This window comes from Corapipo altera, unplaced genomic scaffold (assembly GCF_003945725.1).
Source record: "Corapipo altera isolate COAL_440 unplaced genomic scaffold, ASM394572v1 48b, whole genome shotgun sequence".
In the NCBI taxonomy this organism is placed as follows: domain Eukaryota; kingdom Metazoa; phylum Chordata; class Aves; order Passeriformes; family Pipridae; genus Corapipo; species Corapipo altera.
In genome coordinates this window covers 12,411,790-12,670,771 of record NW_020884884.1, presented here as the reverse complement: position 1 = coordinate 12,670,771, position 258,982 = coordinate 12,411,790, and the positions used below count along the sequence as shown (strand labels likewise).

Here is a 258,982-nt window from a genome sequence, read left to right as displayed (position 1 = left end):
GGCTGGTTTTATTTCTAAACATTTGTTGAAGGTTCCAGGAAATATGTGCATGGACTAGACCTGATAATATGTGGTTTTGAACATAGGAGCCCACGTTTTTCATAATCATAGGCTGACTCTCAACAGAGCATCCTGTACCATTCGCTTTTTTTACCCTGCCCAGTGACACTATCTCATTTCCAACTTACACCATCTCACATTCACATATCATGCCTATGCCAGCCAGACAAATTACTTATTTGTAAGTAATAACGAAAAGAGGTAGGAAACCATAACTGACCTTATGTGATACTCAAATTCTACATGCACCAAAGACTTAGTTAGTTACTGTGATTTCCATATATTCCTTGATGCAAGGAACATGTGCAAATCAATATTCCAGTGGAAATAAACAAAAGCAGTTATAACCTCAAACGCATCCCCATGCCTGCCTCTTCAGTAATTCTGTGGTCCTGAGCACTCTCCTTTCTTTCATAACATGTTTGAGTGTTTCTGTTGTGGTCTACCTGGTCTTGTTCTTTCTCACACAAAGGGACACATTTACCTACTTGAATCAACTGATTTGAGGAATACAGCTCCAGATCCACCCTACAATGGGAAGCTCCTTTGGGAAGAAAGCTTTTCTGCTTCTTTGCTTTTCAGCTCCTGTTGTTTCCTAAGATCACACTGAGTTCTCAAAGCTCCTGCTGGTTTTGTCCAGAGCCACAACTGTCTACAGTTAAAAAAACCCAACGAACCAACCAAAAAAAACCAAAACCCAAAACCAAAAAGGCAAGGATTTAAAACTTTCTAGTTTAAAAACAATACACTGTGAATAATAGACCATCTTACAACACAGGGAGCTTTCTTTTGCTCTTGTAGACATCATTTTAGAGGATGTCGTGGGGAAACCCATGACAACACTAGCAAAAAAAGTCTAAATGTCAGTATTTAGCTTTTTTTTTTAAACTATGTTTCCTTCATCTTTGCCATAGCTACTGATCTGTTCTGCAATAACTTCAAACCATGTGGAATCTACCTACAGAATGAATCCACTTTTGTCAGTTATAGCTCTTTACTGAGATCTGAGGGAGCAAAAAATCCTACCATTATTAAAACACACTATTAAGGCAGTTTGATCCAGCTTGAAGGTCTTATGCTTATTCTATAGAATCTGCATTTTTATGTTAACAATTCCTTTACTTTTCTGTTTGAATGGGCTTTTCGACATTAATATTACACTGTATTTATTGTAAAAATCCATCAGTTTTTCTGATGTTGTCAGTAAATCCATCAATTGATTACCATCCCTAATGTAAGTCTATTTTGAGATTCAGGTGTTGTGGTTGGTCGGTGTACCACCATGCCATGCATGTGTACATGCACACAGTCCAGCCTGAGAGCTGTTCAGGCAACCAGGCCAAATTCACAAATTTTTACCAAATTCACTTTTTTTTTTTTTTCTGATGCTTGACTTTATGGAGTAATTTATGGTTTTCCATCTTTCCTTATCTCTGTTCTTTCAATCAGGTATCACTATTTATCTTTGAGGAAAATGTTTCCTATATAGTTACTATTTGGCTCATTCTTATTAATGAGTACTATCAGGTGCTTTTGATTTTAAATTGTGAAATATCTCCCCTAACAATATGTTTGAATTCATGGTCATAACGTGGAAATGTTTCCATACACTGACGAAGACAATATATGTCTGATTTTAACCCTCTTACAATTGCAGCTGTATGCAACTTGTATGCAAACTGTCTGAAATGGGCTTAAAAGCCTAGAAAAGTATAAGTGCATTTTGGAAGACAAACTCCAGGACAGGTTATTCTGTGCAGCTGGGCAATGAGGGTGCACAATTAGTTAATGCTACTTCAGCCTCTCTATCCTTAATGTCCAAAGGGGCAAGTAGAAATTTATCTTGTTAGTTAACTGTGCTAGTTAATCATAATCTCGAGTTGTGTATATGGCAAAGGTATTTTCTTACCTCATACAGGGTGCTTGAGGCTTGATGTTTGAGCTCTTTGTGCAGAAGGTCATTGATGTATTAATTCAATGTGCTGGCTAAAGGCCCCTAGATGTTGAATGGGTGGTGGGAACAAAATACATTGTTTCTATATTGCAAGGCAAGGTTGAGGGGCTTCTCAGGGACTTTGGCAATATAGACACTACTGATCAGGAATATGCCATTTCTAACATGCAATTAGAAGCTACAACTGTAAAAAAATCTTTATATAAATCTGGGACTGTGCAAAATACCTCCAGATTTTCCACTCTCCATTTTTGTGTTTCTTGATGCTTTGCACTTCATAAAGAGTGGATTTCTTCTAGCCAAAGTATATGGTAATACTGAACAAAGACATTCTCAGATACATACCTATAACTGTGTTTGTGTCCTCAGAATGATTGTGGGCTTTTGGTTCCGCAATATATATTTTAATTTCACTTGTCCTAGGTCATGTGTACAGTAAATAATGGAAAGCAGTGCAGACATTCCTCATGTAGCATCACCAGCTGGCTCTGTGTGGAGAATAAAAGTTTAAGACACTTGCTGAGGTCCAGAAGCAATGTAGGTTAATGACATGTATCCTGTCACTCCACAAGATAATTGCAACATTTTGGGATTTTAATCTTCCAGTCTAGAGTTCATCAGAGATTTCTTGTTGAACAATGTTTATAAATACCATTTCTGGGACCTGGGCCCCAATCTGGGACAAAGAAAAATGCCATAAATCAGTTGCCCTACACCACTGAGTGCTATGCAGTGAGTCAGCTGCTCCCAGCATCCCTCCATTGCCTCCCATCCAGTGCAGATGCAGGAGCAAGGCATGGCAGAGCTGGGCTGGAAGGACATGGGCCTGGGCTGAGGGGCTGAAGGTGGGAATGTGGAGAAGCTGGAGCCTGACTGTGGAAGTGGAGGACCCATGGGCATATCAGAGACTTGTGATGATGTGGTGGAAGAGGTTGCTGAGGACTCAGACTGAGTTCTGAGGAAAACACAGTTTAAGGAGGGATAATTCCCTCTATGTCTCTATGTGTCCATACATTCAGCAGCAGCAAGTGCCTGTTTTGGCTTAATGCCCTCCAGCAACAGCCCCAAGCAACAACAGCTCTGGTTCCTTTCACAGCTCTCTCTTCTGTGACACAGACACCAAACCAGGGTAATGGCACTAAAAACAGTGGACTGAAATGCAGATACCTGAGGCAAAATTTAATCCCTTGTGTTTGATTCCCAGCATATGTTTTTTATTTGTCTGTAGCCCTTCTGCACTCAGATGGGTATGTCCTGGGTACATGCTGTTTACCTACAAGGAATCCAAAGCATTTAGAGGCATGCCAGTATCAGGGCAGGTTCTGCCGTGCTGGAGCTGTCCCCAGCAGCTCTGGGCTGTGATATCCTGTCTAAACATTTTCCAGTGCTCTGGTATTCCCATCCTCTTGATCCATGTGGATTTGTAATATTCATCTGAGGGTGAGCTGAGGCCACATTATTTTGTCTCGGTTTGAAAAGATCTGGATGAACCCTACGTACTATAAGATTCCCCAAGTTTCATCCACCAAATAGTAATGGGTTTTATGTGAAAGCATGAGTATGGCCTGAAAAAACTCATTTTAATTTGGGGAATGAATTTATGTCAGTATGATGAAACTGATGTGGACACTGCCATCAGATCTTTGACAGATGAGCACCAGCAAAACTCACTTCTGTAGTTCAAGACTAGTACTCCAGTTATTACCTTTACTCTTGATTGCCTTGTTCAGTAAGAAGAAAGCCATGATTGGGGTTTACTTTATTCCCCTCCTCCCCCATGAAGAGGAATGCAATCCCCATTCAGACACTTTCTTTGTGTATAATTTTTTCTCTCCATGTTAGCTTTTGTGTGCCTTCAATAATTCAACAGTGTAAACTGAAGAAACACTTTTCTTCTATTAAATAAGTTACATGGGCAGTATATTTTCTAGTTTTCTAGTTTAGGGAGGGCTCCCTTTCTTCTTTAAGTAAGTTCCCTAACAGAAATATATTTGTGTCATGAAGTGCATGAATATCCAATACAGAGAGGCTTGCAGGACAAACTGCACAAACTCTGTAGCTTTGATCTGTACAAAATTGCTAGAAGTTTCTTTGGGTTTTCTTGTCAGACAAGAAAGCTACAGAGCTGTACTACCATAGTAATTGGGCTACTGGGCACCTGGACACAGTCTCTGGGCAGAAAGAGAGGACACACCTGGAAAGATATGGAAGTATGGAACTCCTTAATTGTAGATATCTGAGTTAGGTGCATACACTGTGTTGTTAGAAAGCCTGAAGAGCATAACTGAGTGTGCCAATATTAATTCCCTGCACCGGCTATGTAATTGCCTAGCTCTGTATTCCATCTGGACACCTACATGAGGAAAGGGTACCAAGTTTTTCATTAGTTAATTATATTATAATAATAAGCTATGTACTGTCTAGATAAGCACTTAGGCAAGTCAATATCTATACTCAAATTAGCCACTAATATTCTGAAATAGGCATATCTACACAACCTTTTACATTGTTTAAAATCTCTTCAAGTTACATGAGAGTAGCTTTCCCTTGAAGAGACACCAAAACTTCCCTGTTGCACTGTAGATGAGTTGCTTTGCACAGTCTTTTATTGTCACTGGTTTGACATTTTTTTCTTTCAGACTCTGAAAATGGGCTTCTGTTTCATGATTTAGATTTTAAGGTCTTTGGGGCAAAATCATGTTTGCATGTGTTTGTATAGCAGGTATATGACTGTGGTTTGTAAACATTACCACAATATAAATAGTATATTATTGTTGATACATTACTATGTCTTAAGTGGTGGCACTGTCTATGACTCTTTGCCTCCTCATAGAGATGAGGTCAAGACATTTCCATAATCAAAACATTAGTCTGAAGTCATGGCTGACCCAGATCTTCCTGAAACAGATTCAGAAACAGAGATTGACATTGTATTGTGAATTTCTTGCCTTAGGTAGCATTCATATGGCAGATTGACATATCAACTAATCAGCTAAGGCATGTGCATTAAGTCATATGCATCTATACAAAATTTAATGCCTGTGAGAGTCTCAGACTGCTCTGCAAACATTATTTCACTATCTATAATGTACAAGAATGTTACAAACTCAGTTTAACTCCAAGATGAACTAGTATGTTTGGTCAGCATATTCACAAAATGTAAGAAAGTAAGTAAATTTGTGTGATTGATATGTATAAGAAATGGGTAAATGCTGGACTCCACAAATCAGGTGCAGATACATTCCAATTTCTTGTAATAACCAATGCCTAAAACATTGAGTTCCCTGTAACTTGACCTGAATTGATTTGATTGGCAAGGTCATGCTGGAAATCTGTGACAAAGCAAAAAATAGAAACCAGATCTCCTAACTCTCACTAAATTACAGTTTCTTAATTACAGCAACTGACTGTGTGATCCATAACAGCATTTAACCACATAAAGAGCAATTTAAGACCATTTCCCAACCGCTTGAGGCAAATAACTCAAATCTCATCTAAACTGCCTAGGGACACATAGCTTGGACTGAGAAGTTGAGTTTCATTCTTGTATCCACAGAATAGATCAGCAACACAAGGTATCTAACCAACCATGGCATAGGAGACACAGGTCCTCCCCTCCTTCCTGAGTCCTCAGACAGTGTGGTGACATATTGTCTCTCTTCTCCTGTTGATCCTTGTCGTGTGACTTTTGTAATCCTGACCCCTTATCCTCAAAAGAAGAGTAGGAGGTGTCCACCAGGAATGGCCAATGTCTGGCAACTGGCTGTCCTGCAGAGAGGGAGCCCTGGGTTCAATGCCCCTGAGGCTGAGGAGGGACACTGGAATGGGCAGTTCTTCCACCTCATTTGCCTGACTGAGATGCCAATGCTCCTGAGCTGGTTTCAGTTTCAGCCTCACAAAAGCAAATAACTCTTTAACTGAGTTAAACTACCAAATGGAGGCAAGAGGGAGAACTTCGCACACATTCCTTTCTTCAGCATGTCCTGCTGCCTGGCTCAGTGCTCTTAGTACTGAGATGCCTGTTATCAACTTCAAATTTAAACATCTGCCACTTTCTGCTTGTTGTGGGACACCTCACTCAGCACCAAGGGTTCCCTCTCTGGAGGTGGGCACACACAGTTTAGGCACTGAATATCACAGTTCTCTGAACCTTTTTAGAGAGGCTTCTGAGATACCTCAGAAACTAAGCACCATATTTCAGATGCCCACAATTCTGCTTTGATATAGGCCATCTAGGAAGGACTTTAATACACAGGGAAGATGCAGTACTTAAGCAACAGGGCAAGCAGAAGTCACTGTGGAAGAAACAGTTGGACTAAAAATTATGGATTTAGAAGACCCTAATTCAAGTTTTTACTACTTGCACACTAAAGCTATGTGCAAATGATGTCTCAATGCCTTATTTCCTACTCTGCAAAAGGAAGAAAAATATTGGTGTGTCCTACACAAGTACTGTGAGGATAAACAGAAATGTGGAGATAGGATGTGAACAAATGTCAAATACAGAAGTGATAGTCAAGTTACAAGTTGTTAAGTCAATTTACAAGAACTACTCATGTACATAGGGAGAAATTACTGTGAACAACCTCCACCTTGGATGAGGCTTTTTCATTTGTACAGGCAACATCATGTTGCAGCAGTTTACATGCTTCTGGGGACACACTAAACAAATCACAAGTAAACTCTGTGAGCTTTACAGGGAATAAGAAGCCCCACTCTTAAGTTGTGCCTGCCTAAGCCTTTCCTTTCTGATGTCATGATTATCTGCTAGTATTTGAGTCCCAGTAATCCTAAATGTTTTCATATGTAAGTGCAGTTCTGACCCACAATACTCTCAGTTTACCTCCATGTCAGGTGTCTCTAGAGCAGAGAGGTCCAGGCTTTGCCAGGAATAGCCATTTCAGAGGCAATGTCAAAAGGCTGATCAGCAGAACATTAGATCTGTATGAGTGCTTGTTTTCTTTCCCACCCTTATCAGGCACACACTTTCAAGTCTCTTGAATCAACAGTTTCACTGATCATTTTTAGAAATAATACCCATCATTCAGTATATGTGTTGATGTTTCTCAGAAAAGATCAGGTGTGGCCATGTGTATGGACGGGATATGTGTAGAAGGTAAGAGGTCAGACAACCAGTGAAAGCAACAACAAAGAAAACGGAGGGAGGGAAAGGGTAGGAAAATGGTGACATTTTTCTGCTGGACAGCTAGAGGAAGTGAATATCCAGGTACTTCTCTACCACTTTAAAAGCTTGTATTTGGTAGGTAATGCTACAGAAAAAGGATTCTGGGAGAGATCTGGTAGGAGAGATAACAGAGATAAGCAGAAAGAAGGGGAGGTGTTTCATGGTGGAAAAGAAAACAGAAAGGTAAGATAGAGAGAAACTTCATTTTTGGCAGAGAGGCTATTGGTTTGCCCTTGCTGTTTATTTAGAGGAAGCCACTGAACTCTTCTTTAGTAGCAGTCATCCGTTTTATAGGGATGTCTGTCTTAAATTCACATGCTTATCATGTTCTACAAATGTACTAGAAGATAATTAACCAACTGTTAATAAACCTCAGCACAGCCAAGTATTCTCTTTCAAGATTCAGCTAGATGAAGGTCAACATTTCTGAAAAATTAACAGCTTGATCCAATAAGGCCCTGCATCATCCCTCATTTTGAAGTTGAACTCAAGTGACCCAGAGATATTATTTATCATTTATATAATATCAATTCTATTCTGTTGTTTTTAGTGCCCTACTTCAGTTAAGCTCTTTTGCACCATCATTTTCTTGTATTCACCTTATTCCTCTAGATAAGTCTTAAAAATATTCTCTCTTTCTGACATCATAAAATTGGAATATTTAGCATTGAATTCCTGGAAGAATAAGGTGATCATTCTTGTTAATGTTGGAAATCACAGTGACATTACAGTAGTAGTAGAGCAGCAGCAGTGTGCTGGGTGTCCAAGAGAAAATTCCTACTGCTGTGGAGGCTGGAATACACTAAAAAGCAGGGTGCTACACTGTGCAATCCGATTTCACAAAGTGAAATTCTCCAGCCACCACAGAGAGATAGCATCAAATGGGAAAAGTCTATGATTTTAGGGTGCTTGAAAGAAAGAGAGGATTTAAGCATAGCTGGAATGAAGGGGATGAAGCATGTGATTAGTACATCAATGGGAAGAAATTGGAAGATCAGAATAGCACAGGCACAAAAAAAGTTCGTGGAGAGAGAGTAGACTAGGATTAGGTGTGTGGGAATAACAGTTTAAAGAAGTTCACACTTGAATTCTTCATCTGAGCTACTGGTGGACAGTACAGAGGTGAAACCCCTAATTGGTTCTGCCTGTCCCTGACAGGAGCCCTGAAACCCAGACACACACAGCAGATCTAGGGGGCCCATAATCACTGGTGTAATCCTATTTGAACTAGGGATGCACTTGCATGGGCTGTTGTTGCCGGGTGCAGCTTCAAGTTTTTGAGTCACAGAATAGTTATCACCTAGTTATCCCAGAATGTCACTGTTTCTTTAAGAGAATCCATATCAGCAACCCCAAATATTTCAGCTCCCATTTCTATAAATAACAGAAGAATCACTTGGATATCGCATAGCTTCCTTTATATTTAACTAGTTGCCATAGTGTCTCTGCTGAAAAACTGTGATAGCTATGGCTGCTTCAAAAATGTCTAACTCTTGTCAGTCTTTTTTCTCTCTCTTGCCTTAGAGAAACAGAATAAGGATACAAAAGTAAGCTTTAAATAATTTTCTTGAAGCATAGCTAAGAATATCTGATGAAGTCCCATGCCTTTTTAGAAGGAGTCAAGTCGGAAAATTTTAAGTTTCTAAACGCTAGGAATGAAGAATTAAAGTACATGTACAGGTAACCTTTACCCTGCCTGGCTTGTGCACCCCAGCTCTGGGAGTTGCTCCCGTACGGGAGGCTGGCTTTGAACTCTGCAGGGGGGTGGCTACACCTGCCCTGCAGCCAAATTCCTGGCGCACCTCACCCCCAGAACACCAGATTTCTCACATTTGATAAGCTCTTTGCTTCTCTTGTAGTCTCTCTGCCTTTCTGTTTGACACAATCCAATCCTGCATTCACCTGCCATTAAAAGCCTATGCACAGACAGCTGCTGGCATCCTCACTTATGGGACTGATTCAATGCAGTCCTTAAATAAGATGTGTAGGAGCTCTTGAAGCTACAGGAAGTCCTTCTTTGATCAAATGAGCATCCTGTCAAGGAATTTTCTCCTCTGTTCACAGGTGGGAATGGTCCATCCAGATCACCTTTTAATATGAATCACAGCTCTGTTGAACTCCTGTGACTAATCCTTCTGGGTAATCACACTTTGCACAAGCAAGGCAGTTGGATGATTTGCACATAATTCCAGTGCTATTGACAGGGAAGGGCAGTGTCAAGGTTTCAAAGATATCCTTTATTTCTCAGATATCGGATAGTTTTTTAGATATGGTGTTAGACCTGAAGCTGACTTAAAAGGCATGAAATACCAGTGGACAGCTTTAACTTTACACTTATGATGCTTTTTCCGCAGTGACTATAAGACCTGCCAATGAATTTAGGAACCTCCCTGAAATGGGTGCTCTCTCCCACTCTGGAAGTACTCAAAGGAGGCAGAAAGCTGAGCTGCAGAGATGCTAAATCATCAAAGCTTTATCCTTGTGATTGCAAGGATTAGAATGGAGAACTCAGAAGTCCCTCCTGATGTACAGAGGAATTCAAATTAACATAGTCTGAGGCCAGAAATATTCTTTTCCTGCTACTGTCTTTTTAATGAAAATACCTAATCCCCAATATGTCTATGGCAAACCATTTCTCAGCACTATTGTCTGGAAAAGAATGTTAAATCATTTGACTTGTGTAAGTATGTATGAGTTTTTATATAAAAATGAAACTTTGGATGGCTTTTGTGATTCAAAAGAGGATGAAATAAAAAAATGTACTCTATTTATGACCGCCTACCATTTTTAGGGTTCACCTTGTTTTAGAAGAAATTGCTTTAAAATCATAGGAACAGTAGTTTGGGTTTCCTCTGTAGTATGCCAGTGAGCACTTTGGAAATTCTGTGAGCTAAAGAAGTAAGTGAAACCAACAGTTCAGAACAATAAAAATAGGCTTGTGTTCTGCTGTGCTTCCATCACCTGGCTGCTTGCTGTAGGCCTCTTCCTTACAAGTCACTATGAGCAGGACAGTTTGCTCAGCTGAATTATCTACCGGAACTCAGTCTCTGTTGTGAGCAATGTGTGTTATAAATGAAGCTATAGGGAATGTGATTCAACCAAATATTTGCATACCACTGAGGTACGTGCTCTATAAATACATGAAAGCAAACAGACACAATGTTTTTCCTGTGGTCACATTGGTTATTTACTATAGCAGGTGTCAGCCTCTTGAATGATTAAGATACCAAGTAAGTTTAGAAATGTCTTATATTTATTTATGTCTGTCTATATATTATGCAGGTAATATTGAGAAGTACCTACCATTAAAGGGAATTAACCAGCATTGTCTTTTCCAAGCTAAGTATGCTATATGACAGTAAAACCCCCCCTGAGCTGTGCTCCTGGTATTTCAGTTTTTCATTAGCACATAAGAGAACATTCAATTCTGTATTTGTTTTCTAGCTTTTATGGATATGTAACAAAAAGAGGGAGAAAACTAAGATCATCATGTGGAAATTACTAAGGAAGTAATATAAATACCTTTTCAGTAAATACGTAAGTTTGAGGTTACAGCAAAAGACCAAGAGTTAGGCCTCCAGGGCTTTGTTCTTTGGTCTGCTATTAATGCCAGGCATCCTTGAATGAACCACTGGCCAAGCTCCTAGGGTGAGCTCCTGAAAGCACTCTCCTACATTAACTCTTCCTCTTTTGTGCCACCAAGGGCGCATCTCAGTCAGAGACATGGAATAAATTAGTCTTGATACAGTACACATGAGGTCCACTGAAGAAAAGGACTAAGCAATAAAGTGTACTGTTAAAAAAGAAATATGTGCATATCTGCACAACTTTGCTTCTTTGCCCACTCCCTCTCCAATACATCAAAGATGAAACAACCACAACAGATCACTACAGACACTAAAATCATGTGAGGCACTCTGAACACACTACAGGGTTATCAGCAATCAGAATTTCTTTCCTATTTATCATGTTTCAAAGGAGAATCACATTTTAAAGCACTGCATAGAGTTGGTCAGCAACTGAAGCGCTTCCAGTGATTAAGTTCTAATTCCATGTTAACTACCTAAAATATATCTTAATATCATAAAGGTTCATTATGGTCTTCATTCTAAGGACCCTTGTATCAAAACAGAAAGTACGGCTGTTTTCCCAATTCTCTCAGTGGTAAGTGGAGGACAGTAAGAGCCTGTTTGACTGCTGTAAACTCTTCATCTGAGATTTTGGGACATATCTGGATGCTAGGCTATACAAACCTTTTTACAAAGCTAGATTGGTTCAACTTTTTTTCAGGCAAATTGAAAAAAAAGAAAGGGAGAAAGTGAAAAAAAAATTGGTCTGTTTGGCTGTTTTGAATTATAGTACTTGTTTTCCTCCTTGCTCCCCAGCAAAGCTATGGAGGTAATGTGCTGCAGAAATAATTCACTACCGGGTTGAATCTTCACTGGAAAAGAGTTAAACTTCTCTTTTCTGAATACATTTCTATAATGTATTATTACATTATAGTAAGAGCTCCATAGGCTTATGTTGGCATTAAATTGGTTGCGCTAGGATTAAGTTCTTCAGCTGGATTTTACAGAAGTTGAACAAGGGAATTGTTTCAATTTCTTCTGTGATAAATATCTATACATTAATAAGTATGGATTCCACAAAATATTTTATCTAGTACTTTCCAGCAGCACACATTTAAATCCAAAGAAAGATTAAGCCTTTTGTGAGCAAAGTGGACAAATAGAGATTCAAGCAGCGAAATGTCCACAGTAATGACTTTCCAACCCATTACCTGGAGCACAAAGGTTTCATGAAAGAGTCAAAAGGCCTCCTAACATCTCATGGTGGCATCCCTTCACAAGCTATAGCTGCCATCTGTCCCTTGAACTTCAGGTTTCCTCCTCTACTGTTTCATTTGACCATACACTGATTTCCAAATTATGATCTACCTCTCACTGGCACTTCAATCAATACTTGGATTATCAGTTGTAATTTCAACAATATATAGATTACTTATATCTATTTTTTGTGTGAAATGCAGGCACACCTAAACCAAGAAAGACCATCAGTGCCCTTTCCTTTAATAGTACATGTTTGATCAAAGATGACAAAGCCTATGTGACAGCATAAGTTTGGTCTCAATTCATTCCCAGTGAGCTGAAGTTCAAAGCAGTCCATTGGGAGCAATAAAGTTTTCAGGCTTCACCTCTGTGGCCTCACTTGAAACCAAATTTTAATTTACCTCACAAAGCACAGTTGTGAGTGTACAAGCTGTGGTATACAAGTCCATTTGGCAGTTTTAGAAGGCTTTACAGAGTAGCTTTCACTTTCAAATATCTTTCAGATCGTCCTTCTCTCCCAAAACAGAAAAGAGGTCAAATGTCTTCTTTCACTAGAAGCGAGGGAGAGCCTGTGATTATATGGGCACTCTCTGGTAGATGGTAGGAGTTAACAAAGCAAGTCTTCATTTCCTACCAAGGCTAACTTGATTCCTGAGAGATGTTGGTGTGCAAGGAAGGGGACTGCTAAGAACTCCACAGAGATGGAGGCAGTGTTGGGAATGCAGGAATCTGGGAACACAGGAGAAATGTTGGGTTTTTACTACAGATGTGCAGTTTTCAGATGTGAATGCCATCGGTATCTGAATAAGGTATATATTGCCTGCATTTCTGTTACAAAATATTTAAAAAGGCTTTTTCCTTTTGTTTCAAAATGCCTATAAACCCTCTCTCTGCCCCCCTCTCTGTCTGTGCTGGACTGGATCAATATGTCCTGTCCCCACAGCTCTGGGCTGTGGCATTGACCAACATGGGGCTGGAACTGCCTGACCTACTTCAGAACTCCAGGACCAGGAGCCAGCAGAGGAGTGTCTGGCAGTGACAGCACAGCACTCAGCTGTGCAACACTCCTACCCTCCGAATGCATTTCACACTCAGCAGATTGAATTGCTTTGGTCTTCTCATTTCTTTTTCTTCCAGCAAACAAAACTTTTCCCCCCTTTTTCCTTGACAAAGAATTTTGCCATATGCTCCAAATCAATTGCAACCTTTTTGATGCTTTGTTACCGCCCACATCTTGGGCAGCATTCAAAATAAAAAAAAAAAAAAAGGAAAAAGCAGCTTAAGCATTTTTGTTTCTGCTCCAACCAAACTAAAATTGAAACATTCTGTTCATTAATTCAAGGGTTAATACGTCTTATCACTCCTCTCTTACTCTGAACTAGCAAGAACTGAACCAATTCCCTACTGTAACTGACATATCTGTCCGACACGTTTTTGTCTTTCTGCATGGATAGTTGTCATGAATAGAAAGGAATTTGCTCATATTCATTCACTGATCAACATTATTTGTTGACTTTACATACCCAATTATCTTAATGTGATTTAATGCTGCACTTCATGCACTTCTGTCCCTTCCCATGTGCCATCACTAGTCCTTGTTTACTCACAGTCAGCCAGGCAAGGTAGCTGAAGAAGAAGAAACAGAAGCTTTTTATTGATAAAACTCATTTTGAGCATCCCCTAATGACCACCACCATGGCCCAAAGAAAGGGCAGAGGTAGAGTAAGGGATATAATACAGCTACGTTAAAATCTACATTCACTACACAACTACTTCTAAAATCTACAAAAGTTAAAAAAAAAACCCAAGAAGCTCTGAGGCATCAGTATCCTCTGCTTTCAGCAGCAGTGGGGTTTTAGATGAATTTCAGCTTCTGTCTAATTCTGAGAAATAGCTTTCAGACTACATTATTGTAGGTATTACTTAGGGCATAAGGCATCCATATACCGTACTAATGCCTAGTGAGGACATATTTATAGCAGTAGAACAGTCAGATATTGTGAACTAACTATTAACTGCACTGACAAAGGCACTTCGGAAAATAACTGGGTCAACCCTAGGGTATCTGCTGACACAGCACATACTGGTGAGGAATTGTGCCACTTTTCTCTCCCAAATAATAAAATAAACCTACAGAAATCTGCTGGGTACTTCAGGATGTGACTTGCTTAGAGGGATAGGAATAAGAAGGCATATATTCAGAGCATGAAAACTTTATTGCTTAGGTTTGACCCAAGATTTCTATCTCTACTATCCAACTTTGTTCCCTCCCCCTCTTCCTCGAAGGGTACAGGCCACCGGGGAGGTCACTCTGTACCAGGGGATGGGAATAAGTGATGTCAGTGCAGTTGACATCATGTTCTGTGTCCAACCCCTGTGTACCTTGAGCGTTGTTATGTATTCCCCACCTGAAATGTGTCTTACAGGTACCTGGCTACTTTTCAAAACGGTTTCACTGAAATCTTCCAGTTATTTGATATGTTTAGTTTTATTAAGTCCCTTTTTTCAGTGCAGTTGTTCTGGGAATGGAGGGTTGCATTTTCAAGGTCTATATTAATTTTTTTATTTATCTGATACTTGCTACAAATTTAATTTGTTTCCATTAAACTACTTGAATCTGCTAGTGGGAATTTTTATGGAAAGCAAAAGAGAAAATATGCAAGCCCAGAAGAAAGAATGAAAGATAATATCACACAGATGTAATTAAAACAGGTTGAGAAAAATCAAGGGAAGGAAAAAAAAATAATCCTTTGGGTCATCTAGTTTATTTAATTCAGCTAATTACTTTACACCTATAAGGTATGTCTCCATTAGGAAGATTATCAGTATAGCTATCCTGGTCTAATTATATTAATGGATAAAATTAATTTAAATTTTGAAATGAAAAGCTAAAGCATATTTTTCCTCTATGACTCCAGGTCTCCTTCTGCATTATAAGAACATACAGAGCCAAAGTAACTTAGTTCAATTTACACCATGGGATAGAAAACCTTTACTGTCACCCTTTAAATCATAGCAGTTGTTTAACAGCCTTAGTACTTGCTTTAGGTAAAATACATAAAAAACTTTCCTTATGTTAGTCCTAGAAGACAGCATAGAAATATTATATGATTACTAATAGAAGAAAACAGTTCTTCTGAGAAGAAGGCAAATGTGAGCCACTCACTGGAAAATTTGAGAACAGACGAATATGGCAGACAAAACTTTGGGAGGAGATGGGCATTTTCCCCACCTCTTCTCTTCGACACCCATCTTAACTCAGCTGATCCCATGGAGTTAAAGCTTGCAAAACAGACTCTGATTATCTTTCCCTTGCTATCTGGAGTGTTAGGAGTTAAGTTATTGATGATCATATAGTACCTTTGCTTCTGGAGACACAGGCCTCGTAGAAGTATTACCACTTCAAAGAGGTCAACAGCTCAAAAAAAGAATGAGCTGAAACGACATGAGGCTGTGGGGTGAATCTGCACTCATCTGAGTGAGCAAAGGCAGATGTTATTCAGACTCATTTCAGATTATTACATTTGTATGGCACAAAGCCCTGATAGCTAGACTCTTCAGTTCAGTTCAGTGTTTGTTTCCAATGGCTGCTTCCATAAATTTGCAATTTACAGAAGGAAACGCAGATATTCAACCCAATTGCATAGCCTGAGGTTTAACTCAGTCCAACAGCTCAGTCTCCTAAAGGCTTTGTTTGACAAATATCACTATGTTCTTAATGTCACTATGTCCTTAAGGCAATTTACACATTGTAATTACAGATGCACTGTACAAGTGTAAAGGGGGAGCTACACCAGCGACAATTCACAACTTTTTAGATTCAAATTTAGAAATTTAGGCCTACCCTGGGCAGGTTACGAATGTGTTGATCAGATGTGCAATATATTGTTTTTTGCCAGACAAATGCTTATGCCATTAGAAACCCTAGATAAAGTTGCCTGACACCAATATAAACTTTATTGCTTCTCAAGCCAAAATTAACTGTGCAGCACTTTCAGTTGATATCTTTATATATGTGATAAAGTGTGGGGAAAGATTGCTTGCTTGGACTACACAAACACAGTAAAGGCTGCAAAACTGCCTGTAACTAAGGAGCCCTTGCTCATTGAACTCCCTTTTCCTCAATGCAATGCTTGTTATCCTGCTGAGATTTTTTTGCTTCAGTGTAGATACAGTTTTATCATCCTTCTCTTGAGTGCCAAATGTCAGGGCAATTGCAATTAACCCTTTGTTGGCTGAAGACAGCTGCAGGGTGTGTCCCTACAATTTCCAATTTTTCATAAGCATCAAAGCTGGAGAAGGAAATGGGACTCTTTGCGTGGTCTGTAAGCAATAACAAACATGGAAGAGGAATGCTGTTTATTTGGTGCAGCTGGAAAGAATGAAGATGATCATCTTCCTTTATCCCTTTCAGGAATTCAGACTGCTGTTAGGTAACAAGAAAACTATGCTAATAATTTTCCACCTAAATAAGCAAGAATTTCACCACTGATACTGCAGTGGGCTTCTCTACTGCTGCCAAGTTGCACAGCTAATGAATAAAACTCATACAGTGATCCCAGATCCACAGAGAAACCTTTTGCCTAACTGCAGTATAGAGATTAAACCATTTGAAAATGCTTGGCAGAGGACTTTTTAGTTATGGTGACTTTGTTTTTGGTTTGCATTTTGGGTTTTTGGGTTTGTTTGTTTGTTATTTATTTGGTTGGTTGCGGGGGTTTTTGTGGTTTTGTTTTTTGTTTTTTTTTTTTTTTTAAACAGAACTAGCAATTTAAATGTTTAGCTTTAAGATAAGATCCATTGCTAGACTATCTTCCTTCTCTTGTTTAGATTACATTCCTTTTTACACCATTAGATGTAAAACTTCAGTTTCTCCTCTTCAGAAGTAATGTTTTTACTCAGCTCTGTAGTTGCATTGGACCTAGAGACCTGGGGCTGGGGGTTGCTCTCAGTGTCAGGGCAGCTGGACATTAGAAGTAGCATTAGTGTGCTTTGAGGATTTAGCCCTTGCCCACCAGCATTGATGAAAGTGCCTCTAGACAGACAGGTGCAGGTGGTCCCAGGGATGGTCTGCTTGCTTCCTAAAGCTGGATATGAGCCAGTTCTGACACAGAGGTGATGATCTGAGTGTGGTACTTTTATCTCAGATCCTCTGCCTCTCAGCAAGGCTTTTGTGCTCAGGAGCAGGACTGTGCTAACATGACTATGCTAACATGACTGCATGGTTTATAGTTTGGATCTGGCAGCCAGGAAAGACCATGGGGATAGCAGATGTGTGGATGTTTGCACTGGAATGAAGCTGTGTTTCAGTGTCGTCACTAATACTAAAGGATTACATTTCAGAGAGACCTGGGAAGACTGACAGAGATATTTTGGTTTGGGGCAGACAGTGATTTACTCCTAACCACAATATGAAGGCAATGACTATGGAAAAGGAGTTGTGTCGGGCAGTGCAGTCAGTAGATCAACCCATGAGCTAGTCATGTGGGCACCACTGTCAAAAGATTGAGGCATGGAAGAGAGAATCTAACAGTGAGTTATGTGAATGCCAGTGGAATTTCCAAAGGGATTTTAATGGAGGTCCTGAAGAAAAGGATCATTGTAGTCAGTAAAAAGTCCTAATCATGAAAGATCTGTTGTCACTCCAGAAGATAAAACAGCAATAAAGTTTCTGGAACCCAGAATATCCCTTATAGCTATGTTGTGAAAGGTTAAGGATGTAAAACTGCAAGGACAAATGTTGATGGACTCTATTATTCCATTTAACATGAAAAAAAAGCCTAATTTGTGGATAAAAACCTTGGTTCAGTACTTCTTTATTTGCAAGCAATGCTGCTCCAAAAAACTCCACATGCCATCTGTTCCATGCCCTCCACAGACCTGAGATATTTCTACCACAGTCTACAACAAACTTCTGTAAGAAAGGCTGCAACACAAACTGTGCCATAGGGAGATATCAGAGTATCAAAGGGTGTTACTAGTACCCTGCATTACTGTCCTATAAAGGATATAGTAGATAAATAATATGCAGAAGATTTAGGAATGTGGCCTTACATTACAGGAGAAGAGGTAGATACATAGATACATAGATATATAGATAATTCTTGGCAGGTTGAACCAAGGGAGAGTTCCTTCCAGACCCCATGTTTGGTGGTTGACAGGTCTTATTCAGATGCTAAGGACAATTTTGGCTCTGTCACTGGGAGTAAAGGGCATGCCAGTGGCCATCTGGCCAAACAGGGGGTGCCAGTAAATGCAGAGACCTCCCACAAACAAGTGATAGAACTGGGGAAAATTCTGAAATGGGAAAACAGAGCTGTTATGTACCTCTCTGACATATGGGGAGAACTGAGGGCAAAAGCAGTATTTTCCATCATATCCTGCAGACTTTTGAAGCAGTTGAAACAGAATCTACCTTAATCTCTGCTATAAGTGTTTGGCAAAACGGGATACTGTTGCTACTGTTGCTACTGTTACTGTAACACAACTCTGTATCACGGTACAGCCCTTAAGGCAATGTTTTTCCCTCAGGACCTTTGTCTGACAGACAGTCTCACTATTCCAGCAATAGCCCACATCTTTCCCTTATCTCTCCTGAGTCAGCATGGCCAGCCAGTAATCCAGCACTGACCCACCAGACTTCATCTTCAGCTGGGAATGGGTGTTGTTTCACTGGCACCATCTGCCCAGGCTGCACTGCCACGATATGGGGACTTCAGCAGTGAACTCATCTGGAAAGTACCTGCCCCGATCCCATCCATCTCTAGATGCTCGTTCATACCAGCCCCTCCACAACCATTCATGGGGTTGTGCTGGGAACCACAGCACTGAAGTGGACCTCAGTAAAAATAGCTGTTTTGGGGAAAGGAGAGATGCACCTATTTGCAGCTCATCTCTGTTCAGTGGTCTAGTTGCTGGCATAGCCCCACAATTAGTTGTGTCAACAGTGTGGGATCAGTTGGAGACATGTTGATCCCCAAAGCATGACAGGGCAGGGCCATTTTTACCTGGTACAGGTAAAGACAGCCCAGCAGTCTGTGTAACAGTCTCTGTTCGTGCTTCTGTTTCTTCCAAAAACAAGAGGAAGAGGAGGAAGGAAATTGCTAATGGTCACCTTGCAAGCATGTGCAAATTTGTAAGGAAGAGGCAAAGACTTATCAAGGAACTCTTATGTACTGCTAATTACTTATTTTTGACTTACTATAAATAAATAGCCTAAACTCCCACTATCAGATTGAGAATCATCTTGCATTTTGTTATGAGGAGAATGAATTTGCTCATAGTTTTATGTGAAGAGTTTCATTAAATATGGGTCAAAGTAGAACACAATAAAAATTAATTAGTTGTATCTGTGTGTGAGAGTGGGAAGGGAATAGCAAGCTCTAAACAGGAAGGTGTATCAGTTTGAGAAATAGTGTGATGCTGCACAGATTTAGTTAACAGTGCGATTTTGCATAAGGACATTCTGACATTGGCTTATGTCTTGTTTTCACTGGATGTATGCCACAGAAGACAGATATAAATTAAAACTACATGTGCCAGTACTGGAGGCTGGAATGATATAAGACATAATATCATCATAACTTCATTTTAAAAACAGCAAAAGCTTTGAAAGACACATGCTTTAATTCTCATGTATATCATGAAACTGTATTTTCTTGTGGGATCTGATTAGTTCTTGATATGGTCAAGACATAGCTTGATCTCGCATGAAATACTTTTATGTAGTGCATTTTAACCAGGTATCTTAGTACAGCTATTGTATAATCTACATCTATAGAATAACTTAACTAAAAAAAAATTCTGCAATCTGGTTTGTGCTATAACCATGTTTGGTGCAGTGTGCGTGAACTGAATTTCATGTCTGTCAGCTGAAAAATGACAAAAACCCTAGACCTACAGTATGGTAGATTTATTGGTTTGCAATTCACAGGGAGAATGTGCAAAGCAAAGAAAAAGTCACAGTGTGTTATTCAGTGGTCAATTAACATGCAAAATTGTTTTGCTTGGGTGATGGCTGCTGACAGCTGTGTGGTTGCAATAGCTGGGTGGTCATTTTCCAGCTTATATAAATAAACACTGCAAATTCTGATATGACTGGACTAGGGTGTCTGTGAGTATAAATACCACCCTTACAAGAGAAAATACAGGATGCTTGCTTTGCTGGCAGACATTTCTCAGGCTGGACTTCCCTGATATGTTCATTCCACTTTTAGGGCAAATAATCACGGATCAAAATCATTGTGGTCTCAGAAAGCGAGGCACTGAACTAATCTTACTCTCTTTGCTGCCTCAAGGTTGTTCAAAATGTTTTGAGGGAGTAGCTTAGCAGGTAAGAGCTGCTCTCCTGCAACTAATCTGCCCAAAATAACATCCTGAACTCATGACTTTTCCATATCAAATGTGCACTGCCACATGATCTTGCAGTGCACAGAAACTGGTATTGATGGACAGGGAACTGCAGCTTCATCATTCCAGCTCAACTGGAAGATGATACAGTGCAGTTTCCTCTCCTTTTAGCCCAGACTTCATTTGAATTAATTAAGGAGCATTTTGAGGAGTGGAGTGGGAGCTGGGTAAGCAACCTCAAAGGCGAAATGTTGCTCAGAGATTAAGAAAACCTTGCTCAGAGGAAGACAAAAAGAAGTCAAGGTAGACTTGAAGATTGTCTCTAATAGGTAAGGACGGGCATAGACTCCTATCTTAAACACTATATAATTTCTGAAAATAAAAAAAACAAACTTGAGATGAGGACTGTGAGGACTGGTAGGTGAAGTTAGGATTCAGATTCCTGTTTGCTGGCTGATCAGATTTACAAAGTAATTTTACTCTTAGGACCATAGTTCTGCTATTTTGGCAGGCTCTTGGTGCAAGTATGAAAGCTATTTCCTTAATATGAAGACAGCAAGAGGGAAAATGATTGAGATGGTGGAAGTTTGGCTTCACTGATTGTTTTTGGGGGTAACATTAAGCACTTCACTGTCTGGGATCCCTCTATAATCAATGAAGAGAGATAAGGACTCCTGCTCTCCATCACTGAAAGAGCTTTTATCTCCCTAGTGACCACAGAGAAAGCCCAAGAAGAAGAGCTAAGTGAGTTAGGTTGTAGTTTACATTACAAAGGGTTTCACAGCTATTCTGATTTAAAGTATCATCTCCTTCCTCTCCTCACAGACTCCTCCCCAGAGATGCCTCCTCTCATTTACACCCTGTCCAGTGGCATGCTATCCCTCAGTAGTGCAGCTGTGCTGTAAACAGCTTTGCGCAACCACTTCAGTCAGAAAATAACAAAAAGGAAATTATTTTTCAGATGTTGTCTCCCAATTTGGTTCACACAGTGGCCACACAAGCAGCTCTATCAGCACAACTGGTGCACCCTTGTCTGGGGCAATATTAATAAATAATAAATAATAAATAATATATAATATATAATAAATAATTAATAATAAAGCAGCTGAGGGAAGAAGGAACGACAGTGGCTTAGCATTGACATGATGTCCCACAGCACCTTAATTTGCCTCTGTGCTTCTGGAAAACACATTCCCATTCCTGGGGCTGGTATATGTCCAGTCAGGTCCAAGGCCTAATTCTTTTAACAGAGTGTAGCTTGGCCATGCACCAGGCTCTCTCCTCTGTCTTTCTCTTCCTGTTGTCCCTGTGTTCATGTGAAAGAAACCCAGAAGCATGGGTTAGACCAGAGCTGGGGGTCTACTCCTGTGCAATGGTGTGGGAGCAAGATCCTCTGGCATCTGTTGTTGAATCTACAGGTGTCTACTGTGAGCCAAGTCAAGTCCCTAAAAATGTACTTCAGCAATTTCAGCACTTGCACTGATGTGACACCTTCGGTAGGCATTTGCTTGAGAAACTCATTTTCCCATATAAAATTGGAACAATAGCTATTTTCCAGCTTTCCAACTCATAGCAAGGCTGCTATGAGGTCAGAAGTCACCAGATCAATGAGGTTCAGTCAAACTCAGAAAATTTATAAGAAATTGTAATTCCTTTGATGCCAAACTTGTTGATAACAGAATTCAGTGTTAGTGTGAGCCAAGTTCCACTGGCTGCCTATTAAAGGTAGTCTCATGACAGAGATTTCTTGTGATGTGGCTCTACTCTGTAACTGCTGATTGTCAGCCTTTATTGTAACATCATCTACAGTAAAGCATCCATTCCTTGGGGGCAAAAGAAAATGGATGTTTCATACTAGTAATGAAAGTGCCATTGATTTTGTTGAGAATTGTTACTACAGTTATAAAAAGATCCCTTCAGGCTTGCACACTGACACGAGGCAATGAAAATCAAAATCACACTCTTAAATGCTAACAAGCAGTGTGCTGGTAAGGGGAGCAGAATACTGAGAGTCAACTAAAAGTTATGTAGTCATATTCCGAGATATTGCCAGAAGCAAAGTTTGCAGGGGCTTTCAGAAAAAGAAGGGGAGTGACAACCAGTGTTTGATGGTGGGCCCAAAATATATCAGAATGAAAGCAGAATGAAAGCACCAAATTATACCAGAATTTTAACTCCCTCAATGGAAAGAAGCACAAACAGTATTCAGAGACGAAGTTGTAAACAGCAAAACCAAGTTTTGGTATTGATAAAAGACTAGAAGTAGTGTGAAAGTATGTGGAAGGAAAAAGAAGAAGGAAGACATGATATTTTCTATAAATCAGAGGTCAAGAAAAAAATGTTGTAAAGAATGGGAACTTAAAAGCTACAGTACGTTTAGCATCAGAGATGGTGAGGATGTTGTAAGTGAACTGATAGCCCTTGTTTGTAGCATAAATTACAGAATGGAGCATCTGCCCTAAAACTGATTAAACTGCCCTTTTGGCAGATGTACCCATATGCAAGTATCCCCACTTGAACAGCTTTTTTTAGCAGAGCATCCCCTGATTAGGTGCATGGCAATGGTATCACTAAAACTTTGATGACCCAATTGAAGACAAAGCAGAGATCTTGCTGCCATGTGGGAACTTGCAAGTTCAAGGGTCTGTGTAATCAAAGCTGAGCTGCAGCCAGGAGGGGAGGAAACTGGGCTCTGCTCTAGCATTGCACTGCCAGCCAGCTAAGGACAAAGTCCCAAACAGCTGGTCTTGTGTAAGATGTCTGGGTTTTGGCAGCTTTAGATGCAAAAAATGTTTGTAGCTTGTTTCTAGGCCAAGAGATAAGATGAACAAGAAAAAATGGAATTAACCTTTTATTAGAGAGATGAATCATTACTAGTCCATGAGGCTGCTAAAGGGGCTTTTCTGGACTCTGTGTATTAATATAAGGTGCAGTACACAACATCATATCATCAGGCACACTAGCTAAGCAGGATGAATTGAAGCATGAGTTAGGATGTGTGTAAGGCTCTCGGGGGAGGTGCATGGGAGTGGCTCTTTCCATGACAGAAATGAATGACAACATTTTGGGAGTACATTTTTTCATGGGAAGACATAGGAGCTGAGACTGTTCAGTGAGGACTGAATTTGGATTTGGCCAACAGGAGGAAGTGTGGAGTTGGAAAAATTTGGCCTTTCAAGCAGGATGGTATTTAGACACCATGGAGGAACTGAGGTGAGCTTCTCCTGCAAGGACTCTGTGTATGGTACTGTGCCACAGAAGTGCAGAAAATAGACCTGGCCTGGGGTGTCACACAGATCTTAATTCATTACTGTGCTTTGCTGAGAGTGACACTGGACGTTCAAAACCCATGAGAACATACCTGTTGCATGTTTGGTTCACAATTTACTCCAATTCTGGAAGATGAACAAAACACAAACAAAACTCAATGAGTTACATAAAAGAGTTTGGTCCCATTTCACGATCAGAAGAGAACGGATAGCTAGCTTTCAGGTACTCAGGCTGTTTCTAGAGAGGTAACTTCTCATTTTTGCACCAGCACTGTTGCAAATGTCAGATGAGAAAATACCTGGGTACAACACTTGTGCTGCCACTGTGTTAACTGGGCTGGTAATCTCAGCTGAAAAACCTGTGGCTGTAAATATCCAACCAAACAGCATATGAATAACAATCATTAATGGACTATTTTGCACTGTGCCTGTGTATGCATGTGTTTGTGTTCGTGGTGAATGCATACAAGATGTTCCTACAGATTCTTGTAAATGGAAATTTGAAAGTGGAATTGAAAGTGGTGAAATTCACTTTGTGTTGCATAACAATAACAGAAATGCTGTGCAAACAGATGTTTTTTCCATAAGTCTTTGCTATAGAGTGGTATTGGCCTCACTATATTAGTAAGATTATGTTTGCTGGTGAATGTCCATACCAAATAGATGATGCATTAAAGAGCAGTGTTTTTAATCAGTGAGTGTTTGTCTGTCCATCATGCTGATTTTATTCTCCCCAGCATATCTACTTTCATTGTGTACAGATCTTAAGATGAATGAGCTCCAGCATCAAAAGATGTCAGAAGAATATTTAAAAGTTAGCATCTTCTATGTGGCTTTGGAGGTTTTAGACACTTGTTAAATTTAGGAGTTAAAAGAGAACAGCTTTGACTGATGATGCAATGCAATGTTGGGATTGCAAGAAAAGAAGATCCCAGCAGAAGGCCAGAGCACAGATGTGTCAGATGAGACTGCATTCCACACACCAGAAGTCACGATCTCCTTACCAAGCCATCAGCAGCATTGACTCAGACTTCCTTACATTTGAAATCATTCAGACATGGTGGAATAAATTCCTCTCATTGCAAGTAAATTTAACCTACTGCTAAAAAGCCAGGAGGTGCCCTGCAAAACATCCTCATTTTACTAATAAGAGATAATCTCATTGTTCTTCACCTGGAGTCATTATCCTCCAAACAACAGTAAGTCAAGAACAAAATATACAGTTTGGTCCATTTCATTATGTATTTTACTTTCCTTATTTGTTCTAATGGGGTAAGGGAATTATTTTGTGATTTGACACTTAGGTATACTTTCCTGACTCTCTTTTCTCTTTTGGAAATATACACAGGAAAGAGAACCCACGAAAGACTCTCCAGCCCAAACAAATTAGAGTCACAGAACCACAGACTAATTCAGACTGTAAGGCATCCCTGAGGCCATCTGACCAGGCTACCTGCTTACAGTGGGGGTAACTTCAAAGCTGGGTGTGGTTGCTCAAGGTTTTGACCAGCTCAGATTTGAAAATTTCCCAGGACTAAGACTTGACAGCCTCTCTGCCCTGTTCCAGTGCAGTGTCACTTTCAGGAGGAAATTTCTTGGAGGGGGGTGTGATATTTGCCTTTCTTCTTGGCATTGGGGACCTCATCAAATTACCATAATCTTTCAAATATGACAGATTCAAATTGCCTTGCAATTACACCAGTCAGCTCCCTCATAACTCTTGGATCCTTGCCAACCCAAGGACTTGTACACATCTCCATGCTTATGCTGATGCATTTGTTTGTACAGTCTCTGGCTTAATCTTCTCCTACCATTAGCAATATTTGTCTCCTTCACGCTCTGCCACAAGGCACGCAGCTCTATGAGGCTGAAGGCAGACTTTGACAGTGAGGACTGAGCAAAAGAAGGAAATGAGATCTTCAGCCTTTTCTGTGTCCCCAATAGCATGTCTCTTGACCTATCAGTAATTGTTCTGAGCTGGCAATACTTTCTCCAGGGTGAGTTTGGTTGTCCAAGTTCTGCAATAAATCTTCACTTTTGAAAATCTGGACTGTTTCTGTCATAATTTTAATAAAAAATTTTGTGAGAGAAAAGAAAATAAGAGGCTGCGGATGTGAATGTTTTGCAGATAAAGAAAGAGAGTTATAGACCCAAACAGACCGTATTTATCACTTAATGGCAAATATTTCCCATTTTTTAAGTTCAGTTCATTAAAAAAAAAATCATTACACAGGAAAAAAACCCCAGAAACCCAACAAGTCTTAATTTATTCCCCAGACTGCAGCTCAGCACAGAAGGAAAACACAGATGTTTCATAACACAGCTGTAGAATGAGCTTTTCCAGGTTTGTGAATTTGGCACACTCCTGCCAAATTAATTGGTTAAGGGCAGATGGCCCCAGTCTGGATGTAGCCCTGACTGTGCTGCCTGAATAAGGATCAGGAAGTAAGCACAAGCTCCACCAGCACAAGCTCATAGATTCAATGGAAATGGAACTTGATATAATTTGTGCCATGGTGTTCGACATTTAGGTTATCCCACAAAATCATAGATCATTTGCAAATTACATAAGCAATAAACACTCACTTCACAGCCCTCTGCAGGCTACCCATATTAGAAATATGTCACAGGGGAATTTCTAGGGTTTGTCACCAGTTTAAGCCATTTGTAGAATATATATGATAGTGAAAGGGTGTAACTTTTGCCCAATGCTGTATGCATTAGCTGCACTTGTAATCCGTTGCCTGAAGGCTGCACTGACTGTTGCTGATGTGGCTGTAAATCATGACTTGCTTCAGCCGAAGAGAGGGCAGGAAGGCTACTATTGTCCAAAAGGGTGTTCCTGAGGCAAACATCCTTGATCGTTTCTGTGAACTGTGATGATAACAGTGCTGTTAACATATATTCCTTGCTGGAGGCAAGGTACATACAAGTGGTTGCAGTGCCACTGCCCAACATTGGGCTTTCCCCTACACTTACTCAGCAACTAGATTTAGAATCTCATGCTTTACGAAGCACTATTTTGCAAATCTCTGGTATTCCTTAACTGCATCATGTAACCTCTTTTATTTCCCTTTCCCTGCAGCCATTTCCTTCTGGATGCAATGCTTGCAGTGCCCCTTCCCACCTCTCCCACAGGACCAAACACCTGACTTCAAATTCACCTTCATTTAAATACACATTTTCATAGCTAAAACCCCTAGAATTCTATACCTAATAACAGGAAAAAACCCTGATTTGATGCTGAGGGGACAAATTATAATTGTTGGAATGATTTCTCTGCAGTCTGATCCTGCAAAGTAATCAGGACTATCAGTTCCCATTGCCCCCAGTGAGAGTGAAGGACAATCAGTGTTTCATGGGTTCAGCTGTACTGCACTACAGAACCAAAGTACTAATAGGATTACTTCTTGGACTACTGAACAAAGATTTCCTCTGTGAAGAATTCAGATAAGATTAATGCTTTGTAGAAAGGGAGAAACTCTGGGTACCAGGCAGATCCCGTCCTGTAGTCACTACAGTTTACGCAAGGAAGCACAGCAATGCATTAAGCTTTCTCCCTTTGGGACCACGGAAATGGATCGGTCTTATCTTTTTGATGTGTTTTATCCACATTTGTTTGGCACACCAGCAAGCGGACACTTACTGATTTCTTCTGAGTTTACAGTTCCATCATAATAGGGTCAGATTTTTCACAAGGGATTACTTAGTCTCAAAGGGACAGAAGGGAACAGGAAAACAAAGTGATATTTTTAAAAATTAGATATTACTTTCCTGCTAATAGAGTCTGCAATGAAAGCATGTCTCATTTGCTTCTAGAAAACAGATGAAGGAAAAAAAATGTGGATCAAGCAGAAAAGAATGGGATTTGCTTGTAGCAAATAGAGAGCATTTTTCACCTCCTGAAATACCTAGCATGCTAGCTGAAATAATTATAATTATGAGCACCATATCAGTGCTCAGAGAGATAGAAGAAAGGAGTCATACTGTCTCTCACTGGATAATTAACCTCCCATTACCATCCAAGAGGATGGGATGAGATAAGCTGTGTATGTGGCAGGTGGGAGGAACAGAGTAGAGCAAAGAGAATTGGAGATTTGTGAAGGCAAGAAGCTAACCACATCCAAAAGTGAGACGTGAGTCCAGTAAAATGAAATGCTTCAGCTCACTGCCTCCTCTTTATCTGTGCCAAGAGACACAATATCAAAAACTAGGATGTTCTTAGTACCTACTTAACCTTCTTTAGCAGAACTCCAGAGCTTTATTCTCTAGTAAAATATTGTCATTGTCCTGAAGGAATAGGAAGTTGTGATAGCTTTCATTTCACTGATGGGGTGATAGTGGCCAAATATGTAGGTGTATTCAGCAACCTTCTTTCTAGGATTTTTCAAAGCAATAAGTCAGTTGATATTTCATTCAATAGAAGTTAAATATGAAATTACTTCTGAAATATTCACTAACCACTTACCTGCCTTTTTAAGCACATATGTAACTTTAAAAATTAGATAGAAGTGACTTGTTTCTAAAAGAGATATATTTTAAAGCTATGCCTTATTGTAGGTGTCCAAGGAGAAAGGTGATAGGAATTAGGCTTTAAGCATCCTCAGGCATCAGGTCTTTACAAGTCCTCCCTGGGTCCCAACTCTCAGCTTGCCTGTTAGGTCAAGCTAGTTGTGCAGCAAGAAACTTGAACTTTACTGTTCATAGATGAAAAGAAAAAAATGTGTTGCTGGTATAAAGATGACTGAATAACATCCTCAACTTGGGGCCCCTGCTTTCTCTAGAGAATGGCTCTAGAGAATGCCACCTCTGACATGGAGTGCATTATCTTCTTGAAACACTTAAATACTTACTAAGTTAAGGAGCAAATGATGGTACAAGGCCCAGTTTATAAACAGGAGATGCTATACACAGGAGGGCTGATTCATTTTGTTTGGCTAACTTGGTGGACCAAGGAGGGAGGCTTTTCACAAGGACTCACTTGGCTTGGCCTCATGTCTTCGGTTTTCTGGGTCTGCTTCATAACAACAAATTCATAGTCTATAAAATAACTCTGGTGCATTCAACATATTAATCTTGTTGAAAGTACAGATGTCCATTTCTTCAATGGAATAATAATAATAATAGCTTGTCTTCCTTAGAGACTGGAGTGGTGTGAATAAAAGAGCTCTGCTAGACAGCAAAGTATGCCAAATGGACATATTTTACTAGATGAGAAAAACAGCTTGTCACTTCTAATTGTTCAAATTATGTGTGATTCAGTTCTTCCTGCAGTTATTTTTAAAATGTTGTTAAGAGGGTATAATGTGCAGCTAAGAATAAAAAGGGTGTGAAATTGTTAGCTCCCCTGGTAGGTAGGTGGTGATAATGAACATTTCATAAAGTTCTTGTTAACAGACAAATCTCAGTAGCGCTCAGAAAGTCTCTCATAGCATTAACAGTCTCTCACTAAAGTAATGGTTCTTAAGGAATACACACGGGTTTTGATCTGCTGCTTTTCTTTTTTTCTTAATTACAGAAATGAGTTAAAATCAGATTGATAGGTCAGAGCTCCAGGATACCAAGCATTACGCTGGTGTCCCAAAATGTCACCCAAAGCTGCTGATTGAGACCCCAGGGCATGGTCTGCAGCTGGTTCACAAGTCACGTTGTATGCTTGGAATGGTGCCAGTCTCTCTCCATGAGAAGAGCTACAGCAGACACTCCTCTGCTTACGTGGCAAGCCTCTTAACAGGGATTGCTTTCACGGCAGGGCCCACAAGTCTGGCACTTGGGAACCATTGGCTGAGACCTCTTCTGGCCTGTTAAGTACTCTTGCCCTAATGTAGGTATATGAAAGGCCTGCTAAAGTAGCTAGAGTTCTCTGGAATATCAGAGGAACTCAGCTCACACTGAATGGAGACACTGGGCAAGAAGATATACGTTACTGAACCACACAGCTGGACCTCAGACCTATACCTCTGTCTAGTGTGGCAGAGTTGAGAGAGCAGTGGTCCCTGAACAAGGTGGCCATGCCAGCAGAAGCCTCTTGTGCTATGCATTTTTACCTGCAGAGGTGTGCTTTACAAGTAGAGCTGGGCTAGTCTCTGTGACTTCTTTACCTGCTGCTGTTAGCCACTAGGCCATGGCTGTGCTTACAATATCTGTGAACCTACAGGCAGCAATCTCTGCACACACCTGAACTGTAGTCATTGAGACTTACGTAACAGTGCTTGAATTAAGTTCAGACATGTTAACATGGGTGGAGGTAGATATTAGCTTAGATGCAGGCAGTGTAGTTGTGGCATGAAAGAGCTCAGCACAAGCCAGCTGCACTAGCACCTATCCAGCCTCACGAGCATTACAGCCATTGCTGTTTGCAGGGCTAAGGTGACTACAAATGGGGCCTTCCTGTTCTCTGGCGAGAAACTCCAGGAGCTTACTTTTAGTTCTTCCAGGACACATACATCACTGTAAGGATCAGAGATTGAAATCTGGGATATGGAGAGGATGGACAGAGGGAAGTGGCAGTCTGAAGTGCAACCATAAATGGAAACCTCAAATCCCATTCAGGCTGTCCCTGCGCTCTTCGATTATGACTAATTCCTAGTGTGGACAGGGAGCAAAAACTGTCACTGCTACAGAGACACGACATCCTTACGCATGCAGGTGTTCACATGGCTTTCCTGCCTTTCTCTGGCATGGAGGCATTTACAGGCTGGGTGTATCAGTCTCATAAACATACCCTAGTCTGACTAAAGGGCTTTTCTTTGCAAGGCTCCTGCATGGCCTTGCCCTGCTGACCTTTGTTCTTGTTCAATTAATCAGCTTGGTGGATAACCAGAGACACTTCAGGCTGTGCATTTATACTCACCTTTTGTGTGGGATCTCATCCTCTGGTGGATCTTATCAATGTTTAGATGTTTATGATGTAAATGTCTCTCTATATAAGGTAGTCATACTAAATTCACTTTATAATTAATGGAAATAGATACTTTTATAGTCAGATTTAACTGCTGCCTTTTCATCAGCAACTTGGGAATGAAATGAATCATGGTCTGGCCACATCTTTTTTTCCTTCCATTAATTATCAGGGACACTTAGTATCTTGTTCAGATCTGTCTACACTGGGTGAATCTCATCCAACATGACTCCCTCTGCCAGGTGCTTGTAACATCATCTCATTGTAATTTAGTTTTCATTGACATAATGGTAACTTAAAATCTGATCAGTTGGGTCTAATTTGAGGTTAATGAGGGTTTTTCTTCTCATGAACAGCTTGTGTGGGTATTAGAATTGATCTGGCCTACAAAGCAGAATGAAAAGAGTTCTCTAGACATGAGAGTAAGCTAATGTGTTTTTTTCCCTTAAATTCTCTTGATATGTGTCTTTAAAGAAATCTGGATGACGTGTTTGAAAAAAAACATTGCTGAGTAAGAAATAGTTTAAGACTGGAAGAACTGTCACAGAGACAAGACTTCTGAGTCTTACTCCTGTCTGTAATAATGACTTTGTGGCCTTCAGGTCACTTAGAGCTAGCCAATCTCCCAGGAAATAATGTGTACTTGCAGTGGAGACAATAAAGAAATAAAATTAATGCTCAGCATCTTAAAAATTAGTTTAACAAAAGTCTTGAACTGACCATATAGATGTAATGATAAACAATTCAGAGAACTGATCTGATGCTTAATTATCACAGCCATAAAAGCCTCTGTAACCTAGAAAAAGATGAGAAATACGAATCTCAGGTCTAATCTCACTGATGTCAACAGATTTACAACTAACATGATCTGATCTTCTGGACTTTGTTTTGAACCATTAGTTAATCCAAGCACCCACAAAATGAGAGGCACCTGATGGACAGTTCAATAAGTATGTTTTTTTCTTGCAACTTGCCATGCTCTGAGAATGCATCATTCCAGAGCCAGTTAATTCTGAAATAAAGGATTTTGGCTCTTCACCCTTTTCTGGAAAAGTAGTCCTTTTGGATGATTTAAATTTTAATAGTGTTCGTAGTACCACACAAACTGTGGTTCAGAGCAGGAAAGAGAGAAGGGCTTATAGTACACAAGTTGAACAAAATCTATAATATCAATTTTCTGCACAACCACTTGGAAGGAATGAGGAAACACCACTTACTTTCCTTAGCTGTCCTGTCATCATTCAGGTTCCTGGTTCACATCCCAGATAAGGGTTAAGTTATAATCCAGTGGGGAAATGACTTGAAGAGGATGATTCATTTACTCTGGTAAATAACAGAGGTTTGTTTCATGGATAGAACACATCATTGGTCAGATCTGTATCTTGTATTTCTGAAGCCCCTATTTAATGGTGTCAGGAAAGAGTAATATTTGTCAAATAAAGGTGTTCAGGTGGATATTCCTACATCTCAACTCATCAGCAAAACTGTCATAAGCAATCACATTTTTGGAGCAGGCAAAGTGAGTACCCACATACACTAGCTGAGAAACTGGGGGCAGCAAAAATATTAGTTTTCAGACTTGAAATACGTGATGTTTGCCAGTAATGATTATTGACTACTGACAAAAACTGTACAGTACTGAGAGTGATGAATCATATTATCTTAAAAATATTATTGAACTGTTAAGAAATTTACGGAAGGACAACAACTACTGTACTGCCTTGACAAGAAAAGAGACTCAAACCAGCACTGGTCATGGATTAAACAGGGTGTGAAAGACTTAACTTTTGCAACACTCAGCTATGTTTGAGAGATCAAAGGTCTTTGTATCAAATCAGTAAATTTCTTTGTTAGCAGCTGAAGTAGTTCATATTAGTTCACAGGCATAGGCTAAAGATGAAGAAAAAACTCATTGTGGTGTGGGTCCCAGTCTGATGGGAGGGTTTTGGAAGGACTCTGCAGGCATCTTAACCTGGTACGATACCTCTGCTGTTCCTGAGAGTGAGAAGGCAGAACAAAGGGGGACAGCTTGGAAATTCCTGCCGTCACACCAGGACTCTTCACTTTGCTACATTAGTGAGGTACACTGGCCCACAATTGGATTATAAAGATTGTATGGCTTGCAGAGAAATATATGTACATATCTCTCAAATAACATCGGTGCCTGCTGTGCTTACTTGGCTCCTGCTTGGATGAACCAGCAGCTACCGGGCACAAGGACGGGTGGCTCTGGGATACAAGTAATTTTAGTCAACAGGTCAAGCCAAGAATACATAACAGAAGGCATTCTCAGGAATTCACTGATTAGCAGCTGGGAATAGTTTGAGCTTTATCACTTAATCCAAGCCACATAAGCAAGATTTTTGTGCAGACACACTAGTGGGTTTAGGCAAATGCATGGGCAGGAGCACAGCTTAAAACTGCAATGCAGGCATACCCTGAAATCCTGATTCCCTTGACTTGAGTACTCACATCCAGTACAGACTTCAGTGAAACTCATCAATCTGAATAGACAAGATGAACAAAGAGAGGTCTCAGGGTCAAGCACCAGGTCAAAATGAAAACAGAGAACAGAATCCAGACCACTAAACTACCAGCTAACCACACAGTTCACTGATTTGCACTCATCTTTCTACAACCCACCACTGAGGTTAACACGAGACATGTTCTGCCTCAAGTAAAGCAGAAAAAGAAAAAGCTGAGATTTAGTGTATGAATGCAGCTTTTTTTCCTGTAGATTTACGTGTAAGCATGCATGCTTTTACAGCAGAAAGTAGGATCTAAACTGATACCTGGCTTGTCCATGTGAGTGTGCATGAATGACCCTAGAATAATAAAGTAATCCATGCATAATTCAATGTTCAGGAATAACAGTACAATACAAAATATCATGTAGGCCAGTTCTTTTTGGCAGATTTGTAATAATGAAAGGGCAGCATAACCAGCATTCTCAAATCACCTTAAGTGATTCACAACTAGTACATATGACTCCAACAACAGCAGGACAGCTTGCGCATCTCCTGACTCTCATAAGCACCTCCTCTTCCCAGAGTATCAAGAAATGCCCACTAGAGACAGGCAAAAGCCTCATCAGGTAACCCGTATGCTGCAAGGCTGCAAAAGGATTATATAGATAAAGAGAGGGAAAAGACAGTGGTATTGAAGGTGACGGAAAACATCTTTCCAGGTGCCTGCTCCAATGACTGTTTTGTCCTTGTTTGAGGGTCACTGAGATCTGTAACAATAAGCAGTGGGATAACAGCAGGCCCAAGCCTGGCAGCAATAAATAGAGCTGTGGGGAAAGAGAGGCATGTTTGTGGCTGTTGTATGGAAACCATTCAAAGGAAAACAAAACATTTTACAGCCTGGATAATCTACATGATTTAAAGATGGGAAATGCTGCCACACATCCTCACTCGTAAACTTTGCAAGAAGACAGGGAGAGTTAGACTTCATCACTGCCTCACCAGCTTCAGAGCACTTTGCCACTGGTGTTACTTGCCTCATCTCTGACTAGCAGCTCTGCAGACCCCATCACCAGATTCTCATCACACAAAGCATCCTCAAACAGCCTTTAGGACACCACCAGCTGTATAGCTCTGTAATGCCTATGCAGCCCTGAAGGAGAGGTCTTCCCCCAAAAGCAGCACATATGTCAAGTGAGGGAGCTCTGAGCACTTCCCACAGCTGAAATCTCAGGAGAGGGATAGGCACCTATCTCAGACCCCGGAGAAATCTCTATCTTTTGGTGGGCTGATCAAGAGAAGAGAGATGGATCTAAAACCATGAATGCCCACAGTGGTTTATTTGGCATCCCTGCTTCCAGCAGCTCCCTCCTTTTGTTCTCTCTACCATTTAGGTAACCATGACTTCTGAGCTATGCTCGTCTCAACTGCTAACCTGCTCATTCATCTATCTGTCTGCTTCCCAGTCTATCCACCTTAAAAATCACTTAGAAACAGACACAAGAGCATCCACTCAGAGACTGATGCTAATTTAAATGAATCAATCTGGATAATCCCCTTGGATCTGACTCCCATTTGTATTTAAAACCACATTTCACAGATCCAGAAAATGGAAAATTTAATTGGCACTTTCCATTAATACCAGAGTTCTGCTCTTTTTTTGTGTGGTGGCAATCAAACAAGCCCAACATGTTGATTTCTGCATTCTGCAACATTTCTCCAAAGAAAATTATCTTTAAAGACTGAAAACATTTTAGCCAAAAAAAACCAGAAGAGGCTAAACCATTTAATGCATCTATTACAACCCCGCCCCAAAAAAACCCAAAATTGATGTATTTCTTATCCATTTGGAGTCACCCACAGGCCTTATTCTACTCATTCTTTATTATACTATGCAGGAAAGGTCCATGTTCAAAAGATATGGGGTCTCTATGTGGAACATAGAAAACTAAGAAAGAATCAAAACAGATATACTCCTTTTTTACCTCTGCCCTCAGAGAGACTGGAGAAACCAACATTACAAGACAGGTTTGTCCACCTTCTCAACAGCAGAGTATTGAGTTATACAGTCAGATAAATATTTCAAACCCATTTGATTAAAAAAGAGAAACTGCTCAGGGTACAGATGGACTCATCAATGGGCTGGAAGTGGCTCTTGGGCTGCCTTACAAGCATCTCTGTATTTGGGTTAACTGCGCAAATAGGAATGTGCATATCCCAGTTGAAACATTTCTCGAACCACAACAACAACAGACTGACCAAACTATTTCAAACAGGTAAGTGGTCTTGTCCAGATTCAGTGCCTGCTTTGCATCACAGGGAGCCTCTCCTGCTTCAGCAGGTGTAGCAGCTGCTGTGTCCACAGAAAAGGAAAAGTGGGAGTAGAAATCAAAGGGGTTTCTCCTGCACCAGGAATGTGTAAGACACCAATATGAGAATTGGGGCTTAAGTGGAAGATGCTGAGAGCTCCTTCCTGGCCTCCTACCACTAAAAAGACTGGACAAGCCTGACTGACCTGCTACCTAAATCTCTCCCACTTATTAGTTAATTTTCAATTCAGCTGAAAATATGACTGTGGGCCTACATTCTTGGCTGAGATAAGTTTGTACAAATCTACATTGTTTGAAGATATGATTCACTTCCTTTAATCACAATATGCTCACTTATCCCATCAAGTATCTGGCATATATTTAGTATTCTTCCACTATCTTAATCTCTAGACTTTTATGAGTGTGAGGAAGCATGAAGACTGGATTGGCAGTTTAACTGAGAATTTCTCAATGGGAAAATGGCTGAAGCGAGAGTTTATAGATAGTGCTGGCTTTAAATACTCCCTACTATTCCTCTTTGGAGGCTCCTAAGAACATCTTAAGGCTTCTAAGAACATTACTCTCCATTGCATGGCAGCAAAGCGGGTGTGAAAGCAGTATCAAGAGATGGCTGCTGGCATGCCTACATCACATAGCAAAGCATGGGCAGAGAAATGCCTAATCCAGCAGCCCAGCAGCACCATTCAGATGTATCAGCTTAGGTGGCAATAGGTCAGCATTAGTTCATGTGCCTGTATTGCACAGGGTAGATATGTCTGTACCTTTTCCAGCTTCTAAAATGTCTGGGCTGTTAAAGAGGAGTTTTGAAAAAACTTCTACCACCATCAAAATCAAGCACAGAACAACTCAATAATCCCGGGTAAAGTGTGGAAAGAGGAGATTTTTAAACATATGAAGGGTATAGGAATAAGTAGTTTGAGCCTAGGGGTTATATTTTGGGGTAGAAGAACAGAGAAATGTTTTACAAAATGTGAAAGTAACGAAAAATGTTTGAGTTTTTATCTCTTTGTAAAGAAAATAATTGTCTTGGACTGAGCCCTTCCCTGGGAGTGTTTGCAAACCAAACATTACACAGCTGCCAAGTGCCTGAAAACCAAAATGTGAAACTGAACTAAAAAAAAAGCAAAAGTGATTGCTTTATTTCCATCCACACAGAAGACTACTCAGAGGTCTAGGTACAGGGTGACTAAAGACCTTTAGGATGTGATTCATCTGACATCCTAATGTGCACAATGCCAAGGCCTCCTATAAAAGCAACTAAGTGACATACACATTATTCATGTGAAATCCATCCTATTCATAAAGTGGGTAAGGCAAATCATGAAGTCCTTTGATTAATTTATGTATAGATGCCTAATATTGGGTGAGATTCTTTGCCTGATCTTTAACAGATCAATCTGCTACCTTACCTTACCCTGTTCAGCAAAACTAAGCATTTTAAAAAACAGTAGAAGCAGAAACAAGAACAGAATTTTAGAAATGATAAGGGAAGACTAAAACTGTTCCATGATATCTGTCCAGTGACAGCAATTCCCCGGGTTTCTTGAACACCAAAAGATTTTACCAAGGCTACCTTTGGCTTGTTATACAGGATCACATGCTTACAGCCACATGCACTAGCTAAAGCTTAGCATGACGAGCCTGATGGAGCTTCAGGTGTGCTTAGACATTTTTTCCCCTGCAGAAATGCAGTAATTGGGAACTAGATTACCTCTGAGCAACTGGCAGCCAAGCAGACCATGTCTAATTTTCCTCAACAGCTACGTGGATGCTGTTACCAGCTAGAGACAACAGCTAGTCTAAGGGGTTGTGTGAGTGCTCACAGCATGCTAACAGTATGCCACTGCATCAGTAGAGTGCATTAGAGATCTTCTTTCTGGAAGTATTGTACAAAGCTTAAGTACTGACTCCTTTCAGTATTTCTGGGAGTTGTAGAATAAGAAACATTAATTCCACTTTGTGATTGAAGTTGAATTATAGAAAAGTGAAAGGATCAAGAGAGGTCTTACTTCTCCTTCCAAGATTTGCCAGCCTAACTGTGTTGGTCCAGAATACAACAGTTATTCCAACAATATAAGCCTCTATTTCCTTTTGGAAAGTAATATGAGCTTTATACTTGTTAGGAGGCTTTCCTGGTATAGCAATACCAATTGAAGTTACACTGGCAAATACTTCCTTGTGCAGATAAGGTTTGAATTACTCCAGAAACACGTTCTTACAACATGATCTTATGTTCTCCCCATTCTACTTCTCTGTTCGTCACAGACATAACCTATTGAGTTCAAAATCCTGCTCTTACCATATTGTGTACTCCTGTGTGTGTCTGTGTGCAGGCAGTTTTATCATCCCTCATTTCTGAGGCTATAAGTACCCTGACCCACAGCAACTCGCTGAAGTGTACAGAGACATCTAAACCAAGACCTAAAGTAACCCTCCCACGCCCATCTGATTGAAGGCATCAAGGGCTGAAAAACTGAAATTTAGTAACTGTTTGTTAGAGTGAATCAACCGATTGCTCTGCAGGTCTCTGACTGACCTCAGACACAAGGTCAGTCACACCAGACGCTGCTTAATCATCTGGCTTTGCTCAGAAATATGATAAGGGAGGGCAAGGCTGGGAGACACAGCTCCCATTGGCAGCCTCTGACGGCTCCCTTTTACTGCAAAGCAAATGGTGTGGGAGATTATAGGTGAGAAACTTGCTCACCCACCCACAGTTTGACTTTATTTCTGCACGTCATTTATTTGTGTAGTGGCATTCCACAGTTGTTCCAGTTGTATATACAGCTACATCCTTTAAAACAGATCATTCAGGTCTGATGTAACAACTGAGCTTAGCAGCGCTTAACTATCCTCTGCAGTTCTGCATCCTCACGGCTCTCCAGTGGCAACTGCTTTGTAGGTGCCACAGATCCCCTATTAACGCAGTAGTGACCTTCTCAAAATTGCTACTGGCTACTCAGCAGGTGATAACTTGAGATTTCGGGCCAGGATTTGAAGGCCCTACCCCTCCTAAACTGGAGTTGCTAGGTACCTTGAGTTGAGTCTTTTTCAGTTGCTGCAGGTACACTTGTCCCACCCAGTTGTTAACTATTTAACACTTACAATAATGGATCCTAAACATCATATTTTCACAACCTCCATACCTGTATAAGTGAGCTATAGATGGAACCACAGGCTCTCTATTTCTGCAACAAATATTTAGCAAAGGAGACTGAGAAAGACTAGCTTCCATTTATATGAGGAACATGCTTACCATTGTTGGGGTTAAGGACTCCACTATGGGAGAAGTCCATCTAATACCAAGATGTTATAGTGCCTGAGAACCAACAAGCATACAGACCCACGAGAGCTAACTCGACGATATCTGATGCCAATTCTTCACACCACTGGCTACTGAAATCCAAGGACTATTCTTTCTCTTCCTACTGTAGCAATTCCCTAAGGGCTAAATCCACATAAAGATTTACACATGTAGTGATTCATGAAGCAAGAGAGAGAGTAGCTAATAGTTCCCTACCTCACAGCCAAGTTAATAATTTATGAGCAGTGAAACAGCTTCAAGAGTGAGTGAGATGGCCTGCCCATGAACCTTAAGTAGAGGGCATTCATGTCATACTGCTGGCCTGCCCTTCCTGATTCAAACTGAAGACTTGAAAATGGATCCCTCCTTCCCAGATATCAGTCCTAAGCACTTTATTTTTTTTCAAGACAAAGCACTGGCTTATACCTAACATCTGGACATAGTCCAGATAAAGGTACTTCACTATGACTGAGTAAAAATGGAGTCCACCTGTTGTGCTTTTTTGTTTGTTGATGTTTTTGTTTTGTTTTTTTGGTTTGGGGGGGGTTGTTTTTTTTTACTGCTTGGTTAGCTCTGGATTTTCTGGATTCAGTGAATCCTCCTGTTAGTACTCCATGCACTGCAGGGAGTATTGTACTGTTGCCCTGAGAATTAGATGCAGATTGAGTGGTAAACGGTCCTTATTTGTAAAATCATGAAGATATTCTGTGACAGGTCCTAAACTTCAAAAGTTTTAGTCATAACAAGTGTCACAGTGTCATAACAAGAACATTATGCAGTACGCTCTCTTGTGGCTACTAGCTTTCATCATTATATTTTAAGTCACATCAAAAGATATCCTCATATTCAGTCTTGTGTCTTCAACTCACTGCTCAGCTGAAACATTTTGTTCTGAACTCAAAAGGCAACACTATCATGGAACAAATAGCAATAACATCCAGAGAGATCCATGGGGAGGACTATTTCCTGCTCAGTTCCCAGGGTCACTCATTGCCACCTGGTACTTCCTGCGTTACTACAGCTAACGTTCTCTCAAAAGGAAGACAAACTTGTGTGAAGCCATTACCACCTTTCTTCAGGCTTTTCCTGAAGATCTTAAGTGCTACCAGTTCCTTCAAATTCTCCACAAGCCAAATGAGCTTGAAGCATGGCTGCAGCTGACAACAAAAGCTTCACCTTTCCAGTACATTACAACCAACCTGAAAGCAAGCCAGCCATCTGAGGCTATCTGGACTCTCTTGCTCCCCTCATGGTAAAGATCAGTAGATTAGAACTGGTGCAGATACTGGGGAGATCTCAACCTCCCTCAGAGCTGGGATCCTATACTTAACATAATTAAGAGAAGAGAGTGGGAGCAGGAAAAGTAGTCTCTGCAAATCCTCTGCTCCTCCTTCTTCTCTGCATTATATACCATGCTGGTCCCAGCATAGCAGAGAAGACTGTTGTACATAATTCTGCCTGGCATGGGAGAAGGGCTTGAGCACACAGGGGAAATACAAGAGCAGCAGAGCTGATTTTGGCCCAGGAGTGGTGAGGGTCTTGCAGGATCAAGACTGATTAAGCAGAATCAAGACCAGAAAAAAGCATGAGAAAAAAATTGTTCATGAAGAAGAAATTATAAAATAATTTTTTATTTGCTGGGAAAGGGGTTGGAGCCATGTGGGGAACACGCTGTCGGAATTAACATGACCTTAATATAATTAGGAACACTAGCAGCACCATTCCTTTCTTTCCTTTGCACAAACACAGATACACAATGTTGTGCACTGCACTAACAGTTCAAAATTCAAAGGGCAGACACTGAAAAGTATGACTCAGCATTTTTGAACCTCTGGACTTAAAACTGCTGTAAGACTTCAAAAGTCCTCTCATCTAAATGGTTTCAACGCTTATGTCTCCTCACTAAGTAAGATCCGAAATGGGGCTTTATTTTGGGTGCACCCAAATGGGTTATGTTACATTGAAGTCTTGTCTTACATTCGTTGCTTACTAAAGAGAAATTCTCCCTTATTTTGAAGCCCATAACTAATTAAACTCCTCATTATGCTTTGTTGACAGCAAAACCATATAAACCCAAGCTGCCAGGCATTCTCTATGATTCTTCCAGTACATCATGTAGTCATCCACCGCATTTGCCTTCTAGGATTATATTTTTCTGTGCTATACCTCATAAAATTTGCATTTTTAAGTTTAAACCAAAGCTTAATCAACAGATTTAAACTTGTATTTGGAAGGCACCCTGTTTGTCGGTTTGAGGTTCAGGGGATCATTAGTACCAGAATAATGTTCTAACTGGGCAGTCCAAAAGAGTAGTGGAAAAAGGGATGAACAACAACATTAACTGGAGAACTGAAATGTTTTTTTAAAAACAGTCTTTCAACTTCAGCTCGTAGTAGAATTATATATCAAGTAATGGCAGTTACAGTACAATCATGACTTTTTGATCGGTAGTTACCTAAATTACGTTACTCTAATTCTTAACTATATTAGAAGTTCCCTCAATTATCCATTCCTCATTTACCATAGTCAGCTAGGCAAATGCTGCTTCAATGGATTTCTCCTTGCCTCAACTAATTCTTTCTTTTTGACCCTATCCTTACTATGTGCCTTCTTGTTCAGTTTTCATACCTATGTCTTCTTCAGTTTTGCCTCTGGTGGCAGGTTTGTACAACCCTAAATTTATGCATTGGGCCTTTCTATTCACTCAGATACATGGATGTCTGAAGCGTTTCCATAATCACTAACTAAATACAGATGTATCCATTTATTTAAGATATAGCTTTTAAAGGCATAACCAAAAGAAATGTATGAACCTAATCAAGTTTGATAACCAAGTTCCTTAGGAATGAGTAATAAACTCCACAGGCTTCTCTCCTTCATGTTTTCTTTCCTATTATTTTCTCTCACTTTGTTTTCATCTGTTATAGCTTGCTTTGGTAAGCAAGCTCTTGTTTTAATTTAGAGATTTTGGAAATTCGTATTACTCAAGAATTAAATCTTATTTTCCAGTGAGTTTAAGTCAGTATGAGGGAAGATATATGTACTACTAAAAATTAAAACAGTTATGTACTAATAAAAACTAAAACAGTTTCAAAGTATCTCTAACTTACACTGCATTGCTTCTGCCTCAAGGGGTGGCTCCAGTACCTAGACTCAAGCATTACGGATCTATCAATTTTTTACTGGGAATATCTTCTTGTTCAACTTCCCTTAAAAATAAAGGTACTTTATCTCAGAACTTGAAAAGGAATAAAAAAGCTTTGGAGACCATATCTGCACCTATGTGAACATATACAGCTTAAGAATACAATAATCCATGTTGCTGCTGTTTCCTCCAACGGGGACAGCTCTTCAGTGGCTCTTACTGCAACATGCATTGACTTCAGAGGTACCAGAGATCCTCTCTACCTGCTTAGTGCTACCTTAAAACATGTGTTTCCGTTTATCTCGGAAAACCCCCCCCCACCTTTAACACCTGTTTAAATCACAGTCCTGAGAAATGAGGATTTGTAAGGGCATAGATATTTTTCCATTGTAATCACCCATCTTTCTGAGAAACCTTTGAATCTTTGCCCAGAACCATGCAGTGTGACAGCTGCCCAGATGTTCAGACTCAACTCCATTTCAACTGGAAGTTTCCACATACTTATTTGAGATCTTGAAAAAATAAATAAATAAAAGAAGAAACCTCCTAAAACCAAAAGGGTGCTCAAAGGCAATCACAGAAATTATCTACCCAGGTGCTACCTCACCCATAACCAGGACTACTGGAAGGGGAGACACTATCAAGCACATGGTTCCTTAGGCATAGCATAACTGTACTGAAAAAGACCATTTATTTATTGCATCCATCTCTTCCATCAGCCAGCATATTTACTGACACAGATGGCAGGCTCACATTATAGGACCTAACTGTATTAAAATTTTGCCCAAATTCATTTGGTAGGTAGCAACCTGTACCAATATAAGCCTCTAATTTAGAAAGGGTAAACCAAAATGAGGTTTGCCTTACCTGAGGTGTGCCAGAAATAAAACTGAATCCTTCTTCTGGAACTTGTAGGCAGATAGGTAACATTGACAGGAGGCTATACCAACCTGAAAAGCTGAACACTATTGTACATTTTTGGAATGGCACAATGGTATCTAACATCTGGAGGAGACACTTCCCCTCCCTCTCCCCAAAATAATAGTATTTGCTCTGTACCACTCTTCCTATAAAGCATATCTGATTGTGAGACAAAAGTAATTATTGTCTACAAATTGTGGGAAGGTCTACCAGGCCTGCTGATGGTGCAACCTGAATGTTAATGGAGATAGTCTGGAGAGAGTGGAAGGATGTGCACTCTGGACTATTAGAATGGTTTGACCTTGAAATGCTGAATCCTGAATGGCTGAGGTCGAACTCCCCTGCTCAGGTAGGGTCACCTAGAGATAGTCTTTGAATATGTCTAAGGATGGAGACTCTACCACCTCCTCAGGCAATATATGGCAGTTCTTTGCTCATAGCAGAAAAGTGTTTCCTGGTGTTTCAGTTTGTGCCCACTGCCTCTTGTCCTATCACAGGGCACTGCTGAAAAAGAGCCTGGCTCCATCGTCTTCACACCTTCCCTGTAGGTATTTATATACATTGATGAGATCCCCCTGAGCCTTCTCTAGGCTAAACAATCTGAGCTCTAAACGGAGCTGGGGTATCAGTTTTAAGGTAAGATCTCAGCCAACCACTGCAAGAAAAATGACAACCTGGATTTTTTTTTGGAGCCACAGACCATTGTGGAAGAAGGGCTTTTTTGTTCTAGTCTAGGGACCTCAAAATACTGTGGTCAACTAGACAAAGAGTGTGCAGTTCTGAGCAGTCTGTACTGTGTTGCTGTAACATCCTGTTACGTACTTCTGGACACATCGCTCCCCAAGGGGTAAACATCTCTTTTGGACTAGCTGAAAGAGCCAGCATAAGAAACACTGAGGCTGAAGCCAGGACTTGTCCTTGGAGTAGGGGAGATAGACAGGGGCTTGTTGTCTTGCTTCAAGGGACTGATTTCCTGGGAAACTGTATAAAGGTCAGAAGCACATTATGCTCTATGTGATTGTGAAAAAGACTCTGGAGATTGATGTTACATAAATATTTACAACTACCATTACTAACCAAACCTGTTTCCAACCCCTGCTCCTCCCAAGGAAGAAAACAGGATAATAAGGAAAAATTGACTTGTGAAGAATAATAGCAGTGAAAGTCTAACTTAAAATCACTAATGAAAACTGCACACTTATCGGAACAGGAAGAGATATTAAATAAAAAATAAATCAAGGAGCATCAGTAATTTTCCAATGCAGACTACAGAAGACTGCAAGTCAGCTGTGACAAGAATGATAACAGCACCATGCTTTTGTTTTCTTTATTTTACCCTTGAGAAGATAACCTCTCATATTTTGGTATAATAGACACATTGATTATGTTTTCTTTGTGATGTTGCAAAACTCCACTTTCTTCTCATTCCTCTGGGAACAAATTCATCCATGCCTTTTAACCACAACACAGCTTTATAAAGATCAGAAAGACCAGAGGAACATCAGTTTGTTGGGATTCAGGCACAATTGTATCTATTGTCCATATCAAAAAAGGATATTCGTAAGTGACGTCATGTGAATTCAGTGTCAGAGAACCCAGGCAGAGATGGCATTTGACTAATTTCATATTTTTTAAGGTGATCCAAGACCCCCAAGCAAGCAACTTGCAGCTCTGGAGGTACACATGGCTTGCAAGCAGTTCAGATGCACACATAAAGTGTGCTGTATCAGAAAGTGCATGGCAGGACTACTGGTGCTGAGCTGCTGGGTAACGCAACAGCTCAGCTGCAGAAGGAAGTGAATCATAAAAGATTGCTGGAGCAGATAATGAGGCATCTTGAGACCCAGCCACATGCTTAGGTCTGTGGCTGAACCCTGACATATGATGGAAGCACCAAGATCTATGAAGAATTTACTGGGTTTTTTTCCTTTTTTGGGGGGCTACTCCTAAAGTTTGTCTTCCTTTTACCTTTCAAAGTGTATATTAGCTGCCCAAAGGCATGCAACTCTGTTTCCACTTCAGTGGAACCAAGGTGCCCAAACTTCCAAGGTACTTTTGAAAACCCCATTCACAAACTAAAAATACATGGGAATGTGAATTAAATGAGATTAATAAACATTCAAATTCAAAAGTCAAAACTCTTCTCAAGATAAGCCTTCTCATCAAAGAGCAGAGCTGACAGAAATCCTCAGAATCTCTGACATTTCAAATTGAAGTTGAAATAGATTTAGCATAGTCATTCCTGTGCTTCAACAGTAGAAACTCTTACTATCTTTTGGACATCCAGATTTTACAATACAGTTACATTTACTTAGTTTTGTATGTGAAAAAGGGTGCAAAGAATAAGGATAAAAGAGTATCATGTTTTATGCTGTGGAATTGATTTACTTGTGTTTAAAGAAATAAACTTTGGTCTTTGTGTAGGCTAGCCCATTATGACATAAGTAAAACCTACACCGTACATCCATCAGTGAAAATAAGCAAGATGAAACACAGAAGAAACAAAAATGTTTATTATAAAGGCTGTTAAAGAAATTCCCCAATGTTCAAAAATTTGAAACGTATTTATTTTGCATCCGTATGATCCAACATGTCCACTGCCTCCCTTCCTTATCTTTTCTGCCTATTCAAACAGTATTTGAGAGAATATTTACTACTATGCAATCAGCAAAAGTTTGATAGACTAAATTTCACCCAGCTGATTTCTTTCCAGCATTTTCTCCTGTAATCAGTTCCACCACTCAGACTGGCCTATATATGGAAACTCTTTTTTCACAATATATCTTCCAGATTCTGTGTTCTTGAAGACTGTAAACTCTTCACTCACTACATTTCTGTGAATATAGTTATGGATATTTCTAATTCCTGAGTCGCATTCTCCAGTAGATTGAATTTTCAGTCTTTTCTCTATCATTCATGTGGAATCTTTGTTCAATGCAAAAGCTGAAGGCTCACCCAAATGCTTCATTCTGGTTTGCTGCTATGGTCAAGTTTTCAAAGTTAATGTTCTAGGATGCAAGTAGCACAACAGGAATAAGAAAATAAGAAGACTAGATAGGGGAATACAAATGGCAGCACGACTTAGACTCTGTTGTACCTTTATCAATGAGATAATGTATCAAAAGATTTTTGAGAATTCAATGGAATTAAAAAAACCCAAACCATTCTGTTTCATGACTGACACAAAGGCCAAATAAGCAGGTCTGGCATTCCACAGATCAGACAGTTGTGATTATATAAAAGATGTTAGATACAACTGGTACATTATTCATTTATGACATGAGAAGTTCACCAAAATAGCATCTCTTGATCACAGCTGAAGATACTTCAATCTGCTTCTAGATTAAAGTAGCCCTTGTTAACACTGGCCACAGGATAATGTTGGAAGCACTGCCACTTAAAAATGCCTCTAGTCCTCCTTTTATGACTTCCAAGATGAGGCAAAATAATCTATCTAAATGACCTGCTGATGACATCTGGTCTACATAATACTTTACAAAGGATGAACCCATGTAAGTTCTGAAGTAAGAAATAGTCGACCTAGCCTCTTTCTAATATTAGAGAACCTCTGATGTAGAAACTTCTTTCAAAAAAATTGAATTATCTGTTTCTATTAAACACCTCTACAAGCTCTGTCTCATTGTCTTCCATGTACTAGTGATAAGAGAGCAAAAGCTTGTTGCAACCTTTCACAAGCACAAGTATATAGGTGATGGTGCACGTGACTGACAAATAGCTTTAAATAGTGCTTTTCTTTAAGTCTTTTAGCAACATGCCGTTTGTTTCCTTCATTAAATAGCACTTGATTTTCTAGCTGCGACATCTGCAAAATGCCACACACTGGCAGACATAGACATAGCAACTAGAGACTGCAAGAACTTCGCATGCAAAGAAAAGGACAACAGCTGATGTTGCAAATGGATCTCAAAGGTTACCTCGTATATTGAGTGGGAGGGCAGGTAATATCTCCATCAATCTACTTTTGGCTAAGAGTCCCATTGGTAATTTTTGTGATGCTGGAAATGAAACATTCTGTTGCCCTTGCACAATGCAGAATAGAAGCACTTCAAGGTCATAGGCAAGCTTTCATCCCATGTGAAGGTCAGGGCAGCACCACTCCCTCATTTCTAAATGGTGCATCTCTGGTGCACTGAAACCTACAGGACACCAAGGGAATATTTCTCCCCCAGAGGGCTTCTGTAGGAGCTGTCTAGGTATGAGATTCACCCGGTCCCTTTGTTTCTGTGTCTTTGTCACTGCAGATGTCCACATTGTGAAGTCCTGTCATACTATTTTTGTTGCCATCCATTAAGTCTTCTGCCATCTCGGTGCTCTTCTTGTTGCATTGACAGAAATCACTGGAGCTCTCTAGAAGGTTGATGCAAAGTTTGATAACCAGTGCTAGCCAGGCCATCCCAAAGAGGATCCACAGAGAGATTATATTCTTGTACCACCTTGGATAGGTGCGATCTGGGTTCATCCCTAGAATAGAATCACCCAAAACATTTCTAGATTGGATCGAGAGTGCCTCAGAGACAATAAACATAAAAGCAAAAAGGCAGCTGAAATACCAATTAATATTAGTGGTTTCTATATAAAACACGAGTATCTCATCTACTTAGCACGTGAATAGATGTTGTAAGCAAGTATGTTTCATGACATGCCACCAATAACCTAGTACTCCCTAAGAATTGCAAAGTTTACCCATAAGAAAGAAAAATAAATCCCAGATTGCATCTATGCCAAAGTGAAATTATTCACATTTAAGCACACAATTTTATTTCTCTACTTATTACTCAGCATAACAATATTGTATTAGCACATAACAATATTGTATTAGCACATAACAGGGGGTCCTGCAGGCAGAGAGGTAAGCGGGTTTTATGTATCCATCCATGTTAAACCACATATAAGCAAGTGAGAGAGTCTCTAAGAGTGGGAGGAAAGAGGCCTGAGCAGTCCTAAAACCTCCAAGATAAAACCAAGCCTTGGAAGACAGTTTGAAATTATTCCACCTCTGTCTGGTTACTCAGCTAGGTACTCTGTGATCCCCTTGGAGCAAAGCCATATTTCTGGTTGTGTTTCCACAGTGTTTAGTGCAAAGAGACTTCTATGGGATAAGTTAGTGTCAGCAGCAACACTAATACAGAAAAAGCCCCATGAAGTGACTGGGCTGTATCATAAAGCAGTCTGGGGTACCTTTACAGACACAGGATACAAATCACTGGCCATGAAGTTGTTGCATGGCCTTTTTCCTACACTGCTTCTCAGGTGTCATTACTTAATTTCCTTACCTTAGGAAGGTTTGTCACTTTATAACTGGATATCTACAGTGCAGCAGATACTACAGGAAACCCAATAATTTTGGGATAGAATGTGAGGAGTTAACACATACAAAGTGGTACCTCCACAAACCTGGAGGCCACACTCCATACCACATTCCAGTGAAAAGCACTCACAGGGCTGGGTTAAAATGGGACATCCATCAAAACAGTCCTCAAGTGTTTAGGTTTTTGTCATCTGTGATAGGTTGTGTGCAAGAAAACAGTCCTAGCAGTTCCCAAATCATGGTCTATGAACTGTTACTGTCTACAAGACTGTGATAAGTAGAAACTCTTCAGTAGAGTCACATTAAACAGCCAATTCTTTACACTCATTTACTTAGTATTATTATATATTATGTAATATACATTGTACATGTTCAATATAATGGGACCACAAGACACTAAGTTGTCACTAAGTCCCTGTAAATGTTTGGGAGCTACCCTGAGATTAGCTTAGTTGGTTAGAGTATGGTGCTATAACAGTAAGATTGCGGGTTTGATCCCCATTCACTTAAGAGCTGGACTCAATAATCCTTGTGGGTCCCTTCCAACTCAGAATATTCTATTCTATGATTCTAACCACTTCTGTGGTAACTACTCTTTTGCCTGGCTTTCTACATCAAGGTGAACTTCAAACAGGAAGAGTATTATATGCATTATTCAAAAAAGAACCTTTCATCAATGCTAAATTTAAAGGTTTAAAAATTGTTTGTTTCTAAGAAATAAATGAAAACATGAGCAAAGGGCTATTTGAGGCTTCCAAGGAGAATGCTTTTCCCACAGAGACCATATGACAGGTGCAGACTTGGGGGTGAGAAGATCTGAAGCAGTATAGGACTTACATGGCACCCTGTGTCCAATAGAAGGACTTACTGAGTGTGTAAATTAGCAAATTTCAGGGCCAGTAAGAGAAGCTACATCAATATTACTAAATAAAACTGTCTAGGGACCACTCTATGACTTCAAATCCAAGTGCCATAGCCTGGCTTACATTTTTCCCAAAACAGAGCAGCTGTGTCCAAAGTGAACACAGGACATCACTCCTGGCATATGATATCCCCCAGAATTTCCCTCGCCCAGAACAGCAGCAGAAGTACCTCTGGAAATCATCTAGTCCACCCCCCTTGCTAAAGTAGATTCACCTAGAGCAGGTTGCATAGGTTGTGTTCAGGTAGATTTTTAATATCTCCAGAGAAAGAGATTCTACAACATCTCTGGGCAGTCCATGCCAGTGCTCTCACCCTCAAAATAAAGTTTTTCCTCATATCCAAATGAACCTTTCTGTGTTTCAGTTCATGCCCATTGACCCTTGACCTGTCACTGAACATTACTGAAACAGGTTTGATCCCATCCTCTTGACACCCACTCTCAAGATATTTATATGCTTTGATAAGATCTCCTCTCAGGCCTCTCTTTTCCAGGCTAAACAGGTTCATCTCCTTCAGCCTGTCCTTTTAAAAAAGATGCTCCAATCCCTTCATCATTTTTGTAGCCTTCTACTGGACCCACTGCAGGAGCTCCATGTCTCTCTTGTACTGAAGAGTCCAGAACTGAACACAGTACTCTAGATGTGGCCTCACTAGGGCTGAGTAGAGGGGCAGGATCACCTCCCTCGACCTGCAATGCTCTTCCTGATGCATCCCAAGATACCAATGGCCTTCTTGGCCACAAGGGCACTCTGCTGGATCATGGCCAGTTTGTTGTCCACAAAGGACCCCCCGGCCATTTTCTGTAGAGCTGCTTTCCAGCACGTCAGCTACTCCGCCCAGTTTTGTATCACACTAGTGGGGAAACAGTATGATGGTCACTTGAACCTCATTTTTAAGTTTAGACATAAAACCACACATACAGGATTGTAAGGCCAAAATTGTTTGGCCAGTACATACCACAGGACACTGACACATTCAGTTATTCCCATGCTGAACCTAGCACATCTATCAGCTGGAAGGCAGGACGGCTCTGCAGAGGGACCTGGACAGACTGGAGAGTTGGGCTGATTCCGACAGGATGAGGTTCAACAAGGCCAAGTGCCGGGTGCTGCACTTTAGTCACAACAACCCCCTGCAGTGCTACAGGCTGGGCACAGAGTGGCTGGAAGGCAGCCAGGCAGAAAGGGACCTGGGAGTTTGGATTGACAGGAAGATGAACATGAGCCAGCAGTGTGCCCAGGTGGCCAAAAAGGCCAATGGCATCCTGGCCTGGATCAGGAACAGTGTGGCCAGCAGGACCAGGGAAGTGATTCTTCCTCTGTACTCAGCACTGGTGAGGCCGAACCTTGAGTACTGTGTCCAGTTCTGGGCCCCTCAGTTCAGGAAGGATATTGAGGTGCTGGAGCAGGTCCAGAGAAGAGCAACGAGGCTGGTGAAGGGACTTGAACACAAGTCCTCTGAGGAGAGGCTGAGGGAGCTGGGGTTGTTTAGCCTGGAGAAGAGGAGGTTCAGGGGAGACCTCATCACTCTCTACAACTCCCTGAAAGGAGGTTGTAGCCAGGTGGGGGTTGGTCTCTTCTCCCAGGCAACTATCAGTAAGATAAGAGGGCATGGTCTTAAGCTCTGCGAGGGGAGGTTTAGGCTGGATATTAGGAAGAAATTCTTTACAGAGAGGGTAATCAGGCATTGGAATGGGCTGCCCAGGGAAGTGGTGGATTCTCTGTCCCTGGAGATTTTTAAGATGAGACTGGATGTGGCACTGAGTGCCATGGTCTGGCAACCATGGTGGTGTTAGATCAAGGGTTGAACTTGATGATCTCGGAGGTCCTTTCCAACCTGGCTGATTCTATGATTCTATATTCTATATCTATGGTAGTATGCCAGTTACAAAGGTACTACACAGGTGAATGTACACCTGGAAGAGGGAGGTATACCAAATTCATTACCAGAAACTGAGAGATATAAAGCTGCTGCCACACAGAATTCAGCATCACCTGTAAAATCAGTGCAAGAAAATGTTGAACTAACCTAGCTTTTGTTAAGCTTCATCTGGCTACCCTTACCCAAGATAACGTGATTCCAGCTTATTTATTTGTGCCTACACAAGCTCTAATCATAACTCTGATGCATTATACACAAGTCCTAAAGTAACTGCCACAAAGTTGTCTAACCATCAATCAAGCGCTATGAAGAAAAGAAAATAGAGAATCCATAATAATATGTTTTAGCCTTTCTGTCTCTCAGGGATTTAAGGGTGCATGTGTTTCTATAATCAATTTGTTTTTAATGAGAAAGTCTTTATCAAAAAGGTGTGTCCTGTGTTTCAGCAAATGCAACGGGCGTGGGTCCAATCCCACTTCCTCTGGCAAAGGGTTTTGGCATCCAAAACTAGGCTGTGCCTGGTGCCTGACAGTCTACACCTAAGTGACTTAAGCTGCCTTTTAGAAAACAGTTTTCTAGGGTTTTGACAGAAGAAATGGTCACAGTCTGTTAATGGTGATGCAGAATAGCGTCTGCTGAAATTAATCGCTGCTGATGCATTGGAGTGCAATAAGTGTGCCATCAGCTACTGCTGTGATTAAAAACAGAGCACTCCAGCTCGGTGATGTAGTCATTCAAGGGACAGACCACATGAATGCTGGAAGACTACTCATTGACCAGGAAACAATTTCTTTCTTCTTCTACAGGTGCATTGCTATCACAGGAATCACGTCTTCCCCAACCTGTCAAACGCCTATTACAATATATTTATCATCAGGTCTGTGGATTGCTAGTGGTGTCAAACTGCCAAGTGGGGAGCTTCATATGCCATGCATTTGATTTTGTTGTTTAGTAAGTGCAAATGACGAAATGTGAACTACTCACCAATCACATAATCTCCAAATCCTATAGTGCTGAGGGTAATGAAGGAATAGTAGAAGCCTTCTTCATAAGACCAGCCTTCTTTGTCAGAGAATAAGAAGGGAGGTAGCAAGAGGAACAATAACAAGCCAGTTACCAGTGCACAGGTCTTCATCAGGAGAGAAGCTTTATTCTAGTAAAACAGGAAGAAAAAAAGCTTATGAAGGACTCCACAAAAACATGCAAACATTCATTACATTCCACTATGATAAATGGCGTGGATCTTCCAGTGTGTTGATTTTATCTGGGATGGTTATTTTCTTCATAGTAGATAGTGTGGGGCTGTACTTTAGATTTGTGCTGAAAATAGTATCAATAATACAGGGCTTCTGGTTCTCATCCCACCTCATCAGTGAGTAGATGGGGGGTACACAGGAATTTGGGAGGGGACACAGCCAGGACAGCCGATCCCAACTGATCAAAGGGATATTCCATACCATATGGCATCATGCTTACCATACAGAGATGGGGGAAGAAGGAAGAGGGGGGGATGTTCAGAGTGATAGCATTTGTCTTCCCAAGTTACACATGATGAAGCCCTGCCTTCCTGGGGATGGCTGAACATGTGCCTGCTGATGAAAAGTGGTAAACAAATTCCTTGTTTTGTTTTTCTCTACTTGCATGCACAGCTTTTGCTTTACCTGTTAAACTGTCTTTATTTCAACCCATGACATTTTTCACTTCTATTCTTCTGATTTTCTTCCTCATCCCACTGGGAGGGAGGGAGGGAGTGGCTGCATGGTGTTTAGCTGCCAGATGGGGTTAAACTTCAACATCCAGTCAACACAAACTGGGCATCACCTCCATGAGTCCTAAATTCATGCCAGTTTAAAGCCTATTTGACAAATGTTCACATATAACTTACTCAGGCAATTCTAACTATGACTGATGATAAACAGACCAGATAGTCTAGGACTGTGCATGGCTCTCATGCTTTAGCACTTCTGTTGCTGTAGGGGAAGTCATTCATCACAGAATTTCCCTCAATTAATAAACAACCTTATCTGACGCCTCATAGGGCTGTCATAAACTAAATTTATTTGCTTCCAGCTATTCCTGAATATTATTGCCCTTTTGGCCAAATAGGTAGGCAGGCTGTCCTTGTTAGTTGGAGAATCTCAAATACCAGACAATGTCCTCTGTCTTTTGTTTCCTTGAGATATACCCATGCACATTGCTTACCTGCCAAGGAAACACCTTCTCTAGGCAATGGGCACAATGCTGAACCCCAAGCAGCATCAGCTGCCCAATTTCATTCAGGAGTACAAGGTTCAAGGGAATTCCAAAAAGTGCAAACGCGATGCAGAAGATTCGACCAACTGCAGTGCTGAGGCTCAGGTTCCCATAGCCTAGGCAGGGAAGGAATGAGGCATTAAATCTAAAATACTCTTTGCTTGCCCTCCTCCCCTGGAGGGGTCAACCCCCATCTTCTAAAGAAGTTAGGCAAGAAGGTCACTGCTCCAAAAGGATCTTTTTTATAAATAACTGTAAGTTACATCCATTGTTTGTCATATCCTATTGTGGGCTGGAAAATAACACTTCTTTCCCTGCCAATTTTGCTTAGTTCCTTTTCCATTTACCAGTGAATTTCCTCTCCCCTACCCACTGTCCTGGCTGGGATCTGACGTAAATGCAAACCTTCCGTTTAGCTCAGTTTTTGTAAGCATTGTTGGCATGGGGTTTGCTGGTAAATGATCCTGCATGGCTGTCAGATGGTCTCTGAATCACAACAATAGTGTTTTAATTATAACAACCACCCTTTTCTACCTCTGTCCCACAGGACTAGTGAACTTCACGCTGCCTCCTTGCTTATACTCCTCATTTGCGCCACAAGTACCAAATACACCTTAAATTGTCAAAATGGTTGTCTAGAGTCCTGCCTTGCAAGCACAGCCTTGCTTGTATCCGCAGGTGATTATGCCTTCAAAATCACTGCTGCAATATTTGTCTTTGTTCCCCACGCTTTCTTTTTAAAATGTCCTGTAAATCTGCAAACTCGCACCTCTTTAGTTTCAAGTGTTTTATGCCACAGGAAAGTCAGATTTAACTATGGTTTATTTCATAGGATGCTTTCTAAGACAGGGGAAGAAATAGCACACCACAAGCATTTCAACTGTGATTTAGCTAGTCAGAGACCTGTGGCCTTGACTACATTTCAAAATCACCTCTGCTCATTAGAGATTAGTGTACGTCCACATGCAAGATTATCTTTTCACCACAAATAATGATATCCCCTCCCGGCGACACCCAAGGTTAGCACAGCGCAAGCACCGATGCCTTGCTACCTGCTTTTAGGTGGTGTAGCCCCAGGGCAAGCGAGCAGTGCCCAGGAGGGAAAGGTCCCAGGGCTGGGCTCTGTACCCCAGATAAGTGAGAGCGCAAACACCTGTGGTTAATCAGATAGAGTCCCATTCCTTCACTAACTTCTGTCACATGCCAGCTGCAATAAGCCACTGACCAACAATGTAGAAGTGTGTACAACTGTGAGCTGGGGATATCTACATGTCCTGTGCCACGTTTTGTGCTAACAAAAATCTCTCACCATGGACAACTTTGCAGTTAATTGTGCATGGGCACCAGTGAATTTTACCCAGAAAAAGGTCTGGGGCAAACTATTTCTAAGTGTGCACCCATACAAATTCGAAGTTTTACTATATGGAGGACTTTCCCTCCAATAATTTTAGACTTGAATGATTTGTGAGCCCGAGTCTAATATATATGATAGTACATAATATACCTCCAAAGCAGCCCCAGCAGCCTGTCCCTGGGAGAGGGCAGAGCATCTCTCAGAAAGAATGGGATGCTGTTATGTAACTAGAGATAGTTTTTCAATACAGTCAAACAAAGGGGCTAAATTAGGACTTCATTCCAGTGCTACGTTCACAGATTCCTGAAAATGTGAGCAAAGGTCCAGTTCAGCTGGAAGGTGTCCTTGATAAAGCCCTCATTACCCTGGTTTGGCCTCATAGCTGACTGCTTTAAGCACACAGTTGCACCAGAGACCTTCTGAGGCACCAGGAAGACTGAATTATCTTATGATCTTACAAGCATTAAGATTTTCAGAGGTCATTTGGTACCACCTACACTCAACTGAAAATCAGCAAGTCAGGGGTTCCTACTCTCCTTTTGATTGCCTCCATGAGAATAACTATATGAAAACGTATTTGGCTTCTCAAGATTCTTGTGAGATTTCATAGGTGGAAGCTGCCCATCACTATTCATTTTAGCTGGTGCTGTTTTGAAGTAGAGACCAATAACCAAGGCTTGCAGGCTGAAAACCAGGTTTGAACAGAGTTTTAGCCCTATGAAATTCCACGCGACAGCAAATTTGGTTGCACACTCCTTCAGTGAGTGAAAGGCCAGAACAATGCTTCAGATGAGTACTGCAGTCTTATTTGTACTGTATTTATTTGTGTATGCAATGGAAGCTGTATAGCAGGCTTAGTCTCAACTGGACAAGACGGTAGGCAGTCAGGAAAGCAGACCAAATTTGCCAGTGCTCAGGAGACAGCTCAGAGGATGTTGCTGCGAGTGATATTCCCACATCCACCAGTTATCTCCCATGGATCACTGTGCCACATCCTACTTGGCCAAGCCCGTAAAGCAGCTCTGTCAGCTGTCACAAGGCAGGGAAATGATCAATTCATCAAAGGTTGGGGGCTCTTCAGCAGAGAACTCCCCTACACAAGCCTGAGGTTCACAGAGGATTCAAACGTCAAAGAGGCCCCAGGTTGTTATTCCATATTTTAACTAATCTGAGACATTAAGTTACTTTAACTGACTTTCTCAGTGGATTGTCCACCAGCAACAGGCAGAAACTTGGCCATTTCTCAGGAACTCCACCAGACGCTGGACAGCACTACAGAGGGTCAGAGTGTTCAAGAAACTTTTGCTGGCCCAAAGCATTACACTACCCTGAACTTGCTACTTTTTTTTCCTCCCCCATGGGAAACATCTGTGGCACCACTCACTCAATAGCCTGCTCCTTGACTCTTTGCTATCCCCTAATCCTTTGGGGTTTTGCTTTTAAGAACTGTTATACTGTGATAATCAGAGATGGAAAGAACAGGAAGAAGGTCTTTCCCTTCCTTTCCACATGGTGAGATGGCTTATTTGCCTTATTTTATATTTAAAAAAGTGCCTTTGAAATTCATACAAATGAATTCTTAGCTATGCAGCAGAAAATGGTAATGCAGAGCCAGGCAATGGCATCTCCCTACCCAATACAAAGGGGAATGTTCAGGCTAGAGAGTACACTACTCTCCCATCTACAACCACAGCCTCAACACAAAACATTTTCCTAGCACCTTATCTGAAATTACACCACCCTGAGATCATTTGACTTCAGGAATTTTCATCTTGTGCCCCACTCTCAACTTGCTTTGACCTCTGCATTAGTCCAAACTAACTAGGAGGAGAGTAAACAAAGAAAGGAGAGACTTTGCGTCGGCAAGGGATAAAGACATCTGAGAGATAAAACCAGCAGCAAGTTAGCGTCTCTTCTTTAATCATGTTTAGTACTACATCTCTAAAGGAACTCTGAAGATGACCCTTCAAGGCATTGGAGAGAGGGTTTCTATGGAAAAACTCTGCAGAAAATGAGATAAAAAAACTGGGATGACATTACGTGTCAAAGATGGCAATGAAGAAAGCACAGAAGCGTAAGAGTGGAGAGAAGAAATCATCAGATGGCCAGGGCTGTCCAACCCACATGATCAAAAGTTATAAATGTAGTTCCATTCAAATTCCAAGACTGGTCAAAAACTACATAGGCTTTGGGGCACTTTAAACAATAGGTTTTAGTTCACACACACCTGTTCTTTAAACCTTTGGGATTAGGGAACCATGTGTGCCCAGCCTGCAGGTTAGAACTTGCTTTGTTTTTTCAGTAAAATTTGCATGCTGCTTTTAATTATTAGTGGAAATAGATGAGGCTCATTTAAATGGAAGAAGAAGAGTACAGCGCAGAAGATGCTGCAACAGGAAACATGGGGAGTCAAATCTTGTCAGTGGGGAAAGAAGCTAATGCTCCTCAGTTGGTCTTAACGAGGAAAGAAAATTACATCCTTCCCATATCCCAGTGAGAAAGCATTCTGGTAAGGACTTGAGAAACACATCAAGCCTTCTGAGGGGGTTGAAGTATCTAAAGCAGAATACAGCTAACAGAATGGAAATAGTATCTCAAAGGAAAGTGATGAAGGTGAAAGTGATAATGTCTTTGGCAGTGCTGTTTGAGAAGACTAAGGAAAAAGACCACAAAGACACTACGTAGCGTAAGAGGCCAGCAAGACACCAATAGCATTAGTTGCAGAGAAAGAATATGGAAGAAACAAACAGGCCAAAGAAGGACTTGCAGCAGCTGGAATACATGAAATATAGTCCATCCAGATTCTTCAGAATCTTTATATAGTACTCCTAAATTCCTGAGAATCTCTTTTTCTCCATTATCATCTTAACCCCACCCTTTGTGAACTCTTTTGCCAGAATGCCTTGAGCTTTAACTCCTATACATTAATCTTGTGAGGTTGGACCTGCTTTCATTAGTTCTTTAATCACGGCCTAGGACAGGCTCTTCCTTGCCATGTAAGGACACTAAAACCTCAACAAATCCTCAAGAAACCTTCTCAACTGTCATTTACCCCATTGCCATGCCTTATAAATGAAGTTTCCTACTGTGACTCACTCCTGTGAACTTCATTGAGTTCTTTGGAAAGGAGCTTGACTCTTTACTTGACATCAATTGTCCTTCTCAGTCACATATCGATTTCCTCCATGAAGCTGAACTAGCCACTATCTCAAGAATTTGTATAAAAACAGATGATAACAGACTCAAGGCGAGGCTCTGTGCAACCATCTGTAGTTTTCTCTTCTATAACATACTGTTATCAAGTGTTAAGACCTGTATGCAACTAACAATTTAACTTGAAAAAGAATAAAGGGTCCAATTGTCTGAAGTTCTCTGCATAGAAGTGACTTGTATGGCATTCTCAGCTCCACAACTGAAAAATCACGAGAAAGTCCCTAGAGTCACAGCATCAGCTTTAAAATTATGAGATAGAGAGCTGTAATATTTGGTTCTTTTCAACTGCCTCTGCTGTCCTGTCCCATCCTTCCTCCCCCAGCCATCAGTGCAACAAGTTTACTTAAAGAAAGAGGGGAAAAAAAAAAAAAAAGAAAAAAAAAGGAGTATCTTAGCAGCCACAAATGCTTAGTCTGGATCTCTGCCAACATCACAAATTCCCCTTTTATTTTTGATTCTTCCTGAATATAATTAACTTAAATTGGTTGTGTTAAAACAGTCACTCCGATGACTTATAAGCTGATCAGGATTCACTACTGAAGTAAGCAAAGCAGCTCTGAGCAGATGCTGCTTTGTACCAAAGGCTGGAAGAAACTGCCCAGGCTCTGCGCTGAAAACCCACTGTCTAATGAGCCTCCACTGCCATCATCTGGTACAACCCGTGCGAGGTAGTACAGCACACTAAAAGTGTGTTCCCGGTCAGAACAATTCATGTGCAAAAGAACAGGGCAGAAAGATGTACTGAGTCACAGGAAGATGACACCACACCACCACCCACTCATTCCCACCCCCGCAAAAAACCCACAAACCCTCTCTTTCTCTGAGCTCACGTGTGGGGGCTTAGTGTTCTAAGATGGAGACAATCTAACAATCAGAAATCAAAAGAATGTGCCATTTAGGTGCAAAAAGAATATTCTTTATTTGAAAATGTACTTGAAATTGAAGAGAGCTGACAAATTCAACACAAATCAGTAAACCCATGATGGATTTCTGATATTCAACAACCATCTCTCCACATACTCTTCCCTCCATAGTTCTTATAAAAAGACATAAGCTCAAGTTATTAATGGTTTTTGGGGACTGGGGACATGAAACGACAATAATTAATAGCATCTGCCTTAACTAACACTGTACCCAATACATTTTATTTTTTCCATTCTCTTCCCCCTACTTACTTCCATCATTCCTTCATGGCTTTGCATTAGTTGTTTACTGAAACCTGAGTCAACTGAATTGTGATGTTTATCCAGCTATTTAACTTTCACTTGAACAAGCAGGTCCTCGACCAATACAGATAGTAATAAGAAGGAATTAATTCATAAATATAGCCTCTGAAGATGCAGCAGCCAGTATTAGGAGTGTTTCAGAATCATTCCTTTCCTTGTGATAGGAAAAGTTCATTTCAATGCACAATTCACCTCAGACCTCTCAGAGCACACTAGGCTTGGGGAAGTACAGGCACTGCAGCACTGTGAAGTTCAGGCCCCAAAAGTTGTGTAACTTAGTAGGAATATGGACTGACTTAATTATCCCTGCATATAATCAGTTAGAGATCATTATTGTGCTGGCACTGATGATAAAGAGTTTCTAGGGCTAGATTCATGGGTGCTTACCTGCTGCATGATATAGACAAGCTACAGGAAGACCCACAGTGCTGGAGCAGCATCTGTCCTCATTCCCACTCTTTTCCTACCTATGAGGTGGCCCTGAAAGCAGGGAACTCTTACCAATGGTTGTTATTGCAGAGATGGAGAAGAAGAAAGACCCACTGTAATCCCATCTGCCCAGGTTAGTGGTGTTTCCCTGGAGGGTTATGCCACTCTTGTAGGCTTGGATGATAGCCTGTAAAGAGACAATAACATGAGATCCCACAAACCCCCTTATGGCAAGTTTACGTGACTGGCATTTCTACTTCTGGCTAGTAAAATCAAAAACTACAACTACTTCTGACTGTTGTTTCTCTTTCAATAGAGGATATCCTGTGCCTTAGAGACCAAGGAGCTCCAAGGTCAGAAAAGCCAAAAGGCAGAATATTGCTTCTAAGAAAAGGGCATTTACGGCAATGAAAAAGTTGCACATGCACATGGTAGATAGCAGAGGTAAATGTGGAAGAGGTTGGAGGAAAAGAAGTAACTAGAGAAAGCCTAGACAGATGGTTATTCAAACTGCCTTATGACATACTCATTAGGAAAAGGAAGTGTTTCCAGCTGGGATATTCCAATGGCAGAAGACCCAGAGTAGCAAATAAACATGCATATGTAAATGGTACAGATCCTTTGGTGGGGATCCCCCTGGGGAGGAATGTATATGGTATATTATATGAGACTGAGACTACACAGGATGGACAGTCTGCTGGTTTTGGGCAATATGTCCCCACATCAGGACTATAAATGTGAATTAACAGATTAGATTAGCATTATGGCTGATTCTCTTCAATTTACTCGGGAAAAACTTAGAAGCCACTACACTGAACTGTGTAGAATTACACTAAAATAAGATATCAGATGTTTTAACAGTGTCCACATCTGATTATGCCTTCTCATGCCAATAAAACTAATGACAGTTGTGTCCAAAACATTAATCACAGCAGGTACACTAAACATTTCACACTCACTGATCAAGAATCCCTGACACTTAATTATCCTTGAATGCAAAGTGTAGCCAAGAATACATATATTTCATCATCTCTGAGAAGGATATGCAGATACTGAATAATACAATCGCTATCTGAACAAAAAGACTACTGATAAAGCTTTCACCATTGATAATAAAACGAATCACTCTCAGGTTAGATTTTGACCAATTGTGGGCTTTACAAAGAAGTTGTAGCTTATGCATCTATCAAGTAAACCGGCACTTTCAGCCGGCAAAGCAAGGAAGCTTTGCCCCATCTTACTGATGCAACATGCTCTGTGTGAATTGAAAACTGTTTTCAGAGTTCCAAGCAGCAGGGACCATTATCTCTTTTCTCTAAGCTACTAGTTCTCAAACTAAAGAGCAAGGAGCAGCTCAGAGATCAACACATCTTTCCAAGAAACGAGCACTGCTTGACAGTTGCATTCTCAGAATTATCTTCATGTATTCATAACTGAAGGCAAACTAAACCATTCAGAGTCACATTATAATCTACTGAATCTGACAACACGCTCTTCTCTTTGCAAGACAGAGCAGAGAGCCCATGCTCCAAAAAGAGCTAAGGACCACATGCTATATTACATTTTGCTTCCTTCTGTGAATTGTTGCCACAACCTGAGCAGGGCAATTCAAGGAAGGAATTTTTATACAGCATGACATAAAAGAACCAAACCCTGCTTCCCCCTCCTCCGCCCCCCCCAAAAAAAAGCAAAAATGTTGTACTAAGATCAATCAGGATTTGTTTTGAATAGCTGTGTGTAATTCTGCCACCCCTCATTCTTCTTCCAGGTCTGGTGTCTGCATTGAGGTTTGTCAGGTTGCATAGGGTGCAGGCTCTGACATTTCTTTGTTGCTGATCTCTGACGATACTTGACCTCTGTTTTAGGAAGTATAAGAAATTCTGGAGACAGTGGCCTAGTCAGGAATCACAGTTCCCATGAACATAAAATAACTCCCAAACTAAGCTGTATGGCAAGGGAGACACTGGAAATTTACATGGATGACCTGTGTTTTTTTTTTTCCCTCCAGAAACTAGTGGTTAAATTTGAAATCGAAAGCTTGCTATTTTCCTGAAACTTTCTTTCTGTAAAGTGTGATCTCTGCAGTTTTAAGCAGTTAGTCTTGAACACATATATACCTGCTGGAACAGCAACAGTCCAGCTCTCAGATAACTTTAGCAGTTTGATCAGATAGACTCAAAAACCTTAAATATGCAGCATGTTTGTTGCCCATTCTCCTGCCTGATGTACTGCTGATACAAGCTCAGCAGTTGACAACATTACACACAACATCAAGTTTTTAAAGTCAGAAACACTTAAGAACTAAACAGGATTGCAAGAACCTGTGGCTGAATTGGCCCCAGGAAATGGAAAATTCTTCATGCAGAAAGGGGAAACAAAAAGCCTACATGAGACATCATGTGAGAAGCAAGCAGCAGTAATGAAGTCATTAAATGCTTAATTTCACATCCTTGCACCACTTCCATTTTGCACAGTTTAGAACGAAGAGGCTGAGCAGTTGTGAGGACCCATGACAGCTCTGCAGTGACTTCTAACAACTCAGCATGCCAGAGTCACTGTCTTAACTTTCCCCAAGTTGATGCTACTGCCAGGAAGCACAGCATGCGTCTTCAGAGTCTGCAGACAGGCAGACTGTATTTGCCCCAAAGGGCACAACGACCTGTGCTACTCTCATGGAGAAGGAAGATACCACGTAACCATTACTCACTGGCAAAGAGCAAGCACTGAGCCTGCAGCGTGTCAGCTGTTTTCTGTTTCTGGTATTGAGGAACTTGGTATGTTTGCTGTAGTCTTCAAGAGCCTTCAGCAGTAAGCTTCTGCCTACCCATTTCTTTGTTAAATCTTGTTATCAAACATCCAGATAACACCATTAACCACTAGGCTCACTGCCCTGTGGAAGCCAGCCCAACATGGGGACCACTGAATACCCATGCAAATCAAAGCCCTTGAATAAATTTACACTCCCAGAAGAAATGTCCAATTCATTACTGTTAGGAAGAAAGAGCTACTGAGGTCATCCTTAAAGGGGAAGATTCACAGTATGTGGGGTTAAGGATACCAGCTTTTGCTTTTTTGAAGTAAAAAATGTTTTACTATACTAACTAGAATCAACCTTTGACACACAGCAACAACGATGATAGAAAATTAAAGATTGACTCTTCTGAGAACAGTAGAACTAATGGAGCTTGCCTTCCTGCAGATGTGCCCAGGGAGGCAGATTCATGAAACAGAAATCCATAGATAGCTATTAATGCACAGAAATTACTTCTGGCACAGGAAGTAATTGAACTGCAAACTCCTGAAGGCTGAGCGAGCATCTAGGAAGATATCAGTGAATACTCTCCCTAATTTAATATGTTTAGACTTCTGCTTTTGGCTACTGCTCTTTTTCATAGAAAAATTAATAGCAGTTTATAATTTTAGACAGAACACAGGAAAAAAACAGCTAATAAACACTCTAACAGAACAGCTGAGTTCTCCCTGCTTTTTTCATTGAAGAGGTACTGATACATCTCTGCCACTGATTTTCAAATAAACTTGGGTTAATCAGCCTGTGGGTTCCAGGTGTACTAAATAGAAAGTGAATCATACATGTTGGGTCATAACTGCTTGGTTTCTTTTGCCTGCCTTTTTGAGAACCAGACACTTTGTTTTGCTTTACACCCATTCTGGAGGTGAAATCCTAGGGGTTTTCCTTTTTCTCTTAATTAGACTAGTAATTCAGACAGGATCTGCCTCAAAAACTAATGAATTAAAGGGCACCCAGTAGAAGCAGCATCCTAAATCCAGTGTTCAAAAGCAGGTATCTGCCTGCCCCAGTCAATACCACCAACTGCTCAAACACAACAAATACTCAAATTGAAGAGCATGGGCTTGATATTTTGGGAACTTAAAAGGTCACATGCAACTCAAAGAAGAATAGAAAGGAAGCGGGTGGGTGGTTAAAATAATCAGAAAGAAACACAACTCAATGGCTCTTCGGTTTCTACTGCCAGACAAGCTGTACAACAAAATCCCACAATTTCATTTCTCTTCACTTTTTTCCCCCCTCTCTAAAATGATAATAATTTGCAGTTCACAGCAACTACTTCATCTGTAGCTGACAATGCTTATATAGTTTTAAGCTACAGATAAAAGTTTCTATGGGAATTATTGTAACTGCTATAGCATTTATAAATTGGGATATTTTAGACTTTTAGCCTTCACGAATCACTGAAATTTCATTTGCAGACTGCCACATTTTCTCAAATAGGCTGTTTTGTTCCTTGTACAAGTAGGCTTTGCATGGTGCTACCTAATATTGTCATAGCTGGTGCTTACAACACCAGCATGATATCCACTCAAAGTAGTCTATTTAAATGTAAAATCTGTCCTGTTGCCTTTGGGATAAAACATGCCTCAGTATACCCAAACTGGCTGTCCAGCTCCATTTTGCTCAACCACAAGCTCTGAAGTTTCAGTTAGGAATGTCATAAACTAATGATTGCAAATGCACGCTTTATGTTAGATCATTATATTTCAGTACAAATCAAAGCCTGGTTTTCTGCATACTTCTGCAGGGAATTTGCTCCTTGAATTCAAGCTCAATGGTAACTCCGTAAGGATGCCATGGATTTCTGCTGACTCCCTTGTTGAACTTATTTTAGGATGGCAATACCCCTTTTTTCCTTCTATTGTACTATTAATTAGAATAATCATTGCTGACTCTTCTTGCAGGACCATCCAAACACAACATTTTACCAGTTTCCTTATTTGAGTCAAAAAATACATTAAAAAATTTAAATCACTCTTACAGACTGACTTCCTTTTAGCCCTTCACATCTCTTGTGGCTGTATTTCCACAAATTACTGTTAATGAGTACCTCATCCATCCCGGAGAAGTCTTACCAAGCTACACACCTTTGTAGCAACAAACTCAACGTAGTTACAGTCATACTAGCAAAAATCAAACCACAGAAAGCAATTACAGGCAAGAGGTCTCTTTTGTTCATACTGTCTAGCTAAAAAAAATAAATCCAAAAAAGTGAGGTGGCTGTTTCTACCAGGTCATCTGCTTAAGCATCCAGAAGCTTTCTGCAGGCTCAGCCTACAGAGTTTGGTTCCCTCTTGACATTTGAATGTAACATCATCTTCCCTGCAAAATGTAGGTTTATTCTCTATTTGCTGCAGAGCTGCTCCATCCTTCAGCCATACTCATAAGTCTCTTATCATGTTTGCTGTCTTACAAGTTCTGGGCAACTCCCAGATTTTTCAACTTACACATTTCCTCTCTTCCAATATCCTCATCATATGTGGGCTCCTCAACCACCAGCCTGTGGCTGCAGCACGACTTCTGATCACCAAGTATGCAAAAGGCAGAACTATTATTTAATCTGACCTCCTTAACACCAACTAAAAAATTCATCTTTCTCCTCTGCACTCACAACTGCATGTGACTAAGATATAGCTTTCAAAAAAGGCATTTAAGATCAGCAATAAAGAATTAATTCATGTGTATATATAAACTGTGGCACTATTTTCCTTGCAATCTCTTTCTTCAGAACATTGTGCTTCTCTTTCCTTTTACAGTCTTTACAGAAAAAAAAGCAGCTTCATCTAAATGATTAAACAGACTGATTCTAATCTATCTGCCTGCCTCCCCAAAACAAGGTATAAAGTGAAAAAGGGCAAAGCAAAGCCCCAGAAGACTAGGACTCTACCAAGTATCTCCATAAGAATTCCTGACTTTTTTTTCTTCTAGAGGAAACTATCATGGAAAGAATCATACAAACGACCCTTTTACAAACCATGGCTCCTCTCACTGCTGCTGCCCCATGTTTCTGAGCTGTGGCATTGTGGTCAGTGGTCGCAGTAATCTTGAGATATCTTTTAAAGGCAAAAGCAGTTATTTACTAATTGTATTTGAAAGCAGTCCTCAAGGAAGGCAAAAAAGTATGTGAAAGGACTGGTGTAAGAAACTTGAGACTAAAGTTTAGTTGACGTTTACATACACATATCCAAAACCATCAACTTTTCCAGGGAGTACGTGCCCTTCTGAAAATGGTTTGCCTGATTTCAGACACTCTTCCTCACCTTCACAATCTATCAAGGAGGGAAAGGAGATGTTGAAAAAGCACCAAGCTGCCATTTAGATTAATGAGAAAACAACTCACATAAACTTTGTGCACTGGAAATTTCTGCACAATGTTGGCATATAAACAGTCATTTATTCCTCACAGAATTACAGCTGTAAATCACAAGAAAATGGTTAACATTAACCTTGGATCAGATTGCAAAGACAGAGGTCAATTAATTTCCAAATAATTGAAAAATAGATTATTAATCACACTTTCCCAGCTACAAGCTCTGATCCCTTGTCCTTGCCTGGACAGGAAACTTACATGAATTCTGACCAAAACAAGAGCAGGCACAAGATATGTTATGAATCCAGAAGAATCCAGCTGCATTTTTTTTTTTAAATTCATGCCACTCGAATAACCTGAGACCTGATCAAGGAACTGTTCCCCACCTTCCCCAGCTAACGTAATTGGCACTAGTTCCTCAAAACCAAAGGAACCCTATGAGCAAAAGCACATTTACTTTACAGCTGGGTCTACACTACCATTTCTAGAATTCATCTACAATTACTCTTCAACAGAAAAGGAGCAAAAGACATAGTATAGTAATGATGAAACCAATCTCTCAGACACTTGTACTTTTTCTGAAAATTAAGCTCGTATATGAAGGAAGAATCTATGACATGATTCATGGGACAAAGTGTTGCTGAATTCCAGTCACTTCTCAAACCCCAATGACAGAAGTAATTCGACAGATGGGCTGCAACAGAAATAGGAAGCGTCTGTTGAAAGGAGCTGCCTGTATAATCTACAGAACACAGCAGGTTTCATTGCACCATCCTTGTAAAATTGAGATTTCCCTCCCTAGTAGTTGTTTCTCTTTTAATTGCACTAAAAAAAAAAAAGAAAAAAAAAAGAAAAAAAAAAAAGTATGATGAACAGGTACCTGTAAGAGTAATCCACATCTTTTTAGAGGGCGCTCGCCAGTCTTTAGCTATCCACTGTAGGTCTCAAACCTTCCTGGTTGGACAGATTATTGAGACATTTACCAGTTAATGCCAGCTTGCTCCTCCCTTACTTGGTACTTCCACCAAGCCTGACCAGCTGTAACTGGGAATTTGATAATAAGAAAAGAATCTCTCTCTTTAGGTAGAGGTATAATATAATAGGCTGCTCTGCTTTCCATTCAGCTTTCTCTTTTTAAACGCAGGTACTAGACACTACATTGAACGTTAAACCTAGGAATGAGTCAACTAACCAGAAACAACAGTTCACCAGTACATCTTCTCATCACCTCCCAGGAAGTCTAACAACAGAGTTCTAGCCTATTACCTTACAGAAAATTATATACCTACTGCTTTATAGAATAATGATTTTATCTTAAACAAATTCTGTCAAATGGATGCTATAATAGGATATTATTAGCACAGAATGCACATTCTTGATAAGGTATCCATGGCTCTTTCAATTAATAGGTCTGGAGAATGATGAACTGCTGTAACTTAATCAAAGTAGTAGTACATTTTGATAAGCATGAAATTAGAAAGAATAATTACAGGGGATCAACCCTATTTCATCTGTGACAAGTGAATTTGATTAAACTGGTTTCTATACAGATGTCACAGGTCTAAAATACCAAGAGCCAATGCTGTTCCTTAAAGACCCTCATCACCAGCAGGTAATCCCTTATGCTCATCCCTTACTAGTCATCCACTGTTTCATCATCTGTGAGCAAGATTATTTTAGTAAATGGTATTTGCAGGGTTGTATTTCCTGACAGCTGCCACAATTCTCTACTGGTTCAATGCCAGAACAAGCCCAGGTATTGATGAGGATCTCTCAGTCACATGGGATCTCATTGCTTTTGTAAACATCTACTAAACTCTCTGTGTACCTCTAGCTGTTGACTCTGGAGATAACAGTATCTAGATCCACCTGCAGGCTTTTAGTTTATAACCTGCCCTTTAGCATTAGGTCCTTTTCACTACACCTTAAATCTTTCTAGACAAAAAAAATATTTATTTAATTTAGCTCAGCTTTCATTTTCTGAGTTTATGTAAGCAATTGTGTTTAAACAGCATTATATATCTACAATTGAAAGTGGATGGAATACAATAAATATAGTAAACAACTATATTAGGGAAATATATATATAACAACAAAAAAAGTTTATATAAAAAAAAAATGGTAGCATGAAAAGGATGTCATGGTGATAGCATAACACAGCAAAAGTCCTGTTCCAACCTAACCATACAGCCAGTCATCTGACTAAAGAGACACTGGCAAGGATAACAGCTCTGTGCCTGAAACCACTGAAAATGATGTAGGAAAAGGAGTGAGTTTGGAGGACAGCTCAGTTGGAGCAGAGCTATCTATACTCACCCTATACAATAAAACTGAGACATTTATGCACTAGGAGTGCATCACACTGTGGAGTGTGTGTAGGTGTCCCCAGCCCCAAAAGGTCAGAGAAGGTCACAGCTCTAGAAGATATGCCAGTACAGAATATGCCGTGCAGCCTCACTTTCTGGACACTTCTTGAATCTGGAACCAGCATAATTTTTGCCTGGACACAGACTCCCGAGCTGAGTCTAGCTACTTTTCCTCACTGTATTTAGAGTACATCACCTGAAATCTGCCTTATCATTGCATCCGTTTCCATCTTCTGCAAGTCTTCTCACTGAGAGCTTCCTCTGATGCAACATCACACTCAGTAATTCTGGCATGCGAAGACCATCACCATATTTATAATAAAAGGCCAGATATTGTCCTCTTTGCATGTTACCTAATAGCTCATGAGGTGGCTTGCTCTCTGTCTTGCTCCTAGTGAACATCTGTTCGTGTCACAGACTGTATACAATGTTGGAAAAATAGCCTGGAGTTAGATGGGTCAACAAAACCAAAGTTATGTCTTCCTTGAGCAAATGTTACTGGATGCACACTTGAGGGACATGGGGCCACAGTCATGTGGCCCCCTCTGTTGTCCCCTCTGCTACCCTTGTTCTTATACACACATATAGGTATGCATAAACACGTGAGCATACATTGTTTATTTCCTTAAACATAAAGTATTTGCATGTGCTACCTTCAACTACTTAGGAAATATGGAACTGTTCAGCATCCCACAGGGGAAGAGCCAGCCACTTCCTCTAGGCAAAAAACCACCAACAAAATCCAGCTACAGGAAGCACAGACCCACCACCACAAATGTCACACACTTTCTAACACATTCTCCTCTGTCATTTTGTTTTCGTTGCTGGTCTGCTATCTTCACTTCTTTCTGTACTTTCCTTTTTAACTAGAAAATTACTTCTTCCCTGGAAAGGATCTGAGCCATAGAAATTACTAAACAAGAATTCACTGGTCTAGCTACTACAGCATGGTTTGTTTGACTTTGCCTTTCCTGCTCCCATCCTCACTCTGTGCTGCCCTGCTATCTCCTTAAAGCAGGAGCTCGCTATTGCTCTCCATCTGTGCAAGGCTGGAACAGCGGATTTCCACTCCCGGTTGGTAACTAGGAATTAAGAGATAAACAGGTTGTAAAATTATGGTTGTACATTGCTTAGCAAACTAGGATTTTATTCCATATTGGCCCCTACACACTTAAAATAAACAGAGTTTAGAATTATCTAGAATGAAAGAGCTGTAAGAAAACAATGAGGAATTGCCAGTAATGTCAAGGCACTTAAAATTCACACACTGCTTTATGTTTTCACAAACCCTCTTTATATGTCTTTCTTAATTAGCAAATGATCAACTGTGTAGCTAGAATACAAGTTTCTTATCTGAAGAGGGCCACTGATGACATTGCCTGATAAACTATGTGCAATGTCATCATCATGGCTAGGCTGCGCAAATGAAGATTTGAGTTTTAAGATGTGCAATGAACTACAATAACAACTGACTGCACAGAAAAACATCCCATTTTTTTGAGCACACTTACAGTAAGCAAGTGATTGCTGCACAGGAAATTAGAAAAGAGTGTAGGAAAACAGCAATTCCGTGGATTATCTGTTTATGATTAATTCCTCACTGTGAAAGTTATTAAAAATTGCACACAAAGCCATTCAAACTCAGTGTGGTTTCTCAGAGCACGAATGCATGCACAGTCACTCTGTAAAGTGAAACAAAGCTTACTTGTAACTTCCCCATCAAGGGCTTGCTCAGGTCACAATTGAGTACTTACATGGCATATTGTAACAACATCTGGTCTAAATGGATTTTGAGCAGCTGTCCTATTCCCTTGACTACTAGGTAGTATCAAGAATTAGTAGAGGTCAAGCCACAGTAAAACAAACCATCAGAATGACATTTCTACCTATTAGTTGTGATCATCTTCTCTCCACTAATAGCATCTTGTCACTGTCATTCATCAAGCCCTCCTGCCCTTGCAACCACAGGGCAAGTGCCATGCCAGATGCTCACTGTACAGTGGGCAAGTGCTGAGTGAAGCTCAGCTAAGACCTTCCTTAATGAAACACCAGATTGGTCTTCTCTGATGTATTTATCACTTCTATTTAAATTCCACAGCTAACACAACATACACTATAAATAATAAAAGTAGTTACCACAGTATCTTACAAGGGTCCAAATCTATGTCATATGTTTAGCGAACTACAGATGGCCAACAGAGGATTTACCATCTAGAAAGTCAGGGGATGAGACTGTGACATAGGTCTTCAGCATAATTTTGTCTGCCAGGGCCTTGCTGAAACACCTGACAAGATTATCAGTTTGATGGTTTCTGTGTTTTTTTCTCTATTGGGGAAAAAAAAAAAAAAAAGGAAGCACTTATCCAAGTTCTCTTTAGGTTCTTTGAACTGGTGGCCAGCTGCTTTGGTTTCAGTCACCATCATACACTACTTTAACAAAACAAACAAAACCCCACAAGCTCCCCCCAAACCAAACAACAAACCCCAAACAAACAAACCCCCCAGGTTTTCTTTGTTTGTTTGGCAACATCTATTTGAGGCAGACTGACCAAAGCAAACAGTACATACTCAACTGCCAGTACCTACTGAACTCAAAGGGTTTGGGGAATTATTCAAGACATTTCAATATTGTAGATTTTTCTTTTTTTTTCAGAGAAAAATTAAGCAAAGAGAACCCATTTATTCCACTTTGCTCGTATCTGTATAATAAAAATGCAACCACTTGTACTTTAGTAAGATTGCATTTGCTCCTGCTTTATATTTTGCAACCGTCCTGCAAACATCCTCAGAAATGTATTAAATGATATCTTGAAAGATTTAAGGATCTCCTATTTCCCTTTAATTAACAAGTAGAAAACGGGAAAAGTTTGACACCAGTGTAAACACCCATTTAACTTACCACGACAAAACCCTTCCGTTAGAATTTACCACCTGCAAGACGTCACCCAAGCCACCTGTAATTAACCGCAGGTGACTGTCACGTAGTCAGATACTCCGCCACTGCCTGCCTACGGTCGGGACGGCGGCGCTTCGAAACCCGCAGGTCGGCGGCGGCGAACTTAAGAACCCCTTTATAGCGGGGAGAAAAGACGGCCGCAGCCCGGGGCGAGAAGCCGGGGGAGCCCGGCGTGCCCAAACACCGCAGCCGAGGCGGCTGCCTGCGGAGCGCGGAACGCTTTCTCCACGCCGTGGGCAGCTTCTTCGGGGCATGCTGCCGTGTGAGCAAGAGACCTGTACAGGGTCTATATAAGTTTTTGTACTTTTTTTTTTTTTTATAAGTTACTCTCGGGCAGGGGGCGCGGTTACTGCGGCTCCCACCATCCCGGCCGCCAGCAGCCTCTCACTCCGCTCCGGTCCTCCGCGCCCGGGCTCACCTCGACGAGCCGCTGCAGGGCGGGCCCCTGCAGGCAGGTGTGGTTGGCCAGCAGCTCCAAGCGCTCCTGGAGGAGGCGCTGGGCCGCCCGTACCTCGGCCGGCCGCTCCAGCGCCTGCAGCACGGCGGCGCCCATCCCCACATAGCCCAAGTAGGCGGCCAGGAGCACCGGCACCCCCCAGCGCCGCCGCCACCGCTGCTGCAGCCGCGCCGCCAGCATCGCTCCACGGCCGCTGCCGCCCCCGGCGCTGAAGAAGCGGCGGGGGCGGGAGCGGGACCGCCCGCGGGAGGAGGGCTGCGCCGGCCGGCCCCCTGCGCCTCCCCCGGCCTGCCCCTGTCCACAGAGTCGGGTTGTGCCGGGACAGGCAGGTGGTTGTGCCGCTCCCCGCTGCAGCAGCCCACCGCGCCGCCCCCGTCCTCCTCCGGTGCCGCTCCACTTCACACCTGTCCGTTCCAGAGCGCGGAGCTGCCCCAGGGGTCCCTTCTCCGCGCCGCGAGTGCCTGAGCAAGCGCCGGCACCGAGTCACGTTCGTCCCTCCGAGGGATGCTAGCCAGCCCCTTGCCCAGCAAATCCAAGTATCTCTCTCATCAGATGGCACTATTAAAGTACTACTACGGCAGTAGGTTGCGTAAATCTGCTCTCCTCCTTCACTGCTAATTTAATTTAAAAGGCAGCAAACAGGTATTTGTGATAACAACTCTTAGATATAAACAAGTGAAAAGGTAGCAAGTTTGTCAGAATCTTTTTATAATTTGTAATTTTCCTGTGGAAGTACTTTCTTCATATAGGTAGTTCTCAAGACCGCTTTGATTAATTATTTTCTGTAGAAAACTATATCTAATGTTCCTTTCTGTTCTCTTACCAGCAGATAAAACAGCTAAGTTACTTTTGGTGTATAAAATCTTTTTAATTTACCTGTTTTGTTGTGTAATGTGAGCTAAGGGGGGACAAACCCACTAGATTTCTGAACAGGATGCCTTTATGCACTGTCACATGGAAATGCGTTCTCACACTGCCCTCTAATTATTTTTGCCAGGGACGCGTGCATACTGTTACAAATAAGGCAACCTTCAAACAGATATTGCCCCACTGCAACTCTTGTGGAGATGTGCTAATCTCTGTTTTTCTGGGCTGTGCTTTAAAGTGATTAGCATAAACACATGATTTTGCTAGCAAGATGCAAAAATTAATATGTGAAGACTAGATCAATTCCAGAGTAAAGATATCATCCTGAGCACAGTTCTAGGGAAAAAAAAAAGTTATGCTGCTTATTGCTCAATCTTAACTCTATCTTTTCAGGGAATTCATTACTGAATGATATTTAAAGCAAAAATGGAATTATGTAAAAAAGGAAAGGCTTCTATAAAAATATATATGAGAAAATAAAAGTGCAAAGATACTAAAAAGAATATATACTTGTCACCTCTTTCATTGAAGATCGGGAAATAAATACATCTGAGCTACATTTTGACATTTTAACTGCATTTAAACCCAGATATTTTATACAAAGCACACTGTATAAACTGTATATACAAAGCACACTGTAACCATTCTGAAACATTATGAATAAACACATAGCATTTAATATTAATACTAAAAATATATAAAACAAATTACAGGGGAGACTCAGGAGTTTTAACTACAAGACAGATTGCGAAAACCCAGGACCTCAAGCATGTGCTTACTAGGAAACTGGGGAGAAAGAGATCAGGATTCACAATAAATCTTCACAGACTTATATAATATTTAAATGGCTGGTTTTCTTGAGTACTCTCAGAAGTGTCGCTTGTCTGTCAGTCTTCTATTTACATCTCCACAGAGAAGGGCTCGAATCTTGCCGATGATATTTTGAAGTTGTCTGGAAGGTACCGATATATCTCAGGATGAAGAAAGGCTTGTTGCGTAGGCTTAAAGGGTAAGTGTAAGACTGGAAGGACATTTGCTTCTTGTCCTGCACTGGACTGCAAGTGGTAGCTGCTCATCACAGATGAACACTGCCTGAGCCATCACTTCTGCCACAAACTGCAGAGCTACATTCAGAGGCTTCAGAAGTGCTGTTTTCCATGTGTTGGAGCTAAATATGTGCACTCTCCATTATGCGCAGAAATATACCACTGGTAAAATGGGCTATTAGACCAGAAGAGTCCCTTTTGTGTGCTCCTCTGGCTCCTAGCAAGCCCTTGTGATTGTGCAGTTCTTCCACGTTACTTTTCTTAGCTGGTCAGTTGATAATTGACAACTGCCTTTTTATTAGAGGAAGGTTACCAGAAAGCACTTGGTCCATCCATGTTCAAGAACTAGGCCAGTGCTCCCACTATATATCTCAAATTAACTTCAATTACAGATGTGCATGACATTTAGGATCTTTTAGGACCTTGAAAAATTGACAAAGCAAGCAAGAAATTTCTATCACTTCTGTAATGCATGAGAGGGCATCAGTATCCTTCTTGTTTCTATTCCAGTGTGGCCATATGCTTGATTTAAGGTATCTTTTTAAGTCTTCTGGCAGACAGCTGGACAACTGCTGCAGCTACTCTCAGCTTTACTAAACACAGCAGTAGCAAAAAATTCAGAAGATGGTCTCACCATGCTGCTACTTTGCAAAATCATTAGCAGATACAGGAACAATTTTCTGGACTGCAGTAAAAAAATTCCAAACTTCCTGCTATCAGATGTCAAGTAAGGATAACTTTAAGAAACACTTTGCCAGTAACTGCTTTCTATCCCTGATAAACCTCATTATCATTTTTTATGGCATGCAGCATGGTGTAAAACATTGTATAGCATCACCTTTAGAGCAGTGCATGTGTTGTGGGTGGCTGTGGTTAGATAAAGTAAGGAAGGTATGGAAAAATGCAGGGTGAAGAGAACAGGTTAGATATAAAAGTCAGCAGAACTTTAGTTTCATCTTTCACATAAACAGGCCAAAAATGTCTTGTAGAGTTAACACAAGGCAGGTACAGAATACAGTGATGGTGATGATGTTAAAAAGTGCAAGTGCAAACATTATGTCTGAAGAATAGAAAATACTGAGAAAGTCTCCTGTGAGATTTGCAAAGATACAAAAAACCAGACAGGAGATAATTGGCTGCTCTCAGTAAAAGTCTACCAAGAAAGCTGTTGCATAAATTTATGGGAATAGCTGAGGGCATAGGGAAGATCAGTGAAAAAACAGAGGAGATAAAATCTGTGAGGTAGGTAGTGGTAAGACATGAGGTAAATCTTAGATGGGATAAGCATTTGAACATTCATTTGAACACTTGAAGCTAGTCTAATAAACCATACCCCGCATTCTTATACGCCAGCATTTCAAATTTGAACAGCTATGCTGCACTATGCAGGTGTCAGCAACTGGCAAACAAAACAACCACCATGTCAGATGTAAGAACAAATGTCTGTTGTGACCCTTCTCAGGAGTAAAAATCTAGCTCAGAAAGTATGCATGAAAAGATTAGTGACCTACACAAGCCTCTACATGTTTTATGGACACATCTCCAAAATGAAATATCAAAGCAGCTGCTGAAAGGCTGATATTTGATGTTCCTGTAGCCTGTCAGACACACGCTAGCTTGGGGCTGGTCTACATATGCAGTCATATTTCACTCACACTTTACATTAAAGTTCCTCTTATAAATGAGTTTAAAAGGATTAATTGATGGTTACTATGAGGTATAAACATACTGAATAAATAGCAGTATGTATATAATTACAAGCACGCCCATGGAATGTGTTAGTGATGGTTATAACCAACTGAACGTGGTACCCAATGAATGGATAATTGTTTTATCAAGTTTCCGTAGTTCACTTCAATAGAGAATATGACTACAGTTTTTCATCTCAGTGACTATCCTCTTATAAGATGCTTATATGACCTTCTTTGGTTTTTAAGCTTCTTTGGAGATGGCTTCTGCTACTTTTGACTTAAAATAACTGTGATAAAATCAAACTCCCTATTTCTCACGGGTGACACTAAACTCGAGTGAGGATCAGATCTGATGCAAGAGCCTATCATCAGCCTTATTTAGAGATAAACATACAGCATCAAATCTGTACGGTGCATGATAGTTTTTCAGTGAACTGGCCCAAATAAAATGCCAGACTCTAATATTATTTGTGACTTGGCTAGAAATAAGGAAATCTGCTTACATTTAAATTTAGTTTGAAGTGCTGTTAAAGTGGCTGCGAAATGAACTGTGATGAGGACCTGCTTTGAGCTGCCAGTTCACTTTGAGATGAATTGTAACAGTCCAGGCAGTGCTGGATAGACACATAATTTCTACACAATTAAAAGAGAAGCATTTTAGCCCGGAAAATAAATGTTTTCATTTTATGTGAAAGCTGCTCATTTCAGACAATATCAAGTGAATCTTAACTCGATGGCTGTCATTAAGCAGGTTTTCATTGGTGTTGATATTCCTCTATGCTTTTCCTTGTTTTCTGACTGGAAATGAAGAAAGATTTCTGTACCTGACTTTTTCCACTTGAGATTCTTGATGACATGACTTCTTACTGAAGCTGGGAGGCAGTCACTCTGGATTTTTTTGAAAATGAGTGACCACAAGAACTGAATCCCACTAGAGGAAGACAAAGGATAATAATTAATTACTTCAGGGGAGGTTGCCTTTTTTGAGTGAGAATTGTAAAATGAATCCTGGGACAGTTGTATAGCTACTCCTTTGGAGGTTTTGTGTAGGCTGATGCCTATACAGGGTGTGGAAATTTCCATGTTTCTGGAACATTTCCTCCTTAGGAAACAGTCCAAACCCTGTGGTTTAGTCCTTTATCCACAGGGCTTGCTTAATGTGAGATACAGATGAAAGATGCAGTTTCAGACCGCTCTCTTTGTACCTTGCTCAGCTAGGGATATGAATTCTACGCTGTTCAGGTTCATCTTCCAATTTGGTGGTGCTTCCTTCTGCCAAGCTTGAGTCAGACTTATGCCCCTTTAGCTGAAGGAATTTTTCCATCAAGTCAGCTCCCACGTTGAAGACCAGAGCCAGCCAGGCCAAACCAAAAACAATCCAAATTGCAGTTAGGCTCCTGTACACAGGGATATAGTGCTTGTTGGGGTTTGTGCCTGAAAAATCCGGGGAAATTTGCGTATTAATCTTGACAGCTTTGTTCTGCTGAACATACATACTGATACACCCTCTCCACCCCCTGCAAAAATGTAGGTTTAGTGAGCTTGTGTGATCTATTAGCAGATAGATCTCTTTTTTTCCTTTTTTTTTTTTTTTAATGCCAGCTCTCAGGTTAAACTTAGCGCAGTTGGCATCAAATCCCTGAAGCTGAGGCTATACAATAAAAATAGCCATATTGAATGTTGATCAGGGATGCACAAAATCAACAGCTCCTAGCCAACAACAAAGGAAAAAAACCATCTTGGAAATTCAGTGTTGAATCCATATTAGCCATATTTTACTCAAGAGAAATACTGAGAATCTCAGATGACTTAGAAAGATACAGTTTAATGATGTAGTGATTCCTATTTGTAGGGTGATATAACTCAGTATGCAGGATTCACAATCACCTGGATACTATAGGAAATGCAGCCATTTTAAGCTAGTAGTTATGAGAATCTTAGTCCCTGGTTTGATATTTCCACAGCATGGACAATCAATGCAGCTGATACAGGCACAACACAGCACTGCAGCTATCCATTTAGTCTCTGTTGTCCAGATCATCATGAAATTCCACAATGCCAGATACAGCATGGGATGCTTTTTTATCTTCTTTTGGGACCTCTAGGAGAGGTAGTACTTGCAAGACCTACTACTTGCAAAGTAAGAGATCCTAGTGATTTTAAGAAATACATACATTAGACATAATCTGTTAAGATTATGCATTTGTTCAAATAAGCATGTGGAAATGTAGCCCCTCACGTGTCTTTACCGTGATGTTCTCAGCCTAGATCTCTAAAGACTATGTAATCTCACTGGGTTTGTTTTCTTTCAGAGGCATCCTGTGGTTGTCAGTAATGTTGTTCCCATTATAAGTATTGATTATTTAATATTTGACATGAATTGTTATTGGGAATGGTAGGCTCTTGCTGAAGCAAATCACTGTTAGGAGAGGGTGGTTTTAAGGCTTAATACTACTTTAAGACAAAGAAATTTCATTTTTATTCCACCTGTCACTCCTGGATCGCATTTGTGGCAGCCTGGGTAGAGACACTGTTGAATGGGGGTGTTCAGTGGCATATGTGTTAGCTGCCAAGAGAAAAATGCTCATGTCCTATAATATATTAGCTCATTATTACTAGTCTTGCTGAGCTCACTCTTGTACCAGATTTATAGTGGAATGGATATCTATGTCCCCCCTATTTAGTTTTATACTAGAGTAACATATTTCAACAAAGCTTAATCCAGTTCACCTTCTTTTTTACCTACTACATAGTCTCCAAATCCAATGGTGCTCAGGGTGATGAAAGTGAAGTAAAAGCCTTCTCCATAACTCCAGCCTTCTACATAACTGAAGACTAATGGCGGGAACACTAGAAAAAGCAAAGTCCCAGTGGACAGGAAGATGGCCACTGCCAGTGTTTGAACCACCTGAAAGATAAAGCGAAGATGGCAGCTAAGCAGCATGGAGCATTTGTCTTGTTGAAATTGCTGGGTCTGTTTTTTCTTGAATCACAAACCCAATCACAAACCCAGTCCACTGGGAGCAGTAGTAAAAAAAGGAAGGATAAGCCAATGCTTCCATGCACTGCAGGCTGAGCTCACTGTTTACTCTGCACATAGATATTTACCTAATCATGAAACAAAAAAACCCCTTAAAATTAGGAAAAAGGAAGGATTTTTTTAAAGCTTTTTGCAATGAGTTTTTAAGAATGCTCCAGTCATATTTTCAGACTTACAACAGCCATAGGAATGAAATACTCACTTTTCAATTTCAATTCAAGAGGAGGTACTCTTGTAATCAATCAGTTTCTGTCTTTGAGGAAAATCACCAAGTATTGCATAACTCATTACACAAAGATTGGCAAGAGAAAATTATTGTTCTTTTCACCATGATTGCTTCCAAAGATTTATAAAGTGGCTTATAAGAGCTCAGCCAAAAATATGTTTGGATGAAACCTAAGTGAAGTCAGTTTACCTTCTTTCATTTTTAACTTAGAAGCACTCAGAGGAAAACTGTTCTGTTAGCACAGGGAAGATCTGTGCCTCTCAGTACAAATGTCTGCCTTCTGGGAGATAAGTTACTGCATATGTGACTGCAAAGACTGGTCAGGGGATGGGTCTTGACAGCAGATTTTAGCAGTTTAGGACTGAGGATCAGGAATTCATGGATTTCCAGGGAACACATTCTGTTGAACTATTGATTAGTGGTGTGCTGATGCAAACTCATTGCAATTATTTAAAAATGCCCTCAAGGGCATTCAAAGCAGAATATGATTTTCTATTCATGTGCCTATTGTGACTGGATGAAAAGCCAAACCACAGTTTATAAAGTAGAAGGTCCAGGTATCAGGTTTCCTTTTCTCTTTCAGTATTACTTCACATATAAAGTAGTGCTCTGAGCTTGAGAAACTTGCTATGAGCCAACTGGGTGACTTGGACAAATCAATTCTATATTATGTGCCATATCTCTCTAGCTGTTATAGTAATACTTAACTCATTTGCACAGCACCTTGAGAATTACCAATCAACATGGTAATAGTTGATATCTGTTCCCATTTAGTTCATTCTAGTAGTGTAATAGCATTTAATTAGATAATGAATTTTGCATAAAAATTTATACTGAAATGCACAATTTTACTTTTTAGCCTGGCTTTTAAGAAATTTCTGGTACAAGCCTATAATGTGGGACAGTAAATCAGGAATAGGGAAGAACTGATTGTAATTAATTTCTCAAAGCATGACAAAATTGTGTTTAAAAGGAGGTAAACCAAATTCCAGGAAGAGGCTTTTCAGGGTAAACAAGCTGATACAGCTCCAAAGCTTTGTCTGATCATAGGAGTTATGCCAGAAATGAGGTGTTAATTCAGGAGTTAAAAAAAAAAAAAAAAATCACATCCCTGAGGTGCTGTAAGAAATCTCAGGAAAGATGTAGCCATACTAACGTGAAAATCCTTCCAGTGGTAGAGCTGCATGTGTTTGGGGAACAGGTATCTGTTATGCAGCTAAAGAAATTTTGCTTATAGAATCCAAGTTTGCATTTGACAGTACCTTTATAGCCTTCCTACTGTAGATAAAGAATGCAGTGACTCAAGAGATTTTACAAATGAAAAAACTTGTGTCAGAACTGTGAAATGTTTTGACATATCTAACATATCTAATCTCCCTTTTGTTTTAGTGAAGCAGTCAATTCACTGGACCTTTTCTCAGAAACATGCACTAACTGTGTTATAAATAACCTTCATGTATTTTCTATTATCAGTGCTTCTCTTATTATAAAACATTTGGACTAGTTCAATGACTCACCAATAAGCTGTAAGTAAGGAGAAGAAGTATCTGCATTTTAAGAAAAGAGAGGCAGTGCTAAGTTGCTGGCACAATCAGGGAAGCTAATTCAAGCCAGATTAGCATACCAATAAAAATAATTTTCTTTGCACATGGTAGAGCTAGACTCTGGATAGATGCTACCATAGGATAGAGAATAGAAGCTTGATTCGGCTATGTGTGTATATGCACGCATTCTTCTAAGGTCACCAGATTAATGGTTTTGCTGAGCCAGGTTTTAAAAAAGGCAAATCTAGAGTCCCTTAGGCAAAAGCCTATTTCTTTAAAGCTCTTGTAGATAAATGCAGTGTATCGAGTTTCTGATATAGAAGGCCACATAACTGCTCTGGTTCACACAAGGAAATCCAATCTAGCAGCAGCACATATCTGAGAAGAGAAATTTAACTAGTTTTAAAACAGAAGAAACAAATTGACACTGTACCTGGGCACGGCCTGGCTTTTGCACCCATCTTTCCAGGGTAAGCAGATGAGCGTTGAGACCTTTCCCCAGCTGATTAAGGAAGGTCAGGTTGAGGGGCACTCCGAATAAGGCATAAAACACACAGAAGATCTGCCCTGCCACTGTGCTGGGGGACAGGTTACCATAACCTGGAAAAAAAGAAGAAAACAGTTACACAAAAAGGCTTTACAGTAAAGCTACAGGCATCATGGAGAGTTCCTAAGCTTGGAAGCTCAACTACATTAAGCTTCATGAACCTGTGAATATATGATTTTCTGTAATTAAATCTGTCTGCAAATTGCCATAGTTTATGACGAAGGCCTGTGCGTTCACTACTACTAGTTGAAAATTGAACATGAAAAATACTACTCTTATAGGGAATATTGTAACTTGCTATAGGTTTCTGATTTTGTGGTGAGTGCAACTCAGAGCTTCAAAGCAACCTCAAGATGCGCTGTCCATGTACAAGATGATACTGCATGTACCAAGTAGGCACTCGGCTTCCTTGGCAGGTGTAAAATACTGGATACGCAAGAATAACAGGCATAACTGGAAAACAACAGAAAACTGTAACTCACAGTAGTTGACTGTCTTGCAGGTGTATTCTATCCACCAATTACACATTTCGGGGGGCTTTAAAGGATAGTTGGACAAAACCCAGGTTTATAGGGAAAGAGAGTACCTCACCTATAGTGGTGACAACAGTTCCTGCAAAAAAGAAGGAGTTGCTGAAGTCCCAGTTGCTGGGATTTGTAGAGTTTCCTTCTGGGTTGACCCCTTTTTCCCATGCTTCCATGAGGACCTGAGGTGGAAGAGGTCAAAGGAGCAAAGATGAGGAAGAATGTCAGAAATAGAGAGAAGTAAATACTGCTTTCCACCTTGAGCAAGCAGAGTGATAAACAGTGTAGATAACAGGGTAGAGTTGGACTAAAATGGACTACTGCTAACATGGCAAAACTTGGAAATAGAGCTGGCTAGGAACTTGAACTCTTGCCCCTGGAGAACTGGTCACTGAAGTAGGATCAGTTCCATAGCTAGATGAAATCTGAGGGGAAAGGAGTGGAGGGATTCCTCAAAGTGATCCAGCTGGGAAAAAAAAGTAAAGCTGTGCCATAAGAAATAAAGGTAATTCCTCTTCTCTTCTTCCATAGTCTAGTCATCTCATTCCAGTTTTTAACGTAGGCAAGTGTAAATGTGTCTGTGGGGAAGGGCATAAGGAACATGCTCATTTCTGTTTCCTCCATATAAGTACTAGTGAGGATGAATTTCTATTTTTGGCTTTGACTTCCCAATAATTTTCAATGAATACTAGGCTTCTCCTAGTCTGAAAGATTAACTAATAAAATATTCTCTGCTATTTCAGATAGCTCTTACCAGATGACTAAAACTACTGTGTGCTAAAAAAATACTGCTCCTGCATCAAACATCCTGTCAACTGCCTTAGTGAAGAATGTGTTCCTTTGCTGTCTCCAAGGATTTCTCTGAAGGAGACTGGTTTCCCTCTGCTCAGTGCCTGGGTTTTAAGAATCCCCTTGTTTGTCACATACCAGGTCACAGCTTTGTAATTGTGCAAAATGCCTAAGGAATTACTTGTTCATCTCTTCTAAAGACTTTGTATGATGCAAGACATGAGCAGGGTTTAATAGAAACACCAGCTTTAGCTGGTTTCAGGAGTATGAGACCAAAGAAGATTCTCTTTCTTGATTGAAATGGTGACTACTGCCAGAAGGATTGCTTTTCTAATGAACATACTCGCTATAAGGTATCCAATTTTGTACAGGTTTTGCAATTTTAAATGATCTGTACTGGTGAACTTGAGTACTGTAAGTTTAGTGGCTAATCTTATTTCTGCAGTAAAAAATCCTACAGCATTGGTCAAGTTTATCAGAGGGCTGCTGGGCATCATCCCATGTGAACTCATGACTGAAGTGTCAGCAGAGCTTCTTTTCAACACGATAAACAACTTTATCCATTAAAAACCTGTTCCTAGAATGGGAAGAATTCAACATGTCAAATTTTCTAGAGCTGACTATTTCATTTTCTGCTTAGAAGGAACACAGAGAAGCTACTAAGGTGTGAATACTTTGAAATGTCTAAAATAATCACAGATTTAATTTATTTCTGTAAGAAACACTTGACAGTTCTATGCATTTCAATGCACAAGAGTTCACAGGAGTTACATTCACATCATGAGAGTCAACATGGAAGAGTAAGGCAATTTTGAATGTTGAACCCTTAAGACACAGTCTGACAAGGTCACATTTCTTGGTATGATTGTTGCTTTTAAGTACAACCCCATGAAATAAATGCCTTCCTGGTGCCCAGGAGAATTGTTCCTAAAAAACCAGGTTCCTGTGGGACAGTTAAAATGGCTCCTAGCTCCTTTCATCTACAGTTCAGGTAAGGGTTATGGCTGGGGTGTGATCAGAGCAGCTGTTGAATGGTTGGCGAGCATTAGCTGTTGCCTTTGGGAACAGAAGTAGCCAGTAAGTAAAAGCAATGTGCTCTAATTTACAGCAGGAGTAAGAAACTTATATAAAGCTACAGTAGTATGTGGAGAGAATAAAAACTTCCTGCTCTTTCTCCTCCTGTCCCCCTGCTGATGCACATTGCAGCCACTTGTGGTCATAGACAAGGATTTGGTCCTTTCACTCTATGTTTAGATCAGTTCCTTTGAGGCTGAAAAAGTATGGACATAATCAAAATCGGGACTCATAAAGGGTACTTCCTTACTCAATGCATCTCAGTTATGTTGTCAGAATGCATAATTTCCTGAGTGATCTTTACCAGAGATGCATTAGATCACAGAATTTGGGTTTGCACTTTCCCAAAGCTCCAGGCTGCTCATTTTAGGAGCTGCAGCTCAGGGCCACCTCTCAGCTAGGCAGTTTTAGCCATGCAGAGCCAGTGCAGTTTATTGACATGGAATTGCAAGAATTTGTTTCCTGCACAATCGAGTCAAAAGTTAATGAATTATAAGTGGTAACTCTATTATTGGTGATCATAGATATGCAGAAAGAAACCAGGGTTGACTCTCACATTTCAGGATTTATGTTTAAAGAACAGGCATTAAGACAAGACATGTTATACTTGTTAGCTGAGCAGACTGAGTCTAGGTGCTGTGTCTCACTGCAGTCTGACTACTGTGACTTTTCAGACTGGAACTTCTGACATGATGAACAGGCCTTCTTAACCATATAGTTAAAACATGCAGAGACACAACTGTTTTAAAGTTAGAGATTTAATATGGGAAGAGTAGTATTTCCTAATATTAGTAAGAGTTAGACAAATTTCTTAACAAGTCTTATAAATAACAGGTGAGTCAGAGAGGACCTGCACTTCTGTAAACCTTGAGGACTATCAAGTCTAAGTACTTTGAAGCTTGGTGTATTGCAGGTGATTTGGTGCCCTCAGCCGACTCTATCTGGAACAGCTTACAAGTGAAATTTTATTTAATTCTGCAGAGACATAACAAAATGTGATTCTCTGAGTGGCATGGCAGTGCTAAGAAAGCTCCACCGGAGCCAGAGTGAGAAGAATCTGGACACATGTGAACCTTCCCTAAGGTTTCTACGGTAGCAGAGATTTAACTAAACCTTTCAATCCTATAAGGTATCCCAGTTAGATTTAGAATGAGCATCAGGGTTTTTGCCTTTACAATCACTATCAGAGAGATAAGGAAAGGACAGGTAATATCACCAAATGCTATAGCTGAAAAAAATAGACATGTTTCTAGGCATGTAAGTTCTTTTAAACTAGTAATTTTCTGGCCAATGTCCAATGTTCCACAAGAAATATATCACAATATTAGTAATCAGAACATGGGCTTTGTAGACAGAGGTTCAGGCACCTTTGCTACCCTTTCTAATCTGAAATTCACTGTTTGCTTAAATCCATTTACAAAATCTAGGCTTTTTGTTTATCAAAACCTTAGTGAAAGTCCTCCAACTTGGGCAGTGCAAACTCACAGCATGTTTAGAGCTTTTATCAGGTTTAGTGACATGGTAGAAAGAGTTCAAACTATTTAGGCACCCAGCTTTGCATCTGGGTAGATTCTGAGCACAAAGAAAGTGGTAGCTTAAGTATTTCTGTCCAGTTCTTGCAATACTAGTATGAGAAATACCAAGAAAGGTATCTCCTTGCAGTTTTGAGGAATAGATTAAAATGTAATTGAAGATGTCATTAACTGACAACCTATATTGAATAAGAGCTCTTTATCTCTTCTTACAAGAGAGATAACACAGTTAGTGATGGTTGGCTTTATCTTTTCTTTAGAGGCCTGCGAGTGCAGGGCCACCTTCAAAGACGGTAGACAATTCCTAGTACAAAAGGGCAGAAATGCACAGGACTGGAGAACCTGGGAAGGGCAACCTGCTTATTTAGGTTTGATTCTTGATTTTGTCCCAAAGCATAATTCCCTGTAATAATTAATGAGAGAGCCACAAACCATGAAGTTGAAATTACTGCAATGTAGCACAAAAACGCATCAGGCAGATTTACATATTTTGGGAGTTCGTGACTGGGAGAAGAAAGTAGTTCAATAGATCAAGATAAAGAGGTATATGAATGGGCTTGAGAAACCTCTGCCTTTAATTTAAACAGTTAGACCTTTAATATCATGGACAGCTGATCAGTTTATAACATGCTTGACCACAATAGTATAATTTTTTCTAACAAAAATAATGCTTGAGCCAAAATAACAGGAACCCGTTCCTCTTACCTGTACAAACTTCTCCAGGGCTTGTCTGTCCAAGCATGTGTAGTTCTGCAGGAAATTAAGTTTCTCCAGCTGGAACTGGTCCCGAAAGTGGGTCTCTGCCTGCTTCTCAAGCAGCTGGAACACCATAGCACCCAAGAGGAGGTAAAAGAGATACCCCAGTACCAGCAGCGGAGTCCAGCTGATCCGCTGGTTGTGTATGGCGAGGAGGGGCATGCTGCTGCTCTGCTGTTGCCAGTCCCTGCTCAGTACTTAACAGGTTACTGTCCCAAGATATGTGCTACCCAGAACACCCAGAAATCACACACCCATGTTCCCAGCTACTGCCCTGGAGAATTTTTTAATAGAACATACAGGTATTAGGGCTATACGAAATGAGACTAACAGAGAAATTTTATACCTCCACGTCTGTTCTCTATCCAGATCAAAAGGCGAGCATTTATGGCTTAATAAGAATGTGAATGATAGTGTTTTTCTTCTACTAAAACAACTTTTATCCAAAAATCTTAACCAAATGAATGAAGCCCTCTGAGGATGGTATTGGTTTCCAGGCTGAGAAGCTGAATCAAAACTCTGGTTATATGACTTACCCCGGGTCATATGGAGTCAAGGATAGACTCTTAAAGTCTTGACAAGTAAAGCCTTACACTAAACACTAGACTTCTGTACAAGAAAACGTTATAAACTCTAATTACAGCAGACTCTCCAGAACAAAGAAGAGTATAGAGCTGAATAAATGGAAAAGTCAATAGCTGCCGTCTGTACCATAAAAACATTGCTGGCACCAGTAAAAGCAGCATGATGGAGCTTAAAAACATCCTGAATTCAGCCTGGTCACACAACAGAACCTTTCTTTCTTTTCTAACCCTAATAAAATCAATCTCACTGCCTGGTGTGCTGCTCCTGAACTATTTGTCAGATGACTCCACCCTTTAGTCCATAGAGTTAGAGAATGCACCACTCATGCCTACTGCTTTCTCTCTCCATATTGCCTTTTTAATCCAAGTGCATAAGGGGGAAGGAGGGCTTAAGGTTAATCATTGGCCAAAAAAGTATCAGAGGTTCACTCATGGGAGCCTTAATGATTATCATGCACTGGAAATGAGCTGGGCTTGCATATTTTTCTGTAGGAAGAGCTTTATGGCAAGTGTCATCTATCCCACAGTGCTTCCAAAAGAAAACACACACACACACAGAAAGAAGGCCAGGTGGCTAGGGATGCAATTTTATTATTAAACTCCCTTCCTGTTAAAATGTTCTGGCTACAGATATCCCTCCTTTGCTTAGCATTCAGATTGTTTTCACCTACCTTTGAAAAAGAGTTAGTGCTCACAGAAAAAGACCGAAAAAAATTATTTCATTCATATCCTATTTGGGAAAATTCCTGTACTTGCCATTTGTACTGTGCTTGTAGCCTAGAGCCAGGCATCATCCAGAAGAGGATGACTGACTGGCAGCAGAAGGCTACTTAGCACTGTGAAAAGTGAAAACTATTGTGGACAGCTCCAAGGAGACCATCTCGGACTTTTGTCACCACTCTGTCAGTGTGACTGAGGGACAGAAAGACTTCAGTAGAGAAGGGCAGTGTGCAAGGACTCTGAGCCTTGGTGCTCTGATATTTCTTTTCAGCTGAAAAAGTGAAACATTTGGGAGGCAGAAGTTACAGTGGCATTGAAATTACTGAGCATGGCATTGAAATTACTGAGCACTTCAACATTATGAAGCAATCTGATCTGAAGCTACTGAGATGCCCAACTGACAGAAGGCCTTCTCTTGGTCTGTGCTAAGGGTGACAATTACTTAGTATCTAACAAGAACATCTCTGTTGTGTCTGATTTCCATAACTAAAAGGTACAGCTTGTTGTTCCATACCTTATGCCACGGTAAGGGTTGGCAAGCCTGGGATGTTGCACAACTGCTTGTTATAGTAGCAGGGCTGTCTCTGGTGAAAGATCCAGGTGTTTCTCATGTTGTTTATAGGACCTGTGTCTACCAGGCCAAGAGAATGACAGTCTACTGGTTTTCTGGAATGGGTGCAAACCCATCTGCATAGCTGGGCTGAGACAAATTTTCTCAGCTGAAGTACATTTCACAATTAAGGGTATGAAACTAATAAGATATAAATGAAAAAATAGAGCACTGAATCTCTTTTATGTCCCCTTCCATTCTGTTCAGTTCAGTTCAAGAAAGCATTCCAGCTGCCAAACTTGGCAGTCTAAATTATGCCTTAAGAAAAAATGTCCACTCAGGCTTACTTTTGGGATCTTAATTTTCTGAGGGTGTTGCGAATTGGGTCACTAAAAGTATAAAGGTGTTTTTACTTCTATACTGTAGTTATTCCTACTGGTTTGTTTTTTCCCTCCTTTAGTATAAGGTTGCAATATAGGAATCAAACAAAGCCAGATTGTGTGCAGCAGTCCAGAAGTTATGTCTTGCCACAGGAAAAAAAGAAACTCAAATATATACATTTGGAAGTAAACTGAAGACTTATGACTTTTGTTTGAGTTTTGAATATAGAAGAGGGAGTTCAGCATGGCTTACCACATCAGAAATTAAATTTGGTTTTGAGGTAAAAAGGCATAATATACAAACTGCTGAAATAACAACACTAGCAGATCCCTTTTGATGACAGGATGACAAAGCACATTGTCTAATCTAACTTCTCTGTTCCTCTTCTAATGCTCTTCTGATTAAAAAATAAATAAAACCCGAGTTCACAAACAGAAATAAAAAGTCCTGAACGCAAGAACTTCTTAAGAGTATCTGAACTTGGAAGTTGACTGTTCCTCAGAAGTCCTGCTTTTCCGGCCAATGTTGAACATAGGAGTGCATCTGGTCTCAAAGCTCAGGAATGAATTCTCACGACATATATTTTGAACCCAGGGCTGAACACAACCTCCTTGATTATTCCTTCGCTTATCATATTTTTCTTCCTCAATGTGACTGACCCAACAGGATCCAGCTTTTCTCACAAAAAATCTGAGCCATTCTGGAAAGGACATCCTGGTTTACAATCAACGTAATAGTAATTTTTTCATGTATTACTTCCATGTATTACTTGTAATATTTTCATGTATTACTTGGAGCAAATCAAAGGATGCAGGGTTCTCCAATTGCTTCACCTATTGTTACTACAGTCCCTAACAGACTTAAACATGGATAGATACAAAATAAAGGATGGGCCAAAAATAACTGACATGGTTTGCTCAATTTCTGCACTGGCTTTCAAAAGCCAGAAAAAATACCATTGTGATCAGTAGGAGTATAATTTACATTGACATAAATAAGCTGTTCCTAAAATAAGTAATAAAATGGTTGAAAGGTACCTTGGCTGATCCTGTCATTCACAAATTTCTGATGAAGAATGATTTTTCTGGACTAGTTTTTCTGTAAAGATCCAGGGATCCATTCTTCCACTTGCTATGCATTTCAGCTTGAACAGTTTGTACAACAGTTTGTACTTAATTGTTTTTAATTTGCTTTGCTCCTTGAATGACTTTTAGACTCTGCACCTCAGAGAATAATTAAGGAAATTATTTTAGCACCATGTTAAGTATAAATAACAGAACCATTGCATTTCTTCAGGCATGACACTGCCATCTGGGAATTTTCTACTTCTGATCTTGTTCTTACTCCAAATTTAAACCAATCATGATTGATGTGATTTGTGTTCACATAGGTGAAAACATGAAGCATTTTCAGATAAAAAGTATAAAGAATTCTAAGATTTCAACAGTATTTTTCTCAGACAGATTCCATGGGAAGAAGAAATAATTTCCTTGAATTCTGTGGTTATTGTATTGGAAGTAGATCTTGTTTTGTATTCTTCTATATAAATACACTTGAGTAAATTCACTGTTGGACCACAAATACAATTATTTGTTTAGTTCACTGTTTCTATCAAATGAAGCACTGCAGCTGCCCTAAAAAATGAACAGAACTTTGATTGTTGTGGTTATTAAAAATGGACTTTGAAAAGACAAATAAATTCTATATGGAGCTACCAAATATGCTCTATGTAACAGGACATTCCCAGATGTTCATCTTCTTGGCATTTGTATTCACCACCTGCATATTTGGTAGAGGCAATATTTACAAGATCTTAACATTTTGTTATGTTGAAGTGTTCTCAGTTTATACTATTGACATAAAATACTTGCATCCTGTGATTGATTAAACCAGGTAAGTGTATATTACATTATATGCTCACACTGTTACACATGTGAACCTCATTATTCCATTTCAAAGCCTCTTTCTTAAAAAGTGCAGGAGTGTCAGAGGGAGATTGAATTAGACATGTCCATCTTCCAAGCAAGAGAAACTCAAGGTTTTGTTTTTTTCTTGTTGAAGCTCTCTGGAAAGCTGCAGTGGCCAGGAAGTGGTAAAATGCCCAAGCCAAGAGCTTGTTAGCTTAAGGGTTTCACTAATGCCGTTCCAGACTGTGTATAGAGCCCTGGCAGACTCAGCATAAATGAGAACAGAGCCTTTGAGCTTTATTGTAAGTCTGGGTCACACCCTGACCCTTCCAGAAGCTATATTGCTGTAGGAGACCAGAGATGTGTATCTTTTTCTGAAATAAACCATGTAGAAGATTGGAAATGTGTTGAAATACAAGATGATCCACAATGTCTGGTATCAATTAATCTGAGAAATATGTATATGATATCTAGTACTCCACAGCTACTTCCTCCAGAAACCTCCACCAAAAAAAAAAAAAAAAAAAAAAGATTTATTCTGATTGCAGATAATAAAAAAATGGTATTTACCATATCAATATTGAACCAAATATCACGGTGAATTGACAGGAATAAGATATGTATGAGAATTTCCATGCTTAGCAATACTGTTTTACATGTGGCTTAGGGAGGAGTCAATACCAATAAATGTGGGCCTCTGATTGTTTCTTCAGTGTAGTAAATACTTGGGTTATTTCAAATTAATCTTGAAATTCTATGAAGAGAGATTATTAGAACAAGAAACTTTGTTCACCTGTGGCCAATTAAACTTTTTGAAGCAATAAATGCTTTTGTGAAGCCAAGTAGACTTAGAGAAATGCCCCAGTAGCCTTCTCACACCTGTGAGAAAGACATTAAGAAGCTGGAACCAGGCTTTTGACAGTGTGGCTTGTGAAAGGAAGAGAGATTATGGGCAAAAAAGAAAAGTTCAGGCTGGACATAAGGGAAAACGTTTTCATGATGAGGACAGTCAAACATTGAAATGGACTGCTTAGACAGGTTATGCAGTCTCCATCCTTGGAGGTTTTCAAGACCACATTGAACAAGGCCCTCAGCATCTTGGTTTGATCTCATAGCTGATGCTGTTTTGAGGAAGAGGTGAGTTTAAAGACCTGCTGAGGTCCTTTCCAACCTGACATTTCCTATAAACCCAAGAGGCAACTTTTGAAAAGTGGAGGCAGTTTCTTTGAAAAGAGAATGCTTTATGTCTGAAGACTGTTGTTTACTGAATGAGCAATCTTTTCTTTCCATATGATATTATGAAATTTTTCAAAGAAGTAAGAAAGCTTTGTATTTGTATATGTGGTTTTATATATTTATATAGTTTTCTATTACTGGCTGCACTTTTGTCCAAGTTCTTAAGTGTTTGGTATAATCTTACTCTCAGACTATTTTGCTAATCAGGGACTACTTTGTTGACAATGATTGAATTTCACACAGAATTTACAACAGTGTAAAAACCGGCTAGAGAATTTTGAAACAGAAGAGCAAGGAATTTTTTCTCTCTGTGAGTGAGATGTGAAGCAAACTGAGAACAGAACACTGAATCATCAAGTAATAGCAGCATCACATAGATAGATACCAGGGTTGCACTGGTATCCTCTTAACAAGTTACTTAAAGGTATTGGAAATGCTTCAAGGTCAAAAGGAAGGAGTTTTTGTACCAGTGATTTTCTTTTGGCCATCTTCATATAAATTCACCACAATGGGAATTCTACTGGAAACCAAAAAAGACAGCTGCTTCACCCAGCAACAGTTTGGAACCTCTGGCTCTTCTTCAGCTAGCAGGGTCAGTGGCCCTGCTCTCGTCAGAAACTGCATAAACAATAACTCAGTGTGTATTTAAAGCAGTGTTTATATATAACAGAGTGACAAGAAGAAAGACAGATAAAAATTCTGGAAGAGGGTCATTTTAATATAATCTCCAACAAAACAGCCATTTTTCCACCTCTGACCAAATCCTGGAACTCCCTCTTTCCAAAGCAAGAGTAGATCTGTCTTTTATCTCACCTTGTACATACTAAATCCTGCATAAAGATTACCAATTTCTGTGGTAGCTGTGCTGACTTTTACAGACAATTAAAGGGCAAAAAAAGGTATAACTTTAATTTTTTTAAATTGATTGCATATTAGTTGTTAATTAGATAAATGTATATCTTCTGTAGGTTTGAACATAGCAATTCACCACGTACCTCTGTATAATTAGGAATTTGACACAGAATTAAGTATCAATAACTTAAAGAAATATACATCCTTAAGAATATGTGACTTCTGTCAATACATTCTTTTATTTTTATATAAACCCAAATCCTTCCAAATGCATGACTATAAGATTATCACTAGCATGAAAAATTATATTTTCAGTCTGGTAGTAAGTATATCTCAGAGAAATAGACTGTATTTTGCATTGCATTTTTTGATTTTGGTCTGATGTGTAAAATAAGTTGTTACATATGTAGATATTAACCAATACAGTAGTACTAGAGCCAACAGTGAACTTACATTTTATATAAGATATAACTGCATTTAAACTTTCACATCTCATTTGTGTTTTAGAAGTATTTGCTCAGTTCTATTTTAAACCTCTTAAGTGTAATTGTTTCTTTGGAAACCTGTATATTCTGGGAGGGTTTATATTTCGCACAACACTTAATCCATTCAAATAAAAAGAAAACAGTTGGGAAAATTACTTTCTAAAATACATTTTTTTATATTACAAGACAATCTCAGTATTCTAATAATCTGATATGAAAACTTCTATTCCTTGGAGGAAAAAAAAAGCTTCAAATGAAATTCTATAGAATTTTATAACCCAGATAACTACTATTATTGAATAGATATCTCTTAATGGTAAATAGGTGTAATTAATAAAGCCTTATGCAAATTGATGCAAACAAAACTATCAGTAGTAATAAGTTTCCCAGATTAAAGATGTAGAATAGCATTAACACATTAGATAATTTTAACATTTAGAAAACATACAATGAATTCTCATAAACAAACATATTTGGTGAACTCCTGATTAGTTGTTTCAGTTTTGCATAATCTTAGTGCAAGATGAAGATAGTGAGTGCAAATACTCAAAAATCTATTGCCAGAGAAATGGATTTTGCTGTCAAAGACGATCATTTATATACCTTTAACAATTAAACCTGTACATCTACAGTACTTACTTGTACCTGTTTCTAAACAGAACAGGAAGGGAAAGAATAAAGGTCTTTCACTTTTTCTAAAAGGAAATGGTGGACTGTGACAAGAATTTCATTTGTTCTCCAAGCCTGAAAGGAGATAAATAATACATTAGACTATATTTTAGGTTGCATTGTCAGTTTCAAAACAAATTTCAGAAACACAAAAGAGAAGAAAGAAGAAAAAATCTTTTAATTTAAAACTTTAAGACACAAAATCATTAATGTACTCTTCTGTGTTTTCATTTCTCTACCTCAAGACTGAATAAGGCAACAAAAGCATGTTTGAAGAGTAGCCCTTTGTAAAAAGCTTTCCAATGTAGTTATTACAATCCTTTAACAATCCCAGCAAGGCCCTGTGAATGTACCTGCTTTAATTCCGCTCTGTTTAGAAAGCAAACAGTAACGACCTACAATCCCTGAGGTAATCTTTACTGAGACCTCTCATTCCCACTCCTGCACTACTGTCACTAAGGATATTGAGCATTCCCATGCTTTCTGTTTATGGAACTTATTTTCCACTCTGTTGGCTTCTGCACACATTTATCCTTCCTCCCCCCCGCCACCCAGCTAATGTAAAGTAAGGCCCTCAATTTGCTTCTGAAATACTGATATAGAAGTTTGAAAGGGTCAGGATCAATAAAGGAAAGAGTAGTAATGATGTTGAGACTTTTTAGGCCTAGCAGTCTTTAGTTTGGCTGACCCTATGCTTCCTCATGTTGTTTCCTGCAGGGCACTATGTGTGTTAACAGTCATGCAGAGAGTGAATGCATTTGCATGCAAATGCAGAAATGATTATTGAACATCCCAGTTGAAGAGAGTTTGGGAAGGAGGCAACAGAGCACTGGACTGGGACTCAGCACATTTAGTTTCTATGTGAAAGTGTCTGACTCAGCTTAATGGGTTCAGGCAAATAATTTCTCTTTGGTTTATTTTGTATATGTTTGAAACTTCTTGAGGAAAAGCTATGCGGGAGACTGGTAAAACATAATTTTTTCCCCGCGAAGGTATAAGTGAGAGTATATTCATTCTTCTTCCTTTCTACCTAACTGTACATCTGATAGTTTTTCTTTTTGAGGGCAGGAATGGGGACATCATAGTCCCCATCCCTGCCCCCCAAAAGAAAACCCTCCAGTTCTGCTCTGCTTTGGCTGCAAGTGTTGTTGGAAACTCTATATAGCCATTGATGCACAAACACTACAGCAGTTATTGTGTCTCCTTTTAGTCTAGAAACAAATCAAGTAAGAGTGAAATGATGTGTTCACAGGAAAAGGGAACACATAACACGCATAACACTATCACAGATGCAGGAATAGTGGTGTTGCTGAGCCCATTTTTTTCTCCGAATTAGAAAGGCTACCACTGCACCTCATAAATGTCCTCAGGTTTCACTGTGGTGCTGAATCACAAAGTACTTCTTTAGTAGTAGGAAACTGTAGATTTTACCCTCCTTCATCTTGCTAAATTCAAATTTACAAAAATTTTTTGCTCAATGGTTCCTGCTATTGGTTCAATCCCTCAAATCTGGAACACTTTCCCGTTCCACACAAGCAGTCAAAGAAGAAAAGCATTCTTTTATATGCTAGGTTGACTCCAAATCATTCTCAGAACTTGCTGCTGAGCTGTCTCTTTTCTATGACACATCAGGTCCCTACATGATTGGTTATACTGACAAGGCCTCTTTAATTTTTGTTCTGCTGCCTGTGCTTAGCAATTGGTTGAATCATCCAGCCCTGCACTGCCAGGATGATCAAATGCTACTCCATTCCTTTTCATCTACTTAGGGCAGCTCATCTTGTCAACTGAACTTCAGAACAATTTTTTGTCCTTTGTTCTGAAAGAATACCTTTTATGACTTGGGGTCTAAATAGTTGTCTATGTTGATAATGTCTAGTCCCTTCTGAAACTGATGGATGATGCTGGGTAATAGCCTGTGGCTGAAAAAAATCAGGATGGAAAAAGCATTTGAGAGAGACATTTCTGACATGGTATGATTTAGGAGATAATCACAGATGTGCTCTTGTCACAGATTGAGTTAGATTTGGACCTTCTAAAGGCCTGAAATGTTTGTTATAAGACACTTATCTCTAACCTTCTTCTGGTGAGCTGCCTATAAAATCAATTTAATTTCATTTGCAGAAGAAACCTGACAACAGCTTTTCTAAATAAAGACAAAAGGGATCCCAAAGCATAAGCGTGTTAAGTGTTTGCTTTGGATGAGTGTAGGGAGACTGTTTTTTCAGCCACTGTATGTTTACCTGACAGTTTTCTGATAAGCAGTGTGATACCAAAGCCCCACTTTGTGACAGTGCTAACACCATCTGCCAGGTGCTGATAGCTTGTTGAATAATGCTGTCATCAGTACTAAAGTGCTGATGGAAAGTTATTGCTTCAGTAACCACTACAGCTTTCATCTTCTGTCTAATTGGTTGCTGCCACTAAAAACTATTACTCAGAAAAAAAAAAAGAAAACCACAGGTCATTCTTCTTTATCATGATGAATTACTTTTAGGTTGCCTTGCAGTGCCACCATTGTTTATTTACTGCTTTCTGCTTCCTGCCAATTTTACTTATCTACACTCTAGAGTGAACTTTATTACATACCTGTGATTGCTCTCAGTACCTGGTTTGATACAGTTTCATTAGATTTTGATATAGTGAAATATCTGTTAAGGAGATACTCTGATGGACACAGTGGGCCAGTCTGCCTCCTGAGGTAGGGTGCAGTGAAGTCATTTGAGTAATCTTTATTTGGAGACAGTTGTTACAACTAAATTTGTATCAGATGAAAAACAGGCCAGATAGTTTAAAGAAAAATTTGGAAGTATTTTAATCACCAAGAAACTTCATTCAAATGCATTTACTTAAGGGTAAAATAATATACTTTGCAGGCTGCACAGCCATGCATGCTCCAGAAAGTTCACTCATGGTGACTGAGTAAAACAGAGAGCGTTCACAGTTTTGCATTGCAGCACTGAGCTACTAAAATAAATACATGTGAAGAACCTGAAGTGTTTAGAATGGCTGAGAACATAATGTAATGTAAGTGAAGCCAGAATCAGTTCTCACTTGCATCAGTATAATGTGGACTAAAGCTATTTTGGCTTTAAAATGCTGTACCAGAGATTTTGGTTTGGCTTCCTAATTTTTTGGCAGGATTTACCTTTCCTTTGCAGGATCCTCTGTCTTGCTTTCATGAAAGCTAGGATGTCAGCATCAGCCTGGCTGTCTCCAGTCAGAGGAATAGATGTACTTGAACTTTGTGGGGTCCTGAAATAAGAAGTATACTTGTGGACTCAAGTGAGTAAGGTTAATTTTTCTATCTCCTCTTTTTTCACCATGGAGGACTTTGTTCTTCCATACATTTTTGGAGAAGGCACATTTTAGAGGAGAGCTGAGTCACAACTTCTTAATGGTCTTACATAGGTTCTGAAGATTAGCCAATATTAGTCAATATTAACCAATTAGCTAAGGTTAGTATGTGGTAAAACTACATGCTTATCAGCTATAAAGCCTCTCACAAAGGGTTAAAAATATTTTACTGCTGAGTCAAAGACTCAGCAAGTGGAAAAGCCGAATGTAGTGAGTTTATGAAGGAAATGATGGATGTGACTAAGCTGTGTGTTTGTTTGCTTCAGGCTGCTATAAATTTGAACAGATCAATAGTATTTTTGCCTACTATGAAGGAATTAAATTTTCATCCATACACAGAAGTAAACAATCACATGACATTCATGACATTTCCTGACAGATGCAACTTCTTTCTGCTGCTGAGTCTCCAGTCCCAGCTGAACACTTGTATATATGCACTCAAATCATTGACTCTCCAGTGGTATAAGATGATGTAATACAATGAAGCTGTTCTAATAAGCTAAGAAAGCTAAGAATTTGGGCCTGTGTCTTTAACCTTGGTTGAAGATTAAGCACTAATACAGTGCTTAATCTTCAAACAAATACATTGACAGAAATACAGTGACAAAAATTTCAAATACAGAAGGACAAGTGGAACTGAAGGGAGAAACCTTTTTTTTGCATATCCCACATTTGTAATTATAGTTATTTCCTCTGCTCCTTACTGACTATTCCAGTAGGAGGAAATTGTGACTGACATAAACAGCAGTCTGACATCCTTATCTTTGTTCAACTAATGAAGTTCTCACTTGCTGAATCAGTGAACCAGAATGGAAAAAAAAAGTAGAAATTACCCCCCTATTTTTATGAAATTTACAAGGTGATTGCAGAACATCAGAAAAGAACTATTCTCTTATTAATTTTAATTTGATTAGCATCGGTATAAAAAATAAAAACCCACAATATATTTGAGAAGATATCGTCTAAACTCCATTTTAGCTTCTCTTTTTCTTCTGCTTTTCCTGAACCCAAATGCAATTTAAAACATTTAAACAGGTTTTGGGGGATGAAATTTTCCAATTTTTCCCTGTTCTGGATTGTTTTGGAAAATAAAAGAAAAAAGCCCTTGTGTTTTGTTCTTACTAATGCAGTATGAAAAATAATAACTTAACTGTATTTTCCTAAGGGCCTTAATACCCAGAACTGTTGAGCACAATAAGAGTATAACTTCAGTAAGTATAGTGACTCAGCACAGTGTTTCAGTGCGAGAAAAGAATATGGAAATGAACACACTAGAAAAAAATAGAGGCTCAAAAAACAATAGTTTGTTATCCTGCTAAGTTAATTTTCACGAAACAGTACCTCTTTTGAGAAAACATGACATGTAACCTTTTCCAAGCCTGACACACCTGAGCTACTGTTGTCATTTTATTTTAATAGAATAATTTGTAGGAGGACAAAATTTTAAGGACAAAATTACAAGTATGAAAAGAATCTCTGCCTAGTTCCTGCATTCTGCAATTCTGCAATATGTAAATACTCTGATCTCTCTTCTTTTCAAATATTTTATTTACTCTGAAAGAGTCCCTTTCTCTGGGGAGAGACACTCATGAGGATTCATTAGCTTATAGGGAAAAAAGCCTCAGGCCAAACAAGAAAGCACATCTTCAATGCTGATAATGCAGCTGATTGGTGTAAAGCTATGTGACAGCCTTGTTGTTGTTTTGGAAGTTGGAGGAAAATCTGCAAGTTCTATTACATTTTTACTTTTTGAGGAGACTGTTGTTAAATAGTCTGATGGAGAATTATTTAGGCATTGTACTACTTAGTACTTTGCTTTTTCGTCTGAATAGCCCAGGTACACTTCTTACCTTGCTTTTAAAGTCGGATTACTAAAAGTGATGGAATTGTTTTTCCCGGTTGGATCTTCATTAGGGCTGACTCTTGTGATCTCTGAAAAACTGGAATGGGAAATGAAGAAATGAAGGAAAATGAAGGAAATTGAAGAAACGAAAAAAGAATTTAATCCTTGTGTAGCAAATGTGAATACATACACTAAGTAACTACAAAGAAGATGTTTTTCAAGATTTTTATAAAGCACTTGTTTACTGGAAGAAGATTTTCAGTTTAATCCATATCATGATTAGATCTGTGTAGCTATGTGGCTATGAAAGATTATACTTCTAGTATTTGCCTTCTAAGCTGGGCTTGTAAAGCACTTTGATGTATCTGATGTAGAGTTAGGAATGGTATATTTAGTTCCCAAACTGACTATTAGCCAAGTGAGGCCTTAGCTCATTTTCCATTCTTTCTTTAGTCAGGCAAAATTATTACGAAAATCAGTGGGAGACTGGATAAAGACTCAGCGAGGACTTTGGGATGTAACTTGTTGATGATAGCCAAATATATTGCAAACAGCTGCTGTGCATTCCTGCCCCTGCAGACACCATTATCAAGGAAGCTCACTGCTAGGGAGGCAGTTTTCTGCCACTGGATATCTAGGGACTCTCTTCTTTCCCTAGGGGTTGCATATGCTGTCGGATCCAGTCCCAATCTTACAGTGGAAACACTAAATTACTCAGTTTAAGGATTTTTCCAGTAGATGGCAGGATTGGCAAGTTCTTGCTTTTCTAACTCTGCAGTAGTTCGTTCGTTTTTGGCTGATGAATTGATATTTCTGGCAGAGAACTTGAAAAAGGAAAGAAATTTATTACTAAAATTTTACTGTGTTACACTGTGCCAGGTTCAGTTTTGCAGAAGATATTGTGCCCAGGAGTATAAGTCATTTTCAGATGAACAGTTTTAGTTTTGCTGTATGTTCCTCTTTAACTCCTCAAGTCCCATGCCATTCACACCTGCCTAATTCAACTAAAGCATTATAGTATTTGAAGTTAATAATTTTCTTTACTTTATTACACCTACATATTACAAGAGCTAGAAAGGATGTGTGATGTTATTACCTACTATGTGGTTTAACAATATCTGGGAACTTCACATCATCATTCTGCCTTAGGATTTCCTGAACATTTTTTCCATTGATTTGGCAGTTCTTAAAAAAGAAGTGATTTAGGCTTTTAAATTCAGTTTTCTAAAAGCACTCTGTGTTAGTACCTTGAGATACCTAGGCATCCAAGTCATATAATCGTGGTTTAATAAATCACTATACATCAACTAAACCATAGCAACCATCCATGACTCTATTCTTAACCTACAACAAATGTAAGGTAATGTGACTTAATGTGATTCTTTTTCATTGCTTTCTTTTAACTGGAATAAGCTTATTTGCTTTTTATTTGTCATGCATAGAATGTATAATTTTACAAATACTGTGAGTCAGCTGAAGTATTTTATTTTTAAACGGCAGTAGTTTATAGTTGGAGCTATTTTTTTGAATTTAAATGAAACTTATTCAAAATTGTTAAATCCCCATTTTAAAGGGGATTTAGATTCAGAACAATTAAAAAACCCTAGACACTACAGGTGTGGCAAAGTTTTATCTCTAGGGATCTCACTTTCAAATGGATTCCTGGACCCAGGGACAATATGCCAAAATTTGCCTTAGGGTGCTCTGGGAGAATTGGGTACCCAAGAAAGGTGATATTAAAAAAACCCATTTACACCAAAAGAGATGATACCAGAATCAGGGAATTAACATTAGTGTGCTTAGAGATGGACCTTAACCTTCTATCCTCTGCCTCTGGGGTTGCAGCCAGACATTTTTGATGTGGGATGCAAACTCTTAAGAAAATGTATAAGGCATTTTATAACTGTTTTTTAAAATGACTCAAAGTGCTGCTTCCACATGAGGCTAATAATTAGTGGACTAATCTAACAGATGAGTTCCTCAGTTTGGCACAACTCAAATCCGTGTTTTATGTATCCCAGAGATTTCTTTAATCCCTAGGCTAGAAGGATGGTCTGTATGGGGATAATTTGCATCTTTTGTACTTAAGCACTGATAATGGCATTGCAGGATATGTTGAATCATTAGGTGACAAAAGAGTGTAATTTTGCTGTGCAGTGGTTTCTGTGCTCAGATACAACTTGCTCCTAGACTGTTCTTAGATGTCAGGACTCTCCTCCTTCATCTGAGTGTTAGATGCTGTTCCAGTGATGAGAAGTTTTCTAGTAATGCTCTAAATTTATTGGAAAGTCATTATGACAGCATGGGGTGGGGATAATGATATGCCTCTCTGGGTGCTAAGCCTGAAGGACTGGACATCTCAGGATGCTCAATAAAGCCAAACAAAAACATAGCTGGCCCGCTTTAGTGTGATGATTGTCTTCTTCAAGCAAGAGGTTGGTCTAGAGATCTCTAGAGGTGCCACTGAACCAAAATTTCTGTAATGTGCAAACAGGCACTCCTGGATCACATTTTGGATTCGGATGGACATACAAGGTATATAAGGTCTGTCTCTTTGTCTGTCTCCTAAGCTCTAACATCATTCCGGTTGTTTTGACAATGTATAATTCCCATTTTCATTCTGAATCTATCTGATTTTTCCTTGAGTTGAATTTAAGAACTCTCGAAACACTGTTTCCTGACAACTTTGGTAAAATTCCTGCTTTTTTTCTGGAGATTAAAGATAGTCTATCAGATTTGTTTGTTTTTGTTTCTCAAGTTTGTTTTTTTAACCTCATACCTGAAGTTCCACCCAGTGGATAACTTGGTTTTTTGGGGGGGAGAGGGGGTATCCTCTGTTGGGGGTATATTTCTCAGTCAGGCATGGAGCAGCAGCTAGAGAAATGTACATAGTGTTGCAGCAGTGCTTCCCTTGCTGCAGGAACCCAAGGACCAGAAACAACTGACCCATGGACTGATCAGCTCCATCAAGCACACAGGGTAGAGAAACTGGAGAGATAATACATCTCATAGTATGAATGCTTAATCTGCCAGCTGAAAAATAGTGGAAAATCACATAGATTAAAATAAAAAGTGAAAAATTCGAAGGTGTGCAACCTCTGTAATGTTAAAAAACCCTCAGTTGCAGTTCTCCAGTCATCTGAGCGTTGGACATTAGGGGAACAGATGTTCTGTGTAAAGACAGGAAAGATTCAAGCTCCTTAAAAGTTGAGCATTTTAGTAGTTGGTTACAAAATCATATTTGGCCTAGCTTGCAAATTTATAGACACATTGTTCAAGTTGTCACCACAGAATGTGAAAACCTTTGAAATGTCATTAATTGATGATGTTATTCCCAGATTATATTTTATCATCATGTAACACTGAGGAAAATTGGCAGGAACAAAAAATAATTAGACAGAAAATGCTGCGAAACATGTAAACATTACCCTTGTTTCACACAGCATTAATACAAGAAGGAAATTTTGCAATCCAGGACAATAATTTTTAGAAAATCTGATGCTCAAAGTCATCAGAGAACACGAAGAGTTATCTGAAAATATCTCCAGGGGAATCTAAAGTGCTAGGAAGATTTTGAAGAAGAAATAGGACAGCCAAGGAGTCTGAGATTTAACATACTTGGGTCTGGCTGGAACAGGACAAATGAGATTCAGTAAAAGGGAATGAGTAAGGTTAAGAAAGATCTGACTGAGACTGGAATGCATTCCTTCTGAGAGAAGAAAAAAATCCACAACTTTTTATAAGATTTGAATAACTATTTGCTTGATTTAACACTACTGAAATTAAATGTTCAGTAAGAGAAGTAACTTGAATAGACAAGAACCTGAAATATTCCTTAATGAAAGGCATTGTGGGAGAAGACTATATGAGGAAAAACAAAATGCTGTGCTTGAATGCTGAAGTGAAGCACACATGGAGTGCTGAGCCCAACATGCATTTTCAGTCTTTTTGCAGACTTGACAGGAACCCATTAAGAGACATAAACATATATACAGTATGAGTTGCAGTTATCACCACAAGCTTTCAAACCTTACTGACTGAGGCAGAAGTACTCACAGTTCAACTCTTTTATTAACACACACTCATTTCAACACTTAACAATTCAGTAATTTTTTTTCAGTTGTAAAAAGAGAGATGTTTGGCCATGAATCAAATGCCTTTTATATGTGTGTATCCTTCTTAAGCCTCAAAAGGATTACCAGCTTCCTCTGTCTGTTATTTTAGTTATAAATTAATTTAGTATAAAATATGGTCTGAGCTCTCCCAAGGCTTAATTTTCTCTGATAACAAGACTAAGGTGTGTCAAAAAGTAATAATCCACACAAATTGTGTGCTACACGGTGATCAAAAGATTTTGTTCAAACACATATAAAAATCTCAAAAAAGGTTATAGACTATACCTGTATCCTTTGTAGGCTGAGATAGATAATTTGTTATTTCTAGTCCTGAGGACTGTATTCATATTCAGGAGTTTGTCTGAATGGTTTTATGGCACACTTACTCGGTCAATGGCAGTCTTAGATTTCTGCCATGCAGCCCACTAAGTTTTAGATCTTTCATCTATTGAACACGCTTGTTAACTGAATTGCATCTTGGAAATAGGTTTTATTTACACCACATTACTTCAAATACAATTTATGTCAGCTTTTTCTTTTGTGATGGGTTATTCTGCTGGATGAAGATAATATAATTTCAAAGAGAGATTGTTCATTTTTAGGTGAGTTAGGAATGTAGAGTCATTTGTGTCTCAGGACTACATAACTAAGAGGAGCAACTGTAGCTGGGCTCATTCTATACCATCATGGAAACTGGTATGTTAAGTTCCTGTGTCAACTGGGGTCAAGAAAATCCTTGGGAAATAAATTTTCTCTATTTTATTCTCTTAAAGCCTGTTACATTGAAAACTTTTACTCTAAAACGTTATTACATCAGGTAGGGGAAAAAGTAAATTTTCATGCACAGTGGGATGTTAAGCCTCCAGCTCCTCTCTCACAAAAAAGCAGAAATAATGTTTCTATTTCCATATACATCACACTGGAAATGTTTGAACAGCCTAACATAAAATAAGATCAACTTTCTAAAACTGTAGGAAGGAAAGAGTAGTTGACTTCTAAAGATTATTGCAAGAATATTGATAGAGATGGGAAATTAAAACTATATTCATTCTGACTCCATCTACAATTTAAGTTCCAGAAGATGAATATTTGTGACTGTGATATGTATGCAAGGATCATACAGTCAGTCTCAGCCAACATGCCCATTACTTAGACACAGAGAAACTGTTCACTGTAAAGAACATCTGCTTTTTTGCAAGAAATTATGTGGGGCAGTAAGCTTGGCAGCTGAAAGCAACAAGACACCATTCTATTCAAAATGCCAGACAGACTTCGTTGAGACCTCTCCTCCAGTAATAAACATTAACAGTAAAGGCATTTGATAGAAAAGCTTAAATAAAAATTATACAGAAATCAGTTATAAAATTTTGCTTCTGAGCTAGGGTAGTGGATGGAAGATTCATCACTGCTGGAGACCAGTCTCCCATTGCACTGGAAAGTGCCTGGGTATTACCATATGTTCTTTTTAATTCTAATTCAGACTGCAAAAGCTATCACTGTCCCGAGCAATGCATCAAGACATCGACTGAAAATTGTTGTTTCCTAGGTCAGGGAGGGCAGAGAGGTTGTGCAAGAGGTGCTTAGTTCAACGCAGTACAAAGTTAAAGAGAGTGACAGTCATGGATTGCTTGAGTTAATTTGGCTGACTTTCATAGAATCATAGAATCAACTGGATTGGAAAAGACCTCTGAGATCATCAAGTCCAACCCCTGATCCAACACTGCTGTGGTTACCAGACCATGGCACTAAGTGCCACATCCAGTCTCATCTTAAAAACCTCCGGGGATGGTGAATGCACCACCTCCCTGTGCAGCCCATTCTAATGTCTGATTATTCTCTCTGTAAAAAATTTCTTCCTAATATCTAATCTAACCCTTCCCTGGCACAAGCTTAAGACCATACCCTCTTGTCCTACTGCTGGTTGCCTGAGAGAAGAGACTGATGCCCACCTGGCTACAACCTCCTGTCAGAGAGTTGTAGAGAGTGATGAGGTCTCCCCTGAACCTCCTCTTCTCCAGGCTAAACAATCCCAGTTCCCTCAGCCTCTCCTCACAGGACTTGTGCTCAAGTCCCTTCACCAGCTTTGTTGCTCTTCTCTGGACCTGCTCCAGCACCTCAATGCCCTTCCTGAACTGAGGGGCCCAGAACTGGACACAGCACTCCAGGTGTGGCCTCACCAGTGCTGAGTACAGGGGAAGAATCACTTCCCTGGACCTGCTGGCCACACTGTTCCCGATACTTTGTGCTGACAGACCAAAAATACTCTCACATTTTGTTCCATCAGCTTTTCTGTGGGACAAATAACCTTCAGCCTAACACCAGAAATGAACAGCTCAAATTAGGCCTAAAACCTGACAGCCATTTGCCAAGTGAATAGTGTTTAAGTCTCGAGAGAACACAGAATAAGAACTGAAGCAAAGCAGAGGAGACTAGAGTTGGTTTTCATCAGTTTAAGACATCTGAAAATGTCTTCTTAGACAACTTTAAAGGACTATCTGTATCATTTTCTGTACTGATATCTGTAGCATTTGCTACAGATACAGATAAGTGTAAAATACAACTTAGAATATATTTTACAGTTTTAAGAAAATTTAGTATTCATTATTTAATGGTAGGATAATATATTGTGTTTGCTGCAAAAGAGAAAATGTAGGTCGAATCACAGAGTGCTCTGGGTTGGAAGGGACCCAGAAGGATCATTGAGTCCAATTCTTAAAGCCAATCATCAGAGAAATGGTAACTGTATTAGGACAAGCAGGGAGAGAGAGGGAGAAAAAAAGAGCAAGAGAAAGGTGTGGAGGAAGAGAGGAAATTTATTATCCATGAATATGGAAACTGCACAGTCAGGTATGTGGTTTCTTGCACTCTACTTTTCTTGATGGCTATGGAAGATTTATTACTGCAAATTTAAATTAGACGTTTTGAAATCAGAAGTGATTGATGATGAAACTAACAAGATGATTACATTTTTCTACTGTAGAGGATGCACCAGCATTCTATAATATCAAATGTAATATCATTGTGTAATAATACACTGCATAAATGTAACACCATAACATTTTTCAACAGCTAATCTATCTAGGTTATATATTAAATAATTTTTTAATCATCTTTGATTTGTAGCCCCCTGAATACATTCCAAAGGAGATATAGTCTCCTCATACAGCGGAGTTGATTGATAACAAGCTTGCCTTTCTTATCTGTCATGGGGTCCCTAGTGACAGGTTTCCAGGGTCCCAAGACAAGTCAAAAGAACTGAGGTACAGTAAGTTACCTTCAATATGACTGCAAAATGACTGAATGATAAAAATTCATTTTCTACACAGTCATTTCTGTTGTAACTGTAAATACGGTGTTTTAGTCTGATATTTGCGAAAGCATTCTGGTGAACTGCACTTCTATTAAAAGGAGGAGAAAAATAACCAATTTACCTGTTAGTTGATAGATGCTGCAAGGATTTGATAAACTGGGGATAAACAGTCACGGTATTTGCTGATGTAACCATCTCTGGCTTTTCCTGCTGGTTTTAGATCAAAAAACCAAGTTAGGTAGGAGAGCATTTTTTTAGAGTTCTTAATATTGGCCTATAGGTTTCAGCAATAACAAGGTAGGTAATGACTCATTCAGAAAACAGAGAGTTTGAATCCTACAGTATTTTCTCCACTTGCACAAACACTTCTGAATAAAGAGAAAAGTATTTAGAATTGGTTCAAGTATTTTTAAGCTCAAGTTACAGTTTTTTAATATGTAACAGCATGTGTTTACTGGTTTCAGTTTCATAGGGAGCTCAGATGTATAGACAGGTCAAGATCCAAGAAATCAATCCCAATTACTTTTTCCAGTTTTCTAGTCTTCTGCTGATGAATCATGAGAGGCTGCATCTTGGAGCTCTCTTGTTAAGGGATACCGAAAAGTGTGCTCCAGCGGATTCAAGAATATTACTTGCAGTGCTTTGAAAAGCCTAAATATTTAGACAGGAGGGTGACTAAAACATTATCCTCTTTGCCACTAATACGGTCAGGGATTTTAATGTGAAAAGTATTTTGCAATGATAACTTGAAGTTAAGCTAGTTAGGTGGCACTGTATGGATAACTAAGTTTCTGATATTCAGTTCTGTATTTACTTTAGGCTGTTTTCTTAAAAATACAGTTTAATTTATACTCCCAAGAATTAAGCAAAAAATGGGCTAAACATTTCTTTGTTTATAACAACTTTTCCTCAAGGGGTAAATCTTCTTTTCAGGTAATAATAAATGATATGGGATGGACTGTACTCTTTTCATGAGGCTGACGTATGTTTCATGGCAGTGCTTCATTGGGAGATGCCACGTCACTACTTGTAAGTCATTAAAAAAGTGTCAGAAGAGGAGCATAAGAAAGCTGTGTTGTTGTTTCAGTTGACTGTAGTCTTCAGACTGTGTTATGAATTTCTGATACACTGTTTAAAATGACACTCTTTAGTTCATTTTTACACAAGTCATTGAATTAGAGCACTCTGTTTCTGCTGGGTTCTTAAACACTGGTGGACCTCAGCTAGAGAGTGAGGGAACACAGTCTGTGCTGAGAGCTGCTAACCCTCTGGAAGCTTAGGGAAGCTGAAAGGTTACTGGAGTCTTTGAAACAAAGGAAAAAAGCAACTACATTTGCTGGAATAAATCTGATTAAATCACAGTTTTGCTAGCAGTAAAAAAGATTATTTTTCCCAATCTTCTCTATTTGTTTAATGTTCCTTCAGAATTGTTGGCATTTTGGGCCCATTCTTCCCTATCAATTTTTTGGGAGAACATAAAAACAGAAAAATAGAGAAGAAAGAAATGATTTTTCTTTATTTGTGTTAGCTTCACACTGTCTGATTTATTACTGGACATTACCTTTGTCCAATTTACATAGGCATAAGCACAGGTGAACCAGACCCTGAATCATACTCCTTTCTGTTTAGTCAATTAACTACTTTAAGAAATGATTGAAGATGTTATATTTACATGAAAATGGAAGAAACATAAAGTGATTTCATACCTGTAAACTTTTTGCCTCTTCAGACCACCAGACTTCAAAGTCTTTTTGCATCTTCATCTTTACTTTTTCCATAAGAAGCTGTAGGTGCTCAATCTCTACCTTCAGCCCTTTGAAGCGATTGAACATTGTTTCATAACTAATATGAGAAGAAGAAAGTGTATTACAGATCTTCCAACATATATCTGAAGAAAGGTTTACCCTATCTAGAACAGTTACAGATTTAAACTATAAAATAATAAATAATAATCAGAGATGCAGGGGACACAGAGAGATGGTAGAAGGAAGCATTTAATGTTTTATAAAAGCTTCATGTTTTATTAAAGCTTTTATAAGTGCAAGAAACTCATCCCAAAAACCTTTTATTTCATTAAAAAATTAGTGAAATTCAAATGGGATCAATATTGATTAACAATTAAAATATAGGTTCAATCAACTATGTAAACTATTTCTTTTGAATACTCAGCATGTTACCATTAATAAAGAATCCCACCAGGGCTTGGATTCAGATAGGAGCTGAGATGGATTCCCCTTTCAGATGGAAGCTTCATTAACCAGGCCTCTTGGCTAACATATCCTTGGAGATTTACCAGGAGTATGAAAGAGCCAGAAGTTTCCTCAGAGATTGCACGTAAGACAAATGCTAGTAAAATACTTAGAACTGATATCTTTGCATCTATTTTCTTTTATACTCCTGGCTACAGCAACATTAGAACAAGGACTGGTTAACAAATGTGTATCCTGCATGTTATTTACACTTGGTCAATCCTGCATAACCTAAAGATTTTCCTTAGGTCAAGAAAGGCAAGACTTTTCTGAATCAACCAAAAAGGTTCATAACACATTTGGATTCAAAGAACAAGTTTTGAACACTAAGCCTCAGGGAGGATATTAAGCTCCTTTTATTTATTTTTAGCTTTTAGCCCAAGCATAAATTTTCCCCAGTCATCTACTGTGGCATCTTACAGACAAACCAACAGCATATACACAAATTTAAAAACTATTAGTGAACCACAAAGCTGACATTTTTTAAATGTCAGAGAAAACCCTGAGGGTAACTGTGTGCAGAATTGTAATTGGAATATACTATCAGTATAATTTATCTTCTGAAGGATAGCAGAAGTCTGAGGCAGAAGTAATACCTTTTTTTTAATTCTTCAATTTGCATTCTAAGTTTCTCTTCTACTGGATCAAACATATTTAACTCTTCGGAAGGACTTGAAACAGCTATAGGAGAAATGTTCAGATGTAAGCAATGACCATATGATGTCCAAAGAAGCAACTTCTAATTAGAATAAAAACTACTTTTTAAGAAGTAGTTAACAAAACGAGGGTCATTAATCATTTCTCTCTTCTGGAATTGCTTCTTCAAATTCCTTATTTAGGCCTTACTTGATATCTAGGGATTTGAATTAAGTTGCTTTTAATTTTTTTTTCCAGGAGAGATGGGAATACTGATTTCAGACATGAATAAAAGCAAGTTGTCAGTTTAAACGTTCATCTTTGCCATAAAACCCTATCAAATGCATTCAACCTGGCAGTTTTGGCTACAAAGAAAACACCAGAAGTTGTTTCGAAAAGAAGAGACAGCAGTAGCTATGTCGGTGTTTGGAAATAAAGTAACAGAAGGACAAGTAAAAGACAAATCTTGAAAGAAAAATTAACACTTTGGTAAGCAATAAATTCAGACAATTAGTATAAATAAGGAAAACATCCTGAAACTATGTGAGAAAATTTCCAAGGTAAAGGAGAACTGAGGAAATACCTTGAGTAGCCTAAATTAATCTAAGAAACCAGTTTAGGATTTTCCTATCCTGTAACAGAGCTAGTGAGCATGCAATACACAATATGCTTATTATGAGAAATGATAAAACAGTCTTTCCGTCATGGTTTATACGTTCATCAGTGAAAGGAAATGTAAAGTTACCTCCTAGTATTACAACAGTTTCTGTTTCTAGGATGAATGAGAATAGTTTTAGGTTCCCAAGAAAACATGTTTAACCTTTTTAACTCAAGAAAAATGAAAGAAACAAAAGATTTGCCATACAATACATGCAAGTTTCCACTCCGACTGTTATTTCTGCCAAGAAAATAAATTCTATGTCAGCCTGTCACAAGGCCTGAGGAATGCACCCTCTCTTTAAGGAGAGGAATTCTGTCTGGAACAAGAGGGCAGTAATGACCCCTCTCTGCCTCTAAGCACGCCAGCTGAAACCATTAATCTTCTGTTGCAGCACCCTATAGCTTAATACAGATTAAGTTGAAAGGCATTTTATTTCATTAGAATACTTAAGTCAAGCATGTTAATACAGACAGTCAAGGTGAACAAAGGCCATGCAGAATTCTCATTTTGTACATTGAAAGGCTTTGCTGCATGTGATTACAAAAGAAGAATAGGGTGAAGACATTTGTGGTAGAGAGGGTACTCTGAAAAGATAAAAATATAAACTGCTTGGAATGTTAAAGTGAATGCACAAGGTAAAAACATCATGGCAGAGGAGATGCTACAACAGTGGCACTGTATAACAAGCTATACCTGAACACAACAGATAATAAGAAGGCCATCATAATCATGTCAGAACCTCTGCAGAAAGCAGTAAACCTTTCCATGATTACAGCATATGAAGATTTTCTGATTTGTCAGATTTCATCCCAAGAGAAGGCATAATGTGGGAAAGCACAGAGCTACACAGGGAACTTGTGAGGAGACATTCACTGCAGAGCTCCTGAGGCTTCACACTTGTTCTGACCTTCACGAATACACAGAATCCAGGCTTGCGAGAAATATGCTCTTGTGGAACAAACTGAAATGATTTAGGGAGTTACTTCCTTCTAATTAAGCCATGCTCACAGATCATGTGAGAATCCTTAGTATGTTTCCATGAATATTCCAGCCAGACGTAGTGTGAGCCAACTTCAGCAGTGGTTAAAGGGGACTCTTCTGAGAACACTGATGTGCATTTGTCCTATTTGCACAATCTGTAACAGTGTCTGAGTTCAGGAGGCAGCAGTTCCAGCCCTTTATAAGGAAGGGAAATAATACAGAGTGGAAGACTGTATCATAAAATGTTACTACTGCTTCTGAAGTGAGGACTTCCCTACACGAAAACATCACCAAATTCTTCTAGTCATTAATTACAGAGTGATGCAAGACCATAATATAGCTTTCCTTCCTTGATTTATTAGGACATCTAGTACTTGGAAAAATGTTTATATGTTAGCTCTGAAAGGTCAGCAAAACTTAGGCAGAATTTTGTCATTTATACATAAAAACACCATGAAAAATGTTTTTCTTCTGCTGATTACATGCTGTAGAAGGGATTATTTGGTTGCAAGTTACCTTCAGAAATAATAAAGCCTTTTACATGAGATGAGAACCTTTATCATAAACAGGCCCCATCATCTCCACCCCTGAATAAAATTACACCCATTATCTCCAGCTAGTGATGAAAGTCAGAAACACAGCTATGGGCAAGGTAAGCAGCACAGTTTCATGAACAGAAAGAAATGAGTATACTGCAAGCTGATGGGGCCCCAGCAGCAAAACCAGCATTGGATAAATGGCTACAACTTAGACATCCATCACTGTGCTCGTGTCACAAAAGCAGAAGAGATCTGATCACAGTATCAGATGAAATCCAGTGGTAAATTAAGTCCAGGACATGCCTACAGGGGCACTCCTTTGTAAGATGTCCAGTGCCTTTTTCCAAGCTGCTACAGTTTCCATTTCAGCTTTTTCTTATGCCTGCTCATTGCAACAATGTGTTTGTTAACTGAATAACTTTCTGCTCTAAAGACTAAACCTTTTTAAATCTACCGACTGTAATATATACAAGCATACATATGGCTCTTTCCTGATGTTCTGGGCAAAAGACATCTAAGGTCTGGTGGACTGTACTTCAACTCTTATGTTTTCTGCTGGTTCTGCCTTCTCCTCTTTCTCTTCTACTTCTTTTCTCCCCTCTCCTCTTTACCTTTCCTGAATCCCTGCAGTGCTCTCTTTCTGCCCCTGGGCTCCTGCTGCTGCCTCATACCCCTCTCCTCTTACCAGTCCAGGCAATTTCAGCTACAGCTGATGTGAGGAAGGTAAGGCAGAGGTTACTGGCTCATGTCTAATGTTAATGTTCTTCAGTACATAGGCTCAGTTATTTTAAAATAACATGAGGGACAACTGAGTGAATAAAAAGCATAATATTTACTCAAAAAATTTAATTCAGATACCTAAGAAGAAATATTTTCTTTTTGCTCCAGGTTTTTATTCCACTAAAGAGTTTCTTTTTATTGTATATTTTTACCTTTCCATCCAGGAACAGAAAGCATTTATTAACCACATATATAGGAAGTACATGCAAATTGCTAAACACTGAAAAATCACATCAACTTTTGCCCTTATAAATTAAAAAATTCTGCAGTACATTACAAGATGTAGTAGAGATGCTACAGCTGAAATACTAATTATCAGATATCTTTTCTGCAACTGCACAGAAGAACACAAAGTGATATCTCCTTGTTCACTCAGGGTTGACTTTTAATTCACTGATTGACAGTTTGTCATATGAAACTTGATTGCACAGTCTCGCTCTACGCTTTCAGTGCATCAGCTGAGATGAGCCATTCAATTGATGTGTAACACCACACGCACTTATAGTGCCCCAGTGACTTCTCCTGGGAAACAAATGGAGTTACTGCAATTTAATCCTGGCTAACGCAGACTCAGGTTTCAGGGGTGCAGGGCAGGTATGATGTGCATGTTTAGGAAAACATTGGCTCTGTATATACTAGGGGGGGTTTCTGTTGGCATACCTCCATCCAATTCTTTACAAAAGAGTTATTTTGTCAGTAGTCAGCAATGTACTGATAAGGAGTATTAGTTTCTTTACATTAGCATAACTGCACATACAGCTGAGTGTCAAAAATTATGAATCCTAAGTTGTGAAGTCTTTTTAAAGAATACTGAGGTCACAAGATGTAAAGAAGAGACTTTGACAGTGCTATGCTGGATAATGAAATAGCTAGCAACTTTTATGCTTACTTTTGGGCTAACTGGTTTTGTTTCATCTTCACATACAACCCATTTGGTAAAGTGAGGAACAGGATACAACTGATACCAGCTGCCTGCTTACAGAGGAAGGTGAGCTCTGCATGAGTTGACAGTTCATATCATAAAAGTTCGTGATTTTTGGCTTTTTTTGCATAAAGAATTTCTAAGAGGCATTCTAAGATATAATTATTTTATTCTAATGAAAGGGCCAATTTTGGAGCACAGGAAGTAGTAAATTTTACAGCACATTCCACATCACCAAAACACACAGTACCAGAAAGAAATTACAGCACCTGCTAACTGGATCACTATTGCAAAGCAATATGGAAAGCATGGATGAAAAACACTATTTCTAGCATAAGATACCAAGTGTTATGACCATGGTTTACTGCAAGCTGGCAACAACACGAAATACTCTGGCAGATTCTTGTCTAGAGTCAGAAAATTTTGCAAGAAACTCTCTGTGACCCTGAACTTTATACTCTCTGGGACACTCGTATATTTCTCGACCTGAATGTATCCCAGAAGTCAAACTCCTAGGGATTTATTGTCTTGTGCCTCAAATAACATTGTGCCCTGCCCTCCAGCTGTACTTTTGCAGTTAAATATTTTCATTTTTTCACTAGATAGTCTTGTATTTATCTGCTTAAATTTATAGTCACTTGAAGTAACCAAATTTAGAATTCACTTTAGTATCCCATTAACATATTTACTGCTTTTTTTATCAGCGTTGGAGCTTTTGGCAAACTCGGGCTTTAGTGCTTTCAAACTAGACCATATGTTGTCATTTGGTTTTTTAAAACAGAACTACCCATCCATCGTTAAGGATCAGCTTACAAGTAATTGCCCCCCTTTTCTTTTTTATTCCTCCCCTAGGCCATGTCAGTCTCTGTTTGTCACTGGGCACCACGTGTGTACCTTATACAAAATCAAAGATGAGTATGCACATCCAATCCAGGAGGAGAGGAAAGTATCCTAGTGCCTGGATGAGTTTATATTGTGGGTTTTAGAGCAATTTCCCTAACCCTAATATAAAAGATTTTTTAAAGTTTCAGCCAATTTGTCTTGAGAATACACTGAAACAAACTGTCCTATTTCCAGCATTTTACAAGTTAATGAATGTACAGAGGATTGGGACATGTATTTTCTAGATTTTGATTTTGATTTTAATCACTGAATTTATTAAAAGAGTCCATTGGTATGCTGGTTTTCATTTTGGTTTTGGGTTTGGTTCTGTTTGTTTTTTGTTTTGGTTTGGATTTTTGCATTGTTTATTGTTTTACTGGTTTAATATTGGCTCAAACTAACTAACTTCCAATATACACCTGCAAAGCAGACCTTTTTTTTCCCATATCGGTGAACTGTTTTGGCTAAATACAGACTCACACTTAATTCCCTCAAGTTGCTTCTTTGAAACTAGTCGTCTATAAATTTGCTCCTCAAAATACATGGCATACAAAATAGAAGGTGTTACCTTCACATCAGCTGCACTTTAACCATGAAAGTTTCTGAAACCATGGTGGCTAAAATTCTCTGTTGGTTTCCAAATATACAAGTAAAATATACTGAGGGTGAGGGAAAGCAGCTTCAAGTTTAATATCTTCTATACATGCCAGTTAATTTAGTGGAATGGTAACATAGCTGGGTCTTAGCCAGGAACCCCCTACTAACTCAGATTCTTGAGTACACTTAATAAATACATTTTACCGTTTCATTACATGAGATTACTTTTGCATCATTTATCTTGTTCATAATATTAGATAAAATCATACCTGATATATTTGAATGAGCTTTCTCTGCCTCCTAAGAAGGGGTGTTGTTTGTCACCCATAAGCTTTGAGGTTTTGTAAGCATTAATTTTTACAACATCCAAGAGCTTTCATGGGAAAAAAAATCTCTTTGCTAAGCTTTGTTATGCTCTTCTTGAAAGAAAAGGATGGAAAATACTTCTGAAGTCAGTTCTTTATCACAAACCTGAGACATTAGGAATACTCTACTACCAATATGCAGACTGCAGTTGCAGTAAGACACCACCACAGATTTTGTAAAGTAATGCCTCGTCAAGATAAGAACTTGACTGAGAATAATATAGCAGAACTTTCCTACGAATAAGAAATACCTAGGTGCAGTCACGCTGAGTGTCACAGAGCACGGAAGCAATACTGAGGCTTAGGGCATCCATATTTCTTGCTGGGAATTCTCAGTTCTGAGAAGTGCCAACCTTATTGTGGATGAATATACACAGCCACGCACAGTAAATTCTGTACTTGCAGGTCACATTTAGGAATTCAGTGCATGCAGCAACTGTGGGATCAATTCAATAGGCCTAATGCTTTCTAAATATAAGGGGTGTTTTACCTGCATTCTATGTAGAACTCTGTCTGTGGTTGTCAGTACAAACACTCGTGACAATGCACAGAAGCATTGATTTTGGACTGTATGCTAAATTTATAGCAACCTCATTTGCAAGAATATTAAAGAAAAATAAACATACATTTTTATACTTCACTGCTTCTGTTTCAGCTGTGTATAGGTGGGTCCTGAAACGGATGTGTAACTTCAAGTTAGACAATAAACGAGGTTTTGACCTTGATTCAAGAAGTGAATACCAACCAAATAAATAGATGTGGCAGCATCAGTTTGAACAATTTTGATCTTTCTGTTACAAGGTATTAGTAAAAGTCCTTTCATCTGCAAAAGAGAAGTAGATGAGATAGAAAACATAAAGAAAAGACACACCATTATTGATGAAATCAATATATTATGAGCATGGGATTGCACTGTAAAATGTTTAGTTTAACTCTTGGCCCAAGGAAGAAAAAAGGTGTTAGGCCTGAAGCCCCTTTATCACGTATCTGGTGTTTTTTTCTGTGCAAATAGCAGAGATATGTGTTAAGACTTCACCTCACTTAAGCGTACAATAAAGACAAAAGTACTACGGAAATTTTTGTTTCCACTCTCCCACATGGCTACTCCACTGGTCCTCTAAAACAGTTTCCTGAATGCTTTTTAAAATATTGTATGAGTTTTCCAGAAAATTTCTGAAGCTCTAATATAGGATTTCATGTCACCAGGAATGTTATTCTTTAAGATCCATTTTGATGTTGTTCAGTGTTCTAGCATATGTGTTTGATGAGGATCATGTACAACTCAGGCAGTTATAGGGACCAGATTATGGTTTTGGGAACCCCTATCCCTGCTGGCCACACTCATATCCCACATCAAGTGCTGCACTTTTGCTGGTCTTCCCATGCACACACCTATCAGCTGCAGCTGGGCTGTCTGTGCTGGCTACCAGCTCAAGAAGGTACAAGAAATAAAGAGGTATTTAGGGATTTCTCATAATTCAGCTCTTTTCTGTGACTTATGAAGGAAAGGACATTGAGTTTGATGTTCTGGTAGCTGTTGGATGAATTACTCTGTACCATATACTGAGAAGAGACAATCCTGATATATCCAGAAACAATTACAACTTATGCACAAGATTCTTATCTGGAGAAGTATATCCAACCTCTGCACATTTGTAGGATATTATTAATAGCTACTTATTTGAAGACACTATTCTCTGTGATCTTAAATATGAAAAAAATTTTGAGCAGAAAAACAGTGAATTAATTTCCTTTGGCTCTTCCAGCAAAAAGTAAAATGGGAGAAGTTTTTTACAAGATCTGAAGATTGTTCTGAAACACTGGATGTCACATTAGCTGTGCTATTTCTCATTCCCTCTATCCTTTATATGATCAGATAGATAGAAATTGCTATTCTAGTTTTGACCACTACCTTGAAAAACTCAAAGAAATACAGATGTGAAAGAGCTCCATTTGTTGTTCACAGTTCACTAGATTACAGAACTTTTGTTTATTTCATAGAGCTTTCATAGAGAAAACCTTGACTGATACAGAAGTAGTCAAGCTGCCCAACATACCCACTGGACATGGTCAGATGAAAGAAGTTTACAGCACCTTAGTTAAACTTTCTACAAACTTTTTAGAGCCAATAGAGGCTACTCAAAGATAACTGAGGCTAAAGCAAACAAGCTTAGGCCTAGAATCAGTAGCCTGTGTGAATAGAACCAAGTTGCTTTTTTGCTCCCCCACTTCAAGTCCTGTCTTAGAATTATAGAATCATTGTGGGTGGAAGGGACCTTGGAAGGCTGCACAGTTCAAGCTACTGCTCAAAGTTTAGTGAAAACTGAATCAGACTATGTTGTCCAGACATGTCATGAAAAACTCCATGGACAGAGATCCTACAGACTTCTCTGATGACCTCTTTCAATGTGTGATTATCCTCATAGGATCTTAATAGTTTAATTTAGTAGACCAAACTAGAGAATGAGAGCTTTATCTCCAGATTCTGCCTTGCTTACTTGCTAGAAACCAGGAGTCTCTAAATAATAATGCAATTTGCATTGAACTTCTCAGTATTTCAGAAGAAATACTTATTCCAAGAAGGCTAACAGAGACTGCAAGCTGTTCCAACAACAGTGAAATGCCTAAGTCAGTGTCAATAAAACTGAGAACTGAATAGCTGTGCTACAAGTTCATGACTCCTAATAAAAATATCGCTTGATCCAAAGATGTCTTTGCTCTTTTCTGAGCTATGATAGCTGAAGTTGAGTGGGTCACATGGGAAGCTTAATAGGACACACAAGTAATCTCAGAATTTTCTCTGACAGTTCAAGAGGAGATATTTGCAAAGACTTCCAGTAAAGATGCAATATTCTCTTTCTTGAAGACAGAATGAAAGGGAAAACTCATGCCTGCCTCTAGAATTTAGCATTGTACCTAAAAAAACCTGCTAAGTGTCTTCGTTACAGTGCATACTCTTACAGTTTTAAACTTAATTCCAATGTAATAGTGGGAAACCCCCAAAATATATTACCTAAGAAGAAACCTCAGGTACTGTGGGAAAAAAAATCATTGCTGCTTGTTTAGCTGCTGCTTCAAATCCACGGTTCTTTTTCCTGATTGTGAACATCTTTACAGAAGGACTTGGTAGATACAGAAATACAAAAGCTCTTCAAGAGCTCATAGTTTTAGCCATAAACTGTGCTGACTTGAAGCACAAAACAGCATGCAAAACCAAGAGAGTAAGTTTGTTATGGTGTCTAACTTCACAGTTACCACAGGCTAAAGTCTATGCTTTTTCCCACCAAGACGAATCTGAAATAACTGCAATGACTTAAATACACTACAATAACAAGCTTCTCTAATCTACCTGTAACGTGCTATATAACTACTTATATTTCAAGCACTTGCTTAAAAACTGATTTGGTAAACATTTCTAAAAGCACTTAATATGCTACAATAATTCTACAAAGCAAATTCAAAAGCAGCTTTATCTTTGTCAGAGTAAAACTTCTAAAAGGCCAAGAGGTACCGGTTTCTGAATTTTCAAGTTTTGCTATTGGTATCTTTGTCTTAACAACAGTGAAAAATCATCATCCTTTTTAACAAGCACAATCTTACCAGCTTTCTGTCACTCTCAGAATTCCTATTTTCTTTGAAATACACTAAAGAAACCAAACCCATCACTAAAAAACAGTGGCCTTGATACCGCTAGAGGTCACCCTAGGAATAAAATAAGTTCCCTGCATGCACAAAACCAGGGAACTTTTACGAAAAACACCACTGTTGCTTGACATTTGAACCACAAATGTATAGAAGAACATAACACACAGAAACATTGTGCATATCAAAATTATGATTTGCTAAGAGAAATCTTTCCCTTATTCTGAGGCTATTGCAAACTGACTACACTGCTCTTTGGCATACTTTAGCCTTTGGATGATTAGTAGTACTGGGGACATGTTGCTGTATCTCCCACAAAAAAACCCAAACCAAACCAAACCAAACCAACCAACCAACCAACCAAAACCCACAAAAAAACCCCACAGAAAAAACAAACCAAAAAACCCCTTAAAATTCTGGACTTCAAAGAGATTATTTCTCTAAAGTGCTTTATATAGCCCATACATAAGATATCATTTTTCAGCACCAAGAATGATGGTCTTGAAACAGGCTATCTATTATTCTCCATGGACTGTGCTGGATTTGTGTGGGAAAACACAAACTGCCAGTTTGGTCAGCTTCTGTCATTTTGTGATTGAAAACACTTGTGTCTCTTCATTTCATGGCATCAGTACAGATCAAGAATCTTCTGCTTCATATGAAAAATGTTAAATGTCATCTCAGTTACAAGATGTAAAGAAGTGAAAGAAACCAAGGTAATTTTATTTAAATATGGATTTATTTAAATAACAGATCAACTCTGATGCAAACCGGCGGTTTGGAAGTGAGATGTGCTTTCCATTGACACAGATCACAGCAGATGAGTTCAAGACAGCTATAATTATTAGTCTAATTAATGTTATATATGTCTGAAAAACGCTGCAATGGTTGCAGAGAACTATCATACACTTATATACCAGATACAAACCCCAGTGGATCAGCTTTTCCAGTGGCATGGGCCACATTGGAAGGTTCAAGGTCGAACTGGATGGAGCTGTGAGCAACCCGATTTAGTGAAAGATGTTCTCCCTGCCCATGGTTGGAAGGTTGGTCTGGATGATATTTAAACGTCCCTTCCAACCCAAATCATTCTGCGATTCTATGAGCTAACACTCTGGACAACTGGGAGCAGCAGTTCCCCATTCTAACTCTTCAGATATGCAGAAATGTGTCAAACAACATATTTTCTTTCCATCAGGTATAGATGGGATATATGGTAGTGACAGCACCACAAGTACTGGAGGAATTGATTCTTGAAATTCTTTCCTAACACTGTCTAGAATATTCCTGCAGGAGTACTCTGATACATTAATTATACAGCACTGTCTGTCCCTGCTTTATTCTAGTATTGATCATGTTCTTTTACTTCTAATTAAGGAAAGGTGAGTAAGCAGAATGAAACACGCTATAAAGAAACACCCATCATGGCAAGAAAAAGGATATAAGCTGATACTAACACCTTTAGAACAGGTATCTAGCTTTGAAAATGTAGGAGAAGATGATATAGAAAAGGCTACAGAGGATACAAAGATAAGGAGAAACTTTTCTATTTTTGCTTAAAACAAATGTGTTACAAATCAAAATATAAAAATAACATGCCAAAAGCCTTGCTCTCAGGCATTTGCCATACTAAATCAAATGCTGGTATGCAATATCAGGGATTCAAATATATCTGTTATTTCTGACTCACCTAGTTATTTTATTTTTTATGAGGAATGGGCTTTATCAAAGGAATTTTGCTTAAAAAAGAACTTTGGAAGAACTCTTTGAATAATGGCAGAAATAAAGAATCTTATTTCTAAAACTCAAGTTACAAAACCAGGAAAAACAAGTGGAGGTTTTGTTTGTTTTTTTGTTTTTAATAGAATATTGATAAAACTGCACCTTAATGCTTGAAATCCATACAAAGGATGCAGATTCCTTACAAAGACCCACATTTCTCCTACTTTTTTTTCATTTCAAATAGCTCTACAGAGAAAGTGGAGCTGGATAGTAATTGAGTCTCAACAAACCTCCCCAGAAGCAGAAAGGTTTTTCCATCTTCTGATGTTTTCAGGAGAATTCCAAAAGAAAGGATTGCTACCAGCAAGAATCGCTACTAGCCCAGATTTCAAAACTTACACAAAAAGAGAAGGGAGTCTCATGGAAAACCCAAGGAAAAGAAAATTATTTGAAATGGAAAGCTGCAAAACTCCATTTCAACTAAACCAATAAACTAATCTTAATTATCAGTGATGAGGGGCATGCTGTGCTGAAGATGCTGCACCACTGGTCGCAGACTAACATTCATGTTAATTTAGGAAACTTTTCAGACTGCACATAATGGATGATCATTCTGTGCATGAAGCTTTGTCCCAATCTGCTTGAAGCTGACTGAACAGCCTGGGGGACTTGTAGATTTACTAAACATTTCTGCTGATATGGACAGATCAGTCAAGGGTATGTTCAAGGGTCCTTCCTAACTTCCAGAGTTGACCCAACAGAGGCCTCTACTCAAGATGTAGTTGAATAGGTAAAACTGTGCAAGTTATAGCACAGTTACTTCTGTTATGGAAAGTAATTGTACAAAACACACCTTTGCTACATGACTACATCCCCATAGAAGCATTCTCCCATTACAATACATCATAGGATTTCCTATGTCATCAAGAAGGTCCAGCTTAGGATGCAGTCTCCCCCCAGTGCTGGCAAATAACGTTACACTAGCCTGCTTGCAATCATGCTCTATCTATGCAAAACTGGAATAAGAAAATGGAGAATCAGGTCCTGTATTTTACAGAAATGCTAGTTAAAAGTATCTTAATATTACACTAGAATCAAATAAATCTTTTACACCCAGCAACATTCTGATGACACAATGATTTCACTCTGTGAATACTTAAGCAGTGTATACATTGTTTTATTTTAAATCCTGCCTAAAAATGCAGTTAGTCATGAAAAAGGAATTTTAAATCCTGCCTGCATGTTACTCTGAAAGATCTCACCGAAGATAACTAAAAGAAGTTATTTGTATAATAAAGTATTTTTATAATTAGTAAAGATGAAAGTCACCCTAAGAGTGAATATTGCAATTTTGCACAAAATATTCAGTGTTTCTGGTTCTGTACTGACAAACATGGAGCAATCCCTTGTCTCTGATGATCCCTTGTCTCCCATCAATTTTTGTGTCCTTTGTGAACTTCCAGCATACGGTGTTTTAAAAAAGATAGCTAAGAGCAATGGGCTTAGTAGTGGAGTTTTCCTTCAATAAGAAATCCACATCTTAAGCACAGCCATGAGGGAAACAAATCTACACTCTTTAAAATCCAACTAGAATAGCTTCTTCAAGAATTTTAACCATAAAATTTTTTAAGGAAAAAAAAAGGCAGCTGGAAGATATTAACTTGGTTTCTAATTGAAACAATGGTGTGTTTTATTTCATGTTGGGATTTCAACAGACTCTTAATTAGAACTTTTACCACGCAGTTTTCAGTAAAAGTATCTTGATGACATTCTGGTCGTCGAGAAGTTCCTGGGAGACTTGACACCTGTTACTCCTTGGAAGAACATTCACTCAAAAAGACAGGCAGGCAAATAATACTCCCCAACTCATAGAATAAATATAAAGTCTAAATAACCAGAGTATTTAAAAGAATAATGAAAATACTGGAAAATAATTTGTGCAGTCCAGACTTTGTGATGATAGGTAGACAGCAGTGCTTAAAACAAAAGGCAAAAATGCATGGGTTGCCTGCTGCATTTTAGAATACTAATAGAATATTTACAATGTAAATGTATAGCTGGTAAAGTCACTACTATGGCATTTTGTAAGGACATGAAAAATTATGCTTATCTATGTTATGAAAAGCAGAGAGGGGAGGAGAGGGGAGGGGAGGGTGCTTTTCAAACACTGTCAGGTATGGGACACTGATCACCTATCTAGGAAGCCTGTTCTTGGTAAAGAAACTTTTCCTAATATCAGATCTGAACTTTCTCTGATGCGGGTTTGAACCATTCCCATGTGTCCTTTTACTGGATACCAGGGAGATCAGTAGCTTCTTCATTTCCCCTTCTCATACTGATCAAAATAACCTGAGTTTAACTCCTAGGCTTTATTGGTATGGACAACATTAATTTTCAGTGCTGATTATCAAAATAAAAAGGGATAGAGGTATAAAATAGTAACATCATCAACAAAGCTTGAGATGCATGGGTAAATTAGAAAGAGAAACTATTTTTTTTTCTGCAGTAACTTACTTACCTGACTTTTGGGATTAAGAAAGTCCCTCAATTTTCTCCCTCTTACTAAGAGACAAATAATGTTCTCTGTATTATGTACACACAGAAATAAATGCATCAACTGCAATCTGGTCTGAGTTAGCTCCATCTTTTATGTGAAGAAGGTCTGTGAAGGCACATTTTGGGATTCTTTTATGGATTTAAATGAAGCGGGATCTAAACTGTTAATGCAACAGCAGTTTTCTGTCAAATTTTAGATGAAGTTTATTGTCCCAGAAGTGGAATTCTCATATGAACACTCCTAGGCAGTTTCAGTACAAAGTCAGTGGAGTCAGCTTTAAGCATCTTAAAACAAGTTTGGATGACTTAACACTTATGTGAACAACTCACATAGACACTTTTAGCTTCACAGCTGTGTCAACAGAAACTGTAAGAAATAACTTCTCAACTCCTATAACTAAATGCAAGAGAAATGACCTGTATATGCCTTCAGCCCCTCTCAGAATGAGAAAAATTAAAAAGGATGTTAGACAGACTGTGGCAACACGGCTATTAGCTCAGTCTCAGGACATACCACTGCCTGTAAATGGGAGTTCAAATTAGACTCATCAGAAACCAAACTCCAAAACCTATAAGAATTTTGTATTATTTTTCTCATCACACATAAAATAAGATGCCTTTAGAGTCAAATTTCAGGCAAAGTTCACAGAGTCCATGTTCTTTATGGCATGGATATTGCAGAAATACTGTGGCAAAAACTGTCATAGAAAATACAACCTGCCTCATAAGCAGATTCATCCTATCTATACCTGAAATGTTATGGTCTTACCTAGAGCTGCTCTCTGAATGTGCCTCTGGGTTATCTCTCCTTTCAGACAGTCTGTGAAGGACACAAAATGCAAATAGTTAGAATTCAAAATGTCAAAAATCAATGAAGTCATTGCTTTCCCATCATTTGAAATTCCCTGTGCTGCTGGCCAATTTTAGTTTGTTTTTTTTTTGTGACCCATGGGACAGGAAGTTTTCTGAGTTCTGTCCTTCCCTCTACTGCAAGTAAACAAGTAGGCACAATGTGACTCTACATATCCTAAGATTTAACTTTGTCCAGTAAGAAAAACTGAAAATGAGGCTCTTTGCTGTCAAGCACTTTCATAGAATAATGATCTGATGTTGCTAGATACAAAAGAAATCCAAGTGAGACTAAAAGACATAGAGAATTCCAAGTATTTTTTCAAACAGACTTACAGGTGCTAATGGTGGAAAGGAGATATTAGGTCACTAGTCTGCATCTTTGCCAGTGAAAAATTGGTTCTCTACAGTCCATTTTTCCTGTTTGTCTAGCCCAGTTTTAAATATCCCATGTGCCAGAGCTTCTGGAAGTTCTACTAGTGTCCTGATTCCAGACAGGACAGGGTTAATTTTTGCATTAGCTGTGAGGGGGCATGGCTAGGACACATAGATTATTCTATACCACCTCATGTCCTTGCCGGGATGGTGTGAAAGGGACTCTATTCCAGGGAGAAGGGGTTCTTTCCAGTTGAGAAAACATGATAGAGGGAGCCATCCAGTATTGCCTGTTACCATGAATGCTTTCCTTTCTTGTATGCTGTTATTAGTAGTGTTGCTTTTAGTGTTCATTTTCTTATCTCATTGCTGTTTCCAGTAAATTGTCCTCATCTCAATCTGTGGTCTTTGCCTTTTGGGCCTCCAATTCTCCTCTCCACCTGCTGCAGTGGGGAAGGGGGAGAAAGCAGGGGAGCGAGAGAAAGAGCGGTGCGTGGTTTGGAGAGTCTTGGTGGGGACACTAAATTGGGGAGTACAGTTCCTAAACCACATCAACTACTCAACATAAGTCACAGTGTAGAGGTCGTTGATTTTCAACCAAAAATTAACTAAAATTTCATTATCTTATTATTTCTAATTAGGCTCCCATGCCCCATAAAATTCACCTTTACCCTTCTTTTATCAATTTTCACCCTGTTCTATGACATTGTTTCAGTTTACCAAATATTCCAAACCATAATTAAATTATGACATGGGAAGCCACTATTCATAGATACTAATGAAAACAATAAAGGAAAAACGTAATGCTAAATGCACAATTTCAGCAGTGCGTGTGTTCTGAGGGAGGATGGAATTATGCCTTTCAAGTTTTCAAATTAAAACCATTTCTAAGCACAGACTTGTTCATAATCTTTACTAAGCTGTACATCTGGATACCAGGGAAAAAAAAAAATCTGCTGGATTCACTTTTTTTTTTCCCCAGACCTCTGATTATCTACATCATATTAGCATGCATTCTGAATTAAAAATATCCTTTTGCTTACAAGTGAAGACCTACAGAATAAACTAATCAGAGCAAATTAACTCATTAACAGTTGTCAAATGCTTAAACAGAGAATGTAAAAAAACATTTAGAATTCACAGGTCATGAGAATTAGACTGCTCTGTGAGCACAAAAGAACCATGACAAATTAAACTTTTTTGGGATTTACGAAAATAATTGTGAAGTATTTAGTAGCATTGTAGAAATGATATTGTATGCAATACATTACAGTGTAACAGTAAAGTTTTGCTGTTTTGAATATTTATAGAGAAACAAACAAACCAAAGCACCCTACCTACTCCTTCACTATAAAATAGATATTGCAGAGCTGTATTTTTCTGCAGAGGAAGTTTTATTCTTTTTAGTTATTTTTACTTAAACCAATGAATTCTTCTGTACTTAAAGTTAGCTGTAAAATTAAGAACAGCCTTCAGCTACTGAGAAAGAGATTAACTGAAATAACTAACCTCATCTACCCCTACTGTAACAAACAAATAAATCCTCCACCTAAATCCCCTTAATAATTTTTACCAATAAAAGCAGTGTTAAATGATCAATGCTCACCATATTTGTGCTTTGAAAGCTGTATCAAGCAACTCAGTTGATGTCAATACTCAGTACAATGTGATTAAATGTGCTATATTTTCCCTCAAATTGCTTTTTGCTACTCTGGATATTTAGATCCTTGTATTCTATTGCACCATATCACACAGCGTGACGTTACTCAGTATTGAGCCATGAGACAGTCATGAAACAATTTGTAGTAATCTTGAGATTCATCTCAATGGATTACCATTAACTGAGGTGCCTCAGAAAGCTATCTATATATTTATCTTCATGTAAGAGCTTATGAACTCTCTTTCTTATGCACTGTGAGCTGCAAAAGGCAGCTGCCACTGTCATATGATAAAAATGGTTGTAGTAGTGAGAATATGCTGTTCATCAAGAGCCAACTGAAAAACAGGGTGACATACAGTTCTCAATCCTGTCAATATATGCTGTTATTTCTCCTTCTTTAACCTTGCTAGAAACAGATCATCAGCAATCTAAATGTTTTGCATTTCAAATGGCAATGAGGTCAACTGAAAAAAGCCAGGCAAACAAGTCAATGAAAGTAAGATCGAACAGTAGATAACAGCTTGCCATCAGTACAAATATGTAGAAACACAAGAACATGGGGACTGTTTCTAAATGATTATAGCCAAGAGGCTTGACTTTTAATTATGTAGAATTCACTTTCAACACAGCTGGGATAGAAACCACAGAGGCTGCAAAAGTTCTGCTTCTATTGCAAGCTTTGTCAGATCAGTCAGCAGTGTGAAACTGTCCCAAATGCTCCCCTCCCCTTTCATTCTAGCCTTTGTACACTACTGCTCCATCCATGGCATGGACCATAATGTTGCAAGAAACCTTGTCCTACTTCAATTTGGCAGTTTTGTGAAAGAATGAGAAGCTGGAACCAGACCACCTGTAGTCAGAGAGGAATCAAAGAAAACTTCTCTTTTGACCAGAAAAATAAAAATCCAGCATCAGCACTCTTACAGCAAGAGTTTTTATTCTTTAAATAGAAACAGAAAGATGACATTTTTCCGATTTACATAGTCCAAACTGCCTTTTCAAGGCAATAAAAACTGAACTTCATTTTGCAGAAAACTTCCTGAGGAGAAACTGTAATTGTAATGGGAAAAGTAGCCCAAAAAGGAATTCTGATTCCGGGGACATGGTGGTATCATGAGGCACCTGACTATAATTCCATACTAAGACTTAGCCAGATATTATTTAATCTTTCAATTTGTTTTAATCCAATTTGAAATCTGACAGTTTATTAAGATTTAATTTGGAAAAAAAATGGTTTTCATGTAGAAACTCTTATTTTTGACATAACCTTAAGATTCTCTGTGCATGTTTTTGATTAAAGTAATCTTGTTTTGTTTTCAGGATAAATACTTGTGGGGGAGAACGAATGTTTCTGAACTGTTCTACTTTTCTGCCTCTGAGAACATTAATGCAAGGCTTGAAGTTCATAAGTGACAGAAGTAGGGGGTGATTCCAGTACTGTTGCCTGCACAGATCTTCCCATATAAACAAATGGAAGATTTCAGTCTTTAGCACTGCCAGTTCTGCAATCTTCATAAACACAAATATTTATCCAAAGAAATATGAAGAATCACATTCTCATTAAAATATCCATGTCTTCTGATTCCAACAGTATAAAGTTGTGGACAAGGTAGTGCTTAAATGTGGTTTGCAAAAATTGAATTTAAGACTTGGAGAACATCTCTCAACATATGGCTAATTACGTTTTCTGAAGTTTCACCAAACAAGAAGTTAAAAATAGGTCTATAGCTGATACCAAATTTTTTCCAGTGGAGTCATTCTTCATTTGGAGATAACGGTCCCAAGAAAATGTTGAATGCTGCAACTCTACATGTTTTGGCAAAAAAGTAGTTTTGGGGAATTTAAGAATTCACTCAGCATGCAGCCAGCTGTCATTAAGGTTGTGATAAATCTATTGTTTTTGGCCTGTGTTTCTGGACACATGTACCATCCTGAGGTATGGAAAAGAGATGAACTGGTAACATAGAAATTCAGCTTTGTGACAGGAGACAAAAGCAAGAAGGGAAACAGAGAACACTAGAAAAATGGACTAGAGAAATCTAATTAAGACTGATGTAAAGCAGAAGAAACTATCCCATATGGTGACTAAATATGACTACATAACTTGAATAATATGGCTTTAACTTCTTGTCTTTGTGTTGTTTCAGACTGTTTCAAGGATCTGAAACATCTTCCAAATTATTACAGATAATGAATGCTTTGACCATACTGCATATGCTTCAATTGAAAAATGAGTATATTACAATTAAGAAAACAGTGATTAAAAGAAGTATTTTCATTTTGTTTGGATCCATATGAGAGGTTTTAAAACTACTGTTACGTTTTATCAGATCCTGTATATAATACTATTATAATGTTTCAAAGGCTGCTAACTTAAAAGATAGAAGTGCTGGTCAAGTTAAGAGTACACATACAACCTTAACTCCCTTCCTTTGAGAATATTTGTTGCTATTGCTATGGATAAACCTTTAACTTGGCACAGGGTATCTTCTGACTCAGTAATTGACAGGCTAAAGCCTTTGCCAATAACTCTTTATCTCCTGCTATTTTTTAGTATTTTTCTATTATTTTACATTTTCCAAGCCTGTGTTTATCCTAATTAGTCCTTCCATCCTGGAGATCCTGAAATCTTCACACCTCATCTAGGGTGCTGTATCTCCTTTCTTCATCGTGAAATCGTTTTTGATGTTACATAAAATATTAAGCTGAAAAACCTCTTATGCATCCAGGGAACCTCCGATTCCTGGAATTCACCCTCCAGGAAATTTTGGGTCCCTAATTGAGCTATATGGTAGTAGTTGTTTCTTTTTTTTTCCTGTTTCTTTCCCCCAATCCAATCAGAGGGGAATGAGCAAGTGGCTGTCTGATGCTTAGTTGCCAGCTGGGGTTAAACCATTACAGGAAATATGCGGGGGTTTTGTTTGTAATGCAATGCCCCTACATTTGCAGTTGGACCCAGCTATGAAGACCTAATTAAGACTCTGGGTCTATTAAATCTGATTCATAAAGTTGAGTGCCTCCACTTGAATCAGATAAGAAGTCCTGCTGAATGAGCACAAATTAAAGCTGCATATTCAGCAAATAAGTACTGAGGCAGGCTTTTACAAAGTGGGCAGTAGCCACATAAATTCCATGAGCCTTGTAGAGGTATATTTTTAACTGCATTTGAGGTCAGAGTTGTAACAGCTTACGAAGTGTTCCTGAAAGTAGGGGACATTGAACCCAAATGGAATAATTTGTCAAATGAAGAATATCAAACACAGACAGTTATTGCAAATCTTACCAGATGTGGTAGATACTTTTTAAAATCTGATGCTGAAATTGTATGAGAACACACTCTATGACAAAAAGTATCTGATAAGAAAAATCATGGAATTAAATAAAAAAGACTCTGTTCTAACTCAAAATCCTGCAGCATTAAGAGCAGATAAACCATTCAGCTTTTCTCTGATCCAGAGAAACATTTGGGAAAAAATTCTTACTATTTTTCAAACTTAGTCCTTCTCCGATAGCAAAAATGTGTCAATTGGCTCTCTTAGGACAATGTGTAGAGGCAAAGTAGTCTGCGTTAGCAACACTATTTCTGATGAAAATGCTTTATTTTGGGATACATGGTTGGCCAAATCCCCATGTGATCTGATAGCTCCTCATTTTCAGAAAGCCCTTGGTGGCATAAGGGGAGAAAACACAGTATTGCAGCACTCAAGGCCTCCTGACTATAGCACATGCATTTTTAAAGGTATAAAGTACAACTCTCATCAGCATCAAAAATAAATTAATGACAATATGTGAGGTAACATCTTGTTAAGCATGACCTGCTGCAGCAGATTTCTGCCTTTTGGTCACTGAAGAAACATCTCCAGTGGTTTAAGATTTTACTGGCTCTCCTTTCTCCTTTTCCCTCTCCCTTCCCTTCATCCCAAAGTTTGCTGTCAAAGGTCACTGCCCCACAGCAGAGGGGCTGGAAGCAAATGTCTGCCTGTGTTCTGCTTGCTCTAGCACAGTTTGGCACCTCAGCACAAGCATATCAGCAATTTAAGTGAGACACTATCATGGAGTCAACTACAATGTAGTAAACACTCTTGTTTGCCAGCTGGGAAAAAAGAATTGGAGACAGTAACTGCCAGCAAAGAGATGGGGCACACCATTGGAAGCAAGGTAGCTGATAGTATTTAGTAGAATTCATCAGTAGGAGACCCCAGAAAAGACAAGAGGTTCAGAATTGGAAGCACAACCCTGACTTCCACACCAAATTCATAGTTGCAAACCATAGCCTAAGCGCAGCACATTAACAAACACACACGGAAACACATCATTTTCCCAACTTAATTTCCTTCCTTGAAGCTTAAATATCACAGATTCAAAAGCATATATTTTACTATAATGTAGGATACTGCACATTTTGGGATTACTATTTAAAATATCTGACTGGGACATGTTTCCTTCCTTGCCATACTCAGCTGAGACAATAACAGTTTTTATTGCGACATTTATTACCTTCAAGCATGATCAAATTTACAGACAGAAAGCTTATGAGACAGCAGCCACTGACAGTCATTTCTACAGGATGACACTGGACTTCTCAGGAGGGATTTCTTCACTGAAAGTGTGGTCAGGCATGGGGATGGGCTTCCCAGGGAGGTGGTGGAGTCACCATCCCTGGAGGTGTTCAAGCAACAACTGAATGTGGCACTTAGTGCCATGGTCTAGTTAGAGAGATGGTGACTGGTCAAAGGTTGAACTCAATGATCTTGGAGGTCTTTTGCAACCTAAGTGATTCTGTGATTAACTGATTATTCCTTGAGCTACTCAATATACAGTCCTCTAAACTCTGTACCCATTTCTATGCATTTATTTCTAACCTCCATATTAAGTCTCCTCCCATTTTCCTACATGTTCTTAGTTCTGGCCAGATTACATTTTTTTTTTCCTCGCAAGCTGATTATTTACACTTTCTGATTGATGGTCATTCCTGTAACTGTTTATTGTTTGGCCTGCATTTCCACAGCACCCTTTATATCACATTTTTTTTTTCTACTAGCCTTTCATACACTCTCGCTGCTACAGAACAAAAAAATACTCTGATAGAGTTAAACAGCAGAGCTGTAGAGAAACTCAATTTATTTTCCTGATGACATGATTCAAGACCTCTCTCTTCCTCTAAGTACAGACCTGTCATAGGCTGCATAGGCCTTAATTGTTTGGGTATTCCCCAAGGTTCCATTTATATAAATGAGGGAAATGCTAGCATGTTCCACAACTCACGTTCCCCAAAGGCACAGGACATCTTTCCATAGGAAACAGAATATGGCAAGTGGCTAGTGCACACAAATTCCTAACAAATCAGATACTGAACATCGGGATATCTAGGATAACCAACAGAAAACACAAAGGGGTCTGGACTTCAATATCTCCATGAAAGTGAAACTCAGAACCTGGATGCTTTCTGAATCTACAAACAAATGCTTGGACCTTTATTCTATTGTCCCAAGGTTGGCTGTCACTACTTATTGCTGCCCAGGCATTTTTAGCCAAGCACGGATATATAGCAGCAAGCATATTCCAGGACACTTCAGCAGAAGGACACATCGTTTCTGGATTCTCAGTGGGGAGGATATAGGTAGTTCAGTCAATAAAGCAGTGCTTCTGTATGCACTAGCAATGGCAGTTAGTTGCATTTCAGGAACTAAAGTGAACAGGTTCTTTTTTTTTTTTTCCTTTTTCCTGGATAGCTCTTCTGAATTTAGGTACCTAAATTTAATTTAAGCTATACCTTAGGTGCCAGAGTGCTATTTTAGGCATTGCCCGAAGTTAACAAATATTCTGTGTATCTATCTTCATATGCTAGGAAAGACACAGAAATAATGCACATCTGGAAACTGTTGTTCTGTTGGTTATCACATGTATTTGTTCATGAATTAAATATTAAGCTGGTCAAAAAAGCATGACTGAAAAGCAATGCAATATGGATATGGATATGGATAATCTGTGAATTTAGTGTTCTGGATGCTCATATGACTAAATGTAGCTTATCTCTTGATTATTTCTGAGGAATTAACGTGAAGAGAAAGAATAAGGAAAATAAAGTCAGAGAAACAGCTTTGTATACAGTTCTTTTCTTTTGTTTTTTAATGTCCAAATATAAGAAGCTTAAAAAATAAATAAAGGGTCTTAAAAGTACAAACAAGCAAAGTCAAAACCAAAGAATTTTGCCCCCTCAAGTTTTAAACAGAGAGTGACTATATCCAAGTACAAGATGAACATAGTTATTTCCTGTTACTAATACTGCCTGCATGGTTTTGTAATTTCTATGCAACAATCCGATGTCCAGTTTCATGCTGTGACATTTTTTCTCGCCAGATTTGCTCAACATAAAATTGAGTATAGAGTTCCAGGCCTCACTATATACTTCAGTTTCACAGATTTTTAAAATTTTTCTATCTTTACCAAGAAATTGTCCTGGAATTTCATACTGTTGTGTAAACTTCTGGTCAGATGAGACAGAGTGACGTTAAAAACCTGACAGATATGACACAAAATTAAAAATAAAATAAATTAAAAAAATTATAGTGCTCAAGGTCATTAGATATTGTACCACATTTTTAGGGTATGTATGCAAAGGTTTCAGGGTGAAAGAAACAAGATTAGAGTAAGAATGGGTGTATGATACATTTTTTAATGTTCATTTACAAGTCTGCTTCTTGAATTGTTCAGCAATTTAAAATGCAACCTGATTCTATATAAGTGGCGCAATGATGTTATCAGCTCTGAACAGACGTCATCCATCAATCTTAACAAAAGTGCATGAGAAAATCTTCCTAATACAGCTATTTTCTGTGGATTGCACTCCTTCTGCAACATCTATCTGTGGTGACATCACTAGTCCTACATGATTTAGGAACTGGTTTGATTAGAAAAAACCAGCTATTGTATTTCAGTAGATGTAGGTCGGTACACCTATACTGCAAGTCTGCATGAATGCTGTCCAGATGTGTAAATGAACCACAAGATACTATGAAAAACAAATTCATATTTCTGTGCTCTTGAAGGGGTATCACTCTTTAACAGTACTACTCTGAATAAGCTGAGGTCTACTTCTCTAGAGTCTGAAGGTTTGATTTTTCACTCTTAAAATCTCTGGCTATCCAGTAGTAAAGACATACATGACTTAAATGCAGGACTCAAAGGAATACTAAATTTCCTGATGATGCTAAATTGGGAGGAGCTGTCTACTCCCTTGAGGGAAGTGAGGTCCTGCAGGAGACCTTGACAAATTGGAGAGATGAACAACCACTTTATGAAGTTTAACAAGGACAAGAGCTGGAATATGCACCTGGGATGGGGCAATCCTGGTTGCATGTATAGACTAGGGAATGATAGGCTGGAGAGCACCACTGTGGAAAGGGACCTGGGGGTCTTGATCTATGGCAAGTTGAACATGAGTCAGCAGTGCACTGGCAGCCAGGAGGGCCAACTGTGTCCTGGGGGGCATCAGGCAAAGCATCGCCAGCCAGTCAGGGAAGGGGATTGTCCCGCTCTGCTCTGCACTTGGGCAGCTTCACCTTGAATATTGTGTGCAGTTGTGGACACCATAATATAAGAAAGATATTCAGCTCTTAGAGAGCATCCAAAGGAAGGCAACAAAGACAGTGAAGGACCTTGAGGTGAAGCTGTGTGAGGAGTGGTTGAGATCACTTGGTCTGTTCAGCCTGGACAAGAGGAGACTGAGGGAAGACCTCACTGCGGTCTTCAACATCCTCACAGGGGGAAGTAAAGGGACAGGCACTGATCTCTTCTCTGTGGTGACCAGTGTCAGAACCTGAGGGAATGGCCTGAAGTTGTGTCAGGGGAGGTTTAGGTTGGATATCGGGAAAACATTTTTCACTCAGAGAGTGGTTGAGCACTGGAACAGGTTCCCCAGGGAAGTGGTCACAGCACCAAGCCTGACAGAGTTCAAGAAGCTCTCAGGTATATGGTGTTACTCTTGGGATGTCCTGTGCAGACCAGGAGTTGGACTGGATGATCCTTGTGGGTTCCTTCCTACTCAGCATATTCTATGACTCTATGATCAAGAAAAACTTTTTGTACTAAAGACTGTAGGATTTAAACACCAGCCCCCCAGTATAGCATGAACTATCATCTAGCATCTTTTCTTTAAAAGAGCGAATTTAACAGGTTGACTTAAGAACAGACTCCCTAATAAAAGAGCAAAATGCAGTGTAGCAATCCAGCATGACTACATGCTTTCAGTCTAAAGACAGCTTACAGGCAGAAAATCTGTTACTGAGCAGCATTTTTCAAAGTATATAGTCATAGCAGTTCATAGCTTGATTAAATCCAATGAGCTTGGTCAATTTGTTTTAGTTATTCTAGTGAAAACCTTAAGTAAAAAGTGTTTACATGGTGTCTTCCTGAGCATAACTTTTTCCCCTGAAAATACTTCGGTTTCTAAAGAACAGAACATCATTTGTAATAATTAGAAAATGAAAATGTTTCCTACATATGTAGATTCCAATACAGATCCAAAGAAAACATTAACATCTTAGGCCTGCAGTGACTGTTACACTAATAAGGTTCTTCTGTTTAAAGAATAGCACACCAGGGGAGCATAATAGAGCTGTTCAAATGAATTCATTCAGTTTGGTATTTTCTGAATAAGTCATTTGACAAATTGTGTTTTCTCATTCTAAGGACCCATTCAGCCTATGCACTGTCACCCTGGGGCATTGCCTATTGTTTGAAAGTAAAACCAAACATATGCAAGCTACTCTGAAACAATGGACAATATTTAGCATTGGCATTAACATATGCATTGCCCCCTGAAGCCAAAAGACTTATACCTTCTGAAATGAGTTTCCTAAGTGCTGCTATGTTATATTACCAAAGATGGTATTCTCTTCTTATAAGGAGGAGCAGAAAAAGCAAAAAGGTTGTCAGAAAGCTGCTAGAGCTGCCTGGTTCTCTTGTCAGTCTGATCTCTAAAAGATCAGGTAAGATAAATCCTACAGCAGTTGGTGGTGACAGGGCAATGACGTCTTTCTTTCTGTCTTCTCTGACAATTGACCTAGCATGATCCACACTGAAGAAGTGGTAGAACAGAAAGCTCTGTCACAGCTCCATCAATCTAGGTCTGCCTTTGAAGTGAGACAAACACTAGACCTAGACGTTTACACTGCATACAGTAAGTACAGCAGATGAACTCTCTCTCTCTTAATTTCAGAAAGGCAAAGTAATGCTTTACAGTTTAGTCTTTCCTCCTTATTTGCACATCTTACTACCAGTTTTCTGGGGACTCTCATTCAGCTAAAAACATTATTTTATTATACATTGCCTAATCATAGGGGGTTAAGAATTACACTCAGCAAATATAACTGTACTACTCCAAGACAATGTGAGCCTTGCTCACATGGAAATGACTTCTGAAATTCTAAGAAAAATTCTCTTGAGTATCAAAAATACGATCTGGTAATTACAAACAAGGTAGTTAATTGATTACTCTGACTCACTATGAGCACTGTGAAGAAACAAAAAAAGTCATTAACATGAACTTTCCACTGAACTGCTAACAAGAAAGAAAAATATATTCCCATCACTCTGCTTTATATTATGAGACAACTGGTTGCTCCTAGGATAAGAAAATAGGTTGTGGAAGCTTGCATCACAGCATTGAGTCTGCCCTGAGCCACCAGCTACCATGTTGTAGCTATCTGCCAGGCTTGTGTAAAATTCATGACATCTATTCTGCATTACAGCACCTTGAGAGAGGTCTTCCAAAAGATGCTGTGAGAGAGTATAGCATTTTTATATTGTGCTCTACAGATCCCTGGCTAAACTAGGCCATAGAAATCATGCCTGAAGCAGTAGAAAAAGAATCTTAACAGAATCAAGTTGAAAGTAAGCTACATTTCATCATGGAAGGAAGGAAATAAGTGAAAATGGAATGAGTTATGACCAAACAGAAAAATAAGATGTAGCATCCTGCAAAGTAAAGTAAATCACATTTCTACAATGGACAAACTGCAGATGGTGACAGAGTGGTTAAGAAAATAAAATCTGCAGAAACTCAGCTGTTTTTCTGTATTTTCGATTCCGTGCTTCCAAAAATCAAAATGTTATATTTAAAAAATAGATTCCAAAACTGCAGTCATAATGGCATGGTGATTAGACATTTATCCAAAACAAACATACATAGGAACAATGTTTTTTCAGTATTAGGTTGCAAAACAATTGGGCCAAGAAATTAAGGAGAAAGAATCCAAAGACTGTGTCAGCCATGCTGAATGGCTTCAGCTTTAACAGCTACTGCTATTTTTGGTGGACACATAAACATTCCATTTATTACAAAACTGCTTTGAAACTGACCTGGAGATCAGAAACAGACTGAAGCTTCTAGGCACTGGGCCACACTGAATAACATCCCAGCTGGGAAATTACATCTGGGGGACTGTTTGTCCCAATAGCCTGTTTTCTCTTCTGTTTTTCTGACAGATGGCTGCAGGTTTTGCAGAGCTAATGTGCTTTGTTATATTAGTCATAAATGACATCCCTCAGAAGTAAACAACATAGTTACACACTCGAGATGAAGTATGGAAGAAATACTAATTCTGTTCCATTTTCTGATCCAACTTGTGTTCGGAGACCAAGACTGACTCTGTTAAGTGACAGAGGACAGATGCAACATATAGGCAGACTCCCAGGAGATAGGAAATCAGTGGAGGCTAATTGCATTGAGGCTTTATTTTTCCATACATCCCAGTGCAAAACAGAAGTGATGAAGCACTTATGTGTTCTTGTCAAATCTCCTACTTCTCATACTAAACTATGGTTTCAGCCTGTTCTAGATTCTTGATCTGGCTGTTCGTCTGGAACTTCTTGGGTACTGAACAGTCCAGCCAGGGCTCCTGGACACATAAATCTTGGTACATGCAGCAAGCATGTAGACTGACACTGAGCAGGCTTTGTAGAAGGCCCACACAGTACGTTTGACATCTACAGAATGTGCCTGATGAATTGCACAGCTTGAGCTGCACCAACTGCCCAGTTGCACATCCTCAGCACATCCTGAGCATGTTTGATTCACCACATTGCTCAGATTTCTGTCTGTGAAAAAAATTCTGGGACCTTCAGTTTTTTTGATGCCAAACATTGATGGATGCATTAAGGCTCAGTTCTCAGGGATCTTTCCACATAAAAAAAAAAACCCGAACTAAACCAAACCAAACCAAAACCAACCTCTGATCAAAGAACAAGATAAATAGCAAACTCGCTGTTATTGCAGTTTTTATGTCTCTCATGACACAAAATTCAGTGTAGTATTTAAGGGCGGTATACACTTCCATAGGGTGAAACACTTGCTTATTAAATAAGAAAAATCCCTTGAAAGTCCACATCATACCTCTTATATCATTCCTGAAGACCATGAATGAGAAAACATGTAAAGGTAAACACATTTGAAATACAGGACAATCTTAAAGTGACTGGCTGAGTGCACAACTACGAATTACTCCCAAAATCAAAAGGAAGCTGAGCAGCCTTACTGATATAAAGATAGGTGAAATTGTGAATGGAGTTCAAGGAAGCAGCTTTGGAGACCTCAAAGGTGGACAATATTGCAATATATTTCACACTATAAGTGATAGTATTTGTCTGTTTAAAATAATTATTACTATAGGTTATAGGTTTAGCAGGACCAAGTGCAAGCTGCTGCACCAGGGTCAGGGCAACTCCTGGTATCAATACAGGCTGGGGGATGAACAGATCAAGAGCAGCGCTGCTGAGAGAGATCTAGGAGTGCTGGTGGATGAGAGGCTGGACATGAGCCAGCAATGTGCACTTACAGCCCAAAAAGCCGATCGTGTCCTGGGCTGCATCAAAAGCAGTGTGGCCAGCAGGTCAAAGGAGGTGATTCTTCCCCTCTACTCTGCCCTTGTGAGACCCTATCTGGAGCAGCACATCCAGCTCTGGGATTCCTGCACAGGAAGGACAATGACCTTTTAGAGTTAGTCCAGAGGAGGAACACCAACATGATTAGAAGGATGGAGCACCTCTCTATGAGGAAAGGCTGAGAGAATTGGGATTGTTCAGCCTGGAAAAGAGACAGCTTTAGGGGTGTCCTAATTGTGGCCTTCCAGTGCCAGAAGGGAGCCTACAAGAAAGACAGAGAGGGACAAAGAGTATGTAGTGACAGTACAAGGGGGAACAGCTTCAAACTGAAGGAGAGTAGGTTTAGAACAGATATTACGAAGAAACTCTTTACTGTGAGGGTGTTAAGACACTGGAACAGGTTGCCCAGAGAAGGTGTGGATGTTTCATCCTAGAAAGTGTTTAAGGCCAGGCTAGCCAGGTTTTGAGCAACCTGTTCTAGTGAAAGGTGTCCCTGGTTGTGGCAGAGGGGTTGGAACAAGATGATCTTTAAGGTCTCTTCCTACCAAAAATATTCCATGAGTCTCTGATTCTTTGTCTAATGCTTGTTGCCCTTTATCAACTAAAACAACAACAAAGACAAATACGGAAATATTTTCAGAATTTTCTTTTCAATCTGTACACAAGTAGAACTCAAACTGACCTCAGCTAGAGTTTCTCTTTGGTGAGGATTTCAAGATTTCAAATTCCATGGATTCCATTGCTGAGAATAGCAATTCATAAAAGCTACCTGAAGAATGAAATGCTGTGGAATGACATTATTGAGTTATCTGCTCATTATATCTGCATACTGAATTCATTTATTTATGAGTTGTTTGTATCTCATTTGAACCATATTTTTCTATGGCATGTAACTTCTCTTCTTGAAGTTTCTCAATCCCTTTCTAAATCCGATCTTACAATTTTTCTCCTACACTAGTCATTTCCAGTAAAATTCACTGAGCATATAGATCAGATATGAGTCTGCCTAAGTCCTTGATACTTTCTGGAATGAAACTAGAACAGTGAATTAGATCAGCAGCTATGAAGTTGCAATGTTTATTTCCATAAAAGAATAAGTATCTCAGAATATTACAGTATAGAATGGAATGCATTTCAAAGCATAGCAATTTCTCTCTTATTATAGCCTTACTTTATTCATGGTTGAAACAATGTCTCTCTCTCTCTCTCTCTCTCTCTGAAGCTAATGTCTGACTCAGAACTATATACTAATATAAAGCAATAGATAATACTACTAATATTAATGATCTTTAAGAAAGCAATGCATTGATTTTGATGGATTTTCTTTTCATATCGCAAATAATTTTGAGGATTTTAATTTCATTTAGATTCCATGTAAAGTATGGAATTTTTCTTCAACAGAGAAATGCCATCCTTCCAAAATACAGACACTTCTTCAGCAAAACTTTTTAAAATGCTATTTGCTCATTCATGACTTCCCTCAATTCTTTCAGCCCATATAATCATGGCTTAAAATATGCGTAACATTCCTAAGATCAGCCTCGGGATTCTAGTTCTTAACTAACTGATTCTCCTTTTTCAAAATAATTTATTGCCTGCATGTGAAGCTAAAACAATGCAGATATACAACATAGCCAACAGAGTGCTCTTAGACTACTTCTGCCTAAAAAACCTAACTTTGTCTTATTTCTTATCTGTGCAAAAACGCTGCTATCAGTTCCCTTCATAAAGTTGTGCAGGTGTTGCCGTGGGATTTAGGTGCTGAAAAAAATCTCCCGGAGCAGTTAATTAGGGGTGAGATAAGAAAGGGTTTATTATGCCAAGGCAGTAGACGTTACACGACGCGCGCGCCCCTGTGCTCCAGATGTTACATTTTATAATACCATCCATCCAATCCTAAATGTGTCCACCCTGTGGCCTTTGCTCTGGACCGCCCCGGGTCCACTCCCTGAAAATGGGTATGGGGTGTATTTTGGGACCCTCTGTTCATCCCATCTTCACCATCATCAGAGCACAAAGGGTACATAGTCGCTCAGTTTTTGACCATGTTCTGTGGTTTAGGCCCAGATATGCTGTTCTGCCAACAATCTAGGCCTTGCCTTGACAAAAGACTAAACATTTCTGCTGTAGTCAGGGGTAGGAGTGATATAGGGATCATAGAATGGGGTAAGAGGGTTAAGGAATGTGTAAACTAAGGGTGCTAGAGGGAAAGGGACAAGGGAGGGAGGGTTGCTGCTTTTAAAATCTACTTATAAAACTTACAAGGCTTAGAAAAATAAAAACCATTAGGGGCTTAAGGCATCACAGGTATAAAGAAAACCTTTGCAAGAAATATTCTCAGCTTGGAGTTTAAATGTAGGCCTACTTGGCTATCTCCATGGGGAGGTAGGGTGACTGTAACAAAATTAATTTTTATGTATATATACATAGCATCTTGCCTATAGAGAAAAAGGCGATTAAAATTCTGGGTTTATATTAATTAGGTTTGGATTAGGTTTAACACCTACTGTGCATTCACAGAGATAACAATGTGACATACAAGACAGTGAAGCAGAATCAATATTATCCTTAGCACTGCAATGTCTTGTCTTCGCTCTCCTCCAGTCCTCTCCATTTCAGTGCAGCACCCCCTTAACTGGGATATATATGAAAATTATTTGAATAATTTGCAAGAAAATTAAATGAAGATTTTTCAATAACCGTGCTTTGCAATTCTAAGATATGCTGTCACTGAAGATCATAATTGGCTTTGGTATTCTATGATCTTGTGCACTACACTCAAAGCCTGAAATGAGGCAGAGCAGTGCAACAGCTCAGCATTCCTGTGGGTATAGATGCACCATCAACATCATGTGCATATAATCCACCCACCTACCCTTTTTCATTCCAAAAGTGCCTGTTTCCTCACACAGTTATTACTCCCACTTGAGTTTGCCCTTCCTCTCCCAGCTTCAATCATAATGTTAGCTGATTTCTGGACAGACTACAAACAACAACTGCTTCCCTTTGGGCATTAAATACCATTTAGTATGCTTTTTCTTTTAAGAAATAACTAAACCTAATAGTGTCAAAAATACGCCCAAATAGTCAGACAATTATAGGAATGAACTTGAAAATTTTTACTACTCTTAAATGCACCTAACACATAGCACATTCTTGTATACAAGCGACTTTTTTAGTGGTAAAATTCAGAATGAATATATTAGTTTAATTTACACTGAAAATAGTAGTTTTAATTCCACCAACTCACTCTGTGATCAATGTAGTAGTAGTTGGGCCTTTTTTTTGGTTACCTAATGCTTTGTGGTTTGTTCAGATGAAGACTAGTCCTTACTGTCAGTCTTTTCACATAGAATGCTTCCAGTAAAACCACCTGTTGATAACAGCACCCGAGGAAAAACCCCTCCTGTTAACCTTGATACGGGGAGAAGTTTTGATTTCAATCTTGATGATTCTCACCATCTGGCTCCATTCAAATTGGCAATAAATTAAACTAACTTTCTCCAACCTGAGTCCGTTTCACCTGTGATGGTAGTTGATAAGTGATCTCCTCATCTTTATCTCAATCCACAAGCTTTTTCTTCTTACTTTTTTCCCCTGTTCTGTTGAGGATAGGATATGAGAGAGCGGCTGGATAGCCAGCTGAGGTTGACCCATCACAATGTGCTAGGCACAATCACTCAAGTTTTTGCAAGGAGAAATTCTATACCTTCACTATTCTGAAATAAAATCCTTGGCTTCAGCATCAAATTTCCTTCACTAAGTCTCTTTCAGTAATACCAAAAGGATCTATAGTTCTTGTTAGAAACCATAATTCTCTGAAAACGATACAATACAAAAACACATGCAGTGGCATAGCATTTTTTTTCCAAGAAAAGAAACCTATTTTTTTTTGTTCTTTAGCCAGTGAAATACACACTTTTAAAGTTCTTAATGTTGGAGAAAGGCAAAAATGTACTTTGTGTCAGTGCTGGCCCACTTTCCACTTCTTCTACATTGGTTATAGAGTTCTCATTATTTCCTGGTCTCTCAGTTATTTTTTTCCAGTTTCAGTCATGTTGGTTTTCTTTATTTGTCTTTTAAAAACTAGTCCTTGGGTATGTTCTCCAGTCATACATAAACAATTCTGAATAGTTCACTCAAACAAATCCAGACATGTCTACATGTTCAAACTCCATACAATTTCTCTGTATTTTTATGGTGTATTTATGCAATATATTGACTTGCAAAAATAATTGTCCCTCAATGCTTTCACCAAAACTCTCTGTTCTTTTTTTTCAGCCTACACAGAAGTTAGTGTGATAATGCAGCAAACAGGGTCACTACAATGACCCTGACTAAGAAACACTTCCTTCTTTTCTTTTGTTTTCATTGATCAGTAGAAGAAACTTTTCATCCTACAATGAAATCCACTCCCTTACTTCTACGAGGTCATTGTGAAAAGTAAGCATAATGACAAATTAAACATATACCTATTATTTTCCATAAAAATAATTTAAAAATCTCTGTATTCTCTGTAGTGCTATTAAACATAAAAGGAGACAGAATCCAGGACTATGTGGTAGGGTAGCAAAAGGCATGCTAGCCACAATGTCTCATTTCTGATATTGCAGTCACTCTACACTTGAAATCCACCTTACAACTAGACATTGTTCTCCTTAATCTTTCTATGCAAGTAGCAACATCAGCAAAAGCCTACCATGAAAATCTTTGCAAATTTCTTTTTACAGCCCTAACTTCCTGATGTTTTTTAAATGCTAGTGTAATTGAGAAGGGGTTGGAGTATTCTGTGTACTTTTCACTGCAAAAGACTAATATTTCCAAAGTCAGAATGAAGGGCTATTTATGACATAAAAGTTACAGCCAACTGCTGCTATCAGTATCTCAAAATATAATCAGACTACATGAAATGTGCTCTATGGCCTCTGTGGTGCATAGTTTTATACTATTAAAAGTAGCTTAGAAATAACGGAAACTGATATTGATGGGATCTGTTCTTGATTGTGCACAACAAGGCAGACAGGAATGCTTAAGGAAACTGAAACAATAATAAAAGTAAATTAAAGATCCAGTTGCAGGCTGCAGATGACTCTTATTTCTCCTACCACATTTTCAGTAAAGATTTGGCAGTCTAGTAAACTTAGCATCTTTAATGGCCTTCTGAATATGTAAGCTATGATGAAGCAGACTTAACTGAATAATTGTTTCAGGCTGCTAAACTATATAAAGTAGTGTAACTGCATTGACTGAGAAGAATAAGCCAGAAATTGTCCTACTGGATGCAAAAATTTAATAATTGTTAGGAAGTGCTTATAGGCAGAAATATTAACAACCATGTTCAAAACAAATCAGGACAGGACAAAAGGACAGATGAATAAAATGTAATCTTTGTATTAGCCAGAGTGCAAATTTTCACATGCTGCATAATGCTACATAGAAAGAATTAAAGAAAAGACTGTAAATTATGATCATTCTCAAGCCTCAGACATCAATGTTTAAAAACCATACACAAAGTAGTGTACATCTGCATAGACAGAATATGGAGAGCTATAAATGGATACAACATGGATGGAATTTCTTGCTTATACAGTAGGATTACAGTACAAACTAAAGAAAAGATTGTTTCTCCATTTCATTACCAAAATTTTAAAAAAAAGAGCATAACAAAATTAATTTTCAACAAAACCGAAATGTGTTTTGTGCAATTTTTCTTAGAACTTTGGGGTAATTTCTAGCTTGCTTCTTAAAGTAACTTTTCAACATTCATGTGGTCTACAACTTATTACAATTACCTATATGAGACATGTAAGTATAGTGCAATAGACATATAAGTTCAGTGCAATACTAGTAATTTGTTACATGGCTGCTTGTTTTGTTTAAGGGATCAGTTTGGGTTTTTATGTTACATATACATATGAATATGCACTTAGATTTTTGTATTGTTTGTGTCCCGGATATAACTCATTGCTCCGCTTCTAACACTGAAGAACTTAACCAAAAACAAGTTTTAAAACAGATGTTTTTAATTACAGCAAAAGCCATACTCTACTGCACTACAGCTATCAGAATTTTGCCTAACTTACTGAGGAAAAACCCACAGCGATTCAGTCCAAACCAAAGATTTCTTTTAGATTTTGCTGCGATCCATGGAAACAGTCTAGAGAGGCGACATCCACATTGCATTGTTACATTATTACCAAGAGTTGCCACAGTAGATTGCTACAAATCTCAAGGGACTTGCAGACCACATAAGTCTTGTCCCAGCACGACAATACAAGCGGTACGTTCAAGACTGGCACGTGCTCCGCTGCTTCTTGCACTGTCTCTCACACCCTTCAAACATTTGTTCTCCCCTAAGACATTTGCATCAGATAAAAGGTGTATTTAAGAGTTGCTGCTAGTCTCCTGTTTTTAACCAGCACAGTCGCAAATACCGAGAAAGATGTGCTTACGTGTGGCTGCTCATTGCTGGCACTATTCCCGCTTCAAAATGGATTTCAACTTGAGCAAGAGAAAGAAGTCTGACACTCAGTGTTGGCTTTACCTCATTTAGGTCAAGAAATCTATTGGGCTTAACACAGATGAGGAAATCTAGGAGACAGAAGGAATGCAGGACAATGTGGACTTCAAGATGGCAGCAGCAGAGAAAAAAGAATCCTTTTCAGTAGGTTTAACCAGGAGTTAAATGAGCTTACATGGGCACTGCAGAGACCAATAGTTGCGAGATAGATATTGAAATTCTGTTTGCATGGGTCAATCTGTGGATACCCATAAACAGGTTCTGTACTGACATTTATGTTCTGGCCAGTCTGACAGAGACAAATTAATCAACTGAGAGAAGACAGGTGAATTCAAGTATCATGTCTTACAAAAATAACCTATTGTTCAGAACACTGCTGCAGTAGGGCTCAGCACCTGATGTCTCTGCTTCTCGATCCCTTCCAAACATCATTTGTGCTGTGGTTTGAAAACACATGCCAACATGGCTGAGGCTTTCCACATATCTGACATAACTTTAAATATACTGCATAAGGTCACTGAGGGACTTGTGGTGTACCCGAAGGTGACTGGGAGGGGAATCTGGCAGTAGTTATCTTCATGACCACAGAGAATATAATCATGGATATGGTGTAAGTACAGAGCACTTGTCAGTTGTGCTGTGAGATTTTTGTTCTTTCCCAGAAGTCAAGTGTACATAAAGTACATAAAGTGAAGATAATGACTTCTTTTTCCATGTCTGTGCAGGTGCCATCCAAAGAGGAAGGAGACAGAAACTGAGTGCAAGGTCTATACCACTTGCCCTGGATGCCAGAGTACCTTTAAATCTGGTCCCCCATAGCCTGTATTTGGAAGCTTGAAGAGACACGGTTCACCTGAATGTGTGCATATGGGAGGCCAAGGACCTGATCTCCAAGAACTTCAGGGATAGATTAAAAAACCGTTTAACATCTGACAGAGAGCCTGGATAGCCAGTTTTAAGAAAACAAACTCCAGGCTAAGAATCAACAGAACTCAGAAATCAACTAGGAACATATCAAAGGCTGCTAGAAGAATCAGATAAGCTCTAGCTTGGGGTTGAATGTATCCACGGGTGATTTTTGGTATAGAACAATCTGAAACTGGATGCCAAATGTCACAGAATCACAAAAAATGTTGAGTTGGAAGGGACCCACAAGGATCATCCAGTCCAACTCCTGGCCCTGCACAGGACCATCCCCAGGAGTCACACCATGTGCCTGAGAGCTTCTTGAACTCTGTCAGGCTTGGTGCTGTGACCACTTCCCTGGGGAGCCTGTTCCAGTGCCCAACCACCCTCTGGGTGAAGAATCTTTTTCTAATATCCAACCTAAACCTCCTCTGACACAACTTCAGGCCATTCCTTCAGGTTCTGACACTGGTCACCACAGAGAAGAGATCAGTGCCTGTCCCTTTACTTCCCCCTGTGAGGATGCTGAAGATCACAATGAGGTCTCCCCTCAGTCTCCTCTTGTCCAGGCTGAACAGACCAAGTGATCTCAGCCACTCCTCATAAGGCTTCCCATCAAGATCCTTCACCATCTTTGTTGCTCTCTTTTGGACGCTCTCTAAGAGCTGAATATCTTTCTTATATTGTGGTGCCCAAAGCTGCACACAATATTCAATGTGAGGCCACCTCAGTGCAGAACAGAGCGGGACAATCCCCTCCCTCGACCACCTGGCAATGCTTTTCCTCATGCCCTCCAGGACATGGTTGGCCCTCCTGGCTGCCAGGGCACTGCTGACTCATATTCAACGTGCCATCCACTGGGACCCCCAGTTTTTGTGGCACTGTTTTCCAGCATCTCATTCCCCAGTCTGTACATGCATTCGGGGTTCCCTCACCCCAGATGCTGAATCCAGCACTTTCCCTCGTTGAACTTAGTACGGTTGGTGATTGCTCAGTTGTCTGATTTGTCAGGGTCTCTCTGTGGGGCCTCCCTGCCTTCAAGGGAGTCAACAGCTCCTCCCAATTTTGTATCATCTGCAAACTTTCTTAATGTCCCTTCCAGTCCTTTGTCCAAGCCAATTATGAAGATGTTGAGGAGCACAGGGCCTAAGATGGAGCCCTGTGGAACCCCACTAGGGACAGGTCTCCAGCCTGATGTTCCCCTATTCACTATTACTCTCTGTGCTTGACCCATGAGCCAATTGCTCACCCACCACATGATGTGTTTATCCAGCTGCGGGCTGGGCATTTTGTCCAGAAAGTTCCTGTGAGAGACAGTATTGAAAGCTTTACTGAAATCCAAAAAGATTACATCAGCTGGCTTCCCTTGATTACCTAGGTAGGTTACCTTGTCATGAAAGGAAATCAAGTCTGATAAGCAGGACTTTCCTCTCAGGAAGTTGTGCTGGCTGTGATCAATCAACCTAGCATTGTCTTGCAGATGTTTTTCAATCCTTCCCAGAATAATCTTCTCCACTACTTTTTTCCAGGCACTGAAGTGAGATTGACAGGCCTGTAGTTTCCAGGGTCCTCCCTTTTGCCCTTCTTAAAAATCAAGACAACATTTGCTTCCAGTGTGCTGGGACACCTCTGGAACCCCAAGACTGCTCAAAAATCATCGAGAGAGGTTTTGTGATGACAATTTAAAATTAAAAAACCTTAATTTCTCCTTCTGATAAATTTCAGACATCATGTCAAATTTCTTTAAAAGAAGGGAGCTCTTTTTCACATTATGGTATTTGAAATAATCAAAATTTGTACATAAAATTACTACTGCCATCATCAGCTTACAATTTACTTTACCAGAAATCTTAGCAATGCATTGACTATTTTCTTTTAGAAAATAGAATCTCTTCCCACATCTTTTGAATGCTGTGATTTCATAAACTAAAAGGTAAAATGAGGTTAAAATATACTCACTTATTTTACTTCTCACTTCATTTAGCTTTTCTCCAAGGGTTTTAACTTCAGCAAACCTGTCAATGCAAGGATAATGATACAGAATTATTCTAAAGAACAACTAGTGAAACAATAAAATACTGAATTACTCAGTACTAATTTTTGATTGGTAAGTAGAAGTAATTGGAAACAATTTTCCATTAGAAAGATTATCCGGTCCAAGAGAAACCTTTCTGAAAGAAACCATGCAACAGATAAGTTTACTAGACAGACAAAACCAATGTATTTGACCTTTTAAGTTTTAAAAACTATGGTATCTCAACTCTAATGACTGGATTCTCTTAAATACTCTTACTACACCACAGTATTATTCTTAATATGTTACTTTACTCGCAGTGTTTTAACAAACAGTGATATAAAAGTAAAATTAAAAAATAACCCAAGAAAATTAAAACAAAATGATTGAAAGTATTAGAACTGCTCACTAGGAAATTTCAAATTTCAGCCTGTAATTAGCATATTCCCAATGAACACTGTGCTGTGTGGAAATATACATCCTAATCACTAAGAAACCTCTCAAACAGAAAATGTGAGAAAACTAAATCACGGCTACAGAAAGCCACTAAGCCACTAAGTGAATGCAGACTTTCAGTTGATATTCAGCTACTGCTCAAATAGCAACACACATGGAGATATGCAAATAGCAAGCAAGAAGCAGGCTGAGAAGGATGGAAATGAATGAATGAATCAGTCTTTGGAAATGCTCTTTTTCTAGAATGCAAATAGCTTGACCTCAAATCAAAACTGGAAATAAGCGGGAAATTCCCTCCAGGGATGTTTCTAAATGAGTTCACTGACCACTTCCTCATTATATTCAAATAATCAAATCTTCACATGGTATGTAAAATATTCTGATGATCAGAAGTTTCTTTTTTAGCTTGCAACAGCTCACGGTATGTCTTGCTCCTTAGGAAATGTGTCATATCTAAATGTATTCTTAAAAACCAGCTATCTACTGAGCCTTAAAAATTTATATTCTCTACATTTCTTACAGTCTGCTAGCACTTGATGCCTACTCCTTTTGTGCTTTTCTTCTGTCCATTTTCTGATGTTTCAAAGTAGTTGCTGTCATAATTATTCTCTTACACTTATTTAATTCGGTACTATATAAAACTGTTCAGGAAAAATCAGGTTTAGGACATATCAGGTTTTCAAATGCCAAACATATTGTGCTGTAAAAATAATGACAGTTACTTCAAAGTACAATGGTAAAAAGTCCAATGAGTCACTGAGAGAACTGAGGCTATTTCAAGAAAACATCAGTTGTAATAGTCTAAACAGTAATAGTTTAAAATTTAGAACGATGATTTGCTGCACTGTGACATTTGTTGTAGGACATTAAGATTGACATGAAACTCTGAGTTGTTACTTGGATGTGTACAAGTGGAACCTTGCAGAATGTGGAGGCAGAACTCAATTATTAAGCAAGACTTCAGGTGATCTGGAAGAGCCTTGCTCTAGACAAAGTAACTGAGGAAATCCACAAATTGTACTTCTGTCTAACTCAAATAATGGCAAAATAGAGTAAAGAAATACAACTTCTCCCTGGAGAGGTGGGGTTTGAAAAACTGCCCCTTCTCAACTAGTCAATTTCCCTGTAAAACTGGAATGAGTGAGAATTTCGGGTGCCTTCATTGGTATCTGCTCACAAACATACACTTTCAAAGCTGAATTCAACAAGACTAAATGGCTGGAGCTGGAGGGCTCCTCAGCACTTACTCTTTCTTACATAAAGAAGGCAGAAGCCTTTGAAGCATCTGTGAGACTTTATATAAGCTTATTCTACTGGTGTTGACTTAGAGCTGCAAGTAGACGTTGAAGAGTGTGTAAATATCAAATGGAAGAAACCCCAAAGTACCTCCTCTTTCTTTCCCTCAGGTCCCATGAACCAAATAGCAAGTTCCTCAATAACTTAATAATTTTTGAGGCAAATTTCATGTTGACTATTAACTCTGATTCATGTTCACAGAGAGATTTATCCAGACAAGTTGAAGCCATCTATCTATCCAGTCCCTATTCATAGGCTACTGCCAATAGTTGAATGGATCGTGCATATGTTTCTCAAACACCACAGTCTATAAACTGGCACAATAACATAAACTGAAATTTGGCATTAATGTATGACAGTCCAATGGATTCCATCTGTGACTATGAGTCAGTCTAACAAAATAAACCAGGTAAAGGCATAAGATTTGGCTCTAGTATTAAAAGGTAAAAACCTATTACTGATACTCTTCCAATTAAAAAAAAGGTGATATTATCTAACATTAACCTGATATTGCTATGAATATCGATGAGTGAACAATTACATATTGTAAGCTGAAAAAGCTTCCTGTGTATCTTACATGGAGACCACTCAACAGAAAGGCTGAAGCTGACAAATCATGGCTTCTATTACCTACAAGATAAATACTCCATGACGAAACCCTAAAGTGAATTTAGCCACTGATTTCAGTGGAACAAGCATTTTTGGCAAAGATTTCACTTTCTGAACGCAAGTGCCAGTAATTTAAAAATAAACTTCTTGAAAAACAAATCTCTAACTCATAATGTAAACCAAGACAAACTCAGAGGCTGTCTAATAAGACAGTGGAGACATTTAGTGAATTAAATGAACATTCACTTGTTTTTAATTATTAGAAATTACAACAACGAGTGACCTAAGTGAAACTCATCCTTTCCATGAAACTTGCCCATAGGTATTGAAAAAAACAAGTTAGTTGCTAACCAGCTGAAACACAGAAAGTAAGGAAAGAAGAAAATGGAAAACAGTGGAGAAAACAAAATGGAAACTAGATTTACATCACATCTGTGAGCTCAGTAGAACTTTACTACTGGAAATACTGACTAAGATGGGGCTTAAAAGCTTTGTGCAATATGCAATATTACATTCGAATGGCTCATCTGGGAAGATTTTTTGATAGTATATTTCACCAGAAAATGAGATGTATATTTTTCCTCCTCAGAGAAACAATCCTAAGCGAACATGGTTATGTTGAGAAATAGGATGTTATTAAGTTCTCTGGAAGTCAAGTATAGGAAGTCCAAATTGCAGAAATCTGATTCTGTCTGGGCATAAACACATGGTTTTTTGGTGGGTTTTTGTGTTTAGTTTTGTCTTGGTTTTTTTTAAGCAAGGAAGAAATTATTAATGTACAGAAGAAAAATAAAAAATAATTGTTTTGTATTAACTGTAAAGTAAGCTGTAGAAGGTCACCTTTTTTATCTTACGAAGGTACTCCTCATAGGCAACTGTCCTAACTGAATAGCTTGAAACTATTTTCTTGCACTTGAACAGTAATGAGCTTCATAAAGAAATTATCCTTAAACATATCAGACTTCCCCCCTTTTAAATCCAGAGAGAGTATTGACCTACAGTACTAAGCTACTGCCTCTGTGAAGAGCTCTGAAGCAGAAGGTGAAAAGCTTTATTCAAAACCAGAATTTTTCTTATACATATATATATATATTTTAACAAAACAAATGTTTTCAGTATTTGATTTAACCAAATGACTGCTTTTGAGCATTTATACAAGGGTAGTTACAGAAAACAATACATGTATATTGTATATGTATGACCATATATAGTCACATCTATATGAATAATTTCACAGCCCAAGCAACAGTTGTGACCTTCACAGTGAAACTTCCAATTAGGCTCACTGACAGTTCACCATTCAATTAAGAATGATATAATGCGTACTCGATGTCTTACTGAGAGGTACCTGGGGCTCCTGAGGTAATAGGAACCAACAGGGAAACACCAGCGAAATACCTCAAAGGAATTAAGAAGTGCCCCTTTAAGAAGGTGACATGGTCAACAGTCCAGCTGAGGTGCCTTTGCACTAATGCACGCAGTGTGGGCAACAAACAGAAGCTGGAAGCCACTGTGCTGCTAGAAAGCTGTGATCTAGTTGCTATTACTGAAACTTGGTGGGACAAATCCCATGACTGGAGTGTGGCTATTAATGGCTACCGGTTGTCAGAAGGAACAAGAGAGGAGGAGGGGTGGAGAGGTTGCTCTCTACATCCAGGGGAGGATTGAGTGTGAAGAGCTGTCTCTGAAGAACAGACACGTGCAGGCTGAGAGCTGATGGGTAAGAATCAGAGACCAAGGTAACAAAGGGAACCTTGAGGTCGGTGTCTACTACAGGCCTCCTGATCAAGGAAAGCCTATTGACAAAGATTTCTTGCTCTGGCTACAGGAGGCATCACATTTGCAGGCTCTTTTCCTGCTGAAGCACTTCAAACATGCCAACATCTGCTGAAAAAGTAGCATGGCAAGCTGTAGGCAATCCAAGAGATTCCTGGAATGCATTGAGGATAACTTCTTAAGCAAGGTGATAGGGGGGATGCAATACCGGATCTATTGGTCACCAGTGTAGGTGCATTAATCGGGAATGTCAAGACTGGAGGCAGCCTGAGCTGAAGTGATCATGCACTGGTGGAGTTCATAGTCCTGGAGAGATATGGGTCAGGCAAAGAGTAAAGTTAGGCTCCTAAATTTTAGGAAAGCAAAATTCCAGCTCTTCAAGGAGTTAGTTAATAGCATCCCCTGAGAAACTGCCTTCAGGGACAAAGGAGTCGAACAGAGCTGGCAGATCTTTTAGAATGGTTTCCATGAAGTGCAAAACTTCTCAATCCCCAGGAGCAAGAAATCAGGCAAGGAAGGCAAGGGACCAGCACAGCTCAGTTGAGACCTGCTGATCAATCTAAAGGGCAAGAAGGAAATGCACAGGTAGTGGAAAAAAGGAGTAACCTAGCAAGAGTATAGTGGTGTTGCCTGGTTATGTAGGGATGGAGTCAGAAAAGCCAAGGTGCAGCTGGAGCTGAACTTGGCAACGGATGGGAAGAATAATACAAAAGACTTCTACAGGTATGTCAGCCAGAAAAGGAAGCTCAAAGAAAGCATATCCCTCCCTGATGAACAAGACTGGGAAACTGGTACCAATGGATGAGGAGAAGGCTGATGTATTTGATGACCTTTTTGATTCAGTCTTCACTGGCAATTTCTCTTCTCACACTGCTTGAGTGGATGGACTGCAAGGCAGGGACTAGAGGAGCAAAATCCCTACCACTGTAAGAGAAGATCAGGTTCATGACCACCCGGGGAAACTGTACACAGGTCTATGGGACCTACAGGAATTATGAACCATCAGGTTCATCTCTGTGCCTGGGAAAATCATGGAAGAAATCCCCCTAAAAGCTATACTAAGACACATGGAGAACATGGAGGTGATTCAAGACAGCCAGCATGGCTTCAGCAAGGGCAAGTCCTGCCAGACCAACCTAGTAGCCTTCTATGATGGAATAACTACATTTCTGGAGAAAAGAAGGGCTGTGGATGTTGTCTATCTTGACTTCTGTAAGGCCTTTGACACAGTCTACCACATCCTCTTTAAATGGGAGATATAAGGATTTGACAGGTTGACTGTTCAATGGATGAAGAATTGGTTGGATGGTTGCATCCAGAGGGTAATGCTTAACGGCTCATTGTCCAGATGGAGACTGGTGACAAGTTGTGCCCCTCAGGGGTCCATTGCTGAGACTGGTACTGTTTAAAATCTTCACTGATGACAGAGACACTGGGATTGAGTGCACCCTCAGTACATTCGCATAAGCCACCAAGCTGAGAGGTGCAGTTCACATACTTGAGGGACAGGATGGACAAGCTCAAGAAGTGGGCCCATGTGAAACTCATGAGTTCTAGAAGAACAAGTGCAGGGTCCTGCATCTGGGTTGGGACAAACCCTGATATCAATACAGGTTGAGGGATGGAGAGAGTGAGAGCATCCCTGAGAAGAAGGACTTGGGGGTACTGGTGGATGAAAAGCTGGACATGACCTGGTAACGTGTTCTTGTAGCCCAGGCAGTGAACTGTATCTGGGGCTGCAACAAAAGAAGGGAGGCCAGTAGGTTGAGGGAGGTGATTTCTCTCCTTTACTGCAGTCTTGTGAAATCCCACCTGGAGCACTTATTAAGGAAATTTTCCTGTCTGACTATCCAGGAGCCACTCTGGTAGTCTGTTGTGGTTTAGGAATTGTATTCTCAAATTTAGTGGCTTAACAAAACCACAATGCCACTCACTTCCCCTCCCCCTCCAGCTGGATGCACAGAAGGCAAAGATCATGGGTTGAGACAAGAACAATTTACTGGAAACAGCAATGAGACAGTAAGAGCAACCATATTAATACAAAAAGTGTACAAAAGAGAGAGTGTGGAGTTCAACCCAACCTCAGCCATATCATCAAAACCACTCCCTCTGCTCCAGACCAGCATTACCCCACCACTCTGTTCGCCACACTTGTTCCACCAGAAAAGGAATGCCCTTCTCAAAAGCGCGAGAGAGTCCCTTTCCCCCACACCCCTGGTCATGATGTAAGATGGCATAGAATAACATTAGGGTCTTGGCAATGCCCACACAGCTCCATAATCCACCCTCTGACAGCTACTGCAAAAAATTAACTGTGTCCTTGGCCGAAACCAGGACACAGTCACACTCACATCACCTGAGCTAGACTAAAGCCCCTTCACAGCAGGTGGCTTCACTGAGCCAACAGGTGCCCTGCTTGACTCCCTACACTCACCATACTGACACAGTCAGACAAGGGTTCCTTACTGGCTCAACTCTAAGTTTCCCATAGCAAAGCCTCTCATACATCTGGATCCTTAAAATAATCTAATCATGATGCAACAACAGAATAACAGCTTGAGCTGATGCCTCCAAGGAAGGACCTGGAACAAAGGAAACCCTGGACAGTGTAAGCGTGTGAAAGTCTCAGCTCTTCCACCTAGGTCAGCAGCTCTTACTATGCCTCTAAGTGTCTGTTCACCTGGCTGGCTGTGCCCTTTGTTGTGCAAAGGGTCAGTGCCAAGTCAGTGCCTCTTGCCTTGGGCTCTTGCCACCCAGAGCTCAATCTGCAGCTCCCACTGAAGCGGCACACTGAGCTACCGGCACTAAATGTATTCCTCAACAGTACTGCATCCAGTTCTGGAGCACAGGAAAGACATGGATCTATTAGAGTGGGTCCAGAGGAGGGCCACAAAAATGATCTGAGGGCTGGAACACCTCTCTTATGAAGACAGTCTGAGACAGCTGAGGTTGTTCAGCCTGGAGAAGGCTCCAGGGTGACCTTATTGCAGCCTTTCAATATTTAAAGGGGGATTATAAGAATGTTTTGGCAGGATCTGTTGGGACAGGACAAGGGTGTAGATTTAGAGTAGGTATAAGGAAGAAACTTTTTACAATGAGGGTGGTAAAACACTGGAGCAGGTTGTCCAGAGTTGTGATGGATGCTCCATCTCTGGAAACACTCAAAGTCAGGCTTGACAGGGCTCTGAGCAACTTGATCTAGTTGAACATATCCCTGCTCATTGCAGAAGGCTTGGACTAGATGACCTTTAAAGGCTCCTTCTTATCCTCTATGATAATTAACAAGCCAAGAAAATCTCCCCCAAATACCCAAAGGAAAAATAAGACAGCTAAAAATAAGTAATTTGTGAGCCAAATACTGTTTGTGGTATGACAGAAGTGGTTATGCAACTATAAACAAAATTATTAACATGAGAGGTCTACATATAAAGAGAAGTTATAGTAACTTTTAAACATGTGGTGTCCACACTCTTCTTCCTGTGCAATTTGAACACTGGCTGGGTAACAGAACTTTTGTGTAACTGGTAGTTCAGAGACTGCATTCCAAATTACAGACTGGACTTGATGTAAATCCATTCTAATGAACTTGGTAAACTTGGAGCTATAAGCATTTTTGCTAAAAATGACTGTAAATGGCAGAGGGAAACTCTTGCTTCAGAGTATCAACATTCACATTAGCACTGATTTCAGCAATCAGCTGATGCCTATTAGAGAAGGGTTACCCAAGGCATTAGTTTGAATCCCTTTGTCCTTTAGGGAAGGCAAATCTGTCATCAAACTTTGTGGATTCTGCCCATCTCTATTATATGTTCTGAAACCAGAAGGAAATACTGGTTTGCTTCATAGTAATAACAAACAGAAAAAATATGGAAGAATTGTGATTAACTAGAGGAAATGCAGGGCATGGCTCAGAACCGTGTTGCTCTCATTATCATGCTGTGACCATGAAGTGTTCTGCTCAACAAACAGCAAAGTCAGAAATTACTCATTTATGCAGTGATGATGCAGTGATGTGGTATCATCTGATATATGGATCAGAAGAAAGGCATTACTAAACATCCAGTTTACAGGGATAAATTCTTACATACATTTAATACCTCCTCACTTTGTGTTCCTGTGTCTGAGTTATGGATCCAGGTAGAAAGTTAATCAAGTCAGAAAAGTGATAAACAGCAAGAGCTTGAATAAGTCACATAGATGTGGAGATCACTTCTCGCCTCAATTTCATTGAAGTAAACAAATATTAAACTTAGTAACCCTGAAAACAATGTCTTTCATGCCTATTAAGAGTTTAAATTGTGTTAAAGAAAGCAGAAGAAAGCAGGAGAAAGCTGGAGGAGAAAACTCCAGGGAAAAAAAAATAAAGAAAAGAAAAAGAAAAAAATCCCAAGCAACTATTAGGGGAATTGTTAGTTAAAAGGACAGATAGAGAGACCTGCCTTTGGCATGTGCAATCTCAAACCCATGTATTTCTTTTGCAGTACAAGGGGAGTTAACACTTGAAAAACTGACACAGAAACTGCTGTTATCCAATCAACATGGACAAGGGTTGGTGGTTTAATTTGCGAGATGTTTAAAATCTGCTGTACAAAAACATGTTTTCAATGTTTTTTCCATTCTTGCCATCTTCACCACATTTTGAAGTGTTTTGCCAGTATTAACAACAAATGTGGAAGAGGAAAGTATTATTTGTGTTTGCGAGTGCAAAACTGGCAGAGAGAAGCTAAAATCACTTGGCAAAAAAGTTAGGAACAACAGACAGATGCATATGTTAAACATCTCCTAGCTTACTATCCAACTCAGTGTCAAAGCCAGTAAAACATTTTTACAGTGGAAATTGCAGTAATTGATTCAGTCACATGGATTTTAGTTCCTCTAAATACTTCTTGATCATGAATGCCATTGCCACGTTGCTTTAACATGGCTATGAGGATGAATAAAACCAGTGGCAATGTGCACTAAGATTCCTCATGCCACTTTCATGTTCCATCCAGACTTCTATTCTCTTACCACATAGTGCCTTCTGAATATGAAATGTCCTAAGTAAGAAAAGGCAAAGTTTCTGCACCAAGTCCTCAACAGAAGTCTGGGATGTCTGGTGTAAAATTATGTTCTTACCTAGACTGATAATGAACTGTCAGATGTATTCCTCCAGCTGTATTTTGCTGTGACACTCACCTCTGTTTCAGAAGCTGTTTGTTGTCCTCAATGGTTATACTGTCAGCATGGTCTCGCTTGAAAACTTCAAAAGCTTCCTGACATCCAAGTGACATCTTTCCACCTGCCCCAAGGTAAAAAAAAATTACTTCACAGTCATCAAAAGACAGACATTTTGCACTTAATTAAATCCTATTTAGACAAACACAGCAAGTCAGCCCAGGGGTCTTAAAGCACAAAGAAGACTAAAGTTCAGTTTTCCACCAATGGGAAAGCATTTTTGACTAAAGATTTCTATTATCTGACAAATTAATTTTGTTTCACCTCAATTCTCTAAAGTCTGAAAGCTTGAGATATATAATTTCTCAAGATAACTTAAAAAGTTGATGTGAAATATTCTTAAGTGTGAACCAGAGGTATTTTCACAACAGCAAAACTCAATTTGCTTCTGTATTTCTTTCATCTGTTTCACACTGGATCCTTAAAATAACTCGAATATTTTCAGTATTCCTAGAAAAAGAAAATTCAGGCTTCTTTTAATTATGTATTAGTGAATATTTTTCATATCCTTTACAAAAATGGTTGGTTTCTGCCTTTTTACATTTCCAACTTGGTGTTTGTTTCCTTTTGTGCACCAGAATGTCAAGACTTATTTGGCCTTCAAATCTTTTTAAAAATCACTGTAGAAAAGTATTCCAGTCTCTATAATTTATCAGTTCTTATTGTTAGATGATCTAAGATCCAAGTAAGATATCATGCATTTGTATTAGCAAAAAAGTTCAAAGGCTTAAGGAGAATGAAAGATCATGCCAGCACCTGTGTTATCACGTGTACATGTATGTCATTATATAAGCAAGGAGAAACACCTAAATAAATTACAGTAATGAAGATAGCTCAGGAGCAAAAAGGTGGAGGATTCTCACTCAAACAAGTGTGAAAAATGCAAAATAGCTTCACCTCTAATTCAACCTCAAGGTTGTAACTTAAACCTCAAAAATTATATTCCTTAAATTGGAATTGGATTCTCTGTTATTTTTTTCACCTCTAAAGCCTACTTACAAGTCCTATTCATAAGTCTGCCTTCCTGCTTCAGGTCTACCAGGACCCCCAAATCCACTGTGAATAAGAGCTATAAAATTTTCTAGGATTTCTGCTGTGCAAGTGTTTTCTATATGTTTCATGCCAATGTGGGTAGAGTCCTTCCCAAATCTTCGTTCGCGAAGCCTAGCCATGAATGAATGAAAGCCAATGGACCAGCATTACCAATAATATACGTATGCCAGTTATTTTTCAGGCTACCTGTTTTGCAATTTTGGTGTAAGGGTTTTCTCCTTCTCCAAGTTTCTCCTGTTTTCTTTAACACAATTTTCTCACTTAATAGGGATGAAAGACATTGTTTTCAGAGTCACCGAGTTCTAAACTCACTTTAGTGAAACTGAGGCAAAAAATAGGCAAAACATGCCTAAACAGGTTGGGATATGCAATATGGGGATGTTATCCCTTATTGGGGTCTAGCTCCATAAGCTGCATTTTAAGGTCACTCTAAATATGTTCTGCTAAACCTCATCACACTTATAATATCAGGATAATTTCCCACTGACTGCAGTGAGATTTCAGTGATGTAAGATACTGTTTACAGTGAGGGCTGGTAAAAAAAAAATTAGGACTTGGAGTTCAATAATCAGTAAGAGTTTAAAAAATTTATTCAAAATAAAGAGAAAAATTTGCCCACTGTTTCAGTCAAAAGAATCAGCACATCTGTTACTAATTCAAAAATTTTGAGTTGAAAATAGAACCACCAGGAATGTTTGAATGGCAAAGCATGCAGAAATGTTCCACCCTTTTTGAATAAGAAAATCAAAGAAAGATACAGTGCAGTCTTTACTGTTGTGTGATCCAAAAGAGCAAGAGGATTTAGGAAAATATATTTTTCTGTGGTGATGACCTGAGAATATAATGTTCATGTTTCATGCTTGCCTTGAAGAAAAACAGGTAGCTTTGCAAGCAGAATTTTATAGCACATTCATTCCATCACTAGCACTAATTTTAACATGCAGCCCGATTTGACCCTCTAGAATTGCTTTTGTTGCAGAAAAAGTTTGTATTAAGTACAGAAAGCCTGGACAAAATTCCTGATCAAGCCTAAAATAAACAATGAATGCCCTTACTCATGCATAACACTGCAATGTAAAGTATTTAACTCTTCTGGCAATGTACTGCCTTAGAGAGTAGGAGTAAAAACAGTAAAGTAAGTTTGGAAAACAAAACTATTACAGTGATTATTGCTACTGCCTGGCAGAAAAGCATCAACCAAAATTAAAGGTAATCTGATAATCATTTTCCAGCACTAAATTAAGAGGCAGCACATTTGTACAGCCAAACAAAGCACACAAAAATAGATCCCCAGAACTCCTGGGAAGGGGAAATTTTCTGGTTTATGCCGTTCATTTTAAGAAAATAGAGAAACATATGAACTAGTAAACAATACTATTCTGAAAATGGTATAAAAGGAAAGGAACTTAAAATGGAACACTGAGATTGTATCTCAGCATAATATAAACATAAAACAGCTACAGAAAAATGTTGCAGCCTGTGGGTAATGACAAAAATGTTTAGGATGATAATAAGGGAAGACAGCAATGTTAATACTAGTAAAAGACTGCAAGAGACATTGGAAACTTGATGGAGTGGTTGTGTTTTCATTCTGCTCAGCAATGAAGATTATTGCTTCTCCACGGTTGATGTGGTATCTTCAATCATGCTGTTTACATTTCCTTAAATATTCTTTAATTTCATAAAGTAGCCTCACCTTCTTCCAAATGGCCTCCAAGTGCCAAGGTGCCTTAACATTATTGGCATGCTGTTTCTCCTGGGCTGAATTCCAACAAATAAACTATATATTCTTTTAAACCAAGATGCTATCGAATTTCTGTTTTTCTCTAGCTGTAAATCAAAATTTATGTACAGATACATATACATGATATGAATAAAAGCAGAATTAGGAGAAGAAATTGTTGATGAGGAGAAATTTTTGGCAAGCTAGTGGAATAGTTCAGCTAAAACTGTTAGAGAAAATGATTTCTTTCATTCTTACAAGGCAAACAATTTTTCCTCTCCTTCTTTAATAATATGGCATGGGGTTGCAAAATAAATATTTGAAAATTCTTATCTAAGAAAGAACCAGGAAACACATGTCTTTAAGTCATTACAATATGAACTGGAATAATCATTACCATAAAAATAATTCACATCATTGGAAAAAGCATAAAAATTTCTTGCAATCACAGTCTTGAAACTCCAGTTGACAGAGTTGCATGAAAGAGTGATAAATTTTGTATCAATTCGATTTAAATGATACCTTTCCTCTTAGGTTGTGTAGTTTGGCCTTAATATTAAAACACAAGTATGCCCAAGTCACACAATATGAAATTCACAGCAAACCCATCATTATTTACAGCAAATTCACACAGTTGAAATTTTGGTAAAATTCAAGTTCACTTCACATCCCAAATTTGTATGTTTAAGAATGTTTTCATTGAAGGTTTGATTTCAGTCTGTAGTCCTATTCAGTGAACTCTCTCAACTTTCACATTAAGCAAAAAGCTTTGGTTCAATAGGCTCCTTTCCTGAAATGTGCAAATTACAGCTGTCCCACTGAACTTGGTAAGTCAACAGGATGGCAATTAAGGCTCAAGCTCTGAACTAGAGCAAGAAGATTGAAACGACCAAGAAATAGAAAGCTTGTTGTGGTATTGATAATGGGCTAAACTTAAGAGACCAGTAATAATTCAAAATACACTGAGTAAAAATGTAATAAAGCTTTTGGGTGTTGCTGATTACTTTTTAAGGTAAGAAAAGATCAAAGTGATTTAAAGACTCAGTTGCACGCCTACAGCAGGTAGAAGCCTGCATAGCAGCAAAGACCCTGGCAGGTATTATGCATACAGATTTCAAGACTGCTCAATCTGGAAATGGCACTCCCAGTCCTGAGTCTGGCCACCTTCTGTTTTTTGGTTTGTTTGTTGAAAAAGGTTTTACTGCTCAGAGGGAGAAGGCTTTCATAAAGTTCAATGCATGAAACCCACAGAAGAAGTTTACACTGGTCTTCAGTTAGGTCTGGAAAAATATGTCAAACAATAGCATGAAATTGATATCTTCTCTGTCTGAAAGCAGAACCACAGTGTCACCTCACAATCCCACCTTGTAACCAGATTTTGTTCCTGGCATATGAGAGCTCTGAGGAGTTTTCAGCAGCCCTCATATGAGACGATGCCAGTGTAACCCACTAAAAGAATTGGAAACAACACTCCAGAAGAGAAGAATTAAGATTGCAAGTTGAGCTGTTCTGAGGGAGGAACATTAAGACTGTTGACAAAAGCAAACTCTTGGGATTAGCTGTTCAGACCACGTATTCTGATGAGAAAGGCATCTGTCCACATATCTGCCCACCTATCTGTTTTGCAGAAACTACATTTTCACAGAAAAAGACTTTGTCTTTCCATTTCTACTAAGTGTTCTATTGGACAAGAATTGTCAGCTCTTCCACTGAAATCAACAGGAGCAAAAAGTCCCCTTGGCTCAAGGAAAGCTCTCATGCAAGTGAGGGTTGTCTGAAGAATTTCAGGATAGCAACTAGTATGAATTGTGAGTCTTCATGCTTATGAGGACTGTCAGCCTGTTTGTGTTACTGTGTATTTCCAGTTATTATCAAATGAGAACAAAAGAACTGTAAAAACTTCCAAATGAAACTAAAGACAATATATTTGGTAAGTCTTCGTAATAGAACTAAGGTATTAGAAATCATATAAGCATAATTCATTACATTTTTACCAGGATCTATCAAGATATCATAGACATCTGTTCAGAATGGAAAAAAGATGTAACAGAGCTTGGGAATAATGAATCAATAAAGAATAAATACTTAAAAATAGGCAAACAAACCCCAAAACAATATACAACAAATACTTCCCTGCTGTAAAGCTCAGTTAAATTTCTCATGAAAACCATGTGTATTACATATGGCTACCTTCATTAGACTACTATTCAAAAATGGGAAAGACATAAAACGAGGCTGCTCACAGCACTCCTGCAGTGCTGAACTGCAAAACTTTTGGGAAAGGTAAAAGCCTCGAAGGAAAACCAAAATATTCAGATGAAATGAACTAAATAAAACATTGGCATACATTACTTTCTCTGGTTCTGGAGTTTCTTTGTTTATTTGCAGGGGTGGAACAGAGCAAAAAGAACATTTTCTTGAGATTATGAGCATATTTATTGTGGTACTGAACATTGATCTAGGCAGGTCAGACAAATGAATTCCACAAATGAAAATTTCTGTTGTGGAAACCCTTGAGATAACTGATGCATGGGTCATTTACCTAGGCATTATCTTATGCACACAAAATTAATTGATTGACAAGACAAACTATTCCATATATGTTGGAATAATTTATAAACAGAAGAGAAATCATCACTACATGAAACACTGAAAATGACTAACAGCAAAGAACAATCTTGTACAGGAGCACGCCAGACACAAATCAAAGACAAGAAATTACACTAATTTCTTGCAACAAACATGGGTAGAGCCCTTCCCAAATCTTCATTCATGAAGCCCAGCCATGATGACACTAATTTCTAGTGCAATGAATATTGTTACAGGATATGCGATCACTAAAGATGGGATTGCTTTAAGAGTACTAAAATAAAACAAAAACCCTAACTATTATGTATAATGTCAACTTTGTAAAAGATAATTTTTATAAAGCACAATTGAAATGCTTCCAAAGAAAACCTAAACAAACGACCACTTACAAGCATCCTATTAGGAGTAGGTTATTACATTAATTAATAATCCTCTACAGGAGTATTAAGGCAAATATTGAATTGTATATCAAAACCAAAGGTTTAATTAAGTAAAAACTTAAGATGAAATTGAAAATTTCAAGATTGTCTAAGACCATAGAACAACAAAACTCCAAATGGGATACGGTAGCTTTAATCATGTTGAATTTCTTCAGTTTCTTTATTTTGAGCAATCTCAAATTATAATACAGGTAAGAAAAATATTTTTCATATTAACCCAGATCCATGTTTATAACAGCTCTAGTTTTTTCAACCAAAGCCACTTGACCTTTAAAATCTAATGATAGTCAGAAACATGGTTTTAGGTCCCTTACTGTGGTAAGTCTGATACCAAATTCAACATCAGAGTGATCTCTATGTGATAAAATTGAAACTATTGAAATAGCTTTTCCTCATTTTCCTCTTCTGAAAAACTGGTATACCAGTTTGTCTCTCTGTCAAATGTTGCAAAGCACACTGCTAGTGAGAATTACAGGATAAAAGGAAACTGTTAATAGCAACTTTAAATACTGTCATCACATTCACCTTATAGAGCACATATTTTACTAAGATGTTATACTCAATTAGCAGAATAATTTTAGTCTGATTCTGTTTTTGTTAGTTAAGGATTCTAACAATTTCTCAGTTTACAAGGCATGGAATCAATATGCTGCAGAATATCTGCACTAGCACCAATGATTTTCAGCCTGCCTACTTTTGTGTTACCTATTTATGCTAGTATGTTCTCTTTAAAGACCCAATGGGCAGCAGGGACATCAAATTCAAAATGGGATCAGAGGAGACAAGGATGCAGGTAGAAGCTACTTGGTATAACCAAAATGTTTGCAGTTATCAGCAGTGGGGAATGAAATATTGTACCTATTGATAGTTGTGTTCTGATACAAATATTATTGCAGAAATATTTTACATTTCATGTATGACAGCTTGTACATCTCAAAAGAGAAAAAAAAATCAGCTATTTGCAACCATTTCTTTAAAGATGCCTGTGAGATCATATTTGATTGTATAATACATACACACATTTAAAGTCCTTAATTAGTAGGTACAAAGGGAGAGCCTGAAATGAAGTATGGTAGGCTTGGCAGAAGCACAGTGGGTGGATACAAAGGAAACTATGAAGTCAAACCCACAAGAACTTTAGGAGACCCACCCAGTGCTGTTGCCACTTCTAAATAAATAAGATTCACTTCTGCATATGACGGAATCATACAATTAATACAACTTCTCATAAAGCAGCACATATATCTCATTGTGCAGTTTACATCCAACACCAGATATTACAAATAAACTGTGCATTTCCCTTGTTTTGTTGGAGTCTAAATCTGCTCCCTTCAATGGTTGATGCAGTTCTAAAAATTTTACTAAACGTAAGAAAGTGCCAATATTCAGGCACTTGAGTCAACTCAAATTACAGCTGATTTTAAATCAACTTTAGACTACTATGCTTAAGATGAATATTTCAATTAAGATTGAGTAACAGCAGATTAAATGTGTATGTTTAGACATGTTTTACGTACTTGCCATGTTGCAGCAGCATCTTTTCCCACTTGTTTTAGACACAAAAAAGAGCTTTCATGTTAAAACACTTTTCTTCCTTTTTTAAACTAGACAACACATTTCAAAAAAGATAGAGTACTCTCAACAAAATTTTCCTCATTTGCATGTTCTATGTTGTTTTGAGTGATAGATATGGTATTTAAATTCTCCTTTTCAATAGATCTTTCTCAGTTTTAGAAAAATTACTCTGAATGGTGAATAAGAATATCTTAAGAGCTCTACAAAATGACAACTTACATCAATGGAGTCATGACAGCTTGGACCAAATGCAAGTGAAGTTTTCTGCTAGGGACATCTGCAGACATCTGCATGTATTTTTGGTGTCTGAAGAATAATTTCTACCACCAATCTTGCCAGTAACACCATAAACCACAAAAGAGGCATGTTTCATTTTCAGAACAGTTTAGCAGAGGAAAAAGAACTTGTTATAAACATCAATCTGGTTTTGGAAACTTACTGTACTTTTAATTTCGTATTACATTTCAGCTTTTTCTTCATTGAGATATTGAGGTTTGCTGAAGTAGAAGCCCAAATATACTACATCTTGGGTAGACAAGAAAAAAACCTTCTGTAGCAGGCACACCATTAATTAGTAGCAGCTTGGGGCTATCTTAGTATTTCAGGTTATAAACTACAGGAGTGCAGGAGCCACTCAATGAGAAATTGGTCTTTTGTTTGCTTGTTTGTTTTGGTTTTGGTTTGTTTGGTTGGTTGTGGTTTTTTGGTTGTGGGTTTGGTTTTTTTTTTAATAGTAGGAACTTCAGCACTGAAAGAAGGGGGTATGCTGAGGCAGAGAGTCGAAAGAAGAAACCATGAGATAAACTCCATGGTAAACTATTTCTTTTCTCCAGTCAGTAATCTAAATTAACTAACTTTAGAATTTACTATCTATTTACCTTCAAGATGAACAGCTTTACCACTTCTATTGCTTAGCACTTAGCTCTTTTGGAAGCTAAAAATTAGCAATTAAGAAATGAGTGAAACTCCTTTTTAAAAGAAAGAAGTTTGATTCTTGCTCTGTTGAAGCTTTGTTGGGGTGTCTCTCAAAACAGTAGCCTGTTTTGTACTAATGTCCGGATTTGAAAAAATAATTAGGTATGTTATACTTCAGCAATGACCACACTAAATTTCAAGCACCCACCTACTGACCAAGTCCTGTAACTCCTACATTACAGAGTAACACCAATGTGTATTAACTGCACTTTAAATATACAAAGAAAATTGAGCCTTCAGAAGTTTTAACTAATCTCATCACAACTGAGGACTTTTAGGCATGTGACAAGCTCCAGAAGGTCAGTAAAGTCAAAATGTCCTGTGCATATAAATCAGCAGAAGTTTAGAGAACACCTGTGTTCAGGTGCCTGCATGCTCTTAAACACCTACCCTGACATAAGTTGTTGAATTCACCTTGGAATTCAACACATTGTGCCTCTTGTATTACACAAAGGATGCATTTTAGCAAGACTTAGCAAAGAACAGTGCATGTAGACAGACAACAGTTATTGCCAGTCCAGGTATACTTATAAATTCCGTTTCTATCTGTAGTAGTTCTGAAATAGCAGCCAAAGTAGAAAAGAATGAGATAACAATCAGGCCTGGGCTTATTCATAAAAACAAACTGGCTAATTTCTTTCTGGAACTTTCACTTCATCTTTTCAAACTTTATCATGCTGTTTTTACAAAACTTTTAGCTTACTTTAGCTAAAACTTCAGCTTATTATTTTGGACTTTCCTCAGCTATTAAAGGCTTTTTACTGCTTTTAAAAACTCTTTTGATCATACATATATTATTTTGAATAGGGAAAAATTGTAAAGGAAACATTAAGAGTTTGTACACTGTAGAATAAAGAAAAATTATTTTGAATACCATATACATCCTTTATTAAAACAAGTTTTGCCAAACCAACATATAAGTACACTTGCCTTCTGAATCAGTGTTAACATAGTCTAGAAGACTGAGGAGGTTTAAGTAAAGCTGTAATTTGCATTTTTAGTAAAACATTTTGAGCAGAGGCATTCATCAAAACATTTTATTAAAAACGCATTTTTAAGAACAAAACTATGCAACACATTAATACTATTTAGCTTCAGTACTCTAAGAATGAAACCTTCAGAAAGAGACTCCATGAGCATTCTTAAAATACAACAGAAGGTTTACTTAAGTTCACATGGTTTGGAGCTACGGTCATTAGCAATCGTTGTTAGCAACAATTCCTGCCTGTATGGAAATACCGATAAATTAATAAAAATGGAAAATGTTTTAAGTAGCAACTGTCCTTGGTAAGAAAAAATATATGAACAGCTGGTCAAATTTTCAGGATATCAAAACACACCTATATCAAGACCTTTTGCAATGCTGCTGAAAACTACTAAAAAGAGTTTCATTTCCATCCCCAGTAATTTCATTCTGTAGGGAAAAGTAAAGGATGAGGTATCTTCCCTTTGTTTTTATTAAAATTATTTTGTCTGCCAAGACTCAAGCCATTGGTTGTTTCCAATGCCACTGTATATTCATGTTGATTTTATGTGAGCTGTACAGTAAGCATGTATGTACTGATGTTACCTTGTGTAACTTGCATTCTTGTACTGGGTTACATAAAATGGAAAATGGAAAGAAATGGCTTAATGTCAGACAACAAGAAGGGCTTCTATACATACATAGGTGACAAAAGGAAGGCTAGGCAAAATTTGGGTCCCCTGCTGACTGAGGAGGGGGACCTAGTTAGATAGGACATGGAAAAGGCTGTGGCTCTGAATGCCTTCTTTGCCTCAGTCATTACTGGCATGAGCAGCCTTCAGGTCCCAGAGACTAGGGGAAAACTTTGTATAAAGGCAGAGACATAAACTGCATTTGAATGCTTCTTTTGCCATTCTTCTAATACAGCTCAGGCTTAAGAAATTCCAAGATAAATCTCTGTCTTTCTTTACTTAACAGTTTACAGACAACTTTGAAATATTGCATCTAAAAAAAATGCATTCAGGCTCTACTACTATATCAACCTATACATGGGAAAAAAATCACGTATACTGAATAAAAATACTGCTTTTATCAAAAAAATGTAACTGACAACACACTCCACGACAGCTAGGCCATTGTGAGGTGATCTTTTTTCTGGTTATAAATTATTGACATTATTAAGAAATTATTAAGAAATTATTAAGACATTAATAGTTACTGAATATCTACTTGCATGCTTCCACATTCCTAATGTGACAACAGAGTTCCTATCATCTGATTGTCTTCACTGATATCCCTTTTCAGTTACTTTATGTATAACATTGCTTTTGCTCTGGCAATTTCACAACAAAAAGATTAAAAATCATCACTGTAAAGCTGCAGGGCAACTGCAGAAGGTTAACTATGTGGATGTATTCTTTTCTTAGTGTGGATATATACTGAATTGAATAGGCAAAATGTATAAGTTATAAAAAAACCCACCACCTAAATGTTTGCACATGTTTGAGTAATGGAGGATGGAAGGAAGTTGGGCTAAAGTCTTATCAGGATCAAAGTATTGCACCACCCAATCCTGTGTATCAGCTAAAAGGCTCTAAAACCTTGTATGTAATAACTTTGGGACTTTCTATGTATGACAAAATCATACAAGCAAAAACCTCATTGCTCATATCAAGACTAAAAATAATAAGTGGTAATAAGTGCCTCTAGTTTAGATCACTTGAAGGAAATAAAAAATGCTTGAAAAATTTCATTAATGTTACAGAAATATCTCTGGAATTCAAATAAATATCCCTGTTTATTCCTCTTGGCTCAGGCACTCCTCTTAGAAGAGCAAGAAACATTTGAAAAAATGCAACCAATAGAATTCTAATAACCCACCTGATTTAGAAGCAATGCTTAAACTCTTTGTTTTAAATAAAAGATATAATTAAGACCAGGAATGTTAAGTTCCCCAATTACTACTATCATTTGATGACCTTGTAAACTTATTTAATTCAACACTGGTGCAATTATGGCCTGTCATTTTCCCAAACTTCAATGCTGTGCATTTTAAAGCACATCATTGCAAAAAAAAAGTAAATTTGCATTACACAAAACAAACCTCACTTGAAATACAATCTTTAATGTCCATTATTATTGTGAAATTGCCACTCAAATGTATATTTATCTCTAGGTTTTGAATTAATAAGACTGAATGTGAGAGTCCCCCACTGCTGGTGATGCTATTTTCAAATCGCCAAAAAAAGATTATTCTTTGCTACATTGTATGTCTACACCTTTGCAGTCAGATCTCAAAGCCTATTCCCTTCAATCCAGGGATTCACCTAGCTTTTTTCCTCTTTGCACATCCACTTTTGGGGCATGGTACATCCATTCTAGGATGATGAACGAAGAACACATTTATGTCTAACTACAGTACTGCTCCCAGAACCAAGAAGGAACATAAAGGGCAACAAAGGAGGAACACATTCATTAAAAATTAATTCTCCACCTGACTACCTCAGGTTCACTACGTGTTGGAAGCAGCAACAGGGATGACACTCGCTATGAACAGCGTTTATACTATTGCTGCTGCAAAAAGCTGGAGTGAGGTTTTTTTGTTAAATATACATTAATGCATTTTAATAAAGAACTACTACTTAATGATAAGAAACTCCTATTTTGAGCTTAGAGTCAAAAAACTATGAGCAGTGTAAAATTACTGGACAATTAATTCTCACTCTCACATATTCTGCAGGTGAAATCCCACCATATTGGGTCACTGAAGTGATTAAGAAACCTTCTTTGAAGGCAGGTCCACTGCAGAGAATGAATTTCTGTCTTACCAGAGGGAGAATGAATAGCCAGAGACAGCTAAGACCTCGTAATTGTTGCTAAGTTGCCAAAAGATCTGTGTTATTCACTTTATTTTCTGTCCTCGGACGAAACAGAAATAATCATGTCAGGGTTTACAAATACAGTTTTGAAACAGAAGTGCACATATCAGCTCCAAATCCAAACCCTGAAACCTCACCATGCTAAAATTTATTAAATTTTTGGTGAAACTTCCATCTTAAATTGCCCCTAAAGGCAGGAAGTGCCTTCTACCCTGTAGTTGTAGGTTACTGTGGTCTATCCTATTAATACATGGTCCTGCTGTTATTATTTATAATAATAAATAACCATATTCAGTAAAATAATCATTCCTTGTCTTCATGGAGTTTGATAATTTGTACAGCAACCATTCCCCATGAAATAAAAGTCAGAGAGCAGTTCAGTAATAGAGTGTGGTAAAATAAACCTATGATTTGGCAACATCTATTTGCTTATAATAATTCACAGAATGTTTTTCTTCCAGAAAACTATCAGGGCATCTTTAGAAATTTCCTGAACGTTTGTCTTTTTGTCTTATTGGAGGGTGCCTATTTTACAGAAATATATATTATCATTCAAAATCCATAAGCCTATGAAAGGTTATAGTGGTTCCAAATCTCTTACTATTAGATGCATATCTGCACTAAACAATTACACATTTTTTTGCCATCCTCAACAGTGATGATGGAAAGCAAATTAATTCAGAAGCTAAATTCCTGATCCTGCAAATAAACATGCACAGGCATTTTTTCCCCAAAATACTCAAAGAAATCAGAGAGAGCAAACATTATTTACTAATATGTACATAAACATATGGATAAGCATAGAGATGCAAAATCTTTCTCATTCCTGAGAACAGACAAGTGAAAAAAATTCTAATACTAGAAGGCTATCTTAATCACCTAAAACACAAATTATTTTTCCTTTATACAACATGTATACAATTGCACAATAACATGCAACACATTTTACATCACCTAAAAATGTTTTCTTCAGAGTCCACTTCTACTAATTTATTGTCAGCTTTGTTTATTCTGCCTGTAGCCTCCACAGTGAATAAAAAGAGAAAAGGAAAACTGTAATTATTATGACGATGCCTAACATGTCTATTATATTAAAATTGATAATAATAATAATCAATTATTCTTCATTCTTCTGAATCTTATTTATTGCTTTTTTTTTCTATGATTCAAAAGACTCTCAGTTTAATAAAAATGGATGACATTCTTGTCCCAGAGATATTAAAGGCAAAACTGATTCCTCGCAGAAGCAAGACTCCCCTGTTGTTTCTCTGGCTCATCATACCACAGATGTTTTCTGGTGAAAATTCAGTGGTCTCAGATGCTGTGTTAGGAACATCCCTTACAAAAAACTCCTATCATGTAATGTAAAGTATTTGGGTGAAATTCCATTTCATATCGGCACAATTCCCACTGTGAAAAGCAACTTCTTCCCATTCTTTTTTAAACAAAATTTGTAACCAACTGAACTCTATGACTCATATGCTACAAAGGATCAAAAGACAATTTTTGCACCAATAACCTCTATAGCTCTAAATCTGCTTATGTCAGGACATAGAATTAAAAGTGGTTTTGCCCCCTGTTGAAATAAGTGATTATCACTAGAAAAATAGCATAATTCTTCCTGAATGCCAAGTACACTGTTTCTTTGATGGCTTTAAACTGGTTGTTTTCCTGAAGATCAAAAGGGGACAGTATATTTTGGAAATTCCTTGTCATACAGGCTTACTACAATATTAAATGTGCTGTATCTTAGAGCCATGAGCTCTTGTATCGGGCTTTAGCTAATTAAATAAACCTGCTGAAAATCAAAAGGATGTCTTCCTGGAACTCTTTTTCTTCTGGAAAAGTTATTTTAACACTCCTGACACAAAACTAAGACATTCTCCTTCTGTTTCCAAACACTGGTCATTGCTCACACTGATGTCACTATCTCTCTGCACATTTCAAGATTAAAGGAAATTTCTGAAATATTTAGAATTATTTCTCCCAAGAGTTATAGCTGGATGTAAATGGCATAAATAAAGAGAGCTGATCGAAGTGGGGAGGTATTGCAGAAGAAAGGATTCATAATAAAACATACAATCATTTTAACACTCAGAACTTTCCCAGATCACTCCAATGCTTTACTCTCTTCTTTTACTGAACAAGTAGAGACAGCTTTCCGTGAAATATACTTGTATGCAGCTTACTCTCTGAGTTTACAATAAATATCAAACATATTATCAATAGAGAGGTTTGTCCAAGCTTACATAGAATTTTAAGTAGCCAGCATAGCCCAGATTTTCAACAAAGTTTCCCAAACAGATTAGTTATCAATGAAGAGAAACAATTTCAAGAACTCTGTTGCAACAGTTACGCTGACTGAAAATGAAGGGTCAAGACTTCCAAGGTTTTATATTGGTTTCTGCTTCTAATTCTCTGTCTTACTTTCACAAATCATTTCATCTGCTCCTCAATGTTGGAAAAACAAGATTTTGCACTTACAGATGGCCTTTGAACATGAAATCTCAAAGCGATCAAGGAAGATAACCCACAATAACTTATTTCACAGTTGAAGAAACTAGTTCAGAGAGATGAGATCACTTGTATAAGTTCACAAACTTAGTAAAAAATAAAGACTGAAATAAAAAACAGATGGCCTGCATTTCAGCGTAGTATCTTATTCAATGCAATGTACTGCCTCTATAATGCAGTTGAAAGCTGAGTTGTTTCATTTATAATTTGAATCCACACAGTAGTAGAGGCATGCAAACAATAGTGAACATGAATGAAAAATATGACAAACAACAAAAATAAGATTCCAAGCCAGCTAACAACCTCAGTCAGACAATATACTTTATCACAAGCATTCAGTAAAAAAATCAGAAACATACAAAGGCAAATGTTAACAGAAACTTGCACATTATTCAGGAAATATTCTTACTATGAAGAAGTTTCATTTCTTTAGGAATAACAAGAGTGGTGTAAGTAGTCAACGGGCACAACTGCAAACAAGACAACTGTCTGAAGTTTCTCTGCTAATAATGAAAAACTGAACATTACAAAACCAAAGAATAGATGATAACATGAAGAATAAAATATAAAAAGAGGTAACAAAAATAAAAAGGGAAATGTAAAGCTTTCACCTCCCTCAAAATTTACAGCAGCTGCCATTTATGACATAAGAGCACAGCCTTTGCCACTTTGGAAAGATATACAACATTTGCTTACCTTTACTTATGCTTTAATTATTGCACTGAACTGCTTCCAAATCTTCATCCACTAATAGAATGTTTAATGACTGGATAAAGATTCCATATGAATCAATAGTCATATGTTGTTTCATATGTTGTCATTCTGTAGTACACAATTAAATCTATTGCTAAAAATATATATTCTGATTTCTCAATTATCTGTGAACTTTGTAGCATTATTTCTGACATTAACATTTCTTCTGCCACAAGTATTTTCTTTTCTCTCTAAAATGTAGGATTTTGCAATATTATTTATAAGATGGCAATTCTTTCAAGATTCCTATCTGATGCATCACAGTATGACTCACTGCTACTACATTTTTCAGTGTTCCAGTTTTCCCTATTAGCAATTCTGAAATAGCTCCTCATTTGCAATAATCCTCTAAAAAAATTATTTGATACAAACGAGCTTTTGACTACTGCTTTTCAAGCATCTGAAAAATATCTGTGATTTGACCCTGAGATTAAGGGTTTAGGAAGATGAAAGAAGAGGAAGGCTATGCTTATATAATTGGCAGCTATCCAGCACACTGAGGAAGGTTGCAGTCACTGTTATTGAAATATTCAGGTTAGGACCCTTAAGAGAGTAGGCAAAAAACCCCAAAAAACAAAAGAAAAAATAAATTGTGATTCCAACCCAGCTAGTTAGACTAGAAAAAGATGAATTTGCAACAGCATAAAAAATAGCACCTTACTAGTCAGATAAAATATTCATATTTTTAATAAAATATGTTTAATATTACATCAATACGTCTTCTTTTTATCTGAAAATTATACCTGAAAACGTCTCTTGCCTTTCTAATTTTCTTTTTTTTTTTTAATGACAGTAAACAGAGGCTTTACTAATCCTCAGGTTGCTAATAGGCCCTTATAATCCAAGTGGTCATGCGATGCATTCTCTTGTATCTCAACAACTTTATTGCTGCCTTGCCAGTAAAAAAATAAATGCTGTCTCCTTTTTTTTTCAGATATCACCATGGTGAAATGGACCTTAATAAACATAATGGTTCTAGTAGTTATGTGCAGTTATGATCAATACATTTTTAACATTATTTTTACTATATAAAGAAACTATCAATTTGAAAAAAGAGATTATATAACACTGTTGCAACTATATCTGGAAAAATGGAGTTTGATAATTTGTTCAAACTTCTCAGAGGCTTTTAGGGGTGATTTTTTCCTTTACCACTTAACAAACCTCTTTACACTTTCTTTCCTGAAGTCCACATTTTGCAAAAAAGCAGATTCCAGGAAATGAAGTTACTTGTTTGGATACAACTGCCAAAGCCACTTCCTGTACGCAGTTGGCAGAAATGCTTGGGGAAAAAAAGCCTTATGACATTTTTCAATCCAACCAAGATGGGCATTCCATTCAGCCACACAAAAACTCAATTTAGCCCCAGAACTGTATGCCAGTATTATATATTTGACCGCTCAAAGTATTGCAGTCCAGTAAAAATAAATTCAGTTTTACATTTGTCAGGAAAAATAGTATCAAACAGGTGCCAAACAGCAAACACATGGACTACTGCATCCATGACCTGATATTATTCCATTTTTTTTTTGTATTTTTCTGTTCTTCCTCTCTTCTCTCTGTGCAGCTTCACACATGAATGTACTCTAAAGAGTAACTTATGAAAAGTCTGCAGAGATACCATTCACTGGAACATGACATAACACAGTCATTGTTACTTTTGGAAATTGACACTATTTATGACTCATTCAGTGGCAGATAGAAAAGGAAATTTCAATAAGAAAGCCTCTATAACAAACATTTGGGCTGTTATAACATAAAAGCATCAAATACATTATACTCATCAGATGAACTGAACAGGCTGTCAGTGACCGAATCATATTTTCTTGGACTTTGCTAACAGGTCTTTTACCATACCTTGTCCTGCAAATCTCCATTATGATAAAATGAAGGCTTTGACTGTAACAACACATTATTTTCAAATCAAGTGATTAAAAGTACCTATAAGCAAAAAAAGTCTGTTATTATTCTGGTTGTTTTGACTTCAGATCAATCTCTTTATCTTAAAGATTAACAAATTTGCCTAAGGGATCACAATTAGATATGCAGCAGTTTAAAACTGTACTTCTTCTTCCTATAGCTTCTGTAATTTAATGAAGCTCCATTAAAGCTAAAATATGCCTCAGCTCAGGTGCCTGTCTTGAGCTTTCAGGTCTTTTTGGGAGTAACAGCTAAATTAAGCGTGACAAGCAGTAACTTCCCAACTACTGTTTCCATTTTATTGCATGTATCATTTGAAAACACATATTACTGCCTTCTCTCTTTAGACATTTTCCATCCAATAACTCTCTTGGAGCCACTTTTCATTCCCTGGTAACTTAGCTCTTGCTTCCCTCCAACCTACAGTCTCATTCCTCATCTCATTCCCAGCTTCATTAGGAATACACAGTAAGCCACAAATCTCTTTGCCCTTTTCTACCCTATTTACAAAAGAGAAATCCAATCCGTACCTGCCCTCCTCTTTTTACCCCTTCCAAATCAATTTTCTCCTCCCACAGTTTAGGCAGTCAAGTGTGGCACAAAGACTGTTTAATATCAATTGCTTCTACTGTCTTCTCCATCTACAGTTTCCTGGCAGTCACAGTATTTTCACAAGAAAGACAAAAAATAGTATTCAGAAACACATTTTCTATTTGTAACCAGCACATGGTCTCTTAATGTATTCCATCAAACACATCAAACAGATTCCTGACATTTGAATAAAAAAAGCCCAGAAACAGAGTGTGAGAGAAAATAAAACACTGATACACTGATAGTCTTTTTGATTTTTTCTTTTTTTTTTTTTTTTGAGTCCCCCTCCAACGTTTTAGACATTATCATGGAAATTTTCAACCCAGCATTAAAGTTATTTTACTCAAAAGTTCAAGATAAGATGCAATTTACCCAAGCTTTCTTCCCCTAAGTACAAATTCAATGATTTAATATAAAAAACTACAGCTAACAAGTTCAGCTATAGGAATATAGAAACACATATCTCCTCTCACAGCTGGCACCCTTCAATGTATTCCTTCCTTCTAAAAATTCAGAGAAAATCAGACTTGGAACAGCGTGGAAAACAAGTACTAGAAAGCTCTGGGGCACCTCATGAGTGCCAAGAGTGAAGACATTTCCGAAACAATGGCCTGACCACAGATCTTCCCTTTTATAATTGATGCAACTTCTAGCAGGCTTTCTTAAAAAGACGGGTTCCAAAAGACTGGCACTTTTAGGCCAAAGGCTTAATTTGAGAAATATTGTAGAACTGTGCCATTACAGATATGCAGAGAACATTTCTATTTAACAGACAGGCAGCTACTTTTACACCAGATTCAGTTTCAAACCAGCTTAAAGTTGTAGCTCTATACAGAGTACACTGCAGGAATCAAACCTAAGGCAACAGATATATGGAACGGTGTAGCAAAATCCTTTACTTGGAAAAAGTGCTCTTCAGTCACAGATTAAAACATGCTTATCATGTTTATTAATTGGAGTCTAAAACACTTCAAAGTTGTGTTACATACTACAAGTAAACTTCCTCTTCAGGAGTGGTACTGTAAGTTCTGAGTAGTTCTTCCCATTGTTCCCATAATACTGCATAATAATTTTGTGGATCGAAGTGGATACATTAATCTTCATTTATATCCTCATCTCAAAGAAGCATATATCAAATTTTTTAATCAAAATCAAATAGGTCACATTCCAATATATAGTCCTAACTGAAATCCATTCTACAGGTAATCATAAAGTTTAGAAGATCATACCAGGGTTTGTTTTTACTTTTATTTCCATCTTTATTTAAATTATTATTAACCATTCAATCACTCAAAGACATACCTAAGAACAAGACATGATAGCAATCTGCAACAATTTATGAGGGAAGTTAGGCATGGGAAAGAAATTCTTTTGACTTAACCTTGCCTCTTCAAACAGTAAGGACAAATGGATGAAAGTTTTAATTCACAAAGTATCAAAACATTACATGAATGTTTGACATGTGATTAGGTCCAACTGAAACCATAGGGAAATAACAACATGCTTATATGTACTTCTTCAGAGACTAAAATACCAGTAGTTGTTTTATGAAAGCCCTGACAATAAATCCTGCTTGATTGTGCAGTGATACAATGAACCCTGTGGCTGCCTTGGACCTATTCTTCAAAGCACTTATCCTTTTTCTGATTAACTTTCTTAGCTTTACAGGCTATGTCCCCAAACTTGAGAGCCCCCACAAGAGTGGGAGATAAGATACTTTGAGTTATCCTCTTTAAGTCATCTGGATGTTTTGATTGTCAGGCCTTGATGGGGCAGAAGTTGTTGTGCCCAGAAAACAAGCATGTAAAAGATTTAGCTATAAATATCAAAGTAATCAACATTTTAAATATGCACATAGTACATCAGAAACCAGAAAGAGATCGGCCACATACATATACAGAAATATGATGGCAACTAAAACTGGAAGAAATATTAAATCTTGTGCTTTTGCACTTCATCTAAACACGAAGTAATAGACATCAAGAAAAAAACCCAACTGAACCACAAGCTATAAACAGCAGTTTATGCTGGGGTTTTATACCTTCCTGTGAAGGTATAAAACCTTCACCTTGCATAACCAGCATCTGGTTATGCAACAGATGCAGGTATTTCCAGGAGTTTTATGCCCAGGAGGTGGTGCTACTGTCTGTTTTGGAAGTGACATGTCCTTACAACATTCATGCCTAGATACTATGTGGATGCAATGCTATGATTTTTTGTTTGTTTGTTTGTTTTAACTTTATTTCAGGAATATAAACCTCACATGTAAATTTAGTGATTTCAGAAGTTTAGCATTCAGGAGCAACAAGAATATCACGTGGAAAAACCCCCAAACAATTATCTAGCACAGCACAGCTTTCTCTGTGCTGGGTTTGCTATAAGAAAAGGGTTAGAAATTCTTAAACAGAATCAAAAATAGTATCAAAATGTAACACAAGCTGTTAAGGCAATTTAAACATACAGGGCTCCATTGAGATCTCCTGAAAATAGACTTACAAATTTGCAGAATACATGATAAAACTCATCGATTGATATTAACACAAAGTCACAAATATCATCTTAGGGTATGTTCTCTTACTGCCTGTCCTCTGAACGCAATTAAATCCTAAACAAGCACTGGAAAATACATTTACTTTTATTCTTGGGGGAAAAAAGTGAAACAAACACTATCAAAAGGAAAAATCTACTTTTCTTCTGTATTATAAAAGGTTAGTTGCACATTGACTTTATTGTTTTAAAGACTGTGATTTTGAGAGAGAATAAAAGCTACCACTTCAAACTTTATTTTTATATCCCTTTCACTGACATTTCAGACTCATCTAGTTTTAGATGTATTTCATATGATATAGCTTGTAAGGATTTTCTTTTTGATCACTGGATACTCGTAAGTGCAAAAGAAAAAAAAAAAAAGCCTGAAAATGTGAGCTAAACATATTGTTGAAAAGTATAAACCAATGCAAAGAGAAAAGGGCAGTTGAAATGCTCCAGATCTGCATTAAAAAATCCTGCATGAGTCTGCCTTTACTTTAAGGAGAGCATATATCATATATATATATATATATACTCTAAACAATGACAAGATATCAGTCTCACTTCTAGTTAAAATTTTAGTGATATGTTTTAAAGCCAAAGATTTAAGAATCTTGAACCACTTATGTATTCCCTATATTATTGAGACGTGCATATGGAGAAACTGATTTGATTTCTGTTGAGGAATAAAGAAAAGAGTGACAATATCTTCCTAAAATAGCATGTAAATCATAGATAAATAGAATTTTTGAGGTTGAAAAATACCTCTAAGATCATCAAGTACAACTGTCAACCCAGCACCACCACTATGATCACCATTAAACCATGTCCTCAAATGCCATATCCACACTTCCAGGGATGGTGACTATGCCACTTCCCTGGGCAGCCTATTCTCATGCTTGACAACCCTTTCAGAGAAGAAATATTTCCTAATTTTCTGTCTAAACCTCTGCTGAAGCAACTTGAGGCCATTTCCTCTCATCCTATCATTTGTTGCCTTGGAAAAGAGGCCAATTCGCACCTGGCTACAGCCTCCTTTCAAGTAGTTGTAGGGAGTGATAAGGTCCACCCTGAGCCTCCTTTTCCCCAGGCTGAACAATCCCAGATCCCTCAGCCACTCCTCATAGGACTTGTGCTTCAAATGTACAATATAAATATTAAACAAGTTAGTCTCTCCATTCATATTTTTGAGAAAGTTTATTGTGAGTTCCAGCATGACAAACTGATGCTCTTAAAGGCTTTTATATTTAGGTAATAGGAAGCCTAAAATGGCAGCAGAAAGCAATAGTGACATTGTAATAGGCATAATAAAAAATTGCAGAAGGTTTCAAACATGGCATCCAATATTAACAGCACCAGATTTTCATTTTACATTTTTATATTAGTTCTGCCTAGAGCTGAACTTCAGAATATTGTTTTTGAGATTATCATTATTTGAAGGAATTACAGAATTACAATAAACATTTAAAAAACTAAGATAGTAACAGTAAGCAAGTTCAGTAAAATGAACATACAGCAACAGTTCAAGGGCCATGAGTTGACCAAAATGAAAAGGCTGGAGATTATTACACTCAAGACACAAAAAAATAAAAGACTGAGAATACTTATTGTAGAAAATTATTGGAAACTAGTTGGATGATTAGGAAACTAGAAAAGACAGAAAAAGATGAAATTTAATTTTATTTGAATGCTGAAAATCAGGTGGAGGTTCACACTAGAAGTAGGACTATTTGTACTAATATTTGGCATGATATCATTAACAACAGCAACAACAAAAACAAAAAAACCTTTCAGCAAGTGTTTTTCTCCACCATCACCAAATGACTCACCTATAGAAAGAATATTGTCAGAAAAAATGGGAAAACAGAAAAACTATTAAGGGAAAGTAGATTAATCATAAGCATTGCAATACAGTACAAAACTAGACAGTGTAGAACTTTGTCCTGACTGGCTCCACCATTCACTGCATCGGTCAGATACAAGCGGTTTGAAGAAAAACTGGAATTATTGCTAAATGCTTACAAACGTTAAATAATCATTTCTGCTACAGGAGACTGGCCATAATTACCTACATGAGAAGGATCTTTGATGCACACATGTCTACAAAGAACCAATTCAGCTCTTTGTATAACTGTGAAATCATTTCAACTTGCAAAATTGCCTTAAGGAAGTCTTAGACCAGCTCCTACCTGACTCTATGAATAAAAAGATCAAAGACTGTTTTCAGTGTAACTTGGTAGATAGACACAGCAGAGCATCTCAGCCACAGACTTGTAAGATCAACTCTGCAATGAAAATCAGTAAGAGTTTTTACCCGATCTAAAAGTAAAACCTACCAAACTTACTGCATGACATTGTGGAAAACCAAATATCACCTCAGCTCTAGCAGTTAGTTCATTTCCAATAATTTGTTTACTCCTTTCTTTCACACCAAAGGCAATAATGGTCTAACTTTTCTCAGATTAACCTAAATACCACATAACCTCCTGCTAACATAATGTTATTCTTTTGAAAGTATCCTTCTGAACTTACAACAGAGACTGAAAATGAACGAAACAAAGACACAGTTACTAAATAGGTATTCCAGAGTTAAAATTGTAAGAGTCAAAAAGATGATGCATGAGAGGTAAGTGAACCATGCCATGATTTTTTCACCAAAATCATCCAATACTTTGGAGCCAATTGTCACTGATGCAAAAAGACATATAAACCCACCAAATTCAATGGAAAAAATTGTACAATAACAGTAGCATGAAATTGGCCTGAAACATCTGGATGAAACTTATCTTAACAGTTAAATGTATTGCAAATATCAGAAAAAACTAGGGATTTCTGGGATATTTCTGATAATTTCTACTTTGTTTTTATATTCAAATATGCTAAGATTAGTCTCTCAAGACAATATCTGTTTTTGCGAGGAACAGAACGAAACAGGGTATTTTTTTAGCTTAAATACACAAAAAAAAGAGAAACAGAACTCTAGACTAATCTATTATTTAGCAGAATTAGCAGTATCCATACAGAAATATATAAAGATTAAGCTAACAGGAGGACCTTCTAGTCTTTTGATTACTCATATCCATATATAATGTGCATGTAGTGGTTCTGTTAAAAGATACTGTAGTCTCTCAGGACTGATGTTCATAACAACAACAATATGGAAGAGGTTCTACAGAGGTATTTGCCAAATCTGACAATCAATATATAAAGGAATTTGATTACCCTTCAAGTACACAGAAACGTTCGGAAGTATATTTTTATCTCTAAAATATCAAGAATTGAAGAGCTTCAGTCACCAAAAAACACCCCAAAAACAACTTCAAGGAGTTAGTTTGAAGGATTCAATAGGTAAAATATGGCTAATGAAAGAGGAAGCCAAAAAGATTTGAAATAGTAGAGAACTTCCAAGGAACACTAGGTTACATTTAGCAGACTAATCTGGATCAGAGAACAGTAAACTAGCATAAAAATACTGGAAAGTTTCCCCATCTAAACAGACTCAAGAGGAAGGTAGTAAAAACTGCCAAAAGCATCTTTAACAAGCTTCCAAACATACGTTCCACATTAGAAGACATTCCCATCTGAGAACTGGAAAGAAAGACATGATGGGCATCTTAGAAAAAACAGAAATATTTTGTAAAACCAAATAAATATGGAGAAAGAAAAAGCTGTTGATATAAGCAGTAAGTGTCTTTACATAACAACATTTTCAATATATAAGTAAATTTCAATGTCTCTGAGAAACTAATGAAAGTCCTGTAATGATCTGCTCCTTACTCTCATTAAATCCTTATGACTTACAAAATCTGCCTTTGATGTTGCAAATGGGGATCAAGCTCCAAAAAGGAAAATCCAGGCTTAATCTTCTAAAAATAACCCTACATTCATATTTAGAAACAGTTAAGATGATAAAAATTGTAACACACAGTGTAATACCAAATGCAAGGGCTCACTTAACTTTAAATCTTACAACATGTATTTATATTTCTTTGTCACAAAGAATAATCATCTCTCGTTCCTTACAAAGATGTTACAGAGTCTCAAACTTCTTAACACATTTGGTTTCTTGCTGTTCACTAATCTCAGTGAGTTCAGTTCAAAGTCCTCACTCAAGGAAAACTGACAGTGGATTCACTGTGAAGTCTGACCAAAAAAAAGATCTTGGAAGCAGTACAGATAGAAGACTAGATTTTGAGAAAAACCCAAACAAACAAAAGCCCTAACCCCCAGAAGTTAGTGGAGTGTTCTATAAATTCACAGAGGTAGTCTACTTGGTGTTTACTGCAGTCAGTGTACATTTAAAGACAGTAATTTTTTCTAGAAACTACTTTGAATTTTAATTTTTACTTTTTGTTCCTTCTAAAACATTAAAAAGAGGAATAAAACTGTGATCTCTCAAGGCAATGAGATATACCAAAATGTATAAAAGGACATGACAAAGTAAAAAATTTCCACAACTACATGCTACAAACATGTGACTGAAGATAGACATTCATTCATATTTATCACAGAAATTGGAGCCTTAGCAATACATGTTTTATCTGCTAACTTGAAATATCAGAAAATAGCTTTGTTAAGCTTATCAGAAGCAAAGTTCAATAAAATTATTCCAAAGCTTATGCTGACTGTTATCATTTGCTGAATTTATTTTGAAGGCTTTTTAAAATACCTAAATCTTAAGCAGTGAAGTCTGATACTTCCTGCTTCATCTGTAAACTTGGCAATAATAAAAAAAATTATTGTAGCAAATAATCACTCTACATTATAGAAAACATTTTATGCTTAAGAAGTTAGCAAAACAACACATCTTGTTTTAAATAGTTGTTACAAAGGTTTAACAGTAGCAATGCAATATGCATAGCATCAGTAGAAGTTCAGCTGGAGAGCAAATGGAATAAAAACTTTTTCCCGGACCTATAATAGAAAATGTAGCACATACTTTCTTTTCTGACTAAGAAGAAAGATCAACAATAAGTCTGAACAGTGCCCTAAATGCACCAGTGAGCTCTTTTGCTGGTCAAATAGCAATAAAATGGCTAAATGTGTTTGTTGACAAAAGATTTGTCATGGGCACAGTGCCAAGAGTCTGCCACCAGATATCACAAAGCACTACCGGACACAGAAAAGACTCCAAGATACAAATAGATTTGCTAAGCATTTAATTTTTCTGGAGGGTTGAGACCTGTCTTTTTTCTGAACTAAAAGGCATAGAAGAGATTCTAATGGAAAACCTCAGTCAATCTTTTCCATTAGGGAACTTTCTGTGGGTTTTCAACAATGGAAGGAAATATTTTTCCCTGAATTATTACATAAATATATAAAATAGACAAGATAAATATTTTGAGAAATCTTAATACAAGACAAAAATATTTAGCTTTCAGAAATGAGCAGTTCATGTGTTATCATCACTACTTTCATGCTATTCATAATCATCGTCTGTTTATAGAAACCATCTCTCATCTTACATTTCAAAGTCAACTTGTCAGCCCTTCAGCAGGAATGCTCTTTTGTATAGGTATTTGCATAGTGTTGAGCAAAAAGTGATCTTAAACCATGAAGGGGGTACACAGAAGGTCAGTTCTTTACCAGCTTCTCAAACAATCTCACAGCTTCTCAATGAAAGATAAAGGAAGTGGCTCAAACTGGTCAAAACATGATCCTGACAAAATCTTTTGTGAGAGCAAAATAACCCCTCTCAAGTCCATCAGCATATACAATGATTTGAAGCTCTTACTAAGATTTATTGTGTTCTTTGAGTGTCACAATAGTCAACTATTGTCTGGTAACCAGGCTGTTTATATTTCAAGAGAAAAACAAATCCAGCAGGAGGAAAAATGGTATCATACGTCTCTTACGCTGACAGAATTATGCTAAGAAGCAAGCAGCAGTGTGAGACTGATTTCAAAATAAGACTTCTCTGTACAGAAGAAGTGGTATAATGCAGTAAAAGTATAATACAATAAAATGTTTATCACTCTACTGGCATGCATGATGAAGTCTGATTTGCTAGGTTCCTTCATTCTTGGAATTATCCCAAAAACTACTAATTTATAATAATTGACACTATCTCCTGAGAAAGACTATGTGTAGTTCTACATTTATGTCTCTACAAGATACAAATTATTACTACAGCTAAAGCTGCAGTAGACACTTTATGATTAACTAAATGATTATGTTAAAACTAAAATGGTTGAAGCATTTGTAAAGCTCAGGTTATTATGCCAATAATTTATCTTTGCATTTTCTGGAATGTTCATCTGAAACATAAATTAAATTCATAGCTAGTTGTGTCTGTTTCAGATTTATGAAAGATATTCTGATGCAATAAATAACAGCAGCTACTGAATTTGCCATAGTGTTTTACTCACTCTCACTCATGTAGTTACGGGTTTATAATTTTTAGTGCTCTGTGATTAAAGATGGGTATTGAAAAGCAAGTTCTCCCCTTTCACGGTATAACACTTAGACTAAGATAACAAGTTCTGATCTGTTCACTCTAAGTTCTCTGTCTTATGCAATCTGTAAAACCTCTCCAGTGATGGGAGCTGACTTGCCAAAATGAGAACAGCAGGCTGCCTTCCACTGTTTCCAGGCACCCTACCTACTACTCCCTCCTAAAAGAAGTCTTTTGGGATCCAAGGAAAACAAATCTAACAGCATGTAAAGTGGGATTATTTTTAACTGAAGAATTCAATGCTATGTAACCCAGTACCATCAGTGAAACTTAGGACATTACTAGGACACTGAATTTGCATATTCCTCTGCTACAACCATCAAGAAGAACATGCTGATACAGACACTAATATACACTGAAAAAAGAACAATACAGAACACTACAATGATCCACATGTCCAATTTGAGTTGTGCTTAATTAGGTCTGCCACTGGTATCAAACCTCATGTTCAACAATATTTTACTAATGACATTATTTTGAATATGATATTCAAACAAGCAGTTAAAGACATACCTGTTCAGAAAAAATACCATTTAGTATTAAATCAAAGACAAGTGGAGAGAGCTGTCATTGCTCAGTATGGAGAAGACTCCAGAGAGACCTCATCACGGCCTTCCAGTACTTAAAGGGGGCTTACAAAAAGGAGGGAGAGGGACTTTTTATACAGGCAGACAGTGACAGGACAAGGGGTAATGGTTTTAAATTGAAAGACAGTAGGTTTAAATGAGATGTTAGGAAGCAATTCTTTACTGTGGGGGTGGTGAAACACTGGAACAGGCTGCCCAGAGAGGTTGTGGATGCCTCATCCCTGGAAGTGTTCAAGGCCAGGTTGGATGGGGACGTGAGTAACCTGATCTAGTGAGTGGCATCCCTGCTCAAGGCAGGGGGATTGGAACTAGTTAATCTTTAAGGACCCTTACAACCCAAACTATTCTATGATTCTATGAAATCAACTCTTTGCAACTTAGTATTTATTAGCAGTCAAAAATATGCTATAATAGTGCCCAAAAACCTACTTGGAAATCACAGAATATTCCAAGTTGAAAGGGACCCACAAAGACCAAGTCCAACTCCTAAGTGAACGGCCCATATGGGCATTGAGCCCACTACCTTGATGGTGTTCTAACCAACTGAGCCAATCTAATGTAAGACCAAATGTGGGGTGTTAGGCTTTACTGATCTTTCAGTTTGTACAGTCACTACCATTAAAGGCTTCTGTTTAGAGTTTCAGGCATACAAGCAGAATGTACAGGAAGGTAAATACTACCATATGTCAAACCTTTGAAGATGTATTATGTTCACTCAGTGTCTTTTCAAAGAGCATGCACATTCAGTGTAGGATGGACTTAAAAAAAAGATAAATTACAGCTGTGCCTATACAACATGTACAGTTGTAGAAGTCAATACTCATTCACCTTCAAAGTCAGCCTGCTGTGAGACAAATTTGGACCAGGAATTGTTTTACTGCTATGATGAGATAAAAATTTTCCTGTTAACCCAGATCATTACATCAAGCTCAGCAGTGAAATAGTATGACTGCATTTCTCCTACTCAAAGCAATATCTGGAGAGGATAGACTAGAAACATCATTACACATATCTTCCAATGCAGATATGGTCCTAGATCATACAAGGAAAATGATAAAAATATGCTTCACCATAGAGAGACAGTAGTTCTCTGAGATAATACATTTTTTACCACACAGAGAAAGAAACTTTGCCTGCATAGTACTGTATGACTTCTTATAGTTCATTTACTTTTCGGAAATTTAGCAGCATAAATAATTATTTTTTTTTTTATGGATTCAGTAACAGGTCAATAAGTCTGGAGATTTTACAGTGTAAAAGCAGCAGCAAATCTAACATGAAAGTAACAGAACGAAATTATTCTATTTTCTAACACAGAAAGGTAAAGATCAGTTTCTGGGCAAACAAATGTTAAAGCTACACAACAAATCAACAGCAAAATAAATGAAAGTTTATCTAATTATTAGATAGACTTTCTAGCAACTGCTTCACTAAAGTACATTTTTTTTCTTATGCTTTCTGCTGATTTCCTAATTTAATTGTTTTCAGGATAAGGAAATGAGATAGGGAAATGGAAAACACATTAGAGACACTAGAAATAACATTTATTTTGAATTCTATTGCATTAAATCCCTCTAATGACAGCTTTGAGAGTACAGAATTAAATAAAGAAAGCTAGACTGCTAAAACAGGTAACATATCACATAAGCCTTCCTGCTACTGAAAACTGAAATCTTCATAAATGATGTAAGGTATGCAGAAAGTTTAAATGATGAAGAATAGCTTTAATATTACTCCATTATGTACGCTAATATTACACTAAAGTTTCTAGTTGGGAGTTTGACCCTGGCTCAGGCCCAAGCCCTTTCACACATCTTTAGTGAATCCTTAATGACTACAGACAAAGAGGCATACATATATAGTTCAGATACATTTTGAAATTAATGGATAACTTTATAATGATGAATATTATATTCAGGTTTTCAGTATATGAAAAATGAGGCTCTGTGCTTGAGTGAGAATGATGCCTCATCCAAACTTAGAATCACAAAATGGTTTAGGTTGAAAGGGACCTTGAAGATAATCTTGTTCCAACCCCACTGCCACAGGCATGGACATCTTTCACTAGAGCAGGTTGCTCAGGGCCCCATCCAACTTGGCCTCACTAATGCAGAGTGCAGGAGATAAGGTTTAACAATCCAGTCAGTTTGAGCTTACATGCCGGTTCCTATTTATGTTCAAAGTAAATTTATATGAACACACACACACAAATGTTTGCAAAAAGATAAAGCATTGATCGAAACAGGATTTGCTACTGCTTGCAAATTGTTCTTTAAATTGTTCTCTAAAGACTAAAGAACAAATGACACTATATAAAAGATGCCATTATGTTAGTCATTTGTTGATACAACATAGTTACTTTTTGCTGGCATATTTCTAAGGTAATCAAAAGCTTTATGTTATGATTATATTTAGTTAATACTACTATGACACCAATTAAATAAATTTTTCCTAGAAAACGATAAGGAGCATTATGAATAGGAAAAGTTGAAGGCAAAGGGATTTCCTCAGTAGCTGAAACAATAGCAAGTGTGACAATTGACTCTTAATTCAATTACAAAGGAATTTTAGAGGACAACTGGCAACCTTAACTAGTTTAAGAAAAGCATTCCCAATAGTACACTAGCAAAATCTAAGTTTCTACTTGTTAGTTGCCATGTCTGAAATCCAAGCTGAAGATTCTCTCTTCTTTCAGTTTAAAATCCCCTCATAAAATGCATAAAAAAGTAAACAAAAATGCAAATCATGAACATGTTATAGTTATACGTGGTAATCTAGGATGAGGTATGTTCTTTGCTAACAAAAACACATGCACTTCTAGAACCTACTGACACCAAAAAACCTTTTTATTTGAACAATTCAACTAGAAAATAAAGACAACATGCAACTATGCACGAAAAACTATGCAAGAAGTTATTTTAAGTGGATTTTGAAATTAACAACTTGCAAGAATATTGTTACTTATTGTCATAAATAACCAGCTCAGATGATGCAAGGAAAGAAAACTGCAATGGTTAACATTTAACCCTTTTCAAATACCAACTATAAAACTGCCCTACATATGCAATCCATGCTGTTTAATATTATTTCCATTGTTTGAGCTGCTTCCACAATGATTTAACCACATACTTAAATCCGGTGGGATCACTCTTACAAATGAGGTGAAATAGATCCCTGAAATCTTATAAAATCCGGTTCTGGGAATGGCTGCAGCTAGTTCTGAAAATTTAGTATGCAGAAGAACACATTTTCAAAAAAATTACCAGTAAATATTACTTATAATTGCATATCTTTTAAAACTCGGTCTTCTGGAAACTAATGATTTGAATATTTAATCTCATGATTCAGTATTTAAAACTTTTGGGGTTGAATACATAAGCTTCTGGAAATTTTTTAATTAATAGCCATATTAATTGAAGTGTGCAAGACAATATTAGAAGAATTAGTTATGAGGTCTGATGAAGCCTGAGGTAAAACTTAACTCCTGAGAAGAATATTTAATACTTTTGCAATTGTCCCTCAAACTTCTTTCCCACTCTTTCACAAGCCTCCCCAGCCAGCTGACAATTTCATCATTGCAGTAGCCTGTGATGAGAAAGCTTTTCAAACCCATATAGAAATTCGAAGGTTAAAAGGAAAAACTGAAGTCAGAATATGTATCTAGTGGATACTAGAGTATTAAAATTACTTATTTTGCTGTGTAAGGTGACAACCATGTTTTTCACCAGATGGTGTTCTTTCAAGACATTGTGCTTCATTCTTAGATAGAACAAACAGGATTAATCAAATCTGAGGCATACAAATGTGTTCAGGTCTGAGTTCACCAGGAAAGAGAGCTACATCCTAGCCATTAGCAGACAGAAAAAAGAGTTTTAAGCTGCCAAGGAATGTACTAATGTATCTTTGCACTGTCGTAGCTTTATAATAAAAGAGAAAAATAGTAATAACGGCTCGAGGTTTATGGTAATTTTCAGCTAAGGTTCTCAAAACAGTAACTTGCCTGCAAAAAAAAATTGAATGCTTCTTGGTTACAGACTTTTTCTTCATGTGATATTGATCTGTACTTTATAGTTGTGGTTTTTGTTTTTTTTTTAATCAGCACATAGGCTGCTTATCCTAGTATGGGCTTCCTTTATACTAACTCACAGAACTTTTCTCTTTTACTTTTTTTCTTTTTCTTTTACTTGAGCCTTCTGGCCTTATTTTACCTTAGTTCTTGTTCTTAAATACTTTTTATTTTTGATAATTTTTGGGTCATGATCCATTGTTGTTGTTATTATTATTATTATTCAAATGCAATTTTAAAGACTACAGAAAAGTTCTAATACTTCTAAAAAGAATTTATTAAGTTTCATTAAAGTTACTCTCCTGTAGCACAACTTAACATCTGATATGATGGCTTTATGCATACTATATATACATACACAGTGAGTCCTTTTTCAACATTGAACTATTTGTATATGTTTACAAGTGTTACATAGCAAATTTTTCTCAAATATGTCTCTTGGTACCATGAAGAATCAAAATGTAAAAAAGCTGAATTCAAAAATACTTGATCTTCAGTCTACAAGAACTTTTAAATATAAAGGTTAGTTACAATATGAAGATAAATACTGAAGTTTGTTACTTTGAGAATTTGAAGAAATAAAAAAAATAGAATGTGAAAAATAAAATTACTTCTATATAAGGGAGAGCATACTGTCATTTTCAGAGACACAATGAAAGAGCTTGAACACTGTTATATTCTTGTAGATACAATTGGTCTCCTGAGGTTGGGTTTAAGGTACACTGGCAAGGCTGTAGGTGTAGTATTAGTAAATGTTTCTACTACCTTTTTAAGTGTGCCATTTGAAGTATTTCCTGAGCACAATAACACAAGCATTTTAAGACATAACATTATAAGGCATTATCATTATAATAGCTATCAGCTATACATTACAAAAGACTGCAAGTGCAAGTGCTGCCAACATTATTCAACCAGTAGCAGAATGTCAGGCCACTCTGAAGGAATGCAGAGATATTTGCCCACCTAAAATTGTTCAATGTTTTTAATGAATTATGCTCAAAAGGTCTTTTTTTCTGAGAATTTACTCAAAGATTCAAGGGCCTGCAACTGAATTTATACTCTAGTTTTGTAGGGCTGTCCCACAGAGTAGTCACATCAGCATGTAAAAGCCATCAGCACTTTGGGAGAGCTTTAAATTTAAAACCCTGTATTTGTAGATACAGAATTAGCACAATAACGACTGATATTGAAAATAAAGTTTTCCTGTTTTGGTTCACATTTGATTCATATGCTGTAAATCATACTGGAATAATCCAATAAATGTTTTCTTAATTAATTACACTAACCTGTTTGTCTAGAAAGAAAAGGTAGTCTGTGAACAGAAGAGCTGAAATCTTTTGCCCCTTTCAGACTAAAACAGCTAGATGGGCTCTGCCTATCTTCCAAGTTTATAGAGAGAGACTGCTCCAAGACTGTAGAACAAGCAGAGCTGGCATTAAGCTGGAAAAGAGCATCTTGTGCTTTCTTTTTTTCTTTTTTTAGCATATTTACCAGAATATCTGCACGATACATTAAGGAAATAATTAAGAATTTATTTTTTTTTAATATATATAGAGCAACAATCATCCACCTCAGTTTTTCCAAACAGCAGACTCATTTTTACTAAACATTAACAAATTCACACATTGACCACAAATTGTTGATCCCATTCAATCAACTCCTGATAAAAGCATTTACATACAAACAGGAAGGAAAAGTCTAGGATCTTATTGCCATTGTGTGACACTTCCTTTTTATTTTTAAAATTTTGTAATAAACAAGACTTCCAAACAAAAGAAAAGAACATTTTAACTTACAGGTAGCCTCGCAAATGTTTAGGCTTTTCACAGTAAGAAGGTTTATTAAAATGCAGAAAAGGTCTTTAGGAAATTTCTTGCAATAACATTATGCATTTACTGGAAGTATATTTGGTACAAACACATTTTGCCTAACAGCTCATAGAGGGCGTACAATGGAAATCCTGTGTGTGTTCAGATGAAACCACAGAAATCCCTGTGATATGTTTTTGATATGTTATTCATTTTAATACTAATTAATCTTCTAAATGAACAGCAAAAAATCTAAGTAGTCTTTAGGGAATATAATTAACTTGACTAGGTAGTAATAGTAAAACACTTTCCAATGCAGTTGTTATGATAGCTTCTAGTTATTGTAGGCAAGAAGGAACTCATAGTTTATTAACTAAACAGCTTCCATACTTCCCACCACTTCATCACATTAGACATGTTATTAATGTGATGATGTACAGTCACTTAGCAACTCTCTAAATCAGTCTTGTCTTCAAAGTCTTAATTCTTACGTACTCCCTATATAATTCTAACATGGATTTCCACAAGTTTCCTTCTCGTACAAACAAAGCTGTGTAAATCTACTCAGCACAAGTGCATTTGATAGAGATATTTTGCTTTTTTTCCCATACTAATGGAATAATTCATTTCAGGAAGAAATGTTTCTGGGAATTCAGACATTAAAATTGACAAAAAAATTGAAGTCTTTTTTGAAAGGAATGAGTCAGAGTTTTAGATAAATTTATTTGAAATTGCACCTTGGAAAATGGAAATATTATTATCTGTGACAGAGCAGAATTAGAGAAGCTTTCCCAACACCTCCATTCAGACTGGTAGCATGTTATACCCCAATGAAGAATGCTATTTTCATTCGACATTTAAAATTCATCAGAAATTGCTGAGCACAAAGAACACAACTGGGTTTGCTCTTTACTAGTATCTGTGAGAGAATCTCTATTATCTTTAAACTTAGCAAAACCATATTTTTTTCTCTGCCATATTCAAATTTTACCCAATGAGTAGCCACAAAGTTAGGGACACCACGATGTTGCAGTTTGCCCACAGTTCTGTCAATCTGCTAAAAATAACTCCCACCCACTGCGCTACAGCACAGCTACTCATGTTTCTTGTGAGGCAGTGAAATGGATGAAGCACGTCTGAGCAGTTTAGTACTTTTATGTCCAAAAAGCTTTAGCTTTAAATTTTAAAGTTAAATGTAAAAAGTACAACTTTTATATTTGTTCTAAAGGCATATAGCCCAATAGTCCCCAAAGTAGCAGTTCATTTGGCTAAAAATAACACATACAGGAAATTCTATTCTTTGTAAGGTAATAAATTGGTTTTTATACTGCATGAGAGTTTTCCCCTCTAAAAAATGGTTTAATTTGCTTGAGGAGAGTGTTTTAGGTGTGACTTGACCCACACTATTTGGATATTGGGTGGACCATTCTAAAGCTAAATGGTGCTCGGATCCAGGATTTTGATTTGGGTTACAATCGAAAGAGACGCAGGTGCAAAGCAGAAGTCCTGTTACACAAAAGTTGGGAATTGAGTATTTGCTCATTTGCTCACTGCATTTGCTTTAACACAGTGGGGGTAGCTTCCATACAGCCTATCTCACATATACAAAACCCATTGTAAGCCAAACTGTAAGCCCATCTCAAAACAAAATAATATTTTTTTCCTCGCAAAGGATACTGATTTCATTGTCTCTTTGCTGCAGAAGGTCTTTAAGTTTTTCCATTTCTTCTCCTGATTCTTTGTTAGTGTCTTCTTCTTCAGAGATGTTTTGTGAGAGCAGTTTTTTATCAGAAGTTTTGGGATGATTCATCAGTTGCTATTAGGAGAAACAAAAAAAGCATACTCTTTTACCTTTACCTCCAGCTCAGTATTATTCTACTCTGAGATGGTCTAGCTATGGTATGAAAGGTAAAGCCTTTCTAGGCTCTTGGTAGAACAAAATCATGCCACCAGTTGACTGTCAACTTACATCTACTGTGTCAAGTAGGGAACAAACTGTATTGGTCAATCTTCACTACCAAGCGTACAGTTTACTTTACTCTCAGACATAAATTAGACATAAATTCCAGCGTTCTCTAGTATGACAGAACTTTCAATATTAACAATATAACTAAAAATAATTATTTAAGGACAATAAATTAAGATCAGGAATGTATACATTGTTTTATTGGAAAAACTGTATCCCAAAATACAGAAAAGTATTATCTTCTATTGCTTTCCTCACTAGTTTCATAATTAACAAGCATATCTTGTTTGCTCAATGATTCAGAAGGGCTTGCAACACCTTCAGGAGAGTTAGTATAACAGATTCAGGGATTTAGTGGTTTTAATCTACATTTTCATATCTTTCAACATAATTGTCCAAAATAAGGCCTTCACAGTGCTGGAAATACAGACGGGAAGAACAAGCCATAACACAAATAACTAGTCTGTGTTGATTCCAATAAGTACCAGTGCTCTATTACAATTTACTGCATACTGAGATCCTTGCTGAGGTTTCCACAAAACACTGGTGAATTTTTCCAATTAAATTTAAAATTTCTATCAGTCCTCCAAGCACTTCAAAGTTCAGGTGCTTTACCCTTCTTCAGCACCCCTCAACTGTATTGCATTTTTTTTAACACTTTTCAACAATGAATGTCTTCAAGTTATTTTCAGAGTGCCAGCTGCACTTCCATCCATGTTTAAAAAAATACCTTCATATGAATGAAGCAATACTTGATCTTGCGCATGTCAGCACCAACATCCAGAGTGCTATCAGAATCGTTATCTTTGAGAAATGTTTCAATTAACTCATCCAACCTGAAAATACACAGCATTTTTTAGGAGAAGAAAAAAAAATCGCAAACAAGCAGACAACTCTGCAAAGTGGTGTGTCAAATACAACACAAAATGTACCAAGCTCCCAGATATTAGTAGGCTATTTTCCTTCAAGGTCCATGCATTTGAAACGTACTTTTGTTCTGATTACTAAAAGCTGGATTTGATACTGGAGATCCAACAACTGCATATCTGAACATACTTGCACCTGCTAAGAAAGAGTTCTGGAACTAACAGCATCAAAAAAGTAATATTTTCTTTTTCTCATTTATTTTATAACCTTTTATTCTTTGCTATCTTACAATTGACAAAACCGAAAGCCTGTCCTCTCAGAAGACTAGATTTTTAGAGACTTTGGACAGAGGATTTGCTACTATATATGATTATTTATGCAAAAGAAAAGTCTACTTCCTTTTCTACTACAATAGTCAGCAGACAGCATAGCTTTCATACATAAAATTACCTGCTCCAACCACCAAGCAAAGCAAACTATCTTTTAATGCAGGTATTTACAGATTTCTCAAAGACCTACTGCTCTTCTTCTGAATAATGAAATGCAGTAAGTATTTTATTCTCTTGCAATGTGTTCTTTATAAACAACTGACAAAATCTTCCTTAGGGAGATACTATTCTTATTTCAGTAATTCAGTCTTCATAAGACAATCTGGACACAGAAGCCTTTTTATTTTTCAAAACCAAATTAAAACCTGGAAAGCTATACGGCCATAATATACCATGCTTCTAAGTTGGATGTCACAGCTATATTGATAGAGTCAGACTTCCCCTTGCATTCTCTCACCATCTTTCCAGGTTTTGCATTCCAGGATGCATTGCAGATCATTCTCAAGACAAAGGGAAGAGGATTTCTAATCCCACACTAGCCCCTTAACCCACTTACATTTCTGGAAAACAGCAAGTGCAAGTTCAAACTCCACCAACTGGTTTTAGATTTATGGCTTCCTGGTTCCTGACAGATGCTATTACAAGTATTTAGAAGGCAAATGGTGGGAAACAATGACAGGCATATACCCTGTAAAGCACAATTTTATAATTTTAAATGCTTATTTAGCTTATTATCCTCAGAAGACAAACTTAAGTTCTGAACCTGAGCCAAGGTATCTAAGGTAGCTGCAGCCAGTACACAACTGCCTGAAAAGGGCAAGAGTTCAGAACCATCTCTGTGCCTAGTGTTTCTTTTGGATGAGTTTTGTTCAGCTCCTCAATTAATATGCAAGCCTTTTGAATGTTATTTCATAGTAATTTAAGTGATTTAGCAGTTCAAGGATTGTGAAAACAACATATGAATTTATATAGTAGCAAGATTTTAATTTTTACAAATGAAAAAAACCTAACAATGCTACTTCATTGCAGAGATGTTAACAAAATAAATCAAGGAGACAATAAAGAATCACAGGAGGAGAGGAAAAATACAACTGAGAATAAGTACAAAAAAGAATACAGACTATACATTTTCTTTTTCCTAATATAGATTAGACAAGGTATGTCTGCCTGCTAGGTGGCACAGAAACAAATGACAACAGAATTTACAAGGTGAATATTCTTTTACTTATCATATTCCTGACTCAAACAGTTTATTATATTTATCTCTACAAATATCCATAAAAATGAAATTAAATATATGGAATATATGAAAAGTCAAGCACAGAGTTATGTAAAATAGGACTGTAAAAGATTTACGTATTTCATATAGGACATGCACAGTTAAAACTCCAACCTATTCTTTCTAATCAAAACATTTCACACAGGCTGTAGTTGCCCTCCTATCGAAAGGGACAAAGTGAGAAAAACCTTTCTAAAAGTAAAGGAGAGCCAAAATGGCTTTTGGTTTTCATTCCATTTCTTTTAAGAGATGAATAATACCCTTCTCCTCAGCAATAACGATATCTTCTGAGGTAGTCACCTATCTTTAATGTAAGATGGTCACTTTAACTTATTTAAATTTGAGGGCATTTTGTTATACTGGTGAGTTACATCAGAAAAGACTACATTAATCTGAAATAAAAGTAACTAACCACAAGATACTTCCACTGAAAGTATTAAACTAACATAAGAAACCCCCCTAAAAATACATTTTAGAAATCCTAAACTTTCTATCTTTGTGTAGAAAAAAATATTAAAACAAAAGTCTTTCATTTGTTGTAGTTAATAACATTAGCAAGCAGAATTTATGCTAATCAAAACTGCAGCATGGATAATCACAGCTAATTTCACATGACAGCAAAATCAGCATCATATGAAGATGTCTCATAACTCACAGAGATCCAAAATGGTTCTATTTTTTCCCTTTTCTCTTTTATGTTGTAAGGTAAAGGAAGTTACAGAGCATTAAATATTTATTATTTAATGTTATTACAGTAGATGAAGCCTCAAAAAGTAATTTTTCATACATTTCCATTCTTACTTTTAGGACTACAAGGTTCTGCCCTGAGGACAGCAGGCCTAACTTAGACTAATAAGAGCAAGGGTGTGCTGAGGCCTGTTGCCAGAACCCTGCTGTATCAGAAAGAATAGTTTTCCCAACAGAAATTCCCTGAAGGAGGAAGAATATGAAAGTATCAAACAAAGACCCATTTTCTGTGAAAAACAGCAGTAAACAAAGAATGAGGTTTTCTTTCTCAGTGCTCACCAGAAAAAAAAACAAAAACACAGATTACACACACACACAGAAGCTTTATAAGTCAATGTATAGTGTGAGTTAAGAGATTAATTTAAAACTAATTTTGATAGCGACCTTTTACAAATGAACACAGTACAAAAATAAAGGTATTGCAACGCTGATCCAGGCAAGTTTGAATCATGAAAACAGAATCTAAAACCACAAGCCGTATCAAGCACAAGTTCTTATGTTGATGATTGGAAGAAAACTCACAGTAGAACAGTCATAAACAGTTAGGATAGAAACGTGTTAAACTAACAGTGCTCTCTCATTAGTGACTGTGAATCAGTCCCAAATTCTTGGTCTAGCATTTCCCTTTTTATATCTTTTTTCTGCAAATAATGTAAACATACACTGTACTGCAGCTTGGAGACAGTTTTTACATTATCAGTTTTATTTCTCTTCTGTTGCTTTCCACCCTTCAGAAATTCTTCTCTAATGTAGACTGCTTACCATTTAGACCATGCATAAATCACAGAAGCTTTCTATCCACATTATTTCAGATTCCACCCAATTTTTCTGATAGCACAACTGCAAAATGATTAAATGAGCACTGTGCTATTTCACTTTTACCCATTCATTAAATAACAGACTTCCATATTTTTTAAAAAAATCCGCTTCTGAATCAGTCATATGTTTGGATGAACCAGGATGCAAATTACACAGCTGAAATGCATCAGAAAAGCACTCCCAGCCAACTGAGAGTATGTTTTTAAAGTCTGGAGCTCTCAATAGCTTGCAGGATGCATGGTCTCAAATCACAGATTTGGAAGGACTTGTTTTGACCTTGCTTTATGTGCCATGATTAATTTCTGGGAGAGCTTGCCTTTTAACCCATGATCCACTGTATATTATGTATTGAAACTAAGTTAACTTAAAGAACAATTAATTTTGTGTGTCAGCTGTGAAGCCTGTGACAAGCAAAATGGAAATCCAAGTTTATGAAAAATAGGCTGCTAACAAGGCAGCTACTAAAACACTTGTGGTAATCAGAGAGGTCTCTAATTAAAGAATTTTGTTTAGCTTGATTTTGTAATAGTTTTCATTGGTAACATACTTGATATCAATTTCTCCTTCACATATTAATTCAGAAAATTATATTTAAGTTTAATAATGATGTCTATGTTCTTTAAAAAAAGTAACTCCACATCTCTACAAATGTCATGACTTGATCTAAAAAAGGCATGATAGTTGGAGCAGAATTACTATTATATTTAAGAACAGCTAACTTGAAGCTAAGTTAGTTTCAAGTGTGCATCTGTATGGGAAGACCATGGAGTTTCTAAGTAGTGGATTTTATGAATAATGCTATGGAAGACAGGAGAAACAAGGAAGGTTTTTCCAGGCATTGCTGTCAATGGAATGACAGAAGATAAAAGTACACAAAATACATTTGAGCTGGCCTTGAGAAGAGCTCTAATACATTACTGACAGGTAGTGCACATACACATATAGAGAGGATAATGCTGTATTCTTTATCCAGAAATAACTGCTTAGCCTCTAATTTAAAAAAAGTGTGTTAACTTCTGGGTGAACTAATAATAATTAAGTTAACTAAATAGTGGAACCAGTTACATAAGCCCTGGTATAGGCTGCATTGATCTGGTGCAGTCTTAGAGCACAGAAGGAAGAGCAGTAAGTCCCTGAGTGTCTTCCATTTCTACAGTATGGAAGATTTTTACGCTTTTTAAAAATATCTATATAGTCCTCTAACAACTATAACAACTATTACAGGAGATTCTTCTGAATTAAATGTCTGCCATGTGACAGATGTAAGATGTTGAAAATCATTAATTTCAATTATGATCTTTGTATCAGTAAAACTAGGGGTGATTTTGAATGGATGATAAAAAGACCAAGACTAGCTCATACAGGAAAAAAGTGCCTACAGTAATTCTAAACATGCAATTTTTTTGCAGAGAAGAAACATGTCAAGTGCTTGCTGAGGAGATGATTTCCTTCTTCAACAGCACTTTATAAAAACAAGCTGAAAGCATGTACATAAAGAAATGCTACTCACTGCCAACTAATATTTGTGGCCCTAACAGTAGTCCTATTCTAATCACTGAAGTATTTGTAAAAGTAGCAAGAGAAAATTAACCTTCAGTTTATCAAAATTTAAAAAATCAAAATATCTCTAAGGTAGAAAGAACTTGAAATAAAATGAAAGGACACAGAACAAGCATAACAACTATTTGAAGAAGCCAAAACTACTTATATGGATGAACACCAAGATATTCCTACAGTATAGATTGGAGAAGTAGTTTTAAAAAGATTCAGTAAAGTATCACTTACAGGTTATTAATTAGATGTAGAGACGCAAAAGAAAAAGATTTTCAGAATGAATTTATAGTGCCATAAGATGCAAACAGGTACTTAGTAGCACTTTCAGAAGAATTCAGCTGATCAATGAATTTCAGAGAGATTCAAAAAGCTTCTATGATCACTTTTGACCATATGTATTTGAAAATTGCCTCCAAGATTTTTTCAAGCATCTAAATAATCAACTAAAGCTATGTTATGTTTTCCCATACATCTCACTAATATTAGTTATACTATATTTCATTAAGATTCTTGGAACCATATGACATTAGATGACTGGTATAATTTTGAGCATTAGAAAACAGGACATTGTCTATCTTCATTCCACCCCCATACTAAAACAAACTCACTAACCTTTGAAAAGAATTCTACAGTTTATTATCTCTCAATAATTTCAATGTAAAAGGTGATCAGTTTAAATAATATAAGATTTTTTTTCCTACTTTCAGTGGCCTTGGAACAAAATGCAGGATCACAGAAAAGTATTTACACTTACTTTAAGCATCTAGCTCAGGCATCTGCATCAGGAACCTGAACCTTCTGTGCTGTCACTAAAGATTTTTTAACATATAAGAGAAAAAATGTCCTCTAGAGAAATACATTGATTTAATAGCATTCTAAATCAAGCATCTGAGCTAGCAGTTAATGTGAGACTACTTTATTGCTACGATAGCTTCTTTTCTCTTGAATACTGCCTACACAGCTCATGTCTGTCAGTCTGATAACTGCTACAGAAATCAACAGTCTGCAGAGCTGTGTTGACAAAAGGCAAGGTGACATGCCTTTATTTCTTCCACCTTGCAACTGAAATTCAACACTAACATCAGCAAATAAGAACATTTGCTCTGCTTTGTAAAGGAAGCCATTTGTTCAACAGCTTGAGTAACTCTTAAAGCTTTATATTGTACAACAGTGCAATATTGTTAATACCATGATAGCATACAGATGTCACAATGTTGAAACAGAAAAATGAAAGACAGAAAGAAGTAATGAGATATCCAGGATTTAAGTATGATGAACAATATATGACTGTTGAAGTAAAAAATAGAAGTGTCTGTAATAACATATGTATCTGAAAGAAATAAGGTAAAGTTATTAATAAATTAAAGTGCTAAGCCAGTACTTCCGGTCCTGTTCTTAGAGAATTCCAATTGGCAAAGGCTCTGGAAGCGTGGGTGCTCTGGAACACAGGACCTTGATTTGAAATCCTGACTTTCTGGGCACAGATTGTAAATTGCTAGTGAGCTCATTTATATGATTAAAAAAAATAAAAATCTCAAATGAATAAAAAAAAAAGGACTCTCCCTTTTACTTTTGGCATGCATTTTATAAAAGAAAAAAAACATCATTTGAAGGTAATTTAATTCTATTCTAAAGCATAACTCAGAAGCCTGTGAGAGTACAATTTCCTTGTATTTGGGATGTATGATGTTATTTTCTATTTTTTAAAAATAGTCCAAAGATCCCCTTTTTATTTTTTTCTCCTAAACAAGAAACCAGTTCTCCAGCTCAAAGAAATATTTAGATCAGCCCTTAACAGCTAAGGAAGTAGATGGTAAGATCCAAAGCAAGCAATTCAGATTTTGGAAGCATTTTATGAACTACATTCTGAACTACTTATGTAGTCTAGCTAAATTTTTTATGCTTTCCTTTTTAAATAAACAAAATGAGAGCAGCAGAATTCATTTATGTTTAAAATTTATGAGAATAAAGTAATAAAATAAAAAATATGACATATTAATGCAAATGCTTACCATTTAACATAGAATTCTGAAATAAGAATTACAGACAGCTGTAGCTTTAGTCACATGACTAAGTTCTGTTGTATTATAATTTACCATTCACAAGAAAAGTCAAGAGCATTTGTTTTCCATTTTGTTTTAAACAGTGAATGACAATAGAACATTGTAGTGATTCTTAGGAAAGCCTATCTGACACATTTTTTCCTTCCATTAAATGAATAATAAAAAAAATAAAATCCCTGAAGACACATATTTGATTTAAGTGTGGAAAAAAAACCAACGAAGTAACCTCAGCTTATTCATATACCAACATAAAACATTTAACAAATTCAATTGCATTGAGTAGCCCATTGATTTTATCTAGAATGTCCTGAACATAAGCAAGTGGAATGAAGCTCATTATTGCAAGAAATGTTTGGCATTTCTTAACTTCATAAGTCAAGAAACATACAAAATAAAATTTTAACGTATTATTAATACTTATTTCCTGGGCAATCACCAACACATCCTGCAACATACATGGAGAGCAAAAAACCTAAGCATTTTGTTAGACTAAAAAAATAATATTGGATCTACACATGTACCACTGGACTCAGTTTCATTTTGGCATCTGTCTTCTACTGAAAAGTGCCCGAGAAAAAGACTTGTGCAGGACAACAAAGTAAGTATGTTCTTAGTGCACGGAGTTTTTCACTGACATGTTTTATACCTTTCACCAACTGTGTTCAGAATCAAAGAATAAATTAAAAAACTGGTACAGAATATTTTGAGCAGATTAATTTTGCTCTGACCTCCCTAAAAATACATATGCCAAATCAGAATAAGAAGAATTAAAACACATCCATTTTTTATACAACTATACTTTGTAACACTTCTCCTTATTAGTTAATTATTTGCAATAAAATTAACTACAGTAAGACTTTCATTAAAGTCTAGGAATTTTGAAAAGATCTATATAAACTTGGATTATTTATAGACAGATATATATATACACATATATATACTGAGATACAGTTTATTTAAGTTTAAACAGAAGATATCCCAACTAAGCAAAAACGTCAAAACAGCATTTGAAATCCATAATTACCTTAATTAGAAATTCTTCTCTGCCATATTAAAAAAGCATCAATAATAATAATAAAAAAATCCCCTACGGTACTAGTCCCCTAAGAACCCTTCTTGGGTGGCAACTTGAATTAAAGCACAACACAGTATGTTGCATTATCACCTATACTATGTTTCTTTTCCTATTCTCCTGTCATAACAAACTGATCTATATGTCTCCTGATAAATAATATTATTCAGGTTTCATTATAGATGCAAAACTAGATGAAAATCACAAAATAGATATTTTTTAGCAATAGTCAATGATGATTTTATAAGGCTTCATCCAGGTCAGTACTTCTGTTTGGACTACTCACTGGTACATCTATTCTTTAATGTGAACTCTCCAGATAATGAACAGCTCCAAACTCAGATGGCCAGTCTCAAAAAACAGAACTGCCATAAAGATGTCATGTTATGTATTGATAGACTCTAACTGGAGACAGAGCACTTACATGCTATCTGCTGATCGTCATAAATGCTCAGAACATTTATGGACCTCAGGTTCAGACATGTAAAATCAGTGTGGTCACAAATGTTATTGCCATATGAAAGCAAGCTCAAAAAGTATTCATGTTAAAACCCATAGAAAGATATTTTCATTGAAGTAGTGACTTTTTATACTATCATTTGATTATACTTTCATTTGGGTGTTCAGTCCACATCAGTTTATGTGAGCACTGTTTACAACACACACAAATGCAAAACTCATAAACCCTGACATCCGATATTTTCCTCCACTTGAATTGTTTTTAAAAAGATTGACTTAGCTTGTGACATTCCATTCAACTACAGCATAGAGCACTAATAAGACAGTCTGACTGATGTATATGACAGTTATTCTCTAGCACTATCTCTGGCTCTCTGCTTGAAAAACCTCTGTACATCCAATTTTTTTGTTTCACTTTAAATCATACAAAAAATAATGATCCTTGAACAATGCCATTACATGGCATTGATGACTGATGAGAGTAATTGTTTGAGGTCATTCTTGTTTACTAGTGATCTTCAGGAGAAGCATTATATCCCAGTCATCAGTACTTAAGTGTTGTTCTATATTTTAATTGCAGAGTGCTTGTTCCAAAAATGAACTTATTTTTAAAACAACGAACACCTGTGGTACATGAGCCCGAGTAAACATAAATAAATGATAAATTCAAAGTTGAATATTCTCTGTTGACCTAATATAGCTGAGGTCCTTGACAGTTATTTCTCATTCTGTGTCTTATTACAGGTAGAAAGTCATTAAAGTCTCCTCCCTGCTTCTTTCTGAAGTAATCAGATGCAAAATTCCTTGCTATGATCTCAGAAGAAACCTCTTCTGACAGTGCAATGCACTATCTATCGTGCTACACAGATAACAAGCAAAAACATACAACTACTACACTGTATAGTCACATTTCTGAAACAAGGCCTCCCAGTTGCATGCTATTGTTCAACTGTATGCAGATGGTTCCTTCCTAGGTTTTCTTTGCATATTCATAGTAAAAAGTTTAATCAACCATTAACCCATTCCCATTCATAAGAACGCCATTTTTGTGGCAAAAAGTCAGGTGCAAAATCTTAAGAAGTAGGATTCGTGAGTGTGATCTTAAAAAACCCAGTGACAGGCTTTTATAATAATGTTAGCAAAACACATCTTTAAATGAATATACAGATTATTTAAGTCACTGAGTCAGTCACCTTCTGAAGGACTAGTTCTGTCAGAGCAAAAAGAAACTAACTAATAAGGGCATTTAATTCTTCATGTAATAAAAAAGAGAGATACTTCTTTGTTCTTGCTGTTTCTTTAATTTTCTTTCTATGTCTAGTCTTGGTCATATCCAGTGCTACTTTGTAATGTTATTTATGCATTTGACTCCCATATGTTTGGGCAGAATGATAAATACATATTAAATCAGTACGAAATGAAGGGTCATTTCTGGTTAGAAGAATATGCTGGTAACTGCCCATGTTGAAAATTACTCAGATTAACAGTATAAATATATATATATATATATATAAATAATGCTACCTCGCTTCTCATCCTTGATATAGATGTCATTTTGTTTTTTAATTAAAACAAAGCAAGAATTAATAATGACAACAATCTACAGGAGAAACTCAAGGTTCAAGGTAGTACCTTGTCCTCATGTCTCCAGAATCTTCTGTATTTCAGGAAAATGTTAGCACTGACAGTTGTCTTTTGAACCAGTCCCAAGAGAAATTAAAGTAAGACTAAAAATTCTCACAGTTTCATTTCCGTTACCGTTAATGTGTTACCAAACAAAATTAGGCTGTTACTTCTTTCTTTACAGAGATGAGGTACAAAGATTAAGTAGGTCCATCCTACAGAATAAATTTTTCAAAACTGGAAACTGAATTAAGTTATTTTGAACATTTAGACCAAAGTAAATATTTCTACATTATATATAGAAAGATCTTACACTCTGTACTGATCTGTTACAAAAAGCTGCAGGATGTTACAATACTTACACGAATTAATACTGCATTTTCAATAGCATGCTCAGTAAAAACAAAAATGAATATTTGGCTTTTAAGACATTACATATGTGGATCACAAATGTAAGATTTCTTTTGGTTTACATCAAACTAACGTTGCAGCAGGATACTTTTTAGTAGAAGAATATTCCTCGAACTCTAGTCAGATTCCATATCCACTTTTGAGAGAGACTGTTTTTCATTCTGCACTATTATACAACACTTCTTTTTGCCTGGTACTTGACAGGCATTCCCATCCTTTGCGTTTACTTTACTTCACTTCCTCAAAGCTGAGGCTGCAAAAACACAGCCAGCAGCCTCATAGAGCTTTCCATGGAAAACTGCCATTCTAAACTGGCACCTAACTTCACTTTATTATTCACTCAGGGAAGTTTAAAACTCTGAGATAATTTTAAATATTTATGCCAGTAAATGAAAAGTAAACTGATGAAAAGTATAATAATAAAAGAAAAAACGAAAACAATGTAAGCCATTACTGAAGCAGCTCTTCTTGTGAAAGCTCTGATGTTCTTTGCTTGCCAGTCACCAGCTCCAACTCATCCTTCAAATCCTGGATTTCCTTTTTCAGTTGGACAATCATCTGTAAACAGCAAGGCATAAACCAAGCATCATTTACAAATAATAGCTAGTTTGTGACTTTTTCATTAGAAGGTTGAGTTTAAGTAAATATTATACTTCGGTTTTATCTTTTTTTAAACAAGGTATCTTTTTTTAAAAACTGTTAAAATGCCTTAAATACATCAAACACCTTTTTTTTCTTTTTCCATTTATAAAACAAAGAAAAGTCTTCTAAACTCAGTAAATGCTTGTGTTAGAAGACATGGCTGTACAGAAAGAGTTCAAAAGATTCCTTGCAAAAGAGAAATAAAATTTAACATAGGAATAAAAAGAGCTTTTCTGTCTTATTAGTTTTGCCTGTTAATAATGAAAGGACACTTAAGAACTGACATCTTTGTTAGAGAAAGGGAAACTACACACCAAAAGTGATTTTTTTTTTTTTTTTTACTTTCCCTTTAGAAACAGAAGTTCCAAAACACTTTTATAAGAATTATAGCACACTTTACTTGTAGGATGCATCAGTTGCTAACAACAAACTAATATCATAAGGTAACAAAATTAAATTGCATTATGAATAGTAATGATTGTGAGAAAATTGCTTGGAGAACTGAACTCGATTTTTAAATTCTAATAGTTCATTATTGGAGCACTACTTTGGGAAAAAAATGTCTGCATGAAACCATATTTTACAAATGAAAATATTCTAAATATGCATTTGATGATTTCTTTTAACCCTAGATCTACTGTTAACATATTTTCTACAACAAAAGTATGAAAGGCTAGCTTATAATATTTTATTTAAGAACGTATTAAAGTGATGAACTGTTAGTTAGAGAAGTTGCAAGAACACTTAGAGAATATTGCAGGAAAAACGTTTTAACCTAATTTCATATTGCCCCACTCTGGTGCCACACGCTGATGTAGTCTGCACCACTTACTGAGTCAAGCAAATAAAACTTGAGGCTGGAGTATAAAATGGTAGACAGATGAATGATATCACCATCTCTACTCAATGTTCAAATTTGTTAGCACGATTAACTGCAATCTGACAACAGAAATAACAGTTTCAGGATACAAACAGAGATTGATTTTCAAGTATTAATAAGACAAGCAAAAATCTACAGAGGCGGAACTATTCAATGTCTATTTTATATGAAGGCCAGAGAAGAGGAGGTTTAATTCAGGGTCAAGACTCTTATTTTCAGTTTAAATTTTTGGTCATGAGTGAGAGAGGTTAAAAGATGAGTAGCTTAAAAGTACAATGAGTACAAATTCATCTTCTCTAGTAAGATAAAAAGTCAGAAAGTCTCCATTATGTAGAATAAATTTTACGCAACAGTCAGTCTTAACTCAGATCTATCAAGAAGTATTATGAACTCCCTTTATAAAGCATGCATTCAACTCACAGATGATAAAAACTGCCAATAAATTGTGTTGGATTTTTATGAAAAAAAAAAAAATCCTAAATTGAGCAGTTTACTGAATAATCAGGTTGCACGCTGGGAATGTACTTAAGGTAGTTAAGATGGGCAACAAATTCCACAATGAGCACAGAGCCACATAAAGTCAAGGTACCTGTGTACCCCTGCCTTTTCACAAGGGGGGACAGTTTTCTAACTCTCACGAGTCCACTTTGCTTTACTTGCTAAGTGATCCTCCAGAGCAAGACATACCAAACTCGTGGAGTATTGCTCCACAGGATGTAGTAAATGCTCAGGAGACTGCATGTGTTACACCTCAATCAAAGGCTTCTGGGGCCATGGAAGAAATTTTTTGCATGATTTGCTACTATAAAGCCTACACAGGAAAGAAAAAAGAGGACAGAGAGACAGAAATGAAGAAGTTGTTCAATGCATACTGGGTTGATTTTTTGGCCTTTCTTTCTTCTTAAATTGTGATGCTGTTACTATTAGAAACTGCTTGGAGAGATAAATAAATAAATAAATGAAAAAGAAAAACAGCAGAAAAACTGACAAGAATCTTCTATTCCCATTGAATTTCAAGGACAAGAGACAACAACAAAAAAGCACAATCATTAACAATAACTGAAATATGATAATTACCATTAAGTAACAATTAATGAATTGTCACTTGAAATCATTACTCATCTAATCCTCAAGTTTTAGACAACAAATGCTTCTTACATTATATAACCTAATATTCTGCAGATTCTAGAAATCCTATTTCTGTCTGCTTTACTTGTCTTCACTTTTTTTCCTAAAGGTAACTTCTCAGAATTCTTTCTTCCTAGCTAAAATGTTCTTTGAACCAGTTTCAAGGAAGAACTGTATCTGTATGTTTGTTAGCTTTATAATACACAAATCATTTCAGTGCAGCAGTGTGCTTTCACCAAGTGACTAGTAATCTTAGCATATTTTTAAGTGGTTTAGAGCCATCCAATTATGTGTTATTATGATTTAGAAATTAACATTCTGAAAAAAACAACACAAACCCAATAATGAAAGTGACCATTACTCTTCAGATGCTTTAAGAGCTGGTAAAGCCTTTAGAGGTTTTATAATTGTGTCCAAAAGAAAAAGAGTATAATGGCAGTTATTTTACAGAAAACAGTTGGAACTTGCATCTAAAACCAATTTATTTGGATGATTCAGTATAAAATTCTCGACATCAGTTTGACTGCTACTAATTATTAAAATGTAAAACAAGCAATCTCCTTCTCTCTGCCCCCAGACAACTCTCACCAATCTGGGGTCAATTTCTTCATTAAGAACTGCTTCATTCTTAATAAGAGCAACTCGCTGTGCAAATCTGCAGGTTGATATAGATTCCTGGAAGGAAAAGAAAAATAAAAGAGAAGAATTTCAGTTAGCTTTGCACCAGGTAAGTAGACCAGACTGCTAATGAAGTCATTAAATTATGTTTCTATTTTTTGAGCATTTTACAGAAATATTCTATCATTTATAACAATATTCAAAGGAAATTAGGTTAGCATATTAATGAGAGTGACATATAAAACTGTTAAATCATAGTACATATTTTATTGATCCAGTTAATCTCCGAACCATCTGTGTTTCAGATAAGTCCCTGACTGGCACTATAGGATAAGAAAGCCATGCTATTTAGAAGGTAATAAGGTTTGAATTATGAGAAAAAGAGAAATTACGAGAATTGAGAGAAATTATGAGAAAAAGAGAAAATTATCTAACACTTTTTTTTTTTTGCTGAAAATGGGACTAGATCATTTTATGCAAAAGACAGCAGGAAAAGAGATGAAGGGAAGAGTGGAGGTCCAGAAAAAATGAGAAACAAGCTGGGAGACTTGGAACTAGAAGGCATACAGGAGAACTGTGATGCCAGATAAAAAAATGTCAGATGAGCTAAGATGGGACATAGGACAAAGGAAGGCAGAAAAAAAAAGATACAAGACTGAGTTTGTGGACGAAACTCTTTGATAATCAGTGTGTTATCCCATATAGGGCACAGAATGAAATCAAAGATCCTTATACGTACTGTTCCTCCTTTGAAATCAGCTGATACTTGAATGTCAGACCCTGCTAGAGAACTGTACGATAAAATTTTGAGATGTGCTATACTGCATTTAAAATGGAATTTACATGTACTTTACTATTGTAACAGAATTGATTTTCAGAATCAAAGTAATTCTGCAGTTTTCAGTCCTCTAACATATGAAAATACCAAATTAAATGTTATGTTCATATAGTTCTTTTTCTGCAGGACTTCTGTCTCTGTCAGTGCTTGAAGGGGTGGTATCTGAATTAGGGTTACATGAGGAAAAATACTAGTGCTTCTTGCCAAAACATAATATACACAGAGAATCAAAGGAAAGGAAGGTCTTAAACTAAGATGGTTGTAAACAGTATTAGCTGTGTTTGCCTCTGCTGTACAGTTCCTGTGCAGTGATGATCAGCTAATGTGATTTTAATTAAGTTCTGTACATATATTGAGTACAGTTATATGTACACTACACATACATACATTTCCATCAGATCTCTTTGCCCTGTTTAGTGTGAAGCATATATTAAATTAATGAGTAGCTAATCAATTCAGTTCTCGATGTTTAATATGTAAGCTTACAATTTATTTATTCTATGCCATGAAAACAGTCATCAAGCCTGACATCTAATTTCCTAATCATTTTTCTACCATGCTTATCATCACAGTACCTCAGGGCTTCACAAGAATTAGCCAATTAACCCTCTAGTTACTGCTTTGCTGCAAGTGTGTGTAATGACCACACTTAACAGAAAGGAAAGTGAAGTCAAAAATACCAAAAAAATTATACGTAGTTGCTATCAATATACAATCTTCAGTTCAAAACAGCTTCCATTCAGCTTCAGCTACAGATATAATAAGTAATATATCTATAATTCAGAATCAACATCTTCATTCAAGCACTCCACAAAACTAGCACAAAAAATGTGATGTAGTGATCTGAAAAATTCTGTATAAACTCATTGGTAGGAGTAGGGATATAATTTAGTTCTCTTAGGATAGTATTCCATTTGTCCTCTTCATATGAGGGCCCTTTCTTACTTTGAGTTCTCTGCTTCATTGCTTTCATTGCAAGAAACACCACCGGATCCTTAAGAAAGTAGCTTTTATTATGCAACTTCAATTCCCACTGGGTGGCAGTTCTGTCTCGTGCTTTGCTCATGAATGAAATGTATATCCCACGGGAAAAAATACTCAAACATGCAAACCAAAGATAATGATTCGTGCACTATCCTCATTCTGACATTTTCTAATGACTTATCATTAATTGACAGTAATTGACTTACCATCTGTTTACATTATTCAGACATATTAACTTATCATCTGTCTATATTATTTGGACATATCAGATTGCGGGGAGCAAGGAAGAGATTTTGTGGTTAATTTATTTATTTATTTATTTATTTATTTATTTATTTATTTATTTATTTATTTATTTTTGGGAGGGCTGAAGAATAAGATCTGTTGTGTGGATTGTATATGTTAAAGCAAGAACATGAAAACTGTCAGTAGCGTACTCTGCATAATTGCTTGGGCTAAATATTCCCAAAATAGAAATCTAGAACACAACATGAGATACATATACCTGATGAATTGAAATACAAAAGGGTGCTAATCCCACAGAGCCTAAAATAAAATTAACAAACTTACCCAGTTGCATTTGTAACAAGACAATATGCTTACATAATTACATGTTTGCAAGTCTGAACAATCTGTTTTCATTTAACAGCAAAGTCCATTTTCTAAAGAAAAAGAAGTCCACAACTAGATGAAGTATGGTTTTAGCATAATGCTTTCCACTGTATTTCGGAAAACAATCTTAGGCTAAATAGTTTTTTTTTCTTGTTTATTCACATTAGAATGCTTTGATGTTAATAAAATCAGGAAATAAATATATTACAAATGGCTTTGAGCGGGGGTTCTATCTATTCACATCACTAAATATTTTAAAATAAAATAGACTAGACTGTTTCAGTTGAAAGGGATCTACAATGATCATCTAGTCCAGCTGCCTGACCAAGTTAAAGCATGTTGTTAATGGCATTTTCCAAACACCTTTTAAATACTGACAGGCTTGGGGTATCGACCACCTCTCAGCCTGGTCCAATGTTTGATCATCCTCTTAATAAAGAAATGCTTTCTAATCCAGCCTGAATCTCCCCTGGCACAGCTTTAAACCATTCCCATTCATTCTATTGCTGGATATCAGGGCAAAGAGCTCAGCACCTCCCTCTTTGCTTTCCTTCCTCAGGGAGTTGTAGAGATCAAAGAAGCCTCCTTTGCTTCAAATTAGAGAAGCCCAAATTCCTCAGCCACTCCATACAGGACATTCCTTACTGCTTTGTTCCCCTTCTCTGGATGCATTCAAGGACCTTCACATTTTTCTTAAGTCATGGGGCTCAGAACTGCGCAGAGCCCTCAAGGTGTATGCAGACACCAACACCGCATACAGCAGGATAATCACTTCTTTGGACCTGCTGGTCTGATGTGCTCCGTGATGTGGTGCCCTCTTGGCTACCAGGGCTCACTGTTGACTCACATTGAAACTGCTGCTGACCAGCACCCCCAGAACCCTTTCTACATGGCTGCTTTCCAGCCACTCCTCTCCCAGTTTATGTTTCTGCTGAGCATTACTTTACTGTAGGTGCAGAATCATCATTTTGACTTGTTAAATTTCACCCCATTACTCACAGCCTGATGCTCCAACCCATATGGATCCCTCTGCAAGGCCTCCTGTCCCTCAAGAGAGTGAACAGTAACTCCCAGTTTGATATCATCAGCAAACTTGGTAACGGCCCATTCAAATCTTGCATTCAGATCAATGGTGAATATACTGGAACAGAACTGGTCCTAGATCTGAACCCTGGGGAACGTTCCTGGAGACCAGTCTCCAGCCAGATGTAGCCCCATCACTACAACCCTTTAATAAAAAATACAGCCCTTTTTGTAAACAAAGAGAAGAAAACATCACTACACATAATTCCAGAGAAGGAAATTAGTAAAGGGACATAAAAGTATTTAAAAAATTTCCATAAGTCCCAAACTACCCCACCCAATTCTCTCTCTTCCCTAGTGAACTCTCCAGCTGTCTACCACACTCAATGAAGTCTTGACTCCAAAGAAGACTAACACAAGTTCTGTCAAGGCTTTCAGTGGAAATGCATTTTCGTAACTCAAAAATTTATTCCTCAGGAAATCAGTAAATTTAAAAAAAAAGAACAGTACAGTACTAAGTGCAAATCATTTCCCAACTGCTCCTTGACTTGAGATTACTTAGAGAAAAGCACATTTCCTAATGGATATGTCTATATCCTAGTGCAATTTCTACAGATAAAATTATCTCCTGGAAACAAAGTTAATTTCTTTTTTTTTAATAAGGATAAGAATTAAAGCATACATATTTGAATTGTAAACTACAATAAAATTCAAAAGAGCAGGGTCTTTAGAGAAGTGGAAATATTTTTGTTCAAAATAGATAAAAATAACATACATCTATGTTTCTTTTGTCTATAGAGAGTGTTGCTATCATGGCAGTCATGCAGTTTCCTCCCAGGCTGTCTCTTAGCACTGAGGTCATCATAGAGTTTCGATAAGGAATGTGGGACCGGTTTTTCTCTGCAAGGGCAATTATTACCTAAAACAATAACAAAAACAGAAAGGACTTGGAAATTTATATATCTATTAATGACTGACACATAAAAGAACAAAAACAATCTACTCAGGAACTTCTGATACAATAAAACTATGCTTATGCACCTTAGCTGCAAACCTGCTGGTTTTATTGAATGAATTTCAACTTAAATTTCAGCGTGTTTATATGTCTTTGTAGGAGCTGGATCTGAAAGACCAAATAAATTACATTTTATCATACCCTAGCCTTACAGTCTCTCAGCAACATGAAAACTGAACACGATAAACTCAAACCCACAGATTTTCCTATAACACAGGAACTTACTGAAAATCTTCCTCATACTTTTTTGTCTTAACAATAAAATATGCATAGTATTCAAGTAAAAATTTCCTCAATATTTGCTAAAGCATGCTTTAAAAATTACACATTCTTAAAGCATGTGCTTCTTAGATGGATTGATACATTTATTTCTGAGAAAATGTCTTGGAAAGTAAAGCACAAATAAAAGGGTGCATGAATACAATGTACTGCTGGAAAGAAATGATTCAGTTCAGAATATATACGTCTTGGCCAAAAAGGAAATTGTACACCTCCTATTCTCAGTTTCCCTTCTCAGCTGTTTATATTATGGGACCTAATTATTATTAAATAAAAGGCCAGATTACCCCATGATCTCCTGTGATGTAAAAGATTTGAACTGTTATCGGGCCAAGGATTGTACTGAAAAACTGTAGCTATATGAGTTGTGCAAGCTCTCCTAAATCATTAGGAGTTGGTTTTCCTTTAATAATAAATATTACATTCCAGTATATATTTAATTTATGCTGCATTTACAAAAAGTGTTATTTTAGAAAATTTAGTAGCAACTTTTTTGTGGCACTAGTTTCTCTTAACAGTCTTCAGAAAGTTAAAAGTTAAAACTATAAATCTTACACTGGCAGCCCTGACAGACGTGAATGCATAATATGAAAATTACTATCTTGTAAAGGATGTCTGGAAAGTCATTCCTGGATCAAGGTTTTCAAATCTCATATTTACAACTTGTTATATAGAAACATGTTAAAACTTTGTTGGTTAATAATATTGCATAGAAACCTCATAGTAGTCTAGCACATACATTAATAAGCACACTATCAGCCTCTGCCACACAGAGACTATAATCTGAATAGACAAGATGGGAAAAGAGCCAGAGGGAAGATATGTTATTTCCATTAAAAATGGGAACTTTGTTACAGAGAAGTTCATTTTTTCTGAAGCTCATGCAGGAAGTCTGTAGGGCAGGTGGAATCTGAACCCTCCCACACTAACACTGGAAAGTTTTGTGACCAACTCTTATGAAGCAAAAGCCACTGTACTGTCATAACACAGAAGATTTTGGTCTTAAGTCCCTTTAGTACAACCTCACCTAAATCACTAAATCAATCTTTACAATCCAATCAAGGAATCTAGAATAGAAAGAGGAGAATCTGAAGGAGAGGGAAATAATGTTCTTTCATAAAGTGAGAGAAACCACCCGTACAGACTCTGAACCTGGGTCCTCTAACAGCCACAAAATATGATAATCAGAAAATTGTCTCATTTAGAGAAGGTATTATTGTCCTTTTAATACAAAAAAGGGTGGGGGTTTTTTGTTGATTTTTTGTTTGTTTGTTTGTTTTTTAATACCAGTAGATCTGAGGTTAATAATATTACTAAACCAGGGCTGTAATATGCAATATGCTGAGTGAAATCAACATATTTTAAGGTAGAAAGTTTCATTATGAGTGGGTCAAACAAACCACTTCAAGGTCTAGTTAATTTTTTAAATGTGGAAGCTGCCAGAACTATAGTTACTTGCATCCTGTATGACACATTATGGAGTAGAGTAGGTACAATCACTCGCAAATGATTTCACTGAAATGTATGGAAATATTGTTAAGCATAAAGGAAGGCCTGAGACTCACAAATGGTTCTGACATGATATGAAGTGTGCCCAAGGGTCCCTGTTCTTGTCCACATCCTTTATGCAAGGAATAGATTTGCACTAGTTCCTCATGCCAACAGGCAGCCAGAACATGTTCTCAGAGCATCCTCAAGAGATGAGGATTTTGGGGTGCTTGCAGGTACAGAGCTATCAGGTACATCGTTTCGTGTATCAGATGCTCTGAAGCCATATGCCAACCTCTGAGGTCTTTTTTATGTCTCCCATCCTATCTCTCATTTCTAGTAGAGTTTAGCAGCTCAAGCTCTGGTCCTTATAGCAAAAAAAAAAAAAATCAAACTCTGTTGCTGATGTCTTGTAGTTAATTACAAGCATTCTTACTTTTTGGACAACATATCCTTGTTTGCAATATATATTACAGGTCTTGCTGGAAATAATTCACCCCAAAATCAAGATTTTCTAATCAGAAACAAATACACGTATTTCAATTTAAATTCTTTAAAAGTTTCTGGTTTTTCTGTTACTCTAGTGTCCATATATGTTTATTAGGAAACACCAAACAGAAAATTATCTTTTATATAAGATGTGAATAAGTCTAGCATTCGATGACTGGCAGTAATTTCAAATTTTATTAAAAAAACCTTTGGTAGGTATGGGTAGCAACCACTCACTAATGAATAAAATCATTCAACATTCCCTAAATGGAACACATGTTAAATGACAGTTAACAGGCATATTCACTAAAGCAGTGAGAACATTGTGCTCTATTATTTTGGGGAAATAATTCCATTATAGTGTCAAATCATGTGGCAGTATCACTGTCAATTCGCAACTCTAAGTTTGGTCCAGGATACTTTATGTTGTGCATCAGAAAGGAACATCTACATACACAGTTACAATGCAGTTGTAATTCCAAATCATGCTATTGCATCTCTCAGACACAGAAAAGCTACCTAGACACGGTAGTAGGGACTTCTAAGTTCCTGATGCCATTTTAGATCAGCTGCATGACATTATCTTCATTTTTCTCTAGACACAGAGGCCACTTGGAGAAAAAGTGAGTTGATTTATTTGAAGATTTTTTAAACACACTGTGAATATTTAACAAGTAGACCAAGTGTGGTAACACAGAACTCTGTTCCCATTGTCATCTCAATAAAAATCATTTTACATGACTACTCTATTATGAAAAGTGTTTAAAAACGGCATAACTTAACACTAAACCACCAGTAGGCAACTAAATATCTGAGAATGTAAATAAGCTGATTTGGAGGAATCTATATACTTTATTATTAGTCACCGAAGGGTCAGAATTGAATGGTTTAATTCTCACTGAACAAAGAGATATTTTTTATAGTCTTCAGTATCAGAAAGCATTTTTATTATTGATACGCAATCCCAGTCAGAACCCAACGTGCTTATTTCCGACTGTATTTCTCCTAAAATAGGAATTAAAAGTTGCATGAAAAAAATATTCGTTTCTACAGCACTTCAGACCTGAGTATTTGAAAACACACTACACAGATTATTAAAATCAACCTCATACAAGGTCATGCAATGTTGCATTATAAATACAGTAAAATCATACAGTAAATAAGAAGGATCGTGAGTATAATTTGTAGGATTCTGAAGCAGTCCACTTTAGAATCACTAATCCTTATCACTCCCCTTGAGTAAAACTGAAATACAGACTTTTTTTTCAAGGTAAAATTTAAACAAACAGGGGGGCTGAAAAAAATTCAGGGTAATAGTAAATGACTGACTGCCACCTGCTGTGCTTTAAGCTTCTTCTTTTGACAGATGAAATATCTCTCATTGTAGGTTAAATGAAATGCAAGAGATTTGTTCTTGTTAACAGGAAAACACATAACACAGAAATGAAAAATATTCTTCCCAGCAAGTGGAACAAACAGTTATATTTCCTAATAATAAAGAATTGTCACATATAGACACCCACAAAATTTTCTGGTTTTATGGATTTCCTCAATTGTATATTTACTAAATAACACATATATTGATGTGTAAATTAAAAAGGACAAGTTTAAATTTCAAAGTTAAGCATTTTTTCTTCTCTCTACCCCCTTACTTCTCCCACTAAATGAAAGCCTCACAGACCTGATATAGTCGTACGTAAAAATTTTTAAAGAAGCCTTAGGAAAAAATACCGTATTCTCCATCAGAATCCCTCCAAATAATTAATTTCTGGCAATAAGAACAGTGTTTACTGTACTGTGAAAACAATATTATGTATTCAGCCTTAGGAAGAACTTAATTTCTTTTACAGGTGTGCAGTCTGAAATGAACTTCAATGATTGCAAATTAATAGCACAGCATTCACAAAAGAGATTTCATTCATTGCCAAGTGCTTTTTACCTGTACTTGGTGTTTTACAGCATTCTAAACATCGAACGTACAAAACATCACAGTAGATCAGGGAGATATATATTAAAAACGTAATAATAATTACAATTAATTATTATTAATAAAATAATAATTATAATAATAAATTATCAATTATTTAATTTTTGTAAAAATACAATTAATGATACTCATCATTGTTAATAAAATCTTTCATCTCCAAATTTTCCATTCACTGCTGCTATCTTAAGAATTTTTTTTCTTAAATTAGTAATATTAGTTGGGAGTAATCTCTTTTCTCATTATTTGCCCTTTCCAAAGAGGAAAAACAAAAAGCAACAATGAAAGGAGGATTTTAGCATACCTTGAATCAAGAGGCTAAGTCTTTTCCATTAACAACAGCTGCATGACAAAGATTTGTGGAGATTTATTATTATCATTGTAGTTACAACTGTGAGTAGTAATAACTAATTATGGTAGTTACTCCATAAATACATTACCAAAGGTAACTCCTGTCTTAAAGAGATCAAAGATTCTCATTGGTAGAGGAATAAAACAACACATGATAGAAGAGCCTAGTAATTTACCATATTACAATGCTTGAACTAAATAAAACCAAAACACTTTAGTTCACTGATCCTTGAGTGACACATCCTGATCCCAGCCGTGGAAGGGGAAGAAGATTACAAAGAACATTTTTAGTAGAAATATGGATGCAATCTTGCAAATATATTTAGTACTGCAGATAAAACAGGAAAAGTATTTTGGAAATACTACCCTGTATACATAGTATAATCTTACTCTTTAATTTTTAAGCTTAATTTTTAAGCTTTTCTTAAATTAAAATATGTTAATTTAAAGGAAGAGCTATCAATTCAATTTTTTGAAATTGCAATAAATATCCTAATATATCAAGCTTTCCAAAACATTGCACATTGCTAAGCAGGGATGTAGTAAAGGGAGAAATGTTTTACACTATTATACCTGTTCCAAATAATGTAATGACAGGTTGATATATTTGGCTTCTGTCAGCAAGTGACCTCCAACTCCAGTCTTTGCAACACGTTCTGATCCAGCAAGGTCTACTAAGTGTAACTTGGAGCGTCTGATAGTTGCAGATCCAGGTTCCTTGCTGGAGACGTGAACAGTGAAAATGCAGTGAGATCGGCTTGAGGCTTGATTCATTGGTGTCTACAGTGAAAAGAAGGGAAGAATCCTCAATGTTCAGTGGCAAAATAAATTTAGGTTTTTATAGCTCGACAATCTGGCAATCAAAATCCCCTATCCAGTTTTTTAGCTATCGGACCTGTAACAAATATGCAAGAAGAATCCAAAAGGATTTACCTGATATTCATATTCTGGCCAAATACTTGGATAACTTTGATCTGGACAAATTGTGCTGCAAGCAACCAAGGCTACTCCAAGATCCTCTGAGATCAGCTCAGTTGGTTAGTCTGGTGCTAATAACATCAAGGTTGGGGGTTTGTTGCCTGTCCAGGCCATTCACTTAAGAGCTGGACTTGATGATCCTTGTGGGAACCTGTGACTATGTGATTGAGCACATTAGCAAAGCAAGTGGTCTTACTATGCTAAGGAATATTAGAAAAAGGCACCTTGATCAGAGGGAAAGTTACTAACTCCTGATCTCTGAGAGGTTATCAATTTCCCCATTGGTGTACACTTTTTTCCTTTTTTTTGTTTTGATACATAGCTACCACTATAACTAAGACTAGGACTTTCTATAAGGCTTCAGACTTTTGCATTATTACTTCTATCAAAAAAATTAACTTGACAGAATCAGTGTCAGAATTTTATGTGACATGACAGAGTTTTCATATTCATAAAAATACATTAAATGTATTTATTTGGAATAAACTACTGCCACACTTCCTCAACTAGACACATGGAAATTTTTGGTCAATTTTTATAGATGCTCAGTTTTAGCATCACTTTAAAGATTTTCTCAATATATTTGAAATGCAGAACATAAAATTTTAAACAGTTCTCAGTTATTTAGATTTCAAATGACCATATGCCATCACATATGCGCTTTTCTTTTCTTAAGAAGACATATAAAATACCTTTAATCATCTAAAACACCTTTCATTTACTTGTATGAAGATATTGTTAGAAACTTTAAAAGAATTCCTTAATATCCTCATTTTATAAATAGCCAAAGCTTTAGACTATGGAGATTAAAGGTTAGCATACACATAGTATTTCTATTTATAAACTATAACACGTATGACAACATTGTCTTCAGGGCATAAATGTAGAAAAATAGGGGACTGAAATAAATTAGCAAATTAATATTATTTACTTAGCAACTAAATCTATATTTATAGCTGCTGAAAAAGATGATAAAAAAATTCTGGCTATATTGACTACATTAATCTCTTTTCTATACTTTATTCCTCTGTTTTTCTGGAGTAATTATCTATGTAGGCATACCCTGTGATTCAAAATAGAAATACCAACATATTGCTTTTTTTTACATAGTCTGCTTGCAGATGTTAAAACAGTCTGCCTACTGCAGGTGCTGAAAATGTTGTCTTATTAACACAGAAAGGACAGCTCTTAACAGAATGAGTGCAAGATTAATAATCCTGTAACAAGAATAATGTGGACAGCTATACTGCTTGGTTCAATTGTCTTAGCTTCCATTTCCCCATATTTTTTTCAGCCTTAATAGTGCCAGCAACTGAGCTGTTTTTGGGAACTGATTCAGTTCAAAGGAAAAAAAAATAAAGTCTGCAAACCATAGATATTTAATCTGGATTGGTTTCTCAATTCAGCCACAGCACAGCTATGGACAACAGTTCCAGTAAAATACCTGAAACTGGCAGCATACAGGGCATGAACAAGTAGGTAGTGTGCAGGAACAGCATACACTTGTAGTTTTTGGTGAGAAATCTGTTCGTAAATTACAGCCTTAGCACCATTTTCTCTTAGTCTGCTTTATCTAATAAAGGGAAGCTCAAAGGGAGAGGGAGAAGAATTTTGAACTTTAGTTTATACAGATGAGGAATTTTGGAATTTGCAGTCCTGTGAAATGAGGATCAGAGCATCAGAGTGCCATGATGCCTTCAGAGGTGATGCTGAGCAAATGAAGAGGAAGTGAGTTGCAGAGTTGGAATAAAATAAACAGGCTCAGGGAAAGGTGACAAGCAAGAAAATACTCCAAAACTTACTTAAAATGCAGGTATACTAAGAAAAAGTTATATGCTGTGAAAATGTACTTTATTCAGCAATTTTGATTCCATGATTAATCAGAACCAGTTTCACTTATTTTACTAGGACAGCTATAATTTTATTACTTGCAGCTCTGTGAAGCAGGACTGGATATTTTATTTTTTTTCCAGCTCAAAATCCACAACAAAATTAATATTTAAGGACATTCTCCTCAACAGAACTGATATTTTGCACTACAGACGTGTAGTCATACTATACTGCAGACAAATCTAAGCAGACAAATCTAAGATCAAATATCAATACAGATTCAGCTGTGGAAGCAAAAAGTAAAGGTTGCTGTAAAAGAAGCAGAAGTTACCACACTTCTGAATATTCTTAAGCAAACTTGTGCTTCACTATGCAGCAAAACCTCATGTATTTCAAAATGTGCTTTTAGTCACGCCTGTTTAATGCCAATAGAGGCAAAAAAAAATAAAAATTGAAGCATAAAAGAAAATAATTTAAGGACTCTGAGTTCCAAAACAGCGTAATATTTCATCTATTCAGTCCTTACTGTCTACTGCAATACACTAGCCACAACTTCATTTTGCATGTTCCAAGTAGATTTGGCTGGACTGGCCATTAGAAATTCTATTGCTTTTCTCTCCACAGCCTCCTTTTTTCACGTGAATGAAAAAATGAATGAAGCTGATTTGAGAGTCGTTGGCTAGAATCCCAAACTCATATTTTTGTAAAGTCCTTCTTCAGAGTAGAATCATGGTTTAATAAGACACCAGTACTCCTTTTAACAACGTAATGCTATCTTTGCTTTGCAGTTCCAATATGTAGGAAGCTCTGTTAGAACTCTTGCAGGAAGCATAAAGCAATAAAAATTTAAACTGTTAAATGGCATGAGATCATGAAACGTTAATTGCAGTCATAATCCCCCACACTTTGCTTCTTTTACCACGTAAGTAGATGAAAAGCATACAACAGAAATGATGACTTGTCAGCATCTTCAGTCCAAAACCAAGCCTTTTTTTATTGCTGTTGTTTGGTTGGGTATTTTCTATCTTACATATGCAACTTCTGAGAATCACCATTCATCTTTTTAGAAAGTTTGAAAACTGAAAACTGAAAACCAAAAAGCAGAAATTTCTGGACAGTGTCTCAGAGCCTACTAAAATGTTCCTTTAGTGGCTTTCAGAGTTCATTTTGGCTTTGTTAGCAGTATTCAAACCATATGTATATGAAATCATCCTCACACTAATTTGATGTGATGAAGGAAAAAAAAAGGAGGGGAGTGGCCTGGTTCTCAGCAGATGGTTGCTATTGTGAGAGTTATATATAGAACAACTGATGAGCTGCAGTTACTTACAAAGAAATAGTTTTTTTCCAGGAATTCTGTGACATCATAAACCACTTAAGCAGACTTTGGATGCCTTGTGATATCACAAGAACACTACAAAGGAATTAATGCCAGGTCATCTGTTGCTGCCCATTTGTGGCAGGGTAAAAGAGGAATTCAATAACATTTAAGATCATGACTTTGTAAAGCAGCAGTGTTTCATTTGGAAACAATGAACAAGGCATATTTGAAGCCATACAACCCAGACTTGTTTTTTTCCAGGACCAAAATATACCTGTTTGCTGAAATTAAATAAATTGTATAGAAACTTTGTGACTTTAACTATTACATTTATTCATACAATGGTTCCAAGAAGGTGGTTTCTACTTAAATGAGAATCTACAGTACAGTCATCCTGCAAGAAACATCTGAGTTGGATGTTTCTGGCAAGGAAAATGTCATTAAAATGACCAAAAATTTGCTGGAGCCCAAGTTCTCCATCTTAATCTAATTTTTACCTTCTAAGTCAACAAAACACTGTAGGAATTCTTCCCTATGCAGAAATTTATGTATTTCCCAAATATTTAATTTCTTGCCACTTATTATAAATGTTGTTTTCAGTAAGAATAGCCATAAATGGATGCTACTGGTCTAAATGAGCAAGTTTCTTAAATAGGAGAAAGACATGTGAAAAGCTTTTTGAAAATCACCATTAGACTAAAAGAAGCTGCTACTATCTGGAAGAATAGTGTGTTGATTATAGCTGCCAAAACACTCTGACAGAGAAAATACATAAGAGAGTTCAGGACTGCTGGGACAAAAAGATTTTACAGGTAATAAATGCAGTTGTTCAGCCCTTATTGCAAACCATCTCCACTTGGCAGCTTATACCATTCCGGTGGAATCTTTTCTTCCTTGAATCAAAATATTTAGACAGTAGAAGAACGTGAATTCCCTGTGTGAGTAAATTAATGACTAGCCAATGCATAAGTGAAGAAAGTCTGATTCTGAAATTTTGCATTTTTTTGAGAATGAAAAGGTACAAAATTTTCTTTAAAAGTGTTTATTTTTCCTGTTAAGGCTTTTTCACTTTTTAACTTTTTGAAGAAGAGTAAGTCAAAAGAGAAAAGCACTGATAGCATCCAAGACTCATATCACATTGATTTTCTCCAATCTCATGCTACATTCAAAGGGATATCTGTAGGAAGAAGTTATGAGAGCTACAGTCATTTCACAGCTCAGATGGATATCTCTGCCTAATGAATATAAACTCCACCAGTTAAAACAGAACTGAGCTATATGGAAGAGTATGCAAGTTGATGATAGGAGGTTCTCTCCTTTATATTTGGTAGATGAGTGAGACCTTAATATATCTTTAGTTTCCTTTCTAAATAATATGGTGCAAGTGAAAGGGCTCTTCACATGTACTTAAGTACACTTGACATAGTCGAAATTGAAAAATTTTTGCTATGAAAACATAATGACCAGAATAGGTGCAAACATTTCCTGAAAGCAATACTTTATCTTTCCATGTTTAATAGAAGTACAGTTTCGCAGTTAGACCACAGGAGCTCAGCTAACTTTTAAAGTAATTAATACTCCCTGGTGAGGATATTATTAAACTTTATATTATATAGTGCCTTTTATCCATATAAATCCCAAAGCAATTTAACGACTATTCAAAGTAGTATGTACAACTAGTGATTTCTTTATCACACACTGAAATGAAAGCATCTCTGCTGAAATGACAATGCCATTTAGTGCTAATAATATCAGGTTTTTTGGAGTGGAAATAAATTAATAATTGACACCAATGAGGAACAAGAAACTGGGCACTATGAGATAACCAAAAAATTTAGCCCTTACATTTGGCAGAGCCGCCAAGAAAAGAATCAGTTTTTTGGGTTTGATCTCTGCCTATTTCTCTCTGGAAAAATATGAAACAAAAAATTCCCATTTGGATTTTTACATTATTAATTGTTTGTGCACAGATGTCTCCCATCTTACCATTTCCACAACTTGTCAAAACTAGAGGAAAGGACCAGTTCTACACTGACTAATAAAGTAATCCTACAAAAATTAGATTAGCTTCCTTTTTTCCCTTCTCATGAGCTATATAGTTATGTGTGGGAAAGAAGTATTCAGTTATAAATGTTCCCTTAGGTTCTGACATTTAATGAATGAATGAATGAATGTAGCCTGTAAAATACTTCTAATGTTATGATCACTTTCTTTTTAGCACAATCAGTGATGAAGGAAAAATGCAGCCTTCAAATCACAAGTTAGACTGCACTAGCACAGGTGATGCAGAAATTAAATTGTCATTCTTATTTTCAAAATAATCAACTCTTCAAAGAAGGGTTATTTAAGGGATAAAGCATCAGACTGCAATTTTAGAGGCTACAGATTTCATATGTGATCCAAGACAGTTGTCTGAGTTTTTCCACAGCCAAACTTGTCATCGTTAAAAAAGATGAATCAAGCATTTATTTTACTTTCTTTTCTATTTAGCTTTATTAATCTTGTGTATTTTTTTAAGTTTACTTAAGAGGGTTCTAGTCTTGAGAGGTCAAAAAGTATTATCATCATTAAGATTTAAAAATATGAATTTCTGAAGAAGTTATGTTTTAGGTCATAAGTCCTCTTTCTTAGATGTCTACATTAATCTACCATTTTTGGAAACACTGTTCTCTCATTCTGATAAGTTATCATATAAAGTACCACAGTCACCTTAAGCGCAAAATGCCATATAATAATGGGGATAAATTCTGTAATGCTAAGACGAAGCAGCAATCAGTAAGTTCACTGAACTGTACTGTAACATACCTGCTGCAACCATAAAGGAAAAATTTATGACATAAGTACATAAAAAAACCTTCTACAATGAAATCAACCTCAGTTGGAGTTTTTAGAATCACACTAGCATTCAGACTAAGCAAAGCAAATATTGTTGCAATATGTGGTAGTTGTTCCAAGCAAGTATTCTCAGCATTTTTTCTTTTAAGTATTTTTTATTAAAGATCAATGAAACAATAACTTTATAGTGTTTATATAACAAAAAACTCTTGCAAAAGCAGCAAAACTGATGTTGGCACAGCATTTGCTTACCCAACCTATTTAGATTAGTGAATTCTCTACTATTCGGGTGCTGCACAATCTGATGTCTATTCTTATTGTTTTCTAGCAAGTACTAGCATGTTCCAAATAAAACTAACAAGTTGTAGATTTAAAAACAAGCTAAAGAACATTTTCCTCATACGATTCACTTAAGACATGGAACCTTGTGTCACATGAGATTTCATGATAAAAATCTGGCAGGGTCAAAAAAGGCATCTGGGCAAATTCATGCAACCAAAAAGTACAGCAAAAGTCATTAGTTGACAGTAGTCTGAAACACATACTAATGAAGACTAGGGGATTTTTTTTTTAAAGTATCATTATTGACTTGGTTTATCTTTTACTCATCTCTATATATTTTGCTATTGGCTATTACTTCATCTTGACATTTAATGACTTACCATGTTTATTAGTCTTGATATTTGTTCATAACTTTCAGTGTTTGGGATATATATTCTCTTTCCAAACATGAAACAAAATTGCCCTTTACAATTGCTGATTTATGATCTTTTCACCCAGCAGCGTATCATTCTTTAAATATTTGGTCTCATTTTCATACAGAGGGCCTCTAGACTGATTAGAGATTTTCTGAAGATCTTTCTCTATACAACAAATTCTATTTTTCTGTTGACCCTGAGATTAGCTCAGCTGGTTAGAGCACAGTGCTAATAATGGCACAGATTGTGGGTTTGATTCCTTTATGGGCCATTCAGTGTTTGATTCCCTTATGGGCCATTCAGTTAAGAGTTGGACTTGATGATCCTTGTGGGTCCCTTCCAACTCTGAATATTCTGAGATTACTCACTATCATGATAGGTTTGAAAGCTTCTGAAATCAATGTTAACTTTTTGTCTCCCCTACTACACTATTTCAAGTTCCTCTCTACAATTTTTCCATTTCAATATCATGAAGCAGTTCCTTGACTCAATACTCATATTTATTAACAGCCCTTAAATTGATTATTTCTTGCCTCTCAAAATGTAACTGTTGAAATAGCTCTTCTTGAGAAAGAAAAACAAGTATTTGTTTTGACAATTTATATTTTGTAATCAACTGCTTCTTCCCCTGTGCTCAGGTGTATGTGATCAGCCAGGAAGAACACAGAACTACTTAACTACTTAATATGCATTAAGTGTCTTCCTTGTCAATGATTTATGATATATCTTTTTGGTGATACAGATACAGAGGAACAAAACTCACAAAGTTCTAAAATAGAATTAACTGTATTGTAGTAAAGACACATTGTGAGTGGTCACTTTTTACAATACACTTTTTATATTTACATTCCTCATCCAAGCACAAAAATAAGGCAAAAAAAACCCCTACAGATTTTGGATATAGAAACACTTCATTTAATTTTTCAGAATCAGTAAAAACACGCTTGTCTTTGCATATTTGCATATATTTATTCTGAATTTGCTTTGCACTACCAATTGGGTTTTTTGAGTGTTTTTCTGGTTTTTTTTCTTTCCTTTTGATTTGGTTGCTGTTGTTGTTATTTGTTGGGGGTTTTTTTGGCTGGATTTTTGTTGAGATTTTTGGTCTGGTTTTACACATAACACAACATGTTTATGCAATAAGAAGAAAAAAAAGAAGGGACTGATAACTTATGGTAAGCACTTCAAAGGCAATTTAGTACGTAATCATAGAATCATGAATGATTGGGGTTGGAAGGAACCTTAAAGATCACCTAGTTCCAACTCCCCCTGCCATGGGCAGGGACACCTTCCACTAGACCAGCTTGCTCAGGGCCTCAGCCAAGTTCGTGTCGAACACTTCCAGGGAAAAACTGTGGGAATTGTAGTTGACAATGTTGTGTAAGGGTATGTTTTCCAATCTTTAAATGTATATGTACGATGATACATGCCACATTCAAAAGTCAGGCTATACTTTAGGAGAACTTTTGTATTCTACTTATTTGAATTTTGGTAAGTTACGTCATCAACAACCACCAATCAGATTCACTATGGGAAAACAGAAAGCTCTTCGCAAAGTGAAAGCTGTCATCAGAAAGAAGCTTATTTACTTTCACTGTGGAAATACACTCAGAAAGAATATACTAATTTATCTCCGAGGACTTCCAAAATATACATCTTATGTGGAGAGGTTTATGACCATTTTAACTCTCATGGCGTTAAGGAGGATTTGGAGCAGCAATTCTCACCTCAGCAATCATTCTGTTGGTGTCTCCCAAGAACAGTAGGTTTAAGGCTTCCTCTTCATTGGTTGCTTGCTGAAGAGACAAGTTTTTCAGATGAATGTTTTGATCAGAGTCTTCCATTATTGTCACTTTTCTATGTGGAAAATGAAAAACAACCACCAAATGAAAACTACAGTTTTAAAGCAATATTTGTTCCATGCTTTCATTTTGACTGCATGTACCTAAAAGGTGAAATCTAAATCAATCATGATGAAAGAACTAAAGATGTGAAAAATAAATTATACCCATTAAAGGAAGTGTTGATTTTTTTTAATCTGTCACCTTCTTTTTATTCCTTTATTACAAACTTTCACACAGAAAAGGAATATATGAAATCTATTAGTATTAGAGAAAGCTTTAGGATTTTTATTTTAATGAGATATAGTAAACTCTCAAGAGCAAGAGGTTAGATGAATCATCACAAACAAATAATAAGTGGGGGTTTGTTTTCTATTACCAAGCACAGATGATACACAAAACATACCATAATCTTAATGTACAAATAGGTATGGAATATTTCAGAATCAACACATCTGTAGTCAACATGTTTCTAATAACTTTGCATTTGTAAAGACTATTTCTCCTTTCATTCTTCTTAAATGGTAGTAACTACAACTGTAAATTATCCCTTTCTTAAATTAAAAGCAAGAAAACAGAATGATTTTATTTATTTCCACTGACGTCAGAAACACTCTTAGCTGTACTTCTATAAGCCGTAAAGTTTACAGAAAGGAAGTCAGATGCAAGTAGCAAGGATATAGCAAAAGCTCCAAGAGAGCTGTTAAATATTACTGAAAACCCTTCTCATTTATTCAAATAGTCCTTTAACATAAGAATTTTTTTCTTTTGAAATGGTTACTTAGAGTTAAACTTTATTGGCATTACTGAGTAGCCATTAGTATCTCCTCATTTGGAACATTTTTTAGTATCCAACATGGAAGCCAAGTAGTTGCCTCATTGGCTTTGGAAAACTCCCAGAGGGAAGAATCTGTTAAAATGGAAGTACACTAAATTTGAGGATAAATAACCCATGCTTCAGGGTGAATTACATGTTCTGAGACAATTTAAAACAAGTAAGTTAGAACTTTTTTAGGAGTTAGAGGGTTTTTTTCTAAAAAAACCTATTTTTTTCTGTGTAAGTATAGATAATACTTTATATGTATACATGTACACCTATATGTATACATATATGTATATACATATTTTTCACGTTCTTCAGAGTTAACCACAAGAGGGAGTATGGGGCTTGAGTTTCTATCAGTAGATAATTCTTGCATGTTAATTACTTCAAGTTGCTTCAAAACCAGAAAGATATGGTTTTGTTCTGGTTTGTCTTTTTTTTTTTTTCCCCAAAACTCACAGAATCAAAACAAGCATCTAAGCAGCATTCCATAGCATTGCACTTAGATATTGGGGAAGTAGTTCATAGGCTGATGGTCAAAACATCTGAACAGATATACAGAAAAAATTTTAGCAATTGCAATACACTCACTATTTTCAAGAATAAACACATGTAAAAGTACACACAATGCTTCTTTAGCATTCATAACAATTGCTTTTCCATGCATGATAGCCTTATATTTGTGTGGTAGTGTAAGACATTACTAATACAGTCGGAAAACTCAATTTCCCCATTCAAAGCATAAACCCCAAAGCATAATTCTGCTCTTGCTTAATAAATTTTTGAAAATGTCAAGTTGTATTCTGTTTGCAATTCCACCTGTGCATGCATGACACAGTAAAGCCCAGAGTGGTTCTGATTGCAGTATGATCCTCTGATTAATTTTAATATTTGAAATTGCATGGTAAGCATCATTTATCTATTTTTACAATTTAGGAAAACAATACTGTTTTATTATGCACATTTGGCATAGTATTTAAACTTTTAAGGATCTTTTGAGTCTACACTTTGATCAACGATCATTCCAGCTCAGAATATTCTGTGATTCTGTGAAATAATTTCCAGAGAAGTAAGATGTTAATTTGGATGTAAAGCTCTGGAAGATTAATATATCAGAAAGGAGACAGTGCAGACCTCACAAAACAGTGAGAGCCTCCTATACAGTGGCCTTGCAATTATTAGGAAGATTTCCAAATGGAAGCCTACATTTGCACATCTAGAGAGGCATCTATCAAAACTTCCTCAGAATGGTATGTTCCAAAACGACAACAAAATTATTTTTTACAATGTTATAAAGTTACTATATAGCGTGATAATAATTTCTAGAGTACATTCCCTATATTAGTAAAATCTTTACATTTCATGGCTCTAACTTGGGTGGAAAAATTCTGTGAAGTTATCCATAATGACTGAAAGAAGGCAGAGACAAGGTTTTGTATTCTTTATAAACAAAGAGTCTTTTCCATTTGGCTTAAGGGATGGAATTAGTAACTGCCTAGGAAGCCTGTAGGATGGGATCAGGCTTTCTTATTAGCTCCAGCCCTTTCCTGCATCAGCTGAGCTGCCATTAATGCAGGAGAGCCTTGCACACTGAACGCTTTAATTTATGAAATTCTTGTTACTGGCAAACAATGAACTTAAAGCTTCCTTTGATTAATTAACACCGTCTCATATGTTATATAAATAATAAAAAACAGTTAAAATATTTTGGAAAAAATTACGATTTTAAAAATCAAGTTTCATATTATTATTTTCAACTCTAGGGCTTAGTACTGAAGAAATCTAGACCAATATTAAAAACTTTATAAACAATTAAAAATTAATCATAATGATACAAATAAATAATATATGAGGATACACACCTTCTATGATAATACATGAGGAGATTATAGTGATACTACTTCAATGTGAGGAGGAGAGTATACAGCCAATAACAAATTTAGGAAAAAGATAAAAGAGAAAAGCAGCAAGCATGCATCTTGGAGTCTGTTTAGAAGAACAGAATAAATTAATGGATAAGTATAGTTAATTACTTGTAAAATTGCAAGGAGCTTTAGGTTTTAAGACAGAATGATCAAGATAATAATTTTATAGATCACCCCAAAAAAATGATCTTTTAGAAGTACAACTCCCTGAATACCACAACAGAGGACAAAGTCAACACTGATTCAAGAGGCAAGGCTACAAAGTTATTCAGCTACCAACACAACTTTCAATAGAACACAGATATGATTTTCCATTGAAGTATAGACCTAGACCATAATCTCCTTCACATGTGAGACATGGTAGAATTATGAGATGAGTAATTTGTGCAGACTGTTTGCTTGACACGTCATATTGTGATAGGAAGTCTTTCCCACTGTCTCCAATGGATTCTGTTGTGAGACAACAAAAACACACTTTGGTTGTCCTGCATGTAACTGACATGACTGGGAGACTTACACATTTAGGAGTGAGTGATTCACACAACAGTGACCCTGAGCAGGCACAGCCTGTGATGTGCTGCACACACAGAGGGGCATTCGGGCCTGTGTCACACTGCACAGATCCCTTGGCTGCACAATAAAAACACTAAGCTCTCATAAGAATACCTTTCAGAATGGAACTGTTTTCTTGTAAGCAAATTTTATAATAGCTCAGAAGGCCAAAAGGGAGAGCTTCTCTCCATGGACTGGAACTGTACTGCTCTGTGCAGTGCACCGTGGAGAAATCCATTCAGGGCCTGTCCAATGCTACACAAATGCAGGGCACCCAGCACCTGATGGGATGTAATTTACTTGCAACCTATATTCCTCTTCTTATTCTGTCTAATTAAAGCAGTTACATTAGAGTAAGCCATTTGTTGTCAGGGCTTTCTTACTGAGATCTGGAAAGAGCTGTGCACTGTCTCTCCCCCTGACACCACCATGCTGAACAAGGAGTCCAAACTGAAACAATGAGATTGGTGGTTTGCGTAACAAAAAAACATATAAAATATGTTAGAATTTGCAGACAACTGCAATAATCTTATTTACCAAAACAAAAAAAAAAAAGTTTGTTAAATAGGCTTTGACATTTGCAAGCAAAGTTGCCTTGAATTAATTTATTCACCAAACGCTTTTAGAAAAGTCGCCTTAGAAGAAGTTCACTGATTTCCTACTGATTTTCAGAAAACAAATCAACATAAAATCTGGATGTGAATAAACAAAATATAATGTATGCTGAAGTTATTGTATACATTTAAAGTATAGTTTGAACTGTAACGAAAAAAAATCATAATCTTCGAAGACATGATTCAGAACAGTTTTAAGCTGTCTCCTCATTAACAAACAGAAAAGCTTAACCTTACAAAAATATATTTCCTATATATGTTGAAAATTATTCCTTTAGCCTTTTTTATTTTTATCCTTCTTTGTTAATAGCATAGGAATTATTATACTAGTTGTTTTAGTTTTCCATTTCAGTAGTTTGGTATCTCTTAAAGTCCTTGGAGAGTAGCAGAGAATAGAAGAGTACAAACCTATTTGAGGTAGTTAACCAATATCCAGTTGCAGATTTTTTTTTACAGTGAAAATATTTCATATTGATCTCATGAAACATAACAATTCTAATATATGTTACTAATATATATTGATACACCCATCATTGTTGATGTTTGAAGTTAATTAGCTCTTAGCTTCAAGTGTGGTTTTCTTTTTTAAAGTCTGACAGCATCACACCTAAACTTCCACATCTCCCTCTCAAAGAGGACTTTATAGAAAAAGCGGGGAATCACTTATGCTGGCTTGAAGTTCAGATTGCATTTTCCCTTGGCTATACAGAATCATAGAATCAACCATGTTGGAAAAGACCTCTGAGATCATCAAGTCCAGCCCTTGATCCAACACCATTGTGGTTACTAGACCATGGCACTAAGTGCCACAAATCACTCCTGATTAATGGTTGTCTAAGCTCCCTGAGAAGTAGTTCCTCAACTACTGCAGTTTAAAGGCTAGCATTCTAAGGCAAACCAGCATTAATTTTAGTTTGCCTTCACATGCAAGAGGCTGTAGGACAGGTAAAGAGGTAACTTATTAGTTGTCTATGACTTAAGTCATTCTTGACTAATGGTTCTATAACCTCCTTCTTTACTTTTTTGTAATTATTCAGTGCCAAGAAAATTCTTCTTAATAAATAATAAGAACTGGTTAGGAAGAGTACTGGTAGGTTGTAACTAAAGTGAAATTTGTTAGATTCAGTAACATTGAGTTATATAAATTACAAATACACTACAACAGAGAATCTGTTGGAGATGAAAGCTTTTACACAAATTCAGAGCTTCAGAAAAATATTCCTAATTTGAACAGTCCTGCAAAACTTTTTTGAAAACATGAGGTGGCAGTAAGTATGTAAATAGTCTTCTACCAGCTGTATTTTATAGCAACAATTTTATACTTTTTACATGTTTGAAAACAATCATAATCTCCTTGCATAAACACAGAACTCTCTACAGCTACAAACAGAATTAGATTGTCAATATTAAATTCAATTTTTGCATTCTAACAAGTAAGATTCTTCAAATGTTTTTTGCATCTGCATAGACTGGGTTTCAGCTACAGTGTCACAAAATTAAAACACTGTCAGTTTTGTATGAGCAAAACAAGTTAACATTGTAAACTAAGACACTTTGGATGAAGCATTAAGGTATATCAAAGGATATCTTCTATGGGCTACATGTAATATCATTACATCAAGAAAACTGTTTTCCCTCCATTAAAAGTTTAATGTGCAGATATATAAACTACATTTATGCATTTTTCAGGAATTTATTTCCAGAAAACCAGGGATTTTTTTGGTGAGAGTTTCTTCCCTTCTCACCTGGCAGACTCTAATGAAATGATTAAACAATGTTAAAGATGAAAATCTCATAGTCTACAGAAAATACTAATTATGTCTACACACAAAACCTTGACTTCAGGAGCTGAGATTCCAAATCTAGTCATGCAATGGACAATTTTTAAAAAGTTTAGTTTTCATTTTGCCTTAAACATCAAATACAATTTTATGTCTCATGTTTCAAGTATTAGCAACAAGCCTGTAGTGTGCTTTTCATAACTTCTATTACCTGAGTGCAATCTGTGTTTATTCTTTTCATTGAACTGGTAATATTAACCCATTAACATAGAGTTTGCTAGACAGAAGTACATATTTTTTATTCAAATTCCACCCCCTTCTTTTGCAGGAAAATGGATTAAAAAATATTCTTCCAAAACAATCTGCATACTTTATGAGGTTAACTAATATTTTTGCTTACTCTTCTAGAATGACACATTTCTTAAATACTCTTCTTGTCCATCTTAAATACTTGGGAAAGTATCAGGACTGACTGCTAATATTTACCCATGCACATTGGGTAAATACCCTGCCTTTGGCTTTGTATGGTGCCTAAAGCCTAGATGATCTGCTGTGGAGTTCAACAGAAAATTATGCCCAATGTGACCCTTTTACAGTACAACAAACATTAGTTCCTTTTAATAGTCTCATTAAATATATGCTTTCAAACAAACTTGAGAAAGTTAGGTTATTTAGTATTTTGCTACAAGGTCTTAAGCACATAAAATTCTCAGAAATATTAAATACATATTAGGTAATAAACACCTGATAAATTTTAAAATATGTGATTACTACTTACATGTAACTTCTACTTTGTCATGTGAAAATTATTCGAGTAATTAAAATAATTAATCATGCAACTACCCATTCCTGCAATTCACAATCCCTTTCCAGCTCAGAATGACACTATACTTTTTTAAATTTTGAATTCTCAAACTACAATATTAAAAAAATAAACAAAAAATATTGTATGAATTAAATACTCTTACACATGTGGTGGTGCATACCCTGTTCCCTGCCCCTGACTGTATTATGAGTTAATATGACTGCTGAAGGTATAGTTTTAGTGTACAGAACACATCTAATTGACAAATGACCTACTGGAAATAATAATGTCCACATACAATAAAACCTTAAAGCACTTGTTAAGATTACTCTGCACAGAAAAATGTACTATCTCACTAAAACCCATCCTGCAATAGTATACACTATGTAAATTTACAGATAATTATGATTATCCCAGTGTGCTTTTTCCTTAATTTATAACTAAATTATCAACATTTACTTTTTTAAATAGCCTAATACATAACAAGGAGTTACTCTTAAGCTTAATTGAATCACCATACATAAACCAATTTGGAGACTCTAAAATTCATAACTATGGGTAGATAGTCAGTACTTAGTTTCAAAATATGAGATATTTTCCAGGCTAAATATCTGTTTCAAAGTTTCAATTAAATTAATCAAATTAAGTTTATTTCAATTGAATAAATTCAGTTTCATAAAATGTCAAATGAAATTACTTCAAATATTTCAAATAACTTAATAAATCATATTAATAATGTAATTAACTTGAATAACTTAATAGCATTAACTTTAATAAGCTGAGTAAAGTGTAACAGGTTTTTTTTACATAAACCTTGAAAAAATCTGCACTGTAAAAATGGGCACAAAAATTAAATTACTACCCAAATTAGCCTCTGATGTAAATTTTTTGTCTGCATAGCACACAAAGCAGACAATAACTTAAATTAAAATTCTAAACTTTGCCATGAAAGACACTGGTAAATATACACAGTCTTTATAGCACCAATGTGTCATAAGGTGCTAAAATTTACTTCCATTTTACAGGGGAAAAAAGCAAAACAATGAGACCAATTGTCTCATACTCTGCATTTGTCTGCTGCCTTCCTAATCTCTAGACTAGTTCATTTTATAAAGATCAATCTTGAAAACTTTTTCTAAGTATGTCCTAGATACCCCGTATTGTGTAGAAAACTAAAGCTCTATTCTAACACAATAAAATATTGTGTTGGAAGAGTTTTTTAATAAATAAAATTCTTTTAATAGTATGTAAATAACATAATTACACATTTCAACATAAAATTCTATTGATTTTCAGTTATTTCCTCCTTGTAAGTTTTCAGTTCATTTCCTGCTCTTATATCAGCAATTATTTAATTGCTATTTACATGTTTCTGTTACCATTATGTTGAGAGATAAAGCTTATGGTGCCCAGTATTATTTCAAAGCATTTGCAAATCCAGTCAACAACTCACTTATTCATACACATTTACTGTTTGCTTAGTTATTTAAAGAATAGCAAAGACTATAAACTATTATTTCAGACTTGGAAACTAGGACTTGGATTTCCTACAAATTCGAAATTTTTAATTTCAGCAGGCTGGAGTGTTCATGACCTACAAACCTTTATTTAATACCCTTCTCCAAGTATTAGTAAGTGCTGGTGTTTGATCAATGAAAACTATTATAATAATCATCCATTCTGAAGTAAACGTCCTGTTCTTTGGAATTCCTTGTGGCCTATTTTCTAGCCGTTACTTACTTTATTTCCTCAAAGCATATTCTAGAAAAATATATAATTATACTTTAAGGAAAAGGCCCAAGTAGAAGCAGGGAGCTTTTCTCACTACTATTGCAAGGAAATAATGCTTGTTACATATATCTCTGCCCCACATAGTCATGTATACCATACAGAGACAGGCCGTCACAAGAAAAACAAGCACCTTCTCTTGTTTTCAGTGGCTGCAAGAGATCTCCTTTGCAAAGTACACTTTTAATATTTTATCTTCAGTTACTCCCATCTAGTCTCCCCAACCTCTATACATACAAAATGACAGAAAATTAAAGCAGTGTTGATAAAATTGAGAAAACAAAGTATATTGATTAAATTAACACTGAGATCAGTAACACAGCTGCAAAAAAGTCCCCAAACAATGCTACAGGGTATACGAAAATGGTTCCTGTTGGTTTTGATGATTCTCTTAAGTAGTCCTATTACTTACGGCAAATCTTCCAATCTGGAGGCCTCATGCCTTGGGTCCAGCAGATCATAACCACATTCATTGTAGATTTCTAAGTAGGAAACATGAGTTGTATACACTTTACTGCTGTCCTGGATAAGAAAAAGAAAAAAAAAATAGAAAAAAAGGAAGTGCTATAAAGAGAAGTCAAGAGTTAAATTAGATAACAAATTTATTGCTACTGCTTTTATGTTAATTTCTCACTCTGTCTCTTTTGCTTTTCCTGGGTATGGTGTACATTATCAATTTGTTATACTTTCATATTTTCTGTTACCATATGTATAAAGGCTTAAGAAAAAAAAAACCAACAAAAAAACCCAATAAAACCCCCCAACTAAAACAGACACATACACACACACACATAAAACATATTAAAACAAAAATCTCCCCCAAAAATCCACCATGCCCATGAGTCTAGTCTGGGATTTTTAACAGATTCCTTATACTTAGAAAAGTCTGTGTACATTTAGAACATGAGAGCCCGCTTACAGAACAATGCAATATGACATTTTTCACATCTACACCAAGAAAAGAATGCTATTACAAAAAGGTAAACCCTCATATTATGGATAGAAAAACTATGCTTTAAAAAAAACCAACAAGCAAGGAACAGCAAAAATAAGATTTACTCCATTTGGAAACATCAGAGACATACTGCTTTTCACTCTCTTTATTATAACATTTAAACAGTGTATATGATGTCGCTGTTCTCTGCAATCACAATTTTTTTGGTATATTACATTGCCAAAATGTAATTTAACACAACTGGGTTTTGCAGATAGAACTTTCTCCTGCCCCAAACCTCAAAATAGTGGGCTATGATTTCCAAAATAAAATAAAAAAACCCAAAAACCAGTCACTTCTTCTCACCAGATGAAGCCACTGTGAAAGTACTCATATCACAGTAGAAGTTTAATAATCCAATCCACTACTGTTGTTTTGTAAAATACTTCAAGATATAACTTTTCATTTTCATTGAATAGTTATTTCCTGTGGGTTTTTATTTTATTGATAATGACAGTTCACTATTTCAAGGGATATGATGTAAAAAGATACACTACAGATGGATGGAAAAAATTAAGTAAGAAACTGTTCAAACAGGAAACTGTGGAAATAGGAGAATTTCTAAATTAAAAGGAGATGTTATTAAAAACAAAGGGCTTGATTTGCTTCTCATTTAGGGTAAAAAGCTTTGTTTCCTTGGTTTCAAATTGCACTGTCTTTGTGCAACTCAGAGCTTCACAAGTCTTGTATTTTATGTCCCTGATTTCACTGTCTCCTGTTTCATACTACTTAGGGTTAGAAGGCAGATGTCTTGTCTACTATGTCAGCACCTTCCAAAGCACAGTTGTAGATATAAAGAAACAGGTGAAAGATATGAAAAGAAAAGCAAGTGGAAAGATAAAACACCCAGAAGAGATTCTTTACGATGCACCAAGAAAGAAACACAATGATTTGGAGGCAGGAAAACAGAAATATCCCTATAAGCATAATCAGGTATAGCTTCTGATTCAAACCCCAGTTTGAAGAGGGAAAATTTTTTATTTCTGTAGGAACTATGTGCTGAGAAGATGACAAATAAACTAGTTAGTTTTCATCCTATTTTGTTTTTATGACATAATTAGCATTAGAAAAGAATGTTGGTGTGTTGACACTGTTCACTGCCGGCAATTGCACAATCAACTTGTTCACTTTTCACCACAAAAGTCCTCCATGGTGTCATGTGAATGCAGCAGAAGGTCTAAGGCAACATGATCACGTGGGGGTTTATTTAATTTCCACTCCCACAATAGCAAGCTTTTGTGCACCTGCAATATTATGTGTACTTTTATGTGCCAAAGTCATACTTCCAAAGAGCCAAAGTAATTACTTACTGAAATTAACCCTTACTGAGACAGGGTATGTTAACATGACTGAGACATATACCCTTATGAATATGAACTGGTACCCTGTATTACATGAATGAGAGAGTATAAAAGTACAATGTAATGATTGATGTTGATGCCAAATAATATTTAAATTGGTTTAATTAAATAGCTTTGTTAAAATGTGAAGATTAATCTTTAATGAATCATAGGCCTGGTGGAGTAAATGAAGAGACAAAACATAAATTACACAAAACTCCTCTCTTCACTTTTGCCTCCTATAGTTATAAAAACACCAGAATGATTGACTGTGTTCACTCATGTAAGTATTTCAGACGCTAAAGGAAAATGAAATTTCTTGCAAATGTAATAAACATAATGAACAATCAGTGTGCTTACTCTGGCACATCCTTTCACTTATTCACTCATTTCACTGCCTAGAATATCAAAATGAAATGCAATGCATACAATACAAAACCAGAGTGGAGCAGATATAAATGTTAAGAGAATGATAACTAATTATGCAATCTGAACGTATGCTGCAGCAATCAAAAATAGCATGGCTCTTAAATCTACAAAAAACCCCCTCCATTGATGGACATTATTTTCAGTCTATTGCAATAAGCCAGGTAACCAAAACCATTACAATTGTATTCTTGCATACAGTATTGTGTCAAGTTAGATATTTTCTTCAGCATTAATTTTAGGGCTTCCTCTAAACAGAAACAACCTCTTGCAATAGTTAAGTATCTGTAAACTGGCCATTAAAAATAAACAGAAAACATGTTCCATACCTTCTGCAGTTGATCAAAAATATAAGATAGAGTCCTGGGAATAATGCCTCGATCACTGTACCGTTCTGCTCCTCCTGTGATGGTAAAAGTTTTGCCACTGCCTGTCTGACCATATGCAAAGATAGTACCATTATATCCAGCCAAAACACTATACAATCAAAAAAAGAGAAGATAATTATTGAGTCAGAACGTATTTTTCACAGTCAACTTTGTACAGAACCAAAATACAATTCACAGTAACTCTTAATTATGTAGCAGCTGCCTTCGGTAATAAAGAATACACTTCAAGATATGTATTCTAGAATCTATAGAATTTAAATTCTCTAGATCTGAAGGACTTTCTGAGGCCTTGACTTACCCCATTATTCAATATCATCATTAGTTGATCACACATTACTATTTACACTACCTTTTCACAGTGTTTTCTTTGGTTGATTTTTTTGCAAAGATTATATTTAGTCTCTTTAAAGTCTGCAGAGGTCAGGAATACACAACAGCTCAAGAATCTAGAAATATTTCACATGTGACTTCATTCAATGCAAACAGAGAAAACTATATTGTGGTTAGAAACTCATGTAAGGATACAGTTATACAAGGGGTCATTTTTATTCTGAGAATACTACTAAACTATCAGACTGCTCTTGGATGAGAGTGTGCAGGAGAACCTGTGCTTAAATCACTGTAGTAAAGTCTTCATTTACTGTGAAAACACACAAAACCTCACTGGTAATAGCAAAGTTTTCTGTTACAACTGTGATTGTACAAGAAGCTTCTGTGGAACAGCCATAACAGCTATGCAATGACAGCGTGAAATGCCATTCAGACTCATCATGTTTTTCCACACCTCTTACTTCTATTTGCAGAAGTGCCTAATAAAAGTCTTGTTCAAATATCTTTCTGTAATTCACCGCACTTTCACCATTGACTTCCATCTGATTTCCACCAAAACAGTAGACAAGCTTAATAAACTTAAATTTTGGATTTGATTTACTGTGCTTAAGGACCTACTACTTCTGTTAAACAAAATGAAGTTACAATTTTTCTTGTGCATTTTGTTTATTGAAAAAGTGATAAATAAGCTAAGATTTTAATAAATAGAAAGAGGGCAAACAACCCTTGCCTAAGAGGAAAAGTAACATATATATAGATAGCTGCTGGTCTGGCGCCACAAGAGATGCAATGATTCTCCAACTTACTAAAGTTTATTTAAAGGCCTGAGTAGTTGCCAATTTGCTTATTTTAATCCATTACAGTAGGATGTCAGAGACAAAAGCAGAAACATGTTGAAAAGAATTACAGCAAACATCTGCTCCCAAAAACCAAAATGCCCAGAGTTTATACAGATTTTAGACTCCAGATGTTAAAAATCAAAATAATTATTATTATAAAACACCTCATTTATCTACCTTAGTAATTTCTAGTGTCCACTGCCACAGTATCTGAATGCTGAAGACAGTACTGAGTAGTCAAAAGGTAGGGGGTATCAACAGAACTTCAGAGACAGCAGATTCAAAACAAGCAAGGGGAAATGATTCTTCATGCAGAATGTAGTTAAGCTGTTCAACTCTTTGCCATGCCATGTTTTGGATGTTAAAATTTCACACAGGCTTCAGCAGAGATTGGATTAAATCACAAGAAAAATTTTCTCTCAGGGCTACTAAACACTAGAAAACAGAAAGTCCCCAAACTACAAATCATAGAATCATAGAATCAGCCAGGTTGGAAAGGACCTTTGAGATCAAGTCCAACCCTTGATCCAACACCACCGTGGTTATAGACCATGGCACTAAGTGCCACATCCAGTCTCATCTTAAAAACCTCCAGGGATGGAGAATCCACCATTTCCCTGGGCAGCCCATTCCAATGCCTGATTATTCTATCTCTGTAAAGAATTTCTTCCTAATATCCAACCTAAACCTCCCCTGGCACAGCTTAAGACCATGCCCTGTTGTCTTCTTGATAGCTGCCTGGGAGAAGAGACCAAGCCCCACCTGGCTACAACCTCCTTTCAGGGAGTTGTAGAGACTGATGAGGTCTCCCCTGAGCCTCCTCTTCTCCAGGCTGAACAACCCCAGCTCCCTCAGCCTCTCCTCAGAGGACTTGTGCTCAAGTCCCTTTACCAGCCTCATTGCTCCTCTCTGGACCTGCTCCAGCACCTCAATATCCTTCCTGAACTGAGGGGCCCAGAACTGGACACAGTACTCCAGGTGTGGCCTCACCAGCGCTGAGTACAGGGGAAGAATCACTTCCCTGGACCTGTTGGCCACACTGTTCCTGATCCAGGCCAGGATGCCATTGGCCTTCTTGGCCACCTGGGCACACTGCTGGCTCATGTTCAGCTTCCTGTCAATCCAAACTCCCAGGTCCTTTTCTGCCTGGCTGCTCTCCAGCCACTCTGTCCCTGATGACTAAAGACTAACAGGATACATGGGGAAGCATGGTGGTAAGACAGTTAAAAAAAAATAAATCCTTGGAGTCCAGAGGAAAAAAAAAGAGTTAATAAGAAATGGTCATTACGTTTAAGGACTTAGTCAATAACACTGAGGAAGACAAGATATTCTGTAGCACTGTAGTTGCAACTATGATACTCTAGAAGTGTAAGAAAAAACCAGGTATTTAGAGAGAGGAAGCATCTTGTATTAAACTCACCAATAACCGGGAAAAAAGAAGATGGGGTTCAGGGTTTGAGTGGATTATTGGGCTTTTTTTGATGACATTAGAAAAACCCTGCCTCTTCCCTTACAATCTGGCTAAGTAGAAGCTGTTAGTACAACTTTGTATCAATTATCAGGCATAGGACAATTCTTTCTACTATGGACTCATATATGAACGTAAAGGAGAGTAACACAATGCAGATTTTCCCCTCAAATTTTCTTACTCGCTTATCAATTAACTTGCATGTTGTAATTTACTCCTAATTAGTAGTGATTTAAAAACATGCACAGTAAGATACATGCTTTTCATTTGAAAACTCATTTTAGACCCCTATTTAAATGAATGATTGTTACAGAGTTATGTACTGGCATTTCCAGTCACTCCAGTGCCTTGTCTCATGCCTGAAAGATCTCTAATTCCTAAATATAGGGTGTGATACAGAAGTATAACTCATGGAAGCAATTCCACTTAAATTGATAGATATGTTATGTTTACAACTGTCTCTAACATTCCTCAAGTGAGAAATTCCTCAAGTGAGAGCTAGACAATTTATGGGTCGTTACTACAGTCTAAAATATCATTCAGTACTTTGTCCTTGAGTATCCAAGACAATACAAATAGTGGTATAAAGCCCAGTGACAGCAGACAGAGGCTGAAAGCAGACTGAGGTTGTTTTATTGTGGTTGGTTTTTCTGACTACATTTTGTTTTAATTTCCAGTGAAGATCATTTGTTCTATTTAAAGTTTATGGACACAGAACTTTTCATTTGCTTCTGTGCTCATTGCTAATGAGACTTTAGGGAGGCTTTTGCCTAAGTAAAATGAAGAACTCTGCTTTCTCTGCTGCTGCACTGGTTTTGCTGAATCAAACAGAACAGTTACCATCAAAATTTGCAAAAAAGAAAAGAAACTCTCCTCCTTGGGTTCTGTCTCCAGTTTGGGGCTCCCCAGTAGATGAAAAATGCTCTAAAGAAACTGGAGTGAGCCTGATAGAACCAATTTAGTTCAGGTTGCAGCACAAGGGGAAGTCAAGGGAACTGTTTCCTATCAACCCAGAGAAGAGAAAGCCATACATTATTTAATTATCACCTTATGCAATGGATTTTACAGAGATGGACTCAAACTCTTCACAGAGACTAACAGTGGTAGAAGACCAAGCAGTGGTCACAGGTTGCAAGAGAAGAAACTTCAAATGGGTATAATGAAAATATTGTTCACAGTAAAAGTAATTAAGCCCTGGAACAGGTGCCTAGATGGATTGGGGGATCTCCATCTTTGGAAATTTTTGAAGCTCTACTGGACAAGGGCCCGAGAAATGTGATCTAACAAAACCTGCTTTGCTCAGGAGGTTGGACCAGATGACCTCCAGAGATTCCTTCTCACTTAATTAGTCTAATTTGTTGAAAAAGTTGAGAGTTTTTTACTAAATTTATAATATGAATAAATAAAACAACAACAAAACCCCCTTATTAAGAACTAAATTCTGTAAATATTTATATATAGGTAAGAGAAAATCCTGGGAACCAGAAACAACTTTCAACTTTAAAATGTAATTATTTTGATTTTGTTAGTTTATTTCAGCTTCATATTATTATTTTAATTTGATTTCTGCCATCTTCATTTTAAATGAGTAGTAACAAAAAGGCACATGATTAAAAAAATATTCAAATATTAAAAAATTAAAATACTAGACTGATGAAAAAAAGCAGAAAACACCTGTAGTTTGATCTTGGGGCACTGATAGCCCTCTCCTCCTCATCATTTTATATATATATATATAAAAATATAAAAATCAACACAGTCCTCGCAAAACCTGCCTCCAGAAATGATAATGAAGATAACAGAAAGGAAGGAGTTAATTTGCAGGATCTGGAAAACAAGTTTTCAGGGAGAATTTGTCTTCAGAGACTCAGTTTTTAGGTATCTTCTATCATTTGAAGCTCAGACTAAAGTTTCTTTTAATTAAAATAAACAAATTATCTCAGTATGACATTTTTTCTTTATGTCTTTGCCAGATTTGTGGAACAAATCTAAATTGGTAATGTCTCATCTTTAAAAAACAAAGCCAATGTAACTGTTTTTGAGACCTTAGTGTAGGCAAGTTTCCTTAGAAATTTCAAAAGGGCTTTCCTAAGGAAAAAGAAAAGTAATATAATTTCCTTTTTTAACTAAGATCTCTAAATATATTTAGAATTCCACCACAACCACCATAAACAGACAAGTGGCACAAAGATACTCTGAATCAAAGCTGTCAAACTGTAACTTATAACAAACAGCCTTCTTGAACAATTCTAAGCTGTGCAATTTAAGTCAAAACAAACACAAGCAACTAGTAGTCATTTTAAATGAAACATCAATGATGCTTTTCACTTTTTATTGCCTCATAATTGTACTCACTTCCAGAAAGAACTGCTAGCATTACTATCCAATTTCTCAGTTTAGGGGAAATTTGAAGCCAATTTTGTTTCCAGCTGACATCCAAAAAAATAAGTGTCCTTTTACTGTACATAGATTCAACAGGTCTTTTGTGGTGCAGATGAGCCAAACCACTACTTCCAATACTGTGTGACAAATATATCCAGGGACAAAATGGAATAAACCAGAACCTGAGGCAATGGGAGCATTATCCTGGAGGCTCTCAGATCTTTCAAAAGAACATAGGTGATTGTCATTAGGTTTATAAACAGCTGAGGTATTTCTCATTTGCATGAGACATCTGAAGAGAATGTATTTTTGAATGTTATTCTTTAATAAATCAAGACACCTAATACCAAAATATTGGCCATATTAGAACTGAAAACTAATTCAAAGCAGTTAATATTTTTTACTTAATTTTTGATTGCATTAATAATCATAACACTAGCATTTGAAACATCTTAAGAGTAGCCTTGTTCTGTTGCTAACACAATACTTAACCATTAGCAGACTGTAAAAGTAGGATGTTATTTATTTTCTCTATTTCCGATAGAATAACAAATTAGTGCTGCTTCTTAAACATCAAGTTGACCCTGCACAAAAGAATTACCAAGAATATATATTTAAAATAAAAAGGAAAAGAGAAAGGCACAACCAAATGATAAAAAGAAACCATACAAGAGATGACTCAAGGATTCAAAAAAAGTAATAAAAAAGTTCAAGTAAATCACATGCTTATAATAGTTTGCAGAGGCAGGGACTTTTGACTGAAGAAGCAAATTCAAAAAACTAATGTCTGGTGCCTCTGAAATCACAGGCAAGATGACAATGTAACTGGACTTAAAGAAGGAAAATTAGTGGCCCAACATCAAAGAAAGCATAGATAAAAAAGGGGTGAGGGGAAGACAAGAAAGTTGCATCCAAGTTCCATCCAAGAACAAACTGGAAAGATTTTAGAATCCTGAGCATTGCATTGCTGGTTTTAGTTTAAATAATGCCCGAGAATTTTTTTTTCTGAACATTCAAGTCTGTAACTGAATTTTCTCAGGACTGTAAGTATGCATGGCAAAGAGCCTTAAAATGTTACTGAAGTATTTCATTGATACTTTCCCACTACTTTCTTTTCCCTGGCAATACACACACAAAAACTGTTCCCTTAGTAAAGGGACTCCAAAACCAGAAATGTGTGTATTTTCAACAGCTTTTTCATGCAGGAGAATGTTGACTTTGAAAGAAACAAATAATGAAGAACATTTTGCCATGAAAAACTGTGGTCTCTCAGAGAAATAGGGTAATTCTTATTGTCCTACGATGGAAAGGAAAATCAAGTCATTAACTATAGAGTGAAATAACTTTCAGGCCCAGTTCAGGACTCCATTAACCAAGGAACCTCATGACTATAAATATATTTTGAAATACATATTTTTGGCTAAAAAAAGGTAAAAAATTAAGGAGGTGAATGAGAAACATGAACGTACCTCAGTTATTACCTACTCTATCACAAAAACACAAGTAAAATTATCCTTCAGTATTATCAGTAACAACACAAACATCAAGAAGAATACAAGCTTTAGCACATTATAACACTAAGACAAAATCTTGATTTCATTAAGAATGAATTTATAAATCAATTTTAGCATTAAAGATAAAGATTTGGCTATTTGGGGATAACTGTATGCCTAAACAACACTGATTTTAATAGTATTTAAATACTTAAAAATATCTAAACCCCAAAACTAAAGCCTACATAATGGAGAAAATTAATATATAACAGCCTTGTATCAGTCAAGGAAATAAAGGAAAAGAATACCACTTCCTGTTTATTAGAGCACTGTATAGATGAATTATTTGACTGAAAAACCTTTCCACATTCTAGCCAAACACTCCAAAGGGAAAAAAATTAGCCAGTCTGTTGCTAGTTAATTTTGATACTCCAAGTTTTTGTTGAGGATAATTAAATCCATAGTATGTAACAACAAGATTTTTAACCCTTCTCTTTCCAAGCAAACTCAAATAAGATAAAGACTTTTTTCTCCCTGCAGTCACCACTGAACCCAGAAATATTTAAAGTTAAGCGTATGAGCTAATCTGAAGTTACATGTCATGATGTCAGATAAGCAAATAAATCTCTTCTGGATGAGAAAATATTATTACAAATATTATTTTTAAGTCTATTTTAACTTATTCTAATGAAGTTTCAAATTCACTGGCTCTTCGTTTTCACTGTCAATTACTCTTCTGCTTCATGTTGAACTCCAAAGAAGAAAATAGGTAAAAAAACCCAAAAATTAAACTAAAAGAGATAGATATATTTTTCTTCCAAATAACAACTTCAGAAAGGCTTAGTGTCCAGCTGAGGATGTCTGTTTTCCTACAGTCCTAAACACAGGACAGTGTAATAGATGCGAGGAATAACTTGCAGAATCATAGCTTAGACAAACTCCAGACAACGAATGAGAAAGAAGCTGGCATCTAAAGTAATAATTCCCAACTCCCTACAAGTTTGGATTCTCAGCAGTAAGTTTGATAAGCAAACATTATGCAGAAATTCTGCTTCCTGCAGCATGGCATTTTCTCCCCCACTAAACCCAGTACAAACTGTAGCAATTCAGACAATAAATCGAGCAAAGAGAATGGCATATTGGGAAATCCACCTGTTTTGGAGCAGCATTCACCACACAACGAGTGCAGAGAGCTTCATCAGTCTTAAATGCCTGCCTTTGCAAACTGTGAAATATGAACAGTGCTTGATTATTAAATGGAGGTGAAAAACAAAAACAGGACCAAAAGCACTGCCTTACATGTCAAGACAAAACTAATAGGGCAAAATTTGGGAATATCTCCACAGGTATTAATGAGCATCCCTAACTTAATGAAAACTAAACAGGGGGATAAGATTTTCATTAGATTTACCTCTTCATGAAACTATATAGGGAATACTTTTCTAAGGCAATGAAGTGAGCTTATACTACAGACAAAAAAAGAATCAAATGTGGATTTCTATGGCTATACAACGTAAGAGGTAACAGCAGCAGTGCTATTTTAGGAGTCAAAAAGGGAACATTTGCATACATAAAATTCTCAGGGGATTGTATATCTCCTAGATTCAGCTATGTTAGTATTTAGAAAATTAAAATATCAATCCACACAACAATGAGACAAAGACTTGGCAGCTCTCCTCTGAGTAATACAACAAAAGCAAAAGTAGCTTCATCCTGATTACTTGCAAGATCAAAACGTACCATTCTGCTACTGGTTTGGCAATGCTGTCAAAAATCACATCTTGTTTTGCTTCTTGATCAAAAATTTTCTGAAATCTGAAAATATGAAGCAAATAAAAATTTCTTAGAATGCTAAAACACTACTTGATTCATACATTTTTGTTTGTGTTTGTAATAGTCAATGTTTACATCATTAGGCTTACATAACTTAGTACAATGTTTTCCCTGTAGTCTTAACCACAGCTTGCTGTTGTGCTATTGTACATAAATAGGCTGTACACAGAGCTGCTTTGACAAGATCTGTACAATAAAATCCTCTGATAAAATGATGTGGCTTAGAAAAAACTAAACCGTATTTTAAATCTATCAAGAGAATCAGTGTTTGTAACTGGCACCACACTGAATCCTGGATAAATAGATTACACTATAACCAAATACAGCATCCCACCAGTACAGCAAGGCTCACATTTTTTCATAGCTATTTCCTTCACTCTGCTGCACTATTACTATAGGTCACAAGGAGATATAGAATTCAACATGTTTTGTCACTTTTTATATAAAATATCTGAAGTTGCCTTACAGAATCGAAATTCTGGAGATTGGAAGGGACCATCTGCTCCAAACCCCCTGCACAAAGGAGAGACAGATAGAACAGGGGTTCGTTGAGTATCTCCACGTATGGGGGCTCCGCAGCCTTTCTGGGCAACCTGTTCCAATATTTGATCACCTCACAGTGAGGTCCCCAGCACAGAAAGGACAGCAGCCTTTTGGAGATAGTCCAGAAGAGGGCCACCAAGATGATTAGAGGGATGCAGCACTTCTCCTATGAAGAAAGGTTAAGAGAATTGGGATTGTTCAGCCTGGAGAAGAGAAGGCTTCGGGGTAAACTGATTGTGGCCGTCCAGTACCAAAAGGGAGCCTATAAGGAAGATGGAGAGAAACTTTTTACAAGGGCATGTAGTGACAGGACAAGGGGGAATGGCTTCAAACTTAGAGTAGGTTTAGATTAGATATGAGGAAGAAATTTTTTACTGAGGCATTGGAATGGGTTGCCCAGAGTTGTGGATGCTCCATACCTGGGAGTGTTCAAGGCCAGGTTGCATGGAGCTCTGAGCAACCTGGTCTACTGGAAGGCTTCCTGTCCATGGCAGGGGGTGTTGAAAATAGATGATATTTAAAGTCCTTTCCAATTCAAGCCATTCTATGACTCTATGGTATTTCCTGTATTTCAATTTGTGTCCATTAACTCTTGTCCTGTCCGTAGGCACCACTGAGAAGCATCTGGCTCAATCTTCTTTATTTCCCCTCTCCCCATTATCTATTGATAAGATCGCCTTGAGCCTTCTCTGGGCTAAACAGTCCCAGGTCTCTTAGCCTCTCCTCACACATCAGACTCTCCAGTCCCTTAATCATATTTGCGTCCCCTTTGCTGGAGCCCAGAACTGGACACAGAACTCCAGATGTGATCTCACTGGTGTTGATGAGGGGAAGGATCAACTTCCCTGACCTGGTGGCAGTGCTCTTCTTAATGCAGTCCAGAGGCTTTTTGCCTTCTTTGCTGCAAATGGTGTATTGCTGACCCATGTTCAGTGTTTTGTCCATCAGGATTCCAGGTCTGCTGCTTTCAGTCAGCCTTGGGCCTGCCCTGGTTATTCCTCATGAGTTCACTTTGTTGAACTTTATGAGATTCCTAAGGACTCCTTTCTCCAGTCTCTTGAGGTCAGCAGGAATGGCAACACGACTATCTGGTGCATCAACCATACCTTTCAGTTTTATATTGTCTGTGAACTTGCTAAAGCTACACTTGGTCCCATCACCCAGATCCTTAATGCTAAACAGTACTGGATCCTCGCATTGGCTACACTAGTACTGGCCTCCAGCTGGCCTGGATGACAGCCCTCTGAGCCCCTGATGCAACCCTCAGCTCAGCAGATCAGTTTGTTTTCAACACCCCTCACTGTGCGCTTATCTAGGCTTTCCTGCTCCCACTCCTCACACAGCCTTCCTGGGTCACCTGAAACTGCTCCCAACTCTTCCACACTTCCTTTTAATATTGCCATTTAGTCAGGAGCTGCTTCCTCATCCAATCAGATCTCCTGCTGCCTTTGCATCATTTGCTGTTCATCTGGATGGACCATTCCTGAACTTGGAGGAGGTGATCCTTGAAAATCAGCCAGTTCTCTGTGACTTCTCTCCAAGGCTGCGTCTCATAGAATTCTTTCAATTAGGTCTGTGAACAGGCCAAAATTTGCATTTATGACATCCAGGGTTCTGATCCTACTTTCTGCCTTGCTCCCTGAGCAAGTATCCTGAATTTCACTATCTCATGGCCACTGCAACCTAGGCTACCCCCAGGTTTAATATCTCTCATCAGTTCTTCCATGTTTGCAAATACGTGGTGCAGCAGAGTTTTTCCCCTCATTGGCTTTTTGATGGTATGTTAGGAAGTTGTGATCCATACACTCCAGAAACCTCCTGGATTACTGGTGTCTGGCTGTGTCGTTCCCCCTGCTTGGAAATGTACACTCACATAGAACTTCCCAGGGTATGTAGAGAAGTGTTGCAGACACCGGGTATACGGAAAGGCACCACGCTGACCCAGGTAATGTGTACAGTATCGCAGACAAATGCAATACATGAAACATAAATGCATACATTCTATCCTGCTAATGCTTAATCAGCAAAGATTGTGTTTGGTTCCCATACAAGGGAGTAAAAACAAAAGAGAATAATGTTTGGTGTGACCAGGATAAACAGACTGCAGGAAAGAAAGAGTTTCATAGAGGAAAAATAAATGCTTACTCCACAGAATTATTTTTGCATTGTCTTATGGGTAATAAGACACGGTGTTTTTCAAAATCCATCTCTACAGTCTTACCAATAAATTATAAAGTCAGAAAAAAATATCAGCATTCATTAAGTCAGGCTTGGGCATCTACAACCTAGCTTAATGTTGCATATTAATCTATTTGTAGAGGGTAGCTCCTCTCTTCCCAAGCAAATTTCCTTAGCTGATGTAAAATGACATCAGTCTGCAGTGCAGATGTTTATCTAGGGCTCTCTTTTTTAATAGCATAGAGCAACAAATTGACTTGTTCATTATTACAAAAAAATAAAGAACATTCTACTTGGAAAAAGACAGTCTTGCTCTTATCATTAGAGGTGATTATATATATAGCTTTATTTATCATCAAAATTATAAAATGTTGCCTCAAAGTTTTCTGCTGAAGTGATGAAAATATTTGATTGATATTGCTAGTAGAGATTTTAAGTTCCTAGTAAACATTTACATTCTACAACCAAGGTTTTGTTTCTTTCAACTACTTCTGTTTTTCTATATCTTGTTTTGGTAATGTCTGAAACACAGCTACTAAACAGAGCGTTTTACATCAAGACAACTTTTAGCTAGCCTACAACAATTCATCAGATCACAAGAGCACACACAGTCCTGCATTCACACTTCATATACAAATTCAAAACAATCAGTAAAAATGGAAGAACTGATAAATGAAAATGCAACCTTTGAGATGAGACTTAGAAATGTATAATGACTTGTAGTGCACAGACAACTTTATCCAATGCTATCAAACTCATGGTGAAGAGCATATGCTGAAGTACTCCTCTTGTTAGGGAGTTGTATAAAAATAAACTTACCTATACCAAAACTTAAGATTAGACTTTTCCTGATTCTGTACATCTGTATCACTACATGTAGAGACAGCAATCACTAAAGGCAGAAGAAGCAAAGATAATGGTTTTACTCACTTGAACTTGTAGGTCTCTCGTTTATTATTGACGAACCCATCTGCTAAGTCACGTGGCACCATAATCTCCAGACTGGAAAGAAGATCCTCCTCATCATCCACTGAATAATTCTAATAAGCATGGATATGAATTCACAGCATAATTTCACCAATAGAACAGCATAGCCCTTAGACATAACACTTATGTAAGTTTAGCACCTGTAACTGCCTCAAGAAAAAAATTGTACAAATTTCACTAAATATTTGACCTCCTTCGGTTATTATACAACAAAACCAGCACATAGCAACATTATTCTGTCACCATGTAAACGCTACAACAATACTTGAAACAAAAGTGTAGCCTGACATACTTACTTACTAAACCACTTCAATATCCACGGTGTTGTGAAAAACAAAGCACAGCCCCAAGTGCAAACCTCTCCAAAAAAAACCTGGAAGAATACATTAGGAAAGGCTACGACAAAATGAGTTGAGCTGGTTTAAAACCAGAAGACAAATAAGAGACCTAAATGCACGGTTTCTGAGGAACACTTTCATTATCTTTATTATTCCTTGCAAGTACAGCTATACCCTGGGAGCTACACGTTCCCCTCCCATGCTCAGAACGGTGCTGAACTGCATAAACCCGGTGACCACTGTCAAGTGTCTTCCTGCGGAGCCTTTCTCTAACAAACTAGGCTGGAAAGAAAGTTTCTCGCCCCTTCCCCCAGCAGTCACAGCCTAAGCTCTACTTCGTGATTTTAGGAACTTCTTAAGGCTTCGGAGCGCAGGACGGGGCTGTTGCTTTCCCCGCTCGCGTACCCACCCCTCCGCCCGAGCTTCTTGCAGGGAGGGGGGCCCTCTCCCTGCCCGCTCCGGGGGGGACGCGGGCCCCCGGGACGGCCCTCGGCTCTCCCCAGCAGCCCCACTCCACCCCTGGCAGCACAGCGGCACAGCTCCCCGGCCTACCCCCGCCTGCTGCCGCCTGCCCAGCGGCTTCACCCGCGCGTACACCCGGATAGTTTCCTTCGCCATCGCTGCCCGCCGAGCCCCTGGTAACGGCAGCGCGGCACGGTGACCGAGCACCGTGACCCGGCACTGTAACCCGGCAGGGTGACCCAGCGCGGTAACCCCGCACGCTCCGCGACCGGCAGCGATGGGAAACGGCCCTGAGCCACCTCCCGCCCTCGGGTGGCCTTGGAGGGGCTTGGAGGAGGGAGGAGCCGGGCTCCACCTGCGAGGGATGACTGCCTGCCTGGCCCTTAATGGCAATTCCCCGCCAGCGGTCCTCCCCGAGGCCGCAGTGACACGGCTGTGAGGAGAGGGAGCTTGTACACACTGCCCATCCCAGAGGTGCGGGGTTGATGTGGCGTGTGAGCGCTCCGTGGGCACGCCAGGAATTCCCCGCCTGACCTGTTGTGCCGTACCTGTGTGTCCGCATGGCTCTGCTCGGGCTCAGCTCATCCGTGTAAGGCTCAAGGGAAGTCTCTCTTGTTATGCGGTTGAAACACCATAAAGGGAAATTGAAGCAAAATACCTAGATTACAGGCAATGAAGGCATCAAGTCCTTAATTCTAATATAAAAAGGCTTGGGGGACAACTGCTAGTGGGAAATAAAGGGTGTCGTCTTGTTACAAGAGCTAAAACTTAGAGAGAAGTACCAACAGGACCCCATTACTCTGTGAAGTGGTTACTGAAGAGTCAACATGATAGTGTTTTGGCGTTCGTTTTGGTGAGATATAGTGGTAGAGATCAGATTACAAGTGATTACAAGTGATTACAATTTAAATTAAGTGGAAAATCAGGGACATTATTACAGAGGAGGATAGAAATTTCTTCTACTCAGATATGGTAAAAGTATGTTGAACTTGTATTCCAAATAAGCAAAACAGTAGGGAAAAGGGTTTTCTGTCCCAAATGAATAAATAACTGTCTCAGAAAGCATATGAGGCAAAAGTAGTGAGCCTTCAGGGAATAAAATGGAAAAGGACTAATCACCATCCAAAGTCAAGTGCAAAAGTCAAAAGGGTAAAAATGAAAACAAATGGAAAATATTACTTGGTGGTTAAATAAAGAATAATAAAAAAAAACGAGGACACTGGAATAGGATAATGGAATAGACAGTATCTTCTCAACATTGCTCCAAAACTACAGAAAAGTTTGTCTCTTGTCAGTGTAGGGATGGGGATGTTGAAGGTAATGTTAGAGGCAGAAGTGACTAAAAGAGGGAAATATGAGAGAGAAATAAATGCAGCCAAGAGGGAAGTAGAAATCATAGTGTTCAATGAATTTAGACAGAAGATCAGGAAAATCAGGATTTAGGAGGTAAGTGTAAATTTCAGTCCCAGAATTCTGAAAAAATTGGGCTGTTTAATTGAAGAGCCAGGAACTGGGTTAATTTGTTGTGGTTTTTTGGTTTTGTAATGAAACAAATGCAGGAGAGTACAGTATTGTTTGAAAACTGCAAATATAATAGTCAGCTGTGTTATTTAGCAGCTTAGCTGGATTCTGAATTAGATGGGTAGTAGACGTTGTAACACTGCAGTTAGTTGTGAGGAAATCCATTTTGTATCTGCTGGAGTATGGAGTTGGTGAATGAGACTACTGCTTCTGGGATCAAGTCTGCTCTGCAAATGGTTTAGGTGCCACTCTTCAACACAAAGGCTGACCTGTAAACTCTGAACCAATGGCACAGTGAAGACACACTGGTTTTACACAGGACTCGTCTGAATATGATCTGACCTGCACAGAGAAGCCAATGAGCCAGCTCAGACTCAAGTTACTTCTAGAATGAAAGCATAGGCTGAATTTCTGAGAGCGAAGAAGGATTTCTGGGCCACCTGCAGAATGGTCACTTGCACAGCAAGAGAAGACCAAAGATAACAGAAAGGACACGATTGTCTTCTAAAATACCCTTTCTGTTACACAGCAGTCCTTGCAGAAACGCTGGAGCGCTTCTGTGTTGTGCTCCACAATATATTTCCTTCAAGACTGGCATGTTAGCCCAGTAGCGCCCAAATCAGAATTAGTACTCCAGGTTTAGTCCTTCTGCGAAACAAAATCTGCATCGTTAATTAGAGCATCAAAATTATCCAGGTTTTCCTCTTGGGTGGAGTATGTAATATACTGACTTCACAAGATGGGAGATCAGCAGAAGAATTATAAGAGGAGTGAAAACCGAGTCAAAGGTGTTCTGTTATAGTTTGTTAAGAAGAAGGATGTTCTTGGACTCTAAGGAAATTTTTAGTAGACTTTCGTGAGACAGAACATATGTAATATTTTAGTTAATAACTTTGCACCAAAGATGGGATTTTGTATTAATTCAACTCTGATGATGATGTGGCTGAAGGTTATATGTGCTGAAAAGGATAAAGATATACAGGAAAAGATGAATAAGTAATAGATATGGATAGGTTTAGATTAATAGATATGGATAACCATTAAATGTGGTATAAGTTGCAAAACGCTGAAGGCATGTGGGACTGAGGACTACTGACTACATATTCTGCTACAATCTGAAATCCATTCAGCGAGAAATATCGGAAGATTTTCTGGTTGTGGAAGTCCAGGTGACAGCTGCCAATGAAAAAAGGACAGCTGTGGTTCTTCAGTGAATCAAGAATGTGTTCTACAAAGGAAACATTCTATTCTATTCACACTATTTTACAGAGTCTTGGTGAGACCTTCAGCATACTTTCCCTGTGTGTTTATGGTCAGTTCTTTTTATTTCTGCAATTTTTTGAATACAGGGGCTATTAGAATGATTAACCTGATAGAGATTTTGCTGTAAGACAACAAACCTGTAGGAGTTGATTTATTTAGCAAAGGCTAAATATGAGAGGCTCTATGAGTGTGTATGAATATACTATGAGTAATTGATGTGGAAGTAAAAGAATCTTTTAAGACAGACATAAGAAAAAAATGGAAATAATTTCAGGTGAATAAATGCACATTGGAAAACAGAAGAAAATGGAAGGCATGGTTCTTGATTCTTTCCTTTGGATGCTAGAGAAAACATGATAAAGTTATGAAAGAGTACTACATGACCATTTATCTTAGCAGGGATAAGGAACAAGGATAAATCAAGAACCTCTGTTCCAAAAAGTCTTTTTCAAGAATCTTTCTAGAACCATATTATGAACAAGAAAGCAAAGAGAAAGTGAGTACTTTCTCTTCCCCCAAGCCACCTGATGGGACTCAACTTCATCTTATTTTATTATCTTAACAACTTTTGTTACCTTAACCATTATAGTATGTCCCTACCTGGGTGTAACCTGTGTCTGTTTTCTGTTTAAGGTCATTGTCAACATATAATCTTGAGTTCATTAAAAAAACCCATGCTCTCAGTTATACCTTTTAGGCTGTAGGAAACCTGTCAACTTCATAATTTGCAAAGCTGTAAGGCATACACTGCTCCTAATTAGATTGGTCAACAGTTGCACATTTCACAGAAAATATAAAATAAAAATCTCTAAGTCAAAGAACTTCCACAGCTTGATTATTTATCTTCTTGTGTATCTTGAAGTCTTCTTTTCATCTGTAAGAAATCAAATTTCTCTTTTTACTGACTCTCATTTTCCTAGTCTCTATGTTCTGTGTCTACTTCAGCTTGTCCAGTACAGAAGATAGTAAGAAACTGATTGTGGTTCTTCTGAATCTCATCACCGTGGTTTTCATTTTCACATACAGTTCCTAAGATATTTAAATCTAAAGTTCAACATTTTACGTTATCCTTTTAGGGGAAATTCATACACTCAGATATGGTCAAGAAAGAAAAGAAAAGATAAAACTTCTCCTCACTTGGTTCAATCATTCCAGCAATTTAAGAACAAGGTCAGGTGTTGTCTGCAGTTATTTCAGTGGGTTGAATGCAGCTTCTTTTGTGCTTAGGAACAAGAAGTGCTGATAAATACTTTATGAGGTTCAAAGCAGTTTCAAAAAGTGGTCATCTTCAGAGAGATTCTGCTTCAATAAGAAATTATCGATTTGCTTTAGGAACTAATGGACAAAGTTTTTATGTTGTCATACAAGAGGTCATATTTTGTAGTTTTAAAGTCACTTCCAATTTCAAAAATAGATAATCCCTAGTTTTTTTGTATCTCTGAGTTATGACTAGCTTATATGTGAGTATTTTCATATAGGATTTTAAAAGTGTTAAGCAAAGGAAAATTTGTGCCATTATGGAAGATAAAAGGCTCCCATTTTTGCAACTGCTGTGAGATATGCATTTAAGAATGAAGACATATGGAGATGTAATCTCCTAATATCTTGTAATAATACTTACTGTCTCCTAATATTTTATTATTAAGAAATGTGGGTATTGATGTGACTGCTACATTTTTATAGGTATTAGTCCCAGGGAAATTTTCTCTAAACTTGGGTTCTTTTCCCAGAAAAGTTATATAAAGATCAAAGTAGTACGTGCAGGTATGTATAAGGACAGAAACTATTAGGCACACTTAGAAGCTAATTGAAGGACTAATTAAGCTACTTATTTTGTTTGAAGCAGTAAAAATAACACAAGTAACAAAATAGTAACAAAACCCCCAAAATAGCACAAAACTGTCATTAGCCAGGAGAGTTAAGATGTCTGTTTCAATCTCCTCACTATTCCATTCACTATTTCATATTACAACTTAATTTTCATATGAACAGGGATTTGATTGGAGTCCCCACTGTGATGAGTCTACAGTCTATGTCCAGTCCTTACTAGAATGAAGACAAAAGAAAGGAAAGAAAAAAAGAAAGGTGTTGCAGCTTGTCCAAAGAAGGGCAACAAGGCTGGTGAAAGGTCTGGAGCACAAGACCTATCAGGAGTGGCTGAGGGAACTGTGGTTGTTTAGCCTGCAGAAGAGGAGGCTTAGGGATGATCTTATCACTCTCTACAGCTACCTGAAAGGAATCTGTAGCCAGGTGGAGGTTGGCCTCTTCTCCGAGGCAACTAGTGACAGGACAAGAGGACACAATCTTTAGGTTGGACATTAGGAACAAGTTCTTCAGAGAGGGGTGTTTGGTCATTGTGATGGATTGCCCAGGGAGGTGGTGGAGTCACTGTCCCTGGAGGTGTTTAAGAAAAGACTGGACAAGGCATTTAGTTCCATGGTCTAGTTGACAACATGGTGTTAGATCTTAGGTTGGACTCGATGATCTTAGAGGTCTTTTCCAAACTAGTTGATTCTGTGATTCTGTCAAACAGAAGATTTCCATCCTCTAAGAGAAAACAAAAGGTAAAAAGATACCTTTTTTTACAAAACAAAGGCCACTTAATTTAATCCACAATTACAGAATCGCTGATTAACAGAAGTCTTCTCTTGAGACCTACCTTAAGAAGTAGGCCTTAAAGCTCTTAAAATTTTCGTAAGATTTGGAAAAGAGGATTGTTACTAGTGGTAAAGAGCTGATTACAAAGATGCAGGAATTGTAAGACATCTTTTTCTTATTACCAAACAAAAAGAACCATTTTCAGAATTTGTATTTCTTGGAACTTTGAAGAAAGTCTTGGAAAATGGAGCCTAAAGGTGACATCTAACTGTTCCAGATAATGGACTGGTCTAGAGGTTGCATCTTATGATGGAGGCCTGAAAAGCTTTTGTTTGCTTTAAATTTATTGTGTTTGAGATCTTCTTTCTCTCTTCCCTGGGAAATCACCTTGTACTTGAAGAAATTTCAGCATTTGCATTTATGCTAAACCTCAAAGATATGTCAACCTTCTTCAGCTCCAGTATTAGAGAAAGTGCACCACAGAACACAAGCACCCTATAGGCTTGAAACAATTAGGTGACTGCATGAGTTACAGGATCTGGCAATTGCATGTTTTGAAAAGGTCAGCCATTGCATTTTGAAGTAATAGTTACAGCGTCACAACTAATTGTCTGCCTTTACCATTATAGTTTTCTTCCAATTAGAAAAATAATATGGGTCATAATATATACTGGGGCTGGCAGTTCAAGAACTTGAGCTCCATTATGTCACCTAGCAACTTAATATGCTTCCAAATAAACAGCCTTGTAAGTTTTATAATAGCCCAAACTTTCAAGTCCTTTCTTTTTTGTCCAAAGTTCTACTTTTCATAGACTTTACTTATTCTTGGCAACTATCATGCCATTTGGCTGAGATAATGATTAGAAGTTAGAACATTAAAATCTTTCCACAGATCAACTGGGCAGGATGAAGGGCCAAAACTCTTGCCAAAGTCTGAGTTTGTCTCATCATCCAACTCCTGAAAACATTAGTGCCAAATATGTATCTTCTACATGACCAGAAACACTTCTTAAATGACCAGAACTTAAAGTTTGAAACGTTGCCTAAATTTATGCATAATATCTGTTGAGTTTGTTAAATAAGCTCTGCCAGAAAGAGTACAACATTTATTTGTAAAAGGTGTGGTAATACAGAAACTTAGGTTTCTATATTTGAATGGAATGTGAAAAAGTTGAGGCAATATTTTTTGGTATTTCAAGTATCATCCCAAAGCCCTATAACCTTTGTTTTTTTCTGCTTTTCTGTTCAGTGTTAAAATGGTTAATACTTTCATCTAGACAAAACTACCTTGTTCAGCTTTTAATAGTCCAGTCCTATGAGAAGGGCAGGGATGTTTTTCTCTTTTAGGCTACTGTTACAATCTGTTTCTTGGGAAACAGGGCTACATCTTCATATATGTAAGAGATTTGGAAAGCACGTTAAAATTTCACTGTTTTGACATTCTCACCAAACACATTTATATATGCCCTAAAATGTCTGTCTTGGTAGACTTAGTCAAGCTAGAAAATCTTAAAATATCCTCCTGAGGGCTTATGTAAATGCATAAATATCTGTCTTTAATTGTTTGACTCTTTTAGAGTAAACAAAAATTCCATGAAGAAATTTAGGGATTCTCAGGACTCTGACTGCAACAGACAACAAATCTTTTTTTTTTTTCCGAGTTGGGCTTTTTTTTCTGACTTGGGTTTTGAGGGTTATTTTTCATCTTCTACATGGTAAATTGGATCTTTCATTGCAAACTGCAGTGTAAGAAGTGTTAGCAGGAGACATAAACATACTTCTAATGCACTGCAAATTTTATCTGCAGAGTTTTCACTACCTCCTTCCCACGTTTATCTTTAGCATTTTAGTTTTTCTTATTTGTTATTTTGTCATGAAATCTTCCAAAGTCCATTGTTGACTTGTCTCTGACTAAGGACAGACAAAATGCTAGGTGACCATGAGTAGAAAAGTCTGTGGGGTTTGTGTTTTTTGACCTGAAAACTGGTGAGAAATTTAGAATCTTGTGTTCAGTTCTGCTCAGCAAGTAATTCCTTGTATAGTCGTTGTATAACTGGTTTGTGTATGCTCGTTTGATGAGGATTTCAATCCCACCATCTTCAACAAAAAATTATGAAACACAATTATTAGACATCATTGATTTATAATAAGTCTTAAAGTCAAGCCATGGATTAGAAGTTTGGTTGGGCACTGAGTAAGCTTAGAGGTGAACCAAACAGCTCTTGCTATACAAGTTTAGGACAGGTGGCAATGCTGGAAAGAGGGAAATAAACAGAAATAATGTGGATAATATTAGCACAATAATAGAGACTAGAATTCTCCTATCAAGCTGTTGTAGAGACACTACTATAAAGAGGATTTAAAGAAAGACTGTATGTAATTTTACAGATTTTTGCAGAGCTCTTTTCAGGAATGAAAACTAGCATCACAGAAAGCAGAGAAAGATTTATTTGAAAGTGTAAAATGAAGCTGATACTATTGATTGACCATAGACAGAAACCTATCTGCTACTTGGTCATGAATAAGGTGTTACAGAATGTGCCTTAAAGACAAATAAAATAATGTAATAAAGACCAGAGAGTTGCTGGAGGAGGTGCAATTGCTTACAGCAATAACAATGATAACTGAAAGGATGATAATAGCAACAGTGTTTTGAGAATCTGTGTGTGGGATTGGGTGGGAGAGGACAGTACAGAAGCTTTTATTCATTGAGGCTAGGTATAAGGAAAATGCAACAAGGTGATGGAAGGTGACTAAAGTCATGGAACAAAATTAAGTTTTGTAGTTCAAAAGAGTAGGGATAAAGAATAAGGATAAGGGCTACGATCTCAGTTTCACAATTATCATTAAGTGAACATAGAAGGCATGATGCAGGGAGTGATAGTGAAGGAGGCTCTAGAATATGAGTATAAAAGAGAACTCCAGCCAGTAAAAATAAACTTCATGGCTTAGGTAATGTAAAAATGAAAATGAGGAAGGAGAATGAAGTATTACTTCAGAGGTAAAGGGAAACAAAAGTAGCAGATCCTTTGAGGGCTTTTTGTTCATCTTATTAATTTGGATGGAAAAGATGGAAGTATGGAGCTAGTGTGAAGAAAGTGAGGAAACACAGAAGAGTTAGTAATTAAGAAAAATACAGAAGCAGATTAGTTGATCTCATTAGAAGATGGATTAGGATGGGGTGACCAGTAGTTGAGTAGGTGAACAGATGAAAAACTTTGTACCTACAAGATGATTGAGTTGTACAAGAAGAGAAGGCCTTCTGTAAGGAAGCAAAGTCTTGCATCATAATTTAAGTAGCATAGCATAGCATAGCATACCTAAAACTAAAGGACATTATACTGCCCAGGTACACTGATCTCAGGAAACTGTCATAAAGATCATTCGTAAGTACTTGCACAAGCTCACAAGTGCTTCAACTTGGATGTAATTATACAGCCAGCCAACACAATAATGGCTCCAGCCAGGTGTGCCAGACATGAACATGTTTAGCTCTAGAGTTGGTACACGCCTTTTTATTAGAGGAGAAAATTAAGACATGGAGTAATTAAACAATGTGTCCAATTGTGCAAGCAGAGTCTCCAGTGAAGCCAGAGAAAATTGTTTCTTCAGCATCAGGGTACTAAATGCCTTAAAATACCAAGACCAACCTTCCCACTAGAGTTTTCCATGTGTTTGCATATTATTGTAAATGAGGGACAAACAGGACAATACCATTTTCCCCCATACAACTCTGTGAATTAAGAAATTTAGAAGTACTCTTGAACTGTTTGAAATCAAATATAATAGCCCTCATTTAAGGACATTTCAATGATATTAAAAATCCTTTCTTTTTTTTTTTTTACAAGACTACATGTTTTCAAGAGATGAAGGAAAAATGAGGTTTAGTTTCATTGGGTTTTTGTAATATCCAGTTTTTAGTTTAGTATAAGCCAACTACTATTATTCATTCAACTACTATTGCAAATTCAGCCTTGGTCTAGTGGAGTGCGTCTCTGCCCATGGCAGGGGAGTTGGAACTAGAGAATCTTTAAGGTCCCTTCCAACCCAAACCATTCTGATTCTAAATCTCAAATGCCAGATGCATTTAAGGCCGCGTGATTTTGTCACATGCTGATGTTGTGCATCAGCAGTTGAGAAATCTTATAACTGGGTAAGGGTTGGTATCGAGGGACTACAGACATCAGTTACTTGCAAATGTGAAGATGCAGACTTCCTGTCTGAGTCACTATATTAAAATACAAAATGTTCATTTGCCCAGTGTTGATCTTCTATTTCTATCTTGGCCATGGATTGTGTATTTAGTCATTATTTAGGCTTTCTACACTTCTTTCACTTAAGAATACCAAATCATGTAATGAACTAGCGAGTTTCAATTCTCTTGCATTTGGAATTAAATCCTCTTCAAATTAAAGCTGAATCTGGGACTCTAAGATTACAGGCACAAGCAACAATATGCATTTTATCTGTTTTTCATGTATGACTGAGGAGCGCAGAGGTAAAGTAAATTAGCCAAGGGTGAAAATAGAATAATCCCTCTTTCCTAACTTAATAACTGCACTGCACTTTATGTCCATTATTTCTTCTCTCAGTTGAAGTCTTACTGTAAACACTGTCAACAATTTTAATCTTTCACATATTTATAACCAAGATGGTGAGTTATAAATTCAACAACACTCTACATAGTGTGGATCCTTGTTTCAGAAAGTGAGCTTGCAAAGACCTTGAAGGTAATTTGACAGAAAAATATATGCCAGCAGCATTTTTTCATATGAAGTCATTATTAATCTAATAGTATACTTTTTACTGGGGATCTGTTGACAAAATCAGGGGCTATTTTTCTGAAGTTTGCATTAGTCTGTGACCCGCAGGAGGAGGCAGTGATTTGTACACACTCCAGTCAGATTTTTCATAAGCTAATAAACATGAAGTACTAGATATTATTTCTGAAAACATAGGTCAATATGTATATCAGATTACCTCCATGAATAGCGAATTTAAGGCATTACATATATTAATTTTTGAGATTTTTTTCAGAACATATTTTTTTCCTGCAAATGAATACCACATAGATACTCACTTTCAAAACAACAGGTAAAGATTGTTAACAATTACTGTCATTGAAGAAACTATGATTTTGTGAGCTAAGAAAAAAACACTTTTTCCATTGTATAAATCTAGTAAGATGTGCAAGGACTCCCTTACACATTTTACAAATCTGATCCGCTGAGATGCATGAATGAGAAAAGCTAGTTGAAATACAAAACAAACAAGACCAAATCTCTGTCTGCTTCCTACATTCACATAAATAGTATCTTTTTCACTGATGAACGGATGTTCATATATACAGAGTAGGACTGATCTTTGCCAAATGGGATACTCCAATAGCCTCCCTTGAGAGGAAACTGTCCATCTAGGTGAGTTACATGGCTAGTTAAATTAAGTTGTTACTAGTAATATAACATTTGCTTTTCAATGGATCTTATATTATTTATATTATTTTATAATTAATTTATAATTATATTATTTGTCCATTGAATGATTTATCAGAAGAGTTGCATAAGTAAAACATGCAGTTTGGTGCAAACCACTAGCTACAAAAGGAATGAAGCATCTTACCTTGGAAGGTGGTAGTGTTATTTTGGATCACATTTAATAATTTAAGAACAGACATTAATTTAGTCCAGAAGCGCAGTTTAAATACACTGGTTTTTATCTGCTTTTATTATTAGTTATTAAACATTTGAAAATATTTTTTTACAGTTTTGATGTATTTGCATGCTCTCATAGGCCTTGCCTAGGCCCCAGGATATGCCCAAGCACCTCCAGAAGCTTAATCCCACATTGTTAAAGTGAACATTGTTTGGATGTAGGCCAAATGTTGGCTGAAAAAGGGAAAATGGTAGG

At 37.5% G+C, this 258,982-nt stretch overlaps 3 protein-coding genes and 1 long non-coding RNA gene across 14 annotated transcripts; 1 reads left to right on the top strand and 3 right to left on the bottom strand.

Annotated features, from left to right (window-relative positions):
- Positions 1-44,516: 44,516 nt before the first annotated feature.
- LOC113946240 (potassium channel subfamily K member 17-like) lies at positions 44,517-75,748 on the bottom strand. 2 transcript variants are annotated; one of them, XM_027641246.1, is made up of 5 exons: positions 75,651-75,748; positions 59,394-59,508; positions 53,049-53,215; positions 51,831-51,999; positions 44,517-47,194 (listed from the first exon to the last, which is right to left on the bottom strand). In XM_027641246.1, the coding sequence occupies exons 1-5, from the start codon at positions 75,681-75,683 to the stop codon at positions 46,923-46,925; spliced, it is 756 nt and encodes a 251-aa protein (XP_027497047.1). In that variant the 5' UTR covers positions 75,684-75,748; the 3' UTR covers positions 44,517-46,922. The 2 variants fall into 2 exon arrangements, with proteins under 2 accessions (XP_027497047.1, XP_027497045.1); XM_027641244.1 differs by lacking the exon at positions 75,651-75,748 and adding an exon at positions 71,184-71,318.
- On the top strand, positions 71,676-77,167 carry LOC113946241. 2 transcript variants are annotated; one of them, XR_003527365.1, is made up of 3 exons: positions 71,676-71,788; positions 73,003-73,098; positions 77,139-77,167. It is a non-coding gene; the product is annotated as an uncharacterized LOC113946241 (long non-coding RNA). The 2 variants fall into 2 exon arrangements; XR_003527364.1 differs by lacking the exon at positions 77,139-77,167 and adding an exon at positions 76,679-76,736.
- Positions 75,662-88,188, bottom strand: LOC113946239 (potassium channel subfamily K member 16-like). The gene is made up of 6 exons (XM_027641243.1): positions 84,808-88,188; positions 80,775-80,889; positions 80,070-80,236; positions 77,569-77,734; positions 76,032-76,260; positions 75,662-75,757 (listed from the first exon to the last, which is right to left on the bottom strand). The coding sequence occupies exons 1-5, from the start codon at positions 85,018-85,020 to the stop codon at positions 76,037-76,039; spliced, it is 885 nt and encodes a 294-aa protein (XP_027497044.1). The 5' UTR covers positions 85,021-88,188; the 3' UTR covers positions 75,662-75,757; positions 76,032-76,036.
- KIF6 (kinesin family member 6) lies at positions 80,789-248,467 on the bottom strand. 9 transcript variants are annotated; one of them, XR_003527361.1, is made up of 23 exons: positions 247,784-247,892; positions 246,837-246,946; positions 243,093-243,167; positions 234,781-234,928; positions 232,104-232,213; positions 223,290-223,419; positions 214,474-214,680; positions 209,070-209,213; positions 204,808-204,894; positions 202,024-202,127; positions 191,077-191,182; positions 190,058-190,196; positions 187,859-188,071; positions 154,922-155,024; positions 145,552-145,607; positions 122,169-122,219; positions 107,713-107,797; positions 106,574-106,709; positions 104,989-105,077; positions 97,450-97,539; positions 95,391-95,497; positions 92,219-92,317; positions 80,789-84,921 (listed from the first exon to the last, which is right to left on the bottom strand). XR_003527361.1 is itself a non-coding variant. In XM_027641239.1 (22 exons), the coding sequence occupies exons 2-22, from the start codon at positions 246,896-246,898 to the stop codon at positions 92,301-92,303; spliced, it is 2,259 nt and encodes a 752-aa protein (XP_027497040.1). In that variant the 5' UTR covers positions 246,899-246,946; positions 248,228-248,467; the 3' UTR covers positions 88,896-92,300. The 9 variants fall into 9 exon arrangements, 6 of the variants coding, with proteins under 6 accessions (XP_027497040.1, XP_027497037.1, XP_027497039.1 ...); XM_027641239.1 differs by lacking the exons at positions 80,789-84,921; positions 247,784-247,892 and adding an exon at positions 248,228-248,467 and having other exon boundaries at positions 88,896-92,317; XM_027641236.1 differs by lacking the exon at positions 80,789-84,921 and having other exon boundaries at positions 88,896-92,317.
- Between the last annotated feature and the right edge of the window lie 10,515 nt (positions 248,468-258,982).

Bases quoted from the DNA above. Each gene is read 5' to 3' on its own strand.
- LOC113946239 (XM_027641243.1), bottom strand. From the start codon at position 85,020: ATGCCCCTCCTCGCCATACACAACCAGCGGATCAGCTGGACTCCGCTG. The intron at 80,237-80,774 runs GTGAGGTACTCT...CTTTTTTTCCAG, and splicing joins AACTGTTGTCACCACTATAG to GTTATGGTAACCTGTCCCCC. The intron at 76,261-77,568 runs GTAAAAAAGAAG...CGGATTTTTCAG, and splicing joins ATTTGGAGACTATGTAGTAG to GCACAAACCCCAACAAGCAC.
- KIF6 (XM_027641236.1), bottom strand. From the start codon at position 247,849: ATGGCGAAGGAAACTATCCGGGTGTACGCGCGGGTGAAGCCGCTGGGC. The intron at 209,214-214,473 runs GTATAATAGTGT...TTATTGTTTTAG, and splicing joins CATTACATTATTTGGAACAG to GTAATAATTGCCCTTGCAGA. The intron at 107,798-122,168 runs GTAAGACCATAA...TTTCTCCTATAG, and splicing joins CATTCAGAGAGCAGCTCTAG to CTGTTTCAAGTCCTTCCGAA.
- LOC113946240 (XM_027641244.1), bottom strand. From the start codon at position 71,318: ATGGGCGCCGCCGTGCTGCAGGCGCTGGAGCGGCCGGCCGAGGTACGG. The intron at 52,000-53,048 runs GTAAGCAATGTG...CTGTTTTACTAG, and splicing joins AGAAGGTGTTTCCTTGGCAG to AATAAAGCTTCTCTCCTGAT. The intron at 47,195-51,830 runs GTGAGTAGTTCA...ATTCTATTCTAG, and splicing joins ATTTGGAGATTATGTGATTG to GGATGAACCCAGATCGCACC.